Below are 288,358 nucleotides of genomic sequence, written 5' to 3'. Positions count from 1 at the left end.
TGCCAGGCAAAAAAAAAAAAAAAAACACACAGCCCACCAGCAGCAGTGGTCCTCCAGCCTCTGGATTCTCTTACCTTAGTGACTGATTTCCACTAGGATGCTTTCTCTTTACAGAACTGCTCACACGTTACTTCTACATTTACCTTTGGCCCCTGTACCCTTTCTTACTTTCAGTGATAGCCCCAAACTCTCCCACCATTTTTCCGAGAATCCTTTGTATCTATCCTGAGGTGAGGTGAATACCTGTGTCTCAAGTCATGATTTGAGGAACGGATCTTCTCCCTCTCCTCCAGGAGTTTGGGTCCTTGGTCAGTAGACAGTCCTCTCAGACAACTTTCCACCATGCACCTTAAATAAAGAGACCACCAGCAGGCCTTCCCTTCCTGCCCACTTCCATTTTTTCAAGGCAAGTAAAAATAATAGTGGAACAACATCTTCAAAAGATTACTAGAGCAACATAACGCGTGATATACAATATATAAAATAGGACAGCAGAATCCACTACAGAAATAAAACATTGGACTTGGGACAGATTGCATTATGCTCTGAAAAAGTGAAGTAACTAAGGGTAACCGTAAAGCTTCATATTTATAGACTGCCTCTCCCCGCTGGGATCTCAGAGCAGTTAAGGCTCCAGGAGGGACAGGACTTAAGCACCTTCGATTTGGGGGGTAGAGAGGCCAGTGTGATGTGAAACCACGTACTCTGCATTGGACCAGTCCTTTGTAAAATCTGTAACCCCTTGCTCCAAAAGAGACATCAAGTACAAAAGGAGCCACTAGGTTAGACCTAAGCTGTTGGTGGAAAGTTTTCTAAGCTCGGGTAGGTGGCTTTGGTCACTCATGCAGAGAATGTCCAAGAAGCTGTCTTGTGTAGGAGCGACTGGGTTTCTCATTGCAGCCCACGTCATCGTTTTTTTAAGAGGAGCACACTGGTTTTCTTTTTTTTGTCTGAGAATCAAGGATTGGTGTAAGTGCTTACCTTTGGATGCCTTTCACCAGTGTCAGCTGTGTTTTATGATCCAGTTCCCATCGGAATTGGCCTTGACCCAGAACACACTGAGAGCCACAGAAAATGAATCACCCCGAAAAGGTTGCCCTGTCCATAGGATGGCCAGCTCATCCCAAAGCATACATTCTTGGGGACACGTTAGTGTTGTATGTACGTCTCCATCTTTGACTGGAGAAGCTGCAAGGAAAAAAAACACCAAGCTAGAGCTTGGCCCCACTCTTGCCACCTTCTGACTGTAAAAGTGAAAGAGACTCACTGATGGTCCCAGCAGAACTTCCATGTCAAGGAGAAATAGGGCCAGTGTGTGTGTCTAGCTGCAGTTTGGTGTGGGGCGGATCAGGCAACGGGTCTGACTTTTCACTCTGCCAAAAAAAGAAACAATGTTTTATTGCAATTACAAGAGATCTGTTGAAAAAAGTACTTGATGCAAATTATTTGACAAACAGTAGGAGAGTGAGGAACGTTCAGATGTGCTGTTCGTCAAGATGAGTTCACCACATTTGGGAATGAAAATGGGATTTCCCCCCCCCACTTTTTAGAAGAAGGCAGTTACATAAATTCAGAAGTGGAGGGAAGGAAAAGCTGTGGGCTTGCAGTGGGCCTGGCTTTGAAGTCATCCCGTAGCCAGTGCTGGGTTAGGTGTGGGCAGGTCATCCGTCCCTGGGCTTAAATCTCGAAGGCGTTTCTGGCTTTGGACCTTGTACAGCAAGCGAGACTGTGATTGTCTTAACACGCAGATTCCCTGCAGCCCAGCTCTGCACCTGTTCTCTCACTTCTGGCTTCTACTTGGTCTCTAGAGCCAGGGTTTCTAGAATCATCTGGACTCTTGTATCACTGGCCAGTTGGAGTCACTGCACCAGATTGTCTTGTGATTGTACTTTTACTCCTGCTGCTGCTGCTGCTAAGTCGCTTCAGTCGTGTCCGACTCTGTGTGACCCCATAGACAGCAGCCCACCAGGCTCCCTCGTCCCTGGGATTCTCCAGGCAAGAACACTGGAGTGGGTTGCCATTTCTCCAATGCATGAAAGTGAAAAGTGAAAGGGAAGTCACTCAGTCGTGCCAGGCCGAGTGTAGTCTGCAAGAGAACGAGTTTGATAAATCTTGGTCTCATTACAGCTGCCAGTTTTTGCAAGGCTGTCCTCTTTAATAAAATGCACAGTTGCTAGGTCAGAATCATGACCCAAATGACAGAGTATGGACACTGTAGCCCAGTGAGAGGTCTGATTGTTGTCTGCATCTCAGACTGGGTGGTCGTTTTATTCAAGTGCAGTAAGATAGGAAATGAACAGTATATCCAACCATCGGGTTTAGGATATCTTTCTTTTTCTCTCCATTTCCACACTTTTTCGCTGACACTCAACTTAGAGTGACTTTGTCACCTTCGATATGGATGTACTTACGTACCCCCAAAGAAATACGATTTACAGCTTCCTTTTGCCAGAGATTTCTTTTTTCTCCGGTCCTCAAATTCCAGATGATTGGTTGGAACCTGAAAGATTGCATAGAGTTACCTTCAACCAGTTATCTCAGACTACACTAAAAAGATTCAAAAATCATTAAAACAGAAATGATGGGGAGGGGAGATAAAAATTGATTCCAATTCCATAATCTCTTCCTTTTCTATAGGATCTGAGACGTAAATGTTTATGGAAGTTCTCATAAGTTTGGGCTCTGCAGCCAGAATAATCTGATCAAATCTTTAATATCCAATAGTGGAGTCATCGAAGTGGATAAAGAAATGAAAATTCCATTACATTTCCCTGTGATCTGGAAATATTCAGTTCCTCTTGAAAAAAGGCTTCAGACAGAAAACTCGTTATGAGATAGCCTTGTCTAAAGCTTGTGCCTCCACTCCACAGGCGCCTCGGTCCCTCCAGCTATAGCTCTGTGGAACCCAGCTTGGGACACGTGTCATCATCAGCTTGCCTCTTAAAGCACAGCCCTTCTAGACCTATTAGAAACTTGTCTTTGCCAACTATACCAGAATGAAATTAAACTGAAGACCATCGAATCCACCTGTAATTGATAGCCTCCCTGTCTGTACGCCCTGTGTCTTCATACATTTTCTTTGGGTTGATGGCAGGCTTCGATGGCTGAGAACAGTATACCTCTATACACTACCGCTTCCATGGGAAACCCCACTCTGGGCAACCTGGCCAGCGCGATCCGGGAAGAGCTGAACGGGGCAATGGAGCACACCAACAGCAACGAGAGCGACAGCAGTCCGGGCAGATCCCCTCTGCAAGCTGTGTGAGTACTGGCCCCCGCAGCACCTCCGCCGTCGGCTCCCCCTGGTTTTCTGTCACAGGAGCCCTGCTCTGACTGCCGTCAACACCTTTTCTGTCATTTCTGACTTCCTAGAACCCAGGGAGAAGTGGGTGCTTCCAGAAATGTTCAGCTTGGTTCGCAGCTCAAAGGACCACTTACTTATACCCGACTCATAAGCATAGTAGGCTTCCTGCAGCCCCACAAATGCCCAGAGCCACAAAGGGGATGATGCCTGTGCTTTTTGCCCTTGCTCAGTCAGCTCAGGCCGTTACTTCAGCCACCTTACCTTTTCCTCGTAGAAGCAGTATGCATCCTGTGACACAGTTCACTGTCTGCTCAACATGCCAGCATGCTGAACCCAGCAGGGCGGGAAAGGATGCTTGTTTACTTGGTGGTGGGATAATGGTGAGCCGAGCACGCCGCGCTGAAGCGCTATTACCAAGCATTAATGATGGCACGAAGGAAAGACGGCATGATTTATAGATTGCTCTTAAAATATCAAAAGGAAAATTAATAGGGGCATTATAGCAGCAGACGGCAGTATAATGAGCACGCCCAGAACCATGCAGAGTGCTGGGTGAGGGCTGTCTGTCCGGCGTGTGTGTGAGGCCCCTGGGGGTGGGCAATGGGAGGCAGGCAGGGTGACACCACTCCCTCTCTCGCAAGAAGAGTTTCAAAGAGAAAAGAAACCCCAATTTCCCACGTCGGATTCACCAGGGATGCTCTAGAATGACAGCTTCTCCCTTTTAGCGAGTGTCTGTAAAACCAATGCCTGCTTTAAAGGAGTAAACCAATGCAGTGTTTACCATGCTGTCAGCTCCTAGAAATAGACCCCTTGTCTACACAATGCTTCTGAATTACTGACCAACATCTTAGTTTAAGAGCATTTGAGTGATCAGAATGGAAAATATGACCTGTAGCAATTAGCAACAGAATGAATTGGCATCTAACAACAAAGGCAAAATGCTGTCTGCCAGTGTGGGTAATTGGTGGCTTTGGAGGAATCTGAAATTTGATTATTTAGCATTTGAATTTCATGCCCAAAGTGCTTTGAAAAGGATCTTTAAAGATGAAAATAGTCTTTTTAAATTCATAACAACAGTCCCTTAGCATTTACTCCACAACATTTTAAGAACGTGTTTATCTCTCACGCTGCCACTGCCATATATCATGCTTCCTCCAGCAACCTGGTGTTTCTGACTTTATTATCACACCCGCATTCATCTTTAAATCATTGTCATGACAGGAGTATTTACTAAGATATTAAGGAAGTTCAGAGCAAATATAAATTGTTATGTATGCTACTTCAGGAAATACTGTGGAGCAAAAACGTCTGAAACTACTGAGTGAAAGAGAGAGTTTTTCATAGTATCCACAGAACTCCCAAGGTTTCGTTCCTGTGTTTATAGTAAGAAAAAAAAAATGACTAAAAAAAATAAAGGAAAGATATTTGGATAAAAATTCACACAGCAGTTTTGAGTGATGCTAATTTTGCTGTATGAGGTAGTTACTATAATTTATGGAAACTTTGAGTTAACCCCAATATAACAGAAGTCTTGTTTTACAGCTGTCAGTTTAATTTTTAACAAAGTGAAGATTTTATTGATGGATGGTTTTGTTTTTTTTTTTAAACCCTGTATAAAGATGTCAAAAAGCATACTGTTTGTTGCTTAAATCTCATAGTGTACAGTACAATAGATTATTTTGCTAAAAAGAATTATATGTCATCAGCCCATTTCCTATGCCTACTCTTGGTGCTGGAGATGGTTACCCTTTTTCATCTCACATTTCCATTAAGCAGATTCTATGATGATGGAGTTTTAGTTCTTATCCAACATGCATTACCTGCTATGACGCAGATTGTCTCCTAACCTTTCTATTCCACTGGAATAACTCAAACCATAAACTTTACAGCGAGGCTTAAAGGGCCCTGTTAGTAACGGCCCACCTGCTACGTAGTGTTGACACAGAATTCTCTCTTACCTTCCCTGTGGCACGCAAATGCCACTACATTTTTTTCTCTTTTGGAACACTACCAAGTAGTCCATAAGTATGGCTTTGGAGTATTATCCATTCGTCCTGGGAGGAGCTAAAGGAGCTATCGTACAAAGCACGTACTCCATGCTGTCCCCATACCCTCTGAACATCGTGCGTTTAGACAGCAGTCAGCTCGCTTTCAAAACTCTGCTGTTCCCACAGTGGTGAAAGAAAGCAGTTAGACCTAAGAAGGAAAATGTGGGGGTTTGGCACAGTTATTCCCTGGAAGCCCTTTCAGGAGCGGAAGCCAGAGAGAAGGGAGGAGGTGGCCAGTGAGCGTGGAAGGCGCCACGCCTGTCTCCGTTTCCCAGGATGCAGGGGGGGTGACCATGAAGCAGAGGGTCTGAAGGAGTTTGCAGCTTACCTGAAATGGATCTTGCATGGAAAGCCATTCTTTCCCATTCTCTAAAACGCTACTTGCCCACTCAGCGAGGGGTCTGCTGGTTTCACGGAATGTCGTGAAGTTGGATCTCATTTCCCTGGAGTTCTAAGAAGCCTTAATATCTCACCTGGTTGTGTTGGCAGCTTGTCACGTGGTAGATCTGATCAGTTCACCTTTGCTGAGGCTCCACTCAATAGTAGGTGCTGGGTTTGAATCAGGGTGCACAGGGCCGTCACCTGTGTCTTTGGGATGGAAAATCATCTCACTGAAGTTTGCCTGCAGATTGCAGAGGGGAGCCAAATACTCTCCCATGTGAACTCTGCCTTGTTGGGGTTCAGGGAAGTGACACATACCTGATTTTTTCTTTCGCCTAGCCTAACATTTGTCAAAGTCTCAAATTATAAGGCAAGAACTTCATTAAGACTCTCCAGTTGTTCCTAGGGTCTCCCACCTCTCCCACCCCTCCCACCCATAGCCTTGTATCATTTCTGTCATCAGATTCAGCTTTATAAACCTGAAAAGATGAATATATCTGGTATTGTGAAGAAAAATGAAAATAGGAAAATGGGAAACACAGCTGACTCGCAGTTCAGGCAGCACACAACCCTAAAACACTCTTGTCCAAACTGTTACTAGAACCATGCTACCAGAGGACGGGAGGGGGTGAAGTAACAGTTCCAACAGTGCTAATATGAAGCCCAAACATAAAGTGACGTTCACCATTGTCAGTCACCCGAGAAACACAGTTGAAGGTAACTGGAACTTTGCTTATACCTGCTCAGCAACACACCATATTTGAAAAGCAACACTTGGGGCTGATGAGGTTGAGTCTAAATTGATAGAGCTTCTCTGGAAATTAACATTGCAATAAATCATAAGAACCATAAGATGTTTTAGCCTCTGCTCCAACAATTTCATTCTCAGACATTTATCCTAAGCCAGTAAATCAAGTATGGATAGAAGTGGTCACTGTATTACAACAAAGAGCACAGCGGGGTTGAAGGGTAGAGAGGCGAGAAAAAGACAGTCCCAAACGCCCAGTATTAAGTGGTACACATGTCAGTCAGCACGGTGCTCATATAGTCATAAAAATTAAAACCGTAAAGGTAGCAAAATAACATTCCTGCTATGTTTGCAATATGTGAAGACATGACCCCAAATGGGAGAGGATAGACAAAACAAAATATCCTCCCTTAACTAGCGCTTATGGGTGATTTTTTAAAAAAAGGAATAAAAATCCACACACCCAATTCTTCCCGAAAGAATACAGGGGAGGGGCCTACCAGGGCTGACTTCCCAGGCATGCGATGAACACAGTCTCACAAAGATCCCACGCTTGAAAGTTTTAATGCTCAGCTGTTTCCATCTGGAAAGTCTCAATGAATTTTTCAAATGCATTTTCACTTCACACTGGACTCTGCAAATTATGCATCTGGTCCTGGATCTTGACCTGAAAACAAACAAACAGGACCATTAACAAACTAAGAATAGACGGAGCCAAAGTAGTGAAACATACTCTAATACAACCTGGGCATATTTCATTTTGCACATAGATTTTAAGAATATGGGCTCTTTTTTAAAAGCTATTCATCCCGACATCCACCTCCAAACAACTCTCTAGGCTTCGCTAATTGAGAGTCAGTTGGTCTTCTGGAGGTCGCCGTGGCAAGGGCAGTCCGGAGCACTCCTCTGTTGGTTTTTCAAGGTTCAAGTGGCCTTCAGGGTTTGCATACAACATCAGTTATTTAGGGAGGCAGCAGTCCCCAGCACTACCTCTTATTACTAATACTTGATAAAGTTGAATGAAAAAAATCCACCATTGGTAGCCTGTCCCTGCAATGGGATCTTTTTTTTTTTTTCTTTTAAAACTTGAATGGGAACCGGGTTTTATAACTTGAATGGCTCTTTTACATATCAAAAGCCCCACAGCCGAAAGTAATTTGTATTTGCAAAAGGATCGGTTGTAAATATGATTTAAGAACAACATTTCTCAGTTGTTATCGGAGTGGTTTCGCGTGGTCCCTCGCCAGCCCCTTCGGGTGAACTGTGCACTGGGGGGTAATGAGCGCGTTGGCAGATCTCATCAGAGCCCAGCGCGTCCCGGTGGCCGCTACCAGCCGGGCCTCTTGTTTAGTCTTGTTTACAGCTGACAGCGTTATTATTCTGACCGGGGCTCTGCTTGCTTATCATATTGTTGTGTTGAGCACACCTTTTCCTCTCCATTTGTGTTTCCTGGCAGGGCTTTTCTTGCCTTATTGACAGTTTGTAAAAATATGCATTAATTTGGAGTTTCCAGCATGTATCATGGTGTGTCTTTGCTGTGTTTGCTTGAAGTTGATTAATGATAGACCCTCGCTTGGGGTTGGTCTCCGGAGAGCTTTTTCACAGGTTCTGCATGTTAACTAGCAAAGCAGAACACACATCGAGCCGCGATTTGCCCAGCCTCCAGTTTTGGGTCCCCACAACTACCCTTGCGTGACGGGTTCTTGGTTCATGGGATTATTTCAAGGTTTGTTTTCCTCCACGCAGGAGGCCACTCCGGGGCCCGTTAGCTGCTACCCAAAGTGTGTCCTTGGACTAGCAGCATCAGTGCAGAGCTGGTCAGAGATGGAAGTCTCAGGCTGCATTTTAACCAAAGCCCATGTTAATGTGTGTGCACGTCACACTGTAAGAAACACCATGGAGGACACACCCACTGATGCTTCCATCCAGAGACCCTTCTGGGATGATGGGAATCTCCCCTTCCGTGCAGTCCAATATAGCACTTAAAATGTAGCCAGTGCAACTGAGAAGCACAATTTTAAACTTAGTTTTCGTAGTCACACGTGGTTAGTGGCTGCTGTATAGAACGTCACAGCCCTAGACTGTGGCTTCTGTGTTACCCAGAACACCCAACTTACCTTGAGTTGGGAAGTCCCCTCAGTGAACCTTCTCTTGCTTTTCCAGGCATCCTGTACACGTCAAAGAAGAGCCTCTGGACCCCGAGGAAGCTGAAGGGCCACTTTCCTTAGTGACAACAGCCAACCACAGTCCAGATTTTGACCATGACAGAGATTATGAAGATGAACCTGTAAATGAGGACATGGAGTGAACATCTGGGCAGGCCAACCCCAAGAGTGTGAAGATTGGGGGGAAAAAACACACACACAAAACAAAACATGTCAAAAGTTGGCAGTGAAATCGTTCTCCATCGGTTGTACAGTCTGGAGGATTTTTCACTACATTTTGACAACTCTGCAATGTGTTAACTCTTAGTGCCATCAAGAATCCCATTTGGGAGTATTTTTGATTTTTCTACTTTTTGTTGAAAAAAGGAATTTGTACTCTGTGCATTGGATGGACTTGTTTGGTACTGGGGATTTTCCTCTCTTAACAGTCAACATCAGTGTTGTAAATTCGCTAAACTGATTCACTTTTAGCAGCAGACTTTGCGAACTGCAGTCCTGCCGACGTTGCACAACGAGGACACCCAACCGAGCACGTGCGCCCGAGCTGCAGACCAAGCCTCTGCCCGAATCTAAGGACTCCAATGGACGACCTATTTGCACAGTACTGCATGTTGATTATCACTGCCTTTACTCCAGTTTGTTTTTTTTTTTTTTTGCTTCCAGTTGGGATGGGGAAGGCCTTTGTGTGTGTATTGGGGGGAGGGTTTAAAAATAATTATCCCAAACTTTTTAATGTATTGCCTTTTTTTTTTTTTTTTGGCTTCTCCTATACCATTTTAAGTTCTGACCTCAGGCCTCCATTTGGGCCCGCGGCCTCTTGGAGGCTTCAAGTTTTCTGTACCTTGTGATGAATGTTAATAGGTGTTTTTATTATACAAAGCTGAATGTCATTTCTCGTTCGTAGTTTTCTGTCACTCATTCCATTTCCCTTCAGACATCACCACTGTTTTCTCAAAAGTCAGAAAACATTCCGTTTTGGTCTTTTGCAAAAAGGTCCCAAATGCTGCACTCTACATGTGAAGGTCCTCTCACCCAGATGTGAAGTTCCTGCCAGAAAGAGAATGAATGACAGAAAAAAAAAAAAAAAAAAATTAGAGACACCCTAGGAACCATGCAGATTCATTTCACAAAGCAGTATTGGAATGTGGGAAGAGGGTTGTTTCAGATTTTCCTTTTTTTTGTTTAAATATTGTACCTACCATCATTCTTAATAAATGCCACAGCATTTACCAGCACAAGGAGACATAGGCAGCAGCCCCTCTTCCCCCAAAACCAAAAAAAAAAAAAAACACTGACAGTGTGGCTGTAGAAGGCTCTCCCTGGGATGACCTGGTTGAGATGGGCCTCAGGCTCTCGCAGTTGTTAAAACCAGCATGAGTTGCTTTGTTTGCAAAATGGCCCCAAAGCTGGCTTCCCGGAACAACTCTGCTGAAAGTGCCGGTGGCCCCCAATGGAAACATCCATTCAGACCTGCTTGGTGGCATTCATCTGTTTGAATGCAAATCAGATTTCAATTTGAACTTGTTCTGTGAGTTAATGAGGACTGGGCTCAGCAGAAGCTGAGGAGTTAATTTCCACTGTGCGGACCTGGTGCAGCAATGCAGTCCGTGAGGCGGCATCACCCCACCAGTCCTGTCTTGGAAGCCAACAGCTCAAGACATCAGGTAGATGGGAGCTCAGCCCAGCCTTGGGCTCTTGGGGAAACAAACAGGATGTGCAGGATGTGACCCTCATGGGTCAGGACAGCCTCAGTCCTCGGAACCCCTGAACACTTCCACTTGCACCCCCTTTCCTGTCATTTATTTATCTAGGACTGTAGCTCTTGTTTTAGTTCGAGAGCCGTTTGGAGAGCTTAATTTATATGCTTTGTACATTTTTTCCCCTAAAATTACCAAAGATATTCCACAAAGTTAAATTATGTTCTCTGTTTTTATGCTTTATCTGATGAAGCCAAATATCCTCTTCTTGTTGATCAAAGGAGGCAAAATAATTTAGAGGCAATTGATGAGATATAGGCTATTGCTAACTTGAGACAACTGCTCCTTCATCATAGAGGACATTTAGGAGACCAAGTAGGTAATGGAACCAAAGTAGTTACTTTTTTTTTTTTAAGTCATTTTTTGTTGTTTGTTTTTTTTCCTACAGAGACCAAAACTCATTCCTGTAAAGAGAAATTACGGGGCTACTGAAGGGAGAAATAGGATACAGTATTAAGGGTATACCATTTCCAAGAAAAAAAAAACAGTGTATGGCATATGAAACTTAGGGGGTGTCCAGTCCAGGAGACAGTTATGGTAAAATGAAGGTGAAATTCAGAGAGAACAAAAAAGCTTCCACAATTGAACTAGACCATGTAATAGTATTTCTAGAAGACATTTCTTTTCAAAGAAAGATCGTATGCCACTTTTGTTTAAGGACTGTGCTATGATCACTGCGTTCATTTTCGTTTCTCTTGTCATATATATCCTCAAGGTTTTTGTTTTATTTTTTGAAAGGTTTTCTTTTTGTCCTTCCTTCCTTTCAGATTAGGCTTGCCTCAGCATTTTTCATTAAAAAAAAAAAAAGTAACATTCCTGTCCACTCACAAGCTTGGTAGAAAAACTTCTTTGGCAGTTACTTTTGAAGCTTCACACTGCTTTCTCTAAAAAGGGCAGTCTGTGGTCACTCGAGACTTACATTTTTTTTTTCCCCCAACTTTTCCAGGCAGCGTCATGATGTGCAGGCAGTAGCCAGACAGGGTCATGGGAAGGGGGCCCTGTGCTTCTAAACTGAGTGGTTGCTGGTTAGTTTGGTATTCAAAAGAGGATAAAAATCTGGTAGATTAGTTCATTCTCAGCATGTGTAGCTAGACATGAGTAAAGTTAACAGCATGAGAAACTGTTAGTACGCATACCTCAGTTCAAACCTTTAGGGAATGATTAAAATTTAAAAAAAAATACATTTCACTCAGTTGCACTTAGTCGTATGTCTTGCATGCTTAGTCTAAAGACTGTAGCAAAAAGAAAAAAAAAGAAAAATTAGATTTTACATATCTTTGCAGGTATCACAGCCTTGCAGAAGAACCAACTGAAAAAAAAAAAAAGAATCTCAGGCTTTACAGCAAGCAAACTTCACTCTGATTGATTTTTCCAATTCTGATTCTGTATCCCTTGGGGGTAATCCCAGTTGCTTCTTTAGGATGGGGTTTATTATGTTGTACATATATCCCGATGTGTCTGTGTGACTCTTTGTCTTTTTTGGGGGAGGGCGGAGGGTGGTTCTTTTTTTAGATAATGTTCCTAAAAAGGAATAAATGCATACACCTGTTTGTCAAAACACCTTTGCTTTTTGTGCAACTGCTTTATATTAACAATACTTAAGGAAAAAAAAAAGCTTTGGAAAAAAACTACTGTATGTAATGGAATTGCAGAATATGCTGCACATGTATTTTATTTAGTTATTCTTGCTTTAAGAATATCGGATGACATTTCCTGACATGTGGGAGGGAGAAACTCCCAAACTGTTTTTTGTGGTTTTTTTTTGGCTTTTAAATTGTAACATAGTTGACAGATTTTTTTTTTTCCCCTGTTCTCATTGATCAGAGCATCTTGTACAGGTTTTTTTGGTGTGTGTGCGAACGGGTGTGTGTTAATCTGTTTTTTGATACATTCTTATCCCTTGTGTTTATCCTACCATTGCCCTCCTGGCTATCGTAAATGAGTTCATACATTTGAAAAGAGAAAAAAAAATGTTGTTTTAAAAAGTGTTTTCTCCTGCTGCAGTAAATACTTTGCATGATGAAATTCCAGGGTCACACTTTCAAAGTTTATCAGTGAAGTAGTGATTAATCATGAGAGTGTCAAAGCTATTGAACTTTTTGTATAAAAAAAAAAAAAAAGAAAACTTTACAAGGTGCCAAGATGTACAGACAATTTTGTTACTTTTTTTTTCCAAAGAAAAGCGTACCTTAGGGAGAACAGTCCCTCGCATCAGACAGATGCACCGTCAGGAATGAGGATCCACCCTATTGTCCCGAGTCTGTCCTTGTGAGACAAGTTAGCGCTGCCTGCAGTGTACCAGCAGTGAAAGGAAATACCAAGGCTTATGAATGGGAAGAGTGACCGCCAGCCCCGCCACCTTTGGACGGCTCCGACCTGATTCCCAGCATTCCATCAGACCTGGTAAAGACACCTTGGATTCTTCACCCAAAATGCGATGTCCGTCATTAGCAATTTTATCATGGGGGAAAAAGAAGTTAAAAGATTTCCTCTCCTTTCCACATTCCAGCTTGATCTCCGTTTCCAAGGGTACAAAGAAGAATATGTTTGTCAGGATTCTGAATCTTTGGGGGACCTTTTGCTTAATGGTAGACCCTCTGGATATTCCAGATGTTTCTGAGAGTCGGTTTGGCTTTTCTCTCCCGCGAATGAGACTTAACAATTCCAAAGGCATCTATGTGGGCCCCGTGTAGTTCTCGCGACGTGCGCTACCCAGAAGCCTGCGTGGAGATGGTACAGCCTGGACTGTGAGCATGGTGCTCCATGGAGATGTGCTGCCAGTAACAAGAATTTTTTTCTTTTTGTTCTGTTTTGATAAGGCATAAAAGGAACTCATTCCTTGACATCAACTGTAATTCCATCATTCCGTGTCTGTGGATACAGACAATAAAAAAAAAATGTTGTATAGTCAGTACTAATTACTGACACGATCGCATTCTCAAATGCAATAAAAATGCTGGTTGTTCACACTGGTAGTAAAAGTCGCCACCGCCTAAGTTTCTTTCCCCTTCTGACCTGCTGAGAGTGTATGTTTGGCATATGCCTTCAGTTTAGCACCAGCTGCTTCCAACTCAGAATTAAAATCAATCTTAACTAAAAGCTTTCATCATCACAGAGGGCTGAAGCTCTCATCCCTCAGGATTTCAAAGTAAAAGTCTCCACTTAGAGAATTGAGGGGAAAAAACACAGAAAAGGGGAGGTTACCTTTTCTCTCCAGGAAGCACACTGATTTTTTTTCCATCATATTTTATATAGAAAAAAACAAAATATTGAATAACTAGCATTAAGAGCAAACTAAAATTTCAGAGGAAAGCAATTTCATGAATAATTCATTTAAATTTCACATCTGCAAGATTAGTCATCCAAATAAAATGCTAATGTCAAAAACATGCACCGTCTATAATATTCTCATCAAGAAATCTCTTTGCATATAAAGATAAATGCTGAGATTAGAACAAATGATTTTATAAAAATATTCTATCTAAAAGTATGGTCTGGTCCATAGCTGCCTTCCCGAAACCAAATAGTAAAAGCTCCCGTAACTGAATATTTCCAGAAAAACCATCTTGATTTCTGAGGTCTTTTAAGAATTTCAGATCGCTAGGAAAATTAGCTATTTCTCTCTAATACTATTCTGTCATATATAAGGATGAATTAATTTGGGCATTCTCTTTGAGTAAAAAAATTTAAATTGGTATATCAAAAGCAGCACTTTCAAGTGGCCAAACTACAATGACATACAACCTTTAGGTATATAATTCAGAGCACATAACAGAAGCTAGTGGACGTCTTGAAAATTAACCTTGCAGTTACTCGGCAAAGACCAGCTGACACTGAAGAAGATGTAAATGTTCTTCCTCAGCATTGTTTTGAAAAGACCTTATTAGGAAAACTTTTTTTTTCATACATATTTTGCAAAGTAGTAGCCCCCTTTCATTAACAGTTATGCCACTGTCTAAAAGCCCACTAGTCTGATAATTAGTGAAACATTTGAACCCTTAATTCTTATTCTAGCTACTACTACTAATAAATTAGGGTTAATTGAAATTCCTTTAAATACCAGGCTTAAACATAAACACTGCTTAAAGCATGTGCAGTTGGTAAAATTAAATATGTCCACATACTGTGAGTCAACTGAAAGACCCAAACCAAGTATGTATGACCTGCATTAGTGAAGATTTTGCTGGTTAGATGCAGATGACATTTTTATTTGTATTTCAGGAATTGTTCTCATGCAGGAACATTCTCTGACATCTTTATTTCAGGCTTGCCATTCAGATAAACTAGGCAGCAAACCCAAACTGTTGGTGCTTCTTTTAAACGGGAACTTTTATATCAACAGCCTAAATAAACTCTGAGGAAGACCAATCTCACACCAACACTAACCAGCTGCCTGACAGGTTTTACTCTCCCTTCCCTCCAAAAAAGATGAAATCATAGTGTAATTAGTCTTTCTGACTGACTAGGTTGTGCCTTCTTTGATGATACTACGTATTTATGTGTAGGCTAGTAATGACAATTTATCTTTCATCCTTATTGTAGTTGAGTCAAAAGTAGTCTTTCTTTAAATAAAGTGAAGTTGGGTCTCAGACCTTCATTTAAGGAACTGACTGATGGATGAAAGATTTAAGACAGAATTCACATTGGAGGGAAATTAAATTACATACAAAAACACTGGTTTAACTGTGGGACAATATTTGGCTTAGAAAACTGTCATTCTAGACTTCTATTTGTTTTTAAACAGCATTTTATTTTTTAAAGAAACAAAACCCCCTATCCTCTTATTTCTGCTCTGATTATAAAATGACATTCCATGCTCAGTAACCCCCCAAAATACACATATATATCCATTTGAAATGGTCCACCGGCCTTTTCTTTGGCTTATACCAAGAATACAGGGAGGAGGAAAAAAGGGGAAAAGACAAGCTTCAAGTTATAATGTTAATTTGAAGGTAACCGGCCTTTCAAGAATTAATTTCAGCCAAAGCAATAATCATTATTTACCAGCGTGTGACATTTTTATCACTCATCATATTAGCAAATTTCCATTGAAAATGCTAAAATGGTTCGTCATAAGGCAGATAACTGCTCTAGCTGTAAAAATGACCAACACAAGTGCTGGTACTCAAACATTAAATTATACTGTAATTAATAAAGACAGTTAAACTGTCTACTAGCAACAGCAATTTAGGTAACCACATTTGATCAGCTATAAATTGTAACTACATTAAAATTCCAGAAATATTAGCAATATGGATTACTTGATGGAAGTCACTGCTGATCACCAGTTCTCTTTTTTTTTTTTTTAAACAACGGAAGCACAGGTCAGGTTGACCACAAATCCGTGAGCGAAGATCAGGCCTTAGCACTTTTAATCTTGTGAAACAAGCAATTACAAATAGTTGCATCGATTTGTTAAAAAGCTTTAGGTGACATAAATTGTTTCCTGTTTAGCTTATTGCTCTGATACATAAATGTCACCCAGCCCAGCATTTGTGAGGCCACAGAAGAACACAGGGTGACTTCCAGGGATGAATTTGTCAGGCCTTTTGTGAGCTTTCTGGAGAGCCGCTCTTCCTGGCTCGTTTCTCATTAATATGAAGGAAAACTATTTTGCTATGTGAATCGTTAATACCAGTTTAATTTTCGATTCTCAACTGGGATTTTGTGCTTGCTTGCTTGCCACTCAACATAAAGCAGCACGTTTGAAAAACATCTTCTAAATAGAATAATATTTACAAGGCACTTCAGCCTCTGAAAAGCTAATACTCCTCCCTTCTCAATACAAGGGACTATACTTTGGATTGATATTTCTACACTTAAAATACAATTTTAAATGGCTTGTGCATGTTATTGACTTAACATAAATCAAATGTATCACATACTTTCTTTAGGTTGGCATGCCACTTAGAAAAATACATTAGTTTCTGGGGTGGGGAAAAGTCTGGAGAAAATTTATTAAATAGAAGTTTTTACTGTAATAGAATATTAATGTAAGCCAATGCTCATTTGCCATTAAGCTGATCTTTTTTTTTTTCCTTTAACATACACATGCTTTTTATTATTTTGCACTCAAGCAAAAATTCCACATTCAAAGACTTTCCATCTAGTCGGGAATGTCTCTGGCAAGAAATACGTTAAGAAATCCTGACCTCGAAAGACAGCAGACCTTCCACATTGAGCTTTAGCCCCACTAGGCAGCACATGCAAACTTAAGGTAATGCTAGTCAACAGTGTGGAATCCAGAGAAACAATTACTCTTTAAATCCTGCCTCACTGCTACTCCACCAGCGCTCAGATGAAAATGTTTGATTTGCAACATAAAAGATTCATTAATTACCACTTGAATATTTAAAGCTATTTTGCAGTCTAACAGAGATAGATAAAGCAGTGAATTAAAACCTCTAATAAAATTGTAAAAATATTTCGGTAAGTTTACCCGTGTTATGATTTAGGGAGAGATTCAAGCATTCTCACGGAATAGATTCTTAGCCGTTTTCAAGTGTGTATTTGAAGGAAGCAGCTAAGTGTTGCGGGAATAATTTGTTTCTCACTTTCAAATGTTTACTAATAATTTATTTGCAAATCAAGTTTGCTACTTTAGAATTTCACCAGTGTGAGGGGCGGGTGGTGCAGCAGGAATTTGCCAGGCAGGTTGGAGCATGGTGTGTCTGACCCAGAAATGAAAATACTTTCAAAAGTATTCAATTAGGCTGGAAGACCCTCACATGAAAGGAGAGAGTTCCTGCCCACAAAATGCAGCAAATCTAGAAACAGCCAACCCCCCAAAACAGCCCTACCACTTCTGCCCAGCGTTAGCTGCACTTTATTATCCTTTATAGCATGTCAGTGTTTGGATCCTGGGATGCTAGACGCAAGCAGTACCCAGCATGTTCTTCAAATCAAATGCAAGAGAACCCAAATGCCAGGTGACCAGACCCAGCCCTGGCCATACCAACTGGGTGACTTGGTGAGTCACTGGGTGACTTTCATCTCTGGTCTTCCCCTTCCTCTTCCTGTGAACTGAGGACATTCAACTACATGACCAGAAGGGATCCTGCCAATTTTAAGTAAGGTTCTAAACATTTAACAGATTCCCCCTTGGGGATTTTCTTGATAAAATTTATGATCTCACCATGAATGACTTTTGCATGGTACTCTGTTGTCTTTAACCACTATTATAATACTGTCCAATTAAACCCTGCCTTCTAACATGCCCTGTTAGGAGCAAATTTCACCAGTATGCATGCTTCCAACCATCCATCCATCCATCCATCCATGAATAAGCACCAAACGCATTCGATGACCTGCTCAAACTCAACACTGGAGATAAACTGGGGACAAGACAGAGTGTTGGCCCCATCGTAGCCCCTGGCTCACTGGGAAGAGAGTTCTCAAACATTAGCTTGTGCTGGAAAGCACTGAATGCTAATAAGAAGGGAAGTCCACCCCTCCCCTGGGGACAATCAAGAATGCTTCTGGGAACACACCATGCTTAAGGGAAACCCAAGGGTGTCTCTAAGAGTCTGCTGGCTTGGAAGAAGGAGGGAGAAGGTGCTCTAAGCAGAGGCAGAGGGCTGGAGTCTGAGGCAGGGCAAGGTCAACAAAAAATTTTATAGAAAAACACTAAAGTCATCATGGCAGGGCCATAGATCAGGCGTATGGCAAAGTCATAATTCTTGTCACCAAAGCCCAGAGTTTTTACACAGTCCAGTTCAGCAGTTCCTGAGGAGGTGATGCCACATGAGCCTCACATTCCAGGGAGGAAACTGCCCCTTCCGCCCTCTCCTGGGGCCACGTGGGCCGCCTTGTTCTTCCTGGGCTAGGAGCACACTTGGGCTCAGGGTTTCTCTTCCCTCTGCAGTGGATGTGCGTTTCCTGGCCCTCTGTGTGTCTCACAGGCTCCCTCTTTCCAAACATCACAGCCCAGTGGCCTTTCCTGACCTCATGGGGTGCAGAGCACGCTGGCTGCCCGCTCTACCCTCCACATTCCCTATCTCTTTTACCCACTTTGTCCTTTCCATTGCACTTGGCACCTCACAGCATTCTGCATACATTTGTGTCTTTGCTCATGGTGCACCTCCCTCCGACCACGAGGGCCTGCCTGTGTGCTCAGCTGCTGGGGGCCCAGCAAGAGGAGCAGAAATCAACACTCAAAAGTTGCGGAGTGAATCAACAAGCATCACCCTGCCTCGTGGGGAGAGGTAGACTTTCAGCCTCTACAGTCAGAGTCCAGAGCCTGCCCCATAAACCACTCCACCATTTTACGGCCAAGCAGACCAGGTATCAGATCTAAGATTCTCAGCCCAAACCCGCCAGGTGGGAATGATGAGCAGCATCTCACAAATGAGGACCATGGGATGCCTGGGTGACACGCTCAAGGCTGTGTGCAGAAGCTGGGGGGCTGGCATTTGCCTCCATGGCTGATTCCACTAGCCCGTCTCTTGGCACTGGTCCCGGCACTTAAGTCTCAACAACCTCTCACCTAATGTACCAAATAGGCTCACGTGACTATGTAACTTTCAAGTGGAATCACTGATGTCCATTTTTAAGATATTACAAAGTTATTAAATAATGTGGAGAAAAGCCATTTAAATCTGAGCCTTATATATACAGTCTGTTGTGCCCAGTGTTTTTTAAATTTTAAATTTAAATCTAATTGATTTGCAATGTTGTATTAGTTTCAGGTATAGAGAAAAGTGATTCAGCTATTTTATATATATATATATATATATATATATCCATTCAAGATTCTTTTCATATCCAGGTTTTTACAGAATATTGAGTGTAGTTCTCTGTGCTACATAGTAGATCCTTACCGATTATCTATTTTATATACAGTAGCATGTATATGTTAATCCCAAGTCCTAATTTGTGCCCAATATTAAAAGCAATGTCAGGACAACAATTCCCAAGAGTGGTCAACACTGAATTTATTGTTCATCATAAGATTTTTATGACTTGACTCCTGTCAAAGAGGACTATTTCTGCTCCTGTCTGAAATGGTGAGCAGCCAGACACCTTTCTTGAGTCCTTCTATAAAGTCCATTAAATGTCTTCCTAACAGGTACATTAAAACGTTTATATCCAGAATCTCTACCGTAGCTGAGATCCAGTGTCCCTGGCAAAATGCCCAGAGAAGCTGTGAGCTCCTTGAGGACAGACTCACTCTGTCATATTCCCCGCAGGACCACCCTGAACAGGCCTCGGGCGCGATGAGAGTGGCCAAGAGCAGAAGCAGGCAAGCCTGGAACTGAAGCCAGAAAAACGAAATGTCTCTTGCCCTGGCCCTCTTGATAACTGTGCAACTTTGGACGAATGTCTCTAAACCTCAGTAAGCATTCTCACATGGCAAGAGATAGGTATAAAGACTAAACAAGATTGTGTGTGTGTGTGTGTGTGTGTTCCTATACTTTACACTCTAGCTGGGAGCCAGGCTGCTCAGTGTCATGCTGAAGCATAAAAGTCCAAGTGTTACAAGCACATGTAATAAAGAGAAATGTGCTCTTGAGAGGCGGGGTCAGGAAACAGGTTTGCAAAGATGAGAGACTGAGTTTCGACCTGAAAAGGGGAGTGAGAACCATCTATCATCCAGGTGGGCTTGTGATGACTTTGTTTCCCAGCAGTCATTTCTCTTCTGCAAGCACAGCACCCTTATTCATTACAGAGCACCCTCCCTCCTACCTTGTAAATGTTACTTCAGGAGCACTTTTACCTTTACTTTAACCTTCTTCCTCAGAGGTCATCCTAAGTCTTTATTAAAACTACTGAGAGAAATACTCTTCTTGAAGGAACTGTTGATTGGCCAGGACAAGAGCTGAGAGTCCTAACTGACCATTTGTGCTATAATGTGGAAAGGATCCACCTAAGTAAGAGGAAATAAAGGAAACCAAGATAAGAGAGAAAGAGACAAAGGTAGAAGCCCAGGAAAGTCTGAGAGCTGAGACCAAGACCAAGGCAGGAAGCCAGGAGAGGGGGCTGGATGTGACACTGGGAACAAGAAATAACAGACAGACTGATGACATCATTTGCGCTCCCGGAGGCAGCCACGCCTGAAGCTACAGGTGCACCTCTGGCTTTCAGTCATGTGAGCCGATAACTTCTATTGCACCTGCCAGTTTGTAATCAAATACCCCTAAAGGATGTCATGTGGAGTGGTGGGCAGTTCACAGAGGAAACAACAGGCATCAAAGCCCTACTACAGAAAAGAGCATTCCAAGTTCAAGGATCTGAAAGGAGGCTCCCAGGTTCAAGTACATCGAAGGAGGCCTACGTGTCCAAAGCCCCAAAAGTCAGGGACGGCACAGGCTAGATGATGTTTGAGACAGAAGCCCAGACTGAACCACTCGTAATCATGGCCTCATAAGAAAGAGTCATGTGGCATGCCAAATCCATGTTCTGAATGATCCTTCTCCTATCACTGTATAAATAAGATTATAAGCTTAAAACACACTGTACTGGGGAGAAGAGCAGCACCTCTTTGCAGCTGGAAGAGAAGCAAAATGTGCTCTCCCCGAGTCCAGCATAATCCGAGATGCTAAAAAAAAATAGTTGATCCAGGTCACTGGAGAATAACTTGGATGCATTTTATATTATTTCTCTCATTTCTTGATCAGAGGGAATTTGTCTTCAGGCTTGACTGAATATAGGCTCAAATACAGAATCACAGTTAAACAGAGAGAAGGGTCACTAATGCTTGAGCATAGCTCTCCAAAAGTAGTGGTTTTTCAAAAAATGTCTTCACAGTCTCAGATAGGTATTAATTAGGAATATAAACGATGGTAAAGAAGAGAGCAAGGTGAGACAGAAAGACAATGGACTCCAAGAGTGGCGCATATTCTATGAGTCTGTGTTTCCTTCCCCATCTCCTCAGTATATCTTCTTCTCTCCCTTCCCCATCCTACCCCAAACCCTGCATCTCTAGGGGTATGAAGCCTACACTGCCCAACTAAGGTGGGCTTCTCCTGCTGACACTCAGCCAGCCCACAGCCACATGACAGTCACGTCTCCACCCTCCGATTCTGAACGACGCTGCCCGTGCCATGCCAGCTGCTGACTGTTTTGAGTAATGCCCCTGGCTTCCTCTGGGTGGTAAAGAAGATGACCACAGGCAGTGTCGAATCTGTGAGTCAGGGTCCCTGTTTCACCGTCAGACATATCTAGGGGAGGATTCCGATCGCTCTCATTTGGGTCATCTGTTCCTCTCCCAGCCAGCCACAATAACCAACAGCAGGAGGGACGTCCTCTAATGGCCTCGCCCGTGGAGAATGTTTGCCAGACTTAGCAGGATCGGGATGAACGGGATGAACTGTTCCCTCTAAACATACCAATGATGCTAGGAACGCTACACCCACTGTGCACTGCCCGCCACCAGTGCTGAGCTCTCAGCATTTAAAGGCATGGTCCCTAGCCCTCAGGTTGCTGCTTCTCTAGTTTCACCTTAGAAGTGGCCCGTTCATCTACCAAACAGCTATGCTTCATGCCTACTCTGTGTCAGACACCTTTTTAGTTTCTGGGGGTTCAGTAGTGAACAAAGGAGAAAATAATCCCTGCTTTCCCTTACCTCCTCTCTAGACAAGGAATGCACATCATAGCAGGTTAGATGGAGACAGGCAGTCTGCAGAAAAATAAAGCAGTGGAGGGGGAGAGAAAATGCCTAGAAGAGGGCCAGTGGGGTGGTTGCCACGGCAAAGACCTCAATGCTAAGGTGACATTTCATAAAGATCTGGAGGGAGCAAGGTGGTTGCCAACGGGGAGGAGGGTGTCCTATGAAAAGGGAACAGAGGAGGCAAGGGTCCTGAGTCTAGAAGAAGAAGAGTGAGGAAGAGGCTGCAGGGAACAAGGACAGAAAGGTAACGGAGCAGGTTTCACACCTGGTGAGCTCATGCTGGAGATGTCTGCTTTGCTTCTTGAGAGATGGAAGCACTGGAGGTTATGAGCATAAGCACACCACCCACTGACTTGGGTTTTAGCGGATTCCTGTGACTGCTGTCCTGTGAATGTAAGGATGCAAGTGTGGAAGCAGAGGCTTCAGGTGGAAGAGACTACAGGGTCTGGAACTAAGGGGCAGCAGGAGTTATATTTTGAAACCAGAGCCGACAGAATTTGCTGCTGATTATGGGCCATCATACCAGATGATACCACTCTAACAACAGAAAGTGAAGAGGAACTAAAGAGCTTCTTGATGAGGGTGAAAGAGGAGAGTGGAAAAGCTGGCTTGAAACTTAACATTCAAAAAAACTAAGATCATGGCATCCAGTCCCATCACTTCATGGAAAATAGAAGGGGAAAAAGTAGAAGCAGTGATGGATGCTCTTTTCTTGGGCTCCAAGATCACCATGACTAGTGACTGCAGCCATGAATTGAGAAGACGCTTGCTTCTTAGAAGGAAAGCTATGACAAACCTAGACGGCATAAAGCAGAGACATCACTTTGTCAACAAAGGTCCATACAGTCTAAGCTATGGTTTTTCCAGAAGTTACGTACAGATGTGAGAGTTGAACCATAAAGAAGACTGAGCGCCAGAACTGATGCTTTTGAACTGTGGTGCTGGTGAAGATTCTTGAGAGTCCCCTGGACTGCAAGGAGATCCAACCAGTCAATCCTAAAGGAAATCAACCCTGAATACTCGCTGGAAGGACTGATGCTAAAGCTGAAACTCCAATACTTTGGCCACCTGACACAAAGAGCCAACTCACTGGATAAAACTCCGATGCTGAGAAAGATTGAAGGCAAAAGGAGAAGAGGGCAGCAGAGGATGAGATGGTTACACAGCATCGTTGACTCAATGGACATAAACTTGAGTGAACTCCAGGAGATAGTGGAGGACAGGGAGCCCTGGCGTATTGCAGTCTGTGGGGTCACAGAGTTGGACATGACTTAGCGACTGAACAGCAACATGGTCCATCATTAAAAGTGTTAGTAAAGACTTCCAAGCTGTTTTGGCAGGATAAACTGAAAGAACAGATTTGCCGTGGAGCCAGCTGGGAAGACCTCAAGAAGACTGATGTACATTTTAAATTCAAGAGGTGTGCATGTCTCTGGAAGCAGCACAAGTTTGTTCCTTTTTACGGTTGAATAATATTTCATACTACTATGTATAAAATAGATATAATGACAACCGACTGCATAGTACAGCAAACTCAATGCTCTGTTGTGACCTAGATGGGAAGGAGCTTCAAGGAAGAGGGGATATATGTCACTGATGCATGATGTTGTGCAGCAGAAAGTAACAATACTGTAAAGCAACTATACACCAAAAAAAAGAAAAAACTTAAGAGGTGTGCTGATCACTGAACTTGAGATGCTGAGTAGGCAGTCAGTGAAAGAAACCTAGAATTACAAAGAGTTTAGGGCTGGATATATGCTGGGGACAGGTGTGATGGGGGCAGGAAAGAGTAAGCATTTTGGTTTCAGTAACACAAGGAAGGTAGAAAATCTTTATCCCATGAAAACAGAGTCTACTTGGGAGCAATCATACAGTTTGAATTCAATGCAATCAGGAATTTGGAAATCCAGCAGAATCATCTTTGGCCCAGAATCAGGTGACTTACTTAATGAACTTAAAGTTGATGTCCCTAGAAGAGAAAGTCTCTTATGCTAGCCTTAAAGCAAAGGAGCTGTGGTAATTACTTAGTGCTAAATTAAGTTCATAATTTTTTTTTTTAATTTGTAGCATGAGAACTAGAAAATTGGGTGTGGTGGGGGGGTGGAGAGAGAAAAAGCACATTGTGTATATAAACAACTTCCAACCTAAAGTATCTCCTGGGCTGCACATTTTCATAGAGTTACTAATTCAAAAATAAACATTTTCAGAAAGATCAGTCCACCCTAGATCCATTCTCTTTCAGAAGTCCTTCCTTAATTACAAAATCTGCATAACCCATTTCCTTTGGTGTGCAAAAAGGTGTGTAATTAAACCATCAGCATAATACCTATCTCCATGTAAAACCCGCACTCATGAACTTTAACTGCTGAATAAAAACTCCTATTACATGACCATTAAGTATTATGAATAAAGTAAGTCATGGTAGGACTTGATTAATTTTTATGCACTATGGATTGTGTCTAGAAGAAATCTGATTTTGGTGGGTCTCCGTCTGAGCAACGCCACTTCCTTTGATGGCTTCACCTTAGGCAAGGTGCGTACTGAGTTGGCTTAGGGAAAAGCCATCTGATCTCACTGTGGGCCTCAGCTTCTCTTGCTCAGGGAGAAATCTAACACTGCCCTAATAAACAGTCAACACAGTGAGCGCTGGAGAGACAGAAACGGCTGGTGATGGCTGGGCAACATTCAAAACAGAGAATTAACTCCCCTGGGTATAGTTTCCAAAGCTGACATATTTTTTGATTAATACATATTTTAGAATTTTAGGTTAATATAAGGATGTCAGTTTGAGATGAATATTTTATCTGAAATAAAATGATCAATTTGTGCCTCAAGAGCTTAAAGATCCACAGTTTAGATTTTGTTAGGGAAAAGAAAGAGTTGTCAATGGCAACTCAAAACCCTCAGCAGAATTTATTCTATGAACTTCTGAGTAGGGAGGCAGGATTTAAGAACAGTGTCTCCAACCAGAAAAAAACTGAAGTTGACAAGTAAAGAAACATTTGGAGTGGAGAGAACCAAACTAAGATGCTTGGGCCTGAGAAGGGATCAACAGACTGCCCCTGCCAAGATGCTGTCAGAGATCCCAAACAAGTATATGAGTGTTCCAAAGGTGAAAAGACCTAAGCTAGGGTTCCCAGGGTGGATTAAGAGACAAAAGAAACTCCATATCCAAAAAGGACTGATGACATAACCTTGGGGGAAGTGAGGTGGGAGGCAAATAGCCTGAGAAAAACCTTTGAAATTCTTGGTATTTAGAGTGGTAGCAGAAACATACAAAGTGGTTCCAGGACCTCCCTTCCAGAGGAACTTGGGAGTGGATATGAGCCTAGAAATTGAGGGGTGAGGCTAATAGGGGAATAGTGCTAGAACTGGGTAACACAGGCAGAGGCAGAGGCAGCCTCCCCTGAACATTCCCTTCTCTCCCCCCTTCCTCCATACCCTGAAGTATAAACCCCAGCAAAAGGAATCTGCTCTCAGAAGACCGCAGGGTACAAAGGGCAAGTACAAGCAAATTCCATGAGCCTCAGCTTCAGCTTGTAAAGAAAAATCGGTCACATCATAGATACATTTAGTACTCAAGACAGAGAGCTGTCATTTAAATATGAGCTCAAAAGTAGACTTTCAGCATTTATCTCTTAGACAATGCTCCTGGAGGGAATACTTTAGTGGAAAGGAAAAGTCTTAGAGGTTATTATGTGTAATAATGATAGCATGGCTGCCCTGGTGGCTCAGTGGTAAAGAGCCCCACCTGCTAATGCAGGAGGCGTGGGTTCAGTCCCTGGGTCAGGAAGATCCCCTGGAGAAGGAAATGACAACTCACTCCAGTATTCTTGCCTGGAAGATCTCATGGACAGAGGAGCCTGGTGGGCTACAGTCCTTGGAGTTGCAAAGAGTTGGACACGACTTAGCAACTGAACACTCAGTGCAGTCCAATGATAACACAGCAAAGCTTACTTTACTTTGTATCAAAGCCAGGACAAAAGCAATACACACTGTAAATAACCCCAAACTAAATTCTAGCTACTACCAACAAAGCAGTGTTGAGGTGTGGGCTCAGATCGGAGAATATAACTAATGGAAGGGGAGAGCAAGCTAGAGGAGCTGTCTTTTTTTCCAATGGGAATAAATTGTTTCAGCAAGTGCAGGAAATGTATAGGGAGGCATGGATATCCTGATGTGGTTGTCTCTATTTTAATAAGAACTAGCTGTAGAGGGCAAGAGAAAGACAGAAAGTAGAGTACATAGAAAACAGAAAAACATGATAGCAAAAATAATTTTTAATACAGCAGTTCTACAGTAACTATAAACATGTTAAATTCAAAAATCAAAAGATAAAGACTACAATGATGAATTTAAAAATATAAGCTCCAGTAATTCTTTTTTCCCTTTAAGAAGTGCATGTAAACATAAAGATACAGAGTTTCAAAGTAAAAGCAGTAAATAAGTCAGACCAGGAAAATATGAACCAAAGAAAACACTGGCAACTATTTCATTAGAACAGTGAAAAAAAGCTTTTTGGGGGGGGGGGGGGTGGGGAATCACACTGGACAAAGAGGCAAATTATAAGTCTTACAAAGGAGTAAGAAAAAAAAAAAGACACGGTGATAAAAAACACGTTCAGTTCAGTTCAGTTCAGTTCGGTCGCTCAGTCGTGTCCAACTCTTTGTGACCCCATGAATCGCAGCACGCCAGGCCTCCCTGTCCATCACCGTCTCCCGGAGTTCACTCAGACTCACGTCCATTGGGTCAGTGATGCCATCCAGCCATCTCATCCTCGGTTGTCCCCTTCTTTTCCTGCCCCCAGTCCCTCCCAACATCAAAGTCTTTTCCAATGAGTCAAGTCTTCGCATGAGGTGGCCAAAGTACTGGAGTTTCAGCTTTAGCATCATTCCTTCCAAAGAAATCCCAGGGCTGATCTCCTTCACAATGGACTGGTTGGATCTCCTTGCAGCCCAAGGGACTCTCAAGAGTCTTCTCCAACACCACAGTTTAAAAGCATCAATTCTTCGGTGCTCAGCCTTCTTCACAGTCCAACTCTCACATCCATACATGACTACTGGAAAAACTATAGCCTTGACTAGATGGAACTTAGTCGGCAAAGTAATGTCTCTGCTTTTGAATATGCTATCTAGATTGGCCATAACTTTTCTTCCAAGGAGTAAGCGTCCTTTAATTTCATGGCTGCAATCACTATCTGCAGTGATTTTGGAGCCTAAAAAAATAAAGTCTGACACTGTTTCCACTGTTTCCCCATCTATTTCCCATGGAATGATGGGACTGGATGCCATAATCTTAGTTTTCTGAATGTTGAGCTTTAAGCCAACTTTTTCACTCTCCTCTTTTACTTTCATTAAGAGGATTTTTAGTTTCTCTTCACTTTCTGCCATAAGGGTGGTGTCATCTGCATATCTGAGGTTATTGATATTTCTCCCGGCAATCTTGATTCCAGCTTGTGCTTCCTCCAGTCCAGCATTTCTCATGATGTACTCTGCATGTAAGTTAAATAAGCAGGGTGACAATATACAGGTGCCTAATAATATATGCTCTAAATATACTGAGCAGTAGCAGAGTTATAGAAAGAGGTAAGTAAACAAAACTCTGTAGATGAAAGGTTTAACAAATTCCTCTCAGAATGTGCTAGATCAATCAGAAGATGAATAGCACAAATATGGAACATCTGAATAAACTGATTTGTATGCTCAAACTAGTAGGGATAAGTGAATATGAAGAAAACTATGTATCAAATAGGAGAAGGCAATGGCAACCCACTCCAGTACTCTTGCCTGGCAAATCCCATGGATGGAGGAGCCTGGTAGGCTGCAGTCCATGGGGTTGCGAAGAGTCAGACACGACTGAGCAATTTCACTTTCACTTTTCAATTTCATGCACTGGAGAAGGAAATGGTGACCCACTCCAGTGTTCTTGCCGGGAGAATCCCAGGGACGGGGGAGCCTGGTGGGCTGCCATCTATGGGGTCACAGAGTTGGACACGACTGAAGCAACTTAGCAGCAGCAGCAGCATGTATCAAATAAAAACTATACCATGGAACAACAGACTGGTTCCAAATAGGGAAAGCAGTACGTCAAGGGTGGATATTGTCACCATGCTTATTTAACATATGCAGAGTACTTCACGAGAAACGCTGGGTTAGAAGAAGCACAAGCTGGAATCAAGACTGCCAGGAGAAATATCAGTAACCTCAGATATGCAGATGATACCATCATTATGGCAGAAAGTGAAGAAGAACTAAAAAACCTCTTGAAAGTGAAAGAGGAGAGTGAAAAAGCTGGCTTAAACTCAACATTCAGAAAACTAAGATCATGGTATCTGGTCCCATCACTTACTGGCAAATAGATGGTGAAACAGTGGAAACAGTGACAGACTTTATTTTCTTGGGCTCCAAAATCACTACAGATGGTGACCGCCGTCATGAAATTAAAAGACGCTTGCTCCTTGGAAGAAAAGCTATGACCAACCTAGAGAGCATATTAAAAAGCAGAGATATTACTTTGCCAACAAGGGCCCATCTAGTCAAAGCTATGGTTTTTCCAGTAGTCATGTATGGATGTGAAAGTTGGACTGTAAAGAAAGGTGAGCACCAAAGAATTGATGCTTTTGAACCGTGGTGTTGGGGAAGACTCTTGAGAGTCCCTTGGACTGCAAGGAGATCCAACCAGTCAGTCTAAAGGAAATCAGTTGTGAATATTCATTGGAAGGACTGATGCTGAAGCTGAAACTCCAATACTTTGGCCACTGGATGCGAAGAACTGACTCACTGGAAAAGACCCTGATGCTGGGAAAGATTGAAGGCAGGAGGAGAAGGATATGACAGAGGATGAGATGGTGGGATGGCATCACCGACTCAATTGACATGAGTCTGAGTAAGCTCCAGGAGTTGGTGATGGACGAAGAGGCCTGGTGTGCTGCAGTCCATGGGGTTGCAAACAGTCAGACACAACTGAGCGACTTAATTGAACTGATGAATCAAATAAAAACTATACAGTATTTCTATAAGATGATAATTTGTTTTAGTAGTACACATCACATTCCCCAAATTCATCATGAACTAATTCACAAGGAAGCTTTACAAAAGAATCAATATCAGAAAAATAATTTTCTTACATAATAGCCTAAACATTCCTTACATCTACAAATGAAATAATCCTGACTTATATCAAAATCAAAATAAAATTATAATAAAAATAAATCACTGTAAAAATGCTAAAGTAGTTCTTAGATGAAAATGTACAGCTAAAACATTTGAATGTAAGTAAAGGAGAATAAAAAATTATTTCAAGAAGGTGAATACTTCTTTGGCTTCAGCCAAAATAAATGACAATTAATTGATTTATCTTCTTACCTAAGCAAAAAACAAACACTCCTTCCCTCCCCCAAAAGACCCACAAACAAACAAACAAACAAACAAACCAGCTTTTGAGACACAGGATGCTGCTAAGTCGCTTCAGTCATGTCTGACTCTGTGCAACCCCATAGACGGCAGCCCACCAGGCTCCCCCATCCCTGGGATTCTCCAGGCAAGAACACTAGAGTGGGTTGCCATTTCTTTCTCCAAAGCATGAAAGTGAAAAGTAAAAGTGAAGTTGCTCAGTCCTGTCTGACTCCCAGCAACCCCATGGACTGCAGCCTACCAGGGTCCTCCATCCATGGGATTTTCCAGGCAGGAGTACTGGAGTGGGGTGCCATTGCCTTCTCCTGGGGCCATGCTCTGCTGCTGCTGCTGCTGCTGAGTTGCTTCAGTCATGTTGACTCTGTGCGACCCCATAGATGACAGCCCATCAGGCTCCCCCATCCCTGGGACTCTCCAGGAACACTGGAGTGGGTTGCCATTTCCTTCTCCAATGCGTGAAAGTGAAGACACTCAGTCCTATCCGACTCTTAGTGACCCCATGGACTGCAGCCTACCAGGCTCCTCCGTCCATGGGATTTTCCAGGCAAGAGTACAGGAGTGGGTTGCCATTGCTCAGTAAATCTTTAATCCAATTTTCTATTGACGGGTGGGGCTGTGTTCCCTCCCTACTATTTGACCTGAAGCCAAACTATGGTGGAGGTAATGAAGATAATGGCTTTTGACCTCCTTCAAAAGGTCCCATGCTTCACTCAGTGCCCCCAACCCTGCAACAGGCCACCACCAACCCACACCTCAGCCCGAGACTCCTGGACACCCATGGGCAAGTTAATCATTACCAACCATGCAATCTAGTCATCCCATGCCTAGATATTTACCCAAGAGAAAAAAGAGTATGTGTTAATACAATAAAATATACATGAAACATCACAGCAGTTTTATTTGTAATAGTAAAAACTCAGAAACAACTAATGTCCATCATTATGTCAATGGATATATGATATATCCATATAATGAAATATTACCCAGCAATAAAGCAAATAAAATCTGCTACAAGATCTATGCCAATACAACAACAACAAAATGGACTTTGAAGCCACAGCAAAACAAAGAGTACATACATTGTTACTCCATTTAAATATGTCATAAGAAATGCAAATTGATTAAGAGAAAGCAGATCGATGGCTACCTATGGACCAGGGTCCTGGGATGGATGGGAGGAAGGGATTAGTCAAAAAGTGGCATGAGGAAGCTTTGCAGTGACCTGAATATATCAGGTGTTTTCACTGAGGTGGTTGTCTCAGGGCACTACGCATGTCAATCTAATCTAACTGTACACTTTATTCTATTGGTTGTGCTATAATAAAACTGTTTAAAAATGAGAAAGGAAATAGAGCAAAAGGATAACAATAAAGAAACAAGGATATACAACAGATGAAAATAAATGTCTATGTAACAGAGAGGAAAAATAGAGATTACCAAACTAGAAGCTAGTACTTTGAAAAAAATAAAAAGATAAACAAACCTCTGGCAACACTGACCACACATACAAAGAAGATTAAAACTGTATATATATGCCTTTTGGCCATCTGTATGCCTTCTTTGGAGAAATGCCTATTTACATTTTCTGCCTATTTTTCGATTGGGTTATTATTTTTTTTTATATTGAGCTGCACGAGTTGTTTGTATATTTCAGAGATTAATCACTTGTCAGTTGCTTCATTTGCAAATATTTTCTCCCATTCTGTGGGTTGTCTTTTCACTTTGTTTATGGTTCCCTTTGCTGTGCAAAAGCTTTTAACTTTAATTAGATCCCATTTGTTTATTTTTATTTTTAGCTTCATTACTCTAGGAGGTGGGTCCAAAAAGATCTTGCTTCAATTTATATCAGAGAGTATCCTGCCTATGTTTCCCTCTAAGAGTTTTCTAGTATTCAGTCTAACATTTAGGTCTTTCATCCATTTTGAGTTTACTTTTGTGTATGGTGTTAGAGAATATTCTAATTTCATTCTTTTACAATGTAGCTGTCCAATTTGTCCAGTACCACTTATTGAAGAGACTGTCATTTCTCCACTGTATATTCTTGCCTCCTTTGTCATAGAGTAATTGAGCATAAGTGAATGGGATTTATTTCTGGGCTCTCCACTGTGTTCCGTTGATTGACGTATTTATTTTTTTACCAATGTCACATTGGTTTGATTACTGTAGCTTTGTAGTATGGTCTGAAATCAGGAAACATGATACCTACAACTCCGTTCTTTTATCTCAAGACTGTTTGAGTTATTCTGGATCTTTCATGGTACCATACAAATTTCAAAATTACTTGTTCTAGTTCTGTGGAAAATGCTATTAGCATTTAGAATAGGGAAGGCACTGAATCTGTGCATTCCCTTGGGTACCAAGATCATTTTCAAAATATTGATTCTTCCTATTCTTGAACACAGTGTATCTTTCTGTTTTGTGAAGTTTTCAGTTTCTTTCATCAGTCTCCTAGAGTTTTCTGCGTACAAGTCTTTCAGTTCATTAGGTAAGTTTATCCCTAGGTATTTTATTCTTTGTGTTGTGATTTTAAATGGGATTAATTTCTCTTTTTGATAGTTCATTGTTAGTGTATAGAAATGCAACATATTTCTGTGGATTAACTTTGTATCCTACAACTGTATTCATTGATAAGCTCCAGCAGCTTTTTTGGTAGTATCTTTAAATATTTTCTATGTACAGTGTCATGTCACCTGTAAACAGTGGGAATTTTACTTCCTTTCTGATCTGTTTTCCTTGTTTACTTTTCTTGTCTGATTGCTGTGTTTAGGACTTCCAACATCATGTTTAATAAAGGTGGCAAGATGGTGGACATCCGTGTCTTGTTCCTGATCTTAAGGGGAATGCTTTTAGCTGTTTACCATTGAGTGGTGGCTCAGATGGTAAAGAATCCGCCTGCAATGTGGAAGACCTGGATTTGTTCCCTGGGTTGGGAATATCCCCTGGAGGAGGGCATAGCAACCCATTCCAGTATTCTTGCATGGAGAATTCCCATGGACAGAGGTGCTTGCCAGGCTACAGACTATGGGGTCGCAGAGAGTCAGACACGACTAAGCAACTAAGCACAGCGCAGCACATGACATTAGTTGTGGGCTTATCATATAAATAGGGCACTATCACGCTTAGGGATGTATGTTCCCTCTATGCCTGTTTTCTGGAGAGTTTCTTAAATCATAAATGGGTGCTGAATCTAATTTTAAAATGGTCAGAAGACTTGAATAGTCATTTTTAAAAAAGATTTACAGATTGCCAACAGGCACATGAAAAGATGGTCAACATCACTAATCACTGGAGAAACACAAATTAAAACCACAATGAGATATCACCTTACACCTATCAGAAGGCATCATCAAAAAGACCACAAATAACAAAGGTTAGCAAGATGCAGAGAAAAATAGAAGCTTGTGCACTGTTGGTATGAATGTAATTGGTACAGTCAATGAAGAAAACAGTAGGGAGTTTCCTTAAAAAAATAAAAATATAACTACCATATGACCCAGCAGTTCTACTTCTATGTATATATTCAAAGAAAATGAATACACTAATTTGAAAAGATTCATTAACCCCAATGTTCATGGTGGCATTATTTATAATAGCTGAGAAGCAACCCAAGTGTCCAGCAACAGATAAATGGATAAAGAAGACACACACACATGCGCTCACACACACACACACACACACACACACAGTGGCTTACTACTAAGTCATAAAGAATGAAATTTTCTTTTTCCATCTGTAACAACATGGATGGACCTGGAGGGTATTATGCTTAGTGAAATAAATCAGAGAAAGACAAATACATGTTATCATTTACATGTGGAATTTAAAAAATAAAACAAACTAGTAAATATAAAAACAAAAAAGCAGATTCATAATACAGAGAACAAAATAATGGTTATCAATGGGGAGATGGGTGGTGGGAGGGGCAAGATAGGGGCAGATGATTAAGAGGTACAAACTACTATGTATAAAATAAATTACAAATATTACAATATTACAAATATTACAAGATATATTGTATAGCACAGCGAATATAGCAAATGTTTTATAATAACTATAGAGTATAATCTAAAAAATTTGAATTACTATGTTGTGTATACCTGAAAATAAGATAATATTGTCAATCAATTAAATATATATATATCTCAATTAAAGAACAAAAATTAATTTAAGAAAAGGATTTCACAGGACATTTCACAGGAAAAGGAATTAAAAATGCTCCCCAAATATGAAAGGATGTATAACCACATCTGTTGTCAGAAAGATGCAAATTAAAATTTCAATGAGAAACTATTTCACACTCAGTTGTTTGGTAAACACCAAGAACCCAACAATATCAAGTGTTGTGCAGGGTGGAGAACAAGAGGAGCTTCCCTGCGTGGCAAATGGCGAGTGAAAAGGACACACCCACTTTAGAAAACACTGTAGCACCAACTAGCAAAGGTCAACAAGCACATTCCCTGCAATCTAGAAAATCTGCTCAAGAAATTCACTCCAGAGAAAATCATGCATCAGAGTATGTTTTGAACAGCTGCACTATCTGTGATGGCAAAATGCTGGAAGCAACCATGCACCCATCAAAAATAGGACAGAAAAATTAATTGTTGGGTATAAATCGGTAACCTATAAAAGCAGTGACAGTGAATGAATCATATAGACTGGAATTCTCAGGGCAGTACTGTGCAGGAAACAAGCAAGTCGTTCAAGAATGACTATAAGTTCCCAAGCAGCAAAACAAACAATCCTTTTTTTGGAACTATGGCAAATCAATAAAGAGATACTACAGGTCTGTGGTTTCCCCTGGGGCGGTGGGGAGTGGTGGGGATGGTGAGGGGAGAGTATGAGAAACACAGCTGGGGATGGGCCTACAAAGAGGCTCAGTGGTTCTGGTCATATCCTGTCCTTTTCACTTTACGGCATGTTTATAATCGTTCATTTTGCTTTTGCCACCACTAAATGTTTCTATTCTAGTAATGTTACCACCTGGTAGTTATTTGAGTTTTTAATCCTTGCCATAAATCCTGTCTTGTAGCTCACCTTCCCAAGGATGAGTCCCTCCAATGAGAGAGGCAATAAATAGTTGAGCCTTTGGAGGTTTCAGTAAGTGGAGACATTAGTGAGAAAGCTGATGAGTAAAAGTACAGGAATGTATAAGAATTAAAAAATCCCAGCCCTTACTGCTGCTCTACCTTGTCAAACTCACGGCAGATATCACAGTTATCTTTCTTTTTTCCCCCCACGGGTCCCAAAGCGGCCTCAGATTGCTCAGCATCAGACTCCAAACACTCACTCACAATCCATCAGTGGTGACAGGAGGTATGACCTATTTGCAAGGCCCATTCTTGAGTTTACTGTCCTTGGTCACATCCAGGCCAATGGGCTCAGGACTGCCAACCAGTCCATTCATAAAAGACTGGAAAAGGCACTTTCCAGGTCAGGTGACCAACTCTGAGAGGGAGGCCTGTGGCTTTTACCTAAGTCCCCCAACCTATCCAAACTTGAATTTATGTAATGGAGACAAAACTGCTCTTGTGCTAACTAAGCAACTGACTTCCACACATAATATTTGTTTTGGACCTGAGCATGCAGTTTGTGTTTAAAAGAGAAAAATCAAATAAATGAGATTCCTAGATTATTTTTCTGGTTCAGGTGATTCAGAGGGGCTCTTTTTAGTTGCTGACATTCTTTACATGTGACATAATCCTCTTGGAGAGAAGAGAATGCTGGTGTTGTCTTTGAGTCACACTTTAGGGGAAAGACACGGGAATGGTGAGGGACTGCTTTCCTCCTATCCTGTTATAAGTACAGGTCCATGAAATGGGAACACAAACTCACTCTGAAATACTGAGAAAAAACTTCCTATCTTTACTCCATCCCTCACTTGCTTATCCTCATAACAGGAAAGGTGGTTTCTCTGAGTGACTTCTCCACCCAATGGCGACATTCAACATCCATTGTCCACAAGCCTCTCCAGTACAAGGTTCATGGATGAAACTCTACTGCACACATGTGACCTGGCTTTTGGGCATCCTGGTCTCTAGTGAGAGTAAGGGAGCGCCACTTTCCCTGACCTTCAGTGGAGACACCAGCCCTGCTCAGGTCCCAAGTCCAAGCCCAGGGGAAGAAACAGACAGATCCATATTGCAGGATAAGAGCTACAGTCACCGGTGGGAAAGCCTGTGTTCTTACTCGTTCTGTGGCTCTGTGAACTCAGAGGAGGAGAGAATACATACTAACATTCCTCTGTGATAGAAGGTGAGATGAAGGTTAGCCTAGGCTTTGGTTAACAGATTAAAATGGAGAATTGTTGTAAACCAATAGATGCTGTCCCAGGAAACAGATGAAACAAACCAAAACCAACATGCAGACTCTACTTTAGTAAAACACACTAGAGATTAAAAAAAAATCTCTTTATTGAGCACCTACTGTGTGCCAGATCCTGTTCTCTTGCCAAATTCTGTTCTGAGTCTTCTATGGATTGGCTCCTTTAAATAGCTCACACCAGCTCTACCAGGTAGAGCTACCAGGTAGAGCTGGTGTGAGTTCTACCCCCACTTTACAGATAAAGGAATCAGGCACAAAGAAGTTAAGGAGGCAGACTGCAATCAGAGCCTGAGCTCATCATTTCTTGTTCTTACAGATCACTAGCTAAGACCCGACAGTCCAGAGGCCACTAGGACATTTAATAAGCTTATAATATCTCTGGGGTCATGGAGCATTCATTCTATGAGAAATAATCTAGGGCTACCAAGTGCCAAAGATGCTCAGAGATATTGAAATGTGTGTGGGGGAGGGGGGGATGGGGGGGTTGGGGGGGCGGGGCAGACAATCTGGTGTCTTCAAGAAGCTAATATTTTACACAATTTAATAAGAGGGCTTCTTAGAGAGAAAGCTGGTGCTAGGACTGGAACAGGGAACATTCCTGTAGCATTTAGCGTTACTACAAACTAAGGAAGTGCTCAAAAAACCAAAGAGCAGGCAGCATGTCAAAAGGACACAGTAGTCAGTCTGAAAGTGTTCCTGATCCTCAGAGCCAGAACAGTTTGAGTGAGATCTAAAACCATAAAATTAGAAGAAAAAGGGGGTAGGTACTTGATGCTGGTCTTGGCAATAATTTGTTTTTGTGGATTTGATACCAAAAACAAAGGAAACAACCTGTCAATTAATCTATGATAAAAGAGGCAAAAATATACAATGGAGAAAAAACAGACTTTTCAATAAGTGGTATCAGTAAAACTGGGCAGTTACATATAAAAAAATGAAATTAGAACATTCACTAACACCAAAAATGAACTCAAAATGGATTAAAGTCCAAAATGTAAGGCTGGATACTTTAAAAGTCTGAGAAGCAAACATAGGCAGAACACTCTTTGACATAAATCACAGCAAGATTTTTTGGATACACCTCTCAAAGCAATAAAAATAAAAACAAAAATAAACAAATGGGACCTAATTAAACTTAAAAGCTTTTGTACAGCAAAGGGAACCATAAATAAACTGAAAAGACAACCCACAGAATGGGAGAGGATATTCGCAAACAAAGTCACCGACAAGGGATTAATCTCCAAAATATACAAGATGCTCATGCAGCTCTATAAAAAAGGAACATTAGAAAAATGGGCAGAAGAGCTAAATAGACATTTCTCCAAAGAAGATATACAGATGGCCAAAAAGCACACGAAAAGATGTTCATCATTGCGAATTAATAGAGAAATGCAAATAAAAACTACAATGAGGCAACACCAGTCTGACATGCGACCATCATCAGAAAATCTACAAACAATAAATGCTGGAGAAAAGGGAACCCTCCTCCTACCCTACTGCTGGGAATGTAAGTTGTAATAGCCATGATGAAGAACAGTATGCAGGTTCCTTAAAAAAATGTACATAGAACCACCGTATTATTTGGCAAAAGGAGGAGAGGGCAGCAGAGGATGAGATGATTGGATAGCATCACCGATTCAACGGACATGAACTTGAGTGCACTCCGGGAGACGGTGAGGGACAGGGAGGTCTGGGTGCTGCAGTCCATGGGCTCACAAAGAGTTGGACATAACTTAGCAACTGAACAACAACAACATGATCTGGCAATCCCAGGTAGACATACATCCAAAGAAAATCATGCTTTGAAAAGACACAAACACTGCAGTGTTCATTGCCACTGTATTTAAAATGCTTAAACGTGGAAGCAATCAAAATGTCCATCAATAGAGGAATGGCTGAAGAAGGTGTGGCACATATATATACTGGGATATTACTCAGTCTTAAAAAAGAATGAAATGACACCATTTGCAGCAACATGGACAGACCTCGAGATGTTCATACTAAGTGAAGTAAGTCAGACAGAAAAAGACGTATCAGGCAATATCACTTATATGTGAAATCCAAAAAAAATAATGATATAAATGAACTTATTTACAAATTAAAGCAGACTCACAGATTTAGAGAATGAGCTTGCGATTACCTGGGGAAGGGTGGAGGGGAGAGACAGACTGGGAGTTAGGAACTGACATATATACACTGCTATACACTACTCAAAATAGATAAATAGTATGCTTTGGGCAACTCTTCAATATTCTGTAATAATCCAGATGGGAAAAGAATTAGAAAAATAATAGATACAAGTGTATGTGTGAGTGAATCAGGTTTTTTGTGCACCTGAAACTAAGATAACATTTTTAATCAACTACACTCCAATATAAAATCAAACAAATTACTTAAATTTTAACATTTAATAGAAAAAAAAAAACCCACTCACAAAGCATTTGATTACAAATGGCAGAGGACCTCAACAGACATTTTCCCAAAGAAGTTATACAGATGGCCAATGGATTCATGAAGAAGTATCTGGCAACACTAATCACCAAGGAAATGCAAATCACAACCACAATGAGATATCACTTCACATCTAATATTTGGCTATTATCCAAAAGACAAGAAATAACTAGTTTTGGCAAGGATGCGGAAAAATGTGAACCCTTGTATGCTGTTAGTAGAAATGAAAATTGGAACAGCCACTACAAAACAAGTATGGTGGCTTTTCAAGGAATTACCAATAAAGCTACCATGTGAGCGTATATGCATGCTCAGTCACTTCAGTCACGTCCAATTCTTTGCACCCCCCATGGACTGTAGCCCGCCAGGTTCCTCTGTCCGTAGGGATTCTCTTGGCAACAATACTGGAGTGGGTTGCCACACCATCCTCCCGGGATCTTCCTGACCTAGGGATCGAAACTGTGTCTCCTGTACTGCAGGAGAACTCTTGGTCACTGAACCGCCAGAGAAGTCCCAAAGCTACCATGTGGACCAGCAATTTCACTTTCGGATATGTAGCCAAAGGAAATGAAATCACTACCTTAAAGGGATACCAGTGCTCTCGGTTCATAGCAGCAGTGTTCACAATAGCCAAAATATAAAACAATCTAAAAGTCTCTTGGCAAATGAATGGATAAAGAAGGTGTGATGTGTGCATGAGCAAGGACACACACACCCAAAACAAGGTCTTATTCAACCTCGAGAAAGAAAGAAGTCTTGCCATTTTCAGGAACATGGATGCAACTTGAGGGCGGCATGATAAATAAAACAAGTCAGACAGAGAACGATCTAACTTACATGTGAAATAGAAATAAAGAAAAAAAAGAACAAACTATGCCTAAAGACACACAGAACAAATTGGTGGTCTCCAGAGATGTGGGGTGGTAGTGGGTGAAATGGATAAAAGTGGTCAAAAGGTGCAACCTTCCTCCCAGTTGTAAAATGAAGAACTCATGAGCATGTAATGTACACTATGGTGACTATAGTTAATAATATTACACTGCTAAGAGAGGAAATCGTAATAGTTCTCATCACAAGTAAAACACACTAGGTAAGAAAAAAACAAAGAGGCATCCTGCCATTTGCGCCAGCACAGAAGGGGATTATGCTAAGAGAAATGAGGAAGACAAATACTGCATGGTGTCATTAATGTACAGAATCTTAAAACAAAAAAAAAGGTCCAACTCATTGAAACAAAGTTGAAAAGTGGTTGCCAGAAGATGAGGGTGGGGTACACAGGGAGAAGTTGGTCAAAGGGTTCAAAGTTTCAGTTAGAAGGCTATAAATTCTGAGGAACCTCTGTATAACATGGTAACTATAGTTGGTGATACTTGACTGCATAATTGCGATTTTTTTAAGAGAGTAAAAGTTAAATATTCTCACAGGCACTCAAGGAAATGGTCAACATGAGGTAATGGGTATAAGAATGAACTAGATGGTGCAATCCTTTCACAGTATATGTATGTCAAACCATCACATTATATACTTTAAATATTTTACAAATTTATTTGTCAATTAAACCTTAATAAAGGGAACAACTTGAGGAGAACAATCTGAGCTAAAATAAATAATGTAGTACTATTACTTGAAAAGTAAAATTAATGTACATGGGTCCATACTGATGTAAATAAAGTACTGAATAACCAAACAGAAGAGGGAGAGAGAGACCAGTATTTCCTACAAGAAAATTCCAAGGGTAATCACCATCCTGATTTTAACCAGCATAGACTAGATTTGCCTACTTTTGTACTTTACATGAACAGAAGCAAATCTACCATCTCTGAGTGTTTTGTTGTTTAGTTGACATGGTTGTTTTGGCCACAATGTGTGACTTACCCAGTATCTTAGTTCCCCAACCAGGGATGGAACCCATGTGCTTGGCAGTGGTAGCACGAAGTCCTAACCACTGGGAACGCCCCTGAATGGTTATAAACACATCTATTACCTGTTTGGTAATACCAGGGGGCTTCCCTGGTAGCTCAGTTGGTAAAGAATCTGCCGGCAATGCAATGCAGGAGGCCTGGGTTCAATCTCTGGGTTGGAAACATCCTCTGAGAAGGGAATGGCAACTCACTCCAGTATTCTTGGGGAAAATCCTATGGATAGAGGACCCTGGCAGGCTATAGTCCATGGGGTCACAAAGAGTCAGACATGACTTAGCGACTGAATCACCACCTTACCTGTTTGGTGCAAACCAAGACTCAAGTGAAATATGAGAAATGAAAGTAAAAGGGCTCAGATATTTCATCATCTCTGGTAGATTTTATGTGTTTTCTTTTTCCTCTTAAAATGCACATAAATTTCTGACTTTCAAATTTAACTAGTACCTAACACAACATTTTGGATTTTCCTCCTGTTCAGAATGTGGTATTTCCAACCTATCAGATTTATAACATTGCAAGCTGAAAATGGATTAGTTGTTTATGAGTTAACAATTTTCATATGCTTGGACAAAGGCTCCCCATGATTCAAGTTTTGTAAGTGACCAGGTTTGCACAAAACAAGTCGTCTTTATAACATGCAAATATCGGTAAGAACAGCTTAACAGATTTGTCTCCACTCAGCCATCTCTTTTTTTATCTAGCACTAACTGCTACTCCTGTCTTCATGCTCTAGTGGATACCTTTAAACATCCAACAGAACAATTTAAAATTGTTAAAAAGTGAAAATGTCCATCTTGGAAAAGGAGTAGAATTTCATGAAATTGATGAAAGTGATGTTGCAAAGCTGTGTTTTGTAGAGTAAGGAGGGATCCGCCACGAGAACTGTTTCTGAACCACATGTAAAACCACTGATGAAAGAGAATCTGGCAGATTTAACAGGGAAACTTTACTTTGCCCAGAAAGGTCTGTCTAGTCAATGCTATGGTTTTTTTCAGTGGTCATGTATGGATGTGAAAGTTGGACTATAAAGAAAGCTGAGCACCGAAGAATTGATGCTTTTGAGCTGTGGTGTTGGAGAAGACTCTTGAGAGTCCCTTGGACTGCAAGGAGATCCAACCAGTCAATCTAAAGGAAATCAGTCCTGAATATTCATTGGAAGGACTGATGTTGAAGCTGAAACGCCAATACTTGGATCACCTGATGCAAAGAACTGACTCACTGGAAAAGACCCTGATGCTGGGAAAGATTGATGGCAGGAAGAGGAGGGGATGACAGAGGATAAGATAGTTGGATGGCATCACTGACTCGACGGACATGAGTTTGAGTAGGCTCTAGGAGTTGGTGATGGACAGGGAAGCCTGGTGTGCTGCAGTTCATGGGGTCTCAAAGAGTCAGACACAACTGAGCTACTGAACTGAACAGGGAAAGAGGAGAAAATCAACATGAATGAGCATTTCAGAGTAAAAAGATGTGACTATTATGGAATCATGAGAGGACCCTGGGGTAGTCTGATGAAACTCTGGAATATTTTTGCAAAATATTTATGACCCAGATATGAAAGTGAGCTGTGGAGTTAAGAGTACTGCTCATGCAGTACTGCAATATTGTAGAATAATATCTCCCCAAAGTACACACTGTTATAATTATAACTGAAATTTATTAATACATATGAAAGGGAAAGTTGCTCAGTCGTGTCTGACTCTTTGTGACCCCATGAACATGGAATTCTCCAGGCCAGAATACTGGAGTGGGTAGCCCTTCCCTTCTCCAGGGGATCTTCCCAACCCGGGGATTGAACCCAGGTCTCCCGCATCGCAGGTGGATTCTTTACCAGCTGAGCCACCAGGGAAGCTGTGTATGTGGCATCTAAGAAAACGGTAGAGATGAACTCATTTTCGGGGCAGGAACAGAGACGCAGATGTAGAGAATGGGCACGTGGACACGGGGGTCAGGGGAGAGTGGGACAAACTGGGAGTATTGCGCTGACACACATGTACACCCATGTGTAAAACTGATAGCGAGGGGGAAGCTGGGAGCTTCTCCTCCCGTACAGCAGGGAGCTCAGCTCGGTGCTCTGCGCTGACCTGGGGGCGGCGGGGAGGGAGACTCAAGAGGAAGGTAGTATACGCAGACATATAGCTGATTCACATTGTAAGACAGAAACCAAGACAGCCCGGCAAAGCGATTATACTCCAACAACAACAAAAACCAGAAAGCGTCGCCAAGGCGAGGGGGAACCTAAACTTGAACTAATAATTTCTTTTTTCAAGGACCCCAATTAACTCCTCCCTTTCCCTATTATTTACTGCAACATTTCAACTTTCTTACGTTATGTGTCATATTGAAATTATGAGATAATTTCTTTAGATATAGTGGTGCTGCTTTGGAAGCTTCCACTAGAGACAGAAGGTCACCTCCGATCACAGGGAAATTCTGATTTAGCTGCCAGGAAAGGAGAGTTTCCAGATTTGGGGAAAGTACTAGGGTAACTGCAAAGCAAGAATGAAGAGCTGGATGAGTGAATGAAAAGGGAGGGAGCCGGGCCCTGTGGACCATTTCCAGGCAGAGAGGATTCTTGCTTCAGAATGGCTGCCGGCACCGCCTCCACTGTGAACTAAGCATTGAACTTGGCTGAAGAAGGAAAAACCTATCTTGGAAATCATATCTGAAAAAGAATATGGGAGAAATGGTGGGACGAAGGGGCTTATTTTACAAGATTACAGTTTTCTATTTATTGCACTTTATCAACGAAGGAAAAGCACTGCGTTTCTAAGAATTGTAGGCTTTTTCTTTTGACAATTCATTTGCCAAAGTGATGTTAAATGTTACACAAGAATCAGACACACGTGGGGAATAGTGCCAATATTTTATAATAACTAAAAAATGGAGTAAATCTGTACAGTGATTCACAGGTAAATCATTATATTGCACACATGTAACATGATATTGTACACCAACTATACTCCAACACAAAAACTTTAAAACATAATTAATTCACTTGTTAGAATAGTCCACATCCAAAACAGTATCACCACCAGTTACTGGCGAGGATGTGGGGCGACAGGAATCCTCATTTGTTGCAGATGGAAATGCAAAATTGCCCAGTGCTTTTGGAAGACAGTTTGGCAGGTTCTTAGAAAACAAAACATACTTTTACCCTCTGATCCAGAAATCATGCTCCTTGGTATTTACTCAGAGAAGTTCAAAACGTAAAAAGAATCAGACACAAAAGGCCCTGAACCCTGTTCAAAATCTTTCTGGGGAGTCCCTCTGACTTCTGCCACCAATGTCTGTGGCAGTTTTTCTGAAAATCTGTTTCTTTGAAATACTGACTCATCAAGACATCCCATGAAAATAGGGTTCTCTGGTCAAATACAGTTGGAGATTCACAATGCATGTTAGTAGGATGACAGCTTTAGACCCATGTCCCCAAATAAATGAAAATAACTGATAATTGCTTAGCACATCTGAAAAGCTGTCTCCTACACAATCTTGTAAGATAAGATAGCCATTGACATCCTATTACATGGGTCCTGTGGGACCACACTTTGAGAAACAGAGTCAAAATTTTTAAGATTGGGTTCCCTAAATCTAAGCACTTCCAGCCTACGCGACCCATTTCGTCATGGCAGGCAGCATGGAAATGCTCAGTCGGATACTCTGGTTTGGTTCAGCTGCCCTAAAGAAACGGTCAGGGACATTCTGGGTGGCACCGTGTACACTAGGCTTGTACTGTGCAAGTGGCGGCAGCAAAAATGAATGAGATCACAAGACAGCTCTTTCCTGGCTATTATCCCCTTAGGATAAAAAATACCTGTGGTTGAATGGAATGCCAGCGAACCTCTAATTTCTTCTAGCCTGTTGGCTCTGCGTAGTTCTTATATGTCTACAATGATGACAACAATTAAAGCTGTTCTACAGAAGATACCGCATAGTGAGAGTGGTGTGTTTCTATTACTTCATAGGTCCTTCCGAGAAGTTGGCACTATAATCCTAATTTTACATATCATGATAGTGGCTGTAATACTATATGTTGTTATTCCATTCTATTAATATAATGAGTTATATATGTATTAATATATAAATAGCTAATATGTGGTATGTACAATGATCATGTAATAAGGAATTATGTGCACAGCCCAAGGTTATATGACTAGCTGTACCTTGAGGCCTGGAGTCAAACAAACCGGGGTTCAAATCCCAGTTCTGCCGCTAACAAGCTGTCGCTGTACCTTAAATTCCCCCAGCCTCATTTCTTCATCCTTAAAATGAGGTTAGTGATGATGCTACTTCATAAGGGTAACAGTGAGAGTCAAATAAGAGAACACATGTTAAGTGGAGCCATGTCACAAGTGGAGAGGTTGCTGGCGTTGAGTTCTGTGTGCCTGGCAAAAAGAGAGAGAGTTGGAGAGGGAATTTAATAGTGTGGCCTGAGGAGGGCCTGACCCAGGGCAAACACAAAGTGGGAGAAAAGGCATCTCCATTCGATTCTGTGCCCGGGCATCTCTCATGCTTACGTCTGCTGCCAAAGCAACTGTGATTTCAAATGTTAAAAGGTTCATATCCTCCATACAGCAGGTACCTGAAACATTCAATGACTTCATCATGTGCTCAAGCAAAAAGAAAAAAAAAAAAAAAAAGCAGTGCTCTGTTCTAACACTGTGAGAAAAAACTGTTGATCATGGGCACATGAGAGAGACAAAGGCAGCATCTGTCCACTGTCTGATCTTCCTAAGGTTTAGCAAGACCCAGGATGACCCTACTCGACTTTTGCCTTAGGAGCCCTCTTCAATACCCAATGCTCATACAAGAGGTCACGCCACTGAAGTTTCAATGGCAGAGCTGGGGTGCCAGCTGGGCAATGTGCTGAGATCCAATCAAGTATTTACAGATTTCAAATGAAGAAACTCAAGCTGGGTGTGAGGGCAGAGACATACCAGCACTAACACAGTCTGCTTCCTGCACAGACTTAGTCCTCAAAACTGCTGAAGATACAGGTTTACTAAACACTCATAATGGGTCCTCACCACCACAGCCAGTCATCCATGATCATGGGTAACATGGCCTTCACCTACCCTGCGGCTTTCCCTCTGCTGTCTACCGTATTTAAATCCTCCACGTCAGCAAGGAGTCTTGGCCCAACACCTCCCTCCGTACAGTTCTTCCCTCCTCGCTTTTTTGCGTTTGCTTTGAGTTTTCCTACCACTAAAACAGAATTTCTTGCCACTTCCCAAGCTTAACTGCATCAGTGTTGTGGAGCCCAGGTCAGGCTGGGCCTCATGCATGGACGTCTCCTACAGACATCGGCATCTCTCCCTGCCACACCCACTGAGCTCTGAGCACCTTCCAACCTGGGCAGCCACCCGGGCTTTTCCCGTCAATACTTCCTCCACAACCAGGACCACATTACTGAGAGACTGACGGGTAAACAAAATTAGCTCTCTCTCCACCCATCCAGTACTCTTGCCTGGAAAATCTCATGGACAGAGGAGCCTCATAGGCTGCAGTCCATGGGGTCGCTAAGAGTCGGACACGACTGAGCGACTTTGCTTTCGCTTTTCACTTTCATGCATTGGCGAAGGAAATGGCAACCCACTCCAGTGTTCTTGCCTGGAGAATCCCAGGGACGGGGGAGCCTGGTGGGCTGCCGTCTATGGGGTTGCACAGAGTCGGACACGACTGAAGCGACTTAGCAGCAGCTGCAGCAGCCACCCATCCATGTATCCTATGAATCTATATATGTGTGTATGTCTCTATCCTGCCCTGCTAATAAAAGGCTCTGGGCTGGAAACCACATCTCATCGTTCGTCTACTCCTGATCTTGCTACTTCCAGGCAGATATAAAAAGTCCCCAGGATGTTTGGTGATCCAGTGGCTGGTTTTAAACATTATCTCCCCACCCACCCCCACTTTTATGGATGCAAATCAAGTGGCCATGAGGTATACAGTGGGGACTGCTATAAACTAGTAGAGTAGGTTGGTCTCTAGCTAGTATCAAGGACTGAAAGCTTATTTTGAAAATTTACAACTTTTAAGTGTCCCTCTTCCCGGGGAAATTACTGACATCTGGTGGGGGTGGCCTTCCAGTCTGGGATGCCTTTCTAGAATCCTTTTGTCTGGCTTGGCCACTGAAAGACAGACTAGGGCAATTTGAGGGCCCACCTATCCGACTGTTAGATGATGAAGCATCTTTAGTTCTGGAGCAAGACTATTGTGATGAACTTAAAATTTATGAAACACTTATTCTGTACCCAACACTCAAATAGTTTATGTAAGTTTTAAAGTTTACGCCATAAGAACTCTTCAAGGTAGGTGGTATCATCCCCATTTTACAGGTGAGGAAACTAAGGCAGTTTTAGTCCCCAGTGAGTTCACACAGCTCACAGTGGCCAGGGAGAAAATTCCAGGCCTCTCTCACCACTTTGGTCCCTAAATATGGCCAGCATTAGCACACAGCTCTTTGGGAAAGACTATCTTAATGTACTGAGGTGAGTATCAGGCCCTTGTAATAAATTGTTTCCTTTTTATTGACTTGAAAGAAAATGCAACTGTGAATACTGTACATTAATAGGTTTTATGTGTAACTAATGGTTTGATGGGCTGCTACGATGTGTAGCATTACAGCAAGTGATCATTAGATTGTAAGAAGAAAATGTGCTTTATTGTTAGAAAATGGAATCTTTTCTAAAAGGTAAAGGTAGGCATAGAAGATTGATCTGAAAGGTCAGGGTTAACAAGCTCATTAATGGCTAGGTTAAAATCCAGCCCAATCCTTCCCTTTTTCAGATGAATAAATCATTTAGCTAAGTGATGCCCTTCACTGGTAGCCTGGGGCTTTTCTTCTAGCCAGGCAGGAATCCGATACAGTCCTGAGATGGAGAGAGAAAGGGAGCTAAGAGCATGGACTACGGAGCCAGAGGTTACAGCCTAGCCCTGCTCTTCACTGTCTGGGTAACCCTGACTACATTATAGAACATCTTTGTACCACACTTTCCCTAACTGGAAAAAAAAATTATGATAAAACCTACTCTTCAGGACTGCTGGGAGGACATGAGACAGTTCATGTACCCCAAGTGGTCTAAGGCCACGTAAGCTCTCAAAATATGATTATGGCTATGATTATCTTCTGAATGATAGGTCAGCAAACTTCTTTTGGAGAGGATCAGCTTGCAAATATTTTAGTCTTTGCAGGTTAACAGTCTCTGTTGTACTCTTTCAATCTGCTCTGATGGCCTGAAAGCAGCAATAGATGATATATAAACAAATGGATGTGCAGTGTTCCAATAAAGCTTTATTTATACACGTAGGCTGCTAGCTAGATTTGACCTGCGAGTCATAGATTGCTGACCCCTGTTCTAATATGTACTGTGTAGGAATACATATTCCAACTTGAATCTGGGTCTTCCCAGGACGGAAGACAACTGCAGTGAGGGTTGACACAAGGCAGGACTAATCTCTAGTCTCAGTTTTGAGAACCAAAGAATGAAGTCGTAGAGAGTTAAATGGTCTCAAATCAGGACCCCAGTGGGCATTTTAAACAGACTAGTTCTAAGATCCCACGCAGAATATGATCCAGGAGTCTGGACTGGATGGGCCATTGTAATGTGTGTCCTGAATCTTTAAGCACTGAGTGCTGCAGCCACTTGGGAAAGAACAACGAATGGGGACCATCTACCATACTTTTCAAGCTCAACTCTCTCTTGGGAGTGAAGCTGCCTTGAGTAACATCTAGAGCCCTGAGGTAACCACTCAAAGTGTTGTCAGAGCTCTCCTTTTAATAGACACACAGAGACTCATCCAAGCAGTAAACTGAGCTCTCACTTATCTGAGATCATGAGATTCCAGAGGCAATCTCCATGTGGGCAAGATGCATGTCAGCTGTGACTGTGGAACGCCAGCATTGCAAACTTTTCATTAAAAACCTAACAAAATGAATTTTAACCACACGTCCATGGTCTTCTAGAAAGAGTATGAGAAGGTCTTTGACAATGTGCCAAAAGCAAAGTTGTTTTGGAACTTTTCCTCTGCCTTTAATTTTTTTCTTTCTTTCTATTTTTAAACCATCGGCCCTTTATGGGGCTTTCTTTCTTGACTGTTGGTGCGAACCATGTTTTCAAGTACCTTTAAGACATCTGTGTTTGCATGTGCTCTTCCCTTTATCTGGGATGATAAAGTAAATAAGTCCCTTTCACCTAGTTTTCTGCTTTTTATACACTGGATCTTAAATTAATGTTTATTCAATGTCTACATTGATTACTTAGCATGTCACTTTGCTACTGTGGATGGTTGGAGTCAAGGTTTAATTGCTACCCCAAATGAGAAGGGTGTGTCCAGCTTCTTACCCTTGACTTTTAACTGGGGCAATATTTCCATCATCTTGGATTAGTTGGGATCAGGCAAAGCAAGAGGATTTTCCAATCTATCTTTGTAGTTCACATAGATTAGAGGATTATTTGGGCCTCCACTCTGTTGCTGTGGAATGGTAGAATAATCCATGACTGAGCAGAAATGAGATTTTTTTTTTCAATTTATAGAAATTAAATTTTTTAAATGTATTTTTAAATCTCTTAGATCAAAACAGTTCTTTGTTGCTCAAGGGAGCTTTTTGAGCAAGGACAAAAGTAACATTAACCTAACTACCAATTGATTAGCTTTATGATTTTAATGGAGCAAAGAAAACGGATTTATTAATAAAGTGTATTGTTGAAAGAGAATCTTTGTGGAATTTCAGACTGCAATGCATCCATTTTTATTGGCTTCACTTTGTTATGCTTTCAGAGCTATTTATAATGTTATTTCACTGAAAATTCCTTTCCATATTGTCATTTGTCTTCCATCTCCAAAAAGCTTCCCATCCAAATTAAAAAAAAAAAAAAGATGAAAAGTCTTTCTTCTTTCTTCTACACCTCCTTAAAATGAATTGAAAGTGGCATCGCCTGGGAATAGGTCCATCTCCTACCCATGTCTGAAGTTTCTCCTGCTCCCAGCAAAGGAAGAAAATGGAACTTCCCTTTCAAAGATTTGCTCCTTAAAAGAAATACACCTCAGGCAAATGTTCCCACTCCCTCCTTGCTCAGAAGGGATTTAACATTCTCTTCTTTGAGTAAAAGTAATGTGAGAATCAGAGCCCTCTTCCTGGCTGTGGGGCCTGGGCAGGCATGCGAGGCCCCATGCTGAGAAGGCCCCACACTTGGTTTAATGGATTATTGGTCCTAGTAGTCTTCGAAACAGAGGTCCTCATTTTCCCATCTTGCACTAGGCCCTGAAAATCATGTGGCCAGTACTGATGACAAGCAACTTGTTAGAGCAGTGAAAGCTTTTCTCCAAAAAGCTTCTTTCCTTATGGAAAGAAAGACAGAAATAAGGAAATATCATAATTGTTTTCAGTTCTTACTGTGAGCCAGATTCTATGCAAAGCATCACGTGCAAACAAACTTCATGCCTAAACAGCCCTGTAGGCACTGTTAAGGCCTCCATTTGCCCCCAGATGTGGAAATAATGATTTAAAGACAAGTAACACACTGGACATTACTCAGAGCTTCCAAGAAAAGTGAAGCTGGTGTTTTCACTTAATTCTGCTTCCAAAGACACTGCACTATCTAACTGTTCATAGTGATTCTTGCTTTGAAACCAATGGTTTAAACGTTCAACTTAATACTTCATTTTAAGTTCAATAGTTTCAACTTCTATCTAAATTCAAGCCCAACTGCTTTCTCCAGGCAGATCATCTGGAATGGATGTGGACATTCATTCTAGGAGACAAAGTTGATATTCTTCCTTTCAACACCGATCCCCCATTTCCACCTCATTTCTGGGGTAGGGGCACCTTCAGGCTGAAGACCGCTACTTCCTCCACTTTTACAAAAACCTTCTATTTAAAATTCTGTATTCACAATGTCATGGAAAAGCCACTAAGAACTGCGTAACTGATACATTTTGTTTCTCTCTGCCCAGTGTGCATTTCCCACATGGTCCTTTCTTCCCACTCTCGCCCTTGATATTCTAGTGGGATTTTCCTACCCCAACCCCAGATAATCACAATCTTTTATGAATACCACCATCCCAAGCTGTTTTATGATTGATGCAGGGATGGGCTGCCTTGTGGGAATAAAGAAGAATTTTTTTTTCCCCTGTTTTGCTGGGAACTGTGTTGGAACTCCTTGGAGTTTTTGAATTCAATTAGAAACAAGAACTGGAGGAAGTGATATTCCTGAAGCACTTGAACTCTTTCATCCATTCACATTCACTCTCTGGACAATTTGATTTCATGACCCAAGAAAATCTGGTTTTGCTTATGTCAATTTTGAACTGAGTTTCTGTCACTGGCAATTAAATGAGTTTTGGTTAACATGAATAGTCAAGAATGACTAATTGTCAAAGATCAATGGTGTTTTCCCAACGTTCTAGCTCAACTAATGCCCACCCACACTATCTCAACCTGTGTTTCTTCTTTAATAGACAGGAATGAGGAAGAGCTCTGAGGCTGGAAGGGAGAGATATGAAAAGATGAAAAACATATCTCAAAGATCATGTGTCATACAATCTCAATAGTTTTTCTTCCCTGGTGTTTCTTATTATAGTTCAACAACAATTTTTTTGTTAATTTCTCTAATTGTAGTACAGAATTTGGTAACTTTTTAGGAAAGGTTATCTACCTGTTCCTTAAGGGTAGGGTCTAAATTATGCCATTTTGTTTTCCAGGGGCCTGGCTTGGTCCCCACTATATTGCGGTGATCACACACACACCACACACCCGTACCACCCCAGCCCTGCACACCCCCACCCCCACCTCCACCCTAATCAATGAAGGGCCTATTGGAATTCCCTTTCTACAGCCAAAAAGATAACCATTGTCACCAATGGGCTGAGTCAGTTTCTCAGTTCAGTATCAATCTGCATTTGGTCTATGGAATTGACAGCCCTTCTAAACTGTCGGTCTCAAGTAAATGAGCCAGTGCTCAGGAACTGAAATGGCTAATGGCATTTGGGGAAACTTCAAACAAAATTACAAGCGTTTTTCTTCATTTCTTACCTATCAGAAGAGACTTTTCCTTGGGTACTTCGTTTTTCAGACTGTATCAAACACAAAGCTTCTACTCTCAAAATAAATATGGAAAAATCTATACAGTACATTAGGCTCCAGCAGAGCTGCAGTGGCCAAGCTTTCGTGTGAGTGTCATTTTGGTGACTGCACACATATTTTCATACAGGTCACATGGCTAACTTTGTCAGCCCCAAGAATCAAAGCGGGGGCACCCCCCTCACTTGCTAAGTGCAGTGCTGGCAGTCGGCCAGTGAATGCAGGGTGTGCAGACCATCAACCGGGATTATTTTTTGCTTTGGGATATCTGGACATTTGTTGTCTATATGTTTAAACCTGCAGAAGGACAGCCCATACTTCACTTAAGTGCATGGCCCAGAGTCATTTAAAGAGAAATGCCACTTGCCCAGATATTCCCAGCAAACACTGGGCCACCTTTGTAGGCCTCATAAATTCTTCCCAGCAGAGGAGTTGTCCAAAGACAGTCTACAGTGACAGGTGACGGCCGAGAGTGAAGGCCCGAGTTGGGAACTTCAGCGCTATGCCCGCCTGTCTATCGTGTCCCTGGCTGGGAACTTCAGACTTGGATTCGCAATTTTCCTTTCTGTGAAGTGCAGGTAACAACCCTGATCCAGGTGAGTTGTTGCACAGATTAGAGGAAAGGTAACACACAGGTCGCATACCTGGGATACCCAGGAGGTGCTCACTCTTTTCTCCTGATGTCATTTCCCTTGTATGTCCATGAACTACCTGGCCCTCACTCCTGTTTCTGGGTTTTGCCTACTTCTCCAGAGCAAGCAGAAGAATATGGAATTGGGAGGTTAGAAAACACGAGCTTGAATCACAGCGACACTCATCACGGACAGGGTGGCTAGATTTAGCAAACAAAAACCCAGGATGCCTCACTGAGCTGGGATATCAGAAAACGATCAATAGTATTTTGGTATAAGTATGTCCCATGTGATAGTCGGGATACACTTATACTAAAAACCCATTTGTCATTTATTTGAAATTCGATTTGAATGGACATCCCATATTTTGTCTGGCAACACCACCCACAGGCTATGTGACCTTTAGCAAGTCACGCAAGACCTTGAATTCAGGCATATGCGAGGATCATAGTAACATCCACTGTAGAAGAATTGTTATACACCACCTGGTTTTCCAATCACTTTCTCCTCATTGAAAATTGGTGGGCTAATTTTGTTATTTCTCTTTTGTAGATGTTAAAATGGAGGCTTAGAGAGGTTAAGAAACCCAAGTCCACACAACTAAGCAGTTAATCCAGCTGACTCAAGATGCTCCACTGTGTCCTACAGCTATTATAAGATACAGTAATACAGCCACCAAATACCGACTCTATGTGAGAATCACAGATCATACACGTTGGTTTAAGACTAATCAACCCAATGTTCCCACACAGTGCAGTCTCAGATAATCAAATTTTAAGGGGCAAGTTTCAGCTGCCAAAAAGAATTCTTAAAAATATCATTAAAGAGGGCTCAAATATTTTAACAACACTTATCAAAATTCTCTCCCCTTTCCTGCTGCTTCCCTCATACTCTGCAACACCTCACACTTCTCAGCACCTCCTGGAGAAAACCTATCCGGCCCTCGCCCACGACTTATTTTTCTTCTTCTCCCATCTTCTCTTTCTCAGCCCTTTATTATGTAGAAGCACTTGGCACCTCTCCTAGAAGAAAGAGTCCATATTCTTCAGAAGAAAGGAGGAGGAAATTTGGACTGGCGATTTGAAAATTATCTTTGGCAGGCTGGGGAGCTGCTCAAGTTCATGTACAAGTCCATGTTAGTAATTCTTGTTCTTTTACACTGGATCCTCAATAAATGTTAATTTCCTTCTTCCTTCCCTTGTACTTATCCATATTTTGCTTACTAGTATGGGAGATTCTCCCCATGATTTCATCTTTGCATGGGGCTTGAGAGGTACCCAGGGCTTGTGGAAACGGTGGGGATTGAGGTCCCTGGCTATTACTAAGATTACTAGCTTAGACAAAAGAGTGAAGGGGGAAAAAAAAGCATATTGGAGAATAAAGGCACATTTCAAGAGAATGTGTTTCTAGGGAACCAAGGGTCGATACAAAGTGAGAATGGAGTCCAAGAAAATACCCTTCTGAAGTAGGAAGCCTTTGCAAGCCTGATGGGTTTGCTGAGGGGTTGTTCTGTGTTAGAAAAGGATGTCTATCCAAGGAATCTGTCTGTGAATGACTGGTTAAATACTACCTTTCCTCCAGGAGTTCCCTAATAAGGGCAACACTGAACCTGGACACCTGGGTTATTTCTATGCGCTCTAGTGACCATGCATTCTAGAGGATCTGGTGGGATTAACTGTTAGTTCACCTTGGCCTCTAATTCCAGCAAGAGGGAGTTTCACTTCAGCTTTTGATAAAATTATAAGCATTTTTTCAAAAAACAAGTACACACTTATTTGTCAAGGGGAACATTGACCTGACCTCTTATACCACTTCTTTCATAACTTTTATCAGCTTGTGGGTAAATCCTTGTGTATTTTCATTATTTTGTTACTGGGAGTTTGTCTACATCTTATGTGTAGAGACTGCAATAATCTCCCTAGCACATGGGAAATAACAATAACAGACTCCAGATAATTTATATAGGATATTTCTTCATTTAGTCTTGAAAATCCACTCCCAGATTGTTCTGCTCTTCTATTCAGCAAGTTGAGGAAATGGTGAAAATCTTGCCTGAGGTCTCACAGCTAAGACGCTATGTGTGTGCTAAGCCACTTCAGTTGTGTCCGATTCTTTGCAACCCCGTGGACTGTAGCCTGCCAGGCTCCTCTGTCCATAAAAATTTAAAAACAGCAAATGAACAGGTACTGGTGAAGATGTGCAGAAGCTGGACTCCCTGCACATTGCTGGTGGGAATGTAAAATGGTGCAGCCAGTGTAGAAAATGATGCGACAATTCCTCAAAAATTGAAACTCTGTAGAATTACCATTTGATTTAGCAATGCCACACCTCAAAGAAGTGAAAGCAGGGACTCAAGCAGGTTATTTGTACGCCCATGCTCATAGCAGCATTATTCACCACAGCCAAAAGGCGGAGGCAAGCCAGATGTGTCAACATTTCCGACTCCGAAGTTGGAGCCTCTGGGATTTGTTCTCAGACTATGTGAGCTCACAGTCTGCTCTTGTAAGCAAGGCTGTGAAAAGCCTAACCATACACACTGAAAAACTTTACGTTGGGTATCATCTGGTGCCCAGAACACATGATTCGAGCTTCTGGAAGATGGGAAGAGGAGTTGGCTAAGTGTCACTGAAGATGAGTGGTTCTCAACTAGGGGTGATTCCTACCCCCTCACCCCAGCCACCGGAATTGGACATTTGGCAAAGGCTGGAGACATTTTTGCTTATCAACACTGGGCCTGCCACATGCACTCATCTCTCCTGGGTAGATACCATGGATGCTACTAAACATCTTACAATGTGCAAGACAGCCCCCAGTGACCCACCAAAGAATTACCTGTCAATAGTACTGAGGCTGAGGAACTTCAGTGTAGAATATGAACTTGCTTCTGCTAAGTCGCTTCAGTCATGTCCGACTCTGTGCGACCCCATAGACGGGGGCCCACTGTCTCTGGGATTCTCCAGGCAAGAACACTGGAGTGGGTGGCCACTTCCTTCCCCAATGCATGAAAGTGAAAAGCGAAAGTGAAGTCGCTCAGTCGTGCCCGACTCTTAGTGACCCCATGGACTGCAGCCTACCAGGCTCCTCTGTCCATGGGATTTTCCAGGCAAGAGTACTAGAGTAGGGTGCCATTGCCTTCTCCGAGAATATGAACTTAGACCTTCCTTAATGGAATTTCTTTACAATCTCTTTTGGTAGCTGAACTGTGCATCTTCAAATTTCACTCCACAAAACTCAGTTGGGCGAGAACTTAGATGATTTAAATGTGACCCTTATGGAATGTTTATGTTAGCTTCTGAGGACCCTCGATTTGCCAGTGAAGTAGTGTCTATCCACAGGATGCCTCTGTAATATTTAATTTTTCTGAATCCTGTTGTTTTATGATCTTCATCCAGATATCACACATAACTTGAACAAAACATCATACATCAATTTTCCTCAAGTTAATATATAAAATCTTGGGGTTCAGTAATCTGAATATATCATGAGGTCCTCTCAAGATGTTCTTTCATTTTGACTTTACGTGTTCATTCCCCAGATTTCTATTTGATTTTCAAGGTTAATTCCAGTGTAATGATGACTTTGTAGCACTTGTGAGACAAGACAGCTTGTGTCCTCATAGACTCACCTTCCTCTCCCAAGCCCTTTGGGTCTACATCAGAATATAAATTTTCATTATTGAGGCTGAGCTTATTCATTGAAATGATTCTGATAGAAACACATTTCTATGATTTTTACATGAAGTAAGGAGTTGTACTGGCTATTGATTAACAGCCCTAATCTGAGCTCCCCCTAGAGATATAATCAAAACTCTTCCAATGAAGTTGAACCCAGATTGGGGAGGAATAAATTTCACAACTCAAACCCTATTCATCTCAGTCAGCTCTATCCCAAATCAATCTTGACATCACAAAAAAGCCAAACAACCAGATATTATGTGCATCCTGATACAACGCAAGAGGAAACACACAGTCTCACCCCGAAGGATTCTTGCCAAAAGCAAAATTTAACCAGAATGTAATCAAGTCTCCAGATCTAACGGCGTACTTACAGGAAATTAGGGAGATAGAAGAACAAATAAAATGACACAATCAGAAAACAATCAGCTAGAATCAGAATGTGGGAAATCTACCAAAGGCAATGGGCCTCGTTTGGACTCTGATTCGCATAAACCACGTCCAAAGAGACATTTGAGACAAGAAGGAAAATTTGAACATGGGCTGGGTATTAGATGATGTTAAGGAATCACTGTTAATTTTGTAAGAGGTGATAACGACCTTGTGATTCTGTTAAAAACAAGTTAGGTATGCTGATTGCTAGAGACAATGTTTTTCCAAACATGAGATTCCATTGTCTTACATCAGATGTTCAGGGTGAACTGTTTATAACCTGGCACAACACGGGTCCTCTCACACGCCCTGACAGTAATATTTAACAATGGATTGTCTTGCAGCCATGAACTGCAGAGTGGGCGATGACGTTCTAACATGAAGACGACAGGCAGATTTAAACCCCTCTTGCACAAATCACCTAGGTAAAGGCAAAAGCATTCTTTCAACACATTAACTGAATTAGCAATAACCAGAAGTAACATTCAGATGGGCATGATGAAGACAGAAGGAGAGCCAAAGTGTTGCTGTGGGCACCCGATGAAGTTGCAGCAGCTGAGTCATGCTAATGGGCATGGCGAGTCCCTGAGCTGGGCCTGAGAGTGTTCTGCTGACCCGTGTTTTAATCAAGACATTTGAACTGGGAAAATGGCACATTTTGCTTATGGATCTTTTGGACAGTAAAACATGACAAAAGGCATGCAACCAACTAGTAAATCAGTCTATATTTCATGGTTTTCAGTTTAATAACCCTCCATTTAGTTCTATTAATATAAAGTTGGTGCTAATGCTATTTATTAAAAAGCTAGTCTGCTTTTGTTGGATTTGTGCCTGGAGAGAATGAAGTCGCTCAGTCATGTCCGACTTTTTGTGATCTCATGGACTGTAGCCCACCAAGCTCCTCCGTCCATGGAATTTTCTGGGCATGAGTACTGGAGCGGGTTGCCATTTCCTTCTTCAGGGGATCTTCCCGACCCAGGAATTGAACCCAGGTCTCCTGCACTGCAGGCAGATGCTTTATCCTCTGAGCCACCAGGGAAGCCCCTATAGCTTTATAGGATTTGTGCCTATATAGCTTTAAAAGCATGAATATTATCATCTTCATTCTCAATAGGCTTAGAACTACAAGCAGAACACACTTGAGTCAATGCTTTGACTTGGCCTCAAACATGTGATTTCAGTTCAAGCCACTAGTATAATAGCATCAAGAGACGATTAAAAATATAGGCAGAGGGTAAACTTGATCATCTTGGACTTTGAGGCTATAACTTCAGTATATCAACAGATGTATTCAGAAAGCAAGAAGTGAAGAATCACACGGATTGTCTAGCTTTTATCATTCAGTACAATATAACATCCTGTTTTACTAATCAACTGAAACCTTTTTGGAATGGTTTAACTTACAGTTTCATGTTGAAGAGACAAAATGATAACAGGCCTATTCTTTTGTCTGTCTTTGACCCTTCTTCCGTTTTTTTTTTTTTAAAGGTTTTTTGATGTGGACTGTCTTTTTAAAAGTCGTTATTAAATTTGTTACAACATGCTTCCATTTTACATTTTGGCCTTTTGGCCCCTGAGGCATGTGGGATCCTAACTCCCCGACCAGGGATGAAACCCACAGACCCTGTAATGGAAGGCAAAATTCTAACCACTGGGCCATCAGGGAAGCCCCTGTCTTTGATCCTTCTTGCTTCCTAACGGAGCTGAGTTCTATCCACTACCTCTCTGAAGCATGGAATGGAACACAAGAGGAGCAAATGGCTGAAGAGGAGAACTCAATTCTAATTCTGACTTGGCAAAGCACTCATTTCAATTCTCTCAGCTGCACTTTTTAAGACATGGTGAAGAATTACAGTGAGGACGAAGACATAGTTTCAAAGTGGATTTCGACCTCATTTTCTGTCCTGGCTCAGGCACTACATATGGAAACTCCTCATTTGCAACGGAAACACTCACGTCCATGGCGGAATGGGGGAGGGGCTCGTACCCTGGGGTAAGATGTGCTGTGCACAAGTACTTGCCAGCCCACCCAGGGGAAGATCATCCCTTTCTCTCCACATGGCAGTCAGGCTGGGTCACATGACCTTCTGTGACCAGTGACAAGTGACTGGAGATGAGGAGTCACTTCTCTTTAGAAGCCTAAGAGCCCAAGTGGAGTTTGCCACGTTGTCCTTTTTTCTCTCATGAGATGAGTGATGTTTTGGATAGAGACCCATCCCTCAGCTTGGGTCCCGGAGTAAGGATGCTGCGGAGCAGAACTGCAGCCAACACGTGATGGACAGGTAATCTGAGTGGACAGGACACCTGTGTTGACACAAGCCAGGACTGCATGGTTGTTATTATTTTGTTTTACTACAGCACTGCTTCTCCTATCCTATCTTGGTATAGACTCCCAGGGCACAGATCAGATCTGAGGTGGGGTGGTGAAAGTAGTAGACATCACTTCAAAATGCTTCTTGGATAATTCTCAAGCGCCCTACGGCGTGCATCATGGTAAAGACCGTTTCATCAAGGAGAAGCTCTTCCCCACAGACTGTCAGCATGAACATCATGGTCTCAAACGTATACCATGATTTGACACTTGATTTAGCTGCTTATTTGCCTTCTGTGCTAGAATGCTACCTTCCAATATATGGAAGATGTAATTATTTATGATACATTAACCTAGTCCTCGTGATTTTGTTTCAGTGTATTTCCTCTTTTACTTCTCATCTTCTAGTGCAGTTCTAATAGAACTTCTAATGCAGTTCTTCTAATGCAAAAAAGTAAAATGGCTGTCTGGGGAGGCTTTATAAATAGCTGTGAAAAGAAACGTGAAAAGCAAAGGAGAAAAGGAAAGATATAAGCATCTGAATGCAGAGTTCCAAAGAATAGCAAGAAGAAATAAGAAAGCCTTCCTCAGCGATCAATGCAAAGAAATAGAGGAAAACAACAGAATGAGAAAGACTAGAGATCTCTTTAAGAAAATTAGAGATACCAAGGGAACATTTCATGCAAAGATGGGCTCAGTAAAGGACAGAAATGGTATGGATCTAACAGAAGCAGAAGATATTAAGGAGAGGTGGCAAGAATACACGGAAGAACTGTACAAGAAAGATCTTCAAGACCAAGATAATCCTCATGGTGTGATCACTCACCTAGAGCCAGACATCCTAGAATGTGAAGTCAAGTGGGCCTTAGAAAGCATCACTACAAACAAAGCTAGTGGAGGTGATGGAATTCCAGTTGAGCTGTTTCAAATCCTGAAAGACGATGCTGTGAAAGTGCTGCATTCAATATGCCAGCAAAGTAGGAACACTCAGCAGTGGCTACAGGACTGGAAAAGGTCAGTTTTCATTCCAATCCCAAAGAAAGGCAATGCCAAAGAATGCTCAAACTACCACCCAGTTGCACTCATCTCACACGCTAGTTGTAATGCTCAAAATTCTCCAAGCCAGGCTTCAGCAATACTTGAACCATGAACTTCCAGATGTTCAAGCTGCTTTTAGAAAAGGCAGAGGAACCAGAGATCAAATTGCCAACATCCGCTGGATCATCGAAAAAGCAAGAAAGTTCCAGAAAAACATCTACTTCTGCTTTATTGACTTTGCCAAAGCCTTTGACTGTGTGGATCACAATAAACTGTGGAAAATTCTGAAAGAGATGGGAATGCCAGACTACCCGACCTGCCTCTTGAGAAACCTATATGCAGGTCAGGAAGCAACAGTTAGAACTGGACATGGAACAACAGACTGGTTCCAAATAGGAAAAGGAGTACGTCAAGGCTGTATATTGTCACCCTGCTTATTTAACTTCTATGCAGAGTACATCATGAGAAATGCTGGGCTGGAAAAGACACAAGCTGGAATCAAGATTTCCAGGAGAAATATCAATAACCTCAGATATGCAGATGACACCACCCTTATGGCAGAAAGTGAAGAGGAGCTAAAGAGCCTCTTGATGAAACTGAAAGTAGAGAGTGAAAAAGTTGGCTTATAGCTCAACATTCAGAAAATTAAGATCATGGCATCTGGTCCCATCACTTCATGGGAAATAGATGGGGAAACAGTGGAAATAGTGTCTGACTTTATTTTGGGGGGCTCCAAAATCACTGCAGATGGTGACTGCAGCCATGAAATTAAAAGACACTTACTCCTTGGAAGAAAAGTTACGACCAACCTAGATAGCATATTGAAAAGCAGAGACATTACTTTTTGCCAACAAAGGTCCGTCTAGTCAAGGCTATGGTTTTTCCAGTGGTCATGTATGGATGTGAGAGTTGGATTGTGAAGAAGGCTGAGCACCAAAGAATTGATGCTTTTGAACTGTGGTGTTGGAGAAGACTCTTGAGAGTCCCTTGGGCTGCAAGGAGATCCAACCAGTCCATTGTGAAGGAGATCAGCCCTGGAATTTCTTTGGAAGGAATGATGCTAAAGCTGAAACTCCAGTACTTTGGCCACCTCATGTGAAGAGTTGACTCACTGGAAAAGACTCTGATGCTGGGAGGGATTGGGGGCAGGAGGAGAAGGGGACGACAGAGGATGAGATGGCTGGATGGCATCACGGACTCGATGGACGTGAGTCTGAATGAACTCCGGGAGATAGTGATGGACAGGGAGGCCTGGCGTGCTGTGATTCATGGGGTCGCAAAGAGTCGGACACGACTGAGCGACTGAACTGAACTGATTGCAGTTTAACTGCCTTTTGAAGCTTAAGATCACCGTTGGGCTTTACGATCCTATAACCAGGCTGAACTGCTGAAGTATGGAAGTAGAACACAACATGGACCAAGAGCAGAGGCTGAGCTCCTATTAAGCTACAACAGACCCTTAGAGCCTTGTATTCAATGCTGCTGTTGGTAGTAGCTGCGTTGCTAAGTTCTGTCTGATTCTTGTGACCCCATGGACAGTAGCCTGCCAGGCTCCTCTGTTCGTGGGAATTCCCAGGCAAGAATACTGGCATGGGTTGCCATCTCCTTCTCCAGGGGATCTTTCCCACCCAGGGATCAAACCCATATCTCCTGAATTGGCATGCAAATTCCTTACCGCTGAGCCACCAGGGAAGCACATTTGATGCTGTAACATGCGACAACTTCTCTCACTTAACAAAAGAGGACATTTGAGACTTAGTACTTGTTAAGTACTTTGCCTAAAGTCCACCACCTGAAAAGTGGAAGGGACATAGCAATAGGCCAGTCCCATTATCCTTTACCCCCAAACACTGTCCACCAAGTAACTTAGCTCCCTTCTGCTGTCCTTTCCAATTTACTTAATCCAAAGGATTCCTTTGCAGGCATGGGTTTCTCCTTCTTTCCTTTATAAGTATTCTTTATTTTCAGTGTGTTTCAAATTTGGCTCAGGATCTGGCAGAATATGCAATTTATGTTGTAATAACCGAAACTCCTCTGGAGATCAGTGGCTTCAGAGAACATGACTTTAAATGTCCATCATGCTATATAACCAAGAGAAGCTGCAGACTCTTGGCCACTTCTAGTCACCCTGGGCATGAGGTTGATACATCTTGCCCCTTGATTATATGATGGCCCATTGCAGAAAACACAAATACGATGCATCAGGCCCAGGCTTTTAAAGCCTCCCACTAGAAACGACAGGCATCATTTTCACGTTCATCTGCCATGCCTACCTTCAAATCACAGTGGGAAAACAGCCTTGTCATGGACTTTGGTGAAGGGGAGAATTGGAATATTCATTAAAACTTGAAAAATTTTTAGGCATAGTCTGTGCCCCATGGCATTTTGTCATGATACAAATAAAGCATCTTTTACTAAAAGATACACCACAGCACCTGTGGGCATAAAGACATACTTGATGCTCCTGGGCTGGAATCTGTCAGACAACGGGCACTGTCCAACTTACACTGGGGTTTCTTTTTCATCACAGCTTAGATTTTTCAGGTCTTTTTATTTTCAGAGTCTCAAACCAAGGCTTCATTCCTATGCAAGCTGAAAGGTAACATTTGATAGCCAGGGAGTGAAATTTCTGTCTTGGACTGATCGACGGGTTCTTACTTCAAGAACTTGTTCTACGATATGGTCTAAACATCCTACCTGTTTGTAAATAGCCTCATAGTTTGGCTAATGCAGGTAAATGAAGGAAAGAGGCACACATTATAAATTATCTCATTAAAAATTAAAGCCAGATAAAGTTGTATACATTTCACTAAATTACCTTTCTAGGCTTTGCAAATATTCCGAGGGCAGCTAATCTCTTCATTTTAATTAGATTGCACATCTTTTTCAAAGGCTACTGTCCTGATGTTTTAATATAAAAAGACCGTTCCTATTTAAGGCAGAAATCTGGAGAGCTGAGAATTAACACTTACTGTTAACCTTTTCCTAAGGGGAAAGATTTAACTTCAAGTAAGGAAGACCCTTTGTATGTGAACCACATTTCTCATTTTTAAAATAGAGTAGCAGCAAATGAAACTTCACGTGTCTAAAATGACAATTCCTGGGACTTCCCTGGTGGTCGAATAGTTGGGACTCTCTGCTTCCACTGCAGAGGGCACAGGTTTGACCCCTGGTTGGGAAACAAAGATCTTGCAAGCTGCCTGGGGCAGTCAAAATAAATTAAACATAAACTAAAATGAACCAAAAAAACTGCCCCCCTCTTCCTGTGCTCCTTCCTTAGTTCATTTTCCCCTTATCCTTTATCATTACTCAATATGTTTTATATTTTGCTTATTTTTCATTGTTTCCCTCCTTCATTAATTTGAGGACTTCCGTGTGGCTCATGTGCTCTATCTTCTCTGAAAAGTAATGTGCCTCATCCATAGTAGTTGAATAGATGAGTGAATGACAGAAATTTCAAACTGTCTCAATTAAGAAGCACTTGCCACTTGAACATCAAATCTACAAGGATGGTCTCTTGGTCAGTCTTTCCCTCCAACTCTATCTCTGGGACCTAGAACACTGCTGGGGTTCAAGCAGGTTCTCTGCAAATATCAGTGAACCAAAGCACCCTTGGGATCTAAGGAAAGAGATGCTATGCAGGTTCATTTGGATGGCAGGCCCAAGAAGGTTGGCCTGACATTGACATACATCTTAAGGGGCACATGGACAACTCTGCTCAGGTGACCCCAATATTCCCAATGCTTCGTGTTTTAGAGAGAATATAAACTCAGTAAGTATTGTCAGGTTGTTTTTTTTTTGCCAAGCCATGTGGCATATGAGACCTTAGTTCCCCAACCAGGGATTGAACCCATGACCCTTGCATTGAGAGCACAGTCTTAACCCCTGGACAGCTAGGGAAGTCTCTCGGTTAGCACTGTTGAACTTCCAACTTACAATGAATTGTTGGATTAGAATTAATGAGTGTGAGGGTTTTTTTTTTTTTTTTTTTCCCAGAAGCTTTGTCCAGCCTTTACAAATACTGTTATCTGGCAGATGGGTTCTCTGAGAAAGAATCCAAATCTTCTCAAAAGTAGTAAAGACCATGGAAAAACAACACGGCAGGGAGCTTGAATACAAATCTTAACTGGGTGTTAAGAGAGGAAGCATAGTTGAGCCTGTGTTCAGTATGTAAGAATCTTCCACATCACTTAGAAGCGGCTAAAATGATAGCATGACCCAGAAACTATTTCAAAGTATAGCACTTCTCCGAAAAGCAGAAGGTTGAGACGCTTCCTTAGGAAGTATGTAGACAGCCTACCGTGGTGTTCAAACGCATGGGCTTCTGCAGGAGATGGCTGGTTTTAATCTTAGCTGTACTGTTTCCTAGCTGGGTGGTCAAAGACACTGTTGCTTTTACAAGTCCAAGTTTCTTCACCTTTAAAATGACAATCAAAATGGTTCCTAGTGGGTGGGAATGAATAAGACTACCTACATGCCTCGCTCAGTGACTAGCATACAGTGGAAACTAAATGTGAACTGCTCTCATTATTTTTCTTGCTGTTGTTGTTCAGGGCACTTCTGTTGTCCAACCAGCCACACTTCTGCTTTATGTTCAATATGGAGGAGCAGAAGGCTTTCTTTGGGACTAAAAAAATGTCGTAATTTAGACTTCAACCCCAAGGCAAACTCAGACCACCTGAATAGCTCCCTTGCTGGGTCTGGACATATGACCATTTGTGTGTGTGTGGGTGAACGGAGGTCAAGGTCAACCCAGCCCAGTGCCTGGCCCGTGGTTGAAGGTGCTGTAAGTAACTACTCAAAGCATGAGCCAATGTCAAGATCCAGTTAACCAAGGAAAAATGGAGCCTTCTCCTTAATGGTCAGATTCAGAGAGACTGCAACATGAAGTGATAGCCAGAAATCTAAACATCAAAGCTTTTGCATACCCTCCATAAGAAATATAACATGGAGGAGAGTCATTTTTATCAATCTGTGCCTGAATATGCAAATATAAGTAGATGCTTGATATTCTTGTAGGATGACCTCACAGTTGATGTATGTCTTTCTGGCTTGACCATGTAAAATTTGAATCATATCACTACAAGCAGCAAACTGAGAGGGAGGACAGAGATGTTTTAAAAATTCTTGGAGCACGTGACCCTCAGGGAGAGTTTTAAACTGGATGCCAGTTAAACCTCCCTTTGGATATGAAATTGTCAGAATGACTGCAGAGATCATGTCTCATCAGCTACTTGAAGAAGAATGAAAGTTAGGGTACTTCTTAATGCCATATACAAAAATAAACTCAAAACAGACTGAAGACCTAAATGTAAGGCTGGACACTATAAAACTCAGCAGAAAACATAAGCAGAACACTCTTTGATAGAAATCACAACGATATCATTTCTCCTAGAGTAATGAAAATAAAAACAAAAATAAACACATGGGACCTAATTAAATTTAAAAGCTTTTGCACAGCAAAGGAAACCATAAACAAGACGAAAAGCTAACGCTTAGAATGGGAGAAAATATTTGCAAATGAAGCAACTGACAAGAGATTAATCTCCAAAATCTACAAACAGCTCATGCAGCTAAATAGCAAAATAACAAACAACCCAATCAAAAGATGGGCAGAAGACCTAAACAGACATTTCTCCAAAGAAGATATATAGATGGCCAACAACACATGAAAAGAGGCTCAAAGTCACTAATTATTAGAGAAATGCAAATCAAAACTACAATGAGGTATCACCTCATGCAGGTCAAAATGACTACCATCAAAATGTACAAACAATAAATGCTGGAGAGGGTGTGGAGAAAAGGGAATCCCCCTACACTGTTGAAAGTCAAAGTCACCCAATCGTGGCCAACTGTTTGTGACCTCATGGACTATACAGTCCACGCCAGAAGAATTCTCCAGGCCAGAAGGCTGGAGTGGGTAGCCGTTCCCTTCTCCAGCGATCTTCCCAGCTCAGGGATGGAACCCAGGTCTTCTACATTGCAGATGGATTCTTTGCCAGCTGAGCCACCAGGGAAGCCCCTACACTGTTGGGGGGAATGTAAATTAATACAGCCACTATCAAAAACATATGGAGGTGCCTTAAAAAACTAAAAATAGAATTCCCATATGACTTAGCAATCCCACAATTGGGCATGCATCCAGAGAAAACCATAATTAAAAAAGACACATGCACTCCAATATTCATTGCAGCACTATTTACAACAGAAGGACGTGGAAGCAACCTAAATGTCCACTGATAGAGGAATGGATAAAGATGTGGTACATATGTACCATGGAATATTACTCAGCCATAAAAAGGAATGAAGCTGGTTCATTCATAGCGATGTAGATGGACCAAGAGACTGTCATTCAGAGTGAAGTAAGTCAGGAAGAGAACAGCAATCATTGTATGTCAACATGTGGACTCTAATAAATGGTATATTGTTGTTGTTGAGTTGCTAAGTGGTATCTGACTCTTGTGACCCTATGGACTGTAGCCCACCAAGCTCCTCTGTCCATGGGATTTTCCAGGCAAGAATCCGGGAGAGGAGTGGGTTTACATTTCCCTCTCCAGGGGATCTTCCCTACCCACGGAGTGAATCCATGCCTTTTGTATCTCTGGTGTTGATGAGCAGATTCTTTACCACTGTGGCACCTGGGAAGACCTAATGAATGGTACAGATGATCTAATTTGCAAAACAGAAATAAAGCTGTGGAGAACAAACATACAGATGCCGAGGGGGAAAGAGGGACGGGATGAATTGAGAGACTGAGATTGAGGTATATACGCTACTGATACTATGTATAAAATAGATAATAGATCCTGAGAACCTATTGTACAGCTCAGGGAACTCTTACCCAATGCTCTGTAGTGACCTAAATGGGAAGCAAACTCCCAAACAAGGACATATAGGTATACACACAGCTGATTCACTTTGTTGTATAGTAGAAACTAACACAACATTGTAAAGCAACTATACTCCAATAAAAATTAAAGAAACGATCATGTCTTATATTAGCTCTACCTTCATGAAACATCTTCTAGTTTATTTTTACTTTTTCAATTCATAAACTCTGTTTATGTGGGGCCTTGTTAACTCCTACTTTCAAATTGTCTTTTTTTTTAAAAATTGGAATTTGTTTTGAGATAATTATAGATTCACTGTGGTCAAAAGAAATATCATAGAGCTATCCTCTGTACACTTAGCTTAGTCTTCCCAATGGGAAAATTTTGCAACATGGTAGTATATAGTTATTCCTCCCATCCTGATGCCCAACTCCAGACAAACTGTCCTCTACTTCTAAAAATTTGTCATTTCAAAAATGCTCTGTGAATGTAATCCCCAAGTACGAAAACTTGGGGACTGACTTCTCCATTCAGCATAATTCCTTGGCGATCCATCCATGTTGCCACATGTGTCAACCATTTATGTATCCTTTGAATGGTTGAGCATAAGTTCATTGTATGTAGGTACCTCAGAGAAGGCAATGGCACCCCACTCTAGTACTCTTGCCTGGAAAATCCAGGGACGGAGGAGCCTGGTGGGATGCAGTCCATGGGGTCGTGAAGAGTCGGACACGACTGAGCGACTTCACCTTCACTTTTCACTTTCATGCATTGGAGAAGGAAATGGCACCCCACTCCAGTGTTCTTGCCTGGAGAATCCCAGGGACAGGGAAGGCTGGTGGGCCCCCGTCTATGGGGTCGCACAGAGTCAGACACGACTGAAGCGACTTAGCAGCAGCAGGTACCTCAGAGCTGGTTTATACATTCACCTGTTAAAGGGGATCTGAGTTGATCCCAGTTAGGGCTGTTAGAATCGGACTGCTACGAACATTCCTGTACAGGCTTCTGTGTAAATACAAATTTCCTTTTGGAGGGACTGTGATGGTTGCATGTTTAGTGTATTTAGAAACTGAGCAGTTTTTTCCAGACTTGCTGCATTATTTTCCATTTTCACCAACAATGCAATGTTTAAGTGATCCAGCTTCTCCTTGTAGTAGCATTTGGTGTCACTTTTTTTCTTGTAGCCATTCTATGATGTTTGATACCTCTATACTGTGATATTTTGCAGCGGTTCTTACTTGCATTTCCTTAGTCACATTGAACATCTTTTCATTGGCTTCTTTGCCTTTGTGTATCTTCTTCAGTAAAATATCTGTTTATATCTTTTCTCCATTTTCAAATTTTAATGCTTGCTTTGTATATGGTATTGTGGTTTTCATTTCAGTTTCAGCATGTTTGTTATTATGTAGAAATCTGACTTCTGTGTGTGTGTTGATCTTGTGTGCTTTGAACCTGAATTCATTCAGTAAATGAAATCTCTTTCAGACTATGTCCCTGGTCACCATATAGCTGAAATACACAATTCTCAGGCAAAAGCCCGAGGTCCTTGGGGTTACTTATTTTGAAGTGGACCCAAGGCCGCTGTCTGCTTATTAAATCTTTTCAATTTTCAGCAAACGACTGGGAGATGCTACGACAGAAGAGACTCTTTATCAGTTTTTTAAAAAATTTGTGATCTGTTTTAACTGGCCTACTTTGCATGTAGAATCGATTAAGCCTAATGACAGAGAAATGATCTGAGATCAGAATTTCATGATCTTAAATCTGGAATGACTTGTCAAGAAATCCCTGGTTTAAGGGATTTAAGGGATTAATTTCCACAATTTACAAACATCTCATGCAGCGCAATATAATAGACAATTCAATAAAAAATGAGTGGAAGACTCAAACAGTTCTCCAAAGAAGACACACAGTTGGCTAAGAGGCACATGAAAAGATGTTCAATGTCATTAATTGTTAGAGAAACTCAAGTCAAAACTACAATGAGGTGCCACCTCATACCAGTTACAATGCCTACCATCAAAAAAATCCACCAACAATAAATGCTGGAGAGGGTGTGGAGAAAAGGGAACTCTCTTACACTGTTGGGAATGTAAATTGGTGAAGCCACTCTGGAAAACAGTATGAAGGTTCCTTAAAAAGCTAAAACTGTGACTACCCTATGACCCAGCATTTCGCACAACTCAGCATATATCCTGAGAAAACCATAATTCAAAATGATACACACACCCTAATGTTCACTGCAGAACTATTTACAATAGCCAGGACAAGGAAACCACGTAAACGTCCACGGACAGATGAATGGATAAAGAAGATGTGGTATATAAATGGAATGTTGCTCAGCCACTGAAAGGAATGAAGCTGGGTCATTTGTAGAGATGTGGATGGACCCAAGTCTGTCATACAGAGTGAAGTAAGTCAGAAAAACAACAAAAATGTACATATCGTATATTAACATATATGTGGAATCTAGAAAATGGTACAGATGAACCTACTTGCAGGGCAGGAATAGAGAAGCAGATGTAGAGAATGGGCACCTGGGCATGGCGGGGAGAGCGGTGGGGTGAACTGGAAGGCTGAGATTGGCATATATACACTACCATGCGAAGACAGACAGCTAGTGGGTACCTGCAGCATAGCCCAGGGAGCTCAGTGTGGTGCTCGGTGGTGACCTAGAAGGATGGGATGGGAGGGAGATCCAACGGGGAGGGATATGTGCATACACGTAGCTGACTCACATCATTGTACAGCAGAAACTAACAACATTGGAGAGCAGCTATACTTCAAAAGAAAAAAAAAAAAAAACGATCCTTGGTTGACTAGCTCACAGTAAAGTTTAGGAGTTTAGAACCCAAATTTAAGTCGTACATGATCTCAGAAATAATAGAATGTGCAGAATCTACTTTCAAGAGAATGTGGGGCCAAAATGACACTTTCCAGCAACCAGCCCCTAATAGCACAAGACAGAAGCGAGTGCCGTGTATCTTCCTTTCTTGCGCTCTTCTCCCTCTGAAGAGTTTCCTTTAAAAATTAAATAGGACCAAATCCTCAACTTCATTTTTTCCCCAGGTCTCTAATTTTGATTCAGAACCACATCTTTGTTTAAGGGTTTATGTAGATAAACCTCAATTTTGTCAATCTCAATTTTGTCTAAGAAGTAGGATCAACTTCTAATTTTCAATGGTAAACCCCATGCTCTGCTGTCTCCTGCAATAATCTCAAGATGATGGCATCAGGTTAGGTCCCACACTGGGCCAGACGCTCTCAGTAAACCGAGTAAGTAACTGTCCCTGCACTTGCTTCACATTATGACATCAGATGCTGGAGAGAACAGAGGAGAATCCCAGATTGTCATTGTCTCTGCCTGTTTCTACACAGTTCTGTGAGGCATTTGGAGTCCTGGGGTAGCCAGGGATTCCTGGGGGCAGCCTTTGACTCGAGCCAAGTTAATCCACGTGGTCACATTTCCAGAACCATTTGAAGAGATCATTTGGCTTCTCTATGTGGCAAGATCTAACACCACAGGCACAGATGAGACTCGCACCCGTCACTAACTGGTAAAGAATATGCTGAAGCCAGAGGAGGAAACTCATATGTCATGGGAAGGACAGACAGGAAATGCCCTTCAACAAGACAGGCCTGCATGGGACAGGACAGCAGAGGGGACTGAGGGGAGCTTACCGTGTGACTTCACCTCAAGTCACCCAATATAAAAACAAATTTTAGGGTGCTGCATAAGACTTTGGGTTTCCCAGGTGGCGCTAGTGGTAAAGAACCCACCTGTCAAGGCAGGAGACATAAGAGACACCAGTTCGATCGCTGGGTCAGGAAGATCCCTTGGAGAAGGGCATGGCAACCCACTCCAGTATTCTTGCCTGGAGAATCCCACTGACCGAGGAGCCTGGAAGGGCCTGGAGGGCTACAGTTCATAGGGTCACAAAGAGTCGGACACGACTGAAGGGAGTTGGTATGCATAAGACTAGGGAAAAAAAGACCACTTGCCATCTAAATTTATTTGCAAGACCACAAGCATAAAGCCTCTAGGTGGTGGTTCAAACTACAAAGGGGAAAAAGATACTTAGGATCTCAGAGAGTGTTTGTCTGGTCTGCACAGATAACCACATATCAGACCAGTGGCCTGAGATTAGCTACCAGGCAGCCTCAGGAAAGATGGCTTACTGGTTCTTCTTTCTTTCGTTAGTACCTACGCTTCTGATTCTGTATTAGATGCTGAATTCTAAAGATTGCCTTTTAATTCAAGCAAACAGACATTTATTAAAATTACTTTTCTGAGAAACATATTTATGTGCGTTATAAACAAGAACGGTTTTTAACATTAAAAAATTTGAACTTTAAAAAATATGTAAAATGTTCAAGAAATGTAAACAGGAATTTTCATCTCATTTTCCATATGGTTATGTAAGCACCTTAAATATCAACACAGATCACAGACAGGCCCATTTACATGCATAGGAATGCTCTAAATAAGAAAAAAATTCAAAATTGTTTCCAAAATTAAAATGTTATTTTTTGGCAGCTGAAATAATACTTGTAATCAGAAAGACTGAAGGATAATATGTACTACAAGCAAGTAAAATGCCCACATAATGGAAGCTTTTTTTTCCCTTAAGAAGCAACTTTAAAATGTTCATAATCTAACATTTCCATATATACTTTTCTACAGGTTTTGACTTTTTCTATTTGAAGATAGGGGGCATGAAATTAGATTTTCTTGATGACTCATGCTCACATTAGAAACAGACATAATTGTTCAGCATTTCTTGTAAATTTTTCTTTTCTTTGTCCTCAATGACACTTATTTATATAAATTTATGCATTTATTTTATCTTCCCTGAATATCTCCATCAATTCAAGTCTTGCCTATCCAATTGCAAAAGGCCAGTAATCTAGAGTGTTAGAACCATTTCTTAAATGAAAGTCATTACTGAATGAAATTTTAAGAAATGAGTAAGTTGAGAGACGGGAGCTGTGACAATTATGTGATGATTATTTTAGGCAGAGTTCCTTTACATTTTTGTTTTATGTTTATATTTTGTCATTGTTGCTTTGTCTGTCAATTTCTTGGTTAAGGGATTAGGTCCTGGACTTTTAGAACAACAGCTTTTTAAAAGGAAAATGGTGTCACTTGGTTTTTGATTAAAGAAACCAACTTTTATATGTTAAGATTGAATGAAATATCAACTTTTGTTTTTAGTGTCAAATATATCTATATGACATATATTGAAATATATACTGAAATACAGTAAAAGATTTTAGTTCTTTTCTAACCAAAACAAAAATTCAAACTCATTTGAGTAAAAATACTCAGTACAGAGCTGAAAAACATACATATTAGCACCAGTTGCTAGGACTGATGTAACAAATTACCATAAACTAGGTGGCTGAAATCAACAACATTTGTTCCCTCCCAGTTCAGGAGGCTGGAATTTCAAGATCAAGATGTTATCAGGGTTAATTTTTTCCAGAGACTCAAGAGAACCTGCTTCATTCCCGTCTTCTAGCTTTAGGTGGTTGTCAGAAATCCCTGGCCTGCATCCCTCTAGTCATTTCCTCCATCTTCACATAGTATTCTTGTGTATGCGTGTGTGTGTGCATGTGTGTGTGTGTCTCCTCTCTCCTCTTGCTAGAAGGGCAGCAATCATAGGGTCCTAAAGCAGTCTGATGTCACTTTAGTTCGATTGTACCTGAAAAGATTATTTCCACATGAGGTCACATTCCCAGGTACCATGGATGATGATGTGAACCTTTCTGGGGACTCAATTTAACCCACTCTGTGTGTGCACATATTAGCTACTTAATAGGTGCGACAGAATATACACTGTATAGTAAGTACATAAATGAATATACACTGTATAATAAGTACGTAAATTACAAACTCTCTCTTGATAGATGATTTTACAGATCTGGAGAAGACAATCAACTGCAGATCGACTTCTAAATGGCACAACTTAAAAGATTTTAATGTCCTTCTTGGAAAAATCATGTAACCTTCCAAGTTAAAGAATGAAGTTCCAACACTAGGAAGCTCTCTATCCTGGTCACTCTATCTTGATTCTCAGTGAACATTCTAATTAGAACCAACCCTCATAATTACTTTTATATTAATAGCATTATAAGGTAAATGTTCTTCTCTCTGGGTTTTATCTCCCTGCTATAAATTGCATTGTTACTTTATATCATGCCCCTTCCATTATCAATTATTGGAGTCACTTTTTAGACAGGATTGGGGCCATGAGTAATTGTAGAAGCATCTGATAGATGGTGGGGGACGTTTTCCTTTCCATTGCAAGTTTGCTTTTCTATAATTTGGCTCTGAGTACATGGATAGAAGACAATCTTTATTCATTCTGGGAGTTCCTGGAACCAGTGTAAAAAGCTATCAGACAGGTAAAGGGATTCTTAATACATAACTCTCTGGTTTATTTTTATTTTTATCCCGTGAAGTTTTGCAAAGAAGAAAGTCCATGTGTGTGCTTACAAACATGAGGAGCTTCTATGTCTAGGTGACACTCCCTACAGTTCAGTAAGCCACCAGCAAATTAGGACAAAAAATATAGTTTACATTTTTGGGTAACAAATTTCCCTTTCTACACTTTTAAGTTCATCACTGATGGATGACCTTGAGGAAGAAGACATTTCAGACCCTCAGCATTCCCAGATGCACCCGGAAATCCAACTTGATTCATTTTCACTCTTTGTAGTAGTCTGATTTATGCCTGAAGATCAGTTTTCATGGGCATCAGGTTGCCTTCCTCACAAGCCTTTCTAATAGGCACCATTATCCAGTGATAATGGTGTAATGGGCCCATGTCTTCTGAAAAGTACCAAAGTGTGTTTGGCCACAAAACACTCCTAAGTTTTGCTGGTTGAGGAGAAGCTCTGCTGGATGCTGTGAATGGGATGGTAGCTGACAAAAATGTCAAAAGTGTAAGTTATTGTTCCAGTCCACTTGTAACCTTAGAATATGTTCCCCTAGTCACCCTATTAATGGAGATATATTATCTCTCTGAGAATTTCCTGTCAAACTCTGTTAAGTAAATAAAGGATAGGTGAAATATCAGAAACAGAGCTAACAAATGGAGCGGAGGCCTCCCCTGGAAAGAAGAGAGCCAGCTGTTTACTGTGCTAATTCGAAACAAAATGAAAATGTATGTTTTTCATCTTGGTGGAATATAATTTTCAAACACGGACTGAAAATTGGCTTTAGAAAAGACTTTTTTTTTTTTAAAGGATATTCTGTGGTCTGGTTTTTGTGTGACAGATGTGACGAGGTCCTGACATAAGACAAATGCTTGGTTGAGCCTTGCATATTGCCTCTAAATTGAACCCAAACCACAAAGTAATGTTGGAATCATTTAGCTGGGTTAGTCTCAATGTGTCAAGATCAGAAGAGACTAGAATTTTTTTTCCCCCAGTCTGGGACCCATAATCGTAACCACCGATGACCAGGCAGGGAGGGCCCCAGGAAGTGAGGAGTAAATGAGCAAAGCCGCCCAGCTCTCTGGGTCTGGTGAGGCTGTGCAGGTCTCAAGCCACAAGGTATACACTTCGAACTTCATCTTGTAGGTCAGTAGTTCAACTGGGGGTCATTTGTCCTCCTAGGGACTTTGGGCAAGGTCTGGAGATGTTTCTGCTTGTTCCAACTGGGCAGTGGGGAAGGCTTCTGGCATGGGTTGAGGCCAGGAATGCTGGTCAACATCCTGCAATGCACAGAACAGCCCTCCTGACCAAGAAGCCTCAGGCCCAGCGTGTTCACGGGCTTCCCAAGTGGCGCTAGTGGTAAAGAACCTGCCTACCAATGCAGGAGACGTAAGAGACGGGGGTTCGATCCCTAGGTCGGGAAGATTACCTAGAGGAGGGACACGGCAATTCACTCCACTATTCAAGCCTAGAGAATCCCATGGACAGAGGAGCCTGGCGGGCTATAGTCCATAGGGTTGCAAAGAATCAGACACAACTGAAGTGCCTTAGAGCACACACACACAGCATGTTCACAGGGTCAAAGTTGAGAAACCCTCCTGGCGAGCTGGTCCTACAGGCAGGATGTGGATTAGAACCACCTGGTAAGCTAGTCAGGAATAGGGGAGGCCAGGGATCACTGAAGTACTTGAGGGCCTGGGCCTTTGCATTTCTATCAGGTTTCCAGGGGATTCACAGGCAACTGAGAATCACTGCTATGGGGGTATTAATTAGGCTTGCAAGTCAGACATGAACCATTCTTGCAAACTGTTTCTGGCAGTACACCGTCTTCAATTGTTCTGCATCTCTTGCATAGGCAGGAAACCAATCCTGTGACAACTGATTAATCATTATTCCTCTAGACCAGTATCTCCCTGTCTGTGGGTTGTGAAGTTATAAACGCTGTGAGAATCCATGTGTGCAAGCATTGCTAAGACAACTGAAAAAAATATTCTCTGATATATATAAATATATGACTATTTTCCAAATTGCATAGATGATCTGATTAATAATATAGGCATTCATTTAGAAGCATTACTCATCAAGTTTTCTTTTTTTTTTTTAAGTCAGTGAACACTAATACATGTGGGTTCATGAAAGCTTTTGATATCTTGCAAGGGGGCCTCTGAATTGACAATCACCTGCAGACTACATTTTCAAGATTTTTTCCAAAATCTCTTTTTTTTTTTGCCCAAGTATTAATGATCTCAGTTTCTTCTGAGATGCCAAGTTTTGTACATCTAAGACTTTAACAGAGCAATATTTCTCCAAGCTTCATTTGGCAGATAGATCATTTAGAAATCTTGTTATCCTACAGAGTCTAACTGGGTTGACTTGGGCTTCTGATTCTGCATTTGTGAAAGGCTCCCAATGAAATGCGGTTGCCCCTGGCACTCAGGCCACAATTTGACCAGTGGGAATTCAGATATAGCCACTTCTTGGTATTTTTGTACTCTATACACTACATTGCTTAAAATAAGTACAGAGGATCTCAGTAAAATAGGAAGAGAGAAAATATACATACCCCATATTTAGCTTGTATAACCCTTATAGGAAGTCCTTCTTCACGAACTGGCTAATATTCCAAACACAAGGTTACTAGACAACAAAAATACTGCGATGGTCAACAAACACAGCAAAAGATGCTCAACATGGTTAATTATTACAGAAATGCAAATAAAAACTACAATAAGGTACCACGTCACACCGGTCAGAATGGCCATTATTAACAAAACCTACAATCAATCCATGTTAGGGAGGGTGTGATGAAAAGGCAACCCTCCTTCGCTGTTGGTGGGATGTCAACTGATACAGCCCCTATGACGAACAGTATGGAGTTTCCTTAAAACGCTAAACACCTTAAGACCCAGAATTCTACTTTGTGCTCTGTGCTGACCTAAATGGGAAGGAAATTAAAAAAGATGAAATGTATGTATATGTGTAGCTGATTCACCTTGCTGTACGCACAGTAGAAGCTGACATAAATCCTACATCTGGGCATATACCCAGAGAAAACCATTATTCAAACAGACACAGGGGCCCCAATGCTCACTGCAGCACTATTTACAATAGCCAGGACACGGAAGCAACCTAAATGTCCATCAACAGAGGAATGGATAGAGAAGACGTGAAATATACATACAGTGGAATAGTACTCAGCCATAGAAAGGGATGGCGCTGGGTCGTTTGGAGAGATGTGGATGCACCTATTGAAGCTGCTCAGTCGTGTCCAACTCTATGCGACCCGTGGACTGTAGACCACCAAGCTCCTCCGTCCATGGGATTCTCCAGGCGAGAATACTGGAGTGGGTTGCCATTTCCTTCTCCAAAGTAAGTCGGAAAGGGAAACACAGATACCGTGAATTAACGCATATGCGTGGAATCTAGAAAAATGGTATAAATGATCTTATGTGGAAAGCAGAAAGAGAGACATTGACATAGAGAACAGATGTATAGATACCAAGTGGGGAAAGCGGGGTGTGGGATGCATTGGGAGACTGGGATTGACGTATACACACTATTGATACTATGTATAAAATAGGTAACTAGTGGCAAGCTACTGTATAGCTCAGGGAATTCTGCTTTGTGCTCTGTGCTGACCTAAATGGGAAGAAAATAAAAAAAGAGGAAATGTATGTATATGTATAGCTGACTCACCTTGCTGTACATACAGTAGAAGCTAACACAAACTGTAAAGCAACTATCTGCCAATAAAAATTAATTAAAAAAACTATAATACACTTGTTTGTTACACACACACACACACACACACACACCACAAGGTAAAAAAAAAAAAGGAAAAGACAGGGGAAAATAGTTCAGGAGAGGAGAAATCCCCATGAGGAGACTTTGACCATAAGAGGGCCCCATACAGGGATGCTCCAGATCTCCCTGTGAAGTACATTTTACTCCTGGTCAACTATGGCATCCCCACCTTTACCAGTGCAGCCTTAGAGAAAAGTCCAGCTTCAGGGCAAGAAGGTGGGACTACCGGGGTTGTTTGAGAGTCTGTCCCATCTCTTGGTTAACAGTCCAAAACATTTCTCCTTGATTTGCCACACCTATTATTTTGTTTTCATACATAAACTTCAATACACTAGTAACTGTGACATCACTTAGATTCAGGCTAATGCATTTTAAACAGATTTAAAAAAATATAATCAGGTGGATTTTCATAACAATTAATCAGCTTGCTTTTCTGTGGTAGAAATGGGGACATTCCTGGAAGAAAAACAGGCATGTAGTAGGTAAACTGGCTCATAAATGAAGTTCAGACCCATATGAACGTAAAAAGTAGTGAATTAAAATGCAGATGTTAACCACATATTGACAGGTCAATCTGGAAATGCTGGGTTTGGGGGTTTATATTTTGTCTTCTCTTCAAGAGCCAGACAGAAGAGAAGCCATCTAATCAGGGTCAGTATCAACTTACTCCATCTAATGTGTGTGACACATGAGTGTGTTTCTAGAATCAGTTTTTGAAAGTGGAAATCTGGATGTGTGTGTGAAATCTTTTCACTTTTAAGTGCGGAAAAATGTTTTCAAAAACGTAAAACCACTACAAGGAAAGAATGAAAACAAGACTGTAGGTTGCTTTGGGGTTTTCAGAGTCCCAGTTTACAACCTTTGCCTCTCAAAGCATGGCGTGCAGATGGGCAGCATCTATGTTACGCAGGACCTTGTTAGAAATGTTCAGGCCCCATGTAGAAACTACGGGGGTGGGGCTGAGCAATCTATGTTTTGATAAACCCTCTACAAGCTCAAGATACAAGGTCATTTGACCACTGTTGATCCAGAAACTTTTCTAAAGCGCCTGCTCAGCTCCTTCTTACTGTGAACCAGAGCTTCTGCCTCAGTTTACTAGTTAGGGCTACAACCCCAGGAGCCTGCCATTGAAGATGTCACCCCTGAGGGGCTGGCCCCATTTTCACCATCCAGTCACTGGCTTGCATCCTACTTTTGCCTGCTTCCAACCTGCTCACAGCTCTGGGTATAAACCCCCTGGCCCTTTTGCTATTAGGTAGAAACATATGAATGTCTCTTTTGTAGGTGAAAAATTGTTTCTGAAGAACCTACCTGATAACACTGTTTATGATATGCCTCTTTCTCCCATGCACATACACTGCCTCCGAGAGTTGTCAACAGTAAATAAACCAATGTACTTAAAATAGCTAGGCCAAGCATGGCACAAAGGAAGCTCTCAGTGAAGGTCAGCTGTCATAAATATCCTGCCTAAAATGGTAACCATGCAGCAGGACAATTATCTCCCTGTGTGGGTGAATATACGGAGATACAAGGAGCTATGCTGTCAGAAACTTAGTCATGCAGCTCTGTCAGTCAGCTCAGTTGCTCAGTTGTGTCCAACTCTTTGTGACCCCATGGACTGCAGCATGCCAGGCCTCCCTGTCCATCACCAACTCTGAGAGCTTGCTTAAACTCATGTCCGTCGAGTTGGTGATGCCATCCAACAATCTCATCCACTGTCATCCCCTTTTCCTCCTGCCTTCAATCTTTCCCAGCATCAGGATCTGTTCCAATGAGTCAGTTCTTTGCATCATGTGGCCAAGTATTGGAGCTTCAGTTTCAGCATCAGTCCTTCCAATGAATATTCAGGACTGATTATCTTTAGGCTGGACTGGTTGGATCTCCTTGCAGTCCAAGGGACTCTCAAGAGTCTTCCCCAACACTACAGTTCAAAAGCATCAGTTCTTCGGTGCTCAGCTTTATGGTCCAACTCTCATATCCATACATGACTACTGGAAAAATCATAGTGTTGACCAGACGGACTTTTGTCAGCAAAGCAATGTCTCTGCTTCTTAATATGCCGTCTAGGTTGGTCATAGCTTTTCTTTCAAGGAGCAAGTGTGTTTTAATTTCATGGCTGCAGTCACCATCTGCAGTGATTCTGGAGCCCAAAAAATAAAGTCTCTCACTGTTTCCATTGTTTTCCCACCTATTTTCCATGAAGTGATGGGACCTAATGCCATGACCTTTGTTTCTGAATGCTGAGTTTTAAGCCAGCTTTTTCACTCTCCTCTTTCACTTTCATCAACAGGGTCTTCCATTCCTCTTTGCTTTCTGTCATAAGATGGTGTCCTCTGCATTTCTGAGGTTATTGATATTTCTCCTGGCAGTCTTGATTCCAGCCTGGGTTTCATCCAACCCAGCATTTTGCATGATGTATTCTGTATATAAGTTAAATAAGCAGGGTCACAATATACAGCCTTGACGTACTCCTTTTCCTATTTGGAACCAGTCTGTTGTTCCATGTCCAGTTCTAACTGTTGCCTCTTGACCTGCATACAGATTTCTCAGGAGGCAGGTCAGGTGGTCTGGTATTCCCATCTCTCTCAGAATTTTCCACAGTTTGTTGTGATTCACACAGTCAAAGGCTTTGGCATAGTCAATAAAGCAGAAGTAGATGTTTTTCTGGAACTCTCTTACTTTTTCTATGATCCAACAGATGTTGGCATTTTGATCTCTGGTTCCTCTGCCTTTTCTAAATCCAGCTTGAACATCTGGAAGTTCTCGGTTCATGTGCTGTTGAAGGCTTGCTTGGAGAATTTTGAGCATAAATTTGCTAGCATGTGAAATGAATGCAACTGTGTGGTAGTTTGAACATTTTTTGGCATTGCCTTTCTTTGGTATTGGAATGAAAACTGACCTTTTCCAGACCTGTGGCCACTGCTGAGTTTTCCAAATTTGCTGGCATACTGAGTGCAGCACTTTGGAGCACAGAGTGGAGATGCAAGGAGCTATACGGTCAGAAAGTTAGTCATGCAGCTAACAAGAAGCAAATGCAGAACTTATCCTTGTGTATTTCTGCTCCCAAATTCTGTGCTTCATTTATGATGTTAGATGGTCCCTCACTCTGTCTTGGGGAGTAGTGCCACTGGGTTTGTTGATTTCTGGATCCTGCACTTGACCTGTCAGATGCTCTTGTCTGGTCCTTGCCCTCTGTCAGTCCAGGATGTAGGTAACAGGTTCTGCTTCAAAGCAGTGGGAAGGTGGAGGTGATGCCAGCTTCCAGGGGTACCTGTCTAGGACAGAGTGATCCTAGGGATCAAGACAGGTCAAGGGGGAGATAAATCTGGGAAGAAAGAGATCCAGATCTGACATTTTCTGATTGCATGATTTTCTGATAGCATGGGGAGGCTAAAATAAATTTCATTTCTGGCCACTAGCAGAGCATCTGGGTTTCCCTAGCCAATAACCAGAAATCTGGCAAGAGTGGTTATGCCCTGATTGTATGCTAAGAGCCTCAGTAGAAAGCCCCAGGTCAGAGGAACTGGCTAGCAGAGGGTAGTATGGGTAACTGTGCTTTATCAGTGAAGGCACTGCCTAAAAAGAATAGGGGTATACCGCCACCACAAAGGCTTACATCTACCACTAGTGCTCGTCCTCACCCAGGAGGCAACAGGGAGCTGATTTCTTATGTTCTGCATACAAAGCCAAGTTTCTGTGGGGCTACCTGACCTAGTGAAAGGAGATCCAACCAGTCCATTCTGAAGGAGATCAGCCCTGGGATTTCTTTGGAAGGAATGATGCTAAAGCTGAAACTCCAGGACTTTGGCCACCTCATGCGAAGAGTTGACTCATTGGAAAAGACTCTGATGCTGGGAGGGATTTGGGGCAGGAGGAGAAGGGGACGACCGAGGATGAGATGGCTGGATGGCATCACTGACTCGATGGATGTGAGTCTGAGTGAACTCTGGGAGTTGGTGATGAACAGGGAGGCCTGGCGTGCTGTGATTCATGGGGTCGCAAAGAGTCGGACACGACTGAGCGACTGAACTGAACTGAACCTGACCTGGTGAGGACAGTTTTTTTCTACTTCTCTCAAAGACAGAGACGGGGTCTTAAGAAAAGATAAAGAGGCATAAGATAGGGAATAGGCTGAGATTCGGATGATTTCAAATGTAACAGAGAATGAGTCCTGCAAGACCTTTGAAGTGAGGTGGTGTTGAGGACTGATAAAATACTGTAACTTGCTCATTGAAGAACATGGAGCATCTATTTATTTATTCTTTAGTACTTTTAAGAAATTCATAGACTTTTTCACAGAACTAGAATAATTCTTCACCATCTGAGCCACTAAGCACAACACAGCACAGCATAATTCTAGAATTTATACAGAACCGTAAAAAAAACTAGAATCGCCAAAGCAATCCTGAAGAAAAAGAACAAAGCATGAGGCATAAGTCTCCCAGATTTTAGACAATGTGGCAAAGCTACACTAATCAAAACAGTGTGGTATTCAAACAAAAGTGGATGTGGATCAATGTAACAGAATAGAGAACCCAGAAATAAACCCACACACCTACAGTCAACTAATCTTTGGCAAAGGAGGCAAGAATATACAATGGGAAAACGTCTCTTCATCAAGTGGTACTGGGAAAGTTGGACAGCCACATGTAATCAGTTGAAGTTAGAACATACCCTCACACCATACACAAAAACACACACAAAATGGCTTAAAGACTTATAAACATAAGACATGACACCATAAATCTCCTAGAAGAAATCACAGGCAAAACATTCTATGACATAAAACGTAGCAATGGTTTCTTAGGTCAGTCTCCCAAGGCAATAGAAATAAAAACAAACAAATGGAATCACAACCTTAAAAACTTTTGCATAGCAAAGGAAACAAACAAACAAAAAAAGACACCTGACATAATGAAAGAGTATGTTTGCAAATGATGTGACCATATAGGGCTTAGTTTCCAAAACCTTACGAAGAGCTCATACAACTCAACAATAATCACAACAACAACTAGAACCAAAAACAGAACACCCCAAATAACCCAATCAAAAAGTGGCAGAAGTTCTAAATGGTATTCCTCCAAAGAAAAAATACAAATGACAAATAGGCACATGAAAAGATGCTCACCATCATTATCAGAGAAATGCATATCAAAATTATTCATACAATGAGGTACCACCTCACACTGGTTAGAATGACTTTAAAAAACTCTACAAATAACAATAGCAGAGGAACCACAGATCAAATTGCCAGTATCCGCTGGATCATAGGAAATGCAAGAGAGTTCCAGAAAAAACATCTACTTCAGCTTCACTGCCTATGCTAAACCTGTTGACTTGTGGATCACAAAAAAAAAACCTGTGGAAAATTCTTAAAGAGATGGAAATAACAGACCACCTTACCTTCTTCCTGAAAAACTTGAATGCGGGTCAAGAAGAAACAGAACAGTACATGGAACAATGGACTGGTTCAAAATTGGGATGGAAGTACATCAAGGCCGTATATTGTTGCCCTGCTTATTTAACTTGTATGCAGAATACATCATGCAGAATGCTGGGCTGGAGGAAGCACAAGCTGGAATCAAGATTGCTGGGAGAAATATCAATAATCTCAAGTATGCAAATGACACCACCATTAGGGCAAAAAGTGAAGAGGAACTGAAGAGCCTCTTGTTGACATTTAAAGAGGAGAATGAAAAAGCTGGCTTAAAACTTTACATTCAAACAACTAAGATCATGGCTTCTGGTCCCATCACTTCATGGTAAATAGATGGGGAAAAAATGGAAACAGTGACAGACTTTATTTTCTTGGGCTCCAAAATCACTGCAGATGGTGACTGTAGCCATGAAATTAAAACCCGCTTGCTCCTTGGAAGAAAAGCTATGATGAACCTAGGCAATGTATCAAAAAGCAGAGACATCACTTTGCTGACAAAGGTCTGTATAGTCAAAGCTATGGATGGTTTTCCCAGTAGTCACGTACGGATGTGCGAATTGGGCCGTAAGACTGAGCACCAAAGAACTGATGCTCTCAAAATGTGGTGCTGGAGAAGACTCTTGAGAGTCTCTTGGACTACAAGGAGATCAAACCAGTCCATCATAAAAGAAATCAATCCTGAATATTCATTGGAAGGATTGAAGTTGATGCTGAAGCTCCAATAGTTGGGCTACCTGATGCAAAGAGCTGACCCATTGAAAAAGTTTCTGATGCTGGGAAAGCTTGAGGGCAGAAGGAGAAGGGGGCAACAGGGGATGAGATGGATGGATAGCATCATCGACTCAATAGCATGAGTTTGAGCAAACTCCCAGAGATAGTGAAGGACAGGAAAGCCTGGTATGCTGCAGTCCATGGGGTTGCAAAGAATCAGACTCAACTTAGCAACTGAACAACACCACCACAAATAACAAATGCTCAAGAGTACGTGGAGAAAAGGGAGCCCTCTTACACTGTGGGTAGGAGTATGAGTTGGGGTAGCCACTATGGAAAACAGTATGAAGGTTCCTCAGAAAACTTAAAATAGAATTAACTTTTGATACAGCAATCCTACTCCTGGGACTGTGTTAAGATGAAACCCTAATACGAAAAGATACACTCACCCCTATGCTCATAACAGCAGTATTCACAATAGCCAAGACTTGGAAACAACATAAATATCCATCCACAGATGAACAGATAAAGACAACACAGTGCATATATGCAATGGACTATTACTCAGCCACAAAAAAGAATGTAATAATGTTATGGCAGTAGCATGGATGCAATTAGGGATTACCATACTAAGTCAGAAAGAGAAATACAAATACTGTATGATATCACTTATATGCGGACTCTAAAATGTGGGACAAATGAGCCTATCTATGAAACAGAAGCAGACTCATGAACATAGAGAACAATCTTGTCAAAGGGGTGGGGGTTAGGGGAAGGATGGAGTGGAAGGTTGGGGTTAGCGAATATAAGCTATTATATACGAAATGGGTAAGCAACAGGTCTAACTGTATAGTACAGAGAGGTATATTCAGTAACCTATGATAAATCATAGAGGGAAAGAATAAAATATATATATGTATGTCTAACTGATTCACTTTGCTGTAGAGCAGAAATTAACACAACATTGTAAACCAACTATCCTTCAATAAAAACAAACAAAAATAAAACAAAAAAAGAAACTAATAAACTTCAGTTTTTAGAGGAATTGTAGGTTTACCAAAAAATTAAGCAAGTGCACAGAGTCCACTTATACTATCTCCCCTCTCCCTTCATCCCCTTCCCGCTCTGGATTCCACAAACATCTTGCAGGAAAACGCTACACCTGTTATGAATGATGAGCCAATATGTCTATGTTGTTATTAACTGATGTTCACAGTATACGTCAGGTTTCATGCTCTGTGCTGCACATTCTGTGAGTTTCCACAAACGTTATCATGACATGCACGGCTTCCCCGGTGGCTCAGTGGTAAAGGATCTGCCTGTTGATGCAGAAGATGGAGCAGACATGAGTTTGGTCCCTAGGTTTGGAAGATCACCTCGAGGAGGAAATGGCAATCTGCTCCAGTACTCTTGCCTGGAAAATTCCATGGACAGAGGAGCCTGTCAGGCTACAGTCCATGGACTGTAAAGAGCCGGACATGACTGCAGGACTGAGCACACGTATCATGACATGTATTTACCATATAGCAGCACACAGAACAGTTTCACTGCCCTAAAAATTCTCTGTGCTCCACCTCTTTAGGCCTTCCTCCAATCCCCAGTTGCTACTCATTTCTTTTTAATACTGTATAATATTCCACTGTGTGGATCTCACTTACAGTTTTTGATTTTCAGAATAATGTGCTAACTAAACACCTGGAAAGACACAAACCACACCTAAAATTTTAACAACCCAACCTTATGCTCAGAATCTTGCACATTTAAATGCTTTAATTCATCTAATTCACATCGAGTCCCTGTGAGGTGGGCACTAATATCCCTGTTTTACATGTGGAAACTGAGGCTCAGCTAAGTTAGTTAACTTATTTAAAGACAGCACATGGTGGAGACTGCCCTTGGACCTGGGACTTTTACCCTACTTTATCTCACTCCTTTTAATACAAATAGACATATATAAATATATGTGCGTTTTTCTTGAGGAGACTATAGTTAGCGGGAAACAAGAAATCTACACTGATGCTTCAGATTCCCCTTTACCATCTACTGACAAAGTTCTCTTCCCCTGCCTACTGTTTCTTGCTCCACTGTAGATATCCTCTAAAAACCATGCCCAGTACACCAAGCAATTCAGACCTTGCCCTCAGCTTGCAATCCCTGCCGGAAAACAAAAGGCTAGTAGCTCAGTAAACAGGGACCTTCTACCACATGAAAGTCTATCTGGCTCTTGAGCCCATGGTTGGCTCACTGTATCACACAGTCAACCACTCCAAGAGAAGACACAGGCACAGCTGGTAAATCAGGTTTCACTTCCCTTCATTTGCCATTCTTGGCATCTCCTGTTTCATCGCGCTTGCTTTACATGCTTTACTCGTCACTTTACATGCTTGCTCGTCATGTACTTGGGCTGGTAAGAAGTGGAGGCAAGTCTTCTGAATTACAGTTCAAGGTGAAAAGAGTTGAACAGTCTATACCGTCTTTTCCTAAAGGCAACGTGAGCCCTTGTTACAAAGGCTTCACTTCATGTTGGCTACCCAGCCCCAGGCCCTGATCCCTTCTCTAATTCATTTGCCTGAGGCAACAATGTACCAATATTTTCCTAATCACTACTTCAAATTCTTTACTCCTCTGCTCAAAGTTTCCCAATGAAAGGGAAGCCTGCAACAATTTCTGTGGAGAGAAACCTGGCAGACACTCTTGATTCAGTAATCAGAATAAATACCTCTAGGAAATGGACTAGTGAAATTACAAGCCACAAGGTAGAATGTCATGAGAAGAACACAGGATCGCTTCTATGACATCCTTGCCAAAGCTGAATGACCTGAATCTAATGATGAATGGTCACTGGATAAAGCTGAGGAATATTTTACAAAAGGAACCGGCCTGTAGTCTTTAAAAGAAGCTAAATCATGAAAATCAGGAAACGGCTGTAGCCTGAAGAAAGCAGAAGAGACAAGACAGCGTGTGCACTGTAGAACTTGAGAACTCTTCCATTTTCCCATAAAAGATGTTAATGCCAACTGGCAAAACCAGAATGGGGCTGAAGATGAAAGAACAGTGCTAAGGCAACAATGGTAATTTTCTGATTCTGGTATCAGTATCAAATACAAATATTTGATGGTTATGTGGAAGAATGTTCTTGGTAGGAAATGCTTTCTAAAGTACTATGAGTGTATGGCCAATCCCATCACCAACTTTACCTTCTAAATGTTCTTGCACATGCGTTCTAAGTTTCAGGTTGTCTTAAGAAAAATCTTAGAAGACAGCTTCTATGGATGCGCCCTTGTCCATCATGCGTTTGGCAGATATTCTGGGACCTCTGATATGGGACTCCACCCTCCCTTATTTCCCCAAGGCTCCCCAGGCTGCTGGCCATCTCTTCACTGTTCTAGGGGAGGTCTCTTCTGTTTCTTGTCCCAGGCTTCACTCTGCAATCAAAAATGCTCTTCTTTCCCCACTGCCCATCACCTTAGTTCAAATCCAAGGTCGATCTCATCTTGTTAGGCAGTCCTCCTGGCACAGCTCTATCCACTTCCATTTTTTCTGATCAATTGTATTGTTAGCTTCAAGCACTGAATTTAGCATCTAGATGTACAAAGAGGTCTGCTACCTGCCAACTCAAAAGTACCATCCTGGGAAGCAGTGTTCACTCAAGTTCCTTCCAGGAATACTTTCTTCCTAGTATGTGCTCAGTAAACACCTGCTCTCTGGCCAAATGCTGCCCCACTGGATGTTCACTGTTATGAAATAATGGTATATTTATAACTCGTCTCTCTGAAAAACTCATCACTTTACTAACACAAAGGATTTCTACTCTTCCTGGGCTTGACAGAAAATTTAAAACATGTGGCAATGACAGCTAAAGAGCCAACTTTCTCAAGCCTAAGAAAACCTCCATTGTGGCCTCTATGAAATATTCTCCAACCAACAACTTGAGCTCTAAGTCCACCTGAGACTTCTCACATCTATCTACTTCTCTTTCTGGTTAACATCCAGGTACCTTCTCATTAACATTTGCATGCTTAAGTGTGTTCAGCAAATACAGAAGCTGAGAAGTAATAGAACTTAAGACTTTAGCCCACATGCTGGGTTCCTCCATGAATATTAGATCCAAATGTCTGCCACATAACAGACAAAACATACACATGCCTGCTTACTTTAAAAGATTCTGCTCTCTTGAAGACACCTTGTCTTTAAGCTAAAAAATCATCAAAAGAATAAAAAGTGTCAAGAGAATAGAGGTGGGGTGGTACTTGAGGGGTAGGGCAGTCTTTTTCCACAGTCTCAAACACCTGCACAAATGTCTTCTGGTTGCACCAGTAGCATAACTGCACGGCCAATTGTATTTCTGCACATGTAACTCTATTTTGGTTCTTCAAACTCTGCTTTGATACGAAGACAGAGAAAGTCTCGGGTACTAAGCGAATGCCTCTCTTTTTGTGGATGTACTTGCTCAACCCAATTTTGGAAATATGGCCTTCGGCGGCTCATTTTGGTATGATTGGTACATAATGATACTCATCAGTAGCTTATTGCTATGTAATCAAAACTACTCAAGATTTCAATGCTGCACTAATATTAACTCCAACCATTTACTATTTTAATGAAGTGAGTGTTGATATAAACATTTGCATACTTATTTGTCAATACAAACAGATTTGATGTTGAGTAATAAGGTCATTAAAAGTAATCACATATTTACATTTTTAATCCCCATTTCCCTCCACCCCTTGCTCCAGTTCTTCTCCTCTTCACCACTGTACTAAATAAACTAAATTGAGGTAGCATTGGAATTGCAGTACAGGACCACCACAGGCTTTTAAATCCTGGAACTTGTTAGCATCATTTGAGAAACTGCTAGCAGGGACCAAGTGCCCAGAGGAAGGTCACTTTCTCTTGCCAGATCCCTGAAAGAGGCTTAGAGGCCACTGAGCTGAAATTTGTTTCACAAATTTGATGTATTGGGTTAAGTTCAGATGAGGAAAAAACAAACAAACAACAAATATCCTTCACCCTGGTTAAGCTATATTTCAAGCTGCATTTATGTGTCTTGCACCAAATTCCTGCTCAAACTGGTCTCTTGCTTTCTCCTTCTCACTGTCAAGAGAGCCCAGACCTAAGCGCTGGAGGTGTGGCTTCAGGAGATGAAATAAACTGGGACAAGGAAAGAGGAGGAAGCAGGGAGCTGGAGCCTCTTTCTGGAAGCCAAGGTGCTGAGTGTGTTAGAGACAGAAGAGATCTCTGAGATCCTTTACCAGATTTTACACATCAAGAGCGAGAGGCACCAAGTGGTCGCGTGACTTGCTTGAGGTCATACAACCGTTCTGGACAGGTCCTCCAAAGTACTCTTTAGAATGCTCTTTGGTCCAGTTAACACAGGGGACTCAGCCATCAGTCAGACACAGGCTCCATTGTCCAGTCATTGTGTATGCGTGCGTATACATACATGTTCGGAATAGCACTCATTCCCACCTCACTCGCTAGCCTTGGCCACTGTCAGGGAACAGGTATTGGGATCCGTTCCCTTTGCGCTGGCCATAGTCTTGGCAGGACCATCAGCCAAAGTGCTTAGTCCTCTCGCTAGGAAGAAAGCGCTCATCACCCTGGGTCAATCCTCCTCTCTTTTTCCACGGGACTTACTTCTTGAGTCTTCACAGACTTCAAGCGGTTGGGGCTGACTCATCCCAGGGTAATTAACTGCCTGGTTAGAGGGTCTCCTGCTGTCTGGAATTCAGGAGCTGTCTCCCTCTTTGCCTTTCATCATGGGAGCCGTCTGATACTGTGGGTAGACCAATTCAGTGGTTCTCAGTTCGGGGTGGGGTGGGGGCAGTGGATTTTGCCTTCTAGGATATATTTGGTAATATCTGGAAACATTTTTGGTTGTTACACCTGGGGGTCAGGTGCTACTGGCACTAGTGTGTAGAGGCCAAGGATACTCCTAATACCCAGGAGAACCCCATAACAACAAATTACCTAGCCCCAAATGTCCATATTGGCGAGGCTGAGAAATCTGGGGCTAATCCCACTATCTATTTCTAATACCTTTTCTCTTGCCTGCCTCCCTTTAGAGGGTGAAAAATATTCACTTTTGCAAACTCTGTTACAGCTAAAGATTAAATATCCAAGTGATTACAATTTTGTCCAATAAGATTCAAGCAGAATCGACTTTCCTAATTACAGTGAAATTTAATCAGTATTCTCCTATCCCTTCCCCCTTCTTAAAAGGTAGATAAAGCTTGGTGCACCAGCAGCCATTTTATGAACATGAGTCAAGAAAAAGCACAGGTACCAGACCTTATACCAGCACCAATTCCAATGGCTATCTCATTTCCAGACTTCTTGCTGCTGAAGAAAAACTAACACTTCATTTGTTTAAAACTATTAACCATCAAATATTCTGTTATTTTCAGTTGAAAGCATTTCAGGGGTCATTTCTCCCAAGAAATTGTTTCTCTGCGTCTGTTAGCTGGAGTCCGTTTTTGTATTTTTGCAAGAAAAGAACTGTACTTGGTAGAGCATGCTAAATGGGAGCCTTTCTGGATTATGTACTGTAGCCAGAGTGGGGCTTTATCCTTTCTTATTATTCTTGGTGCTGGCTGAAAATTTTGGCTCCACATAGCAAGTCAACATAGGCAACTCTCTGCTAGCATTCAGCAGTATTTTTGGATCTGTGCTTTGTGATAAGATTCGTGATAAAAATTACTTTCTGCTTTTTAACTATAGGTCACAAAAGTTTTCTGCCTTTTAAACTATAGGTCAGAAGAAGAAAATCCTTCAAGCTGCAGGGTCAACTAGACATGTGTTCAGGAAGGCCTTTCCAACTGGGGATGGTGAGTAGAGCTAGGGGATGTTTTCTGTGCTCTTCTATGAAGTGATCAGGAGGCCTCACCAGCAGGCACTGCTGTAGGAAGGGAGGCCTGCGCATTTGGGTGCAGCAGCACGGGGAAGGGCAGACACGCGCACCCCCAACTGCCCACCTCCTTCTCTCCCAGCACTGCTTCAGAGGGTGCTTCCAGGAACAGGGGATGAAGGCTCTGCTGGTCATCCATCTCTGACCAAAGCTTTGATTGCTGCTCAACTAGAATTTTTACTGTTGGTTTGAAGGAGGAAGACAGAGAGAAGCAGAAGCAAATGGGAAGGTCCCCTCTGATGATGACAGGAACGGCAGCCGTCCCCACCACACAAAGTAGGCTCAGTCCCCTTACAGGTCAGGGCCTCCTCCACATCCCCACTCCCCATTCTAGACCTGCCCATCAGAGCAGGGCCCACTCGGGCCTGCCTCTCAGCATCACAGTACAAGATTCCTTCAGAAGCAGGGTCACTGGCTTCTTTGCCCTAAGGATTCACTATGGGCACTTGGGCTACTCACTGCTATAGGCTCCCCAACTTTCTCTTGACTGGGATGACAAAATTTAATCCTTTCCCCAAACTGAAACATTTTTTGGAGGTGGTCTATGTATAGACGTGAGGAGCACAGGTTCTGGAGTTTGCCCAAGTGTATGGGGCTTTGCCTCCTAATTATAAAGGTAACAACGGTAGCAGTAATATTATTAATGAGCAATGACCATAGGCAACACTAGGAGTTTTACATGTATTATCACACCTAGAAGCTGTCTGATGTTCATGAAGTCACCTAACATCTTTGAGCTTCAGGTGACTCAAGCAAGATGAGGATAATCAGAGGCCCCATTTAGATGGTTATAAAAATTCAAAGCAGTGACACAGCAGAGCACCTGATAGCTAGCGATCAGTCTTTTAATGTCAGCTTCTAACATTCAAGGTGACAGATCATGGCCAGATGAAAGCTACCTGAAGTTCACATTTAAAAGATACACTGTAAGGCAAACTGTACCTTGTGGCTTATTCTGATTTTTCAAGAAGAGAGGATTATAGGCTGAGCTCCAGAGCATCTCTTCTGCCCCTTTGTCACCAAGTAGCCTAGTGTGGCTGCAGAACTAGGACCTGAATTCTGGGGCCCAGGCATACCTTCTAGTTTCCTTATTTACCTCTGGAACTCTGTAAGGCTTGTCTTTGAGACTGGCAGGTTGGAATTTATAGGACTGAATGGAGTGTTTGAAGGCTTATCATTCACTGTTCTCTTACTTTGCTTGCTAGAACAAGCTTATAATGAATACTTCAGAAACTATTTGGCAAAAACACCCATTCCAGTGATACGCTATAGTTAAAGTAGGAAGTAAAGTGGGCTTTTAAAAGGAGATAAGGTGACATAAGTGACGATGATGATAACATGGAGTCTAGAAAGATGGTACTGATGAACCTACTTGCACGGTAGCAATAGAGATGAAGACATAGAGAACAGACTTATGGACACGGGGTGGGCCAGGGCAGAGGAGAGGCTGAGATGAACAGAGAGAGTGGCATGGAAACACATGCTCTACCAGAGGTACACGAGATGGTCAGTGGGCATTTGCTGTATGACTCAGGGAACGCAAACCAGGGCTCTGAGACAACCTAGAGGGGTGGGATGGGGTGGGAGGTGGGAGGGCTGTTCAAGAGGGAGGGAACATTTGTCCACCTATGGCTGATTCATGTTGATATATGGAAGGAACCGACACAATATTGAATAGTAATTATCCTTCAACTAAAAACGAGCACATTTTAAAAACACAATAAATGATGATGATAAACTATAAGAGAAGATGTGGACACTGGGCTATTAGCATGTGCCCTGCCCTCCATCTCAAGTCCACATCTTTGACAGAAAAGTCATGACCGTATTACACATAGGAAGAAGAAGTGACATACCCACCGATGCACCCACAGGAATCAACAACGCTGGGGTGTGAATCTCAGTCATCTCCAAGTCTGGCTCTCTTAACCACCTTGCTACGCAGCAAGGCAGAGTGTTCTGCAGCTTCTCTGTGCAATATCCCCACCCAGGGGAGAAAATGCCCTGGTGGTCCAGAATGGATGAATCTTCTGGAATGTTTGCTCTCGTTGGGACAGAATGGGAGCCCAAGTCTAACTTCCTTTGGACAAGCTCAGAGAAGGCTTAACCAGGGATTCTTAGAGGCAGAAGAGAGGAACATTCACCTCATAAATCCAAGGGATTCAAATCAAGCTCTCATCTGCTATTAGAGTAGTTCGACTTGGGGGAAACCCCATCCTGTTTGCCTACCGCTGTGGTTAATAGAGTTTTTGGGAAGACCCTAGGTTCCCTCCCATACTGGTGATCTCTAAGCTTCTCTCCATGAGACATATCCTTGGTATAAGAAGGGTCACAGTGATCTCATGCAATGTGCTGATATTTACCTGAAGTCAGAAAAACAATGGTTTGTAAGGAACAGGTTCCAGCTGTTTGGCCGCTCCAGAGTACGCCGTGCAAAACCTGTGCGGTTTCATAAACAACTTGTCAGTGAGGTTCCGGCCAACCTCACCGGACACGGACGCACTCAGAGCTGAATCTGCAAACCTCTCACTTCATTAGCCATACCTTTCTGGCCGCTGTTTATTATTCCGTGAGATAAATGAAAGTTTTCTATTTCTGGCCAAGGCTCTCACTGGGAAACCTGGCTTTTTTAAAAAAAATTCTCTTTCTACAGGCTCAAGTATAAAATTAGTCGGAACTCTCATAAAAAAATGTCAAATCAAGTCCAATTTACTAAAAGTGCCTTAGACTGTTAATTAAGTGAATTAAGTGAAAGATTTTTTATGAAGAGCTTACTAAAGGACATTCAAATAGGAAAAGATGTGCTTTTAGCCAGCAGTGCTAAGAGGAATCTGTAGGAGAGGACTGCTGGTCTCTGGACAACACAGTAGAGCCTTAGAGATCTTTGAGAATTCACCCAGGTCTAGGGGCTAACCCACAGATCACACTCTCCTTCCCCCTTTCTCACTGCCCTGTTCTCTAGGAAGCAGCCATAGTTTTCAAGTCGGCAACTGTGTGCAGTTGTATAGGTTGTGGTTGTATACTGTACAATCTCACCATCTCAACAAGGCTGGTGAGAGTAAAGCTCCCAAACCACATTCTGAGTGTACCAGGAGACATAATTCACGTGTCTACATTTTAAGGGGTGAGACAGCTTTTGAGACTTGGTTGACAATGGCTCCTCTCTTTGGAAAAAGGCACAACCCTCAATAATTTGAATATAACTTAAAGGGCTTCATGGGTTCTCCAAACCTATCCACAGGCTTGGGGTAAGGAAGTCACTTTCTGATAGAGCAAGTTGAGAAGCCAGATCTGAATGAGAGGCTTGCTTGGTGAACAAACGTTCCAATGTTTAACAGTGTCAGACTAAGAAAACACAGTGCTTCTAACTCCATGCTGGGAAGAGCTTTACTTTGGCACAAGAAGAGCCTCAGTCATTCTACTCCATAGGCACAGCTAGGATGGGCAGTGTTGACAGGGATGTTGGTCCAGATGCTCATTTCTTCCTTGGCTTTGACTTCAGATCTACATTTATCCAAACCTTCTGTTCCCTGATTGACACCACTTTCTTCCTTGAAATATATTGATCCATTGAAGCTCCCCTGGCTAGTGCCCCTGGAGTCTTCAAGAGACCTGCCTCGACCCTGTCCTCTTCTCCTCTATGTTTATCTTCCCTTTTAACCTCATAGCTGCTACTGTTGCTAAGTCACTTTAGTCGTGTCCGACTCTGAGTGACCCCATAGACGGCAGCCCACCACGCTCCCCCGTCCCTGGGATTCTCCAGGCAAGAACACTGGAGTGGGTTGCCATTTCCTTCTCCAATGCATGAAAGTGAAAGGGAAGTTGCTCAGTTGTGTCTGACTCTTGGCGACCCCATGGACTGCAGCCCAATTTCCATATCCAATTTCTCCAAAGAACATTCTCACTCTAGTGTAATGCTAGACACTTCTATGCCAGATCCTAGACATAATGAGAAGAGAAGCAACTCACCCTCCTATTCCTTCTATACATGAAGTCCTCTGGCTATGATCTGACTTCATCTCATACCCTCACTTTGCCATAGGGACCAAATACAACCATCAGTCCCATCCCACAGATGAGGAAATAGGCTGAGTGCAACTAAGTTGGTTGTTTGAAGTCACAACGTGAACAGCAGCTTTGGAAGTCCAACACGATCACCTGCTTCAACCACAGGTTGGTAACCTTCTTTCTCTAAATGGCCAGGAAATCTTTTGGACCTCACGGGCCATGCAGTCAGCTTCAGTGACTCTGCCAGTGCAGTGGGAAAGCCATCACACTTGGTACTAACAGTGGGCACGGTTTTGTCCTGTGGCCGTCAGTTTGTCATCCCCTGCTCAGCACCCTACTTCAAGCTCCCTGCCTCAAGAGGTGGACGTCTCAGAGAACAAAACAGTCACGACTTGAACATACACAACTGGCAGTCTTTTAAAACAAATCTGAGTTCTTACAGGTAAAAAAAAAGAGCTAGGACAGTACCCTACTGATAAAGTCATACTTGGGAAGTTCTGTGAATCTTACTTATCGTCATAGGAAAATGTTACTTTAAATTGTGTGTTTCAAATCATGTCAGGCTTCTGAAAGTTCCCTAGTTTTTATTTGCTGGAGATGTGGGTTTTATCAGACATGGGACAATTAGCTAAAATAAAAGGTTAGGAACATGGAGTTCTCTGACTTCCTGGCATGCCTCGGTCAGGCAGGAAAGAAACTTCTTTATTAAATCTTCCTTAGCATGCAAAGGGTGGGGAAACAGCATTTTTGTTCATAATAAATACTATTCATGCAAGGACTGATTCAACGAGACATGGATGCTAACAAGAAAAGTGAATGCTGATGTTTTCAAATCATAGTTTCTCTGGTATTAGGTGTTGGCCTGTTCACTCTTCAGAAGCTCTGCCATGCTATGCTTGCCTCAAGAAGCTTGTCTGAAGGCTTAATTAAAGACAGCATCGTGATAGATCAAAGATGTGGTTTGCAGGCCTCCTCGCACTGCCTCTGTGAGCAGAGGGTAGTGAAGGGAAAGCAACTGGAGGAGAGGTGATTGTGGCTAGAATGTTTAGAATTGGGCATAGAGGCACTGAACTTTCCTACCGCTGGAAGGCCAGTGACAGATGGGGTAGAAGAGCAGACTGTTCTAAAGCATCATCCTCCCGACTCGTGAGGAAGAGGAGATGAGAAGGAAGACCTGGGGGATTCACCACAGACAACCTCTTCCCCAATATTTGTGCTCATTTTTTTTGAAGTCTTGAAAACTTTGTTTAGGTTTAAATGATATTTATGAATCCCTTTCTTTTCCCAGTGTTTAAAAATAGCTCCCATTGACAGAGTGGTGGTTCCTCTACCTTCCTGCAACCATCAAAGAGGCTCTAATAAAACAGCAACAACCTGACCGTAACTGTGAGAATAGCAATGGTCAGTTCTTACGAAGTGTTTCCTACATAACAAGCATCACTCTTAAAACTCTATTAGGTACTACTGGCACCTCCATTTTACACTGAAGAAACTGAGGTTAGAGTTTACAACGTTCCAAAGTTTCACAGCTAGGAAGCTCACAGAGGATTAGATTCCACTGGGTTAGAGAATTTGTCAGTGTGTCTCAAACTATTTTCCCAGTGGTACCCATAAATGCACAGGACTGATGCAAGGTTTCGAGGTAAAAGCCAGAGATGCAAAGGTAAAGTGATGTATTGATAGTCTCCTAGTATCTTTCCTTCCCACCCCCCCCCCCCCTTTCGTATTTCAGATTGTGTTTAATATTGTAGCTGTTTTGGTTTTAGTACAAACAGAAGGTTGGCAACTGACAGTACAAGAGGATGCTTCTGCCGTGGCTTTGTGCACTCCCTTTATGAGTTTGGGAAATGCAGGGCCAGTCATCACTTCCCAGCAAGGGAGTAAATCGTCAGACCCCAGGGCCAACAGGGTCTGAAAGCAATAAGCAGACTGTCCAGCCACACCGACTCAAGAACTCCAATTATTTATTTAAGAGTGATTTCACAAGTGAACGGAAGGAACGTATTTTTAGGGGTGGAAAGATTATCACATGTAGCTGCCTCCAAAAGGACACATCGTCTGAAGGCACAGATGACACAGCCATCCACTCATTCATTTACTCCTTCAATCCATTCATTTATGGAGCTCCAACACTGGCAATAGGTGCTGAGGCTATAACAGTTTGAGCTCTGAGGAGCTGGGGTGTCAACTGCTTTATAGATATCAGAATAGAGTAACACCCTAGAAATGTAACCCTGTCTTGCCTCCAAGACGCCCCCTTCTCCTTACCAACTTCTCCCCATCTTCTGACAGACAGTCTTGAAAGGCTGACAGTGTCTACCCATCTTAGCTAAGTGTCTGATTAAAAAAAAAAAAAAATCTGGTTTCTAAGAAACCCCCCTATGAATGCAGCCTAAATTCTTTATTTTGTTTTGAGAAACAAATGCTTCCTAATGGCCAAAATATTTAGGTTTGAAAGCCACATAATGAGAATACACAATAGTCAATTCCCTCAACATTTTTTTTTTATTCTAGCAATAATTTCCTTGTCACTTGAATGTGACTCCCGATTGTCACAATGACTCTGAGACAATGATTCGGTGCTGCCTGATGGCACAAAGTGAAGCTTGAAGCTGATGCCAAAACCATGTCAGCCTAGCTCAGGAAAACGACAAAAGCTCTGAACAATTTCTTGCTCACTGCGAAAGTGGGCTGGGCCACTGAATCAGCACGCAGGCTCATTCAAGTCCATTTTCAGTCTCTCCATCTGCTGTCCCTCCCATCTTCTGACTTGGAGGGTCCCTTTATTTGACATATACGCTACCTGAGATTCCTAAATCCAGCACTATGGATAGTGAACAAACCTGAAGCAGTCTCCAAGGGAATTTCACCCTCCACCCTCATCTCAAGAAAAACATCTCACCCAAGTGTTTTCAATGAGAGACTAAGATAATTCAGATTGTTTAAGCTATTAAAGTCAAGTCAAAAGACGGCCGCTGCTAAGTCACTTCAGTTGTGTCCGACTCTGTGCGACCCCATAGACGGCAGCCCACCAGGGTCCACCATCCCTGGGATTCTCCAGGCAAGAACACTGGAGTAGGTTGCCATTTCCTTCTCCAATGCATGAAAGTGAAAAGTGAAAGTGAAGTCGCTCAGTCGTGTCCGACCCTCAGCAACCGTATGGACTGCAGCCTACCAGGCTCCTCTGTCCATGGGATTTTCCAGGCAAGAGTGCTGGAGTGGGGTGCCATTGCCTTCTCCGAGTCAAAAGGCTAGAGAAAGACAAATATCGTATCTTTATATATATATATACATATATATATATATATATATATATATATACACACACGGAATCTAAGAAAATGGTACAGATGAACCTGTTTGCAGGGCAGGAATAGAGACACAAAAGTAGAGAATGGATGTTTGGACACACAGGGGAGAGGAGAAGTTGGGATGAATTGAAAGAGTACCACTGAGAGATGTACACCGCCATGTGTAAAACAGATAGCTGGTGGGAAGCTTCTGTGTAACACAGGGAGCTCAGCTTGGTTCTCTGTGGTGACCTGGAGGGGTGGGATGGGGGCGGGGGTAAGAGGGAGGCTCAAGAGGGAAGGGATGTATGTATCCACACAGCTGATTCACTTCATTGTACAGCAGAAACCAAGACAAACTTGTAAACCAATTACAGTCCAATGGAAAAAAAAAAAAAAAAAAAAAAGGCTACCCAGTGTTTTTTTTTTTTTCACAGATAGTAAATCTATGGCCCAGTGGCTGTCATTCTCCACCAATGAGGCCCTTGTGTTCTTGCCCAGTGAGCCTGGATGTGACCCCAAAATCTTACTCAACACAGTACCAGCCCCATAGGATTCAATATGGCAAGAGATAAAAACTACTCTGCCGATGTCTACAGTCCGAATTTCAGCCCCTTGGGGTTTTCTGCAAATAGCATGTATTGTGCAAGTCAGAAAACATTTGTTAAGCCCCTGTTCTGGGTCTCATAATGCTGAGGTCAAGAGCAGACTGACTGATGCCCTTATGGAAGTGAGGAAGCTGCATGCTGAACAAATACACTCCGTGATTTCACAATATGTAAGCAACTCAGCTTTGACATGCAATCTGGAAAAAGAAGTGTCCATGGGACCAAGGACTACAAGGGATAAGGGCAGGGAGTGGAGGTGTTCAGTTAGTGCAAAGGCTGAGGCATCGACAGAAATGCATGGAACGTGAGTGGAGCCCACAAAGCCTGCAGCAGGAATTGCGCAGACGAAGAGGCTTCAAGGTCAGAGAAAAGGGAGGAAGCAGCACCTTCACCACCATCACCGTCTTTTGAGAACCTAGTCATCCCACAAAGCCCAGCCTGCGTGTCTCTTCCTGTCCTCTCCTTCCTTTCCTCTGCTCCTGGGCTGCTGTATCAAGAGCAACATTGCTGTACCATTTACAACAGGCAATGCCTACAAACAACCTGAATGGACATCAACAGATGAATGGATGAAGAAGATGCGGTATACACACACACATCAGTCATCAACAATAACGAAATAATGCCATTTGCAGCCAGATGGATGGATCTAGAGATCATCATTCTAAGCAAGTAAGTCAGAGAAGACAAATACCATGTGATATCACTTATATGTGGAATCTCAAACACAATCCTAATCAACATACCTATGAAACAAAAATAGACTCACAGATGTAGAGAAGGGATTAGTAGTTGCCAAGGGGGAGGGTGAGCGGGGGAGGGAAGGCATGGGAATTTGGGATTAGGAGAGGCAAACTGGGCTTCCCTGGTGACTCAGGTGGTAAAGAAGCCGCCTGTAACGTGGGAGGACCCAGGTTCGATCCCTGTGTTAGGAAGGTCCCCTGGAGAAGGGAATGGTAATCCACTCCAGTATTCTTGCCTGCAGAATTCCATGGATAGAGGAGACTGGTGGGTTACAGTCCATGGGGTTGCAAAGAGCCAGACATGACTTAGAGACTAACACTTTCACTTTCAGAGGTAAACTCTTACATACAGGATGGATAAACAACAAGGTCTGACTATACAGCACAGAGAACTATATTCTATATCCTGTGACAAACCATAATGGGAAAGAATATGGAAAAGAATGCATATACATGTATAACTGAGTCACTTTCCTATACAGCAGAAATCGCCACATTATGAATTAACTATATTTCAGCAATTTTTTTAAAAAAAGAGCAATACTGCAGTCAAACTATACACTTCACCACATTCAAATAGAGTTCACTTATAAAGTCAGTACTTAAGGAGAAAATTATACATAGGTTAAAAAAAAAAAAGTGCCTGTAAATATGAATTTAAATCATCAGGATCTGGCCCTTTGCAAAACCCAAAGAGAAGTATCAACTTCCTCAAGTTTCTCTTGCTTTTAGCTTTTTGTTTTCACTAAGGCACCAGAGTTTGAAATAGCAAAGGGTGCAAGGTGACTTTTTTTGTTCTCTTTTTTCCTTTCTTGCCAAGCCTCTGAATCCTATTGCTTTTGGTTTGCTTAGTAACGTGTGCCACCTGAGGCCACAGAGCGCCCCCTGAGGAAAGTCTCTCTGGAGGAAGGAGACTGCGGCACAGAGGGCCTATAATGTGTGTATGTAATCACGTTTTTAAAAGATGGTTCAATGCACAGTCCTCTCTTTTGCCTTATTAAGAAACCTGTACAAAAACTAAATTCATAAGCACCATTTTAGGCACTGGATTCTGTACTGTGTGTGCTTCTGATGCAGTAAGCGCAGTGTATGTGCGTAAGGCAGGTGTACACAGCAAAAGCAGAGGCTGCTGGAGTGGCACCAGTCCATCTGGGTAACATTTGTTCTCCAAGAGCACTGGGTCAATGGAGGAATTTAGGGGACACTGGAGCCCCATCCATCCCCCCAACTGTACAAAATTCAGTACAAAATCTAAAAGCAGAACAAACTACTAACCAACTGGGGTTATGAACAGCAATTCACGTAAAGAAATACTCGTCTAAACTTCACCAAAAATGGAAGCCCTATGCAGAGATACACATTTCTACCGGTGAGAGTAACACCTCTTTCAAGGAAAATTTAACTTGATCCCTCTGGCTCGATTACATCTTTTCTTCTGCAACACACGCTCCCCTGTCTTTCAGGATTCCTCTCTTATAACCTCGGCCTATTGGTAATTACTTGCTCATCAGATGACTCAACAAGACTCCGAAATTAGCATTTCTGGGTCCTATCTACTCACAAATCCTTATCTGCCACTCATTTATCTCTTTCCTCATTCCATAAATATCTCATGAGCACCTATGTACTAGTTTCTATTAAGAAATCACTACAAACCAAATGACTTCAAAGAACACAAATTCATAAACTTACAATTTTGGAGGTCAGAAGTTCAAACTCCGTCTCACTGGGCTTAAATCAGAGTGATGGTGTCGGAGCAGCACTCTAGGGAAGAATCCATTTCTTGCCTTTCCCAGCTTTTAGGGGCTACCTGCTTTCCTAAACTCATGATCCTCCAACATGTCAGCTTCCATTTCTGTCATCACATTTTGACCTCTGCCACTGACCCTCCCCCTTCCCTTTTATAGGACGCTGTGATTACTTACATTGGGCTCACCTGGATAATCCATACCGCTACACGCTCCAACTTAAGAGCCTAATATTCATCACACCTGCAGTCTCTGTGCTAAAAGTAACCTACTCACAGTTTCAAGGATTAGGATGAGGGTGGGGGAGGAGGCAGGTATTACCCATTTTCTACAACCTACTATGTGTCAAGCAGTACATTAATGTTATGAAGCACTGAAACAGATGTAGTGTCTGTGTTCATGACACTGTGTCCTAGGGTAGATACTTCCTGGCAGGCCAAATGCCAAGAACAGAGGCTCTGAAGCAGTACTCAGCAGAGAACTCTGTGAATTTGGGGGAACAAGTCAGTTTGCAACAGAGTGGGATGGATCATTTGTGGCAGGAAGTGACAGGAGGAATGAGTCAGCAGGATTTCAGGTTTACAAGGATCAGAGGCAGGGATGCCAATGCAGCTTTTTAAACAGGTGTGTATGCGCGTGACATCTATGAAAACAACTCACTGCCTGGCTTACGGGTGGAGACAAGACTGGACGGACACAAGAGAGTTAGTTAGGAACTCACTGCAGTGATCCAGGCAAGTGGCAGTGGGAGCATGAATCAGGATGAAAATCAAAGATGGAGAGGAGTGGTGAACTCTCTCGGTTGGGGATGGGCAAACATGGGCCAGAGGGCTACGTCTGGTTCACAGCTGTCTTTGTGAAGAAAGTTTTATTGGAACATGCCCATATTTCCTTGTTTACTGATGTCTTTGGCTACTCTCACCTGCAAAGGCAGAGTTGATTATTTGTGACCAACACCAAGAAGACAGCAGAGCCTAAAATTTTGACTATCTGGCCTTTTTACAAAAACAGTTTGCTAACCTCTAATACATGAAGTTAATCTAATGGGACTTCGGTCTCACTGGGTAGGGCAGGTGGAAGAGAGGGAGGTGCCTTCATTGTGGATGGTACCCACTTGGACAGGCCCTGGTTTGAACGGTGGTGAGGAGTGGTGGTGTTGAGCAAAGACCAAGAATTAATTGCTATCTCAGTTAGGGCTGAGTTGACTTTGAGACTTCTAAGGTTCAAGGGTCAATAGACATTATGGGTCTAGAGCTCTGAGGAAATATTCACAAACTGTAGTAACTTGCCTACTTGGTGCTCAGACACACACATAGTGAAATGTTGGACTAAATCCCATGAAATATTGCAGCTACAATTAGCATGTATGAAAACAAGCCACTTCTCCACTACTTAAACTCATCCTGACAGGCTGAATAATATGCCTCCCCAACCCAAATAAGTCCATATACTGATCCCAAAACCTGTGACTGTGTGTACCTTTCATGGAAAAGGGGAGTTTGCAGATATAATTTAGAATCTAGAGGCTATCCTGGACTATTCGAGTAGGCTCAGTGCAGTCACAAGGGTCCTTATGAGAGGGAGGCAGAAGGGGCAGAGAGCTCAGAGGGGGTGAGGCGACTGGGGCCAAGGAATGGCAGCAGCCTCTAGAAACTGGAAGAAGTAAGAGACACATTCTTGAATTTCCAGAAGGAAGCAGCTCTGCCGATGCCTAGATTTGAGCTCTGTAAGTCTCATTTCAGAAGTCTGACCTCTAGAACTGAAAGAAAATAAATTTGTGGGGCTTTTAAATTTATTATTATTATTATTTTTTAAGTTTGGGCCAAGCCATATGGCATGTGGGATCTTAGTTCTCTGATCAGGGATTGCACTCATGCCCCCTGAAGTGAAAGCACAGAGTCCCTACCGCTGGACTGTCTGGGTAAGTCCCTCATGTTGTTTTAAGCCACAGACTTTGTAGTAATTTGTCACATTAGGAAACTAACAGAGTTCTAACAGCTCATTATTATATTTTGAATAAAACCCAAACTCCAAACTCCTGACCACTGCTGACAAGACTTACACTGCTGGATCCTTCTTGTTACCCCACCTACCTCAATGCTCCCTAATTCCCTGTCTTCTCAATTCTATACTGTCCAAAATGGTAGCCATAGGCCAACTGTAGCTGCTCAGGACTTAAAATACAGCTAGAGCAACTGAGGAGGTGGATTTTTAAATCAAGTTACATTTTAATTCATTTACATTTTAATTTAAAAACTGAGGCAGTGTAAAAATCTTTTCTCCTTTACACACCACTTTATTGTTGGGTAGGATTACATTTTACTTCATCTATCAAAAAATTAGCATCCAAATTGAGATGTGTTTTAAATATAAAATGCACTCTGGCATATGAAGACAGTATAAAGAAGGTAAAATATCTCATTAATAATTTTTATATTGATTATATGTTGAAATGAAAGGACAACATATTGAATGTGAGTCTAAATGAAATACATGAAAATTAAATTCATCTGTTGCTTGGCTTTTCTGAATGTGGCAACTAGAAAATTTCAAAATTAGACATGTGGCTCATGTTATATATCTATTGGATAGCAGGCTCTGGTCTCCCGACCTTTGGCTTGTTCCTTCTGCTTGAAAAGCCATCCGCCCAGATATTGCAGGCCTCACAGTCCCAGCCTCTTTCAGTTCATTTAGGGTTCAATGCCAGTGTCATCTGTTCAAGAACATTCTCCCCAATGCAAGAGGTCCCCATTCTCTCTGTGCCAAATTTCAGGACTCATCTTATTTTGTATAATACATACTTGTTTATCTTATTGATAGCAACCAATAGCCCTTGGCGTCCTTATTTCCTAGTGTGTGTGTTTACTGTATGTCTCCCCCAACTGGAATGCAAGCCCGTGGGAACAGGGTCTCTGATGGTTTCATTTACCCTTGTGTGTATGTGTGTTCTCAGTTGTGTTGACTTTTTGTGACCCCATGGACTGTCCATGGGAATCCTGGAGTGGGTTGCCATTTCCTACTCCAGGGGATCTTCCCAACTCAAGGATCAAACCAGCTTCTCCTGCATCAGCAGGTAGATTCTTTACCACTGCACTACCTGGGAAGACCCCATTCACCCACCACTGCACTACCTGGGAAGACCCCATTCACCCTTGGTCTCCAGCATGTTGAATGATGACTAGACGCGTTCATGTACATCATTTCTTGACAAGCCCTAACTGTACATCCAACTGATGAATTTCCAATAATTTTCCTGGAAGCTTTTAAATAAAAGTCTCTTATTTTACTAGAGCAATTTTCAAAGGGTTTCTACTGCCAGCAACCAAAGGTACTTTAACCAAGGACACAGGTTGCATTAAAGTGAGCAAAGAGGTTACTTCACTCTGATTTTGAACTTGGAGCAGTTTTGTAGCCCTCTTCAAAAATAAATGTGTAAATCAGGAAAATGATTAGGGAAAAGAGACTAGGAATGGGTCCTGTTTTCCTTTCTGCCTCCCCGCAAAAGGACAGTTAAGGAATATTTTCCCTATATTTTTGTTTTTTCTTTAACGTGTGAGTTTGCTTTGAAAGGTTCTTCTCCAGGTTTCTTGATTCACTAACGCTAAACTAAAACCAAATTTGGGAAGGAGACAAAGGGCAGCCGACCCTCTAAATCAACTTGCAGCAACTTGAATTCCTTCTGTGGTTCTTACTGAGATCGCTAGTTTCCTTTTATTAGTTAACACTGCTGCTGTTATTGACACAGCTGTTAATAGTGCATTTTTTCCTCATGTTATTTTTGTTTTTTCCAATTCTGTTTGTCTGGGCGAACTTGGATGCTGACAGTTTATGTCCAGCCTGGGATTTAAATGTGGAGTTGTCAGTTATTATAAAGCTCCAGAAATAACAGTTCATCCTCTCAAGATAGAGTGTTCTGGATGCAATTTTTTGAAAACAGGACTTGAATGACACAAGCAACAGAAGCAACTTGGGTTTTATATTATTAGTCAAAAGGTAGATCCAGTCTTTCTGTACTTTTAACTTGAAGATAAAGTAGATTGCAAAGATACAGTCTTCTTTATGATGGTATCTTCAATTATGGAGAGAAATTCTTTGGTTTTCCAATTTACATATTGTACTCAAATTTTATATTTTTCTCCACTTTTCTTTTATCTTCCTATCTTTTCTTACTCCCAGTGCTCATAAAATAGAAAGGGCGGGGGGGGGGGGGGATCTATTTGACATGAGAGCACCAGGCACTGACCTATACAACAGACTTAGGTCTACATGTTTTTAATGAGAAGCAGCAGAAAGTGAACAACTTTTTCTTTTCTTCTTAAGCTCGACAAGTGATTTCAGTTCAGCTGCAGAAAATAAATAGCCATGCAGTCAGGAAATTTTCCGGTTCCATTTTACTCTGGGCATGAATAAATGGGTTTTGCAGGAAGAGATGAAATTAAGCAGGACCAAAGTTTTTGGGGTGGTGTCTACCGTGCCCCAGCTGAGATACCTGACAATTACTCCACTTCGACTGGACTGTTGGGAGGACTACAATATGCCTGAACAACCACTGAGAAAAACTGCAGAACTGTGAATATCCATCTTACTTTGAACTTCTTCCCTCAGCCCCTTTGAATAGACTGCATACTCTAGGATGTACGTGGTCATGTATGTGTTTTTAACAATAGTTTTTACTGTGAAAGACAAAATGCAGAGGAGACTCAATTAAATTAGTTTATTCAGCCTATTGCAATAGGGATAATGTCGTCAATGAGGAACATCTCAAAGAAAAGAAAGGGGGATCTCATAAAAGGAAGCGAACTAGGGAGTCATCCCCAGTCTTATGGGAATCATAAGGAATGATGGAGAGGAGTCTTACCTGAGTCACTGAAAAAGGATGAAGTTAAGTCTTAGCTCAAAACAGGTGAAGGCAGAGTGTCCTTGGAAGGCAGCACTCTCTCAGAACCCAAAAGCGTAGGAGGTTTCATTTTTATTTTTAAATACATTTAATTATGAACAAAGTGATATGACCACCATTGCTGTTTAGTCACTAAGTTGTGACTGGCTCTGTAGCCCCTTAAACTACAGCCCACCAGACTACCCTGTCAATGGGATTGCCCAAGCAAGAATACTGGAGTGGGTTGCCATTTCCTTCTCCAGGGGATCTTCCTGACCCAGGATCAAACCTGGGTCTCCAGCAATGCACTTGGATTCTTTTACTGCTGAGCCACCAGAGAAGCCCAGGAGGTTTCTCTACTGTTGTTGGTTTTTTGGAGCATAGGGGTTAGGCAAAGTTCAACACTGTCAGACTATACTTTTGTTCAAGATGAATGAATATAATTTGTTGTTGAATATCTCAGAGCTGATCAAAAACAGGGTCTAGGAAATCATGTCTTGAGGATTCTTGTTTGCATTTCTCCAAACTCAGCTGGATCATCTGTTGAGAGGTGGTAGCAAAGGTCAGTTTTCTATGCATTTTGGAAATCAGGCATCTTAAAAGAGGAAAGCCTAAACTAAAAAAGAAAAATATTCATGTAAAATGTTTTCTTCCAATAAAGAGCCAGGAATTGGACTCTGAGGATAACCAATTCTGTGGATTCTGAGGACTTTGTGGAGGAAGATCTCCTGGGCGTGTAGTCATGAATTTCTTGATGCCCTGGAGCGAGAATACTGATGCTCTGGGTGATTGCAGTCCATGGTATTGGCCAACTCCAGTATAAACGCATACATGACCAGACTACCTCAACAGTCCAAACTGTGACTTGTCCAGGGAAAATTCAGGTCCATGCACAATTAGCTGTAATGATGAGTTATCCGAGGTTAATATCAAGTCTCTGAGCTTTGGTGTCTAGGACTTCTTTAGATTTTGGAGTCTGATAGGGATCTGGGCAGTAAACTTTAGTTATTGGTGATGACAAACCAGAGGGAAATAAAACTGAAAATGCTAGTTTGGAGAACTGTAGGCAGATATCAAAGGAAATCTAAGACCTGCAAATTTGGTGAGGGTTGACAGCGTGAGCAAGGCAAAAGGTTCCAGTGCAATCGGCAGGCAGGTACCAAGAGAGACAAGATTTCCAGAAACCAGTGCATGCTCAGACCATGAAATCAAAGGAGGTCAGCACCAGAAATCAAGACAATAAAATCACATCTTTTCCTGGCTACCAAGGGACCAGAGTCTAGAGCACAAGATCAGGAATTGGACCCACTGCTGGGTCCCCAGTTCTCTAGCCAGGGAAGAACTGCCCTAGTTACCTAGCTGGATTAAGCAGGGATCTGAAGATGAGGTCCTAGCTGTACTCCCAAACTGTGAAACACAGAATACACAGGACTAATCAGGAAATGATCCTACACAGGCTACCACAATAGGGAGAACGTATTAACAAGAACAATCTCAAAGGAAAGGCAGTGAATTTAGGGTTTGATAGCGGCAGGTAAGCAAGAGAGTCATTAGGGAGGCTTCTGGGAGTCAGGAGGAAGAATGTAGAGGGATCTTATCTGAGAAGAAAGGCAGAAGTGGGTGTTGTCTTAGAGTCCAGTGGAGCAGAGCAATCCTCTGTGGTGAGCTATTTCTCAGAATGTGAAAGAATCAGGAGGGCAGGGGATTTCTCAGCCATCATCTCTGCTTTGGGGAGCTCAGATTTAGATCAAGGTCAACATTGTCTCCATTTTCCCAAGAGTTGCTTCAATATTTACAATAGGAACCTACACGTGACTACTCGAGGAACAAACAACTGGTGTGTGGTTGACTAGGAACAGCAGTAGGTCTAATCTCTAGCCCAATACTTGACCTTCTCTAAGTGTTGTTCAGATTTTTCTTAGACTCTTATTGACAAGGAAAGCCATGGACCTGAGAGGCAACACATTTTTTAAAATTTATTTTTAATTGGGGGATAATTGCTTTACAATATTACATTGGTTTCTGCCTTACAACAATGTGAATCTGCCATAAGTATACATATAGCCCCTTCCTCTTGAACCTCCCTCCCACCTCCCACCCTGTCCCATTCCTCTAGGTTGTCACAGCACCTCGAGTTGAGCTCCCGGTGCTGGACAGCAACCCCTTACTAGCTATCTGTTTTATATATGGTAACAAGTAAGGTAATGCTCAAAATTCTCCAAGCCAGGCTTCAGCAATACGTGAACAGTGAACTCCCTGATGTTCAAGCTGGTTTTAGAAAAGGCAGAGGAACCAGAGATCAAATTGCCAACATCCGCTGGATCATCGAAAAAGCAAGAGAGTTCCAGAAAAACATCTATTTCTGCTTTATTGACTATGCCAAAGCCTTTGACTGTGTGGATCACAATAAACTGTGGAAAATTCTGTGAGAGATGGGAATACCAGACCACCTGACCTGCCTCTTGAGAAATCTGTATGCAGGTCAGGAAGCAACAGTTAGAACTGGACATGGAACAACAGACTGGTTCCAAATAGGAAAAGGAGTACGTCAAGGCTGTATATTGTCACCCTGCTTATTTAACTTCTATGCAGAGTACATCATGAGAAACGCTGGACTGGAAGAAACACAAGCTAGAATCAAGATTGCCGGGAGAAATATCAATAACCTCAGATATGCAGATGACATCACCCTTATGGTAGAAAGTGAAGAGGAACTAAAAAGCCTCTTGATGAAAGTGAAAGTGGAGAGTGAAAAAGTTGGCTTAAAACTCAACATTCAGAAAACGAAGATCATGGCATCTGGTCCCATCACTTCATGGGAAATAGATGGGGAAACAGTGGAAACAGTGGCAGACTTTATTTTTTTGGGCTCCAAAATCACTGCAGATGGTGACTGCAGCCATGAAATTAAGAGACGCTTACTCCTTGGAAGAAAAGTTACGACCAACCTAGATAGCATGTTAAAAAGCAGAGACATTACTTTGCCGACTAAGGTCCATCTAGTCAAGGCTATGGTTTTTCCAGTGGTCATGTATGGATGTGAGAGTTGGACTGTGAAGAAGGCTGAGCGCTGAAGAACTGATGCTTTTGAACTGTGGTGTTGGAGAAGACTCTACTGCAAGGAGATCCAACCAGTCCATTCTGAAGGCGATCAGCCCTGGGATTTCTTTGGAAGGAATGATGCTAAAGCTGAAACTCCAGTACTTTGGCCACCTCATGCGAAGAGTTGACTCCTTGGAGAAGACTCTGATGCTGGGAGGGATTTGGGGCAGGAGGAGAAGGGGACGACCGAGGATGAGATGGCTGGATGGCATCACTGACTTGATGGACGTGAGTCTGGGTGAACTCCGGGAGTTGGTGATGGACGGGGAGGCTTGGCGTGCTGTGATTCATGGGGCTGCAAAGAGTCAGACGCGACCGAGCGACTGAGCTGAACTGAACTGAACTGAACTGAATGTATATGTTTCAATGCTACTCTCTCAATTCATCCAAACTCTCCTTCTCCCCCTGTTCTCTATGTCTGATTCCTGCCCTGCAAATAGGTTTTCATCAGTACGGTTTTTTTAGGTTCCATAAATATTCATTAATATATGATATTTGTTTTTCTCTTTCTTACTTCACTCTGTATAATAGGCTCTAAATTCATCCACCTTACTACAATTGACTCAAATTTGTTCCTTTTCATAGCTGAGTAATATTTCATTGTATATATGTACCACAACTTCTTTATCAATTCATCTGTTGTTGCTTCCATGTCCTGGCTATTGTAAGTAGTGTAAGGCAACTGATCTAATGTGACTCACTTCTGTTACAAAGTGAGGCATATGAGATCTAGCTCTGTGATCAGAGATCAAATCTGTACCCCCTGCTTTGGAAGGCAAAGTCGTAACCACTGGACCACTTTAAAAATGGAGAGGGGGAGCTTTGGAGCTTTAAAATAACTTTTACCTCCATATCAATTCTAACCACTGGGAAATACACATTAGACTCTAGAAACACCAATCTAATGGTGGAAAATACAAAATCTGGTTGGAAAACGATGATTGAATCCTAGTTTTTAAAAACTTACTTGGTCTTTGTAGAAGGCAGTTAAGAGCTGAACTGAAATTGCTGGCAAAATGTTAGCAATTTGGATGAATTAGCAAAAAGGTAATTTACAATTAATGAAAATTCTGAACTAGCGAATACAGTATTTAAAAGAAACTCAGGTTTATGACTTTCCACCACCTTCTATAACTCAAATTCACTAAGGGAACTTGCCTAGAAGATCATCTTAGGAGACCTATTTTAATAAGAATTACTTATAATTAGCATAACAATTTCATATGCAAATGGTACTTCTAAAGTACTTTAAATTTACTCAAGTATTTTATACATTCCCATTTGCCATCTTATTTACACCCTTAATTTGAAGCTTTCAATGAAGAATGACTTTCCTAATGAAGAGTCAACTTGAAGCCAGCTCCACAAACTCTGAATTAGCAAACCCAAATCAATGAGATTTTACTTCACATGTGTTAAACAGCACTATATATAACACAAATACTGATTCCGAGTGATATACTATTATACTAAAACTCTACTCATATTTAAATTCTGTAGCGTTTATACATACAGGATTTATTGTAGGTTGGGAAAGAAACTAAGTTATTGCAAGTAATTGGATGTGAAAGGCTTTAAAATTCATACTGTAACTGCCTGTACTATATACCATATATCTTCATCTGGTACTTTTAAAGAAATAGCACTTTTGAAGGCTATTTTCAGAAAATAGTTCTGCAATGCCCACAATCTTAGTTCACATGTACAATCAATAGGAAGAAACTGTAACCAACAGCACATTAATAGGTCTTTAAAAACAAATATAAACTAAAATGAAAAAATATATATGCTTCCCCAAATTTACATCTGAAGGATGAAAGAATATGCAAACCAGTTTCTAATTTTAGCTACCTGGGACACTCTATCTTTAATTTAACTCTAAGAGAAAATGCTTTTGACTGCTTTGAGTTTTTAGGGAAAAATTTCTTTTTCATTTGGCAAGCATCATGGGCCACAATTTTAAAACCTAATTCTTTCTCAATCTACCTTTCGCAGTTTCCAACTCTCCCATTTATCTCTGGAGACACACAGGCTGTGTTTACGTTGTGCCAGAGAGCTGCAGCAAAAGTGGAATTCCAATTCATCACCCAGATGTTTCCAAACTCCATGGAGCCATATTTGGAATTGTATATATAAAATATCCCTATCATTTATTAATTTTTTTCCCCACCTGGATGTTTTGGCATCAAGTCACTTTATGTCTGGCAACTCCTGGGGATTTCATATTGAAGGCCTGGGAGAAGGGCTCTGTGCTAATCAGTCTGATTTAATCTTGAAGACCAGCCAGGCTGGTGGGGATGGGAGGTGGCAGACATTCCCCAAATGCCCAATATTTATAACTCAGCATTTCCGCCCCCCCCCCCCCCCCGGTGAGTGGTGATCCAAAAACCAGGATCAGTGAAAGGGTACTCTCTGCCCCTGTGTAGCGATCAATGAGAGAGAAAGCTAATTTGCTTTTCATTCAGTTCAGTCACTCAGTTGTGTCCAACTCTTTGCGACCCCATGGACTGCAGCATGCCAGGCTTCCTTGTCCATCACCAACTTCAGGAGTCTACTCAAACCCATGTCCATTGAGTCGATGATGTCATCCAACCATCTCATCTTCTGTCATTCCCTTCTCCTCCTGCCCTCAATCTTTTCCAGCATCAGGATTTTTTCAAATGAGTCAGCTCTTCGCATTAGGTGGCCAAATTATTGGAGTTTCAGCTTCAACATCAGTCCTTCCAATGAACACCCAGGACTGATCTCCTTTAGGATGGACTGGTTGGACCTCCATGCAGTCCAAGGGACTCTCAAGAGTCTTCTCCAACACCACAGTTCAAAAGCATCAATTCTTTGGAGCTCAGCTTTCTTTGCAGTCCAACTCTCACATCCATACATGACCACTGGAAAAACCATAGCCTTGACTAGACAGACCTTTGTTGGCAAAATAATATCTCTGATTTTTAATATGTTGTCTAGATTGGTCATAACTTTTCTTCCAAGGAGTAAGTGTCTTTTAATTTCATGGCTACAGTCACCATTTGCAGTGATTTTGGAGCCCCTCAAAATAAAGTCAGCCACTGTTTGCCCATAAAATGTTTGTGTGTTTGTGTGTGTGTGTATACATATACATATACATATGGTGTCACTTTTGTCATAAGAATAAAAAAAACATTTTTTCCTCTTGAAAGAAGATAATATTCATTCCTCTGCTGATGGACATTTAGGTTCCTTCTGCATCCTGGCTATCATAAATGGTGCTGCAATGAACACTGGAGTGCCTGTGTTTTCTGAAATCATGGTTTCTTCTGGGTATATGCTCAGGAGTGGGATTGCTGGGTCATATGGTAGTTCTAACTGTCCACTGACAAAGGAATGGATAAAGAAGACATGACACATTTATACAATGGCGTATTACCCAGCCATACAAAGGAATGAAATTGTGTCATTTGCAGAAACATGGATGTACCTAGAGACAGTCATACAGAGTAAGTCAGGAAGAGAAAAACAAATATCATGCATTAACACATATATATGGAATCTAGAAAAATGGTACAGATGAGCCTATTTGCAGGGCAGGGATAGAGGCACAGACATTTGTAGGGAACAAAGGTATGGACGTCAACGGGGGAGGGGTGTGGGATGAATAGGGAGATTGGGATTGACATAAATACAGTATTATGTATAAAACAGATAAAAAATGAGAACTTCCTTTGCATAGCAAAGGGAAATCTACCCAATGCTCTGTGGTGACCTAAATGGGAAAGAAATTAAAAAAAGAGGGGATATATATATATATATATGCATGACTGACTGACTTTGCTGCACAGCAGAAAAGAATATAATATTGTAAAGCAACTATACGCCAATAATTTTTTTTTTTAAGAAAATGATTAAATAGTTATAGAGTTGGAGCTAGAAGCTCTCCTTAGGAGAACTCTGAGTCTGTTTTATTCCTGTCACAGATGAGTCAACTGTGGTTAAGACAGGTAAAGGGGTTTGTCCAAGGTGGCAGAGTGAGTGGCAACTGAGACCAGAACGAAGGTCAAAACAAGCCACGCACTGAATGTCAATGTCAGTAGCAGATCTCCTTATTTTGCCATTGGGAAAACCTATTATGATAAATCGGGCTTTTATTGCTTTAAATGCCAAACTATATTAGGATAATTCTGACACTGACATAGGCTTAGAAAGCTTCGCATTGCTTAAATGATACAAATGCAGACATTCTTAGGCCTGAATCGAATCATTTTTTCAGACTGTCACATGCAATTTATACTGGGGCCACACAGAAGTTGAGCTTCCCAGGTGGCACTAGCGGTATAGAATCTGTCTGCCAATGCAAGAGATACAAGAGATGTGTGATCCCTGGGTTAGGGAGAGTCCCTGGAGAAGGAAATGACAACCTACTCCAGTGTTCTTGCCTGGAGACTCCCATGGACAGAAGAGCCTGGTGGGCTACGGTCCATGGGGTTACAAAGAGTCAGACATGACTGAAGTGACTTAGCACATCACATCGAAGTTATTACCAAACTAGTCTCCAAGTCTCAGTTTCTCCTTCTGGTAAATAAGCCAAGTATCAGCCTCACACAATGGACGTAGGATGAATGACATGTGAGTCAAGTTCCAGCTCTGTGCCTGACACTGGAGTATTTAATAAATGCTTTCAGTGATGATGATGACCTGAGAAATTCAAACTGGAGCGGAAGGGGATGTTTCCATGAACATCTAGGCCAAAGCATGGGATATCAATCTTCTACAATAGCAAGGTATGCATAATCACACAGATTTGCTGAACAATGTGTCTCGTCTGGGAAAAAAAATACTAGCTCAAGAATCATAGAAGAAGCTGCTGTGGTTAAAAAAAAAAAAAAAAAAATATATATATATATATATATATATATATATAACTGTAAGCACAGCTGAGATAAAGAAGTTGACTTTACAATGCTGGGAGTGTCAGAGGATAAAGTGTGGCTTTTTTTTTTAATCTGTACAAAATTAATAGTCAAAAGTTTTGATATATGTTTAGAGACCTCCCTCCTTGATCCCCCAAAAGAAAACAAACTGCACCAGACAATCTAATCTAACCAACTCATCAAAACTCCTTCATTCTGGAGTAGAAATACAGTAAATATCATTAACAAGGCACCGGCAAAGCCCTGATATATCTAATCACTGAACTGGGAGATGGTTTTGCACTCTCTTTTAGCTGTGTCTTCTTGAGCAGCAGACCTTTTGATTGCCTTTTATGAGAAAGTTTTTTAAAAACTCCCTTCTAGCTGAAGTGATTAAATGTCTACTCAGGGCTGAAGAACCTTCTTGTTAAAAGATCTCATCTCTCCAATGAAGTTATGTAGTAGACACTGACATTTAGGAGGGATATATCTTGAGGCCATTGCACATATAATTGGGGTAAAAAAAACTTCAGTCAGGTGCCACTGAGAAAATTTAGGAATTCCTTTGCATCCTTAGTAAAACTTTCAGCATTTGTGTAAAACAAAGTATAAAGACAACATAGTGCTATCAAGATGCTCATTTATTGATCAAGTGATGAGCTCTTGTACTCTAAGCTTGCTAGACATGAAATTAAAAGTCATAATTATATGAGTTATATTGCTGTGTAACAAATTACCACATACTTAAGAGATTTAACAACACACCTTTATCATCTCAGAGTTATAGTCTGCAATCAAGGCCTTATCCAAGGTTGAATTCTCAACAAGAGGCCCACCTAGGGATGGTTTGCTTTCCTGCTTGTGAGATTGTGGGCAGATTCAATTCCTTGTGGGACTGAGAGTTTCATCATTGTCATCATCTCTCTCTTGCTCTCTCTCTCTCTCTCTCTTTTTTTTTTGTTTTACTGGCTATCAGCTGGAAGCCACCCTCAACTGGAGGCTGCCAATAGTTTCTCGTCACATGGCCTTTCCTAACAAGCCACCTACTTTATGGCAATGTGTTTTTTAGACAAATCCAGCGAGTGAGAAAGAGATTCTAGCAAAGACAGGCACTGCAGTCTTATACAACTGTGTGCATGTAATCATATTTAGCCCATCACCTTTGCTATATCCCATTGGTTACAAGCAAGTTACATTCCTGTCCATGTTCAATGAAAACGGATTGTTCAGAAGTGTGAATAAGCAAGCTGTGGGGACAATAAGGGCCACCTTAAGAGTCTGCCCACCACAGTATGTCTACACAATTGTAACTATTAACATTATGGTATTTGAACTGTTTCCCCAGTAGTCAAAATTGCCAATATTAATTCTGTACATACCAAAGCCCTCCTGTCCTTGTCTAGTTCTAAGAGTTCCTACCCTGTAGAGTCAATCAGTGAACTTATCTTGAGCATCTCCTACATGGCAGGGCAGCCCTCATGGAACTGTAAACTAATGGTGTATTTGTAGGCACACATGATCACCCTTTTCTTTAAGATACTGTCATGAAAGAGAATGCTCTGCTTGCTTCCTTCATTGGCCTTCATATCCTTGCCACTCCCTCCGCATATGTGCCAGGGGAAAAAGGGCCCAAACACTGGGGTTTTCTCAGCTTAAGAGCACAATTAAATATCAACATTGGTGTAAGAAAGTATAAACTTTGATACTCGGTTTCCTTGCAGTCTAGCTGAGTCCCTGGGAATGCAGAGGGATGAAGAATGCTAATGGTGAATCATCATGGATGGAGGGAGATGAAAGAGAGGAGGATAACTTAGAGATACTCATGGGAGATGGAGGCAGGCTGATCTGATACATAGCTTCATGAGGAAAGTGATCACCTGCCTTGTACCTTCTTCAGGACGTGCTAATAGTAGATAAGAGACTCCTAGGATAAACTTAGGTATGTGGGCTTGAGTAACATTTACAGTTCTAATTCCCCACAAGTGAATGTGCATGATGACTTTCTCTCATAAACAAATTAAAAAAAGATTGGAACATGACATAGTTATAGTTTCACCCTAGATGATTCTGGAACATTCTATAGGATGTGAGAAAAATCAGCCTGGGTGTTAAATATTTTAATGTCCTTTGAGGATAGAAAAGACTTCTTGGGAGAACCTCTCCCAGCAGAGAAAAGGTAAACTGTTTACACTGTCTTCTTGCCCGACTCCCTTTGAGCGCAGAAAGTGCTATCTTGTTAGCAAAAACAAAGGAACCGTGTATCTTCTCTTCTCGGCACGTGGGGATTGAGGCAGGCAACCCGTATTAGTGTTAATGGGTGTTAGACGCGTAAAACCCAGCCCTTCAACATGATAATACATAATACACCCCTTAATTTTTAATTCACTTGGGTCTCAATTTTAAAGCATTTTCTTGTAGTTTGTCCTAATTATAATCATTTTTAATGACAGCTTAAAATTTTCATCCAACTGTCTTATCACATACGGTACTTAATTTCTCAAGTGAACAGTTTTACTGTACACCATTCTGGGAATTTTAAGAACTAAAACATAAAAGGAGAGAAAGTCCTTTGTATGGTGAAACTAGATGTTAATTGTTCTAATATACATAAAGAGACCAAAGCAGTTTCTTGAAGCGAGGGGCCAGCCTTCCTGCAGAGGCTGCTCCAAACCCTTTCAAGGGAGATGCACAAAACCCCAGGGGAAAAGGAGAAGAAAAGATTTTTTTTTTCCCTATTTTACTGGGTTTTGCCAAAAATCAGACCTGGGGTTGAATATTCATTGTTGAATAGACTGTCCTTGTTTGCTTAGACCAAAGTGGAAACCATCTAGTTGGGAAGAAGCAGCCTCCCAGTCTCGGGCAGGGCATTTGTTAGGTTCTTTGGAGCACAAAGAATTTTCTAACATCTAGTCACTGCAGTTTGGGCGACTGGACTCCCTGGTATTTTATGCAGCTTCCTGGTACCGAGAAAAGCACAATGGATCACAGAGTTGTTACCCTGCTTAGTCGTTATTAATCACGAGCCATGTGTAGGATGTAAGAGTGTTAGAAACAGACACAACACACACACATTTTGAAAGTGGCAAGAGACACTTGGGGCTGCGTTTTCTCGCCCGTCTTCAGTAGTGTTTACAGCCGAGACCAGGCTCATCCGTTGCTTCCTGGGGCTCTTTATTTCACCACACTGATCAGTCTGTCAATGTCACACTATGTTTCTGCCTCAGGACCTTAGATTCTGCTGTTCCCTCCATCTTTTGCTCTCTTCCCCCGAATATGAGGTCTCTGCTCAAAGTACTGCCCTCCAAGAGGCTTTTCCTAACTATGACTGGGACCTGTCACCCCCACTCACTCTGTATGCCTTATCCTGCTTTTTATCTTTCTACAAACCCCTTGCCACCTCCGGAGAAATGCTGTAAAAGGAAAATGTTCCCTCTTTAGCAGCATGAACCTAAAAGGCACAGATGAAACTCAATGATGTGAAATTTAAGTGGCTCCGTTCACCAGCCCCAGTGAGTCCTGGTCCAAAACTTTTCTGATCACCAAAAACAGGGCTTGTTTGAACTACTTCCCCACTGACCTATGGACTCCTGGGACTAGAGTGCCAGTTTTCAATCCTTAATCTACGTAACTACCACAAACTGCCTTTTCTAGTACATAAAACCCCCTCATTTCCCTGTCTCTGAATAACTTAGGGAATTTCTCCACCAGTCTGTTTGCCCGTGTCTAGCAAGTTGATGTAATTAATTTTTTAAAATTTTATTTTACCCTACTTATTCATCAATTCTGATGGTGTTTCTATGATCATTTGCCAATATCTCCCCCAAATCTACTTATTTACTGCATTTCTTTTACAGAATGTGAGCTCCACAAAAGCCAGCATCTTACTATTCTACCTACTGCTTGGCATACGATAGATGCGCTGTGATTCTGTCGCATCATTTTGTCTGTTGAATGGCAGACTGTCCGTACATGTGGGCTCAGATGATACACACCAACTGGCCAGAGTAATTAAACATAACTTACGGCTATTTCTAGAGTACGAAGGCAAGTAAGAACTGAGGAGAGGACTTATGAAAGGTTATGTTCAATTTCAGTGTTATATAAATGACAGAATTATTTGAATTTTCCATCTTTAATGTGATTGGGTGGGGGGAGGGTAAGTATAACAGAAGAGCACCAAATTGTCAATTTATCACCGGATGAATTTGTACAAACTAAACACATCTTTCAGATCAGCCCCTAGATCAAGACATAGAACATTGTCACCCACAGTAACTGGAACATTTTCCCCAGTGCAGATCAGTCACCTGTGCCTTGGTCCTATCAGGACACACGGCCGTTTAATATGCAAAACTGAGGGTTGAGTTTGACGGAGAACTTGCTCCTTCTGATTATTCTTCCTATTTTTTTTTAATATTCTGGAACTCCCGAGTTTTGTCATGACTCAGTCACTTATTTTTAGAGAAGCTGGGAGTCTCCCATGAATGTCGATTGAACCAGCAGACGTTTTGCCCTTTGCTTTGTCTGGATGAGGCCGCAATCAGGTTTCTTCCTTTCCAGGCTACTCGGGCCACTCCACAGATGAGCACTGGCCAGACCAGGAATGCTCACTTTTATGTGCTGTGATTAACACTGAGGACGATTCAAAAGGACAAAGGAGAAACCTCGACACTTACATTAAATTGTGCTACAGAATAAGGCACATTATACAATCTCCACACCATCTGTAAGGCAGGAGCTCATGACCTCTAGTGTGTACGGGAATCATGTGGGCACTCTGAGATGGGCGGGGGAGGGCATACTGATTTAAAATGCACATTCCTATGAATCATTTCTAAAGACCCGGATCCAGTTGTTCTCTGGAAGGGTTATCCTTATTAAGAACTTTATGTGATTCTAAAGTGAGATGTAGTCAAGAGTTATCTGGTGACTTGTAACCTGGTTTCTTTGGAAGGACTTGGGCTGTGATCACTATTTAAAAAAAAAAAGCCAAAATAAAATTAAAATGATAAATAAAACTCAACAATAAAGAAAATTTCCCCAGTTAATGCTTCTGACTCTCTATGGGCAGGCAATTTCCTTTTCCTGTAGGAGAAACAACCCTAATAATAGAGGCTCTACACACTTATACACAAATGATTTCTATACACCCACAAACGTTTTCAAGCCTTCACAGAAATCACTTCGCCAGTGGCTATTAACATGAGTTCTCATCAGGAGCTTGATATTGAAAGTGACATCTGAAGGAAAATCTGGCTGTGGTTTGACCCTCTATAGTTCGGGTACATCCAGATCTAAGAGAACTATTGGGAAAAAGCAGCATTTCCCCCCGTCAGTTTACTCCTGCTGGGCTCCTGTTCCAGATGGCAGGAAGGCATACACACTATTTCCGTGCGTGCGCGGTCTGTCTTCACTTCCTTTTGGGAAATGCCCAAGTTTTGCTCGGTGGTGTGTACAGAGTTCACATTTGGCTGTGTGCATCCCCTCTGCACCGTCCACCCCTGTCGCAACGGCTGCAGGGACTCGCTCCCGAAATGACTCTGGGCTCTGCAGCTCAGGGATCAGAGTCCAACGTTCGCCCAGAGAAGTTTGCTCCAATCACGTGCCAGATGGAGTGAAGAAGGCAGGCACAAACATTTCTCTCTCTCTCTCTCTTCTTTGGATGCATTTCTCCCATCTATGTGTATGTGCAGTCTGTTTTGACTTCTTTTTAAGAAAAAAAAAAAAAACGGGTTTTTCTATGTGTTTTATGGGTCAATATTCAGACCAATAGTGGTCCTGTCCCAACAGGATTCGCTGGTCTGATGCTAGGACCCAGCTGCCCCTACTGGCCCCTGGTACTGCTCTAGGGGTGAAGGTGCGTGGCAGAGCGTGGGGTCATGTCTTCCTTGGCCCAGCATGCCCAGGGAGTGAAATTGACAGCCAGCAGCCACCCTGGCAGGTGAGCTCACGTCCGCTGAGGCAATGGACGAAAAAGCTACTCTGCCTTCTCTGCTGTGGCTGGGACAAGGGATTCCATGTCCCTTCGAGCGGAAGGGGGAAGCTGCATCCAGTATAAATGCCTGAGGGTAAAAATCACCACCAAATTAGTAGCTTCCAAATATCATTTTCAATAAAAACTTCAAGATAAAAAGCATGTTAATACCCAATGGTTAGTGGTTTTTATGATGGCGTTAAACCATTTGTACAGAGGCCCTGATGCTGAGGCCGTTTCCCTCACTGAAGAAAGAAATTGGCTGTTCGTGCAAGGTTTGTGCGCTTTCCCTGTTGCTATAAAATCAGCCCCCAGGAGAATTTTAAGTCTTCTTGAATTGCTTTTTAGCACAGACTAAGGAAGTAAAAGTTCTAAAACTGCCTGGTTACAGACAAATCACTTAAAAAGCCAGCTTTGTACTGGCAAAGTCGGCTACAGGAAATGTTTCAAAAGGCAGAATATAACAATATGAAAGCGAAGTATTGTTATTTATTTAACAAACGAAGCCGGCTGTCATCGAAAACGAAGAGCCTCCGGGAGGGAACGCTTTAAGGTCATGTGAAATGCCAAATCCTTGTTGTAACAGACGTCCTGCTATAATGTGTGATGATGTTTACACACGTATGTCTTGGCTGATGGACTTGTTGATAAACACACATACAGGCACATATTCTCTATTCGATTAAAGTTCATTAATCCACTGCAAGTGGATTCCAAATAGTACCTTTCATGAAGTCTTTTTCCAGATGGCCAGAATCATTGCATCTTCCAAAGAAAAATATAGAATCATTGAGAGTAAGTTCAATTCAAATCTAATAGACTTAGAGTTAAACTAACTGGATTTAGTCGTAGGCTAAATATACTCTGTGTGCACAGTGCTTTTACAAAACAGTGAAGCCAGAGCAAAAGAGCCACTATGTAAAGGCGATGGCCTTCCAGACTTGATATGATGTGACCTGATTGAACTGGTGAGTGTCTTCCATTTCTCTCGCTGCCTGGTGAGCCCCTTCAGGACCAAATTCATCTTTCCAGTCTTTGTTCCTTGGCTCCCATGGTGCTATTCTGCACCTAAATGTGTTCAATAAGCAATTCATGCCAGAAAATGGATGTGGTTGTGTATTTTCCAGTTCCATGGAAGGATACGATTTCATTTCACTCAGTGGCCAAGAATACAACAATCATCATTTTAAACGGTCATTCTATCAAACAAAATGAAACATTTGGGCTGGTTTTAATTGATCAGTGGTGAGACCCTCAGTTCAGGAATCCGTTTAAAAGCAGTCCGAGGTAAGCCGCTGGGCACCTTGCCACATCCTGGAACGCTCCCTGGCTTACGGGCTGCGACCTTTGGGTTGGCCATCCACACATACTCCAAACAACCTCTTCTCCCCAAACGTAACAAAGAGCTAGGATGTTAAAATCCAGGGAAGACATTTGAGAAATGATAAACAACCCTGAGGATTTGAGTATTTATTCTAGGCTGCTTATGATGACATATTTTTATAACACTTGTCCGGGTGCCAGGTAATGGCAGGATGGAAAATTCACATTCCCCAAATAAGTAAAGGGCGTGTCACCCTAAACTGCTTCCATCTCCAACAGACTCTATTGATAGCTGAGAAAGAGAGTTTAAAGGTGCAAGAGAGATTTAATTCCTCTCAAAATGTCTTTTAAGAACCTTATGTTCAGAGAAAGCTTCTTTTTCTTTCTTTCTTTCTTTTTTTTTTTTTGACAGCCCGCTCTCGGTGTTTGCTGTATTTGTGATCTTTAGAAATGTCTAATGTGCTTTTGGGCCTTCAGCGTACCTTTAGTGAGAAAGGTTTCTCTGCTTAATTAATTTGCATTCTTTGTGTTTGTTTTTTGCCAGACAGGGTATTCTGTCCCCCCCCCACCCCCACCACCCCACTGGGAAGCAAAGAAGGAACTGGAATTATTTTATATCTCAGTTTTGGAGCATTTTATTTGAGTAATTTGGGGAGCAAGCTGATGAGCAGAGACATACAAATCAGATTCCTCTCATTTTCTAAGACCATGTTGCAGAGTATTCTCTAGAAGATTAATTTAGGTTTTATTTATTTATTTTTTGGTTAAAGTAGAACTTGAAATTAGGATTCCAACAGAAACTCTGTATACCTTCTCAGTGCATTGCTGCTTCTTATGAAATAATCCAATATAAAGTTTCAAACACTTCATATATGAAGTTAGGGATGGTCATTACAATAGTCACCCAAGATGCCTGGATATTTTCCCCTCAAGTAATCGAATTTACATATGCAAGCTGAAAGCTGCCACAAAAAGAGAAACACAATTTGTGTAAAAAGCAGGGTTGGGAAGTTGACCCTCCCTCACTGAAAATTAGAATTCTCATAGCATGTAGAACTATAACACTTCATGCTGGTCAAGTACGAGACCATTATTAGTGACAAGTAAAACCAGGAGATTTGCAATTATGACTTTGTTCAGCTAGGGGTTGAAAAGTGCAGACAATTTATGCTGAACACATCTGATTTCTTGCATTTTGGGGCATTATTAGTGAACTTGGCTTTCACATTTGCTAAAATTTGCATGAGGTCTGCCCTAACTCTATGGAAAAGTGTACAAACTGTGTTTCAATGACCAAATCTAAGCTCATAACCTCCAAAGAACATGGAGAATGGATTCTTTGGGGGCTAAGGAAAATGGTTTGCATGCTTCGTAGAGATGTCAGGGATGTAACAGAGCAGAAGGCCATTTTCATCCTTTTTGAAGGTCTAATGTTGAACGTTTGAAGAAGATACGTAAGTATTTTAGGACAGACACGAGTAGACTATGGCAGTTTGATTAGGAATGTGGTTTGTGTAAACACACAAAGCCCTAAATTCAGAAGGCTCTGTATTTGCTCTGATGCTCTGCTGTTTCCATCTTGAAATTTTAAATAATTTTATCTTTGAACTTGCGTTTTGAAGTGAAGTCCTACCAGATGACAGATTACCGATCATCTATGTGAACAGAGGAGATACATGTGATATGTGTGTTCACCCTTCCTTGCTACCCTGCTTGCACATAACCTTTAAGACGTCCCTGGCACGCAGGATTTTGGATGATCCATGGTGCATGGGAACTCAAGGAGACCAAAATCAGTGAGAAAGGAGCCTTCTAGGAAAGTCCTGAATTCTAGAGAGTGTTGGTAGAATGTGGGCGAGTCAAGAAGTGCAATAAAAATAGTAGAGGTAGTTTCTTCACTATCTCAATTCATTAAACCTTTCTACTTGAGGGCTTCCTGATGTACACATGCATGTGTGTGTGTGTGAGTGTGTATGCACGTTCAGGCGCACTTGTGAATTCTTGAGTTTTGAGTGACACAGCTGAAGAGGTTAAAGGATTCATTTGGGTGTTCTGAGCAACCCAAATGCTTATCAGCTAAATATATTAACAAAGGGGGGTATATCAAATAATGGAATATTATTTGGTCATAAAAAGGAAAGATGTACTGATATGTACTAGAACATGGATGAACCTTGAAAATAAGATGTTAATTGAAAGAAACCAGTCACAGAAAACCACATATTATGTGACTCTATTTATATGAACTGTCCACAATTGACAAATCTATGGAGAAAGAGATGAGATTTGTGATTGCCGAGGGCTAGGGTGGTGATGGTAGGATAGGGGAATAAGAACTAAATATGGGATCTGCTCTTCGGGTGATGAAAATGTTCTAAATTGTGAGGTTGGGTGCACATACCTGTGAATATTCTAGAAACCAGTGAACTGCACATGGGTTATCATTGAGAATTACAATTCAATAAACTTATTAAAATCAAGTGTTTCCTGGTTCAAGATGGTAGGTGAAGCATACACATTTATATTTCCACCTTATCTATAGACCAGGACCAAATCTGGCCCATTACTTATTAGCCCATTTTTTAAAAAGTAAAATGATATTGAAATGGTGCCTGCTCATTTGTTTACATATTGTCTATGGTGGCTTCCTCACTACAGTATCAGAGCTGAATAGTTGTGACAGAGACTTCATTGCCTAGAAACCCTAAACTATTTACTATCTAGCCTTTTAACAGAAAACACCAACCCCTGTTTTAGAAGAAAAAGATAAGCAGACAAATAATAGCCAGTCCATCCTAAAGGAGATCAGTCCTGGGTGTTTATTGGAAGGACTGATGTTGAAGCTGAAACTTCAATACTTTGGCCACCTGATGCAAAGAGCTGACTCATTTGAAGAAACCCTGATGCTGGGACAGATTGAGGGCAGGAGGAGAAGGGGACAGAGGATGAGATGGTTGGATGGCATCTCTGACTCGATGGACATGGGTTTGGGTGAACTCTGGGAGTTGGTGATGGACAGGGAGGCCTGGAGAGCTGCGGTTCATGGGGTCGCAAAGAGTCAGACACGACTGAGCGACTGAACTGAACTGGATAGCAAGTATTACTGAAAGAGCAGATTCTTGCCATGCTAAGTGCTAGGTAGCAAATTAAAACAGAGTATGTTGGAAATAGCCACCTGGAAACTTTCCAAAGAAAAGCCAACCTTGTTACAAACGCTTCTTTGTTTTGTCATCATACTGTTCCCTAGATCACTCTATTTCATCGACTCCAAGATTCTACCAATTACAGGAAGCGGCATTATTGTATGCACTAAAGAAAAGAAGAAATGCTTTAATGAAAATATAGCACAAGGCTTTCTCACCACTTACAACTTCTATTCTTCACTTGTGGGAAGAGCTCTTTCAGATTCACTGAGAAAGATTTTTTATTCTATATCATCCTTGTAGACACAGAGAAAGGTGGTCTTCAGCTGTGGCAACAGGCAGAGAGAAACTTCTCTAGGAGTAATTCCGGTAGGCAGTCCCTCTGCTGGGCACTCTTCTCCATCTCTTCTCTTTTTCTCTCCTCTGCTTCCCCTCCTCTCTTCCCACTTATTTCACCTTCCAGTCTCCTGTGCCCAGATGAGCCATACCTTCCCTTCCTCTGGTCATCCTCTCAATGCGTATTCCTACATCTTGGTCCATTTCTCTGCTTCTTCTCACTATCATCCTCTGCCCACCCCACCCCACCCCCCCACCTTTCTCATACCAGAGTGGTAAGTACAAACGACCTGCACAGAGTGAGTATCAGCTGAGTACTGATTTCATAGAGAGTACCGTCTCAGAAACTGTGTGACTTGGTATCATGAAGAATCACACTGGAGGTCTGCAGACTATAAAATGTAAATATAATGACATATAGTGGTTACAGGGCAACAGTGCTAGTGTAGCTGACACTGGATCATAATCTTGGTAGATTTCTGTAGATTTCTTGTGTGACCATAATGTTCATAATGCCTGGAGACATTTCTTGTATTCAGCCCCTAAAAAGAGGGACACCTTCAGCTCTCTTTGGGGGGCAGTCTCTTGTAGCTAGGGCCTTTAGGAACTAATTTATGCTGGAGCTCTAAAGGCAGGAGCCTTGTTTCTGAATTCCATTTCCTGTTCTGACTGATAGGAGGCTCTGTGGCAATTTGCAGTTGGGCCATACCTTCTTTCCTCCACTTTAGAAGAGCTTTCTGTCCCTAGTTCTCCAAGCACAGGTCCCAGACTAGCAGTATCAGACCCACCTGCGAACTTGTTAAAAAGGCAAATTCTCGGGCCCCGTCCCAAATCTATTGGATCAGAAACTCTGTGAGTGGTGTCCATTTATCTGTGTTTAACGAGTTCTCCAGGTACAGTAGTTTGGGGACCACTTCTTTATAATCTTATTGGGAAGGGGGTCTCTATCACCTTTGGAAGTGCTGCACTTGTAGGCCTTCATCTTCTGCCCCTTTAGAATTAAGGATGGCAGGAGGTGCCAATAAACCTAAATTAAAAAAAAAAAAAAAACCAAAACTTATACCAGGTAAGACTGTTCTCTGTGGAAGAGCCTACTCAGGTAGAGGAAAGGGCCCCATTCTTTTCACATTGTTGGTAGTAAGAAACTAATTTTTCCTGGGTGATCTGATAGTGCAGGACTGATGAGCAACTATAGCCAAAGAAGCCTGCTGAAGAGGTGACAGTGAAATGGAGGATGAAGGCTAAAAGGCCTCAGCTTTTCCTAGATCAAGAGTAGCATCTGTCTGTCTCCTCTACCTTCTTCCCCATTTCAAAATATCCTTCATATGGTTGACAAGTTAATATACTCTAAGTACCCATTCGTTCATTTACCTGACTGTTCCAGAAATGAATCGGTTGTATCACTTCCAGATTTAGTCCATCTTTCTCCATGATCATGTGCTGCCCATCCTTCTATCCAAGTAGCATTTTCATTTCCATTCAGGCTTTGTTCAAGAGTTCACTCTGCCTGCACGTCCTTTCCTCAGTTCAGTTCAGTTGCTCAGTCATGTCCGACTCTTTGCGACCCCATGGACTGCAGCACGCCAGCCCTCCCTGTCCATCACCAACTCCTGGAGGTTACCCAAACTCATGTCCATCCAGTCAGTGATGCCATCCAACCATCTCATCCTGTCATCCCCTTCTCCTCCCAACCTTCAATCTTTCCTACCATCAGGGTCTTTTCAAATGAGTCAGTTCTTCATATCAGGTGGCCAGCGTATTGGAGTTTAAGCATCAGTCCTTCCAATGAATATTCAAGACTGATTTCCTTTAGGATAGACTGGTTGGATCTCCTTGCAGTCCAAGGGACTCTCAAGAGTCTTCTCCAACACCATACTTCAAAAGCATCAATTCTTCGGCCCTCAGCTTTCTTTATAGTCCAACTCCCACATCCATACATGACTACTGGAGAAACCACAGCCTTAACTAGACGGACCTTTGTTGGCAAAGTAATGTCTCTGCCTTTTTAAATGCTACCTAGGTTGGTCATAGCTTTTCCTCCAAGGAGCAAGCACCTTTTAATTTCACAGCTGCAGTCACCATCTGTAGTGATGTCCTTTCCTCTCTCATCACCAGTCACCATACTGAATAATCACACGAATCATGCTTCTTTTTATCAACAAAAGGCTTTCTACATTACTGCAATTTTTTCTTCACCTAAAATCTATTCAAATCTCTATACATTTTCTACATTACATGATTTATACATTATTTTCTAATGGGTGCCTTCAATTGAAAGAAATGCCGACTCATATATGTGAGTGTATGTATATATCCATTTGTCCCCCAGAAATTTTTAAGGTTTAGATCAGGTTCAAGTTTTTCCCGCTCCCCACCCCCAGGATGTACACAGTAGGGAGTGAATGAATGTCTGTTAAATTCAAATAGGGAAAATAGCCTCTGAGTATCCTAATGAAATTCTGGATGGCAGAATTGGCACTCAACTCATTTTTCCTTAAGGGAAATTTCTGTTTGATATATCTAAACAAACAACAGAGGTAGGGGTCAGAGGAGTCTCAGAAAGAACAAGAAGATACCTGCTTGAGATTAAAGTGTTTCAATGCCAAAAGATGTTCAAACTACCACACAACTGTGCTTATTTCACATGCTAGCAAGGTAATGCTCAAAATCCTTCAAGCTAGGCTTTAGTAGTACATGAACTTTCAGATGTACAGGCTGGATTTAGAAAAGGCAGAGGAACTGGAGATCAAATTGCCAACATCTATTGGATCATAGAAAAAGCAAGGGAATTCCAGAAAAACATCTATTACTGCTTCATTGACTACACTAAAGCCTTTAACTGTGTGGATCACAACAAACTGTGGAAAATTCTTTAAGAGATGGGAATACCAGATCACCTTACCTGTCTCCTGAGAAACCTGTATGCAGGTCAAGAAGCCATAGTTAGAACCAAACATGGAACAATACTCTGGTTCAAAATTGGGAAAGGAGTACATCAAGGCTGTATACTGTCCCCCTGCTTATTTAACTTACAAGCAGAGTACATCATGCAAAATGCCATTTTGGATGAATTACAAGCTGGAATCAACATTGCTGGGAGAAATATTAACAACCTCAGATGGGAGAAATATTAACAGCCTCAGATATGCAGATGACACCACCCTAATGGCAGAAAGTGAGGAGGAACTAAACAGCTTCTTGATGAGGGTGAAAGAGGAGAGTGAAAAAGCTGGCTTAAAACTCAACATTCAAAACACTGAGATTGTGGCATCTGGTCCCATCACTTCCTGGCAAATACATGGGCAAAAAATGGAAACAGAGACAGATTTTATTTTCTTGGGCTCCCAAATCACAGTGGATGGTGACTGCAGTCATGACATTAAAAGAAGCTTGTTCCTAGGAAGAAAAGCTATGATGAAACTAGACAGTGTATTAAAAAGTAGAGACATCAATTTGCCAGCAAATGGTCCATATAGTCAAAGCTATAATTTTTCTAGTAGTCATGTATGAGAATGAGAGTTGGACTATAAAGAAGGCGGAGAGCCAAAGAATTGACGCTTTCGAACTGTGGTGTTGGAGAAGACCCTTGAGAGTCCCTTGGACTGCGAGGAGAGTCAATCTTAAAGGAAATCTATCCTGAATATTCACTGGAAGGACTGATGCTGAAGCTCCGATACTTTGGCCACCTGATGCGAAGAGCTGACATAATGGAAAAGAACGTGATGCTGGGAAAGATTGAGGGCAAGAGGAGAAAGGTGAGACAGAGGATGAGATGGTTGGATGGCATCATCAATACAATGGACACAGTTTGAGCAAACTCCAGGAGACAGTGAAGGACAGGGAAGTCTGCAATACTGAAGTCCATGGGGTTGCAAAGAATCAGACATGACTGAGCGACGGACAACAACAAAAAGAGATCCATAAAGTTGAATGTTAAGTATTAGTGATTGTGTACAAGGGAATAAAGAAGGAAAATCAGCAAAAAAAAAAAAAAAAAAAAGATGGAAAAAATGGATTGCAAATAAACTGAAATGGAAAGAAATAGAACTATGAATTAAGGAATTCAATATTTTCAAAAATGAGCACCATAGCCATAGTTTTCTTTTTTTTAAAATGATGTATTTCTAATCTCTTAGTTGAAAACACTCACTAGAACTTAATTCCCCGAGAAGGAGGAGGATTTCCAAATCACAACATACATGACAAAAATCAGGGTTTTGGCTCATCTTAAACACCAGGGAGCACACATGTGATCTCCAGTAGCTTTCGCAGGGTCCTCAGGCCTATTATAAAGCAGTGTAAATGAAAGCATCAGCAGTCCTGAGTGCCGTAGAAAGTGAAACAAAAGGCAAGAAGGCTGGCCACAGCACAGGCCAGCGGTTAAGAGTTTAGGTCGGAAAGCAGATGGCTGTTGAGTCAGATAGCTGGTGTCAAATATCTGACCCCTCACCAGCTTTTGGCCTCAGGCAGCTTTGGGAAGGCTCCTGGGTGCGGGTTTCATAGTATCTCTTAGGTGGTTGGGACAATTAAAGAAGATGCAGTATGGGAAGCTCTTAGTATAGAGTTTGCCAAGTAATAAACACTTAATAAACGCTGTCATACAAAGAAGCCCTTTTGTCTCACTACCAGATGACACTTCCTTCCTCTGGGGGTTGGAGATTCCCCTATCAAGTGATTATAAAGCTAATTGCTATCTTGCAGCAGAGACCTGCTTTCTTGGTGGAGTTTTATGAGTTTCCTGGCTATCTGAGTGCTAGGAAATCCTTTATTTGACCAATGTGCCAAACTCATTTCCCAGTGAACAAAGAAAATGATGACACTGTCCTACTCAAAAAACAAAACAAAACCAGAGCCCGAGAACTAAGGCATTTCTACAGTAAAGAATAATGAGCACACCAAGAATGTAATTTCTGCCACAGTCCAGGTGGCCTTTGAGGCAGGTGACAGCAGGGGCCAGGATGGTATTAACTTCATAAGAGTAGATAAGTCAGCGGGAGCTACTCAATCACTTGACAGAAGTCAATTCAAAAGGCATCTAAAATGTCTGGCTTTAAAGATAATCATGTTAGGAATCAAAAAGGGGTCTAATGTTTGAGTCATGCCTTTCAAATGCAACAAATCATTATACCTGTCAAGATTTATGGACAGATGTATTTATGTTGACACTGGACCACTAATACTTTGACAAATGAGGGGCCTTGACATATACAACAGATATGTCCAAATGAATTTCCCAATTCAATAAAAATAGGATGAAGCAGTAAATCACGACAAGCTGGTGAAGTGGGCTGGCATGGCTGTGGGGGGCTTCGGCTGCTTTGGCTCCACCACTGCCCACGGCAGCAGGGCCGAACAGTGCTAAGCACGTGGGACCCCTCTCACCAGTGAGTAAGACTGAAAATGGCTGGTATGAAAGTTTAATAAAGGATGTACCTCTATGGAGGTGACCCACACAGAGAAATGAAGTCTGATTCCTTAGGCCTCAAAGGATTTGTGGCCCTCTGCGAAGGAAGTGAGAAGAATTTGATTAGCAGCTGAGAATCTGAGTGTGGTAATGCTGCAGTGACCTCAGTCTGTGATTAAGTTTATTACAGAGGCTAATTCCTATCAATGAATTAAATTCAGGACTTGATTCATACCCAAACACATGGAAGAATTCTGCTATGGAAAAAAAAAAAGCGTGTAAAGTCATATCTCCTTGGAAATTTGATAAACTCCAATAGTCTAAAGGGACCTTCGATGAGATTCATTAATGGAATAGGATCCAAAGCATAAGAGGGACCTGTGCAGGTAGAATTTTATTTCCACCTGCTTGCTTTTTTCCATCCTCTGAATTTTTTTTTTTTAACCAATTCATACCTTGTGTGTTAGGAAAATCCAATTTATAATAACTTCCTCCCTGGATTAGAGGAAAGGATTTCTTTATTGCAGGACAACTCAGCATGCACCCAAGCTTTGCCAGAAGGACAGAAGAACCTGGCATGACCACAGAGCTTCTCAAGGATCAGAGATTGGATACTGGGTTTTACTGCAGAGAGGGAGAACATGGCATTCCTGAAGGAGAGTTCCCCATAAGGCACAGCAGATAGCTTGGGTGGAAAACAAGTGTTCAACCAGTATTATCTCCATGAGAAAGTATGCTCAAATGCAGACACACCTTCTAAATTTAGTTGTAATTATGGGAAAGAGAAGAATGAGAGGAGTTCTGCAAGGCATAGAAAACAATGATCCTCAACATTCATTCATTCAGAAAACATTTATGAATACTTCCTGGCCTCCAGACACCACATTAAGCCCTGGAGACACACCAGTAGAATATGGCCAATAGCATGCCTCGTTTCAGGAGATTATGGTCAAGTTGTGGGTGGGGTGAGGGGAAGAAGCATCAACAATGAACACAGAGGAGGATAAAATGATAAATGCAGTATGAGATAGATGTGGTAAAGAAAAGAAATACTTGTGGGATAGAGAGTAACAAGGAGGAAGGAGCTACTCTGAGTAGGAATCTTGAGAAAGTCTTGATGAGAAGATGATTAGGATAAGATCTGAAGGACGAGAACAGAACAGCCACGCTAAAACCTGATGTGCTGGAGAGTGGGGCCAGGGAGTTGAAAAGTCCTGAGATAGTCAAACTCGTGGCTTGTTGCAGGAAAAGAAAGGAAGTTGAGTATGAGAGAACAGATATAGTAAAAGCAAAGGATGAAGAACCACTGAAGTGCTTTAAGCTTAGGGTGATATCTGATTGCAGTGAAAAATGAAACATTCTGAGTGTCAGGGATTGATTATGGAGAGTTAAGACTGAGAGCAGGGAAATTTATCACGACTAGTAATTCAGGCGAGTTGATGGCAGCTTGGACCATATGGATGCTATGCAGATGGAGAGAAGTAGATGAGTTAGGGGTTTCTTTTGGAGTCAAAACAGCTTGTAATTCCATAGTCAGTTTCTTCTAAGGTTAAAAAGCTTTTTTTTCCCTACCATGCACCTAAGATTTATATGCAGATTAATGAAATGGTACCCACACAGTGCTTTGAATTCCTTGGGGGGAAGCAAAGCATTATTATTATTTTCTTTACTCATATTATGAATTTATTAACTTTTCACTCCTATACTGAGGTAGGTATTTCACTGACAGCTGGGGTCTCATTTAGCGAACCAGGTGCCCAAGTTAAACAAAGGTTATATTATTATTGAAGTTATTATTAGAAAAACATAATAGCTCATGTTGAATACCAATAACAAAATCTAATTTCATATAAGTTCCAGCAGGCAGCTTAGTTATGGGGCATGGGTAGGTGTACTCAGTGATCGTATTTCTGATACCCAATGTTCTCTTTTTCTTACCAGCTTTAAGGGGGTTTGGGATCTTGAGTGATTCCAGCCCAATTCATTCTGAATGATAGCTTTGCATAGTGGACAGAACCAAAATTTTCACCAGAATTTTAAATTAATCTCTTAAGGAAGTGAGGGCCAGCATGTTGACAGGGCAAAAGAAAAAACCCAAATTAACTGGTCCTTAAGAAGTAATTAAACTCAGGAAATTTGGTTATAGGAGGAAGGCAGTTTCAGAATAGGCTTATGATTAAATTAAACCAAACATAATAAATGTAGTAAGAATACACAGCAATATATTTTTCATAGCTTGGATGGGAACAAACTCAGAACTAATATATTGCCTGAGACCATTCTAATCTCCCTCCCAAGACCCTCCTCCTCCAAAATCAGATTGTACCAGGCATAAATTGCACAGTTAGTCATGAACTCTACCACTAACTTTTTTTTTCTTTTAATTAAAGCCTATAAACCAAATAATATGGCTTAAATGAGGCAACTATATGCATAAATATACGCTAATGTCTATGTTAACCAGGGTAAAACATATCCTGTACTATGGACTGGACACTTATTGAGGATGCAGTCATTGCTGTTGGCATTTGTGCAAGTCACTGAAGTGCACAGTAAGAACCTGAAAAGAGTGCTGAGAGTCAGGAAGTCAATATATGTATAGTTGGAACATGGCCATTACCTACAGCAATAACCCAAATCATAAGTCAAATGTGCAGAAGAAGAGTTTCCTTTGATGGAGTGATAAGTTGTGAATTCCCCAAAGAGTGAAGCATCCTATTTTTCTCTGGGTCCAGGCCCTTGCTGCCATATTCCACACCCATTTCCATCAAAGATTTGCCTCAACTGCCTACACAACTTCCATTCTCCTTTTCTTTTTTGTTAACAAAGCTCTGATTTTGATTGCAGGGGGGTGGGGGGCAGGAGGTACTTAGGAAAAATGTCTAGCTTCCCTTGCAGCTAGGTTTGGACACATGGCACACTTCTGGCCAATGAGCTGTTAAGTGGAAATTTGTTGGGTAGGTCTTCCTGGGAAGCTATTATTTTCCTAATTTTAAAAGGTCAGACTTGACTGGCAAGTCTTTTTAAAAATTTTATCCAACAACCCATTGTCTTCTTTCTCTTTGTGCCAGAAACACTGCTGTGATATCTGGAGATGGAGCAGACGTAAGGTTCAAGCATGAGGATACATTCTAACTCACTAAGGATAGTGTGGAAGTTAGAGAGCCTGGGCCCTGCTAGGATGGTTGAGCAATGATAACAATTTTGGACTGCCTATATTCAGACTTGCTGCTGGATTTTAAGTCACTCTTGGCTGAACTCTTATACACTACCCTGAAACAGTCAGGTGGATCATCAGCTTTCACTTCATCTGTGGAACAGTGTCTCCATTTCACTCCATGTTTTCTGAGGGCATCTAAATATTTTCCATGGTGCCTAGCTAAGAGCTGAAGGTCTAGGGAACCACTGAAGTAATTTCAGATTGAAAAAGGGATGTGAGAAATCTAAAGCTTCTTTTTTACATCAATGATTCTTAACCAGAATCTCAATCACATTCACCATGAAAAAATAGATATACAAACACATACAACATAACTATCTGGGCTCCATCTCCAAGCATTCATTTTTAGAAGGTCCTGACTGGAACTTCTGACATCTGTGTTTAACAAAACAATACAAACCAACCTCTATAGGTGAGATTGAAATATTGTCTTTATACAATTGCCGAGAAACTGGGCTTTTACTTACACATCCATCCATCTATGTCTCTCAATACTCCCTTCCAGAAAAGTCTGCCAGTCATAGGGTTCCTAATTTTGTGGTCCCATTTGGAACTTCAGGGGCAAGAACTCCTCACCTCTCACCCTCATTTGTAAAACATGGTTGACCATAATACCAAGAACTTCGGCTGTTTTAGCAATTTGAGAGGAACACAAATCAGAACAAGTGAGAGTTAAATCATCGTTGGCCAGTCTGGAGTATTTTCAATGAGAAAGTTTCATGAGTTTTCCTAGTAAAGAGTTATAATGACCATATCCCTTAATAATTAAACAAAAAAAATTAAGATGCCTAAATGGCAATTGTCTCTGCAAGGGTCAAGGGAGGGACATAAGGGCATCCAATCAGTTAGGGACATGCTGGGGCTTCAGAGTGTGACTTTTTCTATAAGGAGATGATAGGTCCATGGATATTTGCTGCCTATATATCTTGTGTATACGTTAGAGACATGCTCGTGAGTATGAAATATCTCATTAAAAATATGGAGCAATTCAGGCAAAAGATATTATAACTTTTCTTTCATCAAAGAACATACAAAGTCAAACAAACAAACAAAAAGAACTGGGTTTTACACAAATTTTCCCTAACAGTGAGTGATTCCAGTTTCCAGCCTCGGCAGTTTTCTTTTCCACTACCTTAGTACACAAATTTTCCTGATTAAAGAAGTCTCCCACAATAAAATGTAAAGCCTGGTAACATTAGAGAACTCATCTCTAAAGTAAGGAGTATTTTATTTAGAGCAGTAAGGGTATAATTACTTTCCACTGACCCTCAACTTATGAAATGGAGGGCAGGTCATGGAAGGGTGTAGATCTATCTAGTTTTATTGCAAAACAAATCTATTTTTATATTTTCCCCCTCTTAGATCAGGCTTTTCAATGATCTCCACTGCAAGAGAGAGATGCAAAAGTGTACAGATCCCCACAGAGCAGGCAAACTTGCGACAGTATAATTTCCAAACCTGCTGACTTCTTAACCAACCCTAAATCCGCTGCAGATTTGGAGCAGAGCTGGGCAGTCTGTTCATGCCTTTCCTTGCTTTCTGAAAGTGATGGAGGTGAAAGTAAGACACTGACAGGAAGCAGGGTGATGAGGGCAATGCTATTCCCCCATGGACAGTCCATGCCTGCCATTGCTAATTGATTACACAATCCTTTCCTATTGAGCCAAACAATGAAATCAGAATCCACAATACAGTTCCTACCAAACTGTTGGAGAAGATATGACATGGACCTAGTTACCATCACTGATGAAAAGTGAACACAAATTCCCTGAGTGGGGATCAATGAAATTCCCAGCCACATAATCATCCTTCTGCTTCATGACTCTTCCCTCGGCAGTGTCAGCCATCTGCCTGGTAGGTTTTGGAGATGTTAAGAGACCAAATCCATCACACTGAAGGAGTTTTGGGGACTCAGAGGTGCCACAAACAGGGTGGAAAGGATACGTCTGCCACTGCCACTGCCCCTACCATTTGGTTCAGTCCTGAAAAGTCACACAAATAGAAGCTATAATTATTTGTCCTAAGTCCTCTGGCCACTGATTTATTTACTTACTCACCCTTCCCCCAAACAATAAATTATTGACACATAGTAGGTTCTCAAAAACATGTTGAATGGATGGACACATGAATCCAATGTTACTTCAGGAAGGGGTTTTCAGAGGTCTCTTGATATGGATCTGAGGGTCTTTTGAGGTACTTGACCTGCATTACCTTTTAAAATACTTTTGCAGGGAAAAAAAAAAAAAAGATCTTCTCAGGAGCCTGCTCCAAAGCTTCTGCTGTCAGTTGAAATGTGCATGGAGTGGCTTGATCACGAAGTACTTCTGCTATGGATAATCTAGGAGAGCCAGCCACAGATGAACTGAGGGGCATGACCATTGTCTGACAATTTCCCCTGGTGCACAAGCTGCCCACTATGTATAAAAGAACACAGGCTGGAGCAGATGTTGGCATGAGAGTTGTCCAGTTGAAAAATTGGTTCCAGGTGAAATTAAAAATAGGACCGTATAAAATAGATCATACTTGTTCAGTGAGTTATTCACCTGTCTCTGTATCACTCAAGGTCAATGCTGCCGGCTGCTTTTTATAGAGGAAAAGAATTGGCTACTATTTCTCATTATCTCTTTTTAAATTTTAATGCCAGATTTTCAGCAAGACCTTATCCCAAGTAACTCTAGGACATCAGCTTGACATACCACCAATCAGAATGTAAGCCATCCACCACCACAGGGGCTACCTTCTCCTCCAGGGACAAGTGAACTGTCCAGATCCACAGGGCATGTACTTCTAAATAATGCTGGGTTAAAATCAGTCTAGCTTTCATCTCAGTTCAGTACAGTACATACTCACTGAGCACCTGCAGTGTGCCAGGCATTGTCTGAGGCCCTGGGAATATGGTCACGAACAAGTCAAACGTGGTCTGGCCTCACACAGCTTTGATTCAAGTGCAGGAATTCTTACCAATTTGGGGCCCTAAAACCTTTTGAAGTTCAGTGAACCCTATGAATTCCTTCTTGGGATAATATTTTTAAGGAGATTAAATACAATAAAAAAAATGATAATGAGAGTCAAAAAGCAGAGACATCACTTTGTCAACAAAGCTCCATCTAGTCAAGGCTATGTTTTTTCCAGTAGTCATATATGGATATGAGAGTTGGACTATAAAGAAAGCTGAGCACCGAAGAATTGATGCTTTTGAACTGTGGTGCCATAGAAGACACTTGAGAGTCCCTTGGACTGCAAGGAGATCATATCATTTAATCATAAAGGAAATAAATCCTGAATATTCATTGGAAGGACTGATGCTGAAGCTGAAACTCCAACACTTTGGCCACCTGATGTGAAGTCTTGACTCACTGGAAAAGACCCTGATGCTGGAAAGATTGAGAGCAGGAGGAGAAGGAGGCAACAGAGGATGAGATGGTTTGGATGGCTTCGCCGACTGAATGGAATGAGTTTGAGCAAACTCTGGGAGATGGTGAAGGACAGGGAAGCCTGGCATGCTGCAGTCCATGGGGTCTCAAAGAGTCAGACACAACTCTTTGTATGTTTATCAATGTATGTTTATCAATGTATTAAATAAATTCTTGTGGCCCAACTAATGACTACCTCAATAGGGATGAGCCTAAATATTTCAAGAGATCAGAAGAAAGTAGAAAGTATTGTGAACTATCTCTGCTTACTCTTGACCAAGTCACAGGCAACTTCTAACACTATGTTTTGTTGCCTCCATCCACACTGGAAGGAAATGATGAATTTCAGTTTGAAGTTAGTGAGAAAAAGATTCATTTTTTCTCCCCCAAGTCCATAACTGCCCACCACCTCCCCAGATTTCTATCTATGAGTCATTTGGAGGTTCGTCACATCAGGTTAAGAATTCCTGGTACTAGAATAGATGATGAATTTGGTAATTCTACTATATCATATCTGTAACTACATATCCATGTAGAAATAAAATACAATGTGGCAGACATTGTGATCAGAAAGTACAATGCTATTGTAATATCTAATCTAGTCATGGGTGGGGAAAGGAAAAGAGGAAACAGTCTGCTACCTCTGTGTATGCAGGGACATAAAAGATTAGTAAAATTAAACCAATGGAAGGAGTATAAGAAAAGGTAATGAAGTACTTGTTCAGGCAAAAGAAACCACATATGCAAACTCTGTAATGCAAATTAGAGGAACAAGGGAGGGTGGAGAGAAGCTTCCAGGGTGGGACGAATGGTATGGTGAGGCAAGTGTGGCTGGGCAGGGTTAAGAGCTGAGATGTGAGTGATGAAGATCCCGGATCATAAGCGAAGGGAATCCATGCTGAAGAGTTTGGCCTTTACCCTAAGACTTGTGAGAAACCACTGTTGGCTTTTAGTCAGTGTGTTGACTTAGAAGATCACTCTGACTGCGATGTGGAAAGCAGCTCATGGGGTAAAAGAAAAGAGGCAGAGAGACACTGGGAAGACTATTGAACTAACCTGGTGGCTGATCTGACATGGGAGTGAGCAGGGTTCCGGGTGTACAATGGCACCTTCACTGAAATTGAGATTTGAAATAGAGATATGGATTTGGGCCAAGGGAGAAACATTGGTTTTGGTTTTGAGTGTGGTCAATTTTCTGTGTCTGCAAGAAGTTCAAGTGGCCACAGGCATTATGCAATTGTACATCTACATGGAATCTGATGCAAAGAAATAAAATATGGGCCGGAGATGTAAATTAATCTTTCTCTTGTTGGAAACCAAGCCAAAGAGTCTGAAATTGGTGACAAACTATATTGAATCATGTATTATATAATCATGTTTTAAACTACCATTTAATGCTGTATATCAGGCATCAGCTCAGTTCAGTTCAGTCGCTCAGACGTGTCCAACTCTTTGCGACCCCATGGACTGCAGCACATCAGGCCTTCCTGCCCATCACCAACTCCCGGAGTTTACTCAAACTCATGTCCATAGAGTTGGTGATGCCATCCAACCATCTCATCCTCTGTCATTCCTGTCTCCTCCTGCTTTCAGTCTTTCCCAGCATCAGGGTCTTTTCAAATGAGTCAGTTCTTCGCATCAGGTGGCCAAAGTATTGGAGTTTCGGCTTCAGCATCAATCCTTCCAATGAATATTCAGGACTAATTTCCTTTAGGACGGACTGATAATATATTATCTGTATGCATTTTCTTAGTCTTTGAAAAATGGTATGATTTAGGTTTATTTGTGAGAGGCTAAGTGATTTATAGGTCATATGATGCACAAAAGGCAGAACAGACTTTAAATCAGGTTTTCTGATGCCCAAACCCATGCTCTTAAACATCATGTTCTAGGGATTCCCTAACTAATTGTACTCCATGAGAAAAAACAATTAACATTCCATTTACAGAAAAGACAACAGGAATTTCAAACTTTGTCTCTTCCCTAAAAGTCAACCAATTTCTAGTTTTCTACACACCTTCGTTCAAAGGCATGCATTACATCTAATAAAATCTTTTCACAAACTTCATTGGTTTGTGTTGTTTGCACTTAGTATATATGTATGAAATGAATGGGAATACCTGTTTCACCTGAGTTAGATTCCTTAAAGGGAGAAGAATATGCATGAAGATTTTGTGAATTAGATAGGACTATGTTAGGTGCAAGAGACTATACCCATAAACCTGGTTTAAACTAGTTCAAGGGAGAAGAAAAGATTCTTTCTCTCTAGGATGGGTGGATCCATGTACTGTTGGAAGGACATCCTTAGATCTGGTCTTTGTCCTTCCTTTACCGTGCTGGGCTTGCACAAGGCTCCACCCTCCCCCCACCGCGAGTGGCTTCAGGTTGACATCTTAGATTCATTTCCAGGAAAAAGAGCTCCTTTATTCCAGGCATTCCAGTATGATTCCCCGAATTGCATCTCTTTGGTCTGGCTGGGATCATACACTCATGTTGAGCCAATCTCTGTGGCCAAGAGGAAAGACTCCAATGTCTGGCTGGGTCTGAGTCACAGGTCCACTCTTCAAATGTGGGTGAGGATGAGGGTCCTCCCAAAACCATAAGGGGATTATAGGGGTGGGGCCTCCCCAAAACACAGCCTCTGCTAATAATAAAGGGAGGAATATGTGCTGGGCAGGCAACAAACAACAGATGTCCATTGCATTTGGCCACAGCAAAATAAGATTCTGGTTTGTCACAAAGAATGCAGTTTTCATATAAATATCTTTGTGTCTAGAGATAAGAATATTTCAACAACAGTAAGTTCTACAGTTAACTATTCAATCACCAGGTGTTACTTTACAAGAGTGGCTTTGTGATTTCAACTTGAACGGAATAACATAGCCAAGAAATAAAATTTTAAGGGCACCTAACTGTACAAAATGAAAACAACCATAAGCAATGTCAGCTGGCCTCCTGTCAGGAATTTCTAAAGCTATATACTCTGCGATTTAAAGAAAAAAAGTCATCCCTGACACTAGTGGAACTTCTGTGCACAGAGTAAGGGACTAATCTTAGAGCAGCAGCAGAAAACCAACTCTCATTATCTAAGATCTATTTGGTTCCTGGGTTCAGACAGCAAGAGTTATCACTGTGAGGAGCACCTATTATAAGTTTAGACTAATAATTCTCTGCATTTGAGGTAGGATAACTTTTACTTTTTGGTGTATCCTCATAAACACCAATGACATACACAATTATGTAAATGTAACATTTAACAAAATAAGAACAAAATTCCATCCGTTAAAGATGAACTATAGCATTCTCAAGATGTGTGACACAGTGTTAGTTTTGTGTATAAGTAAAATCAAAAGGAAGAATAACTAGCTACCTAATTGAACTCATTAGACACATATGTTGTCATGTTAGCAATGTATTTCTGTAGTGCCAGTATTAGGATGCTTAGGATGAGAGATGTCTAGACATTTCTTAAAGGATAAATTCATCTCACAACAAAGGAGAGCAAAATTAGATTAAGGCTTTTCTTCAGTTTTTTTTTTTTCTTTTCTCCCATTACCTTTTTTGTTCTGGGCGCTAAGAGAGAGCCTAATTAAAAAGGGACAATAGGAAATTGTCTTAGGAAACTGATCAACATAAATATTTCAAGATTAAGAGAGGGAAATTAATAGGATGAAACTAACACTGAATACCTACTATGTGCATGGAATTCTGCAATTAAGAAAAAAAAAACTTTTATCTTAAAAATAATTTTAGACTTACAAAAGAGTTGCAAAGAAAGTAGAGAGGATTCTTGTTTTGTTCCTTGGCCACTTTCCCCTTCTGTTAACATTTTACATAATCATAGAATGTTTAACAGAATTAAGAGATTAATTTCAGAATAATACTATTAATGAAAGTACAGACTTGATTTGAACTTCACCATTTTTTTCCTCTTCTAGGATTCAATCAAAGACTATACACTGCATTTTAGTACAATTCTTATACTTGCATATCTGTCTTTTACTCTGTGTGACTTTTTTTTTTTTTTTGCATGACTTTCACACAAATTAAACAACAGAACTTAAAATTCTTAGAGGCAGAATCTCTGATATGAACCCTATACCTTTCTTATCCTTATACTTCACATTTGGTTATAAATGAATAAATGTAGCAACTACATTAGGAGTATTTTTGCCTAAATATCTTTACCAAATCAAGAATTTTACACTCATACACTTAAAAACTTTTCCTTTAAAGAGTATGACATAGCCAGTTCCATAACCTGTATTGATCTAAAACTAGACAGTGAAGATGATCAGTGGGCTTCCCAGATGGTTCAGTGTTAAAGAATCTGCCTGCCAAGCTGGAGACATGGGTTCAATCCCTAGGTCTGGAATATCCCCTGGAGAAGGGTTGGCAACCCACTCCAGTATTCTTTCCTGGGTAACGCCACTAACAGAGGAGCATGGCAGGCTTCTGTCCATGGGGTCGCAAAGAGTCAGACACAACTTAGAGAATAAACATCCCAGAAGCAGCAAGATGATCAATATAGTACTATAAGAAAACTACTAGTGTTTGATTAATTCAAAAGTTAGGCACTTCTTTTCCAAGATTCTGAACAAGCAAGAAGCGGTTAAGCAGATCTTGTGGTCATCTCTAGGCTAACACCCATTCCTGCTTTTTGATGTAACCTCATTTGTTTTTCCAGGGGTATTACCTCTTCCTCTTGGCAAAGATATGGGGTGGAAGGCCAATTCCTTGTGATGGCTGTACACTGCAGATGATGATGGATCACTTTCACTTCCCCCTCATTTGGAGAGAGACCAGCAGTAGCTCCAAGACCTAAATTCAACCAGCTATGGACAGTTTCCCAGAACTTCGGATCTTTAGCAGATAACACAAGGATGAAAAGACCAGCCGGGAGTCAAGAGCCAGCTTATGATACTGTTTCTACTATGAAATTCTGGTTCCTGTTCTCCAGTCCTCTCTTCTCCCCATTTCTAAGCCAAATTCTCTAGTTAGCCATTAATTCTGTGAGTCTTCACCTCAGGTTTCTTTCCCTTTTACTGAGATTAACAGAACTGCTTTCAGTTGCTCGCAACCATGTGCTCTAGGTAAAACATTCAAGATATTTTCCCCAAGCATTACTCATACCTCATAGTTAGAGTATTTTGGAAGACTTCTGAATACTTTCTTATTTAATCTTTCTTTGTTTAAAACTCTGAATGTTTATAAGCCTGGAACCCAGGAATCCTCATTTGGTCATATTCATCACACTTATTTTTTGCTGTTTGATTTCTGCCCTAGAGGATGCTTTCCATGCAGGCACAGCCTCAGCCACCAGCATCTAGCACGGTATCGGCCATGCATGTTGATGAAGGACATCTCTCCCAGTAAACAGACACCCTTCACCACTATTCATGTTCAGTTCCACTTTTACCTTTTGATAGCTATTTTAACTTCTGGGGAAGGGCCAACCCATGTGTCCAACTGCAAATTAGCAAAAGCAGATACTGAATCACCAAATTTTGAAGACGATTCCTTTACAAGTGCCAGAAACATTGTCGTCATGTACACTGGAAAGCTGTTTACCAATTTTGACTTCACCAAATAGGCCCATATTATTACTTGGCTTAGGATATTTTAGAAAGAAACCACTTCCATATGCTATGCCGAATCTCATGATAGATCATTAAAACTCTTAAGGGAGACGTTATTTTTCTCTAGAGTTAAGACATACTCAAAATCATGGGCTTCTAAGTGGGGGAAAACTACAGTCAACTAAAGCCACAACAACAGTGTTTAGCAAACGAGCGTGATGTTTACAACAGGACTGAATGTGACAGCTTTCAAAGCATTATGTATATTTCCATGCATCTACATGGTTAGCTCTGACAGCATGTCAGTTATCATTTTTGTAATAACATGGATACAATTTATTACAATTCAAATATAGAATAAACTGAGCACACGCTTCGGCCTGAAGTACTAATTTGTCTGTTGCTGACAGTTTTGTATGTGTTTTAAGTAGAAATAAAGACATTGTAATTGAATAAATGTTTTCCCCTCGCTAACCATGCCCTCTCAGGGTTAACAGCAAGCAAATGGAATAAAGTAGAATCTTTGCGAAAGAAACCGCAAATAAGACAACCATGGGGGAGAGGTGGGTTTCAGCTTTCCTGGTTGCCTGCCATAGAAGTTTGCTCATATGTGATTGATTGCCCTGGTGAGTAATACCAGTTGGCAGACATTAGTAACACTTTGTCTTACTTTTGGTGCAGTTGTTAGCTTTTCTATGTTTAGCGTGTTTTCATATTTTAATAAGAATTCTGAAGCTGTGTATATATATATATATTCAGCATTAGCCTGAAACTTGACACTTTTGATTCTAGGGTAATTTATAGCTTCATCTGTATTTGACATAACTACAAGATGCTTTCAACATATGGAATTATGCTTGTAAAATTTAACCTTATTACATTCCTTTTCCAGCCCCTGTGCATTTTTTTATACACATTTTACTTTGCATTTTAAACATTTTGATTAGATATTGTTAGTGGGGTTGGCACGGTTTTGTAGGAGACATGGAGGACGGGAGAAAAGCAGGGGGTATGTGGAGTTGTTTTTTGTTTTTTTTGACAATTGACCGGGAGGCTCCATTTCATTTATGAACCAAGATGGATGAGGTACCAGTCTGAAATCCTTTGTGATGTGGCCAACAACACGAGTACCAGGAATGTTTTTACCCCTGCACTAAAGTATCAGATGAGGTGTTGGAAACATGCGGGCTCTTCCAGTATTTTGCGTGGTGCACTTGCTCCCTTCTGGGAGTTGGAACACGTCCACCAGGCGAACCATGTGAAAGGCATGAGCCTTCAACAATGGTGTGATAGAAATTTAAATAGGCGAGGACCTGCGCCAAGTTTGTGGAGTATTGTTAGGCTGACTTTAGCTGCAACCAATGAGTGGCTTGTCTTGGCTTGCGTACTTCAAGGCACAAGTTGAAAATGGCTTATGGTTGTTTTGAAAATTTTGGGAGTTTCCAGATACTTAATAGAGCTCCCGCCATCTCCATCAGAAGACAGTTCTAAGAACTATCTAGGAAATAACACACACACAAAAAAAACCAAGAAAGAAGGGCCTGAATGGTTTTAATTTGCAATTACAAACTACAACCAAAATTAACTGGATAATAATCCATTCTGTATTTGCTTATTTCAGTTTATTGCAACTGAGAAGTACATTTTAAATGCTTTATTATGTTCTTTCTATGGAGTTCAGTTAACAGTGCCTCGGGTCCATGAGTAGGGGAAGCTTAAAGGTTTTTCTTAAACAAAAGAGAGGAGAGCTTGCTTCTGAAACAGGTTTCCCAAGGTCACGGCCACTTCTAATTACAATTCTAATGAAACATAAGGAGATCTTCCCAGGAGATCATTACTTGGTAATTTTTCAACAATAGCTATACCATCTTCTTCCCTATTTGGAAAATACAGAAAAATGGCCCATCAGCGTCCCTACCATAGATTTCATTTTCACACTCGGTATTTCTGAATCCCTGATTAGTTCTCTGACAAGCAGCACATTTATATACAGTATGAAATATGAGTGTTATCTATGCCTCAGTCTTAATTTAAAATTTGCATTATACAGTATTTATGTAGACCTTTTCTGCAACCTTTCAAGTACTCAAACAAATGATTCTCCATTAAAAGAGTTGATCTTGAAATATCTGTCTGAGCATTGTAAATAGCATGTTATGGATCACGCGTTTATTTAGACAAGTGAAATACAACATCAAAAGCTATCGCTGAAAAACTAGGCCAATGTGGGCATTAAAAATATAGCACCATATATCTTGGGCAAGAAAGTTCTCCAGATCCCACGTGTGATGATGGGGAATATTTAGACTCTCCAGCAAAGATTACATGTTTCTTGATTCATCTCACAGCGCAAGTCTACTTCATTTGCAAAGTGATAACCTATTACCATAACTAAACCGCCTATTGCATGGAGGCTCAGAAATAAAATAAAAAGATTAGCCAGTTATCTTATTTACATATATTGAATTGCAGTAATACAGCCCGATCTCTGCCTCTCATTTGATTCTAATTAAAGCGTAGCAGAGAAACTGCAATCCACACAAGAGCTTATTTTAATAGTCAGAGCTGGCAAAGTCCCAATATCACAATGTAGCAATTAACAGCACGGCTGTATTTGCTATTCATGGTTTGATGTAAAAACTTGTTTATTAAGATGGGCTGGAGGCGCTGGTGTGCAATAGACCTGCATGTAATTAGATTCCAATTATTTGTCTGTTTCTGATATTGTAAACTGGCACTTAGCACATCAGTTAAATTGACACACGGCGCTGCATGGTTTACTCGGTAATTAAAACATGTTCTGTTAATTAGATGATGACCACTTTATTTCAGGGCTCTTGTGTTTGGCTTTCCTAGTCTGCTCTGTTTGTATCATGAGCCACCAGACGCTCTTCTAATGAGTCCTTGTTTTGTTTCAATTACCACCTGCTGTTCAAAAGCAAAGCTTGTTTTAACTAAACAAAATTAATGCTTGTCTCTTCCTTTGTAAGAACTTAAATGTTAGACAAATTAATACGCTTATTATCGAAGTGCTAAGCTCTGGTTTTAAAGACTGCTAAGGCAATTAGAAGAAAGTTATAAAATGTTGTAGAGTGTGGCATAAATATTGTTTAGCGTATTAAGAGGCATTACAAACAATGAAATATTTGCTGGAGTTGAAAGGGAGCAGAGAGACTTAGCCTCCCCACCCCCAAATTAAATTAGCTCTTGCAATTTGCACAGGGATATCCAGAAACTAAAGATACTAGTGACTTCCTAAGAGAAGGAACTGAATGAAGTCAGACATGAAAGTATGTGGCAGGGCTATAAATAAACTCATGAATGATGTTGGATTGCCCTGAATGGTTTTCAAAACTACATGCTTGCTGCATATTCTTTTACATATGTTGTTTTCATGCTAAACAATCAATGGAGATATTTCTTAAAACGTATATAGCAAACCCTATCAGGAAAGCCAGTCTACATTTTCTAGGGTGTTAGGACCTGTTCTATTATCTATGCCTCTTGTTCCAAAGCCACCTCCACACCACCACTTCTCCCAGGGAACCACCGTATCATGGTTTGTCTTTCCAGCCTTTCCACAGTCCTTTCCATCCCAGCAGCTCTTCACTGCATACTATGACATCATGACTACTCCTGTCCAGAGTTGACAACTGTGATGATGCAAAGGTGGAAGCAAAGGATGACAACTTAGCTCCTAAAATATCTTTCTCATCCAATTTGCAGAACTCTTTAAAGATGCAATAAGGTGCTTAAAGCTCAACATTCAGAAAACGAAGATCATGGCATCCAGTCCCATCACTTCATGGGAAATAGATGGAGAAACAGTGGAAACAGTGTCAGACTTTATTTCTGGGGGCTCCAAAATCACTGCAGATGGTGACTGCAGCCATGAAATTAAAAGACGCATACTCCTTGGAAGAAAAGTTATGACCAACCTAGATAGCATATTCAAAAGAGAAGACATTACTTTGCCGACTAAGGTCTGTCTAGTCAGGGCTATGGTTTTTCCTGTGGTCATATATGGATGTGAGAGTTGGACTGTGAAGAAGGCTGAGCGCCGAAGAATTGATGCTTTTGAACTGTGGTGTTGGAGAAGACTCTTGAGAGTCCCTTGGACTGCAAGGAGATCCAACCAGTCCATTCTGAAGGAGATCAGTCCTGGGTGTTCATTGGAGGGACTGCTCCTAAAGCTGAAACTCCAATACTTTGGCCACCTCATGCGAAGAGTTGACTCCTTGGAAAAGACTCTGATCCTGTGAGGGACTAGGGGCAGGAAGAGAAGGGACGGCAGAGGATGAGATGGCTGGATGGCATCACTGACTCGATGGACGTGAGTCTGAGTGAACTCCTGGAGTTGGTGATGGACAGGGAGGCCTGGTGTGCTGCGATTCATGGGGTCGCAAAGAGTCGGACACGACTGAGAGACTGAACTGAACTGAAGGTGATGTCAGGCAAGTAAACCACTGTTTAAGAAGCTACTCTGAACAGATCAGGCACTTTGGAAAGATGTGCAAAACCATGAGTTTGTTTAAGATCAGGAAAAAGACAAGGGTGTTCACTCTCACCGCAATTGTTCAACACAGTTTGGGGAATCCAGGTCACTGCAATCAGAGAAGAAAAAAAAAAAAGGAATACAAATTGAAAAAGAAGAAGTAAAAACTGTCACTGTTTGCAGATGACATGATGATATAAGGATGCCATCAGAAAACTATTAGAGCTAATCAATGAATTTATTAAAGTTGCAGGATACAAAATTAATACATAGAGACCTTTTGCATTTCTATACACTAACAATGAAAGATCAGAAAGAGAAATTAAGGGGTAAAAATCCCATTTACCATTGCAACAAAGAGAGTAAAATATCTAGGAGTAAGCCTGCTGAAGGAAGCAAAAGGCCTGTGTGCAGAAAACTATAACATATTGATGAGAGAAATCAAAAATGGCACAAATAGATGGAGAGATATACCATGTTCTTGGATTGGAAGAATCAATATTGTGAAAATGACTATACTACCCAAAGGTATCTACTGATTGAATGCAGTCTCTATCAAATTACCAATGGCATTCTTTACAGAACTAAAACAGAAAATTTTACAATTTGTATAAAGGCCCCAAATAGCCAAAGCAATCATGAGAAAGAAAAACAGGGCTGGGGGAGTCAGGCTCCCTGACTTTAGACTATACTTACAGAGCTACAGTAATCAAGACAATATGGTACTATCACAAAGCCGGAAATGTAGACCAATGTAATAGGATAGAAAGTCTAGTAGTAAAACCACACAGCAAGAACATACAATGGAGAAAAGACAGCCTCTTCAATAAGTGGTCCTGGGAAAACTAGACAGACACGTGTTGAAGAATGAAATTAGAACACTCCCTATCACCACACACAAAAATAAACTCAAAATGGATTAAGGACCTGAATGTAAGGCCAGACACTATAAAACTCTTAGAGGAAACACAGGCAGAGCACTCTCTGTTGTAAATTACAGCAAGGTCATTTTTTTGACTCACTTCCTAGAGTAATGAAAATAAAAACAAAAATAAACGAATGAGACCTAATTAAACCTAAAACTGTTCACACAGCAAAGGAAATCATAGACAACAAGATGAAAACCCTTAGAATGGGAGAAAATATTTGCAAACAAAGCAACTGACAAAGGATTAAATTTCAAAATAAACAAACAGCTTATGCAGCTCAAAATATCAGAAAGGAAAGCCAAACAACCCAATGAAAAAGTGAGTGGAGGACCTAAACAGGCATTTCTCTAAAGAAGACATATGTATGGCCAATAAACGAATGGAACGATGTTCAATATGGCTAATTCTTTGAGAAAAGCAAATCAAAACTTCAATGAGATATTACCTCCTACCGGTCAGAAAGGCCATCACTAAAAAAATCTACCAAGAGTAAATGCTCGAGAGGGTGTGGAGAAGAGGGAACCCTCCTGTGCTAGTTGGTGGGAATGTAAATTGATACAGCTGCTATGGAGAACAGTACAGAAGTTACTTAAAATCTAAAATTACAACTGCCATATGACCCAACAATCCCACTCCTGCAAATATACCCAGAGAAAACAATAATTCAAAAAGACACATACACCCCAGTGTTCTCTGCAGCGGTATTAACAACAGTCAGGAGATGGAAGCAACCTAACTGTCCATCAGCAGAGGAATGGATAAAGAAGATATGATAAATACACACAATGGAACATTACTCAGCAATTAAAAAGAACAAAGTTGAGTCATTTGGGGAGATGTAAATGGGAGAAGGCAATGGCACCCCACTCCAGTACTCTTGCCTGGAAAATCCCATTGACGGAGGAGCCTGGTAGGCTGCAGTCCATGGGGTCGCTAAGAGTTGGATACGACTGAGCGACTTCACTTTCACTTTTCACTTTTATGCATTGGAGAAGGAAATGGCAAACCACTCCGGTGTTCTTGTCTGGAGAACCCCAAGGACGGGGGAGCCTGGTGGGCTGCCGTCTATGGGGTCGCACAGAGTCGGACACGACTGAAGCAACTTAGCAGCAGCAGCAGCAGCAGCAAATGGACTTAGAGACTGTCATACAGAGTGAAGTCAATCAGAAAGAGAAAAACAAATATTGTAAATATTGATTATTAACACACATGTGGAATCTAGACAAATTGTATAGGTTATCTTATTTGCAAAGCAGAAATAGTCACATATGTAGAGAACAAACTTATGACTATCAAGGATGGGAGAGAGGGTGGGATGAAGTGGAATTGACATATATCTATATTACTACATATAAAATACATAACTAATGAGAACCTACTGCATAGCACAGGGAACTCAATGCTCTGTGGTGACCTAAATGAGAAGAAAATCCCAACAAGAGGGAATATGTATACATATACATATAGCTGATTCACTTTGCTGTATAGTAGAAACTAACACAACATTGTAAAGCAACTATACTCCAATAAAAATTAAAAAATAAAGATAAATTAAACAAACAAAAGAAACCACCAGTTCATTCCCTGCCATTGGCATCAATCAGACAAGTCAATCGCTAGGAGGTTGTCCTATAGAAGACAGAGAAAAGCAAGGTAACTTTAGATTTGTTCCCACGTATTCTTTTGTATGTCACAGTTCAGAGTTATTTACGGTTCACATCTACATGTTTTATAGTTAATATCTGTCATCTTTAGAAACATGCAAATCTAGAATGGAGTATTTACAACGTATTTTCTTAGAAAGGTATTTCAGCTCCAAGGCAAATCATATTCTCCCTCTGAGAGAATTGGTTTTCTTCTTACAGGTGTATTCTAGAGTTAGAAATATTGTTTACACCAGATATTCAACAACAGCCACATCACAACGTGGGACGCAAATCTGAGTGTGAACATCAGCCCCCAAGACCACGGTCCCATCAATGAAGATGATATGCTTGTGTACAAAAGCTAAACACTGCACTTTCCCTGAAACATTAATTGAAAATAAAAAAATTCACATTAGCTGATTTCTGTACCTTAGGGGTACATTTCCAAAGCAATGGGCGGCAAGTGAGCTGCAAGACTTCTATTGAGATTAATGGCATGTGCAGAGCTGAATCACTGAGCACCGCTTGGCAAACCTACTCCTCAATGCTGCAGTTGCCTTAAATTAATATTTTACAAAGACCTAAAGTAATTAGACTGTGTCTTACTAAATGCCCCATTTACTCATTAGATATTTCAAAATGCATCTTTTGCTGCAGGCCCATGGGGGCACATTAACTACTCTAAAATATATAAATGACTTCATCAGGACTTTTAAAAAAAATACTGGCTCAGGGGAGGGGCATGGGCTCCTCACTGGTGACCAATTAACACGGGCCCGTTAAGGTACACACTGGTGGGACTCAAGGGACATGATCTGACTATGGCTACCCAGATCCAGGAAGCAATGAGTTATTTTTCAACCATGTCTCATGCATACATTTTAAATGTGAGCCCTAATTGATGCTGTTTCTGGCTTCCCAGGGTCTATTCCCTTTGGCCTAATATTCTTCTGGGGCTCTTCTGTTTGCCAGTTTACACTTAGGGAAGCTGATTCCACTCCCGGTTCCGTAGTGAGGCTGCCAGGTACATACCCCTTTTGGCTGCAGAGCATCTTAACCAGGATGGTCCAATCCCTGAAACCAAGGATCTTTATTTAATAGTCGAAGAATATTTTCTTTTCTGCTGGATGGAGGTTTGAAGGGAAATAGCCCCAGAAGCTGCTGGCCGACATCTTACACTACATCTTTTGAGCAGAGGGCCAACCCAGAGGAAGCAGAGACAACAGACAGAACTTGATCAAATCAAAAGAACTGTATCAAGCCCTGTTTGAAGTCAGTGCTACACCTAGATTTGTGGGGACCATTATCTCCTCCACTACCTTACCACCATTGTTTTTGTTTTGTTTTAGCAGCTAAGCCAGTGACAGACAGGTGAGTCTTTTCCCTTTGCATGTAGAAAAATTCCTAATTGATACAACCCAACATTTTGCATTATACCATCAGGTTCAGCTTATTTTACCCATTTGAGTCATGAAGCTCAAGAGAAGAATTCCTAAGAGCAGATTCTTTCAGGGGTCCAGGATATATTTCAGAAGATTAATCAATTCCCTGAAATCATAAATCACAAGCAATGTTTTATGCTATGTGCATTTTTCTGGGGGAGTCAAAATGACTGTCAAAATGTTCCCATCTCAACTCTACTCAGTGCTCTCTAATGACCTATATGGGAATAGAATCTAAAAAAGAGTGAATATGTATATGTGTAACTGATTCACTTTGCTGTACAGCAGAAACCAATGCAACATAGAATCAACTATACTCCAATAAAAATTAATCTAAAAAAATGTTCCTATCTCAAGAAAGCTTAAGAATCCCTGTGTAAGGTAGCAAAAGTCCTAGAAGTTTAGCAAGGAGAGGCACAATCGATATGAAGCAGGATTTTGTATGACTGGCTTGTTTCAGAGTTTACTGCACCTATGTACGCATGATGTATAGAGAATATATTACACATATGTGTGTGCATGCATGCTAAGTCACTTCAGTCATGTCTGACTCATTGTGACCCTATGGACTATAGCTCACGAGGCTCCTCTGTCCATGGGGTTCTCCAGGCAAGAATATTGGAGTGGATTGATATGCCCTCCTCCAGGGGATCTTCCCAACAGGGATTGAACCAGGGGATCATTCTACCCTAAGGATCAAACCATGTTGCTTATGTCTCCTGCACTGTCAAGAGGGTACTTTACCACTAGCGCCGCCTGCCACCTGGGAAGCCCATTTCTTATATAAGGCAACACCAAAAGGTCTACAGTGAGAAACAGAAACAGTGCAATTGTACCTGTTGCACTTGAAGGAATGTACAGACTCAACTTCTCACTGCACTTAGAAAGGAGCTTGTCCCTAGGCTCTGTACTCAGAGAATAAAACTACAGCAAGACCCGAAATGGTTATAATGCCACAGATCTGCAAGATAAATCTATTACACCATTTTCCCATCTTGTCTGAGGTGTTCATCAATATCTGTTTCATCTGATGGAAGCGAAAGTAGGTCCCTGCTACTCATTGATGATAGTACAAGAAAAGCAAAGACAAACCAAACAAAAACAAAAGAAAACCAATCCTGTTAAACTTACCATCACATCCACTTTGAAATTCTGCCCAATGATTGTGTCAGAAGATCAAAAGCCTGGGCTCTGGAGCCAGATAGTGAATTCAAATTCTGACTACGAATTTCTAGCCATGAGATTTTGAACATGTGAATTTACATGTCTGCAGCTTTGCTCATCATCTGAAAATAATAGGCTCAATTATATGGAATGTCTTGATGTTACATTCATCTATATTTAGGAAACAGGCAGTGGCAGTTCTGAGGGGTTTAGACCCCTGCCTCTACTGCATTAATCTCCTAAGGCTGCTGTAACAAAGTACCAAAATCCAGGTAGCTTAAAAGAGCAGGAATTCTATTCTCTCATAGTTCCGGAGACTTGAAGTTCAAAATCAAAGTGTCTGCACGGCCATGAGCCCTCTGAAGGCCCTACAGAAGAAACTTCCTTGCCTCTTCTGAGCTTCTAATGGTTACTGGTGAACCTTGGCATTCCTTGGCTTGTAGCAGCATAGCTTCACTCTCTGTCTCTATCTCCACATAGCTGTGTATGTTTCTGTGTCTGAGTTGCTGTGTTTCTTTGTATAAGGCAATCACTCTCATCCAGTATGACATCATCTTGGTTACATTTGCAGAGATGCCATTTCCAAATAGGGTCACATTCACAAGGACTGGGGGCTAGGACCTAAACATATCTTTTGGGGGGATATAATTGAAGTGACCCCTCAGAGTGACCCAACTGTATACTCCCTCCTCGTAAAGATTTTAAATAGACTGGGCCACAGAATTCTTTATTCAAAGGAAACATTTTTAGAAGACCAGTTCTTCAATCAGATGAAAGGACAATTGCTCCCTTAGAAGAAAGTGGGAACCCATATCACTGTTGCTCTACAGCCTCCCGCCAGTGGCCCTTGAGATGCTTCTTTAGAAAACACAAGGGTCAGAAAACTATCTCTCAGGGTTCGATGGGCATGTGCACACTGTTATATTTAAAATGGATAACCAACTAGGACCTACTGTGTAGCACAGAATCCTGCTCAATGTTATGTTATGTGGTAGCCTGGATGTGAAGAGGGTTTGAGGGAGAGTGGATACATGCATATGTATGACTGAGTCCCTTCACTGTTTACCTGAAACTATCACAAAATTGTTACTTAGTTACACACCACCTAAAAAAGTAAAAAGTTAAAAAGAAAAAACTACCCCATCAGTCATAAACAAGCTCATTTCAAGCACATGGGAAGAGGTGGTCTTTGGACCTTTCCCCCAGCTCCCTTTTAGCATCCTCTCCTCTCTCCCAGATAATAGGCCCCCACATGGCCAAGAAAGTAGACCTTGTCACTCGGGACAGAATCTAGGATATCGATGGTGCCATGTTCATTTGTGTTATTCATACTACGGGTTCTGTAACAAGGTCAGGTTTATTACCGAACTCTGTGCTTTTCCGTGCTGGACTTAGCTTGGGGTTTCTATCTACAAGAGAGAGACTTCCAACATCTAGTAATAGCTGTGCAGAGAGGGGTGGCCTTCCTCTCTCCTTGGGACCAAGTTATATGCTTTTGTGCCCCTTTATCAAAAGTCTGCATGTAGGCACTCTCTTAGTCCATTCAAGCTCTGCAACAAATACCACAGGCTGGAAGCCTATACAGAACAGAAATTTATCTATTTTAGTTCTAGAGTCTGTGAAGTTTAATACCAAGGTGCTGGCAAGGTCACGCTCCGGCGAAGGGCCTCCTCCTGCTTCCTAGCTGACACCTTGTTTCCCCACAGGGTGGAAGCCTGGAAAGAGCCTCTGTGAGATCCCTTTTATATGAACACTAATCCCATTCATGAGTGCTCCACTCTTGTGACCTAGGCATCTCCAGAAGGCCCCCCACACCCAATACTCTCTCAATGGGCATTAGGATGTCTCAACATATCAAGTCTGCAACATTCAAACATAGCAGGCCCTCAAGAAGGAGGCCAGCTAACATAACATGGCAAAGTCTTTCTCATTTGGTTGTTGTCCCTTGTGCATAAATCTCCAGTGGGAATCTTTGGGGAGGAGAGATAATTACCAGGGCTGAGTTGGAACAGTCCTGTGCAGACAAGCCAAAGGTTATCAACTCTTTAAAGATTCCTTCCACCCTTCTCTTCTAAATGAAATCTGGGTTTCATGTGGGGATTTGACCTTGTCTGTAGGCAGCTCTTGGGTAGGAAGCTCCTTTTCCACAATCTTGAGTACCTTGTACCCATGGCAAGTTTAAGCTGCCATTAGGACTCACTGTTTATTACACATTCTGACTTGTCAACTCGTTCAGAAAGAGCTATCATGTTATGTTCTTTCCTCTCTCTCTGCACAGGTCTCACCTTTCTTCTCATAGCTATCCTGATTCTCACCCCCAAATTCCTCCTCACTGCTAAGTTAGACAAGATGAGTGATAGCTTTGTCTCACTCCTACTTTTTCTAGCCGTTGGCTCAGGGATAGCTTCTCTGAACCAGAGTAGTCACAAGCTAAATACTGCTGTGTATATGTCAGGGATTTCCAGAGAAACAGAACCAGTAGAATGTGTATATTTATAGAAAGAAATCATTACAAGGAACTGGCTCATGTAATCATGGAGGCTGAGACACCCAGAGATCTGTGGCTGGCAAGCTGGAGACCCCAGATTCTAAACTGCATCCAAAGGCCTGAGGACTGAGAGAGCCAATGGAAGTTCGAGTCCAAAAGCCAGCAGCAGGCTCAAGCTCCAAGAAGAGCAGTTGCTTCAGGATGAGTCTGCAATCAGGGAAAGACTGATGTTCCAGCTCAAGGCAGGTCAGCTCAAGGAAGAATTCTTTCTTACTTTTGTGAGGTCAGCGTTTTTTTTTTTTTTTTTTTTTCCTATTCAAGCTTCCAACTGATTTAACAGGGGCTACTCATATTAAGGTGGGCAATCCATTTTATTCAGTCTCTTACTGATTTAAATGTTAGTGTCATCCAAAATACCCTCACAGGTATACTGAGAATAATGTTTGACCAAGTATCTGGACACTCTGTGGTTCAGTCAAGTTGACATGTAAAGTGAATGACCACTAAGATCATTCCTCTGAGAGAATTTCTGCAGACATTCTTACATTTATTTTTTCTTGTCACTTTCCTTAAATTATTTTAGTAGTTTTCTACTTGCTTCCCCATTACCAACTGCTTTTCACTAGTTCATTCTCTGGATAACTGGCAGACTAAATTTTCTTTAAAAGCTAACCAGGGACTTCCCTAGTGGTCCAGGGCTTAGATTCTGTGTTCTAAATGTAGGAAGCACATGAAGAGTTCTTAGGTCAGGGCACTGGATCCTGAAAGCCGCAACTAAGAGTTTGTATGCTGCAACTAAAGGTCCCACACGCTGCAACTAAGAATGCAGGTACAGCCAAATAAAGAAAATTAATCTAAAAAAAGCTTACCAAGTCCCACCTCTTTCTTGCATACTTCAACCTACTCCTTGCAATAAAAAAATTCAGAATTCTTAGTTTGACACTCAAACCCATCCCCAAATTAGCCCATTATACATTAAAAAAAAAATAAACTACATGTTCCATTAATCCTGCCCTCTTGCCATACTGAATCTATGATATTCTTCCTTAGTAGCTCTTCTGGTACCTTACTTTCAAAGTCATCTTTCCATTCACTTGCATTACTCTTTTCCTCTTGCTCACCCACACATTTGTCCTAAACTACTTGTCCTATTTGCTGTACATATAAAACATGACATGTTCTCTATCATTATAAGATCACTTTTAATTTGTAGTCCATTTGTTTATGTCTCCCTACCACTAGCTCAACATTTCTGAAAATATGTACCTGACAATGGTACACCCTGAAAAGTCGCTTTTAATGGATTTTTTATTTAAAATTGCAAAATGTATATTATATTCCCTTGTAAAAATTTTGTAATATATATGCTACAAATTCTAAGAAATTATTCAGGAAAGAAGACTATTTAATTTAGCCTGATTTAATATTTGATTGCTTTATCCAAATGTGATTTATTTTGTATTTATACTGGCTGGGTTTTATTGAACTTCTTGGATCTATGCAATAAAAATTTTCACTTCATTTAGAAAAAAATTTCAACATCATTTCTTCAAATTTTTTCCGCCCTAACCTCTGTTTTCCTTTCAGGACTTTGGTATATTCTCAGATTTCATTGATGCTATCTACATGTATTTAAATTTTTCAGTCCCTCCCCATCCATAGTTTCAGTTTGAATACTTTCTACTGAATGATTTTTCTTCCTTTCTTCTGTGGTTTGAATTTGCAATCAAGCCTCTTCTATGAACTTTAACAATAAGAGACATTCTAGGTTTTTGGTGCTAGAATTTTCATTTGTTTCTCTAGAAAGTTTCCACTTTCTGGCCAGAAACATCCTCGTTATATACAACTTTCATATAAATCATTGCATGTGTTTACAAAATTTATTTAAAGTCTTTGCTAGTTTCAATAACTGGGTCATCTATTGACCTACTTCTATTGACTATGTTTTCCTTTGATCATATATCACATTTTCTTACTTTTCATATCTCACAATTTAAATTTTCTTACCTGATTGTATAAAATGCAAAGTCTGAAAGACGAAAAGTATTGAGAACAAAGCTGTGGTTGTTCTCCTTCCCTCCTTACAGAGACTGAAAGTGGAATGTTCCATCCTCCTAACCAAGTATGAAGATTCAGAGACTTGCTTACAGAAATGGTGTGTGTCTTCAGGAAGGAAGACTGGGAGTCCACTCCCTGGTTAGACATTAGTTTGTACGTGACCTTTGTAGATCTGTCTTTCTGTCTTTTTAAGCGTGAGAAAATGAACAGGAAAAAGACAGCAAAGTGAAGAGAGGACAGCAGGGAACCGATGTATATGGCTACATGCAATGCAATAAGAACATGTGTTTTGTGGGGCCAGGTGGACAAACCAGGCTTATACTGTCTTGTCATGGCATCCTTCCCAACCCCCAGGATTAGTTGCCAAGAGGCTGGGGGTAGGGACTTAGTGTGGAAATTGGGATGGGTTGAGACTGAGGTGTCATGGGTGTCACTGATCCTTAAAGGCTAGGACAGGAAATCGGGATAAGACACACTAGAAAGCAATGACTATACCACTTCCTGACTGGAGTACCCCCATCAGAGTTAGGAATACTTCATAAACTAGTTATTTTTAAGTTTCTATCTCCTATGATGAGTTAGGGCTGTGTTTGTCTTGCCTGCTGCCTAGTTCAGTGCCTTCACAGAGTGGGTGCTGCTTCAAAAATATATCTTAAATAATGAACAAATTAAGTGGAGTGTTCCCACCTCTCCCTATATCCTCTCTTCACTTTATTTTTATCCCTAACACTCATCATATCTGATACATTATGTTTATTTATGCACTTGGCAGCTGCTTATCTTACCCACAGAATGTAAGCTCTATGAAGTGAACTGCTTCATTCATTGTGTGTCTAGAGGCTAGAGGAGTGAATCATATCTAGTGTGTGCTCAATAGATAGTTTTTTTTTTTGAATGACTAGTTTGTTGTATGCTACATTTAGAACACAGATAATGGGGTAGGATAGCTAAAAAGATACTGTCATGGCAAACATTATGTATATTTTATGTATATTTTGGTAGCACAAATAAGGTCAAGGCAGGAGAGAAATTTTATGCTAAAATAGATTTTGAAAACCAACTGTAAATCTAAAACAAAGGATCTTTCTATATTAAAAAAATTCCTTAAGTTTCAATATGCATCTTTCAATAGTCACTTTTGTTCAATCTTTAAAAAAACTGTAACATCTTATTACTATATAAAGTATACTATGCCAAGGATAAAGAAACAATTTCTGATTGATAGGATCATAAGTTAAGAGGATAGCTGAAGAATAAATATTTAAAAAACCAGTTTAAAAGACATGTGATTACTGGATAACATGAAACTTCATACAGAAATTACTGAATATACTTAAGGAGATATAATGAATATTAGGTTTGGAGAGAAAACTTGAAAAAAAAAGGTATAAATGCAAAACAAAACAATCATACCAAAACTAGAGAACTGTTTTCATCTAATAATGTACTTGTGATCCATATTTTGCTTAGTTTATTTCTTGACTTACAGCCCTTTCTCTACCTTGCTAGTAGAAAGGGTACCAACCATAAGCCAGGTGAGTGAGGAATCATGCGTCCCAAGCCAAGTCAGTCAGGATGGTCTAGTTTTAAAGTATTTGTAAACTGAGCTTTGGCTGACCTCTATCAGCGTCACTGCCAGTCATATCACGGACAATGAACCTAGTCTATGAATGTCTGTCTGCTAGAGAGGAAAAAGACAGATGTTAGGATTTTGCTTTATGAGCTTGGCCTTTATGTAAAAAATATCTCCTCTATAAGCAATCTACAGTGTGGTAAACCCATGAGCGGCCTCTGCTTCCCTTTAGCGTCATCTGATTAAGCTTCAACCATCCTGATGGTCAAAAGGTAAGATCAAGGCAAAAGCACCAGTTTTAACACTGTGTTTCTTTTACTCAAAGATAGTGGGTGAATAGAGGAAACATCTCTGAGATTTCACTTGACATTCCTTAGCTGATTAGTGATAAACCTTAAGCCAATGCTGGGATTTCAGGAACACCTATATTAATAACCACAGTTTCTAAAAACATGTAGTTTGACGTCAGTAAGGTGTTGTTTCACCATGCAGGAAATTAACCAGAAAAAGTATCTGCAAGTGGTAATTTCTACAGTAATAGATTTTGATGAATATTTTTACCAAATGTTCTGCTGATGCCTGACATCGTAATGAATTATGCCAGATTATATCAATCATGTCATGTCACTTAGAAAACAACCAACCCTCAAACCTCAATGTGTCTGGTAAAGATGGAGTTGTAATGGGCCACAGTTCAGAGGAATCCATTTTTAGAAAGAAAAAAAAACACTGTAAATACTTAATATGTAGTACCCAATTATCAAATTAAGAAAGGCTTTAAAATTCTCTCTGAACAGCAGACAAAGTTTCACAGTAAGTTTTTAGAAATGAGATACATATTAAGGAAAAAAGGATCAGCCAGGCATAAATATTTTAAATCATATATACTACCAATCCACATATTCAGATTGATTGGGACCATCCTCAAAAGATGGTTCAATTCTCTCCAACTTGAACACAATTCTTTCCAACTTGAACACAATTCTTAGCTTTCCAACCAAGTGGGGCATGCAGGAAGAGTTCCATGTAGAAGTCAGAGGTCACCAAAGAATGATCACTTGTAGTTGGATACAGGTGAGGATGGGGAAGATGAAATTTTCCTGAAAGGTTCTATACTATAACATCTGCAAAGTTCCCAGGGAAGGTCTGTGTGTGTTTGACTCACTTAAGTAGTATTTCTATAGGATGTCAATGCTTTCAGAATCAAGAAGTGTTTCCTTCTAAGTCCTTACCTCAATTATTATTTAACTATATATCCTCTTTTCATGTTCCTTACAGAAACAGAATAGCATCTACAACATTACATACTTTTGAGTTACAAAAATTACGTCTTTTTTCCTTTCTCTGAAAGTATTATTTTCAAGTTGCTTTATCCCAAGAAATCTGTTTTTGAATAAAATGTTAACATAAAGTAGAGCAACACTCCTCAGGTTGAAGGGGTATGGCCCTCAATTCTTCATACAGGAAATATTAGTTGACCTAGTCAAGTCTACAAGGAACATGTAAAATGCAGTATAACAACCATTGTTTCATCTACCCTTGCATACTCAGAACCCATTCCTAACAGTATTAATTTTTGTTATTCTTTCCAGTCCTCACTAAATTTTTATAAAACTGAAAAATCTTGAAAATATCATGCTGAAATTCTAGCACAAGAAAATGAATTCCACAGATGAATAATCTGGTTAAATTTAACATGACTGGTCTCTTCTTTATATTACAAGTATATTTCATAATACCATTGGAGACATAAATCTCTCCATTAGTATTTGTTTCCAAAATACATGATTAGTTGAAACCTTTTGCAACTTTATGAAACATTCAAAACAAATGCTCTTCAAACTCTAAGCTGATATATCAAATTCTTGGATTTAATATATGCATTCCAACCATTCTAAGCCATGCAGGAGGGTGTATAAAAAATGAGAAAGGCTACCTATGGTGTGTTAATCTGATACACAAAGAAAATAGTCTGCACATAGAGGGGTGCATTGTATAGTGGGGTCCAATATGAGCTCTACAGTCAGTCTCCCTAGAGTCCCAGTTCTCACACCTTTGGTAAACTATTTTACTTCCAAAAGCCTATTTTTTTTTTTTATCTGTAAAAAGAGAATATCAATAGTGTCTACCAGTTGGAGCTATTGTGAGGAGATGACATAACACACATAAGACATTTGACATGGAGACCTCACTCTCAGCAAATCCTCACATACCATCTGTATTACATACTTGGTTTGGGAAAACAATTGTCTATTGTAATTTTTACATGCCGCTTTACATTTTTTAAAGATTGAACAATATTATGAAATATTTCTTCTAACCTTTCTTAATGTGAAAACATCAGTCTTAACTATAGACTTTTATGACAGGGTCCAGTACTCTACCACAGAGGATTAATATTCTCATTTACAATTTGCAGCAATACAGGCAGAGAGGCAACTCATTGTGATTGCAAGTAATAGAAAAGTCATAGTCTGGTTCTTCATACCCCTCCTTTTAACTACTAGAAAATGTTTACTCTGTGAAAGAGTTCTCCCTTGTTATTGGATCTCTTGCAGCTTCGATCTTTGGGCATTGGCCAGTGTATATCTGGATCTTATTCAAATGACTGGCATAAGATTTTGGTTGAAACGAAGTTGGAGAGACAGAAACCCTTCATGGTGAATTGTGGCCTGGGGCACTTGTAAAGCTTCTCAAAGAGCATCACAAGCAATTTACCACGTGTTCTCATTTGCCTGCTTCATGAAAACCAGTGGTATGTGGGGTGGGTGGGGGTGGCTGGGGAAGGGTGATTTACACAGAGCTCCTTCCCCTACCCAAGCTCTGCAGCACGTGAGAGCAAGTCACATGGGAAGGAGAGAGAACAGGGACTGCTTGGATGACGGGTGACCATCGTCAAGGAAACTGCTCCCTTGGCAACTGTGGGCAGTACATCTGTCTAGTTGCATTTCTAAGACTCACATAGCCACTACCGTGGAAAACATGTTTTAAAACCCAAACACATATGAAAAAAGCAAAAAATAATGGAGCTGATAGGGAGTTCTTTGCTTTTATGGCAAATAGTTTGGACGGAGTGACAGTGGTGTTCAGCAGATCACATTTAGGAGTGTTAACTCATGAATGGAAAATGAAATGTCCCCAGTATAAGCTAGCCCATAAAACCAAACAAATCTAAACCAGATAATCATTGGGTTTATTAGTCACAACACACATGGGTTTAAGATGTCACAAAAGTGTCTGTAGGGAGCTTATTTGAAACACTGAGCACTCCCAAGTACAGTTAAACTGAAGTTTATATAACTTTGTCTTAAAGAGAGATATGGGCAAGAGAGAGGGAGACAAAGTCAAAAACTCTTTTGGAGACAGCAGAGAATGTTAAGACTAGAAAAATTAGGGAAATAAATTCTGAAGCATAAATCTAAGGTGGTAAGAAATATGACTTCATTTAAAAACACCTGATTTATTCACAGAACTTCAGGAATACTATAATGCAATATGTGAAGAACGCTTACAAAGCATTTCCACTGGCTTTGAGAGGTTAGAGGGAGTGAGATTCTGAACCTAAAAATAAAAAATAGAGGCTCCTTCAGTCAGTTCAGTTCAGTCACTCAGTCGTGTCCGACTCTTTGCGACCCCATGAATCACAGCACGCCAGGCCTCCCTGTCCATCACCAACTCCCGGAGTTCACTCAGACTCACGTCCATCGAGTCGGTGACGCCATCAAGCCATCTCATCCTCTGTCGTCCCCTTCTCCTCCTGGCCCCAATCCCTCCCAGCATCAGGGTCTTTTCCAATGAGTCAACTCTTCACATCAGGTGGCCAAAGTATTGGAGTTTCAGCCTCAGCATCAGTCCTTCCAATGAACACCCAGGACTGGTCTCCTTTAGGATGGACTGGTTGATCTCCTTGCAGTCCAAGGGACTCGCAAGAGTCTTCTCCAACACCAAAGTTCAAAAGCATTAATTCTTCAGCATCCAGCTTTCTTTACAGTCCAACTCTCACATCCATACATGACCACAGGAAAAACCATAGCCTTGACTAGATGGACTTTGGTTGGCAAAGTAATATCTCTGCTTTTGAATATGCTATCTAGGTTGGTCATAACTTTCCTTCCAAGGAGTAAGCGTCTTTCAATTTCATGGCTGCAGTCACCATCTGCAGTGATTTGGGAGCCCCCCAAAATAAAGTCTGACACTGTTTCCACTGTTTCCCCATCTATTTGCCATGAAGTGATGGGACCAGATGCCATGATCTTAGTTTTCTGAATGTTGAGCTTTAAGCCAACTTTTTCACTCTCTTCTTTCACTTTCCTCAAGAGGCTTTTTAGTTCCTCTTCACCTTCTGCCATAAGGGTGGTGTCATCTGCATATCTGAGGTTATTGCAAATAAAAAGTAAAAATAGAGTTACCGTATGATCCAACGATCCCACTCCTGGGCATATATCTGGAGAAAACCCTAGTTCAAAAAAGATGCATGCACCCCAACGTTCATTGCAACACTGTTTACAATAGACAAGACATGGAAGCAACCTAAATGCCCACTGACCAATGAATGGGTAAAGAGGATGTGGTACATATATACAATGGAATAGTATTCAGCCATAAAAAACAACAAAATAATGCCATTTGCAGCAACATGTATGGACCTAGAAATGGACACACTAAGTGAAATAAGTCAGACAGAGAAAGTATTGTGTAATACTGCTTATATGAGAAATCTAATAAAAGGGTACAAATGAAATGATCTACAAAGCAGAAGTAAAATTAAACCTTGGGCTTCCCAGGTGGCGCTAGTGGTAAAGAACCTGCCTGTCAATGCAGGAGACATAAGAGACACAGGTTTGATTGCTGGGTTGGGAAGATCCCCTGGAGGAGGGCATGGCAACCCACTCCAGTATTCTTGCTTGGAGAACCCCATGGACAGAGAAGCCTGGCAGGTTACAGTCCATAGGGTCTCAAAGAATGAGACATGACTGAAGCGATTTAGCACTCATAGCACACACATGGTTACCAAGGGGTAAGGGAGCGAGTGATAAATTGGGAGCTTGGGACTGGCATATACATACTGCTGCTGCTGCTGCTGCTAAGTCGCTTCAGTCGCGTCCAACTCTGTGCGACCCCATAGACGGCAGCCCACCAGGCTCCTCTGCCCCTGGGATTCTCCAGGCAAGAACACTGGAGTGGGCTGCCATTTCCTTCTCCATATAAAACAGATAACTAAGAAGGACCTACTATATAGCACAGGGAACTCTGCAACTCTACGCAATACTTTGTAAGGGCCTAAATGGAAAAAGAAGCCAAAAAAAAGTGGATATATGTATGTGTATAACTGATGCACTTTTCTGTACCCCTGAAACTGACACAACATTGTAAATCAACTATACTTCATAAAATTTTTTTAAAAATATATAAATCTGAGGGAGAAAAAAGAGAATCCAAAAAAACATTTGTGTAAGAATAGAAACAAAGATTTTAATACAAATTACCTAGATAAATTTTGCAGAAAGTTTACTATTTCTATGAAAATAAGTTTTAATTATAATTGTGAATTTTAATAATTATGAATTATATAATAACTTCATTATAATAATTATGAATTATGATTAACAGTGAATAAGAGCTTTATCAAAAACTTAATTTGAAGAGTTTATGCCATGAAGGATGGGTATAAATTCAATAGGAATGTCCTTTACAATTAAACATCTATATTAACATAAAAGCTAAAGACAGAAAGACATATGTAATGTCAGTTATATTTTATATTCTGAAATATCAGACAATATTAGGTCAGTTGAGATTAGCTATTGGGTTGTGTTTTCACATGTACATTAAAAAGTGAATAGTACTTAACAGATTCTCTCTATTTTTTAAAATAGCTTACAGCACCCAGTGTTCCCAGGGAGTCTCCTATTTGAATACTAACCAGGCCTGATCCTGCTTAGCTTCTGAGATCAGATGAGACCAAGCACATTCAGGGTGCTATGGCAGGACCACCGACAGAAATTAACAAATTCTTGATGTACTTTTCCACATCTTAATGGGAAGCATTTTAACATATTGTTGACCAAGCAGTTGATCATGACAGAGTTATCACCAACCTGTGCTTGCTCATGAAAATTCTTTGCATGAGAGCGTGTCAGAAGAGGGGAAGAAAGTTTTGGGGAATAATAATGGAACACTCTTTAAGGGATGCTAATGTTCATGGTGGCACAGGAGATAGGAGTATAAGGAAAAATACAAACATCAACAACTGCGTAAAACACAAATTCAGAAGAGTTGGACTATAAATGTGCAGAAATTTTAGAAAGACTTCAACTTATTTTACTTATGTTTTACTTTTTCTGTTTGCACAAGTGTGAAATATGATAAAAAATGTGTCTAAGTCTAAAACTGTTCTTTTGGTAAGTACAGAATAAAAATTCTAGGTGATAAGAAAGCATCACATTATAGTTTAAGCAGCACTGTGCTTCTGCTTTTTCTTTCCTAGTGGTAAATTTAAAAATGGTGCATCTTACAATTGACAGTATCTTAGATTCAGTGAACTATGGGACTAAGTTTGGACCACACCCTTCATTGTCTCCAAAATGAAGCAAAGAAAGTGTGACAGAAATTGAGATGAAAATGCTGACCAAGAAGGATACTATCCACCTCTCTCCTCCTCCCCATTAAATGGAAAAAAGTAAAGATAATAAGATGTATTCATTGCATTGTTGATTAATAAAGACAAAAGTACAAAGTTGGTGAGCATTTTCTTTATGGCAAAGTGTGTCATGATTAAACAAATATTTAAATTGATTTAATAGATGATTTTGGTGTTTAATCTTAGTCTGCCACTGTCGCTTAATCTGAAATCCAATTTCATGTCTGCTTTGTACATCAGAGAGCAACACAGGTCCACGCTACATATTTTCTCAAAGGAGAAAGTTCAATTAAAAGAGAAAAACTTTCCCAAATAGTAAGGTTGAAGCAGATGCATTCAGTAGAGTATCACTACATTTGGCAGTTCTATAGAGCAAGTCAATTTTCTCCCAGATAAATTATTCTTCAAGAATATCTTCAATGTCAAGCCTAAAATGTTGTCTTTACAATACTGCCAGTCACTTATTGTACACGTTCTCTTTCAACTGATTTATCTATCAGGGTCTTTGTGTCTCTGTTGATTAAAAGTCAACCCTGCATACATTTCATTTTCCTGATCTATTTGACAGAATCTGAGGGAAACAGTGGAGGAGAGGATCCTGCTTCCATAGTTACATCACTCTGTTTGAGATTCCACTGAAATTCAGCAATAAATAATACCAACTCCAGCTTTATAATGTAACTTCCATTTTGTGAAAAGCTATTTTCATTTTGGCACATTAACTAGTACAATATGAAAATGAAAAATCCTAAAGTGAATATAAAAATCTGTATACCCTCCAGCTGATTCTTCAAAGTTCATTTTCAAAATGTACTTGTTTGGAGAGTCTCTGCAGTAGGAAAACTGTATTTACCAAACCATGTAGCACATTCCTAGACAGACACAATACCACTAAATCAGTCCATTTAATGTTGGCACTTGCCTTCCTTGAGAGTTTGATTTCGAGCACTGTTCTCCTTTTCTCACTGATAATATAATTTTTGGAGTATCCAGGAACTGCTGGCAAATTTCAATTATACCTCGTTGTAGCAGGAACAAAACCATGTGTGGCACAAAGAAGGCCACATTTCCCAGCCTCCCTGCAATCCAGTGGGATCACGTGATCCTATTCTGGCTAATAGAATGTGGAGAGAACAGATACAAGCACTTCAAAGCCTCATCTTTCTGTTTCTTTGCTTGTTGGATGACAGATACCAAAAATCCAGGAGGTCTCTTGAGATTTCGTGAAAGGATGAATAAGAGGAGGTAGCCTGGGTTCATGTGTGCCTCTGGGGAGCAGAGCAATCTGTCATTCCCAATTCACATTCGACTATGCCAAGAGTGAAATATCAACCCCCATATGGCAAACTGCTGAAATGCTGGGCCCGTGTGTTACAGCAGCTAGGGTTACTTAACCTGACTAGAAAAAAAGAATCTTATAGAGAAGTCCCCAACTATATCCTTTAGTAGCTCCACTAGGTATTTTATAATATAGATAGATGGCCTATAATACAGGCCTTCATAACATGGGAAACCATAGCCCAAATGCTCAATAGATGTTCTGGACATTCATCCCTTTGCTTCAGAAATATTTGAGGGTACCTGTATTTCAAGCTTTGGGATAAGTTTAGAGCATGTAATAATAATAAGCTAAATAGACATGGTGCTTTTCTTCACGAAGGTTATAGATCAGGAGGTAGATTCCAGGCAATGGATCATACATATAAATGTACAATAACAACCACGATCATTTCTGTTACATGAGTATCATGATCTTATCAGATATAAAGATAGAGGCATTTGCCTTAATTAAGGATGTGCCCATGAAGAAGGATTCCATGTTAGGAGGACATATATGCAACTACTATATAGAATTTAGATAGCATGAAATAACATGAAAATCAGATTACATGGGGGTTGGAGAATAAAACGGCATTAGTATAAGATGAGCCTGGATGAGAATGCAGGGCCAAACCACGCAAGAGTAAGTATTGGTATTTTCCTCTTTGCTCAGACACTAAATGCCTTTTTTTCCCTTTGAAAAAGACTGCTCCGGCTATAGTGTTGAAGAATGGATTGAACATTAACATGTACCTATATTTACATGAAGAGAGTATGTGACAACATGAACATTACCTGTCCATATACAGATACCTCAGAAATAAAAAGAAATATAAAAACAGCCCAGCACTGGACGTGTTTTTGAGATTGGTTGTTTGTTTGCCTGCCCCCCTCCCCCAACCCCTTTAAAGCAATTACAGATCATCTAGTTAGTTCAATCTGCTAAGTTTGAGACAGGAGACACATGCCTGAGGACATGAGAACATCCAAAACAAACTAAATTGCAGCAAAATATGAGGCTAGTTTGAGTGACAATTTTCTCTTCAGTGATTCTAGCACCCACTGCCTTTGGGAAACCTACAAGTCACTCAACCACACCAGCCACTGAGAGGGACTCCCTATAAGAGGCTTTGGGATCCCCCAATTCTCATTACTGGAACACCATTACTACACTTCAGTTTCTCCACAGAATTTTTGAAGATTTGTGCTCCAAACAGAAAGGAGAAAGGTGTCTTCAGCCTCCCTGATTTACACAGATCTCAAGCATGGATGCCATCTTTCTCAGACTGTCTCCCAAATCCTGAAAGAATTATGTGTTGAGGGCTCCAAGCTTTACCCTGATTTTTTTTTTTTCCCTCTCTGTATGTAAAAACCGGTGGTATAGAGGCTTACAATTAAATAATCATCTTGAGATATTCCCTGTCAAAATTCTGGGCCTCAGTCTAATTTCTTGCCCTTGTGATTCAGGCGAGGAAGCCTGGCAATCACACCTTTCCAAACACATAAATAACAGAGCAGGTTCATACTGGCCCTCTCTCCTCCACGCGTGAGAAAAAGACACGGGAGCCCAGCTCTTTGTGGCTTTTCATTTTTAGATCCACTACACCTTTCTAGAAGCAGTCTACAGAGAATGCTAAATAGGCACCCCCTGCATTGAGATGCATCTAAAAGGTGTTGATTCCCTGTAAAATAGGATGATTACTTCCAAGTAGCTATTTTCTAGGTACAATTGTAGACCTTCAAAGTCAGTTTGTTAATTTGGTGATATTAACTTTTGAGTCACTTGACTAGTCAGTTTAGGAAGCAACAATTCTCTTAAAACTCTTATAATTACATTTGGACAAGTTTGCGCGTAGGACCACAAGTCCACCAGCTTATTATAACCATGGCGCATTTCACACACCATCTTCATTATCTTGTGCTAAAGAAGAGAACGCACACTCTTCTGTGGGTAATTTTAGATCGGCCACTGACACACTCCACAGTGTTTATAAAGAAAACAAAACTTGGATGTTGGCCCTTTTAATTATAACTGGCAGAACTGCTACACCCAAAAATCACATAATCTCTTCACCATATTATATCTTTGAAGACATCTGCTTACAAAGCAGTAACAAGGAACTCGGAATCTAAAAACAAACTTTGTACTAGATTGATTGGTTTGGCGAGCCATGCTTCTGAAGTACTGGCGGATTCTGAAAGACGTCTTCCTGAACTTCAGAAAAAGCTTAAAATATGCTACTATGGAGCTACATCAAATTGTCCTTGGTCTGGACTGGCAGATTAGAGCCCATTATTAGGGTGCCTATTATTGTTAAAGAAAGTCAACTGGCTCAACGGAAGATGCCATAAATTTCACCAGCCATTTCTACTGGTTCACAGTTTCCAAATAAATGTCTAGCTAATGAAACATTTTGATAAGTTTGGGGCACTATTTCACCTGAGAAATCACCACCCTCAAGGTGCTATTTTCTAGGTGTTTTAAATAATATTTTGAGGACGGTTGAGAACACTAGACACTCCACCAAAGCTGATCTATGACATCATCTTAACTATTCATCAAACATGTGCGTCTCTTCTCATGAATTTGGACATGATCTGAGCTCATCTTTGAGTTATTACTCTGTGATCCTAGTCACTTACCCTGGGGCAGATCTTAAAGCTTTCAGAGTTTCTAAGCTCACGGTACTTTAATCTGAAAGATAAAAATGGAACAAGTACTTATTAGTTAAACTGTGCTCTGCAGATGGGTAAGAATCTTTCTTTTTCTAGGTGAACTGTAGACATGTATTTGAATTAAGAGTGTAAAAAAAAAAAAAAATCCAAGCTCAATGCAAAAGCCTGAATTTGTTGCCAAAATAAAATTGCCTACGTTTTATGTAGTCATCTAATTCATAGGGTTCCACCCTCCTTCCACAACTCCAGCCAAAGAGTCTGTTTTTCCTTCCCTCACAGTATTTTCTGGAATCCAGGACTAGTTGTTAAGCCCTAACGTGACTTAAGATGCCTGCTGGAAAAGTGAAAGCAATCTCATTGTGCTGCATGAGTTCAACCAAAATGATTCATGTTGAGGTCTGACAGAAAACAACAAAATTCTGTAGAGCAATTATCCTTCAATAAAAAAAATAAATTAAAAAAAATGACTAACGGATTTCAACATTTAGAATATCCAATTGGACAAATATTTACTGCTCAGTGAGTACGTTTATTTTAAGAATCTTAGTCCAAAATGACTTTGCTGGTGTTAATGCTGTGAACATTTGTCTATATTTCAGACAAACTGATCCCCCCGACCTCGGATGTTAAAAATTACAATTGTAAATAGGTACACTGCCTACAAATTCTCAAATTGTGTATATATTTTTTAAACATCAAAAGTGCTCAAAACACTTCAAAGATGTTGACATTTTGTTGTCATTCTAACATAAATTTTATTAGCTGAAAGTGTGTTTTTTTTCTTCAAAATGTTTTTCTGAGAAGCGCAGAGGAACTGCTCTAAATCCAGGGCACTGAACTATTAACTGTTAACAGGGGGCGGGTTTTCAGCTTCCGGTATTTTAGAGCATGCATGGATGTGAGCATTTTGCTCATACTTCTCTCTCTTGCAAATATGTAAGCCAAGAAAGTTAATAATTTTGATGTGAACTGAAAACTGAAGGTCTTCATATACGCAGCTCAGACTTGAGAAACATTATTAGAATTAGCAAACCACTAGGAGAACAGAAAGTGTGAAAGTAAAAAATAAAGAAGAAGAAGAAGAAGAATGATTACAGCACTAAGTATGGTTTCTTTTAATGGAGCTAGTTCTACATTTCCATTTTGGGTATGTATGGTACAGTTTCTCCAACATATTTTCTGTTTTCCTTTTTTGCTAGGTCAAGTCAGGAAGACTTTGGCTGAAGAAAATCAGAACAGACAGGAGATAATACAACAGAAAAATAAAATTATCCCTTAAGGTTGTCATTCTAGAACGTTCTGTTTGCCAGGGAGTGAGACTGTAATTTTGGGACTAGGTATATTTGGGTAAAGCCTTGGGTTCTCAGGACTTGCAGAGAACACAGAGAGGGCCAAAGAGCAGCAGGGGCTTCTAATCAGAAGAGTTACACAGCATGTGCTGAATTTTACTTTCTTTTCAGTGTCTAGCGTTGTGTCTGCAGAGAGACGTCCCAGTTATGACTTCTGGGTAGCTTTTATGCAAGTTTGCTTTGCAGGCTTGGTCTTTTAAGGTGTTTTCCCAGGCCAAGTAAAATCTTGACCCTCAAAAGAGGATACATACACATGTACCCACTGCAAATGAATTTGCCTCACAGGCTGCAAACATAAAATTCCTTGCAGGCACAGAAAATCTAGAAAACCCGTGACTTGAGCACGGCTCTCTCAAATGTGAAGGAAGCAAACTCTCGGCTTCTTTTTCTTCTTGTAGGGGATGTAAATACGTACTTTCTGCAATGAGTAATGGTACTAATAAAATTATGTTTATTATCATTTTATTCATGCCATTTAATTATAGAGGGAGATGGGTAGTCAGGTAACAAAACAGCCATAAACAAGGGAAGGGCTCCTGTGCTCTTTTTAAATCAATGCTCTAAAACAATTGGGAAGAGCATTAATAGAATGCCCAGTGAAAGACAGACTCCATTAACCTCAATGTTCACTTGGGGTTCGTCAAATAATGGACAGTTGGCCTATCGTTCAAGCCACTTTTCTGCAGTAACTTGACATTTGATAGGATTACCTCTGGATTTTGGTGTGAGTCTCTGCCGTGCCTGAGAAGACTGTCATCTTTTGATTTAAAGATAACAGCCGATCATGTGAAAAGGTTCTGTAGAGTCAGCCTGTGACTCATAACCAAATATCGAGAAAGATTTTGTCTACAGTTTGCTTTCTTACCTCACTGTTGTAACTGAAATGATCAAATGACGAGTTTCCATTATAAACATCATCTATTTATTTTATTAAAAAAAAAAAGTCTGACATTCTTCAGAGATGAAATATATAAGAATCATAAAACTCAGAGGTGTTTCTTTCCTCCTGAAAACTCAAAGCATTGCTGATTATAATTTCAATTCCAAAGCTTCACCAAAAAAGAGGAATCAATTTTGTTTAAGCAGAACATTGAACAATTAAGAGAAAAACCCGAACGGGTCAGACATAGATAAAACTGAATTATGAGGCAATGGAATTATACACAGGAGAACAAAACACACCTACAACACACCGGCAAGGCAACTGACCATTAAAAATACAGTTAATAAGTTCCCAAACATGCAAGTACGAATTTTAAAATTAAGCCTCCCAATTGCCAATTTCAAAAAGTATAATGAGTTTAGAGTAGCCTTTTTATTATGCATAGTTTTATGTCTTTGGATTTCAAAATCACCTAGCATGCATGTTCAACTTTGCTACAATATCCGGGCTGTTTTCATTTCTATTTTAAAAAGGCTAAACAGTAAGATGTGCCTCTGCTTTGCATTCTAATTGCACGTAACTGATTTGCACAGAACAAAAACCTCATTTTCAGATTAAGAATCGTGCACCAAGAAATAATTATTGTTCTACCAGAAAAAAAAAATTTTTTTTCCCAGATCCTTTTCTCCTCATTTATGGAAACTGTTTTCTAGGTTTCCCCCAGGTTGATCTCTTTTATAGACCACCATGCATTGCTCTTTAGGGACTAAAATAATGCAAATGGAAGCAAGGAACATACAAGTGTTTTGACTACATTCTTCTGCTTGCAACATAACACTTGCCTTTTATTATTTTATCTTCAACAATCAAGGGGTGACTAAATGGTTGCAGGTGGTGATGAAAATAAAAGCCATCCATCATTATTTATTAGGCATGAAAAAGATACACAATAATGTAATTTAATCTCAGAGCAGACAATTATTTCCACATATTGATAATACAATGTGAAAACTGTCATGAATTCTAATATGATATTTTGGCTTTATTGGTGCACCACGGCCAGCATGACAAATAATGAAATTGCATCAAAAAGAAAAAAAAAAGAGATAATTATGTGCGTATGTCAATATCATGGATGGAAAACATATCACCAAATTTTTAAAGCTTCTTCATTATTACTTGAACAAGCCAAAAGTTTGAAGTGGAAAAAGGCACATTTTCTGCTTTCGCTATTTAAAACACAATCTATTACATTCACACCACAATCTATAATCTGAATAAACACTGACTATGTAAGTGTTTTATCATATAAAAGTTTTGAAGACCAGCCAGTCTGCTAAAATATTTGCAAGAAGTATATATACACTATAGGGTCAAATTTCTAACATGTTCTTTGGTTCACTGTAGTCTGGTAAAAATCTGCAGATGAAATCTCTGTGATCTCTACTTTGGGGAGCATACACATGGCTATTAAATGTAGCAAAGAACGTACCTTTTAGCCAAATAAAGCAAGAAATGGTTGAAAATAAACATCTTTGGTAGGAAAAATCCTGACTGATGAAATGCTTGGGCAAAAAAATGTGAAAGCTATTTTTCGTTATGTTAAATGATTCCTACTTCTACTAGGTTGTTGAACTCTACCTTCAAATAGCACTTGGAAGGTGAAAATATGACAAAGAAGAAACAAACTAGCATTTCACCTCTGTAGATGGGAACCCAAAATCAACTTATGACATCTATTTGAATAGATTTTGGTTTCTGCCAGAAGAGCAATCATGACTAGAGACTTTCCTAGTTAGAAATAAATGAGATGATTTTTAAAGTAACTGTTAATTATACAGTGTACACAAACACACACATTTATGTGTGTGTACACACTGTATAATGAGATACACATATTCATTCTACAACACACAGACACAGCATTCTCTTTCTCTGTACTTTCTCAGAGACTAATTTATTCGCAGTTCACATACAGATTTGAAATAGGAATATAAGCTTATTGGATAAGATAAATGACCTCCTCTTAGAAAAAAGTCTTTTAGAATTATTAAGGAAGGAAAATATTTTAGACTTGGATTGAGTGGTGGACAAGACCTGGAAGAAAAAGTGTCTCTGAGTGATCACAACACTGAGACCATTCTGGGCTCGGAGAGAAAATTTATATATCGTGTGGTTACTCAATTTTATAAAGGGAACCTAAGAACAAGTGTAGGCACTGGGTAGGAAAAACAAATGAAAGGAATAATTTAAAAAGTCAATAAGCCACAGGAAATCTGGAGACTGTTTCAAAACACCTTATTGGAAGCCTAGCAAAAGTATGTGCCAGAGATCAAAGGGACACTTGGAAATGTGGCCCAAGTAAGGAAACCAGGGAGATCCGCAAACTATGGCAGGTCAGGTGTGAACAAGAATGCAGGCGAGCCAAAAGAGAATTCAAGAGTCCCTTGCAAGTGACTCCAAAACTAACAAAAATGTTCTTCAAAATATATCCATGGCAGAAAACCAAGCAGAGAACTAATGGGCTGATCAAGTGACCCCCTCTGGGCAAAAGAGATATTCTTCTTGGAGGATAGAAACCCTTCTGACTTTATTAAAGATGCTTCATTCATTTATACATTGACTTAATTCACTCATTAAATTATCCATCTATCTATTTATTTAAAAAAATACAGAATGCCTATCATGAACCAGACTTTGGGTTCAGTACTGGGAATATGGGCTTCCCTGGTGGCTCAGTACTAGAGAACCCACCTGCCAATCAGGAGATGTGGGTTTGATCCCTGGGTCAGGAAAATCCCTTGGAGAAGGAAATGGCAACCCATTTCACTATTCTTGCCTGAAAATCCGATGGACAGAGAAGCCAGGTGGGTTACACTCAATGGGGTCACAAAACAGTCAGACGTGACTTAGTGAGTAGACAGCCACTGGGAATACAGAATGACATAGGGCATTCATTCATTTATTCTTTCTTTTCACTCATTCAATCATCAATTCATCCATACATCCTGTGTTTGGTTACCTATTCATTCCATCAAAAAATTACAGGTTGTATATCGTGAGACAGAACTTGAGTTAAATGTTTGGAATATATTAATACATAAGACATTCATTTAGTCAGTCAACAAATATTTGTGCCAAACCCTGGTCTAATACTTTGAGATAGATCAGTGAACAGCAGCAGAGACACTAGCCCTGTTTGAATCAACTTTCTTTTCTAGCAGAGAGTAGCAGTGGAGGTAGGCAACCTATATGACCAACAATTAATCACAAAATCAAAAGCCATCATTTTAATATGATAGGTATTGACATTATGAAGGAGAAGTTCAGGCAGTTTGAGTGCCTGACGGTGTCCCTGTCTGAGGCAGAAAACAGTGCTTGATTTAATAGACCTACAGGAAGGAAGCAGAGAGAGTAGCAGGAGGTAAGGATGAGCACATGGCACAAAGGTCACATTATCTGGGACATGAAGAACCCTAGACTCTACCTGAAGAGCAAGAGGAGCAGCTGAAGGTTTTAAGCAAGTGTGATCTACTTGAAAAGTCTGATACGTTTCTTTTCAAAACCCACCTTGGCCTCGGGCTTCAAGTGGAGTGAAAGTTGAAGTCCATGCAACAACGTATGAGACCTTCTATAGTCTGTCCGCTGTCAGTCCCCAACTCTACCTTATCCTGCCATCTCTACCTTATCCTGCTTTGCACTCCCCTACCCCACTTTGTAGCATTCACTGCCTTCTGATGTACACCTTATTACTTTGCATCCTTGGGTTCTGCATCTGTGGATTCAACAAACTGCAGACTGAAGATACTTGGGGGGAAAAAAAATAGAGCAAATCTTGAAAAGGGAAACTTGAATTTGCCAGTAACTAGTTACACAGAGTATTTACAACTATGTATACAGCAATTTACATTGTATTTATAACTATTTACATAGAATGAGGTATTACAAGTAATCTAGCAATGATTTAAAGAATACAGAAGGGTATGCCTAGGTTATATGCAAAGGCGGCACCATTTCATGTAAGGGATTTGAGGATCTGCGGATTCTGGTATCTACAGGAGCTCCTGGAAACAATCTGCCCCAGATAGTGAGGGACGACTGTGCAAACCATCCTCATTCTCAATTTATTGTGCTTTGCTTCACTGCACTTCATAGATGTTGCTTTTTTTTTTTTTTTTTTTTTTTTTTACAAACTGAAGGTTTGTGGCAACCCTGTGTCAAGTCAGTCAACCTGCATCGTTTATTTTCAAAAGCATTGTTTTAAAAGTAAGGTATGTAGATTGTTTTTTAAGACAGTGTTATTGCACACAGTGGACTACAGTGTAGTGTAAATAGAACATTATATGCAGTGAGAGACAAAGTCACATGACTCACTTTAGGGTGGTGTTCCTGTTACTGCAGTGGCCTGGAATCAAAACTTCAGTACGTCTGAGGTCTGCCAGTACTGTTTGTATCTCCGCAGGAAAAGGGATTCTTCATGAGCCAAGAGTCTGGGTCTTTTGTTCATGTTTACCTTAGTCAACTAAAAACTGAAGTAGTGTCTGGGACACACAACTCAACAGTCATTTGCTGAACAGATAAATTAATGAATATGTTGGAAAACATGCTCATATTGGCATTTAAAAATGACTCTGGTTGAAGCTTGAAGAATAATTTGGGAAAAATAAGTGTAGATCTAGAAAAACAAGAGGATATTTTTAGGGGCTAATATAAAGCAATGGCAATTCAGGCTAGGTTGAAGGTGTCAGAAATGGAGGGAAGTCGACTAATTTGTAAGATTTTTTAGTAGAATCAACTCCTGCTTGTAGTAGAGTGCTGGAGTTGGTACGTACTGGTTTACAAGAGCCAGTAATTAAATTCTGAGTAATTTTGTTAGTTGCCTGTTAAGTACGGTTATTAAAAATTAAATTATATCAACTTGTAATTAATTATATTAAAACAAAGTTAACAAATATTCAATAGTAATTAATTCCTAAGCTTCAATTTTACTATGTTTAACTATTATCTATGCTCTCAAGGCTATTTATGTCTATTGTGTTTCTATGGGAAATATCAAATGGTGTGTTACTGTGCAAATTTTTTCAACCCTGTATTCAGTTATGTCACACTGGTAGCTTGAAATCAGAGAGGTATTTATTCCTTGGTAATTGTCAAATGCTACATGATTTATAGCATTTGAGCTTGCTGATTGAGCTTGCTTTATTATCTTGCTGATTTTGCAGACTTAAGAAAGTGATGGAGAAAATGTTAATAATACAGATTATTTTTAGAAGTATATCATGCCTGCAGATATTTCATTGTGAATATCACACAAAATTGAGGAAATATTTCTCCAGGATGTGACAACAGTTATCTGATTCAGCAAAGAAGTCATTCACATCACTGATAAAAGAATGAAATTCTGACATGTATCTGTGTTGTTTCACTCTTATCTTTTCTCTTTAATGTAAGGCAAACTATCAACCAACATATGTATCTGAGTTACTTGTTAGTTTCAACCTTAAGTTGGCTATGGAACCAAGAGTTTTGTAAAATCAAAACATTTTATGAGAATCCATTGGCGTATCATTGTAAGTTGTGTACTATACATTTTTTTTCGATTTTTTTTTTTTTTTTTTGGCTGTGCCACATGGCCTGTGGGATCCTAGTTTACTCACCAGGAATTGAACCCATGTCTCCTGCAGAGGAAGTATAGAGCCCTAATCGGTGGACTACCAGGGAAGTCCCTATATATTCTTTATATTAATAAAATGTGTATGTGTGTATTAGTCGCTTGTGATCCCATGAACTACAGCTTGCCAGGCTCCTCTGTCCATGGAATTCTTTAGGCAAGAATACTGAAGTGGGTTGCCATTCCCTTCTCTAGGAGATCTTCCTAACCCAGGGATTGAACCTGGGTCTCTCACACTGCAGGCAGATTCTTTACTGTCCGAGCCACCAGGGAAGCCCAATAAAATGTATGATAAATGTAAACATAAACATTTTCTTTCTGGAGAACTGGGTGTTAAATAATGTATCACTGAGTATATAGAGGTCAAAGAGACCCTTATGTACCCAGAGACAGAGAATAATAAAAAATGCTGCAAGTTTTTGCCTTCAATTGCCTAAGTGATGGATCCCATACCTCTATACAGGAACATATAAATTTGATATAGGAACACCAAACATATAGGAACATCAAACATATAGGAACATCAAACATAGGTTTGATGGATTGGGTTAGGGAAGGCGGTGTCATGGGTCAGGTTGGAAGATATTGAGTTTGAAGAGACAGGTAGCAGCAACATGGGTGGTGTCATGAGATAGAAGCCACTGGACTGTCTGACTCACTCCATGGAATTCAGATACCCTGAAGAGTTGCCCAGTACACAGTGGACTTTTCTTACGTAAGAGATGAATTTTGGTTGCGGTAAGCCATTGAGGTTTTAAGGGCTGTTTGTTACCACACCACAATTTAGATTAGAATGACCCTTATAGAAATTACTGTTGGAAATAAGTATTATAATATCAGAACCTAAAATAGGAGGCACTGACTTGATATTTCTGTGAAACGAGAAAGAAAACAAATTTCACGGCTCAGAAACAGAGGATGCAATAGAATAAACAATTAAATCTGATCCCATCGAAGAATGGGAAGCTGTGCTGGAACTTTGGAAAGAGAAGCCAGCATATTTTGAAATGAGTACTGATGGGAGAAGACAATATTGGGATATTCAGACAGCTACTCAAAACCTGACTTCATACACTCAAGACTACACTGCAGAGGGATTATAAATGTGATTTTTAAACGTAGTCTAAAAGACTCTGCTTTGAGAATGATGAGTGTCTTAGAAGTACATGTGGTTCTGTAGATACTGACAAACAGAAAGAGGAGAAGGAGATGTATACAGAGCCTAGTGTTATAGAGGAATCTTGTTTTGGAGTGAAGATTTTTTAAAGTTCTGTATGTTCAATAAATAAAATATTTCAGAAATAAGGATGAACAGGAGTGCAACACTGATATATAAGGGAGGCAGACTTGTCTTCGTATTCAGGAAGGAGATTACAAACCAATTTGAGGAAGCCTAAAGTTGATGCTAATAATCAGGAAAATGTTGACTGTTCAATAAAAGATGAACATATTAAGAGAAAAAATAAGTCAAACATTTTTTCTTCTGAGACAAAAGACTGAGGAATCACTGATTGAGAAGAAGATGTAAGACATCTCAAAACTGAAAAGACAGTAAGTATTTTGGATTAAAGAGGCAAAATTCTAAGTAACTAATAGAGAAAACTATTGAGATAAAATATATTTAACAGTTGAAAATTAATATACAAATATGCTTTTAAGCTACTCTCCATTAAATTAAGCCTCAAATAAAGGGCTTCCCTGGTAGCTCAGCTAGTAAAGAATCTGCCTGCAATGTAGAAGATCCCCATTCAATTCCTGGGTAGGGAAGATCCCCTGGAGAAGGGATGGGCTATCCATTCCAGTATTCTGGCCTGGAGACTTCCATGGACTGTATAGTGCATGGGCTTGCAAAGAGGCGGACACAACTGAGCGACTTTCACTTTCACTTTAAAGGCTATTTAAATTAACAAACATGAAAAATATGGAATTTTATCTGACCCATATTAAATAAGCTCCAAATAATCTATTGTAAATTCACATGTATTTAAAGCACTCTTGGTCAAAATCAATAGAATTACCATCCACAGTGAAGGGTGTAATATTTTGCTATCCATACCATACTTGATGATGTATGAGTCTAAATTTATGATACTGTAAAGAAGAGAGTGAATTCTGATTCCAAGCAAGGAAGAGCTTTCTAACAATTGTTACTGCTTAATTGTTTTCAAATATTTCCTTCTCCAATGGGGGAAAAATTTTCCCCTCCAAATCTTAAAACTATATAAAAAAGATACAAACACAACTGCCCTTCTTAAATCAACCTACTTAGAGCTGTAATCTCACTCACTGCCTCCATTTTTTAACAGCTTTATTGAGGTATAATTGACAAAATTGTAAGTTATTTAAAGTGATGATTGATATATGTATACATTGTGAAAGGATTCCCCCATCAAGTTAATTAGTACATGCATCACCCCATATATTTACCTTTCTTTTCTTTTTAAAATTCATTTTTTTGGGAGAACACTTAAGTTCATCTCTCCTAGCAAATCTCAATTATTCAATTCAGTTCTAATCACCATGGTACAATTGGATCTTAAATCTTATTCATCTTATAAATGAATGTTTTTCCACTTTCATTAACCTTTTTTAAAAAGCTTCTCTAAGATATAGAGTTAACGTTAAGACCAACCCCTTCTTTTGTTCTCTGTGTCCCAGACCCTCTTGCCTCTCGATGATGTAGTCCTGCAATCAAGCTCCTTCCTTTCAACACCATTCATTTTGTCCTTCCCTTTGGTTTTGATTTGTTCCCACCAACAAACAATGTTACAGGGTCAACCTCCTTAATTCACATTCCTTATCCTCAAATTTCCTTCCATCTACAGCCCTACTGCTCTACTGTCTTCATAGGAAAACTTCTTAGGCAATATCTACAGTTACTCTTTCTCTTGTCCCAAGTTTTTCTTTCTTTTTAAAAAAATCAATCCACACCGGGCTCTCGTCAAGGTGAACTTGACTTTCACATGGAGAAATCCAACTTCTGTTCTCTTTTTACTTGAGTTCTCAAGCCTCCTTTGAAAGGGTAGTTCCTTCCTTCTTTGCTGGAGCATTCTTTCCTCTTTGGTGTTCTTAAAGCAACATTCACTTGGTTTTCCATGTGTTCACTGACTGCTTTTCAAGCTTATCTCTTCCCCCTTATCAGTTCATTTAACCTCTAATTGCTGAAACACCTCATGGTTCTGTCCTAAGCTTCAACTCTGCTCTATCTACACTTTCTCTTAGATGATTGCATATGTTTTCAAGACATTAATTATAATCAATAAATATCTCAAATGTGTGTCTTCAGTCCTGACTGCTCTAAACTCTAAAGTGTGACATTCAGCTGTCTACATAATAGTTCTTTTCGGAGCGCTAAAATAGGAATTTCATTTAGTGAGGGTAATCAGAACTCTCTTTTCCTTTGTGAGTCTCTTCCTCTCCTCATTGTTCCCATTACAGGAAGTACAAATGCTCCTCTATTCAGTGAGTGAAAATCTAGGACTGATACCTGATTCTTTCTTTTATCTCAGCTCTCACAACCAACCACAATACATTCTCTCAGCTTTTCTTCCAACATACACTCCAGTGTAATCTAGTTCTTTTCAGTTCTTCTGCAAATAGTCTCATCTGCAGTCAGGATAATCCAACAAGATTCCCCAACAACTACTCAGCTTGTACTATACTCCAGTCTATTTATAATCTCCTTCCCACATAGTTGCTGCAGGTGGCAGACAAAAAAAAAACCCTTAACATGCTTCCCACTGCACTTAGGAAAAAAGTCCCCACTTCTTACATGACGTGAAAGACTATGGGAATGGGTCTAACTGAACTTTCTGACCAGGTGCTCTGCCCCTCCCACCTTCTCTCGTGTGATCTAGTCCCACTGGCCATCTTTCTGACCCTCAAACAGGCCCAACTCTGTCCTTACTTAGGGCCTTTGCACATGTGCCTCTTCTTGGCCTTAATGGACCAACTTCTCATCATCCATATTTCAGCTCAACCTCACCTTGTCAGAGAGTTCTGGCCACCTTTTAAAATACATTTCTACCCCTATTCGTGGTTCAGGACTCAAATCACACATATATTTTAATAATATATAACACTGTAGAGACAATTATTACATTGTATTGTCTTCATAGGGCTTTCAGCATCTGTAATTTTATTTTTTAATACAAATGTCCACATTATTTCCTCCTTTCCAACACTGTTAGTGATTCCAAGCTACCGACAGAGAAAGTCAAAGCCGTTTAAAATGTCATCCAAACCTCCATGATCTGGCCTATCTGGCATTTTCTCATCTCTTTCCTATTTACTGCCTGTGAACCCCATTCTATTACATAATATACCCTGGTCTATATCATTCCTCCAAGGTACACTGAAACACTTGCCTTTCCCTTATCTGCCAAGTGACCCATATCTTTCTTTTAAAGACTCAGTTCAAATGCCACTATTTAGAATCCTCAGGGAAAGCTGTTTACTTTTTATTCTGTACTTACAGCTGTGGGTACACCTGTCCATGTGTCTCACATTTCCCACTAATGCATGAGAAAATGATTTATTCATCTGAGTATTCTCACCATTCAGGTTGATTACTGTTTAAAATAATGTTTTTGTTTGTATAGGTGACACATGCTTTTAATATCTGTCCCTTCCCTGAATACTCTGGTTTCTTTTTTTTGGATAGTTTTGTTTTGCCCATCTTAATTGTGAAGTGTGATGCTCAGAAAACTGTGTTTAAAATCTGTCATAACATCATATACACACAGAAAAAAACCCCCCAAACTTCAAAATGGATTAAAGACCTAAATGTAAGTCCAGACACTATAAAACTCTTAGAGGAAAACAGAGGCAGAACACTCTTTGACATAAATCATAGCAAGATCTTTTTGGACTGACCTCCTACAGTAATGAAAAGAAAAACAAACAAATGGGACCTAATTAAACTTAAAACCTTTCGTGTAGCAAAGGAAACCATAAACAAGGCAAGAAGACAACTTTCAGAATGGGAGGAAATGTTTTCAAATGAAGCAACTGACAAAGGCTTAAGCTCCAAAATATACAAACAGCTCATGCATTTCAGTATCTAAAACACAAAACAACCCAATCAGAAGAGAAGCAGAAGACCTACATACACATTTCTCCAAAGACGACATGCGGATGGCCAACAAAGACATAAAAAGATGCTCAACATCCCTAATTATTAGAGAAATGCACATAAAAACTACAATGAGGTATCACCGGTCAGTAGGGTCAATATCAAAATATTTACGAATGGTAAATTCTGGAGAGCATGTGGAGAAAAGGGAACCCTCTTGCACTGCAGGTGGGAATGTAAGCTGATAACAGCCACTAGGGAGAACAGTATGGAGGTTCCTTAAAAAACTAAAACTAGAACTACCATATGACCCAGCAACCCCACTCCTGTGTATAAAGCCACAGAAAACAATAATTCAAAAAGATACATTGTACCTCAGTGTTCACTGCAGCACTATTTACAAAAGCCAGGGCATGGAAGCAAATTAAATGTCCATCAACAGATGAATGGAGAAAGAAGACGTGGTACATATGTACAGTGGAATGTTACTCTGCATAAAAAGGAATGAAATCGTGTCATTTGCAGAGATGTAGATGGACCTAGAAAATATCAGAGAGTGAAGTAACTTGGAAAGAGAAAAACATATATTAATGCATATATGTGGAATCTAGAGAAGTGCTACAGACGATCTGACTTGCAAAGCAGAAACAGAGACACAGATGTAGAGAACAAATCTATGAACACCAAGGGGTAAGAAAGGGGTGGCGGGATGAATAGAAAGACTGGGATTGGCATACATACACTATCGATACTATGTATAAAACAGATAACTAATGAAAACATACTGCATAGTACAGGGAACTCTACTTGGTTCTCTGTGGTAACCTCAATGGGAATGAAATCCAAAAAAGAGGGGATATATATGCATGTGTATGGCTGATTCGCTTTGCTTTACAGTAGAAAGTGACAGAGCAGTGTAAAGCAAATATACTACAATAAAAAAACATAAAATAGAAATAATAAATCTGTCATAAATGATTCCTATCTATATTCCCCAGCCTTAATTCCTGGACACACTATCAGCACAACAAATGTATGCCATTGTACCAGCTGGAGCAGCCGTGAAGAGATACCCCATGTCCAAGGTAAGAGAAACCCAAATAAGACAATAGGTGTTGCAAGAGGGCATCAGAGGGCAGACACACTGAAAACATAATCACAGAAAATTAGCCAATCTGATCACACAGACCACAGCCTTGTCTAACTCAATGAACCTAAGCCATGCTGTGTGGGACCACCCAAGACGGACGGGTCATGATGGAGATACCTGACAGACTGTGGTCCACTGGAGAAGGGAATGGCAAACCACTTCAGTATTCTTGCTTTGAGAGCCCCATGAACAGTATGAAAAGGCAAAAAGGTAGGACACTGAAAGGGGAACTCCCCAGGTCGGTAGCTGCCCAGTATGCTACTGGAGATCAGTGGAGAAATAACTCCAGAAAGAATAAAGGGATAGAGCCAAGGCAAAAACAATACCCAATTGTGGATGTGGCTGGTGATAGAAGCAGGGTCTGATGCTGTAAAGAGCAATATTGCATAGGAACCTGGAATGTTAGGTCCATGAATCAAGGCAAATTGGAAGTGGTCAAACAGGAGATGACAAGAGTGAACATCAACATTCTAGGAATCAGTGTACTACAGTGGACTGGAATGGGTGAATTTAACTCAGATGACCATTATATCTACTACTGCGAGCAGGAATCCCTTAGAAGAAATGGAGTAGCCATCATGGTCAACAAAAGAGTCCAAAATGCAGTACTTGGATGCAATCTCAAAAACAACAGAATGATCTCTGTTTGTTTCCAAGGCAAACCATTCAATATCACGGTAATCCAAGCCTATGCCCCAACCAGTAACACTGAAGAAGCTGAAGTTGAACGGTTCTATGAAGAACTACAAGATCTTTTAGAACTAACACCCAAAAAAGATGTCCTTTTCATTATAGGGGACTGGAATGCAAAAGTAGGAAGTCAAGAAACACCTGGAGTAATAGGCAAATTTGGCCTTGGAGTATGGAATGAAGCAGGGCAAAGGCTAACAGTGTTTTGCCAAGAGAATGCACTGGTCATAGCAAACACCCTCTTCCAACAACACAAGAGAAGACTCTACACATGGACATCACCAGATGGTCAACACTGAAATCAGATTGATTATATTCTTTGCACCCAAAGATGGAGAAGCTCTATACAGTCAGCAAAAACAAGACCAGGATCTGACTGTGGCTCAGATCATGAACTCCTTATTGCCAAATTCAGACTTAAATTGAAGAAAGTGAGGGAAAACCACTAGACCATTTAGGTATGACCAAAATCAAATCCCTTCTGATTATACAGTGCCAGGAGCCAGCGTGAGGAATTCCACCCATGACAAGGTCATGCGGCAGAGCTCTGATGGCGAGGCTAATCAGACCTCAGGTTTCTCCCCTGGAATTTCCTGAGCATCCACCCCCCAAAAAATAAGAATCTGCCTGCTTTTCCACTCTTCTCATATTCTCTGGAAAAAGTCAAATCAGGGTTTTAGTCTTCTGCATTTGAAAGGGATATTTCAGTTAAAACCCTTCTGATAACTCTCTAGCTTGCCTAACAGGTTCCCCCGGACCTCTTACAGCTTGTGAATTGCTTACAGCCCCCCAACGGCAAGAGGCACAAAGCTTAAAAGCATCTTAAAGATACAGAGCCTTTTCTAAAGACCTAAAAATTATATTGGTAGAGGGTTTTCACTGTTGACTCAATGACTGCTGCCAGGAATGACTGCTGCCAGGCCTCCATATTCTTTATCTTTTAGGCACCTGGGAGGATGTTAATCAATGTAAATGGGATATGGAAAAAGATATATAATAGTTTTGATGTTAGCAACACTAGACTTTTGAGTTAATTACTTTTCTCTTTGTTATATATCACTGCACTCCTCTTGTGTCCTTGCTGTGTAAGAATGTAACTTTATTTAGTGCTTTCTGAGAATGGCACCAGACTTTGGGAAGATCAACACAAATAAGTCTTCTGGTTGACAAACCCTTATCAGAAAAAAGGCTGTAAAATGTTAATTGGCCCTTTTGGCCAGAAGATGATGTAAATCACCTAAGACTTGTGTATACAATTAGGTATGCAGAGAGAAAAGCCTGGTTTTGCTAAGAGTCTGGGCTGCCAACGCTGTATAACTTTGTGTTACCCATTGATCTCCATGTTTTATCAAAAGTATAAAAGGCCTTCTGAACAATAGAGGACGGGGCCAGTCGCTGGACTGGTTTCCCCTGTGTCTCCTCTTTACTCTAATTTCAGGCTGAATTCCCATCTGGAGCGGGGCGGCTCACTAAGTCTACTTGCTTGCCCTGGCTTTTAAGACCCACGTGAAAGGGAGCCTAAGGAAGGGCACCCTTAGATATTCAAGTGGGCGCTGGTGGCCCAGCGTAGATAGTGCAAGCTCCTTGTCTGGAACTTTATTGGCCTTCCCCATAAGCCAAGTTATTCAGCCTTCTTTCTCCAGTTAATTTTCCTACCACACTATTTCTTCCTAATTTAATCTTATATTAATAAATAAATAAGTTTTCCTCGCCAACGCCATCCCCGCTTCGAATTCCCAGGATCCACTGGGGCTGGACCCCAGCAATACAGTGGAAGTGAAAAATAGATTTAAGGAACAGATCTGATAGACAGAGTGCCTGATGAACTATGGACAGAGGTTCATGACAATGTACAGAAGACAGGGATCAAGACCATCCCCATGGAAAAGAAATGCAAAAAAGCAAAATGGCTGTCTGAGGAGGCCTTACAAATAGCTGTGAAAAGAAGAGAAGCAAAAAGCAAAGGAGAAAAGGAAAGATACAAGCATCTTAATGCAGAGTTCCAAAGAAAAGCAAGAAGAGATAAGAAAGCCTTCCTCACCAATCAATGCAAAGCAATAGAGGAAAACAATAGAATGGGAAGACTAGAGATCTCTTCAAGAAAATTAGAGACACCAAGGGAACATTTCATGCAAAGATGGGCTCAATAAAGGACAGAAATGGTATGGATCTAACAGAAGCAGAAGATATTAAGAAGAGGCGGCAAGAATACACAGAAGAACTGTACAAAAAAGAGCTTCACAACCAAGATAGTCACGATGGTGTGATCACTCACCTAGAGCCAGACATCCTGGAATGTGAAGTCAAGTAGGCCTTAGAAAGCATCACTATGAACAAAGCTAGTGGAGGTAATGGAATTCCAGTTGAGCTATTTCAAATCCTGAAAGATGATGCTGTGAAAGTGCTACACTCAATATGCCAGCAAAGTTGGAAAACTCAGTAGTTGCCACAGGACTGGAAAAGGTCAGTTTTCATACCAATCCCAAAGACAGGCAATGCCAAAGAATGCTCAAACTACTGCACAATTGCACTCATCTCACATGCTAGTAAAGTAATGCTCAAAATTCTCCAAGTCAGGGTTCAGTAATACGTGAACCGTGAACTTCCTGATGCTCAAGCTGGTTTTAGAAAAGGCAGAGGAACCAGAGATCAAATTGCCAAGATCCACTGGATCATCGAAAAAGCAAGAGAGTTCCAGAAAAACATCTATTTCTGGTTTATTGACTATGCCAAAGCCTTTGACTGTGTGGATCACAGCAAACTGTGGAAAATTCTGAAAGAGATGGGTATACCAGACCATCTGACCTGCCTCGTGAGAAACCTATATGCAGGTCAGGAAGCAATAGTTAGAAGTGGACATGGAACAACAGACTGGTTCCAAATAGGAAAAGGAGTACGTCAAGGCTGTATATTGTCACCCTGCTTATTTAACTTCTATGCAGAGTACATCATGAGAAACGCTGGGCTGGAAGAAGCACAAGCTGGAATCAACATTGCTGGGAGAAATATCAATAACCTCAGATATGCAGATGACACCACCCTTATGGCAGAAAGTGAAGAGGAACTAAAAAGCCTCTTGATGAAGGTGAAACAGGAGAATGAAAAAGTTGGCTTAAAGCTGAACATTCAGAAAACAAAGATCATGGCATCTGGTCCCATCACTTCATGGCAAATAGATGGGGAAACAGTGGAAACACTGTCAGACTTTATTTTGAGGGGCTCCCAAATCACTGCAGATGGTGACTGCAGCCATGAAATTAAAAGATGCTTACTCCTTGGAAGGAAAGTTATGACCAACCTAAATAGCATATTCAAAAGCAGAGACATTACTTTGCCAACAAAGGTCTGTGTAGTCAAGGCTATGGTTTTTCCAGTGGTCATGTATGGATGTGAGAGTTGGACTGTGAAGAAAGCCGAGTGCCAAAGAATTGATGCTTTTGAAATGTGGTGTTGGAGAAAACTCTTGAGAGTCCCTTGGACTGCAAGGAGATCCAACCAGTCCATCCTAAAGGAGATCGGTCATGGGTGTTCATTGGAAGGACTGATGCTGATTGGTGGCTGAAACTCCAATACTTTGGCCACCTCATGCGAGGAGTTGACTCATTTGGAAAGACCCTGATGCTGGGAGGGATTGGGGGCAGGAGGAGAAGGGGATGACAGAGGATGAGAAGGTTGGTTGGCATCACCGAATCAATGGACATGAGTGAGTTTGAGTGAACTCCGAGAGTTGGTGATGGATAGGGAGGCCTGGCTTGCTGTGATTCATGGGGTCGCAGAGTTGGCCATGACTGAGCGACTGAACTGAACTGAACACAGTAGTATAGAACGTGTGGTTGCATGCATCACACTAGAACAGGATTCTTCTTATCTTTTTTTCTGAACTCATGTGTACAATATGTGAAACCTGGTTATCTATAATACATACATTTTATTTTAGTAACATACTGTCATATTTTAGTAACATACAACATGACAAGGTAAAATTATTGCTTGATATCTATCAACCATCAGCAAATGTCCACTCAGCACCTACTATGTACTAAACACTCTATTAAGCATTCAGGTTCAGAAAAGAGATTGCATGAGTCAGCTAGGCTAGGCTCTGCTGCAGCAATGAGTTTCCACATTTCCTTTGTTGAACAATGTAAGATTATCCCCTGCTCATTTCACAGCCCAGTTAGGTAATGAGTAGGCAGTTCTTCCTGAGGTTTAGGAATCCAGAATTATTCCATCTATTGTCTTGGTCATCCTCCAAGGGCGTTGAGTCCTCTTACATTCAGCCAGTTGACAAAGAAAGAGAGAAAGGCCTGGATCTCACAGAAGACAGAAGTAGTGTACATAATTCATGATCACAATCCATTGACCAAAATTAGTTAAGCAGCCCTAAACCAACTGTAAAGGAGGTTTGGAAGTGCAAGCCTAAGAGGGTCAGTGAGAATACTGTCCACAGAAACAGGGACCATAATGCCCTTTATTTACTATAGGAAGCATCCTATAGAAAGATGCTTCAACCTGATCTTTCTACTTAACTTGAGACAATTCAGATTATAAGTTCTTTTTTTTTCTTTTCCTTTTAAGAATATTTGCCGGCCAGCACCATCCTGGCCCTGAGATGGGCCAGCTCTGCTGTCGAGAAACTCATTCTCTGCCCCTGGGAAGGAATGCCAGTGACCCACGCTGGAGGAGAAGGCATGTTGGGGGAGCTCCGCCCAGGCTTTGTCTCTTCTCTCTGTAAGATGTGACTCAGCCACAGAGACTAGAGCTTTTAACTGTGTGGATCACAATAAACTGCCAAAAATTCTGAAAGAGGTGGGAATACCAGACCACCTGACCTGCCTCTTGAGAAACCTGTATGCATGTCAGGAAGCAACAGTTAGAACTGGACATGGAACAACAGACTGGTTCCAAATAGGAAAAGGAGTACGTCAAGGTTGTATATTGTCACCCTGCTTATTTAACTTCTATGCAGAGTAAGTATGTCATGAGAAACACTGGGCTGGATGAAGCACAAGCTGGAATCAAGATTGCCAGGAGAAATATCAATAACCTCAGATATGCAGATGACACCACCCTTATGGCAGAAAGTGAAGAAGAACTAAAGAGCCTCTTGATGAAAGTGAAAGAGGAGAGTGAAAAAGTTGGCTTAAAACTCAACATTCAGAAAACGAAGATCATGACATCCAGTCCCATCTCTTCATGGCAAATAGATGGGGAAACAGTGGAAAACAGTGAGAGACTATTTTATTGGGCTCCCAAATCACTGCAGATGGTGACTGCAGCCATGAAATTAAAAGACGCTTACCCCTTGGAAGAAAAGTTATGACCAACCTAGATAGCATATTCAAAAGCAGAGATATTACTTTGTCAACAAAGGTCCATCTAGTCAAGGCTGTGGTTTTCCCAGTGGTCATGTATGGATGTGAGAGCTGGACTATAAAGAAAGCTGAGTGCCAAAGAATGGATGCTTTTGAACTGTGGTATTGGAGAAGACTCTTGAGAGTCCCCTGGACTGCAAGGAGATCCAACCAGTCCATTCTGAAGGAGATCAGCCCTGGGTGTTCACTGGAAGGACTGATGTTGAAGCAGAAACTCCAATACTTTGGACACCTGATGTGAAGAGCTGACTCATTGGAAAAGACCCTGATGCTAGGAAAGATTGAGGGCAGGAGGAGAAGGGGACGACAGAGGATGAGATGGTTGGATGGCATCACTGACTCAATGGATATGAGTTTGGGTAAACTCCGGGAGTTGGTGATGAACAGGGAGACCTGGCGTGCTGCGGTTCATGGAATCGCAAATAGTAGGACGCAACTGAGCGACTGAACTGAAACTTGTTTTTAAAAAATTGAGGCTCAGAATGGCTATTATAAAAAAAGAAATCCACAAACAATAAATGCTGGAGAGGGTGTGGAGAGAAGGGAAACCTATACTATTGGTGAGAATGTAAACTACTGTGGAGAACTGTAAGGATGTTCCTTCAAAAACTAAAAATAGAGCTACTGTATGACCCTGCAATTCCACTCCTGGGCATATATCTGGAGAAAAATATGATCTGAGAGGATTCATGCACCCCAGTGTTCATTGCAGCACTGTTTACAGTAGCCAAGACATGAAAGCAACCGAAATGTCCATCAACAAAGGAACGGATAAAGAAAGATGTGGTGTATATACACAATGGAATATTACTTGGCCATTAAAAAGAATAAAATGATGCCATTTGTGGCAACAGGGGTGGACCTAGAGATTGTCATACTGAGTGAAGTAAGTCAGAGAAGGAGAAATATCGTATGACCTCCCTTATATGTAGAGTCTAAAAAGAAAGTATACAAATGAACTTACAAAACAGAAATAGACTCACTGAGAAAGAGCTTCTGGTTGCCAGGGGGAAGGATGGGGAGAAGAGACAGTTAGGGAGTTTGGTATGGACATGCTATATTTTAAGTGGATAGCTGACGAGGACCTACTGTATAGCCTCTGGAGCTCTGCTACATCTCATGTGGTAACCTGGATGGGAGGGGAGTTTGGGGGAGAATGGATGCATGTATATGTATAGCTGAGTCCCTTCACTGTTCACCTGAAACTATCACAATATTGTTTGTTAATTTTCTATACCCCAATACAAAATGAAAAGTTAAAGAAAAAACAAGAATATTTGCCACAGTAATTAATGACACTGTAAAGAAAGTTTGAAAAAAATCAAAAGAAGAATATTTCATGACATGTGAGAATTGCATGCAATTCAGATTTCAGTGTCCATACATAAAATTTTATTGGAAAACTACCATGCTTATTCATTTCTATGTTGTCTATGGTTGCTTTTGCGCTACAGCAGCAGAGTTGAGTTGTGACAGAGATTTTATGTCTTGCCAAGCCTGAAATATCAACTTTCTGGTCATTTACAGAAAAAGTTTGTTGATACCTATTCAAACAAATTCAAATAGCACACAGTTTAGTGTTGATAAATCAGTAACAAAATTACAAATCGTTCTAGTCTTTGTATTCATATTGCAAGGGTGGGTCCCTGGAAACAGCTGATCTAAAGAAAGAAAAATAAAAATTCACCTCATAAATAGTCCAGAGTAGGAATGAATATGTTTTCAAACTAAATAGATCCTACTTAAGTAAAGAGGATTATTTGTATATATTTGTCGCTCAGTCATGTCCTGATTCTTTGCAGTCCCGTGAACTGTAGCCTGCCAGGCTCCTCTGTCCATGGAATACTCCAGGCCAGAATACCAGAGTGGGTAGCCATTCCCTTCTCCAGGGGATCTTCCTGATCCATGGATCAAACCCAGGTCTTTCACACTGTAGGCAGATTCTTTACCTTCTGAACTACCAGGGAATTTACCTGTAATTTATTAAAAGAGACAAAAGTAAGATCTCTTCTTGTGTAAACACATGCTTCTATGCTCAGGTTGGGCTTCCCAGGTGGCACTAGTGGTAAAGAACCTGCCTGCCAATGCAGGAGACCTAAGAGACACTGGTTTGGTCCCTGGGTCCGGAAGATCCCCTGGAGGAGGGCATGACAACCCAATTCAAAGGGCAACCTAATCAGTATTCTAGCCTGGGAAATCCCATGGACAGAGGAGCCTGGCATGTGGGCTATAGTTCATGGGGTTGCAAAGAGTGGGGCACGGCTGAGTGCACACACACATGCTCAAGTCATTCATTATCAAACTTCCAGCCCAGTGGTCCGCACTGCCAAAAGCAAAGTCTGTTACTCATCTGATACTTCAGTCCTGGCTTCAAAATTTCCTGACACATGATCCATGCTAGAAGCCGTAAGTCAGAGCTCCACCACTTACTCAGATGAGTAACTTACTGTCAGACACAGTGGGAATAAATGCTGGTGAACTTCAACCATCTCAATAAACAAGGTGGGTTTACGAAGAACATCTGATAGATATTCAAGTTAGATCCTTCTGTATTTACAGTGTAAGCCTTTAGAGTAAGTGTCCAGAGTAAACTATTTCTTCTCAAGATATTCTGCAATACAGAGTTCATTATTTCACATAGGCAATATTTGACGGATTATCTAACATATTCCAAGGAGAATGTGGCTCCACAAAGCCAAACCAACGTAACTTTCTCATAGAGGAAGCTTCAGCTATATGATGGAAATGGATGCAACCCTGCGACCCAGGGAAAATCCCCCACCTGATCTGAACCCAACTGTTCTCTCTGAACTCTGCTTTGGAGTTTCAACAAATGCTTGTTACGAGTTTCAAATTTTTTTCATTCATAACTATATGAGCTGGACTTGCCTTGTTAGTGGAAACCATACCCATTACTCTATTTTTAATAAACATAGTAAAAGATGACTATTTTTGCTCGTATCTGTATCATTGCTGCCTGCGATTACTCTTGTGAGGTCCTCATTTCCAAATAGAACCTTGACTGAATTCTTGCTATGAAAAGTTCATCAAGTCTAGTGAATGAGGCAAGTAACAGATGAGGAAACTTAAGGTAAATTTCTATTTCTCCTTATAACATTAAGTAAATCTTTAAATTTACTTTTAAATCTTGTAGCTCCTGGTATTGATCTCTCATGGCCCAGATGGATGACTGAGAAGTTTGCTCATTTTCTTTTCTTTTTTAGGCTGGACGCTTTGATAGACGAAAGATTGGACTAATTTTGTAATTCAATAGATTCCCAAATTTTAGATTTCTTGGTGCAAAAACAGGTTTGCTAACATTTCTATTGAGAGACCATAGTTATAGATATTGAGGATTTTGTTTTTCTGTGTAGAAAGTATTCTTTTAAAATTTTTTTAAAAATTGAAGCATAGTTGATTTACAGTGCTTCAGGTGTATAGCAAAGTGATTCAGTTATACATATATATGTATGCATGTATGTATATATATATTCTTTCTCAGATTCCTTTCCATTATCAGTTATTATAACATATTGAATATAGTTGTGTGCTAACAATAGATCTTTGTTTTTTTAAAATCTATTTTAAATGTAGTGATGTGTATCTGTTAGTCCCAAATTCCTAACTTAAAGTGTTCTTAAATGATGATAATATTACAGATTTTATTTGTTTTTTTGGAGAAAATGTAATATTTACTACCTGTTGATCATCATGACCAAATCTGTCAGAAGGATAACTTGTATTAGTGAGGTCTAGGAGATGTACTGTGTTTTAGGAATTTTATTTTGATTCTCTCTGCTAATTCATTTTAAAGTTTATTATTTCTATATACCATTTCAACTGTTACTAAATGTGAACAGAAATGGGTCATTCTTATTTTCATTAATAATATAACTACATGTGGGCCAATTATTTGTTTGGTAGGAGAGTTGATGGATTTGGTATCTCAGTTTCAAGAAGCGAATGGAAGACTGCAAATTCATGAGAGCCTTATGGTTTAAAATAAAAAGAAGAAAATAACCTAAAATTTCTCTTGGATGTAACTACAAAATATCTTGAAATTTTACAAAATTCAAAGGTAAAATACGGGAAATGCTGGCAAATTGTTCAGAGGAGCTGAAATTATGCATGATAAATATTTGTGTGTGTGTGTGAAATAACTGACATTTTGTGAGGATCAAAATTACCACAGAAATTTGGCCAAGTCAGCATCAAGTGATTTCACACAATTATTGAACTTTTCTCTGTTGGAGATGTTCCCGGCCAAATCATTCCTTTTTGGAAATTTCCTGGAGCTCCCTCGTCTGCCACAGAATAGCACTGAACGTTTCTCATCCAGCAACTGAGCAAGACATTACTGGCTTCCTTCAGTTTTCAGCCAAGCCTTTATCTTTCACCTCAGGAGACGCTCTGTAAGTTTTTCTGCTACTCTTGGTTTTTGCCTGTTTGAGCAGCTTTCTGGAGAACCCTCCAGGACTGACCTTTCTCACCCATCTGCTTGGCTAATTCTGCATCTCAAACTTCAGAGCAGTACTTTCCAACAAAACCTTCATGATGGTGGAAATGTTCCACATCTATATTGTCCAATATGGTGGTCACCACCTACAGGAGGCTCTTGAGCACTCAAAATGCTCGTGTACTGCAGAACTGAAAGTTTGAATTTATTTAATTTTAATCATTTTTAATTTAAATAATTGCATGTGTCTGCACTGGATAGCACAGTACTACATGGTGTTTTTTCATGCAGACTTTGAAACCCTTTTAAAAACTGGATTATAAATTCTATGAATACAGATCCATGACATGTCTATTTTGTGCACTGTTGCACCAATAACACCAATAATATTCTGTCTGGCACAAGTTCAGTTCAGTCGCTCAGTCGTGACCCACTCTTTGCGACACCACGAACTGCAGCACACCAGGCCTCCCTGTCCATCACCAACTCCCAGAGTTCACTCAACCCATGTCCATCAAGTCGGTGATGCCATCCAGCCATCTCATCCTCTGTCGTCCCTTCTCATCCTGCCCCCACTCCCTCCCAGTATCAGAGTCTTTTCCAGTGAGTCAACTCTTCACACGAGGTGGCCAAAGTACTGGAGTTTCAGGTTTACCATCAGTCCCTCCAATGAACACCCAGGACTGATCTCCTTCAGAATGGACTGGTTGGATCTCCTTGCAGTCCAAGGGACTCTCAAGAGTCTTCTCCAACACCACAGTTCAAAAGCATCAATTCTTCGGCACTCAGCTTTCTTCACAGTCCAACTCTCACATCCATACATGACTGGAAAAACCATAGCCTTGACTAGACAGACCTTTGTTGGCAAAGTAACATCTCTGCTTTTGAATATGCTATCTAGGTTGGTCATAACTTTCCTTCCAAGGAGTAAGCGTCTTTTAATTTCATGGCTGCAATCACCATCTGCAGTGATTTGGGAGGCCAAAAAAATAAAGTCTGACACTGTTTTCCCATCTATTTGCCATGAAGAAGAGAAGTGAAAAACAAAGGAGAAAAAGAAAGATATAAGCATCTGAATGCAGAATTCTAAAGAATAGCAAGAAGAGATAAGAAAGCCTTCTTCAGCGATCAATGCAAAGAAATAGAGGAAAAGAACAGAATGGGAAAGACTAGAGATCTCTTCAAGAACATTAGAGATACCAAGGGAACATTTCATGCAAAGATGGGCTCGATAAAGGACAGAAATGGTAGGGACCTAACAGAAGCAGAAGATATTAAGAAGAGGTGGCAAGAATACATGAAAGATCTGTACAAAAAAGATCTTCATGACCCAGATAATCATGATGGTGTGATCACTCATCTAGAGCCAGACATCCTGGAATGTGAAGTCAAGTGAGCCTTAGAAAGCATCACTATGAACAAAGCTAGTGGAGGTGATGGAATTCCAGTTGAGCTATTTCAAATCCTGAAAGATGATGCTGTGAAAGTGCTGCACTCAATATGCCAGTAAATTTGGATAACTCAGCAGTGGCCACAGGACTGGAAAAAGTCCATTTTCATTCCAATCCCAAAGAAAGGCAATGTCAAAGAATGCTCAAGCTACTGCACAATTGCACTCATCTCACATGCTAGCAAAGTAATGCTCGAAAATCTCCAAGCCAGGATTCAGTAATACGTGAACCGTGAACTTCCCGATGTTCAAACTGGTTTTAGAAAAGGCAGAGGAACCAGAGATCAAATTGCCAACATCCGCTGGATCATCGAAAAAGCAAGAGAGTTCCAGAAAAACATCTATTTCTGCTTTATTGACTATGCCAAAGCCTTTGACTGTGCAGATCACAATAAACTGTGGAAAACTGTGAAAGAGATGGGAATACCAGACCACCTGACCTGCCTCTTGAGAAATCTGTATGCAGGTCAGGAAGCAACAGTTAGAACTGGACATGGAACAACATGCTGGTTCCAAATAGGAAAAGGAGTATGTCAAGGCTGTATATTGTCACCCTGCTTACTTAACTTATATGCAGAGTACTTCATAAGAAATGCTGGACTGGAAGAAACACAAGCTGGAATCAAGATTGCCGGGAGAAATATCAGTAACCTCAGATATGCAGATGACACCACCCTTATGGCAGAAAGTGAAGAGGAACTAAAAAGCCTGTTGATGAAAGTGAAAGAGGAGAGTGTAAAAGTTGGCTTAAAGCTCAACATTCAGAAAAAGAAGATTATGGCATCCATTCCCATCACTTCATGGGAAATAGATGGAGAAACAGTGGAAACAGTGTCAAACTTTATTTTCTGGGGCTCCAAAGTCACTGCAGATGGTGACTGCAGCCATGAAATTAAAAGACGCTTACTCCTTGGAAGAAAAGTTATGACCAACCTAGATAGCATATTCAAAAGCAGAGACATTACTTTGCCAACTAAGGTCTGTCTAGTCAAGGCTATGGTTTTTCCAGTGGTCATGTATGTATGTGAGAGCTGGACTGTGAAGAAGCCTGAGTGCCAAAGAATTGATGCTTTTGAACTGTGGTGTTGGAGAAGACTCTTGAGAGTCCCTTGGACTGCAAGGAGATCCAACCAGTCCATTCTGAAGGAGATCAGCCCTGGGATTTCTTTGGTAGGAATGATGCTAAAGCTGAAACTCCAGTACTTTAGCCACCTCATGCGAAGAGTTGACTCATTGGAAAACACTCTGATGCTGGGAGGGATGGGGGCAGGAGGAGAAGGGGACAACCGAGGATGAGATGGCTGGATGGCATCACCGATATGATGGACGTGAGTCTGAGTGAACTCCGGGAGTTGGTGATGGACAGGGAGGCCTGGCGTGCTGCAATTCGTGGGGTCGCAAAGAGTCGGATATGACTGAGCGACTGAACTGAACTGATGGGACCAGATACCATGATCTTCGTTTTCTGAATGTTGAGCTTTAAGCCAACTTTTTCACTCTCCTCTTTCACTTTCATCAAGAGGCTTTTTAGTTCCACTTCACTTTCTGCCATAAGAGTGGTGTCCTCTGCATATCTGAGGTTATTGATATTCCTCCCGGCAATCTTGATTCCAGCTTGTGCTTCTTCCAGCCTAGCGTTTCTCATGATGTACTCTTCATATAAGTTAATTAAGCAGCGTGACAAAGTAGAATCTAAAATAGTTTTCCTTAACGTAAGACTGCATGAATGAATATAGGAACTTTAAGGATAAAGGTAAAATTCAAATGAGAAAGAAGAAAAGGTTTGTATTTGTCTTTTAGTCTTAGCAGATATTAAATCAAGTCCCTTTAAAAGATTATCTCTTTAAGGCAATACTGCTCCTTTACCAAACTGAGACAAAAAGAAGTTATAAATTTCTACTCATTGTGAGTTACCTTCTAAACTATAGTCCTTTAACCCAAACAGATTCTGCTAAACGACGAAACTGTAGAGCAGTATTTGTTCACAGATCAGTTTTGCTCTAGGGTTGTATCAAACAGTCCTATCAGTGTCTGGCACATACTCTTTTCAATAAGTATAAATTCCTGGGAAATAAGTTACTGGATCTGTAGACTGCAGCTTTGTTGCCATCTTCAAGTATGAAAGTGTGGTTTTAACACATTAGCTCATTTGGTTGAATACTGCCACTTTCCACCTTGTGCTCAACTGCTGCACACATCACTAAATGTCAAACAATAAATACAAAGTGACATCTCACACCAGTCAGAATGGCTATCATTAAAAAGTCCACAACTAGCAATGCTGGAGAGAGGATGTAGAGGAAAGGGAACCCTCCTATACTATCAGTGGGAATGTACATTGGTTCAACCACTGTGGAGAACAGTATGGAGGTGCCTTAGAAAACTCCAAGTATTAGCTGCCATATGATCTGGCAATCCCTCTCCTGGGCATATTTCAAGAGAAAACCATAATTCTAAGAGATGCATGCACCCCACTGTTCATGGCAGCAGGATTTTCAATAGCCGAGACATGAAAGCAGCATAAGTGTCCATCAGCAGATGAACGGCTGAAGGAGACATGGTCCATATATACAATGGAATAGTACTCACTCATAAGAAAGAATAAAATAATGCCACCTGCAGCAACATGGATGGACCTAGAGATAATCATACCAAGTCAGAAAGAGAAAGGCAAATACCATATAATATCACATGTGTGCAATCTAAATTATGACTCAAATAAACTTATCTATGAAACAGAAACAGACTTCAGACATAGGGAACAGACATGTGGTTTCCAAGGAGGAGGGCTGGTGGTGTGGGGGGGGGCGGGGAGTGGACTGGGGGTTTGGGATTAACAGATGCAACCTATTATATAGAGAATGGATAAATATCAAGGTACCACTGTACAACACAGGCAACTATATTCAATATCTTGTGATAAACCACAATGGAATGAAAATGAACATGAGAAAGGTCGGTTATATATATGCATAACTGAGTCAGTAATTTACTATAGAGTAGGAATTAATACAACATTGTAAACCAGCTAATCTTTCAATAATGTAAATTTAAAAAAAAATACAAAGTAAGCTCTCAGTCTGTAGAGTTCGACTTTGTCATGCAATAGGACAACAGTTAGAATCCATCACAGTTTATTTAATAGATAAATCACATCCAAGATGAGGCAAAAGAGATCACTTCCTATGCAATAAAGCCAAACAATTAAAAAAAAGTAAGTGGCTCACAAAAACATTTTTGGTAAGGGCTCACATAAAATAAAACATCACTTAAAGGCAACTTGCAGACAGAATCAGAAGTGCATTTGGAAGAAAACAAACTCACTTGTTCAAAGTTTGTTAGTATATAATGGACCATCTAAACACAGACCAGTTCAACGGATGATATCGTACTACTGAAAATCCGGATCAAAGAAAACTATAAAGTGAAAGTCACTCAGTCGTGTCTGACTCTTTGTGACCCCATGGCCTATACAGTTCATGGAATTCTGCAGGCCAGAATACTGGAGTAGATAGCCTTTCCCTTCTCCAGGGGCTTTTTCCCAGCCCAGGGATTGAACCCAGGTCTCCCACATTGCAGGGGGATTCTCTACCAGCTGAGCCACAAGAGAAGCCCAAGAGCACTGGAGTGGGTAGCCTTTCCCTTCTCCAGTGGATCTTCCTGACCCAGGAATCAAACTAGGGTCTCCTTCATAGCGGGCGGATCCTTTACCAACTGAGCTATCAGGGAACAACTATTTCTATCAGCTATAAGCAAACATAATAAATATTTCTGACCATCACTCAAAATGAACTGAGATCAAAGTGGCAATCTAGCAACAATGAAAAAAAAGTTTATTATCAGCATTTATAAATGCAAACAAATAATAATCTCTATTTATATGACAGTCTTGTCATCTTTAATTTTGCTTAAATTACATATGCAGTAAGTTTTACAATACCTGAAGCATGAGAGTGGGAAGATCAGTGGGGAGCTAGATTCCAGGACTGTGTGGCACAAGGGTCATTTTCCAGCCTGACTGTCTTTCATTCTAGTTGAAATAGTGGAGCACAATAGTGGCAGTTAGAATCTATGACTGCTCAGCAAGCTGAAGTCACTGGATGTTATCTCATGCCATCCTCTTTGAGGTATCATAATTATCTCCATTTTGCTGGTGGGGAAACTGGATCTCAGGCAGGTGAAGTAACCAGCAAAAGGACACAGCTAGAAATGAGCAAACCCTGGCCATTCGAATCCAGAGCATTTTGGGATAGACTATTGATATCTGTTTATTTTACTTAGTAACAAAACCCCCATTATTATTGGGGGCTGCAATGGATCTAGTGAAAAGACGACATCTTCCAGTCTCCGTTGCACTTAAGCAGGGACATGAGACTATGTTCTGGCTTAGTAAGATGTAAGATGTTACTGGGTGGGCCTTCTGGAAAGGTTCCTTACAACAGCGATAGATAGACCAAGCCCTTGTCATGTTCCCTTCTATCTGTCCGAGTGTGGATGAGACAGGCGCTCCAGGAACCACATAGATGACCAAGTGACTTTGAAGATTAACTCATGTGCTGGAATCATCCAGCAGAGTGTTAGGAGAAGCCTGGGTTCCTGGCGACAGTGGAGTTGCCACCTACCTACCTCCAGACTTCACTTACGTAAGAGAAAAATAAACTCTCTTGTTTGAGCTTCTGGTTTTGTAACTTTTCTGTTTTACACAGTTTAATCTCAACTAATATGATTACAAAGGATGTAAAACAAGAACTGAAAAAGAGGAGAGAAATTCAAGAACACAGATATACTGCCCCAGTGATAACTTCTTGTCAGTTCTCCCCAAATGATGAAATCATTGGATTTCAAGCAAAATTCCCATAACTATGTATGGAATTGAACAATATGAATCTATCATTCATTTGGACGAGCAAATCAACAATTTTCAAGACAATATTAATGGTGAAGGAGCATACTATATTGAATATCTAGAATGACTCTAAAGATACAATAATATGGTCTTGCAAATAGGTTTTTTGTGCAGGGCTATGGCATAAAATGGAGAAGGCAATGGCACCCCACTCCAGTACTCTTGCCTGGAAAATCCCATGGGTCGGGGAGCCTGGTAGGCGGCAGTCCATGGGGTCGCTAACAGTCGGACACGGCTAAGTGACTTCACTTTGACTTTTCACTTTCATGCATTGGAGAAGGAAATGGCAACCCACTCCAGTATTCTTGCCTGGAGAATCCCAGGAATGGGGAAGCCTGGTGGGCTGCCGTCTATGGGGTCGCACAGGGTCAGACACGACTGAAGCGACTTAGCAGCAGCAGCATGGCATAAAATAATGGAAATAAGTAGAGGGCATCTTTATTAATATGAGGAGAAAGATGGGCTACTCAAGCTATCTTAGGGGAAATGGTTACTCATGAGAAAAATAATTAGAATCAAATCCTTAGCTAACATCACAGACACATTCTAGTTGGATCAAATATTAAACCATGGACAAATGATTTTTTATGACCTCCAAATAAAGAATAAATTTAAAAATAAAACATGAGACTAAAAAACCTCAGTTTTCAAATAATAATTTTAAAAAACCTTCATGAACAGTATTAAAATACATACTAGCCAGAAAAAGGTATCTTCAACGCATAAAGCAAATGATTATCATTCACAATATATGAAGAACTCATCAAATGAACAATAAAAATGTATCTAGGAAGAAAGGCATAGAAAGCAGCAAACAGTTCTCAGGAAAGAAAATGTGGATTACCCAATAAATGTATTAAAGAGGGGTGATCTGACTGGTAGTCAGGTTATACAAAGTAAAAAATTAATTTTATGCTTTCCAGATTTCCAGACAGTTCAGAAACCTGATGATATCAAGTGTTAACGACAGATGATTAGGAATTTTCCATTCATCGCTGGTGGGAGGCAAACTGCAATAGTCATTTTGGAGAACAACTTTCTAGTATAATATAGTTAGAACTGAGTATTATGATTTCCCTCCACCCCATAAATTCCACTTCTAGAAATATATATTAGAGAGATTCTTGTGTATGTGCACAGGAGGAGCTAACTACAAGAATGTTCATATCATCATTGGTACAGTAAAAAGCTGGAATAAACTAAATACCCTTTGACAGAAGATTAGGCCAATTAAATTTCACCAGACTCATGCAATGGAAATTTCCACAGTGGTGAAAATGAATGATATTATATGTATCAACATGGTTAAATCTCAAAAATGTTAAAAAAAATCATATCAAGTAACATACTATTTCTACAGAACTTCAAAACTTAAGAACCATGTGGTAGTGGATAATAAGTGCTTGAGAATGATAAATGTAAAATTTAGAATAGTGGTGACTCTGGAAGGTGTTGGGATTAGGCTCCAATAAATTTGAAAAGTTTCATTTCCTCAAAAAATTAACATACATATAGCAAATTATTTACTATGCTTGATCAAAGTACTATGTATATAAGTATACCTTTTTTAATTTTTGAAATATTTTACAAATGAATTATTACTATTTTAGAAAGTTTAAAAATCATTGAATGAGGGAATTTATTATTAAAAATTGCAGATTTTTTTTTTTTTTTGTCTATCCCATTTCACAGTTGCAGCTGGCAGAGTTACACTAAAGAAGCTGTTCTTATGTTTAGAGAGTAGGCTAGGCTAACAATTTGTATATATTCCTCAACTGAATTTAATAGTAGGACCCAGAGTTTTGCACATACAATTTAATTAGTAAAAGGTGGTGTACATGGCAGGCAAATTGATTTGAGGGTGATAAAAAATGATCTGACTCCTCCAAGTTACTGGAAATATAAAATCCAATTCTGCATCCTCTACAAGAATGAAGCCAGGACTTTTATCCCTTGAGAAAAGCGGCTCTTCTGATACAAAATTGGGAAATGGCCAGCTTCCTTTCCAACAGCTTTTCTGTGCCAGGCAGGGTGCTAGGGGGCTTTCACTTTTAATTTACAGATATTTTCATACCCACTTTGCAGAGGTGAAAGGTGAGACCCATTTGTCCATGACTTCCATGACCAGCACGGTAGTCATGAACGGCAGAGTCAGGATTCAGATTCAGGGCTGCTGGATTACAAATGACTGATCTTCCACTATTCTACAAAACTGCTAAAACCTTGTGAAGAAGAGGTGCGATTTCATGTCTAGAGTGCCTTGTCCTGACCTCTTTAGAATAGGTATTTCTGGGTTTCATATTATCTGAACTTCTGTCAAATAAATAGACTTTTAAGCCAATTGAGGCATATTTCACTTTGCTCCATTTTAAAAAAAAATTTTTACTGGAGTGTAGTTGATTTGCAATGTTGTGTTAGTTTCGGTTGTACAGGAAAGTGAATCAGTTCTATATATCTCCACTCTTTTTTAGATTATTTTCCCATATAGATCATTACAGAGTATTGAGTAGAGTTCCCTGTGCTATACAGCAGGACCTTATTAGTTACCTATTTCATATACTGTAGAGTATACATCCCTCCATTCTTAAGAATAGTTCCCTTGAATGGGAGAGCTTCTCTTATTAAGCAAGTCGAATAGTTTCTGCATTGGCTCACTATCTGTAATGGTTTCCAGTAGTGTTTTTTTCACTTACTGTTCTTTGGCCTGCTGATAATTACACCTTTTGCCTTTCTTTATTCAAAATGGCTTTTAGAGGAAACATTTCCAAATCTATAACCCGTTACTGAATGTATCAAGCCATAGAGGGGAGATGAGAGTAGAAGAGAAATATATGCAAACAGGCACACAAGATCATATATATTTTAATGGCTTATCTGGAACCACACCCATTTATCATGTGGCCATTCTACAAAAGAGCTCAGCTTATTTTTGCAAAAGTGAGATTGAAAAAAAAAATCAAGTCTTACTGAAATGGAGCAGGACTCTATGGTCCTTGCCCTCCATGTCCTCAGCCTGCCTTTTATCTATGGAAAAACTTCAGCCAAAGAGTAAGTTTAATCAGAGAAGCGAGAAAATGCAGAAGCAAAAGAAAACAAAGAAGACAAAATAACAATAATTTACTTATTAAACGAAGTCAAGGACATTTAGTTCCTCCTCAAAGGCTATAGATAATATTCTGAGACATCCTGTGAGCTATCTGGTAGATACTGAAATGCCTCCCAGGTGGAAGAACTTAACTACACGATGACCAGACCATAGCCATAAGCAGCCACGATTCTGAGAACTGGCCTCGAGGAAATGGGAACAAACTGACCCTAAAGCTGAAGACTAACTGTACTTAATCAGATGGTACTGGTCAGACCACTGCATGACCAATTTCAGTATGAATGTCAGAGCTGACTGTGCTGTGTCTGCGTGTAGTCCCCTCTCTCTGCTTATACGCCCCTAAAACTCCCCTTCAAAAGCTCCTGCCCATTGACTGTCAGCGAGCGGGAGTTGGCCTTTGGACAGGGGTCCAACCTATCACCCCCCAACTCCTCCCTGCCCCTGCCCCTGGTTGCCAGAAGCTGAAATAAAGCTAACTTTCTTGTCCACCAAACTTGCCTCTTTATTGGCTTCAGACTGCTGAGCAGCCAAATCCCACTTTTGGTAACATTATTTCTTTACTGCTAATCACTTGAAAAGTTCTGTTGACATTATTTGGTTATATTCTCAGAGGAATTCTCCCCTCCTCCAAGATGAGTTTTCATTTTTCTCAGATGTACTTTCTGCATAAACTCAAGCAAAACAAGATTCTAGATGTTCATGGAAAATTCTCCTTTTCCCTCTGCAAATATTATGCTGAAATCTGTCATTCACTTTGTGTCCCAAATCAACAAATGGTAAATATTTCAATATAGTTGTCTGGTATATTTTGGTATCTTCCCCTCTAAATTCCTTTTAAAGAAAAAGTATGCCCTTCACATAACTAAAGGTATCTGCAAAGAAACTAAAAAAGAGTCTGGGGAAAAAAAAAAGTCTTTGTTCTCCTTTATTGTCTCACACAAGGACCTTTGTACTTACAACAATGCTGTGAAAAATGTCTGCGTGTTCTATCAATAATACATTGAGGCTTAGTTTATTTCATTTTATGTTGTTTTTACTCTGCTTGGCAAATAATGCCCTCTCTACTTTCTCATTCTAATCAAACTGTAGAATATTAATAAAACAAACCCAAACTAATCAAGCCCATTTTTCTCTATATCTATCCTCAAAGTTATCAGGGACTCATATCCCTACATATGAATAGTACAATCAGACATGAAGTAGGAGGATAAAATATAGATAAAGGAAATATTAACATATAAAGGTAAGGCAAAAACAAAAGCAACAGCTGTAATGAACTTGAGGATCGTCTAAGACCTGTGTCGTGTGGAGATTTTATCCACAGGAAACATCTAATACCAGTGAACCACCATGCCCCTTGCATGGGTATGATTTCAGCATTTATAAAAAGGATTTAATGTATTTTATTTTTACATTGACCAATTCATTTTGAAAATCATTTCTGCCTGCAAATCACAAATTTGGTAATTGTTTTCCTAAGTGCTGAAGATTGAACCACTATACATATAGATTCTTCGCTTTTCACAAAGAAGAATTTCCTCTAAAATCTAGTTTCATTTAATTATAGCAGTCTGGGTGTGATTTCTGTTTATATCCCTCCGGTTGAATCTGCTCTGGCTGGGTTTGGGTCAGAGCTATTTCTAGGAAATGCCTGCTACTTGTTCTCAAACTAACACTTCTCTACATTTTTCTTGTTCAGGCTTGATGTCTTTGTTAGTTTACTATGAAAGTGGGTGATCCGTGTGCATGCCTATAACTAGGTATTTGAGCCTGAGACCTGATGCAGTTAATTCTAAAGGAGGTTGGTGGGTACATCAACATGGTAAGGATATTCCCTTCAACTATTAAAACTACTCTTTTAGTTATAGGATTCTTCCATTCTGGCTAACAGCAATCAAGCTTGATTTAAGCAAAATCAACCAACAAACCAAATGAAAAGCAAAGAAAGGACAATGCATGCTAATGTCCACTGACTCCTGGGAAGGAAATCTGTGGGGCTTCAAGAAGCACTAGACCCTAGACCCCAAAGTCAGCCTGGAACCCAGGGAGCACTCAGTCCCACTCTCACAGGGGACTGGCTCTTTCTATTTCACTTCTTCTGTCAGACCAGCTTTATCTACTCCACAACACAGAAGATCATACCCAACAGCTCCCAGTTTTACAGATAACAATTATTTTCTAATGGAGAAATAAACTTGTTCTTCCCACTTCTAAACTCCTAGGAAAGGCATTTGATGGGAGGCAAATTCGGTACAAATTCCCACTCCTTACAGTCTAGTTGTCCAGGCATCTGAGGCTTAGAGATTAGGGACGCATCCTAAGAGTCAGAGGGGTACATTAGGGTGGCAGTTAACAGCATCTGCAGATAGTTTGGTAGCTACTCTATCAAAAGTTTCTCTGTCACTACAATGAGGAGAGAACAAATGATACATGTGACAGAGTAGTAAGGCTGCGATGAGTGATACTCCTGCTGACACATGAGCGCAGAGCCTTGTGAGCATCAAGGTTAACTTGGCTGCCATCTTGAGATGCTCAGCCAAACAATTGCTGGTGCCTGAAGCACTTCCTAAAGGGCTTCCCTGGTGGCTCGGATGGTAAAGAATCTACCTGCAACGTGGGAGACCCAGGTTCTATCCCTGGGTCAGGAAGATCCCCTGGAGAAGAGAATGGCAACCCACTCTAGTATTCTTGCCTGGAGAATCCCATGGACAAACAAGCTTGGAGGCCTACAGTCCATGGAGTTACACAGAGTCAGACAAGACTGAGAGATTAACACACTTGTCCTTGAAGTACTTCTGCTGCTGCTGCTAAGTCGCTTCAGTCGTGTATGACTCTGTGCGACCCCATAGACGGCAGCCCACCAGGCTCCCCCGTCCCTGGGATTCTCCAGGAAAGAACACTGGAGTGGGTTGCCATGACCTCCTCCAATGCATGAAAGTGAAAAGTGAAAGGGAAGTCGCTCAGTTGTGTCCGACTCTTAGCGACCCCATGGACTGCAGCCCACCAGGCTCCTCCATCCATGGGATTTTCCAGGCAAGAGGACTGGAGTGGGGTGCCACTGCCTCCTCTGTGAAGTACTTCCTAGTTTTTCTCAAAAGGTGGGATCTGGTCATCTTACCCCTGGTTTTGATGCTCTTTGTACCGGGATTAAATTCTGCCCAGATTAGAGACAACAACTTGGTACCCCTCCAACTGAGAAGACACTGTACTCTAGACTCTCAGTTTCTCTAAAGACTATCAGTAGACTTTCTTCCAGAAATTGAAGCTGAATCTGATACCCCAAAGGAGACTTCATATGGACAAATTTCACACAATGTATCCAAAAAAATCATATACAAAAAAAAAAAAAGATTTGGATTTTATAGTTTACATTGCCCCACCCATACAAGTCCAGGCTTCCAATTAGAGGAATCTTTCCCTTCTCTGATAGAAAACAAGTTTAAAAAAAGAGAAATTAAACAAAAACAAAAAAACCCTCTGCACTACATTACCAAAATTCATACACCTGTACCATTAAAAACTAACCCAAAATTTAAATTATATTTTTTCCTTATGTTGTGATTTAATTTTTTGCTCATCCAAAGGGGATATTAGTCAGGAACTTTAGAGGGTTTATACTGGCTGGCAATATTGGCAGTTTACCACAGAGCAACCAAGAGTGACGGTCATTTCTGTTCAAATACTTGATTTCTTCCTGACTCTTTTTGAAGGAAGAAATGAATCACTATACCTATACACAGGCTGACCATCTATTGAAAGATCATTAGTTTTGGTCTGTAACAATCACTGAGGGGAGTGAGATTTTCCTTTTCTTCTCCTGCACATTATTAAGTGAACAATACCATGATTCTATGTAATGGCTGTGATGAGGGAAAGAGACGAACCTAGGGAAGTATCCTGCAATTTTCTAACATTCAAAGGTCTCATTTTATACACACACATACACTTTCTACATATTCCTTCACAGGTTTGTTAGATTTGGGTAATCAAGCATTTGTTTCATGTGATTGTTGGATGGGTGTCTGTCTTCCCACAAGACTGTAGGTTCCCTGGGGATAGGGACTTAAAATATCTTGTTGTTTAGTAGCAAGGGAAACCAAAAGACTAGTGCAGTGGCAAATTCATTTTGGAGCAGGAACATGGTCTGCGAATGCCAAGGGTTTGAATCTCAGCCTTGTCGTTTGCCAGCTGTGGGACTTCAGGCCAACTATGTAACATCCCTGTGTCTAAGTATTTCATCCATAAAACAGAGATAGTACTTATGTCACAACGATGCTGTGAGGATTGAAATACAAAGCACTTAGAAATTGTACTGGCACATAATAAGTGCTTATAAGTGTTGTGTTAGTCACTCAGTTGTGTCCGACGACTCTTTGCAGCCCCATGACTGTAGCCCAGCAGGCTCCTCAGGCCATGGGGTTTCCCAGGCAAGAATACTGGAATACGTAGCCACTCTCTTCTCCAGGGGGATCTTCCCAACCCAGGGATTGAACTCTGGACTTCTACACTGAAGGCAGATTCTTTACCATCTGAGCTACCAGGGAAGTGCTTACAAGCATTTGTTAAACAACAGACCCTCACATATTTGTTAAACGATTGCTTAACAAATTCATTTCAGTTCAGTTGTGTCTGACTCTCTGTAACCCCATGGACTGCAGCACCCTAGGCTTTCCTGTCCATCACCAACTCCCAGAGCTTGCTCAAACTCATGTCCATCGAGTCGGTGATGCCATCCAACCATCTCATCCTCTGTGGTCTCCTCCTCCTGCCTTCAATCCTTCCCAGAATCAGGGTCTTTTCCAATGAGTCAGTTCTTCACACCAGGTGAATAGCGAATTACACAGAGAAAAGAATGAGAGAGGCATTTACAATTTTATAAGATCAGTGCCCTGGTAAATAGAATATAGTGCCCTGGATACTTTTATCTCCAAACTATTCTTTTCCTGAATGTTATGTTTGTGACCCCATGGACTGTAGTCTACCAGGCTCCTCTGTCCATGGGATTTTCCAGGCAATAGCACTGGAGTGGATTGGCATTTCCTTCTCCAGGGGATCTTCCCAACCCAGGGATTGAACTCGGGTCTCCCGCATTCTAGACAGATGCTTTACCATCTGAGCCACCAGGGAAGTGAATATTATGTTTACATACATTTAAATCTAGGACATTATTTTTTTCTCCTCCAAAGGGGCTCAAGTAGCTATGAGTTCTGATATGGGTGGACTTTAGTTTGCCTGTTCTATGCCACCTATGGGTGGGGAATGGGGAGCATCTCTATTAAAAGAGAAAAAAAAAACACCTTTTTTTTCAATCATCAACTTGTCCTAGACACAAGAAAAATTATTGTGTCTTAGTAAATGTAATATTAGGTTCATCATTAAAAAATACATGTTCATTATAAAAATACTTACAAAATAAAAAATGTTCATAAGTAAATCAAAATATCCCTAATCACACTACATAGGAGAGTGACTATTTTGTAAAAATGTTATGCTATATTACATCCCAGATTATAAATTTAAAATGAATTCACTTAGAAATCAAGTAATAGTAAATATTTTGTTCTACTATGTTCTTCATTTACATCATGAATAATCCTCCCTATTATTCAATAATCTTCAAAATGAGAATTTTTAAGTGAGTGTGGATTTTCCATCACATGAATGATTTATTCTATGATTCCAAGAATTTTTCAAATAGAGGATGCTTGTGATTTTTCTACTGCAAATGATTGTGTGGTCAGTATCCTCACAAGAGGGCAAAAGGGCTTTATCCAGAGATATTCACAGGAAGGGGAAAAAAATGTCTACACAAGAGAAACCCCTGCCTTGATAACAATCTAGAAGACCAAGGAATATTTATTTCTGGTTTCAGACTTGCCCATCAAATTTTAGTAAGTTCACATTTAATCTTTTAACCTTCATATGTCTGCAAAGTGTTAAAAAAATGCTGAAAATAACTTCACAGTGCCAGGATCACCATCTCTGCTCAATAAATACACACTGAATGATTAACTTCTCTTTGCTTTCTTCGTGAAAAAAATTTGGAGCTGAATCAATAAAACAAGCTCCAGAAAGACGGTAATTTGAAGATCAAGATATTGAAGCAAAACTGAAAGATATTCAAAGAATAAAAAAGGAAAATGCATGGATGAGAAATTTTACTTCTCAACAAATGCTTCATAATCAAGAGATTTGAGCTATTAGTTTAATGAACACTTAAAATTAATTCTCCCTTTTATACGTGGAATCAAGAATTTTAGAGGTGAAAGGTTATGTATTCTTATTTTGTCAGAAGTGGAATACAGAGGTACAGAGTTTAAAGGATTTTCCTAAGGGTTCATTTGGAATAAAACCTAGACTCTCTACTCAGTTTTACCAAATCCTACCTGACCTATCCCCAGTTAATCCCATGCCATCCCCACCCCAACACTCCCCTTCCCATGCAGGACTATGTTCCAGGCACACTGGACTCCACAAACCATGTGCCTCAGATGAGTCCTTCCTGCTGGCCATCAATTCCAGAAACCCTCGCTGGCCACACACTCTGTCACCATCAAACCTTCTCCTGCCCCAAGACTCCCGCTCTGCTCTCTCCTCACTCTGCTGACTTTCTTCCTACTAAGAAAAATGGAAGCAACAGGAAGTGAAATTAACAGCCACCTAGTAACCCACGTGCTCACCTACCCGACTCTGCACTCTGCCTGCTTGCCTGTTTTTCCTGTTCCTGTCTAAGGCCACCCCTTCACGCGGACACCCCTCTAGTCCCCCTCCGCCTACTCAAGGACAGTGTTTCAACCAGATCCCTTTCCTCCTCTACAACATCAGTTTTCTCTCCTCCTACAGCAGCGTCAACAACGTTGCAAACACATGTGATTACTTCTCTCATTTAAAGCAAACAAACAAAAAAGTTCTTCCCTGGACCATGTCTGCTGTGCTTACTATTTACTGCCCTATGTCTTAGCTCCCCCACCAAGCAAAGCTCGTTAAAGAGCTGTCTGTATTTGAGTCCCCTAATTTTCTTTTCATTCTCTTTTAGCAATTTCGACTTTGCAGTAGGTTTATTTTTATGTATATATGTATGTATTTTTGGCCATGTGGCATGGTATGTGGGATCTTAGTTCCCTGACCTGGGATGGAATCCAATGCCCTCTGCGCCGGAAGTATGCAGTCTTAACCACTGGACTGCCAGCGGAGCTCCTCATTCTCTCCCTTCTTAAAAAGATGTTTATTTTTAATTGATTGATGATTGCTTTACAGTACTGGTTTGGTTTCCGTCATATATCCACATGAATTAACCATAGGTGTTCATATAACCCCTCCCTCTGGAATCTCCCTCCCGCTAGGTTATTACAGAGCCCCAGTCTGAGTTCCCTGAGTCATCCGGCAAATTCCCATTGGCTCTCTATTTACATCTGTTAGTGTATATGCATCCACGCTACTCTCTCCATTCATCTCACTCTCTCCCTCATCTCCCCCACCCCCTCTTCTTCTCCCACCAACCACCCTGCTCTAGGAACCTAGAGCCTATTATAAGAGTGAAGCAGTCAGAAAAAGAAAAACGAATATCGCATATTAATGCATATACATAGAATCTAGAAGGATGGTGCTGACAAATCTGTTTGTCGAGCAGCAGTGGAGATGCAGATGTACAGAATAGCCTCATTTTCTTTTAAACTAACTTAAATCTGACTCCCTCTCCTGCCACCCCACGGCCATGCTGTTAAATCCAGTGGTCATTCTTCAACCCTCCTGTTAATTAACCTACAGGAAGCATTTGACATAGCTGATGACTGCCTTTGAGGCTACTTCTCTGTTTGACTTTTGGGCCACCTCACTTCCTAGATTTTTAACTCCACTGACTGTCCTTTTCACTCTTTTTTTAGTTTCTCCCCAACCTCTTAACACTGGATTGCCCCAGAATTTAGCCCTTGGCCTAAGCTTCTATTTCCATATTGTTTTCTCCTATGGCATGAAATACTAAAGTCCGCTCCTAAACATTTGAATCTTACAACCAACAGCTTATTTCACATGTACACTTTGATAACTAAAAATATATATCTAAATTAACATGACCAAAACTCTATTCCAAGACCACTCGACCCCTTCATTGGCAAAGCTCTTCTACCCTCAACCTTCTTCAAGTGTTTCCCTGACAACTCCATTCTTACTCAGCCAGTAATGCTTGACTTCTTTTTCTCATGCATCCAATATGTAACCACCAAAAAAGCTGTGTTGGCTTTATCTGCAAAATGTATCCAGAATCAAGCCATGCCCCACCATCCCTACAATTTTGGTCCAAGCCACCATCATCTCTTGCCTGCATTAATGCAACAGCCTCCTAACCATTCTCCCTGCTTCTACACTTCCTCACTCTGAATCGCTTTTCACTTCAGCCATCAGTGTTGCCTGGAAATGTAAGTCAGATTATGTCACTCCTAGGCTCAAAATTTGCAATAGCTCCACATATCACTCCTAGCAACATTAAAATTCGGCCTTTGGCTACAGGCTCCTACATAATCTGGTTTCCCATCAACGGTTTGACCTTCTCCTTGTTCAGTCTGCTTGAGCCAAACCCTGCTGTGTGGGGGTGGGAGGTGGGGAGAGGGCGTTGCACTGGGTCTTGCATGCCTGTATCTCAGTTCCCCTAGATAACTGCTTTGTTTTCCCCTCATCACTTGCTGAAGTCTTCTCACTGGGGTCTATCCTCGCTACCCTAATAAGTACTGTCATCTGCCCTGGCCATCTCACCATTAACAATCATCTGCTCTCTCAATCTTCCTCTACCAGGTATGATTTCTAATAGTTGTTAATCTCTAATAGAATTATAACATTTACTATGCTTATTTTTTATTTTCCAACTCTACCTCTAGAAGGTAGGTATTGTGAGGGAGAGATCTTTGTTTGGTTCACTGTTGAATTCTAAAGCCTAAAACCTGGCACACAGTGAGGCTCAATAAGTAGTTCTAGAAAGGACCTATGACTGAATGAATGGCCATGTTTTTACCCATTCCCTCTGCACACTGTCCCCTTTATTTGGAACATTCTTTGTTCATTGTCACACAGTGGCTCATTCAGACACCAAAGATCCCACAGGTTGTCTTCCTAAGAGCACAATCTCAAAGAACCCCCAGTTATTTGCCACCCCCAGTTATTTTCATCATTCTTATCACTTAGCCAGTATCTTCTCATTTGTCTATTTCCTTTTCATCTATTTTCTGCCCCCACCCCCACTCATCCAGTCACCTCTGAATCCCTAAGACCTAGAACACTGCCTGGCAGCCATCCTGCAAACATTTGTTATAAGAAGGAAAATCGCACAGTTAGTGTACCATCTGGAAAGCATTACACAAATTATATGTTAATGGCAGAATCCAAAACACAACTCTTTCCTACTGCAAGTCAAAGCCCCCTTCATAGGTGTTCTGCCAATGTAGCAGCCAGAAGAATGCTAAACAAGAGGCTAAAATACGATTATTACTATTGTTAGTAGACTTTACCATCATGATTTATCTAACTTAGTTACAACCTAGTTTTCCCACAAGTAGCTCAGACCCACGAAGGGTTGAAAATCTTGAACTGAGCTCCTCTCTCATGTCATAGAATCTCTATTTCACTGACAGGGAAATTTTGTCCTTGATTGACACTTCCTTTACTGTTGATAAACAAACTTTCCTTTGTTTTGTTTCATCCGAACAAATATCTATAGGATCTTAACCCACTGCCATTGAATCCACATTTCAATGCCTTTATTCTTAGTAGGCAGTGAGGGAGTGTCTGATTCTCTATGCCCAGCTAAAGCCAGGAAAGAATGGATAGTGACAGCATTCCAGGCTTGTCCACACCCTGGAGCTGCAAGATTACAGCACAGATGATCATACTGGAGCTAAGTGTTTCCCATGATGAACACAGGAAGCTTGATGGGGATCCATAAAGGATTAGGGCTTATGAACTCAGAGAAAGTGCTCAAAAGAAGTGACGGAGAGAGTAATAATGAAAGCAGAAAATATCTTCAGTTTGATGACAATACATACACATGTGGTAGGTGTGGGGAGGTTTCCCCATTACCAGTCCTCCATTACTCACCTTGGTAGTGAGTACAAAGTTACGAGCATCTTAGTCCACTGAATACAAGGTAGCCTGTCACAGGGTAATTTGGGAGACTTCATAAAGTCTCAGGATCTTTTGCTCAATCATTTGAAGGAGGCAAGCAAGGTTGATGTCGTGAATGGAAAGTTGTCCACCAGCCCCTTTACATCAGAAACTCATGGGGCTGTTGGACAGGCTCATTTAAATGGTGCCCCAAGGTTTAGCCTCCACAGGACATCACAGACACATTCCCCACACTGTCCCATTTTCTCTTCGTGGAGGGCCAGGGATGCTCCTCTCTGCTACTTCAGTGCCTGGCCTTTGATCTCATGTCCTGCTCACATCTCTGCCTCCCCTTCACTCAAGTGTGTGTGTGTGCTCAGTTGCTCACTCATGTCTCTTTGTGACCCCCTGGACTGTAGCCCACCAGGCTCCTCCGTCCACAGGATTTCCCAGGCAAGAATACTGGAGTGGGTTGCCATTTCCTTCTCAAGGGATATTCCAGACTCTGGGATCAAATCTGAATTCCTGTATCTAGAAGGCAGATCCTTTACTACTGAGTTACCTGGGAAGCCTCTTCACCAACGTGAGCCTCCTCTAACTGCTATGATTTTAGTCAGCAACACTATGTATGTGTGGATAAAACTGGAGAACTTCCCTGGGAAGAAGATGTATTTGTTAAAATCAATGTGAAATTATATATCTGAAACAAGAGGGGAGGAGGCTGTAGCAATGGTTCTGACCAGGTTGAACAGGCCGGCAAGGGGGGAATCCCAGCAGAGGGGAAAATCCCATAGAGAGTGACAGGTATCTGTAGCCCTAAAGCAATAGTTACCACTGGGCAATGCATTGGTCTTTAGGCTAAAATGCTTAAAGAAGAAAGAAAGAAAGAAAGTGGCGGGGGCAGATACTGTGTGAGCAGTTAGTTTTTTGAGAAGTATATATATCATTTAGTAAGCCATTTAGGGACTTTCCCAGTGGTCTGGTGGTTAAGATTCTGTGCTTCCACTGAAGGGGAATGCAAGTTTGATCTTTCATTGGGGAACTAAGATCCCATATGCCTCACAGCATGGCCAAAAAAAAAAAGACACCTATATTAAAAAAAAAAGTCATTTAAATAAGACAAACACATGTTCCATAATAAAAAGTATTTGGAAAAACCTGGGCTTGCCCCATAGTGAATGGTCCTTGTTACTGCATGTCATACCAGAAACCACTGTGATGGGAGATTTGAGGCAGGAAAATGATTTTACCATGTATGGTGGGTTATCATGCTTACTATTTGTCAGCCTAGCATTCTGTCCCCCTTCCTTTGGTAACAGACCCATATTTAGGGAATCACACCACTCTCCTCCTTTCAGTCCAAGGAGCTTTTACCTCCTTGCTTGTGCAGATGTGACATGGTTTAAGTACCATGATTCTAATAATGCAGACCCCAGGGGTGGTCATGTGACTCAGTTCATCCAATTAAATCCAGTCCTGAGAGTCTGGTCAGGCCTCTAGCAAAGGAGACTCTATCACTAGAATTAGCGCTGGATGCCTATGGCCATGGTCGGTGGGGGAGGGGAGGAACAAGGATGGAATTTGCCTGAGGGATAAGCAAACACAGAGAAAGTCAGGAAAGAGAGAAAGCAAGAGAGATCTAAAGAAGGAATTTGCACACCTGGATTCAGCTGTGTCTTTGTGACTTTTAAGTCCCCTGAGTCAATGATTTCCTATTGCTTAAGCTAGTTTGAATGAGATTTCTGTCACCTGCACTCAGAAGAGTCTGACAGATATTAATAATAAATATCAGCTGACACTTATCTAGTACTTACCATGTGCCCATCAGACAAACCTTTATACATAAACTCACCTAATCCTCTAAGAACCCCATGAGGTTGATGCTATTACACCTTCATTTTATAAGTGGGAAAACTGTGTGATCCCAAGATCGTATAACTAGCCAATGAAGGATACAGGATCCCACCCCAAGCAGCCCAGGTCCAGAGGTGATGCCCTTGACCGCTGCTTCTCCCGAGTTTAATGGAGCATAGAATCAGTTTGAAGATCACTTATGATTTCCAGAGGGAATAACCTGGGTCCCGCTTAGCCATGGTTGGAGGATTTCTTTGGGATTTTGACTTCAATTAGAGTGTAACTTCCTGCAGAGCAAGAACTACATTTCATTCTTTAAATCCCAGTGTTGAGCACATGCTTGGCTCTTGACAACACAGTCAGGACGGACACTGGATTGAAATGGAAGGCAGGATTCTTTAAAAACGGGTCTGTCATTGTCCCCACAGGATACAGAATAAAGATCTAGAACCAGGAACCAGGACCAAAGCGTGTGCATGTAAGCAGGCTCAGCCGGGAGCAGAGCTGTAGGAAGAAACGCACATAGGACTTCATAATGAATTACAATTCACTTTCAAAAGTTTGGGCTAATTTTTTTGTCTCCCTCGTAACAATAGCTGGGGCTGCTGCTTAAGTCATAAAGGAAATCAGTTTTCTGAACCCTCTCCTAGGGCCCTGGGCAAGTTTCAACCACACCCTCTGCGTGCTTGGCAAGTTCTATTCACTTCGCTGCTGCCGCCCCATGGATTCTAAGCATGGGTTTTCTTCTCTTTTGCTGGCTGTCCCCCCACCGCCCCACCTTCCTCCAAATGTCCGTTCTGATCAGATGGACAAGTCAGGCTTTGCCCAATTAGTTCACTTTAAGTAGCTTACCCAGTACTTTATTAAAAGCAAAATCCACATTAGGTTGACAAGATTAGAGGAAAATATAAAAATAAATTACTGTATTAAAATTAATTAAATGAAAAGCTGTATCTAATACCAGGAAATGATGGACTTCACAGGAGCAGTGAAGCCCTTAGTTCAACAAATGATATTTAAAAATCCTAAAAACTCCCAACCCAGGCCTGAATTAAATATGCTATACCAAATGCAAAAGCAAAAAGATGTTAATTTTGGCTTTTTTGAATCAAATGAATACAAAGTTCATTCTGCTCTTTGCCCTGCAGGAAAACTCTTTTTGATTGCAACACCATTCCCCAGGTTGAGTGTCATAAATAACATCATTTCAGACTTGGAGAATGACTTTGGTTTGAGGATCTCTAAGAATTTTGAAAATATTCATGCAAGTACATAGACAAATAAATAGAACTACAGGTTCAACTGCTCAGGTTAACATTTATCAAGTTATAAATGGAGGTTCTGTGCTGAGTAATGGCAATACCGAAAAAGGGTTCAAGCTACAAGACAGGAGGGAGACAATTAAGGACTAGAATCCAACACAAAATGCATTATGCTTTCAACTTTTATATCCTCTCATCAATTATTTTTGTAACTTAGTTCTTGATAAGTTCAAACTCCTTCATTCACTTACTAACAATACAAGGAATTGGATTTTAGTGGATATGGAAAAAATTGGGGGGAAATCAAGTCCAATGTGGAATGTCATGGAAGCACCTAGAGGCTTTTATTCTTCATTCATATTTTGGAATTCATACATTCCCTTTACGATCCCAAGTCATTTTCATATTTTTCTTCTGTGCCTGTGCATTGACGGGTCAGGGCTGAAATAGTCAGATGATGGGATGGGTTTTCTTGGCTGCCTCTTCTCTTCTAAAGCAAGTCCTCATCATCTGCACTACATCTCGGGAAAGACATGGAAAAGCAGATTGAGCAAAGAACCAAATGTGGGCTTCAGCATGGTTGGGTGGAACCATCCCCACCAGCTGCATCACTTATGAGCCCAGTGATAGAGTCCAAGGACTCAGCACCCCTGAGCCTCTATGTCCTCTTCTATTAAAAGGGGATAATCTGAGCTTCTGCTCTCTAGGGTGGCTGGGCAGGTAAAATGGGTCTCAATACATATGAAGCTTATAGCACCAGGCTTGGCACATCATCAGAGCTGGTACATTTTAGGTCCCCACCTGAGCTGGTAATACTGAATTTTCTGCACCTTGATTAAATTTCAGTGCACTGCCCTCTTTTCCCCCTCAGAAGAGGCCTGATTTCTCTCTATTCCACCATTGCCCCAGTTTCCCTTCCCCTCTATCTGCATCCTCTGCCTTGAACATATCTTTATTTGTATATTTATCCTCCTCTCAATTATCTCCCTGAGGTAGTTACTGTGACACTTATACATGAGGAAAACAGAGTTACTTTTTCTCCCTCCCAACAGAACTTTAGCTCTGTGAGAGAAGGAATTGGTCTGTTCTTTCCCTGATGCACGCCGAGATTCTAGAACACTGCTTGGTACACAGCTGGTACTCCATAAATATTACTAGAATGAATGAACAAATTAGTTGTTATCAAGGGCACAACACTTCCTAGCACAAGTCAGATCCACAGTCCCTTCTTCCTTGAATATTAAACCATTTTGGAAAAGCTACACTTGTTCTTGTCCAGATTTGAGGAGACTTAAATGCAAGAAGTGCTGGATTCCTCATGGTGGTATTTCCCCAGCATACCTGATACCTTGCAGTTTCATCAGAATGTCCTCCTACAATCCCATGCCCTGAGAAGTGATCATAAACAAGCCATCTGGACTCACAAATATACACACTGAGAAATTTCAGGTTCCCTTTAAAGTCCAAAGTTGCGACAACACTGGGTCTACACTCCCGCTATCTCTGAGTGACTGCACCTTCATTTGGCCAGAGTATGTGTCTCTAGGTTGCTACAGTCTTTTCCCTGTCCTTTCTGCCTTTCTGTCATTGTGGGTGTCAGTTGTAATTTATTGTTACAACTTTGCAATATTTCCTAAAAGAGAAGTATCTTGATCAGAAGTGAGAAAACAGAAGACTTGGTGCTTTAAGAAGGTGAGAGAAAAAAATTTAAATAAGGATAGATTATTCTGAAATGTTTGCTATGGAATTGCCCATGAGCTGACTCTCTATGTTATCTGCCCACTCTAGATACACGAGTTTACCAGTCTACCCTGGAGAGTGGGCCCTATGATGGCTTGGACCACTCAGCCATCTTGGCGTTCTGCTAAATTGATGAATATTTAGTGTTTTTTCCTTTGTTGAAGTGAGCAAGACATGTTTGGATGTCAGCTTAATTTCTGTTATTTAACTTTATGCAAGCAATACTTTGACTAATACTTCTACAGAATGTTAATTTCGAAAAACAAAACAAAACTGAGAAATGGCTATTCTGCCAGGATCACAAATAGTAATCTAATCTGAATGCATTATGGCATTTCATTTCTGATTATGCTTATATATCAGGATATGTTTCAATATCTCTATCAGTAATAGGTGTTCTAAAAAACATAGGTTCATGGTTAAGGAAGACTAGAAAACACAAGATGAAAGAAGGTTCTATGGGTTTCTTTACTATGAATTGCCTTTGCCTTTTTCTTTTAAATAGGCATTGTATATCTCTAAAGAACTAGGGACTCAGAGGAATGAAAGGAGCTGGCATGCCTTATTTTCCAAACGTGTTTTATCTGGTACAGACCACTCTGGCCATTTTTTTTAAACTCACAAAAGATTAGTTTGTAACAATGACAAGGTTTGGTTTTTTTTCCCTTCTTTTTTATATTGTAGTGGTTTTGCCATACATTGACATGAATCAGCCATAGGTGTACATGTGTTCCCCATCCTGACCCTCCCTCCCACTTCCCTCCCCAGCCCATCCCTCTGGGTCATCCCAGCGCACCCGCCCTGAGCACCCTGTCTCATGCATCGAACCTGGGCTGTCGATCTGTTTCGGATGTGATAATTTACATGTTTTAGTGCTATTCTCTCAAATGTTTGGTTTTCTAAGCACCATCAAGTACATTCCCTGCATATTTACAGGGCAGTTTTAACCGGCTCTATGAAAACAGAACAAAGATATCGTTCACATCCTGGATGCCCAAGGACAGCTCTCACGGAAAACTTGCTAACCAGCCTTCAGGTAATAACCACTAATAACTCACATTTATTAGGATCTTATTACTGCCAGACGCTGTACCAGGCTCACACTCTCACTGCATTTCCCTCTCAATTTTTACGGCAATCCCAGTCCCAATTCAAGGCAGATAAATATTATCCCCATTTTACCTCTATGGAAACCAAGGTTTTGGAACGTAAAATAATTTACTCAAGATCCCACCTAGAAAGAGTTAAGTTAAATCATCAGAAAGTATTTTAAGTATGTATGTTTTTGGACATCTATTCTCACTCATGATCAATAGCTAGCATTTATTTGAATGCTTATTGTGAGTCCAGCACCTAAGGATTTTATATGTATTATTTAGTGTAATTCTCCTACTATGAAGTAAATGCTACTCAGATTCTCACTTATACAGATTTGAAGCTAAGGTTGAGGAAGTCTCATAAAAGATGCACCATCACACAGTCAGCAAGGTGTGGGGCCAACTCCATGCACATCTTGAAGGATGCTGCTGACATCCACAGGTTTAAATGCTCTTCTGGATGCACCAGAGATATTCCTGGAGCATCTGTGCCTTACAAAGTTCTTCGATAAATACTGCTTATTTAGCCAGGGTTTAAAAGTACGAAGAAAATAGAAGGATGCTTATCCAAAGAATCAGAACTGTATTCCTAAGACAAACTTCAGTCAGTCTTTTTACAAACTTATCGATGGGTTTTGTAGTCTTTCAATGGGTGTCTGATTCTGTATCTTCTTTGTGTGTAAACTTTTGCCTAATAGATCTTGCCTATTAGAAAAAAAAAAGCACAAAGCTTGTTGTAACAAATTCTGTGGAAGAAATTATACAACCCACCACTCACACCTGCTCTCCAACAGGTGGTTGCTGAAGGTGGGTACCTCTGATCTTGCTGATGCCTTGTCCCAACTGGAATAGGGTTTCTAGGCTGCTAGGTATACCCACCAATGCAATAAAGAGGTTGACAGATTCCCCAAGCATGTAACAAAGAGCTGAAGAAAGGCAAGCATGGAGAGGAAATTGGAAGTAAACACCAGGGTTCTACAAAGAGCTCCCAAAGTAGGCCCTTGTAAAAGTGAATAATGAGCTGCATAGACTAGTTCCTTCATGCTGAGCTCAACACACATCTCTAAACATAAGACTGTCGAGGAAGCAGATACTTGGAAACGCTTTCATCTTAATTAAAGTTATGTGGGCTATGAAATACTTTTCCTTTATATTAAGCTCTTATTCCTGTGGAGAAATTTCTATTTGTTTTTATCTAATTTGAGCTTCAAGGTTAATCTCGGTTTAAGACTTTCCCTCACTGGGAGAGTTGGTCCATCCGGTTTGCCCCTGATCCCATGTATATGCATGCATCCACCACGAACATGCTGGGCTCCAAAGCCTCTTGCTGGCACTGCATTCGTTATACTTTTCCCTTCAGCAGAAAGAATGGGCTGTGTATCTGGGAAGGATATATGGAACGGAGAGGATTTTGCAAAAGGTCACAAAGATTTCTATTTTAGGGAACCACATGCCACAATCCTTAAATATGGAGTTTCTGATAAAACTTGCTCTGAGATGCAGAGCCTGAGGTTTATATGGTAGGGAACGCAGGAGGAAGGGGGACCCACTGAAGACAAAGGAGGGAAATGCATCTTATTCCAGAAAGGGGTTTTTGTAGACTTGGAGACAGCTGATAGATCAGACTGCTTGGCACACCATGCTCCCTAATTTTCTTCAATAAATATATGTTTGGTTGAATTAAACTGATGAGGGAACTGACTTATGCTTTAAATTTCAAAGAGACAGAGCTCATAAATAAGTTGCAGAAGACTGACTGTAGAATCTAATTGAAATTTCTGAGAGTTTTTTGATGGCCTGCATTCCCTAAATGATAGTAAGTTATCATAAACACCACTATGCCATTAGTCCCTGAGAAAGAGTATGTGTTCAAAAGTTGGTGAAATGAATAAAGGAAAATTCTGAGGGGTATGATCCATGTTCAGCAACACTCTGAGACCATGTACACAGCAGACATTGTTAATTATATTAATCCTTCATCTATCATAGTACTCTTTCCACCAGCTACTACATGCAACCTCAAAATCCTTGACAATGACCTTCAGTTACCAGAACCAAGCAATCAATGGTGGCACAAGACATGAAGCCTGTTTATCCCTGAGGGCCTCATGTCCCATTTTTCTAAAAGTGAAAGCGAAAGTCTGACTCTTTGTGACCCCATGGATTATACAGTCCAGAATTCTCCAGGCCAGAACACTGGAGTGTGTAGCCATTCCCTTCTCCAGGGGATTTTCCCAACCCAGGGATTGAACCCAGGTCTCCTACATTGCAGGCGGATTCTTTACCAGCATAGCCACCAGGGAAGTCCAAGAATACTGGAGTGGGTAGCCTATGCCTTCTCCAGGGGCTCTTCCTGACCCAGGAATTGAACCAGGGTCTCCTGCATTGCAGGCAGATTCTTTACCACTTGAGCTACCAGGGAAGCCCCATTTTTCGAGGCTACTTCAAAAAGACCTGGCCTTAATGTAATATGCACAATTCATTTTCTTACTGATTTGACCCCATTTGTTTTTTCTCCTCTTAGTTTTCTCCAAAGCTTCCACCAGCTAGATTGGAGTCCCAGTCTCAGTTCATCCTGCCTCCAGGTATTTCTAGTGCATAAATCCTTGAAACTTCTGGTAGACCACAGACCCAGAAGACAGAATTCTGATTGAGGTGTTCGTATTTTCATCATGATGATTCAGAATGGTATTTAAGGGTATCTGTGGTTTAGGGCACAAAGTTTTCTCTCTGGCAAGTGAGTTTGCATCTAAGAGAGCTAGGCTTGCTGTGCACACGATGATGGACTTGGGGTCAGACAACCTGGATGCATGTTTCAGGTGAGACACTGTGTGTGTGACACTGGGCCAACTCCCACACAAATCAAGGCCTTAGTTTACCCCATTTGGGAGGAGAGTGGGATTTACGCTTGCTGAGGTCCCTTCTTGGCTCTCCTTGAAGATGTGAGAAGTCAGCCCCTCAAGCACATTGCAGTGGTGTGGATGATGGGCCCATCTGCAACAAGAACCCATCTGTTCCCTGACCATGTTTCTGAAATAGAACCTAGATGGGGATATCTAGCCATGAAGAGAGACTGGAGTGATTCCAGAGAGTCTGGTCTCATGGTTCACTCATCACAAAGGTTCAACTACAAGTAACAACATTTTTTTAGTCCCTTTGCATTTTTTTCTGTCTTGAGTAGTCATGCAAGTCCTGCAGTATCTATTTCACCACATTTAGAGTCTATCTGTTTTAACTTTGCAATTATTTTTAATTAAATCATTTGTGAAATGGAAATTTATTTACTAGTTCAAAAACAACAAAACAATAATTACTAATTAAGCTACCTCACTCAGTTTCTTGTCTCCTTTTGAACAGAAATATGATTCCTTTCAACATACATATAGAAAAGTACAGAAATCGTTTAAGTGTACAGCACTACGAATTTTCATAAACCTGAAACATCTAATAATCAGCACACAGATTAAGGAAGAGAACATTCTCATGACCCCAGGAGCCTCCTTCCCAGCTCCAGCCACTATAATCCACTCCAAGGAGATCTCTAGTCTGACCTCTAAAAGCACAGATTAGTTTTACAAGAGTTGATAAATTTTAAAATGCTTACGTCAAAGGTGGTTTGCCCTAAAAACGTTCTTCGCTCTGCCAGACATACAACATGTCTTGAGTCTAATCGCAAAAACTTCAGTCAGAACACCTTCCCACCCATCAAGAGCCTTGTTATCATCAGGTCCAGTCAAAAAGCTTCCTATCATCTTCAAGAGCCAACTGAACTGGTGGTATGATACCTTTTGAATAAATTATAAGCAATTCACAAATAAACCATAACAACATGATAATCTGTCCATCTGACGTCTCTGAAGACCTGCTTGGCTTATTAGTCAATATGGAAAAAGCAGAACGAATGGTCTGTAGAGTAGGTTAATTTTATTTTAAGTACCGTATTTACTAGATTTAAGATGACTTACAAAAACATACTATGCAGAAAGATAAGTTACATTAGAATGAGTGATATTAAGTGGAAAGAAAAGGGCAATATGAACCACAAATGTTTTTCATTAATTCCTTTGCACTTTGTGGATGACAAATTTGACCTTAAAATTTCTGGAAGTCAACATCAATAGGAGAACATGAAAACTTACAAAACTGTTTACTGTCCAGAAGATTAAAAAAAAAAGGCAAACCTGCTCTTTAGGAGAGGCACTCTTCTTGACACTAAGATAAGAAAGAAAAGTCTCCAAGCGCTGTCATTAATGAGACACTTAGTAATGTGAATAACAAAGGCTACAGAGCAGGTGTAACAAAGCACTTTTGAAGGTTGTGGAGCATCCCTGCCTTCAGTAGTGAGACGGTACTCTACTGAAGAATAGTGTGGCTTAAGGTCACAGGTTTCCAACCATCAGTGTTAAACGTGAGATGTTCCAGAAAAAAATAAATAAATAAAACAAGTGAATCACATATACACCATTAAAAATCCGTTCAAGATTATTATTGACCTGGATGGTGGTTTGCCTGGGTTTCCAGCTAGGGTTGGGGATATACATTTCACTAGTCTGTTGAACTGATAAAGAAGAGTTGGTATCTTCTTATTAAAGAATGAGGCCCTTAAGAAGTTCTCATAATTTTCCTGAAGACAACTCAACTGCCACTCAAGTAGTCAGAAACCTGGGTTTGCTTGGGACTATGATGAAGATTTTCCTCACAAAACAATTTCAGATATACTCTTAATGTACTAAAAAATGGGCAATGGAAGGGTCAATGTTCCCTACTCTAGACCTTGAGGACCATTTGAATTCACCCTACACTTAAAAATAAGAAATCTCAACAAAGACCCCAGAGGATGTCTGTTGTCAGCCATGAGATTTCCTGAGGAGTTCTCTTAGATAAACTAGTGGCACAGCTATTATTACTCTGAGGACATAAATAAAATCTATGCAATTTTTAATCTGTACAATTATACATTATCTCAATGACTAAGTTCCAAATTAGACACAATAAAAATCTCTTTCTACTAATTGCAGCATTTTTTTCTGATGAGAAGGAAAAGCAATGTAGGCACTGAAACCCTAACTATTAAAAAAAATACTCCTTAGCAGAATGAAATAAAATACAGATCTACTATTCTTTCTCCACTTGATCTTTTGTGTTTGATCATAAATGCACATTGTGAAGAGATGCCTCATACCTCCAAGCTAAACACTGTTTGCTACTCATTAGTGATTTATAAATGATATTTTCTCCCTGGTGACATATCTTTTGATATGATTCTCTAATAATAACATCCACCAATATTAAAATAAGAACATCCCCATGTATTGTGATCATCTTCAACCACATTTCCTCACGAAAATTAAATTTTAGCACACCAACTGATATTGTATGCATATATTTGTCTACCATCATTATAAATCTCCTAAGGGTCTCTATAAAATGATAGTTTTGCCTCTTTGCAGTAATTCTACCTAATGCTCCAAAGCAAGAAACTAATTACATGCTGACTTTTCACTAACTTTGATCTTTCAAATACCATATGATGGAGGTTCTATAGGTAATCATATAATTACAATTCACTAAATGAGTTGAAATTAGCCATAAACCTTTTTATTTAAATTGTATTAACTGTTTCTTCAGTAACACTGTCGGCACTTCTATTCTTTCCGACATAAGTTGGCCGATATAAGGTTTCAAGCTAAAATCTGATTATGGTCACTAATGTTTATAACAAATGCCTCATTATAACACCAGAAGCGCCAATGAAGATGAATATGTGAAGAATTTCTTAAAATATGCTTAAGGAAAGGCCAAGGATAAACTATAGTAGTATAAGGAAATGACTAAAATGTCTCAGGGGAATGTTCTGGTAGGCAAAGGGGAAAAAATGACCTCACTTTGCATTTTCCCATTGAGCTGGTGCTATCCTTCCTGCAAGAAAAATTAAAGACAATTGTTCTAGTATACCATAGGACTATGTATAGAAACAGAAAAACAAATTCTGGATTTTACTTCCAGACTGATGGTAGTATCAACTCAGGACTGTCCTTAAAAAAAAAAAAATCACTTAAATTTCATTTGTTCAAGACAGTCATTATTGTTGCAGAGATTTACGTCCCTGCTTCAATTTTCTTTAACAGTATATAGGACATAATTTTTCTGGGTTGCTTTTATTTGGCTCTCAAATTTCTTTTTTTGCAGTTAACTCTAGACTGATGTCTCATAACTGGGGGTGACTTCTTTCCTCAAAGGATACTTGTCTGGAGACACTTCTGGTGGTCATAACTCAGGGGGGTGGAACTGGTATCTAGTGTGTAGAGCCAAACGGTGCTGCTAAACATCCCATAATGCACAGAACAGACCCCACAAAAAAGAATTTCCAGCCCCCAATGCCAATAGCTCTGAGGTTGAGAAACTGCCTCTGACCACATAAAATAAAGCAAGTATAGCTTAGTGACTACTTGGAAAAGGCTTCAAATGAAGAAACTGGAGCCTTTTGAGCGAGCAAACTGCTTGTGAATTTCCTTTTTGAAGTTGACCCCTAAAGGTATAGAAAGGAAACATTCCATTGTTTGGAAAACGGACCTCTACCTTTACCGTGTTTATGGACCTTATTTATCTAATAACATTCAGAACCACACAGAGCCCTGATGGTCACTTCTCATTAGAGCTGAGCAAACAAAGTGTGTTTTGACTTGTCATCAATCATGACATGCGATCATAGGACATATTGTGTGCAAGAGGCAGTTGTTTTATCTGGAGCCTCAGCCTTGAAAAAATCCAAAACAGTGAAGTTGTTTATTTGACACCACTCCTGACCTGCAGTGCTGTATTCTAAGAGAAAGTAAAACACACACGGCTTTTTGATTATTTGTAATTATATAGGAAGCCTATTTCTCCGGTGAACGTTGCTATGGTCTTTGAACTAGAAAGAAACAGGAAAAGCTTTTTTTTTTTAAAAAAAAAAAAAAAAGAAAAAGAGAAAACCTGCAAGGAAAATGGGGTAAGTGTGATTAAGTTTATTGTCAAGCCATGCACAGAACCAGTGAGGACTCCTATTTTATAAGTTTTCAGGAGGATGAGTTTTCAGAAGTATTGGAGTATTAGTATAAGAGTAATACAGTGCATTTAGCTCTAGGAATTACACTCTTTCAGAGCCCTTTGTTCGTAAGAATAAAATTACATACATAGGAATAATAACCTGAACAGCCAGTTTCTGAGACACAATCATAAACCCAACAGACACGTTGTAGGCTTCATGAAGGCAGATGGTCAGCACTGTTGCAGACACATACTTGACCTATTTTCCAACCCTTCTTTCTTTCTTTGACAGTCAATGTCAACTCCTTCCATTCTGTTTGAAAATTATCTTTCACTAACTTTGGTTGCCTAGGAAAGACATGTTTGTATCTTTGGGCGTTAACCGCTCACCCAGTAACAGTGCTGACTGGCCTGGTCTGGGGGACGCAAGACTGCGTCCTAACCCTGGTTCTCCTATATATCTGCTGAGCAGTTAACCTCAGCCACTTGGCTTTTCTAGTCATGACTCACAGGATATCATTCAAAGCTCTTCTGGGCTGACATTTTCTTTGATTCTTTTGGATAAATGACATGCAAATTCAGTCATTTCCTTCTTCAGTTCAGTCGCTCAGTCATGTCTGACTCTTTGTGACCCCATGGACTGCAGCACACCAGGCCTCCCTGTCCATCACCAACTCCTGGAGTTTACCCAAACTCACATCCATTGAGTCAGTGATGCCATCCAACTACCTCATCTTCTGTTGTCCCCTTCTCCTCCTGCCTTCAAACTTTCCCAGCATCAGGGTCTTTTCAAATGAGTCATTTCTTTCTTAGGCAGGTCATTATAATAACTTACAACATACTATTAAGTTAGTGAGCAAAACTGAAACCTGGTTTTCATGAGTTTCATGACCACGTGATGAAGCTATCACTGGAGCTCAAAGACTAAGGTTTTGAGACACTGGAATACAAAGCCTCTCTCCATTGCACACATGTGAACACAGAAGAAATCCTAGTGGTCCTGATGAGTGGATACCAGGGCTGTGGTTTTTATTTGCTTGTTTTAATTGTTTAAGTGGACATACTCAAAGGACATAGAGAGTCACTGCTCTAGTCTCTGTTTCCTCATCTTCAACTTAGGACAACTGGATGAGTAGATTTCAAAGTTACACTCCAATGGTTTGAATGGGATCACATCTACAAATTGGCATCTACCTTGCTTCCTCTTGGGTCAAGCACACCTTATCATTGGGTAGGGAAGGAGAGACATAACACTTGCCAAACAAGCATTCTATACTATGCTTTAAAATAGGCAATATTTTAGCTGTAAGAATAATCAACATATTTATTTTGAATCAGAAAATTAACTTTGGTCCTTACTTGCCTGAGGAACTTGATCATTGCTTTCTCTGCTTAGAATATGTTACCACCCCTCCGTCAAAAATTACTTACAGTATTTGGGATTCTGTTCAGCGTCTCCTCCTCTGTGAAGCTTCCTCCTGTACCATGGGGTCACTCTTTCCTCTCTATGACCACAGCCCTTAGCATATACCTACACCCACACTATCATGCTCTTCTGTATTTTTAGAAGCATTATCAAGCTATTTTTACCTCATATACATTCACCATTGAAATATACAATTTGCTGACTGTTAGAGCTGTGCATTCATCATCACAGACAAATTTGAGAACATTCCCATCACACCAACAAGAACCTTTGTGCTCATTTATTGTCATTCCCCATCCCCCCCGCCCCCCAACTTTCAGGCTGCCACTAACCTTTCTGTTTCTATAGATGTCATGATGTGCCTTGCTACTTCCTCTGTGCTCTTCCTTAAGAAGATTCTACGCTCCTTGAAGGCATGGATAGGAATTTTATCTTTTAACCTTTTCTTCCCAAATGTTAGTACAACTGCCAGAACACAAATAATAAATAATAGCATGCAATATTTATCAGAATTTCCATGTACATATTCAATTAAGAGCATTACAAATTTCAATTTAATCCCTAAAACAGTCATTGGGTAGGCACTATTTTTATCCCCTTCAGACATTAGGATATATATAGATTTAGAGTGGTTAATGTATATACATAAGGTCATGTCAAGATTTGAAGCCCAGGTTGTCTGACTCCATAGGAAAGAATGAGTAACAAGGAAAGGAGTTCTTAATCTGGAATAGTTTCTTCATGGTAGAGAAGATTCTGATGACACCTCATAAGAGGCCTCATGGATTTGTCCGTAATGTTTTAGGTGCATACAGTATACATTCCTGCTGCAATATCCTTGCCCACAGATTTCATTAGAATTTCAAAGGCAGCCAGGATCCAAAAATGATAGCACCCCCTTGTGTAAGTACTGAGCGATGCTACAGCAGCGGTGAGACGGGTCCCTCAATGTGCTTCTATCCGCACAAAGGTAGATGCAATCTTTACCCCTTGTGCTCTGTTGATCATTATTTGAGCAAGGTTTTCTAAGAACCCACTTGTTTCAAGCCTTATTCTACGTTCAAAATAAGGAAGTTACCCCTACCTCGTGCATATCAAAGGAAACACCCACTCTTTGCCCTTCCTTTGTTTTCAGCTGCCTATCATATCAATAAAGTTGTTGGGGAAAAAATTCAAATGGGAGAGAGGCTATAAATGGAGAACCCCTTAGATCCTTCTTTCTCCCTGGCGTAAACCTTTCCTTTTCCTCCAGAGCAGGGGTAAGTTGATTGTATTTGAATGAATAATTCTAATAAAGCAGTGACCTTTAATGCCAACTGGTGGTTTTAATTTTGATTCACTGTCAGTCACTCCAACATGAGCCACCCCAGGATGTGAGCAGTGGAAAGGCCAGTATGAACAGAGAGGAGAAAAGCAAACACGCAGAGCTGGGTGCTGCCCGCAGGTAAACACAGAGACGGCAGATAGCACCAAGAGGTGCAGACAAGAGACTCCTGACAAAGGACTCAGAAAGATGGTGGAAACAGAATCAGAGCCACAAGTATTTTGAAACCCAGCTGGAAATATGCCCTAATCTAAAGAAGATAACAATCTCTTATTCTTTGCATAAAATTAAGAAAAGACATAAAGGCGCAAAAAAAAAAAAAAAAACGAAATGGAAAAATACAAAATACAATAGAACAAAATAAAAGCCGTCTGAAATATCATCACTTAGAGACAACCTTGGTGACTCCTGTTAATATTCTCAAATATATCCTTTCAGTCTTTTTTCCTATATTTGGATACATATAGAATACATGCTTATATCTATATATATATTTCAAAACCCAATTGTGTGGTGCATATTGTTTTATTGCTTGCTTGAGAGATAATAATTCTTTTTTCTGTGGCTTAAACTTCAGAGTTTTAAAATTCCTCAGGCATATAAATTACAAAAATAGTAGATGCCACTTCTGTAAAAAAAAATAAAAATGGGTTCAAGTGCGTAAGATCATTTAAAGTAGATTTCAGAACTCAAATGCCTACAGGAATTGGACTGACATTTAACTGATGACAAAGACCAGGGTTGGTGCCCTGTCATGCAGAGGAAGCCTCTACTGGGGCCCAGCAAGAGTCTAGGCTCATTTTTGTCCACTAGTAGGAAATTCTTACCTTTTTGGCGGGGGGAGGGGGTGGGTGGGGGCATCTTGCCACATGGCTTGCAAGATCTTAGTTTCCTGGCCAGAGACTGAACCCGTGCCCCAGGCACTGAAAGCTTGGAGCCCACTACTAGACCACCAGGGAGCTTGTGAGAAATTCATATTTTGAGAAATGTTCTCATATTAAGTGATAGCAACTCATTTGAACAAAAATAAAAATGCCACTGACCAAATAAATCCTCTCCGCAGGCTGGATTTGGTCTAGGAACTGACAGTCATCAACTCCAACCTAAAATAAAAGGAATAGCTCCATCCCCAGCCTATTCCTTCACTCCACTCCCCCATGGCAACCAGTCTAACCATATAGTTACCCTCTCATAGAAACTAGCTGGTCTTACACAGTGTATACTAAAATTTAAACAGAATATAATTTAATATTCCATTTTAATTCCTTCCTCCCTGTACAACTTTGCAGACTAATTAAAACCAAGACGGATATGGTATCTTCCTTCAGAGGGTCTGTTTCATTGATGTTAGAGGAGTAGGATGTTGCCTAGAGTAGGAAATGACAACCTACTCCAGTGTTCTTGCCTGGAGAATCTCATGGACAGAGGGGCCTGACAGACTACAGTCCATAGGGTCGCAAACAGAGAATGGGATTGAAACATGCATATTACCATATGCAAAACAGATGACCAGTGCAAGTCTGACGCATGAAGCAGGGCACTCAAAGACGGTGCTCTAGGACAACCCAGAGGGATGGGGTGGGGAGGGAGGGGAGAGGGGGTTCAGGATCAGGGACTCGTACCCGTGGCTGATGCATGTCGATGAATGGCAAAACCCACCACAATGTTGTAAAGTAATGTCTCCAGTTAAATTTAAAAAAGAAAGTCAGACACGACTGAGCACAGAGGCTCTGGAATGGGAGGAGATGCCATATATTTAGAAATAAGTAAAACCATCAATTGTTTCACATGCAAAAGTGTGTTAGTTTGTTCACCATTAACATTCAACTCCCACTGTGGAAACACTGTTCTAAGCACTGAGTACAGAGCAGCAAATGGGCAAAAATGTGTAAGTGTGTGTATGTGTGTCCATGTGTGCAATCTGCCACAACAGGTGAGGGTGGGGATGGGCTCTGGGAATGAACTGCAAATCGGCCTTCTTCATCCTTGACCACCAAGAGTCCTCATAGCACAGAGGAGAGTGTCTGAGGGTCCCATGTTGAAAACACAAGAGGGTTTCAGGAAACCAAGGTTTCTGACCTTCCCATTCCATTCAGAAGCTGGACTCTTCATCTTTGTTTGCTTTTAATATGATGACAGCATGCTAAAAGCCTTGACGATTTCACTCAGTCAAATGATTCAAAGGCATAAGCCATCTCGCCTGAGCACGGACTATTCCTATGTTCTAAGACTCGCCCACAGCTCCTTATTGTAGGTCTGAATGCCAGCCCTGCTTTTCTAACACACCAGTTCTCAGTCTCCTCCCTTAGAGGGCACAGCAATAATCCAATAGGCCAGTAAGTAGTATGAAGGCATGATGTAAGTATCTCCCGCTACACACAGACTGGCCTTTCCTTTGACAAATTGGCCTTTTGGATTTTATATGGGGACTAGTTCCTGATAAACACAGTGAGTATTGCCTCACTGAAGGAATCTTTCTAAGGCCTGTCAACCAACAAAATTGCAGATATTGAAATATTTCTGCCTTTCTCATCAGACCTTCCTTCGTGTATTTATCTCTACTTACTGCCATGCTTAGGCATTCAAATATTGAATAAATGCCCTAAATTTCCAGGAAATAAAACAGTTTAGGTCCTATAGGTATTGTGACCTTATGGTACCTTCATCTTAAGCACGATGACATTGTAGCCCAATGAGGGAAAGTCCCTTTCTCAAACCACACAGGTATGTCAAGTTAAATGGATGCCAAAGATATTTCACTGGGGAAAAACAAAATTATTGGACAGTATTTGGACACAGAAGATGGATATAGTAGGCAGCAGAAATGGCTGTTTTGAACTACCTACATGTACTTATACAAACTCAGTGGGTTAACATGAAACATCTGATATTTCAAAAAAAAACCGGATTTGGCAAATATTCATAATTTCTTAGGTGATAATATACAGTATGGCATACACCTATGTTTGAGATTAAAACAAAATGAAATAGAAAACCCACATGGTACAGCATTAAATTCAAGAATAAGTTTAGTATTATTTCTGTTGGCAACAATGATTAGAATATGGCTTTAATGTCTAATTTGATTCCAAACGTATTTCTTAGTGAGAATCTAAAATGATTCACTATCTATGGATTTGATTAAAATAATATTTTGTTAGACTCTAATAGGACGTTAATACCCTTATGAGCCAGGCTGGCTCCATTCGTTGTTCATCTTAATTAGCTAACATTAACCATCATTAGGATTTTATATGGTACAATGCACATTACTTCATAACTTCCACCCAGATCACATGAAGCTAGATCATAATACATGTTATCAATCATCAACTTCCTGGGCTTTCCTAACACCTAGCTTTTATTTTAAAAGTTGAGGTCAATGTTAAGTGTTACACTTCAGCTGAAAAAGTTTTAAAAAAATCAATGTTAATTAACAATGTTAATTAAATGTTAATCATGTAAATGAAAGCATTTTCCATTCACTTGCCTAGTAAATTATCACCAGGTAGTGGCCCATATATTATTTGAGATGACACAGGAAAATGGCATCTACTCAGAGGGAATGGGGAAGAAAATCCGATAAAACAAAAATTTATACATGGAAAGTTTTTTTTTCTTTGACATGGAAAATCTATCTTTATTTCCAGAGAACTCACTGAGTGATATAGGGGAAGGGTATAGAAAAATAAAGATGAATATCTTGAATAGTATGATATTTGGGAGGTATTTGGTCCAACTAAGCCTATCCTTCCCTTGCATAAAATGTAGACCACAGACGCTTGGCTTCCGTAATTTGAGTTAATGGAAAAAAGGAATTTTTAAACAGTATTTTAATGCCAAGAGTATTACAAAGCAGATAGGGACCCTCAATCAACAGACCATCTGGAAAGGTTCAACATTTCTGTAGTCATTGCTACCAACACGCAATTAGACCAGAAACTTAGGTCTTCTTTGATTTTACAAACTGTGTTGTAGTTCTGAATTCTAAAGTATCCAGGGAAATCTCTATGTAATGACACTTACTTGAGTCAATGTGTATGCTATATGTCAAATCCTGTGAAAAGACATAGACAGGAATTGTGTGGGTGTGCAACCCTTTCCCATTTCAGTGCATATGTGTGTGTGTGCTAAGTTGCTTCTGACTCTTCTGTAAGTCAGTTGTCTGACCCTGTGTGACCCCATGGACTGTAGCCTGCCAAGCTCCTCTGTCCATGGGACTCTCTAGGCACGAATACTGGAGTGGGTTGCCATGCTCTTCTCCAGGGGATCTTCCTGACCCAGCCTACGCAATGGCAGGCTAGTTCTTTACCACTAGCTCACCACCTATTTCAATGCTACTATATAAAACATAATACATCAGACTCTAAAAACACAAAAGTGTCCATCACCAACTCCCAGAGTCTACCCAAACCCATGCCCATTGAGTCAGTGATGCCATCCAACCATCTCATCTGTTGTCTCTTTCTCCTCCTGCTTTCAGTCTTTCCCAGCATCAGGGTCTTTTCCAATGAATCAGTTCTTCACATCAGATGGCCAAAGTATTGGAATTTCAGCTTCAGTATCAGTCCTTAAAATGAGTATTCAGGACTGATCTCCTTTAGGATGGACTGGTTGGATCTCCTTGCAGTCCAAGGGACTCTCAAGAGTCTTCTCCAACACCACAGTTCAAAAGCATCAGTTCTTCAGTGCTCAGCTTTCTTTATAGTCCAACTTCACATCCATACATGACTACTGGAAAAACTATAGCCTTGACTAGATGAACCTTTGTTGGCAAAGTAATGTCTCTGCTTTTGAATATGCTGTCTAGGTTGGTTATAGCTTTTCTTCCAAAGAGCAAACGTCTTTTAACTTCCTGGCTGCATTCACCATCTGCAGTGATTTTGGAGCCTCCCAAAGTAAAGTCTGCCACTGTTTCCATTGTTTCCCCATCTGTTTGCCATGAAGTGATGGGACTGGATGCCATGATCTTAGTTTTATGAATGTTTAAGCCAACTTTTTCACTCTCTTCTTTCACTTTCATCAAGTGGCTCTTCAGTTCTTCTTTGCTTTCTGCCATAATGGTGGTGTCATCTGCATTTCTGAGGTTATTGATATTTCTCTGACAATCTTGATTTCAGTTCGTAGTCTGATCTCTGTAAGGCTGGACCCAAACAGCTCTCTGTATTTTTACCATTTAATTCTTGTGTGTCATCTATAAGGAGGTTTGCATTTGCTTCCTCATTTGATGGCAAGCTCACTTGTGCAGGTTGCTTTTCAACCTGACCCATGGGATTGAAGAGAATAGTGGATGTTATGACAAAAAGAGAACTAGAAGCATTAATCCAGCAGTGGATGAACACAGAACTGCTCTCCAGCCCCACAGCTGCACTGGGAGCTGCCTCTCCTGAGCCTGTATTTCCTTCTTTTTCTGTCAATTCCATGGAGACACATCATAACCTTTTGTCCATTCCTTTTCTGCATAAGTTAGAGTGTGTTTCTGTTGGTGGCAATGCAAGAATCTTAACAAAAAATGCCCCTCATGCATGGATCGTTTCTGCAGAGGGAAGACTGGCTCAGGTTTAGAAGTTCCCAGGGGAGGAGACTGTTCCCTCCCTGTGCCTATTGGAGAGAAAGGGATTGAGAGGTATATCTTCCATGTACGGAAGACATCTCTGCTCCACTCCAACAATGCACGTACATTACTCTCAGAGTTTTATATTTTGATCATCAACCAAAAATTGCTTGTATTCTACTTTATTTGAGATCTAGGTGTGCTGCAGGTTTATACTGTGTCATCTCTCTGATCACTGTGTGATTTTATGCTTTGGGTCCAATTTCTAGTGTTAGGAAAGTGGGAATGATGCCTCTCTCCCAGAAAAGACCAAGCTGAATGATTCCCAGGGAGGGGAAAATGCTTGAAAGAGAGAGATCTTTTTGTTATTGTTGTTATTTTCATGGGTCATGACGTCCTTTAAGGAAAACTGAAATACCTAAGTCCTGTTAGAGATTTTCTCCAATTAGAGTTTCTGATCAGATGAACCAGAAGGGAGTAGGAGAGACTTTCTCTACTCTAGAACTTCTGACTTTTCTTCACTCTTCCTAAGACAGACCGGGAATTTGAGACCCTCTGCTTTAGTGTTTACACTTGACAAACATCTCCTCGAGCAACAAAATACCAAGAAACTATAAGGGACTGTAAAGAACTGTATGCAATGGACAAGATATACAAAAAGACCCAAAATGCCAACTGTTACTTCTGAAGAGCCAAAAGCAGGGTGTTGGGAGCAAAAGCAGGATACTCTGCATGTCTTCTGCATGCAACACCACCAGAAGGGGCGGCAAACCACCTAAGCCACCTCTTTGGCCCAATCCTTGGACACACCCCTACCCGGATTCCACACAGGGAGCCAGCTCATCCCCCACCTCCTCGGGGAGGGGGTAAGGTTACCACTGCTTGCTTTCTCTCCACCCCCCTGCTGTAGCAGGGGCCCCAATAAAAATCTGCCTGAATTTCTTGTCTGACCTCTGATCAGTTGCTATTGATTGGGGAAGGTCAAGAATCCCGGTCGTAACATTCCTACCTAGAAAACACACGTACATGGACACACTCACAAACACACACTTTCCAAGAGGAAACAACTTGGAGATCTCTCTTTTGCTTTTTCAAACTCCAGTACTTTGTCTGATCATAATTCCCCCCTAAAAACGCCTGGGTTTATCTCTATCCATTATAAGAAAGTAAGTTCAAGAGAAATTTTGGCCTTAGAGTGATTTTTAACGTCTTCTCTGTAATAGTGAAAAAGCAACACCATTTACTTTGCCAGACTACCTTGATAATCAAATGTAAGTCACTATGATTGGTAACCTGGAATGCCCTTCAGGTTGTGTGTCTTGTCCCTCCCTGCCTTAGTAGATATATCCGTTCTGGACCATAGTAACTTAAAGTCTGTGTAGTTGTTGTTGAAAAGCCAATCCCCCAAAGTTAATATCTCTGGGTGATTTTTGTTTCCAGAATCTTGCATCTAGATTGGCAGTAGGATTCTGAGGGGAGTTAACAGAAGTGCCAAGTTTGTGGGGTTCAGATGGAAGGGCTGTCCAAGGGGCATACACAGGAGCCGTTGGCGAGGGCTTGAGCAGAGGACCACCAGTAGACAAGGATGAAGGCCCTGGGGACGTGGGGTTAACTCTGAGATGATTAATGGAAGGCACATATCCCAGACAGAACAGAGACTGGAATCCTCTGCTGTGCTGGGGACCAGAGAGGTGAGCAAGAGGCAATTTTTGGATTCTGAAATTAGTTTCACTTTGTAAGAGACGCTGGTATCCTCAGAAGCCTAGGGGACAGAGGAGGCAAACATTAATTTCTTCCTTTTTTAGTAAATCTAAAGTCATGCTCACAGTGAAACCAGAGGGAAGGACATGCAGAAATTCTTAACTTGAATCATCCTCCATACTTGTGGAATGTGGGCTCACATGGAATCAGAGACCCACAATCACAAGCAGCAGTTTTGATGATGTGATTTACTGCTTGTGACTGAGCTTTTAAGATGGAATTAGATGCGGGAAATTTATTTTTAAGAGGCACACATAATTTGTCTTTGGAATTTTGATTCAAAAATGAGATAAGAGCAAGCTACTCTTGGGAAATGTATACGTCTGAAGCTGTTTTTCCTTCCCACACTGTAGCCCCAAGATAAAACGCACCCATCTAAAAGCAGCTTGCTTTCTTTTGGCAGCATTTTGACTTATATAAACAAAATGCTAAACTAGAAAAAAAAGAAAATGACTATCAATAGAGTGAGTCTCCAAGAAATTTTAACCTGAGAGTATTTTTGAAGATGAAGAAAAAACTGGCAAAATTAGAAAACAGTAAACCTACTTATGTAGATGGGAAATGAGCATATTAGAATTTTCTTCTTTGTAAAGAATAAAACTCTTTGGTCAAAGCATTTTATTTTTTGAAGGAAATATACTTTATTTACAAATAAACTATCCCCATGTGATCTGAATCTCTCTGTTCACTGTCATGCTGCTCCATTCAGTCATTCAAAGGCCCATATTTTCAAAGGAAACTCTGGCTGTGTCCATTGTACAACACTAATAATAACAATGGAAAAGTACAGAAAAACATCACAAGTACTTTTCACAGTTAACAAAAAACATGAGATGTCTCTCCTGCTATTCATGCATTAAAAGAAAAAATTCGAACGAGATGCTTGTTTTTAAATTCAAAGGCCTACAATTTAATTTAGGGTTTCTCAACTCCAGCTTTGGTATTGTTAAAAAAAAAAAAAAAATGACGCACAAAAGAAAAATCTGGTCATCTTAAGTAATTTCTCCCTCTCCTTATTACCCTTTTCCCCCTCTCTGGTATTGCGTACAAGTGGCAGGATAAATTTGTAATGTAATTTTGATCTAATGTATATAAAACATTGGCCAAAGAAAGATGACTTTCAGTCTGATGCCATGGGTTTTTGTTTAGGAAATAAACCTAATCGTGTGTAGAGTTGATGGTGTAGAAAACTCAAGGTTTCATAGTCCCGGGGGCAAACTGTGGGCTGGCTAGAATCTGAGGAAATACTGTTGTGTTTCCCTGTCTTCAAGGCCTTGGTAGCTCTTCGCTTGTAGACTTAACTTAGTCACACTTTGATCTGTTGGGCTTTTCTGACTTGCTTTATTAAGTTATCAAACCCTTAAAACCAAAGCATTAAATGAAAGTCTTGGAAGAGTGAAATCTGAAAAGCAACAAAATACTGGCCTCCGTCCATTTCCCCTACCTGTATCTACTGCTTATATCGCCTGTACTGGCATCACCATTTAAAAGCCAAATAGGAGACACTGGAAGTAATATGAGTGTGTTGCCAGGCACCGTGCTTCACTTTCATAGGGCTGTTGATTCGGACCAAAAAAAAAAACAAAACAGGAATTATTCACTGAAAAAAAATTTAGTAGATGGATTGGGGGGGGTGGGGGAAGATTCTCTAAAATTCCAGGATATTCTCCAGTCACCCAAGAGATCAATCTTTGGAAATGCTAGCCTTGGAAAGTGAGACGACTTTATGAAGCAAACTTAATTCTTAGAATTACTTGCTATCTCCTTGGTATAGAAAAAGAGGGGTTAGTACCTGGATTCTAGAACAGAATGGAACCAAAGAGTGTCAATGTCCCAACTGCTTCATATAAAATCCTCCTTCTAACTTTTTTTTTTTTTTTCGCTGCTGCAAATCACATGTATTTCTACATTGGAGGCATAAAGAACTTTACTCTTTAAATGGCAGCAACTTAAACACAGGACTTAGAATTGCCACAAATAACTCCCACTCCAGCGCACGCACTACTTTACCCCAAATAGAAAAATGGAGTGTTTGTTTTGATAACTCTTGAAATAGTTTTTCTTTATTTGCGCTCTGAGTCTGAGAACTTTGGCATTTGACTAATTTACCATGCATTTAAGGCTGGTAGCAATATCGGGAAAGAAATATGATAATCACTTGCTGCCACAAAGTATTCTGTATACTGTTCTCTTTTTCAGCTCTAGTTTCACATGTGTTGGTTCAATGGAATATTCAATAGACATTTATAGGAAATAAATTGAGAGATGAATGTAAACCATATGGCATCTGGAGGTTTATTTGCAAAGTCCCTGCATCAAAGCTTTCTCCAGATCACACCATATTAGCTATGTTTTTCCAGTCCAGCAGAATCAGGAAGGTAACCACAGACTTCCTTGATGGAAAACACATGAAAAGCAGAGCAAATTTTAATATGTAGCTGAAGTTGCTGGTCAAGGAGCATCCCTTAAAATAATTTTATTACCAGTGTTTTCAGCACGTTGTTTAGAATTGCATTAAAAACACGAAGCAAGTTGATCTTGCCTATGATTTCCTTCAAAATTACAGGGCACGTTTCTATTCATTTATACTAATAAAAGTGTATCTCTTTAATAGCATTTTCTTGAAACCTCAGGACTACTTTTTGGCTTGGATATGTAAAAATAAATTCCAATCAAAGAGAACCTCAGGATTTAAATATGGCATGCATACAACTGTTCATTAGAATTCTTACAAATAGAAATAGTGTGTACAAATACACTCATATATACAAAGGCCACTTTACTAAGCTTTGTAGAATCACATTATTATAAGTAATGGTTAAAAAACATTGATTGGACAGAATGAGAAATGGTCCTCAAACTTAATTTATATATATATGTATATATATACATATGTATATATATAAATAAATTCCTTAACCTTGAATGCTTTCTGTAGTAGGTTACAGCTAGCATTACCTCTGATTTCAAATTAATTCTCATGCAGCCTGTTATATAAATCATTATGAAATGTCAAAAGCTTGTACACATCTATTTTTTAAGTTTTCACTTACTTTCCAAATAGTTTCCATTTTTCAGTGTCACAGACTTTTCAGCCACTCAGTCCATTTTAACGATTTTTTTTTATCACTCTAAAAATTTCCCCTCATTTACAGCACATTTGTGTAAGCCTACGCACATACACGCACACGTTTTATACCCTGGGGTGTGGGTGATATACATCATGGTAATCTGAAAAATTCTGGATTCTTTTCTTTGGCTCATACTGAGTGGCCAAATAATGGGCACAGACAAAAGGATAACATGTTTTGCTATTTAAATAGGCAACAGCTACAGATTGCCATTTATAAATAAATAGTAAAGATTAAAACAATAGTACACTGACCCCCCCTGCCCCTTGCTGCCCATCACTTCCCAGTTAGAACAGTTACTAAGGAAAATGGTGCCTCACACTTTGTGGTCATTACTCAATTATCCATCTCAATGAAGGACTCCTCCCTTTACAGGTTACGCTTTGAAATTTATGGCAGTAAGTTAATGCCACTCACAACTTTAAAAAAAAAGTATGTGAGCAGCATCACTTAAAAAATATGTGGCTAACTGCTGGAAGCTATTAAAAACCAAATAAACAAAAGAGATTACACTTCAAAGAAATGTCAACAGTTTTTCCTCTCTCAGAACAGACGAGTTTTCTTTACTTATATCCACAGCCACATCTGGAAAATGCTTATGGCTTTATACATCTTTTATGGTAAAATGAATTTATTGAGTTTTAAAATTTTCGTGATGGATTAATGCAATCTTCATAAAAGGTAAACCCACACCCTAGTAAAAACCCGTCTTAACACTGAAAAATGATTTCAATAATAAATAATAGTCCAATGTTAATTTTAAGGAGCAAGATGATTTTGAGAAAGCATTTGGTTAACTAGATTTCATATATTTTTTCTATTAGTACATGGAACTAAAAATGCAATATCTTGCTCCTTATGACCTATCTTTATGTGGGCACAATTAATTCTTAAGTTGAGGGAAAAATAAAAGAAGCAGTGTGCAAAGCCAACTCAAAAGTTTAACTGAATATACCTATGCTAATGAACTAACAATAGACTTATAAAACATAGTAAATTTACCAATAGCCAAGATCTCAAAGGGAAAATTTCAAAAGAGTTACTGGCTTTCCAGTTCGTCACAAAATTATACAGCTTCACTTTCGTGTATTTAAAAGGTGAGATTTAATTTCTCATCTAAAAATACATCCCTGTTCAGAAGGACCAAACAACTGACTTCACATGCTACACAACATTCTCTTGTCAACTTGGCCCCAAGCTGACAGCCTTCATTTGATGTTGTTTTACAATTAACTGGGTAGTAGCAACTTGCTCTCTGAGCGAGCTTGCCAGAAAAAAATACTGCCTCTGGTATACAACCTAATATCCACATGTGGGCACAGGAGCAGAACAAGCTACGTGTAAATTACTAAAGGTAGTAATTTACAATTTTGATGGGGGCAGGAGGAAAGACTTGAAATTTGGGAGAAGGTGTCATCTTTGTAAGTCAGCCCAATACTTATGGGGGAGAAAAACCCCAAACCAGAAGAATGTTTAGAATGGAAAAATATAATCTGGACATAAAGTAAGTGGTCTGTAGTCAATAAAAAAGAGAAAGAAAAAGAAAAATAAACTCCAACAAGTCGGCTGCAGAATGGGCAAGTAGATCTATTTTGTTTATTTATAAGTGAGTAACAAGTAGATTCTTTCACACTAACTAAACCAGACAGTAATTATAAACACAGGTTGGTTAAATTCCATGCACCCTATCAAAGGAAACAAGCTTCTTTCTTTTCCAAACATTGTCCTTTGTTTATTGAGCTTCTTCGGAGCTTGGTTTCACTTAAAACTATGTCAGCACACATCTGTTACCTGCTCCCCCCAAACAATGTCAACCTTTTTAAGCTGAACCTGAATACTCATTATACAAAAATTTGCAAGTAACCTAACAGCAATTTCTAGAGTAGCCAGTTAGCATACTGAGTAAAGAATTTGGATTATTTTTGTTCCATTACAGAAAAAAACCCTACATTAGACTGTAATCATACAGGAAGCAAACAGTCGCCGCCTCAGTAGTTTTGGATAATTAGTTACCTAAATTTTCTGAGGTGAATTCAATGTACTTAGACTGAGGCACATTATTGCTTATATTCTGAAAGACCACAATACAATCTTGGTTAACAATGAAATTATAAATATTGGAGTAAAACGTCATTTTAGAAATCATTAGGTTTTATCAGTACAGTACAACTGAGTCCCTCATTTAAGGAACTGTTTTATTAAAAAAAAAATGGGAGCCTGTGATATTGCTTATATTAGCTCATGTAAGATATCAGATTTCAAAAACTTTAACACAGCAGACACTATTAAAACATCATTATTAGAGTTGTCATGCTTGGGTGGTTTCAACTAAAGTGAATTTCATGTATTCACTGGGAGACAGCAATAATAAATCCTGGAGTCTGCATTTCTAAGCAGTGACCTAGAGTCTTACAGAATTGACTTAATGAACAGGGCAATTGGATGAGTACAGTGGGTGGGGGGTATTGTGGGGAGGGGCAGAATCCGATAAAAGTTCACATGGAAATACACCCATGTCACCCAAATTCCCTCAGGCAACCATTCAAAACAGGATGAGCCTACTCTGACTTTTGTGCCACTTACGGCATCCACATAAGTGATAATGAGGTCAGCTTATCTTGCGCAGTCTATACCACTTCCCTCAGCCACGGCGAACATGTCTATCGATCACCAAACTCTCTCTGGAGTCTGAATGGAAAGTCATAGCCTTTCTCAATGCAACACTTGCAATCAGTCCATCTGCCAGCATGGTATTAGACTAGGAGTAAGCTCTTACAAGGTCTGTACCCCTAGCACTTTGCACACTATCTGGAACCTGGTGGGAGGTAAAGAAATGTCCTAAAGATAAGACTACTCTTGACTTGCCTCCAATGGAAGGCCACAGTAGTTGGGAGTGATGGCAGGTGCCCAACTGTCTGGGTTCAAATCTCAGATCTGCCACCCACTTATTCTGCGATTGTGGGCCAGTTACTCAACCTTGCTGTTTCTCTGTTTATAGATCAGTTCTCTGATCTATGAAATGTGAGAAATGGATGAGTTCATATAAGTGGAGCGCTTCAGAGAACATCTGATACATAATCGTCACTCATTGCTTGCTACTATCATTACTTTCGTTTATTGTTTACTGAAAGGCTTTGTCTATGTGAAAAGTTCCATGTAGCTTTGCTCATATGCCCATCTAGCACTTGATAAAACACATAAATGCTAGAGACATTTTTCTGAAGCATAAATCTCAGGATATTCATTTCATTAAAGCACTGAAGTGACTCCCCATTGTTGATGCAACATAGCCCAAAGTAACCTACATCACTTTCTCAAAGGTGAGGCCAACCTCTAATTTTGAGCCGATGGTGGGCTCCTGAAGCTTACTCCGTCCCATCTCCCTGCACCCTTACTCTTGGGTCATGCCTAAATACTGGCTGTATGGATGAGCCAGGGGCTCTCATTCATTTCTGCCATTGAGCTGCTGTATTTCCTGTTCAGTTCTGCATGGGCAACTCCCTTCCACACCTGACAAACACAAACTTGTCTTTTGAGACACAGTTCAAACACTGCCTCCCATGTGAAGCATTTCCCAAATCCCTCAATGAACTGGTTGCTGCTCTGCACATTTTATGTATCTTCATTATAGCATTCTTACACTATCTTACATTGGTCTCTTGCATGGCCTAAATTCCTGCTGCCTTACTTACATATATATATATGTGTGTGTGTGTACATAGATATATCCCTAGTATTTAACACATAGGGATTATTTTTTCTGATGTATGAATAATCCCTATGTCTAAATATATAAATTTTCTAAGGCTATTTTCCTTTGTTTCTATTTAAATTGTTAAAGCAGAGACATTACTTTGTCAACAAAGGTCTGGATACTCAAGGCTATGGATTTTCCAGTAGTCATGTATGGATGTGAGAATCGGAATATAAAGAAAGCTGACTGCCGAAGAATGGATGCTTTTGAACTGTGGTGTTGGAGAAGACTCTTGAGAGTCCCTTGGACTGCCAGGAGACCCAACCAGTCCATCCTAAAGGAGATCAGTCCTGGATGTTCACTGGAAGGACTGATGTTGAAGCTGAAACTCAAATACTTTGGCCACCTGATGGGAAGAACTGACTCCTTTGAAAAGACCCTGATGCTGGGAAAGATTGAAGGCGGGAGGAGAAGGGGATGACAGACGATGAGATGGTTGGATGGCATCACCGACTCAATGGACATGGGTTTGAGTAAACTCCGGGAGTTGGTGATGGACAGGGAGGCCTGGCGTGCTGCAGTCCATGGGGTAGCAAAGAGTCAGACACGACTGAGTGACTGAACTGAACTGAAACTGTTTAATTTCAGGTACTCTTTACTGGTTTTCAACTTACAAAACTAATACATGCGTATGGTAGGAAGTGAAACAAAAGCTAATTATCGTTTTCCCCTCCCTGTGAGGTGTGGTGTACATCTTCACCTCCCTCTTTGCTAATGTGAATATATACAGTTGTACACACTAGAGTACAAGTTTGTCTATAAAAATTCTACAGAACAGATATTTTAGTCTTTGCTGGTAATAGGGTCTCTATAACAACTTCTCAAATTCGCCCTTGTCATGAGAAGCAGCTATACACAGCTCCTGAAGAGACATGGCTGCATCCCTCCAAACTTCACAAAAGTAGACAGACAACCAGTTGGATGTGGCCTAAAAGGCCTACCCTACTGCTCTATGATCGAATATTTATGTGCACACATACACACACATGTTTAATCTGTTAATTTGCCTTTAAATATATAGCAGCAAACCATACAAAGACACTGGGATTTATTTTACTATATACTGTATTAACATCCAATAAGTTAATAGAGTCAAATAAGATTTATTTTTCCTCTAATTTCTTCATACATATATAAAACCTATACACAGTACACATATGCCATCGTTTTAAATAAGTGGGATATGTAATACATATTGTGGTATGTGAATGTGTCCATATTTTCTTTTTGGTGTACTAATTTTTTTTTTTTTTTGGCTTACCCCTTGCACATCATAAGTTACCTTGGCACTCGTGCATTCTTCTTTAATTTCCTTAATGCTCATATATCTGAGTGTGAAACATACAAACTTCTATGTATGTTGTTAGCATTACTAAAACGGGATCATAAGGCATACCTGTTTCTGCATCTTACTCTTTCAGCTCAAAGCTCTCTTGGAAACTCCAAGTCAACAGGGAGAGGACTAATCAATTTTTAATAGACACATTTCGTGATGTGGATGTGTGACCCCATAGACTGTTAGCCTACCACGCTCCTCCGTCCATGGGATTTTCCAGGCAAGAGTACTGGAGTGGGTTGCTATTTCCTTCTCCAGAGGCTCTTCCTGACCCAGGGATCGAACCTGGGTCGCCCACACTGTAGGCAGACGCTTTACCATCTGAGCCACCAGCGAAGTCCTACCATAAATATTATTACCCATTAATTGGTTCTAGCTTTTGGCTTCTATAAATAACACTGAAATAGATGTCTTTGTATTTATAGGTAAGACAGATCACCAGATATGGGTTTGTTGGTTGGAACCATGTACAACATTTATTTTTCATGAATGTTATTAGAATTCATTTCCACCTAAAATGTATCAGGTTGCTATTTTTAGTACATCCTTACAAGCAATTGCACTATCACTTTAAATAATGTCTTTGACCATCTGTTAGGTAGTGAGAGTATCTCACTATTACTTCTGAACACTCATGATCTGGAGCATTTTTTCATGGTTACTGATGATAAAGATATGGTCTTTTTGAACTGTCCACTCATTTTTTGAAACCATAGCTTTTTTTTTTATACCAATAAACTAGTATCACACTATCTTCAGTTATTTTCATGTTTTATCCCCATTGCTATCAACTCCAGATAAGGCGAACAGTCTGAGTCTATTTTCTTCTAGGTCCTGCTATTTGGGGTCATGGTGGATGTACTCAAATTGTATATACCAAGTGACCAAGGTATACCTATTTTAACTATTTCTCATATAGCCTAAATTCTCTGTAATATTTTCATTTTTAGGTAGCAATGTTAAATGTTCATGCTGCTGCTGCTGCTGCTGCTAAGTCGCTTCAGTCGTAGCCATTGTGAATTTTAAAGGTACTCAAAATAGAAATGTGGTAGCCCACCATTAAAAACTGTATTTAATCAACATTATTTACCAAGCTTTTAGTCCAGAACAGATACTGTGCTGAGCACTTTATATACAGTATCATGATATTTAATATAACAATCTTCTGAGGTAGAGGTTTCTATTACCTACACTATGGCAAAAGGCTGTTGGGGGTTTGAGAGCATAAACAATTTACCCAGGCTCACCTTGATCATCTGATTTACTCCAGAAGTTCAGCCTTTAACACCCTGTTATCCAACCAAATTTAAGATACTTAATAGACAAAAAATATTAACATATTTTAAGTTTTTGTTGGAAAATGGGGACATATCTTAAGTTTTACCATAGATAATTTGTCTGATTAGTTCAGAGATTCTATATGAAAGTGAAATTTTTGTCATTTCAGATATTAGACGATTAGGTCCATAATTTCAATGTTAAATTGTGAGTCTAACAGTAGTTGTCAGAGAGCAACCTACTATAATTGAATAGAAAAAAAGAAAAAGAAAAAGCACTAGATTTGGAATTGGGAAATTCAAACTCAGGTCCTGACCGAATCAGCCATTAGCCATGCGATCATGAATGATTCCCATTATCCTCATCTGCGTAATAGGGGCCTCGCTGTTTGTTGCAACTTCACAAGGTTTCTTGTGAAACCCCAACAAGATAAAGGGCTGTTTGCTGTTGTTTTCTTCTTCTTTTGAGATTTAACAACTGTATATATTTTGCATATTTGCATTGTTATTTTTGATGAATCCTTTTAAATAAATTACTGACATTTTCCCGTTATTCCATTCTTCTTAAATACGTCAGAATATGTCTCTAAAAAAAGAAGGCTAGTAGGAACCACTTTCAAAATCAAAATCATGATTTAAGAAATAGGATGTTATTATGATTACTCTACATAATTCATTTTGAGGAAATCTACTTAACTTCCTTGTACAACTGAATTCCACCTGTATCATAAAGGCACTATGAAGAATACTGTCATGTTCTTAGACTGCTGAAGAGCTTCAGGGAAAAAAAAAAAAAAAAAACCTCCACAGTACTTATATAATCACCATCTATTCTTTCCATCTAATGGCTTTAAAAAGAGAATTCCTCTCAATTATACTTTTGAGGCAGAGTACCACATTAAAAGCAGGACATATTCAATGATGCAAGATAATATGCTTTGGTCTGTCTGTCCTTGCACACACAGCAGAGGGGATTTCAAGTAAGCAATAGTACTATAAAGGTTCTTCCACTTACAACATGCGAAGAAATGAAATAAAATGTGCACTCCTGGATCTTAGGGGAAGTAAACATTTCCACATCTTTGAATCTGCCCTGTGTAAGCCCATGGCACCTAGGGACAGCCCCATGCTCCCCGGAGGAGCTCAACAAACATTCCTTGATGAAGATAAACACCTGCTGTATTTAAATATGAGATGAAGAAGTCAGAGCATAAATGAATCCAACAATAAACTGGGTGTGTATGAGCACACAGCTACTATTAGCATTATGGGAAATTACATTCCCGCTATTATTATGATTATCATTCTAATGACAAAGGGCTACACACTGTGAAAGGGAAAATTATAAAGAAGAAAGAAATAAATCAGTTAAAGAGGAGAGGGAGTTTAAAATACACATATACTCCTATGCCCAAGAACCCCCCACTAAAACAAAAGGACATGATTTTTATCACTGAAATTATGGCAGGGGTGGAAAGCATGGCCCACACCATGAGATCACAAGAGGAAACAGCTCGAAACTGCCGGAAGAAAATGCACACCGTCTTCTCCACAGGTCCTTAATCCTTCTTTCTCCTACCAGAAACACATTTGTCCAACATCTTCTTTCTAATAGATGCCTCGCTGCCTTATTTTCTTCGTAGCTTGTTCATATCGATAACGACTAGAGTTAGACTGCTCAAACCTGAGCTAAGTAGAGCGGACAAGGAAGAGAAGGCGCTGAGCAGAGTGTTGCTAATAAGGAATGGAACTTAAAAGTTGCACTGGCTTGTCCAGAGTTAGGAATTTACCTACTGAGGAGGCCTCCCACTCTAAACTGGGCCTCCCACTCTAAACTGGAGTTTGAACTAATTAGGCCGCTTTCTCACACTAAGCATTCATTGCTGTAACAATAACCCCTTTTCCCAATAAACTATTGCAAGTGAACACCACAGTTTGAGACTAACTTTCTGGATGACACTGTGAAATCTCCAGGAGGTCTGTGCTTGCTTGAATGTGTTGCACGAAGGGCAAACTTCTGAAGTCCAAGCCAGGGGTGAGACTACCTAGAACATGGTATTACAGTGTGGCCTGGAATGGGGAGATCCTTCTCTAGGTGACAACCACTTACCAACAATACTTGAGGGAAAAACAAAACCACCTGCTTTATTGTCACTGAAGTGGCACCCCAGGCAATGAGGAAAATGCTTCCAGAAATAATTTCTCAGGATAGAGGTCTGACGGGAGCTGGCAGGTAACCACTTTGGTAGATCTTTTCTGACCCACCTGTATGAGGATGGTCGGATGAAACCAAACGAAGCACCAGGTCAGCACACAGCTTAGTAGGGCCTCACGCTGTGAGTAAGGCAGACAGACGGGACACTGGGAAACCCAGGGCCTCTCATTCTTTAAATGCCCAAATGTTTACCAGCTGACCTTCCTCTTTACTGCGGTCTGGGAAGCAAGGTGCATACAATAAAGTTCAAACCAATCAACTGCTTTCAGCTGTTCTTGTGCAATGAATTTTTAAACATTTGGTCATTAAGGCCAATATATATGCAGGTCAGTTTCTGAACAGGATGGGAACAGTTTGGGAGCAGATGCCATGGTAGTGCCTTGTGGAAAGGGGGTGGGAAGGGAGCACAGAGGATGTTTATACTGCTCCACCCAGCAGGTTGAATATCTCCCAGCTCTTCGGCCTCCCAGCCCACCCTTTCCACTGCTTCAATGATCAGGAATAGTTATTAACTTCTGTTGTCACTTCTTTTCATTAACTGAATGGCGGCCTGAAGACCATGAAGAGGAGACCCCGGGCTGGTTTTCTGTTAAACGGACCCCTCTATGAATAGTCTGAAGGTGGTGTAGCTGAAAATTGGCCTTGTATGTTTGGTGAATGGCACATTGATTTGTTAGTTTCTGAGCAGTCTGTGCTAGATTCTTCAACTTATTTTTGAACATCAATGAGCTGAAAGCTTTCAGGGGTAAAGAATTTAAATCACTTAACCATTTCCCTTTGTTGCATTCTGGTGGCCATATGTATGGGGGTAGCTTTAATGTTGATAGTGGCGGGGCGGGGCGGGGGGGTGGGGGTGGGCGTCAAACACAAGATTACATTGAAGATGGTAAGAAAAAAAATAAGATGTGGTATCCGACCAGTCAGTTTAAAAGGTTATCTTTGTTAGCGCAGCCCAGCGACCTAATTCCAAATAGTTGCATTCCTTCTGAGGAACTTCTAATAGCAACATTCACAAAATTTTATATGTTATAAAATATGCCTTGCCCCTTCATGCCCCCAAACCAAGCAGGAGGGGAAGCTGCTGGAGTTTATGTTTTATGTTAGGACATACATAAAATTTCATCTAGAAGTTACCCCAACAAATAAAACTCCAACGTAGCCAGGTATGTTTGGATGGTGGAAAAACAACCAACCACAGCTCGCTGATAAAATTTTAAAATGTAGTGGTCAGGGAAAGGCAACAATTTGCTTTATAAGGTACAGCTGGTTAGGTACAGGGTTTTTTTTTTTTGTATGACTACAGCAGCTGGCAGTTTGGTTTAAATTATATCTGAATAGCTAGTAATCTTGATACTATCAAAACTGCAACAAAGCGATAAAGCCAGGTGTTAAACCTTTTTCCTTTTTTTTTGGTGGTAGCACAATTCTGTACTCCTTACAATATTCACCAATGATTATTTAATCCACACAAATACATTTCTAGTACTCAGTCTTAAAAGTATTCCAACCTAAAGATTTCCATAGAGAAAAGTAAAGGTGTTTTATGAGAGGAAAATCATTATTGACAGGTATCTTTGTAGAATAATGGCTGGAAGGGAGGTATGCAGAGAGTTGTCCATATTTTAAGTAACCAAATATCTAAAAATTGTTAATATGTTGGTAGCATGTGCTGATATTTGTATGCACTCAAATATCAAAATTTTCTTTGTAAAATCAAGGTGAACTGGTAAACCAGTGGCCTCGTGACAAGCTACATTAAATGTAAGAACATTTACTTTGAAGGTCTCATTTGAGAAGAAGCCAAATTATAGAAAATGCTTATGGCAAAATCACTGAGAAGTCTCTCAGTTTTTCCTACAACAGAAAGCTATGTGTATGAGAAAAGTAAGATTCTTTCAATGGAGAAAGAGAAATTTCAGACTGAAGACCTAAATTTTTAAGGAAGAAGGATATACAACTGCTCTCCCCCGACACATGTGGAAATATGCTACCCTTCATTATGGAGTGTAAGGAAGGAATGACCAAGAGAAGACATCAGAAGGAGAGATGGGAATTTTTTCCATTAATATAACTTCATAAGTACAAGGAGATAAACTAAGAACAATCATCAGGTCAGCTCACTTCTCCCTGTTACCAAAATATTTTCCTAAATCATGACTGTTTCTGACAGAACTGTAAATAAGAAAGCGAGACTCCTTTTAATAGCTTTAACCTGGTAAGTGACTTGTAAAATCTAGCTCTGTGGATTTAGTTTTTAAAAAAAACTTATGCCATGCTGCCAGCACAGTTTATGCTTAATAGCTGTCTCTTCATCTCTCTCTCTCTTACACACACACACACACACACAGATACACACAGATACACACAGACACAGACACACAGACACAGACACACACAGACACACACACACAGACACACACAGACACACAGACACACAGGCACAGACACACAGACACACACAGACACACACACACACACAGACACACACACACACACACACACACAGAGGTCTGTGCTCCCTCTGTTGGTTTTTCAGTAGCAGTTAATTCATAAATTTCATTTCAGAGGTCCCACGCCATAGCTGGGCACTGCTGTAACTACAGCAAGAACAAGATGTGTCATTAACTCAACTTCATGCTCCCTTTGAACAGAAAGTCATTCTGATTTCATTTCTTGCAAATAATTCAGAAAGCAGAAGATGCTTGGTAACATAGCAGAGCCATTTCAGAACTAAAGATGACTCGGAATGCCCCCAACATATCAGGTCAGATGTGTTTTTCAATGTATAAAAAATAGTTCTCCTATCCATTGAAGTTGGTGAGGAAACATATTAATGGAATAATTGACTTTTCCATTCATTCTCTTAATTGTTTTTGTCCCTATGAGAGCTGCAAGCTTAACAGAAAAAGGACAGAGAGTACTAAAGTAAGAGACAAATCATTTTCGTACCCCAGTCAGGGAAATTTAAAGGTTGGGAAAAACCTAGAACTTCATTTATCTTCCTATTTAAAAAAGTAAGTTTCAGAGCAAAATTATTCTACGTCCTTCATTGTTATTCACCTTCGTTTAGTCTAGCAAGGCCTCCTATGGCTCTTAACTTATGGAGAAAAGCCCATTCATGATGGGTGTGCTATTCTCTAAGTTTTTTTCTTCTTCTTCTAGCCATTCTCTAATTTTGTTTTAGGCTTCAAAAGCTAGAATACTTATGCTGAGAATTTTAATCTCAAGCATATCAGTATTTCAGACTCCTGTGTCTGTGGTTTAAATTATCTAGTTATATATCGTGAAACTTCATAGATCTTTGTAGAGATCTGCTCAATGATAGAGAAGGAGATTCTTTCTAAAAGATGAGTAGACAATACTCAGAGCCATTACTAAATGAGTATTTGCTATGTGCCAGGCATCATGCTAAGCTCTTCATAGGCACTGCCTCATATCAGTTTCAGGACCATCTTTTAGGGTTTACCAGAGCCATTATCATCAGTCTCATTTGGCAGGAGACAACACAGAAGATGAGATCGATCAAATACGTTGCCTAAAGTCATAAGCCTGATGAGAAAGAGAGTTGGGCTTCAAACCCAGAGACGGTAGTGCCAAGTCCTTATTCACAGAACAGTGGTTCTCCAGCTTTCGTGAGCAAACAGATCCCCTGGAGATGCAGTTCAAGTTGCAGACTCTGTCTCAGTAGAGTGGGACCTGTGATTCTGCATTCCTGATGAGCTCCCTAGTGAGGCCATTCTTGGGGATCCTCCCAGAATACGTTGAATGACTAGGCTCAAGGCCAGCGGTTCTCAAATTGTACTGATTTCAGAATCACCTGAAGGGCTTTTCAAAACACAGATTGCTAAGTTCCATGTCCAAGGGTTTCTGATTCAATAAATCTAGAGTTCAGTTCAGTTCAGTTCAGTCGCTCAGTCATGTCCGACTCTTTGCGACCCCATGAATTGCAGCACACCAGGCCTCCCTGTCCATCACCAACTCCTGGAGTTCACTCAGAGTCACATCCATCGAGTCAGTGATGCCATCCAGCCATCTCATCCTCTGTCGTCCCCTTCTCCTCCTGCCCCCAATCCCTCCCAGCATCAGAGTCTTCTCCAATGAGTCAACTCTTCGCATGAGGTGGCCAAAGTACTGGAGCTTCAGCTTTAGCATCATTCCTTCCAAAGAAATCCCAGGGCTGATCTCCTTCAGAATGGACTGGTTGGATCTCCTTGCAGTCCAAGGGACTCTCAAGAGTCTTCTCCAACACCACAGTTCAAAAAATCTAGAGTAGAATATGCTAATTTGCATTTTAAACAGTTTCTAGGCGGTGCTGATACTGCTGGGAGCACACTTAGAGACTTGCTGTCATAAGAATGGAACCTGGCCAATGAGATAGATTATAATTCTGTAGGCACTGGGAAGGGATGGGAAGGAAAGTGTTTTCTATCATCCCAGGTGAATTTATAATCAGGTAAATTGTCAAAATATAGTTCAAATGTAGACTCTACAAGTAGTATGTTACACTGGAGTGTAGTGTTCTCTAGTAAGGCACATAACAGATCATAGCTTATTACCCAACAAATACAATAATACTTTATATTATTCAAAGAATATACATACCATAGAGAACTAACCCCCCACCCCCACCCACAACCACCTTTAAAAAAGAATAATGACTTCCTTTAAACTGGCTTTTGGTGGGCGTGTCTTTAAAGCTTTATAAACTTTTCAGAGCAGTAACGAAGGTGGCAGTTTGACATCTGTTGAGTTTTTAAAATATATTTTTGGTGTCAATGTGGTACACATTTCTCAAAATGCTGACTACTGAAGAAACATCCACTCACCCCTGCTTTGGGGTGCATTTCCATCTGATGGCTGTGACGCTGCAATCACGTTGACTGGATGTTTGAGATCCGTGTGTTCACTGCTCTGGCCAAGCTAGAAGAACCGGAACAGAACCATTTCTGGTCAGAGGATCATTTTCAGAGACATCAGCTGGGGCAAGCAGCCCTGAGTATCTTGCTTGTCTTCCGCCAACAAGTCCTATCTGCACACACACACCCAAGGCAACACAACGTTGCCCTCTCCCCTTGCAAGAACTCCAGTTCGCGTGCTCTCTGCTCTCTTTCTTGCATCTAGGTTTGGGCTGGACATTGCTGCTGTTAAGTACCTTCATCTCTTACTTTAATAGGCATGAACCAAACTTTATGGCCAAAGAGGCGCTGCCTGTAGGAGAAGTGGAAACAGAGTGCATATTCCTTCTGAAAACAATGTGATTGTCTACTCACTATACACACACACACATACACACGCATGCATACACATGCATACACATATATATACACACATACACACGTATACACACATATACACACACACATACATACACACACACACACATACACACATACACACACACACACACACACGGAAATAAACCACATCTCCATGAACATAAGTCTTATTCTCAATCCCATCAATTAGAAAACCGGACACATTTGGCAAACATTCTAAAATATTTCAGAGACACAGTAAGTATATAGAGCAATGTGACATATACAAGCATATATACCACCTAAATTAGGAAATAAAACAGCATTAATAATTTAAATTCTTGGTGTCCCACTCTTAGATCTTCGCCCTCCCCCCCACCTTGGTAAACAATATCATACAGGGTTGATATTGTTTCCTTATATGCCTTTAAGCTATTATTATATACAGATGGATACTGAAGGAATAAGCAATATTGTTTGGGAGGTATGAGAACTTTACATGGTGGTAACAAACTCCAAGTATTTTTCTGCAGTTTGTCTTTATCGCAGAGTCTACTTTTACATGAAGTATGGCTCCACCCCATTTATTTTCATGCTCTGTCACTTTGTATGATATGAATACACTGCAATTCAGAAACACATTCTTTCATTGATGGACATATGCATTGTTTCCATTTTAAAAATTGTAATAAGGTTACAATGGATATTCTTTAAACTCTTGGTACAAATTTGCAGGGGTTTTCTTGGATACAATATGGATTTGACTAGATGTGGACTTGTGCTCACTGGCTAATATGGTAGCTGCTTATTGAGCCCTTGTAGCTATTGAACATTTGGAATGTATCTAGTCTGAGTTGCAATGTCCTCAGTTTAGTTCAGTTCAGTCACTCAGTGGTGTCTGACTCTTTGTAACCCCATGAATCGCAGCACGCCAGGCCTCCCTGTCCATCACCAACTCCTTGAGTTCACTCAGACTCAGGTCCATCGTGTCAGTGATGCCATCCAGCCATCTCATCCTCTGTCATCCCCTTCTCCTCTTGTCCCCAATCCCTCCCAGCATCAGAGTCTTCTCCAATGAGTCAACTCTTCGCATGAGGTGGCCAAAGTACTGGGGTTTCAGCTTCAGCATCATTCCTTCCAAAGAACACCCACGGCTGACCTCCTTCAGAATGGACTGGTTGGATCTCCTTGCAGTCCAAGGGACTCGCAAAAGTCTTCTCCAACAGCACAGTTCAAAAGCATCAATTCTTCAGCACTTAGCTTTCTTCACAGTCCAACTCTCACATCCATACATGACTACTGGGAAAACCATAGCCTTGACTAGATGGACCTTTGTTGGCAAAGTAATGTCTCTGCTTTTCAATATGCTATCTAGGTTGGTCATAACTTTTCTTCCAAGGAATAAGCGTCTTTTAATTTCATGGCTGCAATCACCATCTGCAGTGATTTTGGAGCCCAAAAAGTGTAAAATACACACTGGTTTCAGCAACAGCATGAAAGAAAGAACATAAAATACCACTAATACAATTTTAGATTGATTATATGCTGAAATGATAATATTTTGGATATACTGGTCTAAATAAAATACATTATTAAAATTAACTTTACCTGTTTTCTTTTACCATTTTAAAATGTGGCCACTAGAAAGCATCACTTATATTTGTGGCTCATATTTTATTTTCTTTAGACAGGGCTGGCCCAAACAATTCCCAATGTAGTTAAACCAATTTAGTCTCCCATGAGAGATGTTAGGAACTACCCCACATTCTTGATTCTGTGTGATACTGTTATACTCTCACATTTGCTATTTTAGCTGTGAAATCATTTCTATTCATGGTATGATTTTGCATTTAATTAATTATTTATGAGGTTGAGAATCATACATATTTATTGTCTATTTTGATTTCTTCCTCCATTGATGTCTCTTGCCCATTTTTTAATTGGGTTATTTTTTATTTTCTTATTGATTTGTAGGTGTTCTTTATAGTCTCCCCATGTAGGTCTTAAAAACTTTTTTTTTCATGTTCTCTTTTGATATATAGAAATGCTTAATTTAACATATCCATTTATTGACTTTAGGAACTTGAGTTTCTCAGTAAATAACACTTTGAAACGTTTTAACAGAGGTAGAGGTTTTTAAATTTGTTTTCATAACTGCTTTATCCACAGCACATAGAACAGGGCCTGGTGTGAATAGGCACTCCATAAATATTTGTGGAATGCAGTTATATCACCTAGCTGTGGCTTTCTCCAGTCCACACTATGTCTCTGTCATCAGCTTCCTTCCTCAGGATCTAGAATCACTTTCCTGTTTAGCTTAATGTAGCTTGCTTTCATTCTCTTTGAAGCTCATTGGTTTCATATTTTTCACTCTACTTACAATTTGTACTTACACAGTGTTTCTCAAAGTTCATTGCCTGTAGGAGGAGTTCCAGAGGAGGTTAAAAATTTTGTGTGAAAAATAGATTATCACAGACAAACAGGGTTTGGGAATGAATGGTGGACAACTTTTGGTATTACAAGACTTCTGGACCTCTGACCAGTGTGGACCAAGCCTCTCACCAACCTGCCAATGTGATTGTGAACATCTAAGAGAGGGGTGGAGGTGCACTGCATTTCCCAAACCTATTTTACCAAGAGCATTTGTGTTTAAAGAATGATATTATAAATCTCCTGTCCAAAGAACATGATATTTTTAAAGCTATGGCTGGGCTTATTGGAGGACTGAATTAAAAACCTCAAGACTGCAACTACACACAAAGCAAAATATTGAATGTGGTCAATAACTTGGAAATACCAACTTTTGAAATTCACACAGATTTAACTCAAGTACCTGTATTTTTCAATATAAGTTGCTTTTTCTACTAATTTTAAATCACTACCCTGTTACAATGTCTGGGTAGGCATGTCATCCATATTAGAGGCTATACATAAAATTCATGTAATTAATATAACACACTAAAAGTTAGCTTTTGTTTTCAAATTAGAAAGAATATTTTTTAAATAAATGCTTTTCAATATGAAAAATATTTGTGTACCTTTTGAAACTTCTTTTACATCAACAACTTAGCATAGGAAAATATTCTTAGTCCTTTTGTTCTCTTTTATTCTAAATTAAGCACTTGCACTGAGAACACATGTTCTCGTTTAACATTATAGAAATTAAGATAGGCAGAAAAGCATAAGTAATAAACCTGGACAACGTGGGAAGAAAATGTTAAATTTATAAAATTCTTTTTCATTTGTTTCTAGTTTTAGGCTGCTAACTATCTGTTTGGGAGGGGTTAGAGATGGCACGACAGAAAAAAAAAAAAAAACCAGCCACAAGAAGGCATACCAATTTACTGAAGCCAACTTTGAGGGCAAATTGGCAATACTTATGAAAACTAAAAATGGACATTCTCTTTGGTCCAGTAATTCTATTTCTTGCTATCTATTGTAGAAAAAAAAAATAAATCAAATTATGTACATTAGGATATCTATTCAGAAATAGTCACTGAAATTTTATTTGTCATCGTGAAAAACAGAAAAAAAATGTACTGTTTAAATGTTACTAGAGGAATACTTTTTAAAACTTGATATAGACATGAACTAAGATGAAATGAAGACAATAGTCTGTAATAAGAACAAAGCTGTAAGACACATTTTGAGTTGTAGAACAAATCCCATTTGCTTAAAAAGAACATGAAAGTCATGTATCTCTACAGACATATGATCTAAATGTAATAAGTCAATATAGTATGAAAAAAGCAATAGTTACATCTGGTGAGATATATGAATCGGAAAAGACAGTCAAAGGGAGATGCAGAAATAATTCTTGTATTGATTCTGTAACTACACATTAATGAAAATATAAAATGTTATTTAAATTCCTGTTTAGCCTTTTACATTTCTAATTGGACTCAAATTTTAACTGTAGCTCAAATTTTATTAAACCACTCATATTACTAGTCTTTGCTCCCAATAGAAAGGCACAGCTGATCTTTCTCTACTTGTCATTTGGATATGCATACTCATATTATTTTAAGACCTATTTCCTGAAGATAAGGGGCATAAATGAGAGAGAAAATGGTGGAGGGGGGGAGCCATTCTCTCCACAAGAAAACAAGAGCACATTTTGAAGATTCTCCACTTGACGATTTTTGCCCAGGATGGGACATGTAGAAACATATTTGCCAACAACAAAGTCATGGCTGGCTTTTAGAAACAGAGAAAAATAAAAGCGGCCCTGAAGTGAAATGCCTTTGAAGACTACCTGTTGTCGTCCACTGTCAACATTCCTCCCCTGGAAAAGAATCAGCGAATATATATGCGGTGGCTGTATCCCCAGACTGGGCACTAGATTAAAAACATGCCAGCGCCAAGGCATGAGATGCATGCCAGATCTGAGTATCGTGGGCTGTAAAAGCAGGTAGAGGGGTCTGCTCAGTTGAAACCTGCAATTGGGTATTAGGGAGAGCAGGGAGGCGTTCTGGGGGAATTTATGAACCTATTTGAACATCATAAGTTTGAAATTTCCAGACGAAATTGAGCCTGGTACGGTTCCATTTATCACACTTTCCATTTCAGGCTGGCGGGGATGGAGGGAGTTTAAGTGACAGTGTGCTCACCCTCACCCCCAGGCCACCTGATGAAATTGTGGAGCAGAGCCTGCCTGACACGTAGGAAGCAGATGAGGAGAGGGAGCTAGCAGCAGGGTGACGCAGGATGAGGGCACGTGGTGCTGGCACTGAGCAGGTAGAGGGCTTGATGGGGCAAAGAGGCAGGGAGGGAAAGCAGCCAGGAGTCTGTTAGGAAGACCTGAGCATGAGAAGAAGAAGGAAGGCCAGCAATGGAAGTCTTTGTGCCAAGAGAAGGATGCAAAGGGAAGGCAGGAAGGAAAAGGAAGAAAAAAAGAAAAAAAACCCAAACAGTCCAGCTTTTCAAGTACATTGAAAGTGAAGTGGATGTTGATTGAGAACAGCAATCAGTCAGAAAAGTCAGAACAACAAAAGAAACACAGAAAGGGACTGCCTGGAGGAAGAAAGTCTCTGTTGCATTTTTATGACTGCTTTTAAAATGGGAGAGAACAGTAAAGGTGGGTGGACTGTTTTCAGCATCTCTAAACATGTGGTACCTGCTTGGCTATGGCCAGGATGTTTGCTTGGCTGCCTATAGAAATCTCAAGAGGTAGCTTATCCATGCCCATCAGACGTGGAAGCTGTTCCTTGATACAGCTGTGCTTCACTGGACAAGAAAAAGGGACCAAGACTGGGAGAGTTCCTGCTTAGCAGTTTAAAGAATTTTTCCCCCTTCTGTTTGACCTCAGGCTACTATTTCTCTCTCCCCTTTGAGTTTCTGTTAAACACAGTCAAGATTTTTAGTGTGTTTTTGTTGTATTTTTCAAGACCTCCCTGGCCCTCCCAAAAAGTTACCTTTGAGAAGAACTGATCATGGACTCCTAGAAATTCGAAACTGGCTTGTGTTAATCCAAGGCACATTTTTTTTTTTTTTTTTTTTGCCGGGGTCACTTGAGACACATCAGTAGTACCAGTTTGTTTTGGAATCACATTTAGCAGATTTTTTTTTCTAAACTATGAATAAGTCTGTGTTTTTCATGAAAACAAAGAGCAGATTTTGCAAACAAAGGCGGTCATTTATCCCCTGAACGAAAGTGTTTTGTATGTAAACAATATGACACTTCACCTGAGAAAATTAGTGAGTAATTAATGAGAGCAGATTCTGCCTATATCCATTGTCCACATCTACTGTAGTAAAAAAATTTACCCTTGAAATAAAGTATAGTATTTCTCCTCAGAGTCAGAGAAGTATCAATCATTTTGTGAAAAATCGATAGTTGGATGAGCAGTTAACATATGATTCTTTCAGATAGAATCAAATGTTTCCTTAGATTTTCAGATAACTATATTTTATTCCAACTCACATGTAGTGTATTAGAAATGGTTCCATTCGAAGCTACTGCTGAGGCAACAAAGGAAGACTCTCCAGCAAAGCTCAACAATGCACCTTTTGCACAGAAGCTTTTGCACGAAAACTCCAGGCCACAGTCCACAAAAATCACTGTCTCGTGAGACTGCCCAAGTTTAAGTGATATCTGTTAGTACAGGTGGTCATGCAGAGCTGTCAGTTGTTTTCAAGTGCTTCACACAGAATGCCTGCTACCAAGAACGTGAAAAGAGAAGCTGGTTCAAGAGTGCAATTGATTTGAAAATGACTTAATGCTCTGAGCCACGCTTTAGACTTATGGCTAGCCCGTTGTTCTCTGAAATTCAGAGGGGGAGACAATAAAATTAGATGCTCCTTTGGAATTGAGTGTGCTGATCCAGCACTTCTCCTGGCTCCCTACCAAGAGCATAAAATCTGCGCTTTAAAAACGAAAGCGGCGGTGCTCTGATTGGATGGGATGCCGTCAGATACTCCTATGGCTTACGCTTCACTTGGGATCAACTGGAAAAAGTGTGCTAAGGATCTCTTACACAATTACAAAATTTCACTTTCAATGCAAAAATATTTTGCAGGCTAAATGAGAAGTAATACCACTCCAGAGAAAAGCATTGGCTGTCTCCCAGATTAATATGGGGTTATGGTCCGTGATTGGGTTAGATGAGGTAAAAATTTCCCACCACTCTTCCAGATATACAGGAAATTGTTGTGCTTGAAATAGATTTGGGCTAAGTAACTAATTAAAAGAATTTGGATCAAGAAATGTGACATGGAATGTGATGTAGATATTTCCAGTTCTTATTCAGGAAACCTTATTGCAAAAAGGTTGAAAGATAATTGAGAAAATAATTTATATGGTGGTGAGAGTTATTTGTGCGAAGATAAAATACAGAGTCCTTTTCATTGAGATGGAGAAGCTGCCAAATAGCTCTTGGTGATAATTCTATGCACAAAATTTTCATAGTGGGCTTCAGTACCTTGCCAGATGAAAGCTTTTGCTCAGTTTAAAGTTGGAAAAGAGATTTGAGTCTCCACCAAGGATAATGTGTTAAGCTTGGTAATTAAAGACTGTTTTTCATAAATAATGCCAAAAGCACATTGGGAACATTGGGCTCATATATTACTGTACTTTTAAGAAATCAAGGGCCTAATAAATTCTTGGTAGGATCACAGACACACATGTACACACACACTCACCCCATTAACATCAGGATATGACAAGAAATTACATAATTTTTCTAATCAAATATTATTAAATGACAGGAAAGGAAACCATGCCTATGGGGTCTGTAAATAATGACCAGTCTTTAAAATACAAGCTTTATCAGTTGCATAGTCCAGTGTTCCTCAGATTGTGTTCTAAGATCTGGTGCCAGTCCATGGTCAATCCACAACAAAATAAATACAGAAATTGAGGCCAATAATGTAGAAGCAATTCTAGCAATCAGACAATGACTGGAATGTCATCATTTAAAATGAGCTTGTGTGTCCTACCATTTCAATTTCTATTTCGTATTTACTGTAATTTATGAACACTTAAGCCTAAAATACTAAAAAAAAAAATAGTTTCCTCCTTCACAGACAATTTGAGAAACACTGACATGAACCATTCATTGTTTTAAGCAACACAAGGCTATTATGTGAATTCACCTTATCTTTGTGTTTTGAGATGGTGCATAATTTAACCTCAGCTTAATTAGGAACACAGTCAGTGGTAACTGACCAGTGTGGTTCTCGCTGACTCACACTCACCTCATTCTCCCCTTCATATGCTCTACTTTGCCCCCAGAGAGGGCTTCTCTCTGTCCCTCAGAAACACCAAATTCCATCTTGTCTTTCACCCTTTCCACTTCCACTTCTCTTGGTCTGTAATGCTTTTGCTCTCATTCATCCAAAGGACTGATCTTTGCTATGGACATCTCAGCTTCTATGTGACCGCTTTAGCTGAGGCCTATCTAACTCAAAACTGAAAAATAACTCCGCTTCAAGTCACTCTGTACTATTCTCTCAATGCCACTATCTTGACTACTATATCTTTAAAATTGTTCATTGTCCATTTTTCCATACCAGATTGTTAACCCAATAAGAGTAGGAAACTTGACTGTTTTTTTCTCACTGCTGTGAGTTCAAAGCCTAGAGCAAGATAGAGCGTATCAGCATAGAGGTTCATTGAAGGACAATAGACTAAATATTTACATCCTCCTAATAGAGTGTAACCCCTCAAAAATAGATTTCATTTTATTCATTTATGTGTTTCTAGCATCTTAGCACAGTGCCTAGCACGGAGGAACTACAAGAAAAATGCCGTTTGAAGACAGAAGTGAATAAACTTCCTCCTGGGAACATCTATCTGGGTATCCCATGTGGCCTAGGACTCAAATATTTGCCTCTAAACCCATCACCCATATAGGATAGACAACTAATAAGGACCTATTGTATAGCACAGGGAACACTACTCAGTGCTCTGAAATGACCTAGATGGGAAAATAATCAGTCGCTTTAGTTATGTCTGACTCTTTGTGACCCTATGTAACCTGCCAGGCTCCTCTGTTCATGGGATTGTCCAGGCAAGAACACTGGCGTGGGTTCCCATGCCCTCCGCCAGAGGATCTTTCCGCCCCTGTGTCTCCTGCGCTGCAGGCAGACTCTTTACCCACTGAGCCACCTGGGAAGCCTCTCTCTCTCTCTCTCTCTCTCTCTCTCTATATATATATATATATATAAAGCTTATCCTACATAAGAAATAGACTCTCAAGTCATTTATATAGTACATGTTGTTAAAATATAAATAATAAAATGATAACTCTCATTGTAGGGAGATGATGATGCTATAAAAAGCACCCAAGAAGTGAAACCCTCAAATGGAACCACAGATTCATGTTTCTCATCTAATATTCGTGCTAGGGTAGATGCAGACTGAGCAGACAGTAAGTAAAATCCTGACTTTTTGTTAGTTTTGTGTTTTATACTTTGCTTCATCTTGTTGACCTTCCTCTATTTATGAAACAAAATCTTTTAAATTTAAATGGATAAAGTGTTTACAAGATACTACACTATATTAGTATACTAATACGATTCCATTGTAAGAAAATAAATTGGGTTAAAAAAAAAAAAGAAGAAGAATCCATGGTAGCCATTGCGGGAGAGGAAGGTCTTCATGTATCTACCAGAATTCCCCTTCATGGGAGGGCAATTAAGACAACCACGAAGGAAATGAAAGTTTTTCATTGCTGGGTGCAAGGTCTACAATTGCTTCTTAGTTAGAAGAACATGTTTAATTAATTTTTTTAATTAAGAATTTTTAGCAGTAGGAAAAATTTGCACACATACAGGAAATGGATAATTATTTTAACATTTGGTGGCCTTTTATTAAATATTCTGAAAAATATAAACTCTGGAGATGCCAAATTTTGCAACATGATCTTCTTCAGTCTGTTACTATACAGAAGTAAGCAGCTGAGTGGAAAGAAAAGCAAAGTTTCTCTGCTCAGAAGAAAGACGGCCTTTATTTATCTGTCCTCCCATGCTTTTCCACTCACTGCTATTTTAGAAAGATTACAATTGTAAAAGTTTTACTTATGGTATAATATTAGACCAGATTTATTAATAGATACCCTTTTTTAAAAAAAGATTAAAAAATGAGTAAGCTAAATAACAATAAAAATATAGTCCATTTAGGTTTACTACATGTTTATTCAAATTAATACTGTCTGTACTGTTGATTAGAATTTCATCAACTATGTTTCTACATACAAACTCAGTGATTATTTTGATTTTTTTCTAAGAGTGGATAAAAATACACACTGAAATACACAGGAAACCTAATATAAAGCTTTACCATTGGAAAGAAAAGCATTCACGTCTAGTCAAGCCCAGGAAAATGAAAGGCTAGAGGCTGTAGGCATCATATATAAATATACTGGTTGCTGACTCTGGAAGTTCTGGCTGGTCTAATGGTGTCCTTTACTAAATGTGTGTGCTTAGGCCAGAATTTTAATGTCTCCGAGTCTTGTCTGCAGAATGATGAGGCAGTGTTACAGGAACCACTGTGAGGGGTTAAAAAAGTGACATGTCCGAAGCATTCAGTGTCATATACTCTTAATATAGATTAACTATTGTTAGTGGTACAACTTCAGAAGGTCCTTTCCTTGTCAGGTATCTGTCTCTCCACCATTAAAATAAGATGGCCAACAAAATCTGTGATTCTCAAAGAACAGGCTTGCAAAACACTGGTATTAAAATCAAGACAATGTAACATGGTGACAGGCCACAATGCTGAATATAAATTTGAATCTCAATCTGAAAATGAAGCTTCCATTGTAAAACTCATCCAAATCTTTTCATTAAGTCAAAGAGAACATCTTTGTTTAGTGTTAGGATGACTTGACAACTCCCTGTAATTTGAGAGGAAAAACAAGCCTCAATCCTTTGACAGGTGGTGATGAGAATTTGGTACGTTTTTATTCTTTTTTATAGCATTTCTTTCTTATTACCGTTTATGACAATTGATACCAGTTTCATATTTACAATAATACTTTAAAAAAGCATTTTTGAACGGGAATTGCTGAAAAAGGGAACCTTGTGAGTGCAGTCTTTTGACCCACACACAGCCGTGTTAGAATGGGCCTTGGGTCTGGAATAATTCCTTACTGAGAGTCCCCATAGCCTGTGCTGGCCCTGTTATGTGTTTCAAACTCAGTGTGTGTTCCTGGGTTCTGCTTACGTGTGTACATCATTTGGAACCTGGCCAGCTTCACCACTCTGTCTCCTTCAAGGAGGGGATGAGGTCCTTCACGCAATGGCACAAGAGGGGTTTGTGAAGGCCAACTGCCCTGTGACAGCTGCTAGCAGGGTCTCATTGGCCTTGACGGCTGAATGCCCAGGACTGAAACAGATCTTCCTCTGTCTCTTCTCTATGTGAGTCAAGCACTGTTCCATCCCTTGCTCAACTATGTGGTGTTTCCCTTGCTGACTCTGATACCCAGATGCAGTGGGCAAAAGTGCTCAGATTTCTATTGTTCGTGATGGGTGGTAGGTTTTGCTTCCCTCCAGCCCCTAAATAATGACTGATTCAAAGAAAAACAGAGTAAGATAGTACAAGCAGTGTGCAAATATAACAAAAATCTTGACCTTGGCTTGCTTGAAGTTTTGAAAATACTGGATTTGGCTCAGCAGTAAAGAATCTACTTGCAATGCAGGGAACATGGGTTCGATCCCTGGGTTGAGAAGATGCCCTACGGAAGGTATTCTTGCCTGGGAAATCCCAGGGACAGGAGCCTGGAGGGCTACCGTCCATGGGGGTCCCAAGAGTTGGACACGGCTTAGCACCTAAACCACCACTAACATATTATATTTCTATAGGGAGGAACAAATTCTCTCTGGTGACTGTCTCAGCAAGACTGGCTTTAGGGTCAAGTGTATTCTGATGGCTTTACACTTTACCAGTCTGGAGTTTGGCTGGGGGTGGGGTATGGGTATTTCTTTGTCAGGATCAGACAGATGGAGAGCATCTTGAGGATCTTAAAGGGAAAGGCAACTCTACTTACAAGTGCTTTAAAAAAATACGTAAATAAAGCACCATGCACCCACACATATATAAATACAATCGGATCACTCCACTCTACCCTTCCAAGAAACACCAAGGTAAAGTAGTAAGACACCTCACCCCTCTATTTATTGGCTTTCATTGTGGTAAACACACACACACACACACACACACACTTAGAATTTACCATCTTAACCATTGTTAAGTCTACAACTCAATGGCATTAAGTAATAAACAATGTTGTAAAATTACCACCACTGTTTACCTCCAGATTATTTATCATAGCAAAGAGAAACTCTAAACTCTTTAAATACTTGTTTCCCATCACCCCTTACTCTAGCACCTGATGACCTCTAATTCTATTTTCTGTCCCTGTGAATTTGCCTATTTTAGGTACATCATAAAAGTAGAATCATACACTAATGTATTCTTTTCTGTCTGGCTTATTTTACTTAGCGTGCTTCCAAGGTTCATCTATGTTATAGTATGTATTAGAACATCAGTTCTTTTTATGGTCAAATATTATTCCCTGTATCTAAACATATTCTGCATTTTACCGATCCATTCTTGTGCTGATGGACACTTGGGTTGTTTCCACCTTTTGCTGACTGTCAATAATGCTGCTCATGAACACCATCCCCTCTATTTAATATTCAGACAAAATGTTCTTTCCTTTTGCTTTTAAAGACTGTCCTTGAGTACTGTATTAGCTGCCTCTTGCAGCTTTAGCAGATCACCACACATGTGGCTGCTTAACACAGCAAAGATTTATTATCTTACAGTTCTAATTACCAAAATCAATCTCAGTAGGCCTAAAGACAAGTGTTAGTAGGGTTGGGTCTTTCTGCAGGCTCCAGAAGAGAATCTATATACTTGAATTTTCAGCTTTTAGAGGCTGTCTGCATTCCTTGGCCACTTGTCCCTTCCCCATGCTGACTGGCTGCCTCTCTCTTACAAGGCCTCTTACAATTATATTGGGCTGATAGGATAACCCAGAATAATCTCATAATCGCATTGACCCAAATTTAATCACACCTGCAACATCCCTTTCATAACATACCCACAGGTTCCAGGGATTAGAACGTGGGTATCTTTGTGGAGTCATTTTTCAGCCTTCCACAATGGTTTCTACCACTAGCAAGACAGCAGGAGGGATCTAGAGCGGACAGTGATATTTTCCCATTACTTAAATGGGATGAGCTTAGGGTACTTTAGATGGCCCCCTGTCTGAGTCAAGATTGCAGAATATGAAGCAGAGAACAGCCACACCTGAGCAGTCACAGCTGGGACACCAACTCAAGGGTAATTTGTTTAGGCCACTGAACGGATGGGAAACAAAAACAATAGATCCTATGTTTCTTCACTGCTTACTAGCTGCCTGACATGTGCTATCTCATTAAACCACAAAACATGACCCTAAGGATACATAGCAAGTATAGGCTGAAGCTGGAGATGCAGCTTTCTGAGCTTTCTGCAGCTCCATTATGACTAGGTTTATGTGACTTTCACTGGTATCAGGAAGAAGTTGCAGGTTCTACTCAGTAGAACTCCTGAGTGTGGCTCAGCAGAGGCATAGTCAAGGATCAGCAGTGTCTGCACCTAGTTGAAGCTTTCAATTAACCATTATGTCCACAACCCTCTATCCACAACTGCAAAATGCAATGCTCTGAAAACAAAAAAAAAATACTTTCTTGCTTCTATTGGAAGAAAAATGTCACCAGACCTAAGTTAACATAAGGTGATTCATAGATTTCATTTATTTCACTTGGTATGAATATTTTGCTGAAGAAGTTCTAACATGTTTGATTATGGTATCCTGCTCTGAACCCCGGATCCTGAGGTGTTTGTTAGAAAAGGTGTGGTATAAGCATCTTTGTACCTTTCTGAAATCCAAACAATTCTGAATTCTCAAATATATTTGCCCCAAAGGCTTTTGGATAAAGGATTACGGACTTGAATTCCCCATTAGCATTTCATAGTCAATTCTGAGAAATACAACATGAGGGTACAGTTAAACTCTTTCATCCACAACTACTAGAGTGCATGTGTCTATGTGTGCTCAGTTGCTCAGTCATATCTGATTCTTTGTGACCCCAGGGACTGTAGCTCACCAGGCTTCTCTGTCTATGGGATTTTCCAGGCAAGCATACTGGAGTAGGTTGCCATTTCCTCTTCCAGGGGATCTTCCTGATCCAGGGATTGAACCCACATCTTGCACTGGCAGCTACTAGAGAACCAACCCCAATTACCTTAAGAAGAACAACAACAAATGAAGGAATTTGACTGACTTTCATAATTTAAAGGTACCCTTCAGGTATGGTGGGTCCTAGGGGCCCAAATGATATTGTTTGGTATTCCCTGATTAAACCTGTAGACTTTATACTTGAGGATATTCTTGTACCACACGGCAGGAGTGGTAACAAGCCTAAGTTCACATCCTCATAGCTTATTTGAAGGGAAAACCTTCTTCCCCTTCAATTTCAAATATCAAATTTCAGGGAGTACCTGACGGACATGGTTACATGCTTATGCCTAAACCAGTCACTCTATAGTGACATGGCTTTCTGGCCAGCAGGGGTTACATGTGCCACCTGGTCACTGTGGCACAGAGAAGAAGCCTGTGATTTACCCTATCACCCACCCCTAGGGAATGGGGAAAATTCATAACCTAATTTTGAAAAGTGAGGTGGTTTTCTAACAAGAGGGAGAAGAGATTCTGGGTAGGTAAAATAAATATCACTACTTTATTTCACTAGATACTGTTACTAAGGGTTTACTTGATACCAAATATGCAATTACTAAAGTATTTGATTTTTTTAGAAAAAAAAATCGTTCAAGAAGTAGATAGTTTGTATTTTGCTCTCAACTCACAGTGAACAACATTATTAGAAAACTTTCCTACTCTTCAGAGCTAGGCCTCTGGCAACCATACTGTAGTCAGTACTCTTAAATATCTGATCCACGATGAACCAGTTACATTCTTTCTGTTAGAATTAGGAATGGAAGTGAAAAGCTTCTTGACTGGAGAATGTATTCTCAGGGGCCATGGGAGAGTCTTTAGTCTTTCATCCCTATAAAGAAGCTGAAAAAGCTGACATGCAGAGAGAGAAGATTCAAGCAGGAGAGAAGGAAAAAAACAGGACAAGAATAAGAGAGAATGCTGGCCAGGTTCTTACTGAATACTCATTTCCTCATTCTCATCCCCTCTAGAACATCAGTCTTTCCTGCCCTTGGAAGACATCCTGCATTTGTAAAATACTTCCATTTATTGCTTAAGATGGCATAGCTTGAGTGGGTTCCTGTTTCTCATAATAAAAGAATCTTAATGAGGCTGTTTTATTTCAGCTTCCTATATATGAAATATTCTTGAAATAAAAACGATAGAAGTACTATACAGACTCTAAAAAAAGTCAAATCCTAATCATAAGTATCTGTATATTTGCATAACATGAGGACATTTACTTTAACTACTATCAAATTCAATATAAAGTAAGTGGGAGTTCACCATTATACAAGACATTTAAGAAGATTCCTTTTTATTTTGATCAATAATTTTAGGGAAAATAATCCCTCTAGAGGATGATTTGATGTTAACTAACTAGATTGATGATAAATAGCTAAAGGGTGACTTGACCATTGTTAAGGTGATCACATTAGTCCTTCTAGGATAACACAGCTTAAGAAAAGGAACATGCAGAAAGTAACACGTTTTGCTGCTCAGTACACAGTATGCACTATCTCTGGGCCAGACTGTGTATCATCTTCCTGGCCAAACCTTGAGGTTGGTAGAAAATGTCAATACAATGATGAAAGAGAAAAGCTATCCTTAAGGTAATAAAGCCCCAGAGGGCAAATTTATTACCAATCCACCCAGACAGCTGCAGAACAAGGAGAAAAAATCAAGTTTAAAATGAAACCAGGAGCTTACAGAGAGTTTTTCATTCATGGGACATGAGTTTGTGATAAATTACTTTAATGCTTTCCAAACCCTGATAAATGGATTGATATGATAACAGATTTTGTTTTGTGGCTTATTTACTCCCTAAAATTGCATTATGAAGTGGGAAGGGTGTGAACTCTTTTATACCACTAGAAAACCATGTAGGGGACTGGATTGGGGAAAGTAATAAGAATAATGACTTGAAGGAGGATTTCTAAGCCTCTACACACCTGAAGACCTTACCAGAATACAAAAATCACAAAGACAGGGGATTAGAAAACAAACACCCAAATAAAGAGCTGTTAACACTTGCATGTATGAGGATTATGCTAAAATTCCTGCGTCACTGAGCACGCACAATCACGGAAAATGTAGTAGAGAACCGTGGATTTCCGCATGCGGTCTTCAGACCAGCAGTAGGCACATCACCAGAGAACCTGATAGGAATGCAAATTCTCAGGCCCTCCCCAGGCTTCCTGAATCCATAATTCTCAATTATGTTTTAACAAGCCCTCTGGGTGATTCTCATGTGCATCTAAGTTTCAGATTCATTTGAACAGAGGGAAGAAGGTCTTTGTAGCTGGGCAAATGTGAGTTCAAACCAGTTTTTCTTCTTACTGGTTGTGTTATTTTAGACATTTATATAATCTATGAAAGACTGAGTTTCCTTACCTATGATATGTGAAAACAAAAATGCCCACCTTATACCAATTCCTACGTTACATTAAATCTCTTTTTCTTTATTGAGAGAGCTTGTTATACCTGACATATTCAAGTAATGGTACCATGCAATTATCCCATTTTATAGAAGTTCTATATGGTAAATACAGGCCATAAGCTAGGTCACTTGAGTCCACAAACCATAGTTCTCAGCTACAACACTGATTGCTTCTCCTAATGCTGAAATAGTGTTTCCTCTTCCAATTTCACAAGCATCATCTTAACGGATGTATTTATTCTCTCCAATTACATAAGGAATTCATGCCTAATGTAGGAGAAGATAGAAAAACACAAAATATGGACTCCCAGAAAAAGTTATAATTTTCTGACTCAGGGATAACCACTACAAATTTCAGTATATAAACTACAAACCAATCTTTTGCTATAAAATATCGTAAATGTTGCTTTTCTCCCCCACTCAGTATATCAATAATTAAGAGCCCTTCTGTCATCTTGATAAATGCATCTATGAATTAGAAAGCAATCCGTGCTGTATGAAACACTTTAGGATACATGCTTTAAACAGAAAGCAGTGTATTTTCAAAATGTTGAGTGTAATTAAAATGGGCTTTAGAGAAGTCATCCCAACATCCATTGCTCCTTTCTTTCATTCTGTTGCTGCCAACAGCAGGCCCAACACTAGCAATGAGCCCTAATTTGTTCAAACCAATAAAACTGATCACATTTCTCTAGCCACACAATTAGTTTAGAAAAGTGTACTAATCAAAGCTTTTCTATTTCCTTTGAATTAGAAGCATACTACCTCTAAGCTAGCTCATGAATAAACGTATGATCCAAGTTTGCCCAGTTAGAGGGAAGCTGTGGACTTTTTCTTGGGAGAAGAAGGAATGAAATTGGGTCATTTATAGTGATATGGTGGAGAAGGTGATGGCAACCTTCTCCAGTATTCTTGCCTGGAGAGTCCCAAGGACAGAAAAGCCTGGTGGGCTACAGTCCACAAGGTCACAAAGCCTTGGACATGACTGAGTGACAGCACACACAATGATATGAACGGACCTAGAGTCTCATGCAGAGCGAAGGAAGTCAGAAAGAGAAAAACACTGCATGTTGACGCAATATATGGAATCTAGGAAAGTGGTGCTGGTTTTTAGGGCAGGAATACAGATGTGGACATAAAGAATGGATGTGGGGACACAGGTGGAGAACAGGAGGATGGGGCGAATTGGGAGGCAGGACTGACATATACACTACCATGTGCAAAATCGATAACTGGTGGGAAGCTGCTGTTAGCGCAGGGAGCTCAGCTTGGTGCTCCGAGATGACCTAGAGGAGTGGGGAGGGGATGGACGGGAGGGAAGTTCTAGAGGGAGGGGCATATGTATATACATATAATAGGCGATGCACTTTGCTGTACAGCAGAAACTAATGCAACATTGTAAAACAATTATACTCCAAAAAAAAAAAAAGATTTTCCTCTAGACTTAAAGGAACAAAGGTGTGACAGGGAGGCATTAACAGTTACATTACCAGGAGAAGAATTAGACTGAGATGAAAACTGACTAAAGAGATGGGAAGGTGAGTCTCACAGAATCCCTGGATCAGTTCAGTCCTGAAGCCTTCAATACACTAATGAGTTTACTCCCTGGTGGCTCAGATGGTAAAGAAGCTGCCTGCAATGCCGGAGACCTGGGTTCAATTCCTGCATTGGGAAGATCCCCTGGAGACAGAATGGCGACCCACAGTATGCTGGCCTGGAGAATTCCACGGACAGAGAAGAGTGGTGGGCTCCAGTCCATGAAGTCACAAAGAATCAGACACGACTGAGCAACTAACACTACACTTTCACTTTTAGTTTAATTCAATTCAATCTCTTTTTCCTATTCCTTGTAACCGAAAGTATCTTAACTTATACATTAAGTGTAGAAACATGGAATCCAGAACTTGATAAGATACTAAGAGTTTACCTAAGTTTACCTAAGAAGTTCCTTCATTCCAGAGGCAGCCTGATTTTATACTCATACAATACTCTTCTCCCATTAACTGGAGTAATTTAATTCTATTAGCATTAGCCTCCTAATAGTCTCTGGGACCAGCCTTTTCTACATATCAATGAGATAGTAAAAGACTTAAAACCTTTTTCTGTTGCTGGTTATGATAAAATAACTACTGTACTGAATCCCCTCTCCCTCTGTATACAACTATAAAATAGGACAAAATAGATGTAATAATTATTTTCAAATGTTGGAAAAAAGCTAGATTGCATCTCTGAGAGAAGGTAAGAAAACAAAGTGAGAGCCATAATCACCATTTCAGCATAAAGACACTTGCAGACTGTGGTACAGGGTGAGGAAACCCAAACAGAGTTGGGGAAAACACAAGCCCTTAAAAATCTGTTTATGGATCCCCTTGAGCCACTGACCAAACACTAAACATCTACACAATAAAATAGCAGTCACAACGTCTGTCATAATGTAAATAATTATTAGAGGAATGGATGGGAAGATGTCATTTGTGAGGAGAAAGATAATTGAATTAAAATCCTAGGAATTATAGAAATAATGGAATTATCAGGGAGGATTTTAAAAGAGCAATTACAAATATTTCCAAGGATTTAATAGAAATTATGAACATAGTGAGGGGGAAGGAAAAGCTCTTATTAGTGAAACAGAAGCTATGAAAAGAACCAGACAGGACTTGCAGAAATGAAATTATAATATCTGACATAATAATCAACCGAGAAGCATAGCATCAGATCAGATACTAGAGAAGAAAAGATCAATGAATGTGAAGACATAGTAACGGAAGGTATATAAACTGAAGCACATGGCAGGCCAAAAAAAAAAAAAAAGGAAAAGAAAATGCCATACTAAGGGGACTGTGGAACAATATCCAGTCTGACTAACATGCATGTAATTGGAGCACCAGAAAGAGGCTGAGAAAGAAAATTTTTAAAAGAAATATGGGTTAAAACTTTCCAAATTTGATGACTATCAGCTCACATTTGCAAAACATTCAGTAAATCCAAGCAGAGAGAAAAAAGAAAACCAGACCTCAGCACATTATAATCCAATCACTAAAATCCAATAGTAAAGACAAAAATCTTGAGATGTCACAGGGAAAAATAAGTATAGGAGAACAAGGGAAGAATTTCTCCTGACTTCTTACTGGAAACAATGCAAACCAGATGACCAGGAAACAAATTTATTCAAAAATAACTGAAAGTCAACTTCTCTTAATGGTGGAAAAGTATAATGTTTATGTTCAATCTTTTAGGTAAGAACTATAATATATTATATTTTAAAAGCTATTTAAAGACACTAAAAACATCTAAAAGCAGATAGAAACCAGAGCAGAGTTTAATCTCAAGGATTGCAACTGGTAAGAAACAAGAATCTGAGTTTGAAAGTCTCCAGTTTAACAATATTGCTTAACTCTCGTGGCTATGGCTGAGAACCAGGCAGGGGCAAAACACTGTAGCATTCCGGCTAAAGGCACCAGAGATCAGATTACAGGTGTAGGAAAGAAGCTGGAAATCTAAAGGGGAAATATGGGAAAGGTGAGATTCTAAGAAAATGTGAGACCCCAACAGAAGAGCATAAAGAAATCAAATCACTTATAACTAAACTAGGGGGAAGTTTGAGGGTGGGAGATGCTCAATAAAGAAGGTAGAGATCACAGAGAAATATAGTCTCGAAAGACAGAATTATATGAAATCTGATCTTGGAGTCTGACTCTTTAACTGGGTGTGTACTGTAACCATTTGAAACCATACTGACAGAAAGGCGAGATGAATGGCTTGAGATGTGAGAATACAGAATTTGAAGCTGACTGAGTAGCTGTGAATTAGAGATTAATTTCTCGAAACAGGAGACTACAAAGAGAGAATTCCTTATTTCAGAGGATTTCAACTCTGGTTTCAGTGACATTTTGCAGGTACTGGGAACATATTTTTGAAAAGCAACAAGGAAGTCATAAAACGGATATCAGTAATTGCATATATACTGAGTGAATGTGTACAGTTTTAATTCAGGAAGTTTAATGTCTCCTTTAACAACAACAAAAAACAGTTTTGAATAATCCTCAAAAGAAAATTACAGTTGCTACCACATACTGCAAACAGTGTTCAGTTTTCAACTAAAATTTACCAACAAGAAAATGAACAGAAAAATATAGTCCATATTCATGGGGGGAAAAAGCAGTTGAAAAAATACTGACTCTGAAAAGACCCAAGTAAGTGTTGGATTTACTAGGTAATACTTCTAATCAGTTATTATAATTATCTTGCAAGAATGGAAATACATTCAACAATTAAAGGAAAATATATTAGTGAATTAATAGATAGAAAATTTATATAAAAACACGGAATCAGTAAATAGAAATTCTAAAGTGGAAAAGCACAATAAATGCAGTAAATAAAAATTTGCCACTTGATTTGAATGGCAGAAGAAGAAACATTATACAAAATTAAGACAGAGCAACAGAAGTTGTTAATTGTGAAGAAAAAAGTTTACAGAAAAAAATAGAGCCTGAGATATGTGTGTGTGTGTGTATATACCTACACGTATATATATATTTATATATATTATTTAGCTTATATGCAGAGTACATCATGAGAAATGCTGGGCTGGAAGAAGCACAAGCTGGAATCAAGATTGCTGGGAGAAATATCAATAACCTCAGATATGCAGATGACACCACCCTTATGGCAGAAAGCAAAGAGGAACTAAAGAGCCTCTTGATGAAGGTGAAAGAGGAGGGTGAAAAAGCTGGCTTAAAACTCAGCATTCAAAAAACCAAGATCATAGCATCCAGTCCCATCACTTCATGGCAAATAGATGGGGAACAGTGGAAACAGTGGCTGACTTTATTTTGGGGGGCTCCAAAATCACTGCAGACGGTGACTGCAGCCATGAAATTAAAAGACGCTTGCTCCTTGGAAGGAAAATTATGACCAACCTAGATAGCATATTAAAAAGCAGAGATATTACATTGCCAAGAAAGGTCCATCTAGTCAAGGCTATGGTTTTTCCAGTAGTCATGTATGGATGTGAGAGTTGGACTATAAAGAAGGCTGAGCGCCAAAGAATTGATGCTTCTGAATGGTGGTTTTGGAGAAGACTCTTGAGAGTCCCTTGGACTGCCAAGAAATCAAATCAGTCATTCCTAAAGGAAATCAATCCAGAATACCCATTGGAAGGACTGATGCTAAAGCTGAAGCTCTAATACTTCGGCCACTTGATGCAAAGAACTGACTCATTAGAAAAGACCCTGATGCTGGGAAAGTTTGAAGGTGGAGGAGAAGGGGACAACAGAGGACCAGATAGTTGGATGGGATCAGCGATTCAATGGTAATAGTTTGAGTGAACTCCAAGAGATGAAGGGCAGGAAAGCCTGGCATGTTGCAGTCCATATGTATATATAAATATCCACATATATCAATATATGTGGATATTATATATAGTATTATATATATTATTATATATAGTATAATGTCTTCCTTGTTGCTTTTTCAGTCTATCCCCTTATGCTTGAATAATATGGCTACCACCAAGGGATGAGGTAGGGATGAAAACTGCTCTTTCTATAGTTTTCTGCCTCTAAGGATTGCCCACCCCAATCATATATATTATAAATATAATTGTATATATAGGGAACTCAGTAAACTTAATATTTTATTGCCAGAACCGTAACAATAGAGACTGGGACTTCCCTGGTGAAGGGAAGATCCCACATACTGCAACTAAGAGTATGCATGGTTGCAATGAAAGATTCTGTGTGCTGCAACAAAGACTCCACATGGCATAACTAGGACCCCACCACAGCCAAATAAAGTAATAAACATTAAAAAATACCGATTTATTGGATAACATTAGGAAATATAAATCTAGATCAGGTACACGGAACAAATACAGCTTGATCCCCTTGTAATACTGCATGAAAGTGTAGACTCCTCATGGATTAAAGATGTAAAGGTAAACATGTAAAGTAGAAATCAATGTAGGAGAATAATTTTAGGACCTAAAGTAGGGAAGAATTTCTAAAATAAGTATACCCAAAGTGCAAGCTGTAAGCAAAAAACAAAACAAAACAAAACATAAATTTGATTATAATAAAATCTAAACATTTGTTCAAATGCAAGATGTAATGGGCAAAGGTAATGGAGAGGTGGCAGATTGGAAAAAATGTTTTCTGTCCAGAACTTCTACACATCAAGAAATAGAAATATCAATGGAAAAACAGGTAAAAAATATGAAGAGACACTACAGAAAATTAAACACATGTATCAAGACATCCATATTCATTAATATTTAGAAAATGCTTATTTTTTAAAAATAAATTTATTGACTTCAATTGGAGGTTATTTTAGAAAATGCTTATTAACATAATAATGACTCAGTTTATATCCATCATATTGGCAAGGATGAGACAGGTAAATTATGCAAATTATTGGAAGAGGTCTGGGAATATAGGAGCCTTCAGACACCTGAAACAGTGTAAACAGGAGGAACCTTCCTTGGGTGGCATTTTGGAGAACTAAGTATATTTATACCCTAAACAGAGACAATTGCACTTCTAGGTATATATGCTAGAGAGGGTCTCAACACAGGTTAAGGGAAACCTCTCATACAAGAAGGGGTTCCTCTTAGCTTTATGGTAGTGAAGAGTTGAAAGTAATGTACTTGTTCATTGCTTGATTAAAGGACATAAAATTTATGATGGGCTCATGCTTTGGAATACTGTACAACCATCAGAAGCAATCAGGCACAAACAAATCAGCAAATATTAAGAAAATTCCTAAAGAAGTTATGTAACATGGTACTATATATATAAACATATATAGAATGAAAAACAACACATGCTTTACCAGTTCATTTCAGTTAAGTCGCTCAGTCATGTCCAACTCTTTGCAACCCCATGAATTGCAGCATGCCAGGCCTCCCTGTCCATCACCAACTGCCAGAGTTCACTCAAACTCATGTCCATCGAGTCGGTGACGCCATCCAGCCATCTCATCCTCTGTCGTCCCCTTCTCCTCCTGCCCCCAATCCCTCCCAGGATCAGGGTCTTTTCCAATGAGTCAACTCTTAGCATGAGGTGGCCAAAGTACTGGAGTTTCAGCTTCAGCATCAGTCCTTCCAATGAACACCCATGACCGATCTCCTTTAGGATGGACTGGTTGGATCTCCTTGTAGTCCAAGGGACTCTCAAGAGTCTTCTCCAACACCACAGTTCAGAAGCATTAATTCTTTGGCACTCAGCTTTCTTTATAGTCCAACTCTCACATTGATACATGACTGCTGGAAAAACCATAGCCTTGACTAGATGGACCTTTGTTGGCAAAGTAATGTCTCTGCTTTTTAATATGTTGTCTAGGTTGGTCATAACTTTCCTTCCAAGGAGCAAGCGTCTTTTAATTTCATGGTTGCCATCACCATCTGTAGTGATTTTGGAGCCCCCCAAAATAAAGTCTGACACTGTTTCCATTGTTTCCCCATCTATTTGCCATGAAGTGATAGGACTGGATGCCATGGTCTTCGTTTTCTGAATGTTGAGCTTTAAGCCAACTTTTTCATTCTCCTGTTTCACCTTCATCAAGAGGCTCTTTAGTTCTTCACTTTCTGCCATAAGGGTGGTGTCATCTGCATATCTGAGGTTATTGATATTCCTCCTGGCAATCTTGATTCCAGCTTATGCTTCTACCAGCCCAGTGTTTCTCATGATGTGCTCTGCATGTAAGTTAATAAGCAGGGTGACAATATACAGCCTTAACATACTCCTTTCACTATTCGGAACCAGTCTGTTGTTCCATGTCCAGTTCTAACTGTTGCTTCCTGACGTGCATACAGGTTTCTCAAGGGGCAGGTCAGGTGGTCTGGTATTCCCATCTCTTTCGGAATTTTCCACAGTTTATTGTGATCCACACAGTCAAAGGCTTTGGCATAGTCAATTAAGCAGAACTAGATGTTTTTCTGGAACTCTCTTGCTTTTTCGATGATCCAGCGGACGTTGGCAATTTGATCTCTGGTTCCTCTGCCTTTTCTAAAACCAGCTTGAACATCAGGAAGTTCATGGTTCATGTGTTGCTTAAGCCTGGCTTGGAGAATTTTGAGCATTGCTTTACTAGCACGTGAGATGAGTGCAATTGTGTGGTAGTTTGAACATTCTTTGACATTGCCTTTGTTTGGGATTGGAATGAAAACTGACCTTTTCCAGTCCTGTGGCCACTGCTGAGTGTTCCAAATTTGCTGGCATATTGAGTGCAGCACTTTCACAGCATTATCTTTTAGGATTTGAAATAGCTCAACTGGAATTCCATCGCCTCCACTAGCTTTGTTCGTAGGGATGCTTCCTAAGGCCCACTTGACTTCACATTCCAGGATGTCTGGCTCTAGATGAGTAATCACACTATCATAATTATCTGGGTCATGAAGCTCTTTTTTGTATAGTTCTTCTGTGTATTCTTGCCACCTCTTCTTATCTTCTGCTTCTGTTAGATCCCTACCATTTCTGTCCTTTATCGAGCCCATCTTTGCATGAAATGTTCCCTTGGTATCTCTAATTTTCTTGAAGAGATCTCTAGTCTTTCCCATTCTAATGTTTTCATCTATTTCTTTGCATTGGTCACTGAGGAAGGCTTTCTTATCTCTCCTTGCTATTCTTTGGAACTCTGCATTCAAATGGGTATATCTTTCCTTTTCTCCTTTGTCTTTAGCTTCTCTTCTTTTCACAGCTATTTGTAAGGCCTCCTCAGACAGCCATTTTGCTGTTTTGCATTGTAGTATAGTATTCGCTTTACAAGAGCACATACTCATTAAAAAAGAGGTCATCAATGGATTAGAATGATTACTTGTGGTAGTGGGAGAATGGGAGTGAGTTCTGTGAATAAAAGAGAATATATATATAAATGAAGAAAAAGGAGACTGACACAGACCAAGATGGCAGTGTGTGATGATCAAGGAAACAGGATGAACTCTGTATCTTTTGTCCAGCCTTCCCTTACTCCCCTCACCTCCTGAGCAGAAATACAAATATTATTTTGTTACTTATAACTGTCTAATGACTTACCATGATTCTTCAAACCAAATCCAGACACTAAGCTGGACTATAGGGTCCACTTTTAGCATGTCAGTGCCTAGGACAGAGGCTGGGATACAGGCAGTACTGTGTAAGAGTGTGCTGTAGACAAAGAGTGAGGGAGCAATAATGTTCACTGGGCTCTTACCATATGCATTTGTCTTATTTCAAGAGCTAATTTGCAAGCCCAGGAAAAGCTGAGATCTACTTGCTTGCCTTTCTTGTCCCAAGTAAGTAGAACTGCTCAGACCCAGTCAGTGAAGGGCTTTTTCAGTAATACAAAATTGTAACTAAAATTATCTAGGACTACAATTAGTTTGTGAGGAAAAAAAAGTCTCAAACTTGAAAATGTTAATTAATGTTTAAAAATGTTATGGAATGACAATCCCAATGACTCGTATCTATTCATTTAAAGAAGGTTTCAATAGCATCTCTCCTCGGCAAGACTCAATGCCCTTGGTCCATTAAAGAAGTACTTTGAATTATCAAATATGTTGGAAAGCTATGATATATACTTTCTTTTATATATTTTAAAATTCTTACTCTTCTACCAGTTAAGTCTGGCTTTCCACCAGTTGGTCTAAATTAGATTTTACTGTATTTGGCAGTTCGTTAGTATTATATAAATCACTCTCTTATTAACATCCTCTCACCACTAACTAGTTAAGGGACCATAGCCACTGCACACATGTAACTCCCACTACCTTTATGAGGATTAAACATTCATACCTTAGGGCAAAATTGGCATTTAACAAGAGAAATTGTTTCATGTGAATTAACCTTGAGGATGGGAGATAAATAATCCAGAAGGTACATGAAGATTCCAGAGTGTCCTCATTGGGGATTCCATAATCTTAGAGAGGCCCAAATAGCAGTGACATATTGAGAAATTTAAACTACATTGACTTGTGTACAGTCTGTACTATTTATGTCCAAATTTTCAAGTGCCAAATACTGAAAGAATGCCTGGTTATTAGAGTACACAGTTTGGTGGAACTCATATTGCAACTATGGGCTTCACTGCTGGTTCAGACGGTAAAGAATCTGCCTGCAGTGCAGGAGATCCAAAAGATTCCCTGGAGAAGGGAATGGCTACCCACCCCAGTATTCTTGCCTGGAGAATCCCATGAACAAAGGAGCCTGGCAAGCTACAGTCCATGAGGTCACAACGAGTCAAACACGACTAAGTGACTAACACATACTGTAACTACAGAGGCAAAGCATATTCATATGAGACAAACTATTTAATTTCATGCATTTAAAATTCTTCCAATCATATGCTGATTATTTGGATGCCTGGTTAATAGTGAAGAAACTCTGGGGTTACTTTAAGTAGAAAATAAGTTCATTTTGGCTAATTTTGTCAAAGGTTAGAAAGCACTGGAGTTTGCAAAGTTGCACACACAGAATTGCTAATAATATTATGTGCCAGGTATCATGTTGAGAATTGTATGAAAGCAGTCTCTAACCACAAAGTGTTATTAGAATACATGCAATGAACAATGGAATGAGACCTGTAAGCTGCTACTAGTTTAAACAGAGAAATTCTGCTCAGGATGGAGGGGATAGGGCAGACAGTTTAGTAAGACTCAAAAAAGGTAATGTTTAAGCCAAATTTTAAATGGGAGAATTGAGAGGTAGAGCTAGGAGAAGAAATTCCAACTGGAGAACAGGAAAAAGACAGTTATGGCAGCTCCGAAGTATAAAATAAAAGAATACTGGCAGCGAGGGCTGCCCATATTGTTAAGGCTAGCACACAGAGAGGAGGAAACAGGGTATGTATACAAGGCTGAGTTTGTTTTGTGAGGAAGAGAAAAACATAAGAAATCACCTAAAGGGGCTTCTCTGGTGGCTCAATTGCAGAGAATCCACTTGCCGAGGCAGGAGGCATGGGTTCAATCCCTGATCCAGGAAGATCCCACACACTGTGGAGCAACTAAGCCCACGTACCACAACCAGTGAACCTGCGTTTAGAGCCTGGAAGCTGCAACTGTGAGGCCCACACACCCTAGAGCCTGTACTCCAGCAAGAGAACACTGCAGTGAGAAACCCAGGCCCACGACCGGAGAGGAGCCCCTGCTCACCACAACTAGCAGAAAGTCCGCACAGCAATGAAGACCCAGCACAGCCACAGATAAAATTATTTTCAAAAAGCACATTGATGTTTTTATCTCAGAGTCTACTTTAGGAAACCAAGCCTAAGACAGTTTATATCTAAGGTGCTTACTTGCTATCAAAATCAAGATGACAAGTAGGTAGTTGATTATTTGAGTTTAGAACTTAGAGGAACATTCATGGCTAATGAGAAAAACTGGGAAGTCATTAGGGTATAGATGGTATTTAAAATCATGGCCTGGAAGGGATCATGGTACATTAAAAGAATGAAAAGCAGCTCGTTGAGACCAGAGTGCACTTGGAGTGAAATGAAACAAGAGAAGAAAGTAAGGGCCAGAATGATGTAGTACCTTGTAAGTTATGGACAGCTTGAGAGTAAAATCAAAAGGCTATTTGCTAAGCACTATTCATGTAGCGACACGTTAACCTGTCACTTGTATCCCTTTTTTCTGGTATTCTCAGAAAGGTAAAGTCACTTGTCTAAGATGACACAGCTAGGAAGCAGTAAAACCAGGCTCTATACCCTAGCAGTCTGAAATCAATTTCTGTGCTATGCAATGTTAATAGATTGAGTCCAAGTCTGTTATTTCACATAACCACAGTGTTTTAGAGATAATCTGTTTAATTCTGAATCCAAAAAATTTGCAATTTGCAAATAGTTTAAAAAGACAGAATAGGGACTCATACTTGGATGTCTTGATTCCTGGTCTGGTGTTATTTAAACTTGATCAGGGTATAACTTTCATGCAGAAACTACAGCTACTTAAAGTATTCAATTTGTTGACTTTTGAAAGATGTGTATGTTCATAAAATACAGCCACACTCAAGATACAGAATACTTTTATCACCACAAAAGATTCTTTTGACCTCTCTGGGTCCCTCAGTCTTTCCAACTTCAATATTAAATACACAATGAGAATATTATGAACATTTGTGTTGAAAGTTTTTGTGTGCATATATAATTTTTTCTCTTGGGTAAATATGTCTTAACTTAGTGAGAAATTGAAAAATTGTTTTTTAAAGTTGTACCATTTTCCTTTCCTATCAGTCATGAACAAGAGATCCAGTGATTCTATGTTCTCTTCAACATGCAGTACTGTCAATCTTTTTCATTGTAGCTACCTGGCAGATCTTTACTGTGATTTTAACTTTCATTTTCTTGATGACATGTTGCTGTTGTTTAGTTACTAAGTTATGTCTGATTGTTTTGCAAACCTGTGGGCTGTCCATAGGATTTCCCATGCAAGAATACTGGATCGAGTTGCTATTTCTTCCTCTAGGGAATATTACTGACTCAGATTGAACCTGTAGCTCTTGCAGCCCCTGCATTGCAGGGAGGTTCTTTACCACTGAGACACTATGGTTAGTAACAACACTAAGTATCTTCTCCTTTGTTTACTTGACATTTGTATGTCTTCAAATCTTTTGCCTTTTGAAAAACTCAATTGTCATTTGTTTATTAAGTTGTAAGAATTCTGGACACAAGTATATATTCTGGACACAGGTATCCTCTCAGATATGCATTTGGCAAATATACCTTTCATTTTCCTAAGTGTCTCTTGAAAAGCAGAAGCTTTATATTTTGAGCAAATCCAATTTATTATTATTATTTTTTATTTCTTGGTTGGACTTCTTTACAACCTAAAGATCTTCTTATAACCCAAAGTAACACAAATTAGTCATTTTTTAAAAAGACATTTTGTTTGAGGCTTTCCATGCCTATGACCAACTTTATTTTTGTATATTTATATATTTTATATATTCTTGTGTAGTATGTGTTTACTTTGGGTGCCTGCTGTGTTAAGCATATACAATGCATTATTTTATTTAATCCTCATGACAAAACTATATAACAGATACTACTATTAGCTCCATCCTATTGATATAGATATTGAGGCTTTGAGAGGCTAGGGAACTCACCCATGGTTATTACTCTAATTCTTAGGGGACCAGGAATTCAAATCCTGATATTTTGGAGTTTGGATTTTATCCACTAACCTCTACCTACAGTGTAACCACATCTGTGAGAAGATAAGGTCCTTCTAGACGGGTTTTATACTCAGTTGTGCCTCAAAGTGATTACAAGGGCTTATTCTGAGCTATTATGTAGAAGGATTCATACTGAAGAATCTTTGTATTATAGATATTTACTCAGGGGTTGAGACGGGGAACTCACCAATTATAAAGAACATTAAAAAATATTAGCATAGAGACAAACTATGCAGACTACGCCTAATAAACCAGAGGCATAGCGTTTTCCCCCATTTGTATACGTGTTCAGAAGATTTGACAAAAGGCATTTCAAACTTTGTAAGTGAATAAGTATCACAGTCCATGGAACACAAGTAATCCTAGAAGATCAGTAGGTCTGTTTCTATTCAAAGACACATAGCATCTGAAAGAGAATTGGATTAGAAGAAAGTCTGAGGAGAGGGATCCCATTTCTGGCTCCACCATGAGTTAAGTGTCTTGGATTCATCACTTGCATTAGTTTCCTAAGGCTGCCATAATAAAGTACCTCAGACTGAGTGACTTCAACAACAAAAATTAATTTTCTCATTGTTCTGGAGGCTAACAGTCAGAGATCAAGGCGGCCACAGGGCTGCTTTCTTCCGAGGCCTCTCTCCTTGATGCCAGATGGCTGTCTTGCTCCACACAGGTCTGATCCAAATTCCCACTTCTTTTGAGGACATCAGTCATATTGGATTAAGGCCAACCAAACAATTTCATTTTAACTTAATTACCTCTTTAAAGACCCTACCCTCACTCCAAGGCACTGGGGGTTAGGACTCCAACATAGGAATCTGGGGCTCATGGAGGGAAACATTTAAACCCATTGCATTATCTAACCTCTGGGCTTCAGTTTATTTATCCATACAATGGGAATATTGAAAGAGATCAAGAATTCATCACCTTGAGTTTTAGTTGGGGTTAAGGAAGGTATCCATAAACCCTATAGAGATATTATACCACATGTTGCATGTGAACTTTTTCTGAGGAAAGTCTGTAAGTGTTAATTAGATTTTAAAAGGGTTAGATGACCCCTCAATAGATGAAGAAGTAATGAATGAGATAATCGCTATAGTTCTCCTTAGTTCTCAAACTGTAAGAATCTACTGTGTGAAAAGAGAAGACAGGGCTCTATTCTTGTATAAGACTTACAGCCAAGACATTCTCCCTAATGCCTTTAATAAACACTTTCCACTGCAAACACAATTTCCTCCATTTTGCACTGACTCTAGGACAAAGGTAGTCGAGAGGTCACTGGTATATGCTTTAATGTCTCCGCTTGGTCCTCAGTGGAATACTGAAATCTAATTCCTTTACTGTTTTCCTTGGAGGCGAACTCACTAATCTGCCAACAATTTTTGTTGTTCTTCTCTAGTTATTATCCTCGCCCTTTAAAAGGTTACTGTCTAATGAACTGTCACCTGTCCGTGCAGACACACCCGCACACGTATGTGTAAAAGTGGCAAAGCAACATGAACAAAGGCAAAATGAATAGAATGCTACACTGAACATAATAAAAGTTTATCAACATTTGTTGGATAAAAAATACATGAGGGAGTTAAACTCTAGGGAGAATAGTTAAATTCAGTTAATAATTGATAACTACTTTCAAAGTCCATAAATAACATGGCTGCATTAGTTACACTTTTGATTAGGAGCAATTATTTTGTGGATCATTTCAAGTAGACACCATATATCCAGAAAGATCAGAGAATATACACATGAATGTGCATATACTGGATTTGTATGTCTTTAAATATCACTTCTTCAGTATTTAGAAACTTGTATTTGTATGAGTGAGAGGCAGAGAATGAGAGATAGAGAGACAGAATATAAAACAATTAAAGAAAGAGCAATGCAAATCGCACCCCTTTCACTGATGGAACTGGTGAAGTGAAACCTACTTGTTTATTTCCTCACACCAGGTCTCTGGCGAGCTGGCTGGATTTTTTTCCTTACTGTAAACCCATGCTTACTAAATCACATGTTGGAAACGGTGTGCCACACTGACATTTTCACACTTCTTGCTCACGCATTAGCTCACCATGCTTGCCTGGGTGCCTCTGTGAGTGGTGGTGAAAGTGAGGATCATAAAGGGATGCAGAACTGAGAGAGAGAGTGTAGAGGCTGGTTCACGATTTTCACTTGCACCATTTCCACGGGGGCTGTATTTCCATAACACACTTGTTTCTTGTGCTTTCCAAACCTATTTTCCTGTCTGTTTCAGTGTATGTCATGTCCTCAGGCTCAGGGTTTCCCTAATGCCGGTGAAGGGGCTGGCGGTCTGGGTGCTGACATGGCTCCCAGCAGACTTGCTTCCCATCACACCTGTCTGAGATCTCCTAGAGTTTGGCACAGTTTGTCTTTTTTTAACACGTTTAACCTCCCCCTCTATCACAAACATTCTCTCATGCATTTGGGGTTAGAGGGCTAATGAGAAATATGCTTTGGATACTGTGGTCTATTTTATTTGGGGATCATTAATGTTCAGAGAAAACTTAAGCTTTCAAGGGTTCTGCTGAAAGATCACCACCCTGTCAGGACTACATCACAGACACTCAATTTATCAGCCTTCTGCTGGGGTGACCCGGCTCGGATTTGAACCTCTGGCTCCAGGGAGTCTAGGTTGAACTACGGTGATGGGGAGGCCACTTAGCCACTGCCTCCAGCCAGAAAAGATTAGTGTCATCAAAAATAGATTAGCGAGTCAGTTTAAAAAAAAAATTAAGTAACCCCTTTACTCTAAAATATTTGTCAGAGTAAGCAAAGAAATAAGCTTTCACTTCAGATTAATTACTGAGTAAATTAGGATTTGGGGCAAGAACTTTGTAGATATTTTTCCCTTCAACTATGGATGTGAAGAAATGTATAACATTTATAATAGCTATCTTTGAAGGCACAGGCATTTATGTAAAAGCCTTACAGAGCTTACTGGAGCTCGTGCCTATAAACTTTTTGTCACTGGAGAATTCCTGCAATGTAGACTCTGCCCATACCGTCATGGAAAAAAAAATTTTTTTCAAAGGGGAAAAAAAAATGCAGAGTTGACCTTTGACTTCTTCTGACCCTGACTGCCAGAACCATGAGATCTCATCCCAGCCACTCCTGTTTGGTATCCTTGACAGAGTGAATTGGAGTCTCATCTCCACGAAAGGATAATGATAAGTCTGTACATTTAGTAAGTACAGCCTAGATGTCACAGAGAGGGGAGAAGTAAGGTACCGACTTGCTCTTTGCAGGGAAAAATCTGGGAAATTAACAAAGACATCTCTATCAACAGGGGATGTGCTGGCCTGGACAAACAGAAAGACAGGGCATTGCTCAGCTGCCTGGCTTTGAGGAGAGAAATTTAGTCATTTAGAATTCACTCATTCATTCATTCATGAACAAATATTTACTGGGCACCCACTATATACCAGGCATTGTGTTAAGAGTTGAAAACATCATGATGACTAAAAATAGAAGGATAATTTTAGAGTGGAAAAACCTAGGAGATCAAGTGATCTCCTTAACCAAGAGATCAAAGTGAACATCACCAATAATTAGAAACATGGACATTACGTACCCTTGATAGGATGTATTCTTAAGGTATGACATCACTTTTGTGGTACACTTGCCAAAACCATACCTATAATCATGACAGAATGCCAGACATCCAAATGGAGAGTATACAGACCTTCACAAGTGTCAAGGTAACGCAAGACACAGGACGACTGAGGGATTGTCATAGTTTGAAGAACACTAAAGAGACAGGTCAACCAAAAGCAACGTAGAAGCCTATATTAGATCCTGATCCAGAAAAAGGACACTGATGGGACAACTGTGGAAATCCAAGTAAGGTCTACGGTTCAGTTAAGAGTATTGTTTATGAGGTTTAATTTCTTGGTTTTAATAATTGTACTATGGTTATATAAGACGTTAACCTCATGGAAAAATGTGGGAATAATATACTAGAAACAATGTTTATAACTTTTCTAGGACTCTCAAATTATTTCAAAACAAAGAAAAAATAATAATTCCAAAATTAAAGGAGACATAGCCTCTGCCCTCAAGTTTGCACTCTAATGGGGAAGGTATTCAACCAAGCAAATATACAACTGAATATGTATTTACCAACTTACTTGCTTTCAAGGAAAGAAACTTCATGGGCAAGTATCATTAGTGTCATCATGAAGAGAAAACCTTTATTTAGAGCATACTATGAGCCAGAAACTGTTTTAAGTATTCAACAGATATTAATCATTTAATTTTCCCCGTCATGTTAATCACCTCTCACTTCAATTCTGATGAAGTCCTCAGTCAATATTCCATATATTTTCCTTTGATTTTTTTTTCACATGGGCAGTCAATCATTGCTGTATATCTCTACATGGAAATTCCAAGGATACTCTAAATTTATCAGATCCAAAATGAACCAGTACCTCTCTCCTGAAACCTTCTCCTCTTCCTACCTAAGACCCTGGATGACATCACTCTTCACCCAGTCACTCCAGTTAGAAACACTCTCCAACTGTTTTTCTTTCTCCATAATTACACCCTGAGAAAGTTATCTTGCACATGCAGAACTCTTTCCAAAAGGCTAATCTGATAAGACTTGTTTGCTTTACTTCTGCAGTCTATTTCTATTACCTATAGCATAAATTCTGAACTCTTCTCATATGCCAATAATGTCCTGCATTGTCTGGCCTTTGCTCACACCAGGCCAGCCTCTGGTCTCTCCACCCTTCAGTGACCATCTCATCACTGTTGTTCTCTTGTTTTGGGTGGAGATCCATGCCTTCTAGGCATGCATTTTCCATCCTTGGCTCCCTTCATCATTTTCTCAGGCTCCAAATGAATACCTTAATTTTGTGTACATCAAAGTCATTTTCATTACCATGTACAAGTGTGTCACAACTATGTTTTAAATAATTTAATTGCTCTATTTGCTGGTAGGCAATTTTATATTTGTATCGCTGGTATAACTCTTTCAAAGTGTGTGGACAAACATTCACGATCAGGAAGCTCCTAAAGAGTATTTTTTTTTTTTTTTGTACATTTGTGTATGTCTGATTGGTTCCACTGTCCTACAAGATTCTGGTTTCTAAACATGTACCATAAATAGCTTCGTAGAAAATGAAAACCAACCAACACCATGGAGTTTTCCCAACAGCAGAGTCAGGCTAACATAACCACATCTCATTACTGAGATTTCCACCTGCTTGTGTCTGAACTGAAACCTGACCTTAATATATTCCAATGAAAGACAGGGACAATGGAGCTTCTCTAAGCCAAAGCCCCAAGAATCCAGACCCATTCCAACATGGATGCCCAAGCCATGTTTAGTAAGAATTTCATGACTTTCATCTCGTTAGGAAACTGTTGCAGCCGCCTGCCTCCCTACACTGCCTGCTTTCTCTAAATGAAGCAGTGGCTGTGGTAGGGGTGACTCTGAGTCATAAACACTCCATCACTGTAACATGTCAAATTTGTCCAAAAGAAACATTTTTATGTCTCTGATTATTTTATCATTAGTTTAAGAAGGTTCTTTGCACTCCCAGGAAAGCCACGCGGAAGGGTGATACATGTACATGTCTATGTGATGGCTAACGCCTCCCAGACATGGAGCATGCTGAGACAGACAAGGGATCCCCAGAGTGCTCATCTGCTACAGGACTTATTTCATACTGGATCAATTATGCAAATTGAGATGTGAAGATAGCTCTCTCTTTTAGTAAGGCGTGATTACTCCTGCACTCACAATTCCAACGCAGCCTCACCGGAAATACCAGTCTGGTTCTGAACCACCTGGTTCCATCTGGAAAATGTGTTTCTTAATTGGGGGAGGGGGGAAAGATTTTTTTTCTTTAATTTCTACAGCATTACCATTCATATACATTTAACATCATAAAATGTTTGCCATTAAGTGATCCAAGTAAAGACATTTACATATGTGTGAGTTTTGATTTCGCAATAAAAGCTAGAGGATAATGAATACGTTTAAAAAGTTTAACAATCTTAACAATTCTTCATCATCTCACGGACTTGAAAGCTGGGATCATACAACAGGTTCATCCTTTAAGACAGTCTTTTAAAAACCCTTTTAAGGAACCAGTATATAGAAAATGTTTAAAACACCAAAGAGTAGTTCATCTGGGCTGAGAAAATGAATAAGTGTGGTTCATCAGAACATAATGAGATCTAAGTTAGAGAATATCTGGAGAAACGAAATCTGGTTAGAAAACCACTGGACAGTAGTTATTCTTGCTGGTAATGTGAATGACTTCCACCCGCTTTGCTCTCTGTGTCCCAAACATTCACTTTCCACCTTCCTATCCTGTATCTACATCCTCCTCTTTATGACATGTTAGTCTTCGAGAGAAAAACCTTTTATTTTCCTTATACTATCCAGCTGATCACTTCTATGTCTTCTTTTCTGAGCAAGTCTCTAAAACTGAGAGAATTAAGTTTAAGAAAATTAGGAAACCATATTCCTGTACCGGGAAATAACAGAGCAGTCGGCAATCTCCCAAGGTACTGGTTTGACAGAATTCTACTGGTTTATCATGGGTAAGATAGAGCCATTTTTCAAAAGATAATTATGGCTCAGAGTAGAGACCTACAGTAGAATGGTCCAGATGATCCTCTTTTGTCCTGCTTTGATATAAACGAGTAGTTTAAGAAACTAGGAGTATTTGTCCACTTGAATAATTACATTCTTACCTCATTTTAAAAATGACACACCCACACATGAAATTGACGAGTCCCAGATATAAATCTCAACTAGTTGAAAGTACTTTTATTTCAGGGCACATAAATCGTTCTAAGTCCATCCATTAATTTTAAGTCATTTTAATTACAGCTTCTAACCTCTGCAATTATTACAAGCCTAGATGCTTCCCCTTATGTCAACAGATGCTGCTGAGAAGTGTGTACCACACAGCTACTGCTTTTGCTCGATTGAAAAGAGATCCCTTGCCCCTTAAATTCCTCTCTGTTAATGTTCACAATTTGTACTTAGTTCCCTGCCTCAGTTTCCTTTCATAAAGCAGGCAGTTCTGGGATTTCTTATTTGCCTCACAGGGGCAAGAAAATTATTTCAAGTTTACAAGCTTTTAAAAGATTAAAAAAAAAAAAGCTCTTTCTGTAAGTGCTACCTATTGCCTTCAGAACTAACATATATTTTATCAAATATAATGGAGTCAATTATTTAAAATGCAGACTAAAACTTGTCTATGGCTCACTAAAATGAAAGGAATTAAAATATAAACCTTTTAGGTGTGTGTGTGTTTTATAGAGCTCCTAAAACACATGCCATCTAAAATCACAATAGTAGAATTTTCCTGAAAGTTACCGTTACACGA

General features: G+C 40.3%; 1 protein-coding gene across 3 annotated transcripts in view; it reads left to right on the top strand.

Annotated features, from left to right (window-relative positions):
* Positions 1–9,634, top strand: part of FOXP1 (forkhead box P1) — a 620,529-nt gene extending 610,895 nt beyond the window's left edge. For all 3 annotated transcript variants that reach the window (XM_052637104.1, XM_052636448.1, XM_052635792.1), the window contains exons 20-21: positions 3,095–3,261; positions 8,645–9,634. In XM_052637104.1, the coding sequence (XP_052493064.1) occupies positions 3,095–3,261; positions 8,645–8,789 (312 nt within the window). In that variant the 3' untranslated portion in view covers positions 8,790–9,634. The remainder of the gene's footprint in view (positions 1–3,094; positions 3,262–8,644) is intronic.
* Positions 9,635–288,358: the final 278,724 nt, after the last annotated feature.

The sequence above is a fragment of the Budorcas taxicolor genome, chromosome 1 (assembly GCF_023091745.1).
Source record: "Budorcas taxicolor isolate Tak-1 chromosome 1, Takin1.1, whole genome shotgun sequence".
In the NCBI taxonomy this organism is placed as follows: Eukaryota; Metazoa; Chordata; class Mammalia; order Artiodactyla; family Bovidae; genus Budorcas; species Budorcas taxicolor.
This window is presented reverse-complemented; position numbering and strand designations above follow the sequence as displayed.